Source organism: Pongo pygmaeus, chromosome 4, assembly GCF_028885625.2.
Source record: "Pongo pygmaeus isolate AG05252 chromosome 4, NHGRI_mPonPyg2-v2.0_pri, whole genome shotgun sequence".
In the NCBI taxonomy this organism is placed as follows: Eukaryota; Metazoa; Chordata; class Mammalia; order Primates; family Hominidae; genus Pongo; species Pongo pygmaeus.
In genome coordinates, this window is record NC_072377.2 from 159,029,444 (window position 1) to 159,317,801 (window position 288,358).

The 288,358-nt window shown below is 44.4% G+C and overlaps 2 protein-coding genes and 1 pseudogene across 6 annotated transcripts; 2 read left to right on the plus strand and 1 right to left on the minus strand.

The window, feature by feature from the left end:
- Window positions 1-1,179: 1,179 nt before the first annotated feature.
- Window positions 1,180-235,335, plus strand: GALNT10 (polypeptide N-acetylgalactosaminyltransferase 10). 5 transcript variants are annotated; one of them, XM_054487866.2, is made up of 12 exons: window positions 1,180-1,492; window positions 106,538-106,640; window positions 109,640-109,778; window positions 144,226-144,392; window positions 190,631-190,816; window positions 194,686-194,869; window positions 200,567-200,684; window positions 218,186-218,293; window positions 223,928-224,149; window positions 227,259-227,375; window positions 230,148-230,297; window positions 231,166-235,335. In XM_054487866.2, exons 1-12 carry the CDS (start codon window positions 1,334-1,336, stop codon window positions 231,322-231,324), a joined length of 1,812 nt encoding a protein of 603 aa, XP_054343841.1. In that variant the 5' UTR covers window positions 1,180-1,333; the 3' UTR covers window positions 231,325-235,335. The 5 variants fall into 5 exon arrangements, with proteins under 5 accessions (XP_054343841.1, XP_063521368.1, XP_063521367.1 ...); XM_063665300.1 differs by lacking the exon at window positions 1,180-1,492 and adding an exon at window positions 101,912-101,930; XM_063665298.1 differs by lacking the exon at window positions 227,259-227,375.
- Window positions 152,123-154,259, minus strand: LOC129036559 (heterogeneous nuclear ribonucleoprotein A1-like; annotated as a pseudogene).
- Window positions 235,336-261,010: 25,675 nt separating the features above from the next.
- On the plus strand, window positions 261,011-275,570 carry SAP30L (SAP30 like). Its single transcript, XM_054488931.2, has 4 exons — window positions 261,011-261,266; window positions 265,538-265,660; window positions 267,873-267,971; window positions 270,420-275,570. The coding sequence occupies exons 1-4, from the start codon at window positions 261,066-261,068 to the stop codon at window positions 270,546-270,548; spliced, it is 552 nt and encodes a 183-aa protein (XP_054344906.1). The 5' UTR covers window positions 261,011-261,065; the 3' UTR covers window positions 270,549-275,570.
- The last annotated feature ends 12,788 nt before the right edge of the window (window positions 275,571-288,358 follow it).

Below are 288,358 nucleotides of genomic sequence, written 5' to 3' on the forward strand. Positions count from 1 at the left end.
GGACGAATGTGGGGGTGGCAGAGAGTAAGGCAGCCAAGGGGGTGCTCCGTTCCACCGCATCAGGGAGGAGGCAGCTAAGTGACCAGCGTCGAGCGCCCAGAGGAGGAGCCGCTGGCTGGCATCACCGTCGGAGTCCAGCTCCGCGGCCCTCCGCATCGCCCAGAAGCCCGACTCCTCTGTCAAAGCCCTCGCCACAGTTACAGACACATTGCCTGGTCTAGTGAAATTACGTGTTTCATGTTTCAGCTCCCAGACGTCAGGGCTCAGGTCTGTTTTCATTTCATCCCAGAGCCTGGCACAGTGTTTGGCACATAGTGGCGCTCGCCAACGGTTTGCTGAGAGCTTTCCGGGAAGGGCTCAGTGCGCTTAGGGTCCAAAAGCACGCGTGAGAATGCAGGGCATTCTAACTCCAAGGGGGTTGGACTTGCGTGAGGAAAGGTGCTGCAGAGAGGCTACTGTCACCTACCCGCCGGTTTGCAGGATCTACAGACGGGCGGCGGGCGGGCACAGCTCCCTACAGTTTGCAGAGGGCGTTCACACCTAACGCCAGGGGCCTCCTAGAGGAAGAAAACCAGGGCCCGCCCGCGGAACAGTGAGCGTGCAGCACGGCTGTGGCCCCGTTTCATGGCCGGGAACACCGAGTCGCCGGGGTCAAAGTAGGTCCGCAGGTCCTGGGGGCCGAGCCTAGGTGGGCTGGAAGTGACAGCCCCGAGGGCTGCAGGCTCAGAACGCCGTGCGGGGCCACAGCACTATTTGCATATCCCCAGGCAGGCAGCAAACGTTCGGCTGCAGTCCCGGGCGGAGGTTGCCGGGCGGGGCGGCAGGGTACCTGGGCGCGTGGACATGCACCCCACCCAGCGGTGCCCAGCCCGCACCAGTTAGCGCCCAACTCGCCAACTCCGGGACTTTCGCAAAGCTCCAGAGGGCGGGGGAGCCGCCGAGGAGCGGGACGCACCATCGCGGCTCGAGAGGGGGGAAGCGCTCCGGCCCGGCACCCTGCCGCGCCCGGGAGGGCCGAGACGCTCCGTGAGAGGGCCGAGCCGGCAGCGCAGACACTCGGCGGTCGACGCGGGGGCAGGCGGCGCGGGGCGGGCGGCTCGGCGGGGCCCGGGTGTGGCAGCGGCGGCGACGACCCCCTCGTGGCGGCGGCGTGGTGGCGGCGCCCGGCTCCCCGGCCGGCGAGCGGCGGAAGTGCCGCGGAGTTGGAGCGGGGCCGGCGCCGCGGCCGCTTCTGCTGGTTGAGCTGCTGCCGCCGCCGGGCGGACGGGCGGACGCGCGGAGCTGGGGGCGGCGCGGCGGGGCCGGCGGGGCGCGGCGGGGCTGACCGGCCCCGATGAGGCGGAAGGAGAAGCGGCTCCTGCAGGCGGTGGCGCTGGTGCTGGCGGCCCTGGTCCTCCTGCCCAACGTGGGGCTTTGGGCGCTGTACCGCGAGCGGCAGCCCGACGGCACCCCTGGGGGATCGGGGGCGGCGGTGGCGCCGGCGGCGGGACAGGTGAGTCCCCCAGTTGCTACAGGCCGGGAACACCCTCTTCCCGGATTCACTTTTAGCCTGTGGTTCCTTCCTCCACCTTCTGCTGTCTGCCTCCTCAGAGTCAGCTCCGAGACTCTTCAGCTCTTCCCATTTTCCGGATGAGAAAATTAAGTCCTGTCGGGACTTGTCCAGGGTCCCACGCCAGTCAGAGACTGAGTCCGAACTACAACTCAGGACGCTATTTCTCACCACGTGTTAACACCTTCCTTTCTGTCCCCGTCTGGTATTCCTTGACGTCTTCCAGCGGATCTCTTTTGAAGGATCCTATCTGCATCCCTGTATCCCAGGATGACTCCTGCCTTGTGCCAATAGGAATGAAGATTCTGGTTCTTCTATTTGGTGTCCAGGTCCTCTCTGCTCCCCTCCTCCCACCCCTCCCACAACCCCTACCTGCTGATGCCAGCGTTGTTTGCTCAGGTCAGCCCTTTTCCTGATTTCCCATCTGCCCAACGAGACACCCGGGCCTTCCTCCTCTCCCCATTTATTCAACACCCCCCCCCCAACTCTAGCCTTTCCCTTTCTCAGATCCTGTGGATTCCTTGCAGAATGTAAAGATCATGCTCCCCTTAAAGCTTCAAGCCCCTGGGGGTGGAGAAGGGGGTAAGCTCCTGGTCCTTGAGGGACCTGCTGCCTTTGACCTTATGGGAGTCCAGAGGTGGGGCTCTGGTGGGGGGACCCCCAAAATGTCCCAGAGGCTATTGGTGCCCAGTGTCCTGAGGATGGAACACCAGAAGCCTTCCCTATCTCTTCTGAACTTGTCTAGTCTGGTTAGTTGTAGTGTTTATTGCAGCCAAAACTGAGATCGGAATGGTTTCTGCCTCCCTTGAACTTACCCATGTATGTTTGTGTGTATGTGTGCGTGCACGTATTTAGACTAGCAGCTCCCTGATAGCAGAAGCTCTGTCACATCACTCCCACCCTCCCAGGAGGTGCTAGTGAGTGTATTGCTTAGACTGTTTCATATAGTGGAACATTTCAGGCTTTCTTACGGGATTTCTCTGGTCCCATGAGAAGCGGATAATTTGTGTATCAGGGTCAGACTTGACTGATTGTTGGCTGGCCTCGACGAAAGAGGCTGGCTTTTCTGAGATTGATGGTTTTCCTTATTCTTCCCAGTATCAGGCTGCTGTCTAGGCAGTCTGGCGTCTGGAGCACAGAGGGCTCTTTGCTACAGAGCTGACCAATTTGAGCTCCGCCTGTCACTCTGTTAATTGCTGCAAAGCATCCCAGAGGGTCTCATTGATCTTTCTGGTAGAGCTTACTGCTTAGAAACTAAGGTTTCCATCTCTTTCCTAAACCCCTGGTTCAAACCCTGACAGCTAGCTTAGACCTCTCTCCCTGAAATTCTGTATCTGTATGGATTTTCCTTACATGAAATCTCTTTCCTCTGTTCCTATTCAGTACCAGCATCAGAGTCAGGAGTTCCAGGGTTCTGACCTCAGCTCTACCACTAACTTACTGTGTGTGTCCTTGATCACCTTTCATCTCCTTCTCTGAGCCTTACTTTCTTGATCTGTAAAACATGATTATTGGTCCAGTTCTAACATTCTGTGATACTCTTAATCAATGAGGAATACAACGGTCCCTTCTTTTTTTCTTTCTTGAGTCCAGAGTTCCTTGTAGCATCCCTAGCTGTGGAGGCTTCATACTGGACACAGCCCCAGGTCAAGGGCGAGTGTCCTACCCTAGTGCAAACTCTCCTTTAGAATAGCTGTAGCCCATTCTAAAATAGTGCTTGACGTTCTGCCTCTGCTTGGAGAAAGCCCTTGTATTTCATTTGCTATAGATGCCAAAGACATCCTGATTTTCATTTCTATAGACCCAGATGTGTAGAGAAGGTCAAGGTTAACTGCCAGTTTGGCCTGAGCTTTCAAAGTAAATTACTCACTTGTGCAAGAGGGTATTGATGGAGTAAGGCAGCCTTTTGGGCCGGGAGAGAGGGGAACAACAGCTGGGTGCTGCTCAGATCCCCTAACTGAAATGGATAGACAGGCTCATCTGGGAAGATCTAGTTTTTGTTCATTTCTTTTCCTCTGGAATAGAATGAAGAGGAGGAGGAAGAAGTGGTGAAGGGGGCTTGGGGGGTTGGGGGGCATACCAACTGATTATTTGCTTTAAAGAAAATCTCTTTGCTTCCTGGGAGCAGCAGAATGGAGCTGTTTCCCCAATGATAAGCTCTTCTAGGTGCTACAGGATTCAGCATTCATCTGCTGCCTTTCAAGAACGCCCTGCCAAATTTCCACACAGCCCCTTTTTGTTTCACTCCCCCACAGATGCAGAGCACTGGGCTTGGCCCCCAGTCCCTTGTTTGAATGTCAGCTGGCCTTGAGGAAAGAGGCTGACTTCTCGGAGTGATGGTGTTCCATCCCTCATCCCAGTGTACTGGAACATACACGTAACATGCCAGGCTGCTGTCTGGGAAATCTGGCATCTTGAGCATACAGAGCTTTTTCGACAGGGCTGACCAGTTCTGAGCTCAGCCTGTCATTGTTGTAATTGTTGAGAATCATCTTTGAGCATCTCGTTGATCCTTCTGGTAGAAATAACTGCAGAGGCTCTGGAGGGAAGTCTGACAGGACTTTATCCAAATGAAAAATGTGTTCCATATGGGTTTGAAAGAAGATTCTTTGAGAGTAACATATCCACTACTTGAGTAGTCCTCTAACTCCTTGATTTCTCCACTGGATTAAAGAATGGAGTTTCAAATTAAGAGTGTTTATCATCTGCTAGAATGAAAGTCTACATAACTGTCATGCCAGCTCATCCTGGGTGTACCTCTGGAGCTGGGTGGGATAGCTGATTTATAAAGGACACATAATGCTTCTAGGATTTCAGCAGTCATCTGGTCAGACAGTTGGCTTCTTGGGAAGCTGCAAAACCAAGCAAGAAATGCCAGTCTTGAAGCCATCTTCCTTTTAATTTGTGGGTCCCTCTCATTCCAAGCCCCAATCTGTTTAACATCTTGGTTTAATTCAACAGTCTGTTTCATATTCCGGGTTTGGGACAGGTTATTAAAAGCTCAAGTTAGGAAACTCAGTGCAGTCTCTCCTCATTTCTGAGCCATAATCTCTTGTTGAAAAATGACTTCACTGGATAATAGCATATGTGGAATAGAAATTGGTGGAATAATGGAATACCGGTGACCTTAATTTTCAAGTGTCAGGATTTCTTTCTCATTGTGTTAGAGCTGAACTTTATTCTTAGAACATCCAGAAATCAATATTTTTTTTCTCTTTTTTCAGTCTTCCTGGTGGCAGAAGCCTTGCCCATCAGAAAGTTAAGTATAGAAATGTAGCCTTGGAACGATTTCCTTAATTTTCCACAGAAGGGCTAGTATCCTTTAGCTTGCTAATCACTCCTCTGTCTGCATGCCCAGGTGAAATCTGATGCCACTAGGGAAGAGTTGTTGATTTGCCAGAACAAATCCGGCTCCCTACATTCTTTCTGTCATTCTTGGCTTTCTGTTCTACCAAGGAGTCCAGCTGAGGAAGGCCTGGGAACAGAGACCTGGCTTTTAGACCTTTCTCCTGTCCTAAACTCACTGTGTGTCCTCAGGAAAGAGGTTTAACCTCTCTGGGCCTTGGATTGCTCATCTGCTAAGTGAGGCTTAGATTCAGAAGGGAAAAGGCAAATGCATACTGTAATGATGCTTCCCCTGCCATGGCCAGGACAGACATTGCTAATCAACCTTTTCATTACTAATACCAGACTTGGGCTCAGACTGTTTCTCAGCAGGGCTACTCAAGTAGAGTTAATGACATATGGAAACTCATTAGCAATGTAGGGAATAGATACTGTGTTAGGGCTTTTCCAACTCTTACATCCTGAAGTTCTGTGAGTATGCTTGGAAGCACGTCGAATAGTGATAGTATATTTAAACAGGCTTCTGTATCTAATTTGTAATGAGGCCACAACTTAAGGGTATGTTCATATTTGAATGTCTTTTCTCAGGCTGTAGTCTAAGGATGTTCAGCCTTTGATCTGTTGGTTCCAGTGACACGGTAACAGATAATGGAATCAGGAATGAAAAGCAAAAGCCCATTTAAAAGATAACCATCTAGCTTGCTAATTGTACCTTGTCCACAGTCAGCTCTTACACAGAGATGGCATCAGGATCTCCTCACTGAATCAAAAGCACCTTGAGGCAAACCTAGCAGCTACAAGTAAGCCCCATGGCAGCTAAATGCTCCTGACAGTGTTTGCAGAGGTTTCTGTGTTTTACATATATCTGACCCTCTGCATCCCATATATGTGTCAGAACTGGTAAGGGAAGGCCTTGAATAAGAGTCTTGTTTCTCCAGAGAACCTTTCTCCTCATGCGCAGTGGAGTGGGGAAAGGAGGTAGCGCATATACACCTGAATTCCCGCGGCAAGAAGTGTATCGTGGCCTCCCTGCTGGAAATGTCTTAAGGTAGGAACACATCCTCCTCTAGCACAAAGCACAATATTTGGGACTTGGAAGACAGGATGTGTTTGCTGAATGATTGAAATATATCAGAGCAGGCAGGGGGCTGCAGAAGTCATCTAGTCCAATCTCCTCAATTTGTAGGTATGAAAACTGAGGCCGAGAAAAGGGGAAACAAATTAAACAAGTTCCCATAGGGAAGAACGCAGATCAGAATCTGTTCTCCAAGTTCTTGTTCTATTTCACCATGAGAAATTTTTCCCTCCATATACTAATATTTGATCCTTCTCTACCATTATTTCTTTCAGGAGCCAAGATTATCACCCCAAATTTTGGAGGCCACTGCTTAATGAGATCAATTATCTGCTGGAACCTATCTGGCTATTTTTTTGTAGATCTATTTTTGTACATTTTCTTTCCAACATTTTATAGTGTTTTGTTTTTGTTTTTTTTGAGACGGAGTTTTGCTCTTGTTGCCCAGGCTGGAGTGCAATGGCACTATCTCGGCCCATTGCAACCTCCACCTCCCAGGTTCAAGTGATTCTCCTGCCTCAGCCTCCCTAGTAGCTGGGATTATAGGCATGCGCCACCAAGCCTGGCTAATTTTGTGTTTTTAGTAGAGATGGGGTTTTTCCGTGTGGGTCAGGCTGGTCTCGAACTCCTGACCTCAGGTGATCCGCCCACCTCAGCCTCCCAAAGTGCTGGGATTACAGGTGTGAGCCACCACACCCAGCCTCATTTTATAGTTTTAAAAGCAACTAAAATGGATTAAAATTTAAGGTGGCAAAGGGACACGCGTAGAGAAATTAAAGGCTGGGTAGCACATGGCACCATTACGGCTATCCCTGACAGACAGAGAGAACCTGAGCCTAAGAACCACCTCAGATTCTCTATCAGTTGCAAGTAACAAAACAAATTGAGCCATGTGGGCTGAAATGAGTAAGGGAATATATTGGCTCCTGTGACTGTAGTTGGCTTCAGGTACGGTGTGATCTAGAGGTTTGTGGCATTGTCAGGGCTCAGTCTCCTTTCCTCTGGTTTCTGTTGGTTCTGACTTTCTCTGTGTGTTGACTTTGTTCTATTCTGAGGCTCCATGGCAGCAAAAAATGGTAGTAGCTCCTTCAGACCTCAGATCCACACCTAGATCCTAGAGGAGAGGGTCTGTCTCCTCTGGTAGCTTCTACAAAAGACAGAGAACATCTTTTCTATAAGCTCCAGCAAGATCTTAGGTCTTACCCGTCCACTTTGGATCTAATGTGCTGTCTGAACCATTCGCAGACTTCAGGAGGAGAAGCTGTATTGACTGACTTAACCTGCCCTGGAGCTAGGAGTGGAGTCAGGTTACCCAGATCTAAGAAGGGCAGTTCCCCAGAGAAGACTCTGGGTGCTGCTTTTGGGAAGAGGAGAAAGATATCTAGAGAAGAAGCCCACAAATAACCACTCCAGAGTCCTGCTGACACAGTGTTCCAGGCAGTAATCACTCCTTGGGGATGAGATTTGGTCCTGGAGAGAAAACCCCTTTGCCACGCTGGACCCATTTTTGGGCACTGAACCTGCAGTCTGGAGGTCTGTGTTCTCATTCCAGTGCTGCCACCCCTTAGCCTGAGATGATTAGCTATGTGGACCTCAGTTTGTTGCTGAGGAAGGCTTGGGTGCAAATGTTTGCCAACACACAGTGGAGGGTGGAGATAAAGAGCAGTTGAAAGCTGTCTTTATTGAATCTTACTAGTTCTGCCGCTGCCTTCCTTTCCCCTCACAGACGTCCTGAGAACTGTCTCCCCTGCCCCCATACACACTAAAAGTCAATTCATTGAAAATTTCTCTCAAGCTGAAAAAGAACTTCTGTCTCTGCAGCTTCCACGTTTTTTCTGCCTGGCCCTCTTAGCTGGAGGAGGTGGAGTGTTCATACTTTGGAAGCTAGAGGAAGCTAAACAATTCTGCTTGCTGTGGTGGGTGGGTGTGTATTTATGCGTGTGTAGCTTTCTCTCCATGTGTCTCTCTTCTCTCCCTCTTATCTTTGGATGGTTCCTGTTTGCTGCCCTCTGCTGAGTGTAGATAGGAGAGAAAAGAAAAAAGCAGGCCTATTTTTTTCCTTCCCTGTGGCTTTAAGAGAATGCTGAGCTTCAGATGCTAAATTGTCTTCAGTTTTGTTAGGTGATGAAAGCCACAGCATAAAATGATACTGATCCAAAGAATGATGATGATATGGTTGATAATGAGGTTAATAATGTTAATAGTAGCAACAGCAGTTACCATTTATTTAGCACTTACTCTGCTAGGTCCTTTACCTGCGCATCTGTTAAATATTGTTGTAACCAGGTAGGAAAGAAGGAGGGAACCAAAACTCGAAGAGGGGCAAGTGCTTGCCCAAGGATGCACAGCCTGTAGTGGTGGAGCTGGTATTTGAACTCTGACCTAGTGCTGAGTCCTTAACCACCATACTTCCTCCATATCTGAGCAGGACAAAGGACCTGTCTTCCACCCCTGCCCCTTAAGCCCTTCCCGCAAGCCTGGACATCTGAGCAGGTGAGAGAGACCATTGCCCTAAGACAGCCTCTTCAACAGCTGAAGTGGAGCGCATAAGGTTATGTGGTGGTGATGTGTGCTGGAAGAGAAACCTCTACCTCAGCCTCCTCCTGTCTCTGTTCCTCTTGGTTTGAGGCATGTGGGGCTGCGTATAGTGCTCTAGCTTTGGAGCTACCCCGCCTGAATCAAAACCCGAGGCTTGGGCAAGCTTGACCTGCGTGCCTGGAATTCTTGGTCTGTAAAATGGTAGTAATGTTAACTGTGGCAGAGAGTTCTCTTGAGGGTTCAGTGAGTCACTGTGGGCAAAACCCCAAACACAATGCTTGGTACAGAACAAGTGCTCGGTAAACATGGTGATGCTGCTGCCTTTGTGAAGTGCCTCGCCTGTGGCAGGGACTCAATTCTCTGTGGCTTCACTTTGGTGGAGGTAGGGAGGGCTGCATAACATTGTCATTGTCTAGAAGGTGAGCAATTCGAAGATAAGTGGTTGGCTTAACAGCACAGGGTTCAGAAGAAGTGGAAGAAGCCAGGTGGGTGCAGTCTCTGATTATTGGGGGTGGGAAGGAAATTGTGCCTGCAGAGGCTGCTCTTGGTACCCCTCTCCCTGAAACTTTGGAATGAGAAGCAATTGTTGGGGATGGCTTCTCAACTCCCACCCTGGGACAACCCAGACCCTCTGTATCCTTCTAGATTCAGCTCATAGCCTGCCACCTCCAGGAAGTGTTCTTTGGTTACTCCAGCCCCCAAGGGTCACTCAAGGGTCTTAGCTCCTCTGAGCCTTGATTTTCTCATCTGCCTACTTAGATCAGAGGCCCTTCCAGAAGACTTCTAACATCCTTCTTCCCTGCAGCCTTGCCCCTAGGCCTGACTAACCCCTGCCGGGGCAGCCTGGGTTAGCATTCTTTCCAACCAGGGCCCAGAGACCTGTATATAAATCTGTCATGCAATGCTGTAATTGTTTTTAATCTGACCAGACTGTCTGCTTCCTAAAGGCAGGAACTAACCTCTCTTGGTCACTCTTGTTTGCCTAAAATATTTGCTGAATGGCTGAGAGGGTGAATGAGTAAGTGAATCATATGGTTGGTACTCAGTAACTGCTGGCTGAGTGCTGGAAGCTTAGCCTTAGGAATGGTTCTTCTTGAACTTCAGGGTGCTTCGCAATCCCCAGGGAGCCTGTTAAGGATGGTGACACCAGGATCCATGCCCAAGGAGCATGAAGGGGCTGGTTTGGGCTTGGCCGAGGATCGCATATTTAACAAATCCTACTGAGGGTCCAACAGGGAACTCATCTCCGCCCACCTGACAGGAGACAGACCTCTCTTTCCCCAGGGACCCACTCCATTCTCCCCAGGAGAGCTTCGGAACCAGCCCTTGAACTTCTGTTCCTGGGGAGTGTGTTTATCTGCAGCTTGCCAAGTTGTCAATCAGCACCCACAGGGGAACTCTGTGGTACTTTTAGCAGTGGCACTATATCTGATGCAAGCAGATCAGGCTCTAGTTCAGGACAGGGATGGGAGGTGCACTTTGGAATCCCTCTCCTGTGGGCTGCGAGGATTGGCTGGGGCAGCAGAGCTTTGTTTTCCTTTGATGCCCACAGTCTGCTGCTCTTCCAGGATAGGTGCTCTGCCTTCCTGCCACGGGCAAGGATGAGGTGCCTCTACGTGGGTGTTAGGCTGAACTAGGGGGTCTCTTGGGAAGGGTTAGTATTGTGGAGACCCTGTAAACCTCTCCCTTGTACTGGAGAGAGCAGAGGAGAGAGTGTGGAGTTGGGAACCAATGTGACCTGATTCCCAGGCCCAGCTCTGCCACTTGCCAGCTCTGTGCCTGACCTCTGGGGCTTCTGGCTCCTTGTCCTAAAATGAGCAAAGTCATCACTACTTCCTAGTGTCGTGGTGATGATTAGATGAAATTAAATTAAAGTTGTGAGGACTGAGGTACAGAGAGGTCAGGTAACATATCCAGGGCCATGCAGCTAGGAAGTGATGGAAACAGGATTCCAGCCCAGCTGGGATGCTTCCTTCCGGTATCTGCACCAGCCACTGACTGGATGGTCTTGGGCGAGTCTGTGGGTCTGCCCCTGCTCACAGGTACTTGCGGAGGCCTCAGTGGGAGGTTATCACTGAGAACCCCATGAGCCTGGTTCTTGGATTTGTTGTTGTTGGCTCCAGAAAGCTCTTTTAGCTGAATACCCAGGCAGCCGTGCCAGGGCAGGGATTATAGCAAGTCCCACGTGCCGCCTGGATGCTGCACTCGGGCAGCCTCTCACGAGCCCAGTTCGCCAGGGTTGTGTGTGTGTGTGTTTGTGTGGGTCTCCCTTGTGAATTACAAATGTCAGCCTCCTCTGAGAGGCGGGCTGCTGAGCAGAGGGGCCGACAGGGGCTCCTGGAGGGAAGGGGGTTTCTTCGAGGGAACAGGTTGGAAACATCTGTCAAGGGTGTGTGTGTGAAAATTACGTCCTGCTGCTAAAGCACATTGTATGTTCTCAACTGAAAACTGTTATTTTTTGCATGTTTCCTCCTGAGTATGATCAGAGTCAGCTGCTGAGCGTTAAGATGTGTATGTGTGTGTGTGTGTGCCTATTTGTGAAATAACCAGTTTCTAAATTTGGTACCTAACTTCAGTGAAAAGTTAGTAATTCTGTTCTTGGAGAGCCAGGGTCTGTCATTTGGATTTGTGGTTATTTTATTAATAATAAACCTTAATGGCTGTTTCATTCAGAGAGCTTCTTTTATTAATTTCTTTGATCTTTATGTATTTTTAACCACCTTACCTGTATACTTTAATGGAAGTTGCAAACTGGTGGCCTGTGGGCCAGATGCAGCCCAGAGATATGTTTTGTGTGCCTTGAACAGTGCTGGCCCATAGATAGTTGGGTTTCTTTATTTTTAAATGTTTATATGTTACCAGTACCTAAACATGAGAATATTTCCTATTTTAAAACAATTCTATACTAATTTCTGTTTGTTGTTGTTGTTGTTTTGTTTTGTTTTTTTAAATCAGAAAGTCCAGCTGCTGAGTTCAGGTTCAAGTTTTGTGAGAATTTGCTGGATGTGGGAGCAGCTGTCTCCTCTAGACAGACCCTAGCTCTCCAGTTGGCCACCACCCCTGCTGCACTTAGTGGTCTCAAACCTGGGCACTTCACCCTTTCACACAACTGGCTGGGCTGCAGGAGACATTCGACTTTGGGAGCCCTCCTTTATGATATGCAAATTCTCTTAGCCTTTTCCCAGGTCTGTATCATGGTAAAGGCAGGACGGGGCTTATGGTCCCTATTTCACAGATGCAAAAACTGAGGTTCAAAGAGCATAAGTGACATGACTAGTCACAAAGCCAATAAGTTGACGCTAATCCTTCTGTCTCTAAGACTAATGTACTTTTCAGAGAAAAAAAAATAATTACTTGGAAGTATAAGTATATAAACCTTAGGCTGTGACAGACTCACTTATGTTTATATTTAGATGATTCTCGCTCTATCTCAGCTCAAGAAACCATTTGCCTTGCTTCTGTCTGTTCCTAGGTATCTGAATTTCAGGTCTACCCTGTCTAATAAAGTTTTTTTTTGTTTTGTTTTTGGTTTTTTTTTTTTGGCCATGTCAGGGGCTGCTCTAGATTTGTTAGAAATGATGTAGGTACAGGCCAGGCGTGGTGGCTCACACCTGTAATCCTAGCACTTTGGGAGGCCAACGTGGGCAGATGGCGAGATCAGGAGTTTGAGACCAGCCTGGCCAACATGGTGAAACCCCATCTCTACTAAAAATACAAAAATTAGCCGGGTGTAGTGATGCATTCCTGTAATCCCAGCTCCTCAGCAGGCTGAGGTAGGAGAATTATTTGAAGCTGGGAGGCGGAGGTTGCAGTGAGCTGAGATCGCACCACTGTACTCCAGCCTGGGCGACAGAGCAAGACTCCGTCTCGAGTAAAAAAAAAAAAAGAAATGATGTAGGTACAGAATCCACCTTGTTTTCTTCCTGTGCTTCCTGGCATGTCAGGAAACCTCAGAATGTATCTTCCTATTACTGGGGAAGTGTTAGGATCCATTAAATGAGAGTGAAGACAGCTTTCCCAGCAGAAATGGTACATGCTCCACTCCCTGGTCTGAGGGGACCTCACAGGCACCCAGGAAGTTTCTAGGAAAGAGAGAACCTGGATGAGAACAGCTTAGGTCCCCCCAGAGGCCGCTGAACATAGCCACTCATGTCTCTGAGAGTAGGGTTCATTGCCTGGGCAGGAGTGGGGGCCCCTCTGCCCGCCATTTCAAGAACCTTCCCTTGGAGGCTCCAGGTGGCTCCTGGTATGGCAGTGGGGCATGGAGTGTGGGGCACAGCTCAGTGTGGTGGCCAGGAGTTAGCTTTGTCCTTGAGCACTGGCTCCACAGCAGCAACAACGATGATCATTAGTTTATTGAGCTCTTACTGTGTGCCATGCACTGTGCCCATCTCAGTTCATCAGCACTGTAATTCCAAGGGGTGAGTGCCCTTACTGTTGTCATTTTACAGATGGGAAAACTGAGGCTCAGGAAACTTAAGTCACTTCCCAGACCTGTACAAGAAACAAGTGGTGGGACCCAAACTCAGATTTCTGACTCTCCAACTTGTGCTCTTAGCTACCATCTTTTATTGACTCCTCTGGGCAAGTCTTTTAACGTCTTTTGGCCTCCATTTCCTCACCTGTAAGTGGGAATAATACCTTCTTGGCACAGGAGCAGAGTCACTTTTCCCACCCATAACTCTTCCTGCCACCCCTCCCTCAGGGCGGTTGTCAGACACTGGTGTGGTGTGAGCTGTCTTTCCCGCTAGGGTGGGGCCTCTCTGCTTGTGGGGTTGGGGTCTCCCAGCAGAGTCAGCCTGGGGTGCGCCTCCCTGCTTCTCCCTTTCGCAGCCTGGACCCCCCTCGCCTGCTATTCTGCACTCTCCCCTGGCAGCAAGAGAGGCAGCTGAGGGCTCGCACCATCCAAGCCCTGCCAGGGAACAATGGGGCACGTTAAGAAGGCTGCCAAGTGCCAAGCCAGAGGTATTAAAGGGACATTTGATTAGTTTTAACCCTAATTGTCAGGCTTTTGCTTTCTTTTGTTCTCTGTAGCAGTTAAGGGCGAGGGGAAGCCCTGGTGTGAGTTTCCTCCCTCTGTGACTTGTATGGACTCTCTTTGACTTTGGGTGTATGACTCTTTCCCCTGTCTCCTATTCTCAGGCCTCTCCTCTCTCTGTCTGTGTATGTTTCTCTGTCTCTCCTTCCACCTCCCCCTGCAACCCCCATAGTCTCCATGCTATGTATCTCTCTCTTAGCAAATATGATGAGAAATGACACTAAAGAAGCCATAAGCCTACCAGGGTGGAATCCACAATTTCAAGGAATTGTATCTTTTATCATATCCAGTCTCCCTCAACCTTATCCCTGCCAAATGGTTACCATCTCTGACTTGAACACCCCCAGTGATGGGGAACTCACCTCCTTTAGCTCAGCAGAGTCCTAGGTAGTCTGCCGTGGCTCAGGGGTGACCTAAGAATTTCTTTTTTTTTTTTTGAGATCATTCATCGATAACCTTTATTTCCGTCTTCTCTACCAAATGCATCCTGTGTTGACTGGTTTTTATTTTATTTTATTATTTTTTTTTTTTCCTTTTTTTTTTTTTTTAGCAATCATTAAAAAGTCAGGAAACAACAGGTGCTGGAGAGGATGCGGAGAAATAGGAACACTTTTACACTGTTGGTGGGACTGTAAACTAGTTCAACCATTGTGGAAGTCAGTGTGGCGATTCCTCAGGGATCTAGAACTACAAATACCATTTGACCCAGCCATCCCATTACTGGGTATATACCCAAAGGACTATAAATCATGCTGCTATAAAGACACACGCACACATATGTTTACTGCAGCACTATTCACTATAGCAAAGACTTGGAACCAACCCAAATGTCCAACAATGATAGACTGGATTAAGAAAATGTGGCCCATATACACCATGGAATACTATGCAGCCATAAAAAATGATGAGTTCACGTCCTTTGTGGGGACATGGATGAAATTGGAAATCATCATTCTCAGTAAACTATTGCAAGAACAAAAAACCAAACACTGCATGTTCTCACTCATAGATGGGAATTGAACAATGAGAACACATGGACACAGGAAGGGGAACATCACACTCTGGGGACTGTTCTGGGGTGGGGGGAGGGGGAGGGATAGCATTAGGAGATATACCTAATGCTAAATGACAAGTTAATGGGTGCAGCACACCAGCATGGCACATGTATACGTGTGTAACTAACCTGCACATTGTGCACATGTACCCTAAAACTTAAAGTATAATAATAAGAATTTCTTGAGTACCCTCTACCCATCCCTTCAGGCACCTCTGAAATCTTTTTCTTCCCAGAAAGCCTTCCCTGATCTTTCCAGTTAGAATTAATCTGTCTCTTGGAAGTGCCTACAAAACTTAATTTGTACAACTTTGGTGGCGTGAATGTTATAGTGCCATGTATTGCCATTTCCCTAGGTGGAGGAATGTATTGTTGAAGGAGCTTTCCTAGCAGGACACCCCCTTGGATGAGGCTCCAGCTGGGAAGAAGAGATCCCAGAGCTCTCTCTTGTGAGCCTGGGCTTCCTCCTCTTTCGAAAAGTTCCATTCCCAAACTTGACCACTGTGTTTTATGTGATCTTTTAGTCCAGAGAATATTCTAGGTTTTTACAGGCCATATAGTCTCTGCCACAACTACTCAATCTGTCTTTGTAGCGTGAGGGTGGCCATAGATACTACATAAACCAATGGGAGTGCTGTGTTCCAATAAAGCTTTATTTGCAAAAGCAGTCAGCAAGCTAGATTGCCAGGCCATGGTTTGCTGACCCCTTTCTAGTCTTTTCATGACAAAAGAGCCCTGGGTTTTGAGGCAGGAGCCTGACTCCTGAGGTAGGAGCCACCTTGAGTTGCTTTGTGACCCTAGTTGGGTCCCTGACTCAGCAGTGCCTCCGTCCTCTCCTGTGTAAGCTGTGTTAATTGGGAGGACAAGTTCTAAGGATCCCTCCAGCTTTTGATACTCAGTGAGGCCCTGAATTCTCTGCTGGATCTGACTGCATCTCTGAAACAGATTCCAAATCCACCTATTTTCTTCCCACTTCCCACCAGCCCGTCACATCTCACCTGGATTCCTGCCACAGCCTCCTGGCTCCCCTCCTACCTCCACCCTGAAATCATAGTCCATTCTTTATGCACAGACCAAGTACACATTTGCAAGGGTAAATCAGAAGTTTCTGCCTCTTTCCTAAAACTCTTCAGTGGCTTCCACTGCTGCACTGAAACACGGCACAGACCCCTGTCTTGTCTGGCCCTGCTTACCCTCTGGGCTCACTGTGTCTTCTCCTCTCGTCACAGCACAGCAGCTGCATTAGCCTTCTTACACATCCAGCATAGTCCTTCTTCAGGACCTTTGCATGTGGTCCTGCCTGGAATACTCTTCCCCAAGATTATAGCAGGACTGGTTCCTCCTCATCTTTTAGGTCTTGGCTGCAAAGTCACCTCCTCAGAGAGGGCTTCCATGAACATACCATCTGAAGTACCTCTTTCCTATCCACTCTGCGACTTGATCAACTGTGAAATGTCCACATAGCAACTTAGCACTGTCTGGAGTCACCTTGCTTATTTATTTACTTGTTTATTTCTCTGCTCCAGTAGATACTAAACACCATGAGGGTAGGGACCTTGTGTGTCTTATTTACTGCTGTACCTTATAGTGCTGGCACATGGCAGGTGCTCAAGAATATTTGTTGAATTAATGAATGAATGCATGCATACCTGTGTTCCCAGATACCCTACAGATAGGACTCTGACTGCTCCATGTTTCTTCTCGCCACTCCTCCGTGTTTCATTTGGACACCACTCTGTTCTTGGTGTTGTGGGAAATTGCACACTTTCACCCTAAGGGGCTGTGTTCTCATAGTGGGGGAAGAAACAGACTTCCTTCTCCCCTTTTGAGATCAGAAGGCCTCAAAAGTGTTAGCTCCCTAAGGCAACAGTCAAAGGACACCGTTTCTCTGAGATCTTTTAATCAGAAGCAGCTCCTGTCCTCAGTCCACGTGGCTTCGTTGGTGGTATCTCTGGATGAGGATCCATTTGGTTTTCTCCCTCCAGACAGTCTTTAGAATATGAAGTAAGTAGCTTGTCTGGGATTATATTTTCCCCCTGGTTCTTAGGAGGAAAATATAAGGGTGGACCCCTGCTTACTTCTTTTGTGAGGCGCATCCCTGCAGTCTAGAGGGAGCGTCTTAAGGAAGAGGGCTGCTTGTGCCCCAGGCTTTCCCAAGGACTACAGCTCCCAGTAAGTGGGTAAATGGGCTCGTGGGTTGAATCATGTCTCTCAAAAAGATACGGCAAAGTCCTTACTCGCGGCACCTCAGAATATGACCTAATTTGGAAATAGCTTTGTTGCAAATGTAACCAATCAAGATGATGTCATGCTGGAATAGGGTGGGCCCTTAATCCTCTGTGACTGACTGATATCCTTGTAAGAAGAGGAGAAGAGACGCAGAGACACAGAGAGGGAAGACGGCTGTGAAAAGCTGTACGCAGAGACTGGAGTGATGCTGCCCTAAGCCAGGGTACACCTGGGGCTACCAGAAGCTGGAAGAGGAGGAAGGAAGCATCTCCCCTAGAGGCTTTGGAGATAGCCCTGCCAATACCTTGATTTTGAATTTCAAGCCTCCAGAACTGTGACACAATAAATTTCTGTTGTTCGAAGCCACCCACTTTACGGTACTTTGTTATGGTAGCCCTAGGGAACTAATACATGGACCATTTTCCATTTTTCTCATCAGATTGTGTTGTGTGTGTGTGTATGAGTGTGTCTGTATGTTATATTTGTAGGCAGATAGATAAAACACCTTTGCAAAGGCAGGGATAATTGTCTTAATCTCTTCTAGCTACTTACATTTCTTTTTAATTCATGGAAAAGATCCTCTGTTTCTGTGGAGGATTAGCATATTACACTGCACGTATATATTCTTTAACTAAAGCCACTCTGCTTATTAAGAGATCAACCTCTTAAGAAAAAACCTGAGCCATTAGCCTTGAATCCCAGTGAATAAACACATGGTACATACTGTCTTTCACTTAACTGTATTATCCTTTTGTTCTGAGCTCAACAATTTATTTTTGTTCTGGGTCCCCACTAAATTGATTTGGGGGATTACTATGTGATAGATACAAAAAACAGCCACTGCCTTGAGAGAGCTCCTAGTCTAAAAAGGGACGCAGACAAGTTCACAGGGATGCAGTGCGTCAGGCAGAGCATGACTAGTGTTGCAAGAGGAGATCAGCCAGTGCTGCCGGAAGCCAAGAGGAAGAGAGCAGCACCCTGGTTATGATCAGGAAGGACTTCTGAAAGGTGCTGATTTTTAAGATGGTCCTGAAGAAGGTTAAAACTTTAGCAAAATGTACATGGTAGGATTGGGGTCTCTCAGGTGGCAGGAAGTGGGGAGACTGTTTCAAGAACAGTGAAAGACAGAGTCACTGAAACTTCACGTGTCTGTTAGAGAGTAGCTGGAAAAGTGGGTGAGGGCCAGGTCACAGGGTCCCCGATTGCTAGGCCAGGGAGGCTGGCCTGCAGGAGGCAAGGAAGCCATGGATAGTTTTTGAGCAGAGGATGACTTGATCAGGGCTAGGCCTCAGAAAGGTAACTATGGCAACGCAGGAGCCACAGGAGGCAGGGAGACCAGTTTAGAGGCTATTGGGGTGGAGAGATTCATTCATCCACTGTGCCTCTCTGTGGTCCAGATGCTATGCTAGGTTCTGAGGCCACCAAGATGTGTAACGTGCAGCCTTTGAGCTTAAGGAATCCGTTACCACTGTTGCAAACTGTCTTTGCCAGGCACAGTGTTAAGCACTTTGCATACATTATCATCTTTGATCCTCACAGCAACCCAATAATATACTCACTCTAATTATCCCCATTTTATGGATGAAGGCAGAACCAGCCTGGGGCATGCGCAATATTCCGTCAAAAACTGCTGGATAAATGACATATTGAAGGAAGAAGAACTGCAGACCTAAATGCCAGCTACACAGCAGGCTGAGCCTTCCAGGTCAGGTCCTGTGCCTGGAGTGCCCTGACCCCTCGAGAGCTGTTCTGGGAGCGCCTCTGCTTTATCTGGTTTGGTTGCAGGGAGGTTGCAGGTTCATCAGGGAGATGAAATGTTTCACCCAAGGTCACACAGCTGGTCACTGGTGGGGCTGTGACTGTCCTACAGAGTCCTGGGCCTTAACCACTTCTCTGGGCTCCACACACTGAACAGGTCAAGTCAGAGTACAGTGAGATCTTTCTTGGTAGCTGTAGGTACAGGGTTCTATGTGAGCACATAGGAGAGCCAGTGGATCCGGACAGGCAGGGTGGGTCAGCAGAAAAGGCTCCCTGAAGGAGGGAATCCTGACCTAAGTCTTTTACGGGGAGTGGGCTGGTTTAGCCAGACAGGGAAATGGCTGGGCATGGGGTGGGTAGTGAAGGGATTCCAGGTAGAGGGGATAGCACAGTCAAAAGTCCAGAGTTGGGAAAACAGCATAGGGTGTGCAGGGTCTCCTAAGCTCATTATTCCTGGCCCCAGGAGTGGGACTGGGAGAGGCTAAAACACAGGTAGGGCCAGGTCATGAGCTACACTCCACCCTCCAGTTCCCAGGAGCATGAAGGGTGTTGGGCAGAGAAGTCGGGTGACCAGATTTGCTTTTGTATGGGTCCTGGAGTTCAATAGTTGAAAGAGATCGGGAGGCCATGTTGTCAACCACTGTCAGATGTTTGCAACCAGACCAGACAAGGCAGAGGTGCTCCCAGGACAGTTCTCGAGAGGCTCGAGGGCACTCCAGGCACAGGACCTGACCTGGAAGGCTCAGCCTGCTGTGTAGCTGGCATTTAGGTCTGCAGTTCTTCATTCAATATGTCATTTATCCAGCAGTTTTTGACTGAACACTGCACATGCCCCAGGCTGGTTCTCTGCTAAGCACTTGATATTCTAAGAGGAAAGGACATAGTCTCGGCCCTTGAGGACCAGCTGGCCCATTAGACAGATAATTCCAAGGTAGTGGGATGCATGCCATAGGTGGAGTGAGCACAGGCCTCAGAGCACAGTGAAGGTTTCACGTTAGCCTTCACGCTGGCTTCCCGGCCGCCACCTCTACCTGCCCCTCCCACTCACCTCAGGCTTGTAAAGCCATGGATTTGCCTAGGATTGAATCCCAGCTCTGCCCTTTACTAGCTGTGTGACTTTGAGAAATTTCCTTAATCTTTTATTTTCTCCCTCTCATTTCTTACATTTTAAAATGGGCCTGATAATAGTACCTACTTCATAGGTTATTTATCAGGATTGAAGGAATTCACATACACAAAACACTTGGAATAGTGCCTGGCATTTAAAAAGTGGTACATAGATACCCTTAGGATTACAGGTCTGTAATCTCTTAGCCCAAACCCTGTGTATTAGGCATACTTTAGCATTTAGAATTATTAGTCAAGGTTCAGTCAGGACAGAGAAACCACACAGTGATTTGAACACAGGAAGTTTAATATAAAGAATTATTTACTGTAACAGGAGATTAGAGTAATGAAGAATTGGCTAGTAAGAAGTGAAAAGCACTGTAAAGAATATAGGAGTGGCAGATAGAGGAACAGCTCCCACCCCCAGTGTTGAGATAACAGCACCCAAGGAAGAGGCCCCCGTAGGCTGAGATCCTGACTTTGTTGGAGAGGGCACAGCTATGCTTACTGAGTGGTAGAGAAGTCACTACAGTGCCACCCCAGCAAAGTTCACAGGAAATCTGACTGCTAGGGTGCTGGAGGAAGAAACACATGATGAGGTATCTCATGGAAGACATTGTGCTACAAAACCACCCAAGGGAATGGGTGCTGGGAGAAGCTATTTGTCGCTGGATGCTGGTGGTTGCTGCACACCACAGGAGCTAGGCAATGGAGAAGCTACGCACACTGCAGGAGCTAGACATGGAGAGGCCATGCATGCTGCAGGAGGCTAGTGCCAGAGACGCCACCCATGCTGCCTGCCTACTGAACACACCAGAACCAGGGTGAAAAAAGCCTTTCCTTCTGCAGTGTCTCTCCAGCATCTTCTACTAACCACTGTTAACATCATGTTAGCTGGCAAGGGAAACACGTTTAAGGGCCCAGAACCATTTTTGCATAGCAGGCAGGGAAGGTGGGTTTGGAGCTGAGAGGCAATAAATTAATAACTGACTGTCTCAGTGAGTTTGGGCTGCTGCAACAGAATACTATGGACTGTGTGGCTTAAACAAGAAACATTTATTGCTCACAGTTCTGGAGGCTGGAAATCCAAGATCAGGGTGCCACCATGGTCAGGTTCTTGCTGAGGGCCCTCTTCCTGGTTTATAGACAGCGACTTTCCTGCTGTGTCCTCATGTGGCAGAGAGCAGAAAGAGAGCAAGCACTCATGTCTCTGCTTAAAAGGGCACTAATCCCATTCACGATGGCTCCACCTTCGTGACCTAATTACCTTCCAAAGGCCCCGTCTCGTAATACTATCACCTTGGGGGTTAGGACTTCAACATAGGAATTTTGGGGGCATGCAACAGTCAGTCTCTAACACTGGCAGAAGAGTCTTTCTGATCTAGGAATGTTAGTAAAGTGCATGTATTATTATGTAATAGCTCTAGTGGGGTTTACAGTGCTCCCTATAATCAAACACATTTTTTTTTCTGCAGCAAAAATGTATTCACAGTAAGAGGATAAATCAAGACTATAAATAGCCTCATGTCTATTCAAGTCAGGCTTTGTCACTAAATGAGTTATTTTTTTAAAGTTATTTAAAAAGCCTGTTTGGACTTTGGAATTGAGGCTAAGGGATGGTTGACCTGCATCATTTTCATTTCCTTTCTCCACGCAGCAGTCAGAGTTATCTTTTGGAAATGTAAATTATGCCACTGGGAAAGCCTAAGTGGCTTCCTGTTCCAGGATAAAGACTAAACTCCACCCCTGGCCCCCTACCCACTGTGCCCTCACCCACCTCTGCCCTCCAACCACTCTGACCTCCAACAAGCCATGTGTCCTTCTGCAACAGAGCCTTGGCACATGTCACTCTCACTACATGGAGCACTCTTCCAGTTACCTACCGTGCACACAGGTGCATGCACACACACACACACACATGCACTTGCGTGCACACACACATGCATACATACACACACACACACTCACAGTTTTGCTTGGCTAATCCTGCCTCACCCTTCTAATGGCAGCTCAGGTGTCCCTATTCCAAGAGAACTTTCTGACCCCCTTCTACCCCAACCCTCAGCCCACTCAGGCATTAAAGCATGTGTGTTAGTTTGTGATTATACAGACTTATAATAAGTGTGATTATTTGATTAACATGTCTCTCTATTAAACTGTAAGTGTTATAGGACAGTGGCTGTATCTGTTTTCCCCCCCACTATTTTATTCCCAGTGCTCTACGCAGTGCCTGGCATGTGACATATTTGATGAGTGAAAAAAGGAATAAACCATCTTGGATTAGATCCTGAACCAGAAAAAAATAAATTAGACATAAAGGACATTATTGGAACAACTGGCAAAATTTGAATCTGAACTCTAGATTAGATAATAGTATTGTATCAGTGTGAAGTTTCTTGATTTTGTTGTCTGTATTCTTAGAAAATGCACACTGAAGAATTTAGGAATAAAGGGTTATCATGTCTTCAACTTTCTCACAAATGGCTTAGAAAAACATTGTAGATACAGGTAGATGGGGAAGAGGGAGAGAGAATGATAAAACAGATGTGGAGAATGATAAAAGCCAATGTGGATAAAGGATATACAGGATCCTCTGTACCAGTCTTGCATCTTTCCTATTAGTTTGAAATTATTTTACAATAAAAAGTTTTTAAAAACTCAATGAATAAAAATGAATAAATGAGGAAAGGGATGCCAGGAGGAGGAGGACCCCTCAGGTACAAAGGCAAGATGGCAGGAAAGGGCTTTGTCCCTTTGGGGAACTTGCAGGTGGGCCTTGTAGTTGGAGGGTGGCCCTGGGGCTGGAGAGGGAAGAGCAGGGGATGGAGCTGGAGCCCCCACTATGGCCTCTCTGGAGGGAGTGCAGTATTGAACTGTTCAGTCAGCCTTCATCTACACCTTCCCCTCTCTTTTTGCCTTGGTGATTTTTGAGCAAAAGTCTGATTGCATGAAGCCAGTGTGTCTCAGGTCTTCCATCTGATTTCTCTTTTGTCTTAACAATAGAGAAAATCTCATCCATGTATGCAGGTTACTCCTTCTGCTGTGAAACTGTGACTTTCCTGTTGTCTGCTTGCTGTTAAACTCACCACGCATTTCCCGTTTTGGTTATATAGTGCTGCATAACAAAATGTGGTAGTGTAACACAACAAACATTTGTTATCTTAAAGTTTCTGTGGGTCAGGAATTTGGGCTTAGCTGGGTGGTGGTGGTATAGTGTCTCTCATGAGGTTGCTATCAAGATGTTGGCCAGCCCTGCAGGCATCTGAAGTCTCAACTGGAGCCGGTTAATCTGCTTCCAAGATGGCTCACTCCCTTCGCTGCCGGAAGGAGACCGTAGTTCCTCAACACAAGACCTCTTCATGAGGAAGCTTGAGTGTTCTTGAAGCATGGCAGCTCACTTTCCCCAGAGCACACCATCCAAGAGACGGGGAGAGAGCAAGCAGGAAGCCACAGTCCTTCTAGGACCTAGTCTCCAAAGTTATATATCATCATGGACATTTTATCCTATTAGAAGTGAGTCATGAAGTTCAGCCTATGTGCAAAAAAAGAATTCAACTCCACTTCTTGGAGGGAGGAATGTGGAAGAAGTTGTGGACACTTTAAATCACCATAGTTCCTGAAAGCCTTTTGCTTCTGGAGGGCCAGTGTCTGCCCTCCAGAAGTTTACATCATCTGTTTAGGGAAGTAAGACATGCTCTGAAATTGCTCATAAAAACCAAGATGTCCCATGAGAGGTGGCTTGACAGGGTTCTGAGGAAGCAGAAATCAGAATAGATGGTAGCAAAGGAGAGCTCTTGGAAGGAACTGACACTGCCTTCATGGATGAGCAGCTTTCTCCTTGGTTCTTAACCCTGATTATTAATGTTGTCATACAATGGTAATGAATAATAATGATAGCATTTGAACATTTCTACCATGACAGGCATTACGCCAGGCAGGACTGCCTTGTAGCACATCTATGTGTATAAATAACATCCTTGGAATTGTGCAGTGGGACCATACTGATGCTAAATATTAATACTTCACTTATGTTACTTCATTTAATGCTTTGAACTACCTTGTGGAGTTGCTGTCATCCCCATTTCACGTTTTCATCTGATTTCTCTGTTTGTCTTAACAACAGAGATTAATTCACAGATTACAAACATAAGGCTTAGAAAAAATTAAGTAACTTAAGCACGATGGCACAGCTTGTAAGTGGCGGAGTGGTTAAGATCACAGGCTCCAGGCCGGGCATGGTGGCTCACGCCTGTAATCCCAGCACTTTGGGAGGCCGAGGTGGGCGGCTCAGAAGGTCAGGAGATTGAGACCATCCTGGCTAACAGGGTGAAACCCCGTCTCTGCTAAAAATACAAAAAATTGGCTGGGTGTGGTGGCGGGCACCTGTAGTCCCAGCTACTCGGGAGGCTAAGGCAGGAGAATGGCGTGAACCCAGGAGGCGGAGCTTGCAGTGAGCAGAGATCACGCCACTGCTCTCCAGCCTGGGCGACAGAGTGAGACTGCATCAGAAAAAAAAAAAAAAAAAAGATCACAGGCTCCAGAGTCAGACCTGTGGGTTTAAATTTCAACGCTTCTGCTTTACAGCTTTGAGCAGGTGACTTTAACCTCTCTGTGCCTCAGTTTCCTAATCTGTAATATGCATATAAAACTATTTAATGTTCTCAGCACAGTGCCTGGCATGTCATGAGCATTAGGTGCTATTGCTATTATTATCAGCTCACAGTCAAACACAGCTATGCTGTCCTTGAGTTCTTTGCATTGGTTTGTTATAAAGAGTCAAGATGAGAGAAGTAAGTGGTAACTACAGCTACCACTCTTCATTTGTAGGGATTAAGAATTTGAAAGGAAAAACAACCTCTCCAGGCTGAACATTCCCACAGGTCTTAAATGACAGATTCTGGCCATTCCCAGTTTCTCTCTGTTTTATGTCCATGACGATATCAATGCTTTGAGGGATGCCTGGCCATTCCCCTCTCCATATAGGCACACATAGTGGCTAAGCTGGGTTTCAGGAAGCTGAACTTAAGTTGACATCTTTCTTTGGAAGCGCTTTCCCTCTTGAGGGGCAAGGGACACTGGCTTGAATATAAATCAGGATATCACAGGATATCAGTCAGTCAGGATACAAGTCTATGCCGTGGGGTTATTTTTTTTTCCTTACTGTGTGGCCCAGGCTGAAGTGCAGTGATCATAGCTCACTGCACCCTCAAACTCTTGGGCTCAAGTGATCTTCCTGCTTCAACATCCCCAGCTGCTGGAACTATAGGCAGGTGCTACCATGCTAGCTAGTTTTTGTACTTTTGGTAGCGACAGGGGATCTTGCTATGTTGCCCAGGCTGGTCTCAAGACTCCTGGCCTCAAGTGATCCTCCTGTCCTGGCCTCCCAAAGTGTTAGGATTGCAGGCACGAACCATGTGCACAGCCTGTATTGTGTATGCTAGAGCCAATTACTAAATCTTTCTCGGCCCCAAGGGTCTCTTTTGCAAAAAGGACATAGCAACTTCTCCCCTCCAGAGCTCTCCATCAGAAAGAGGATTGAGGGGGTATATTAGAAAAACTGTTCAACTCTAGTGCAAGGTTTCAGGACTCTTCGTTTCCTTCCAGTTATTTGGGAAATGTGGCTTCTTCAAGCAATTGGAATACTGAAAGCCTTTTTGATGGGAATCACTCCTCCCTAACCACTTCCACCCACACCTTCTTTGCTAAAACATTTTTGAGAAAAATCGGTTTTGATCTGAATACTGAGGACCAAAACAACCTCCAAAAATCAAGCACAAAAAAAATCAGCCTCCAAAATAAAAAACCAGGTGATTCTCCTACTGAAAATTCAAACCTGATAACCAACCAGAGGGACTTATCTTTTAGAATTAATCTTTTTTACATCTTTAATGAATTGGCATTTGTCTGCTGTGCCGGTTCATTGTGGAATTCAGCCTCATGTTTCATTGTGATCTCAGAAGCAGTGAGCACTCATCACCGGTGGGAATGATAGAGCCTATTTTGGAAATAGGAGAAAAAAAACCCAAACCTCCTCCCTTTCATTTCCTCACTTTAGACTAAAATGCTTCCTTTTTTAAACTTAAAAAAGGGACTAATTTTTTTCTTTTCAAAATTGGTTCAGATATGCATGAACTATTTTTTTTTTAAATTATTGCACAACTCAGTATATTCATTACACACCGAGGTTATGAGTAAGTCTTCCCTGAATCATCTTGTGGTACAAAGTGACGGGAAGGGATTCAGTCAGCTACCTGTACAGGAGGCTCATTCTGTTTCTCTCCTCCATTTTCTCATTATGAAACTGTACTTTTCAGTAGACAAAAAGGGGAGAAGATAAGGGAAGAGGAGGAGGAAAAATGTCAGAGGGAAACCTAGAGCTGTCAGCAATTACTGCTTTCCAGCTGCCTAACCTCAGAGCAATTACTTAAACTCAGAGCCCCTGCCCCACTTCTGAAATGGGGATAAGAACAGTAATGGCTATGTTGCAGGGCTGTGGCAATGATTACCTGAGAAAATACCCATGGGAAACATGCTTTGTAAATTCCATTATACTATTGTTGGTACTGAGATATGATTGCATATATGTATAACTTGTGTGATTTTTAAAAATTAGTTTTAAAAGGGTTGCCTTTATTTTTAGAAACAGTTTGAGTTGGAAGGGAACCTTAGGAATCATTCAGTACGACGTGTCATCCTGGAGAGAAGTCCTCTCTACAGTTGCCTTCAAAGGTGTTATCTAGGCCAGGCGCAGTGGCTCACACCTGTAATCCCAGCACTTTGGGAGGCTGAGGCGGGCGGATCACGAAGTCAGGAGATCGAGACCATCCTAGCTAACACGGTGAAACCCCGTCTCTACTAAAAAATACAAAAAATTAGCCGGGCGTGGTGGTGGGCACCTGTAGTCCCAGTACTCGGGAGGCTGAGGCAGGAGAATGGCATGAACCCGGGAGATGGAGCTTGCAGCGAGCCAAGATCGTGCCACTGCACTCTCCAGCCTGGGTGACAGAGCAAGACTCCGTCTCAAAAAACAAAAAACAAAACAAAAAAAAGAAGGTGTTATCTAGGTATTGGCTTGAATAGCTCCAGGGATGTGGAGGTCACCACCTCTGTCTTTTCTTCTTTTTCCTAATTATCCCAGCCTTTTAGTTCTTCTAGACCTAAGATATAACTGATTTTCCTTCTCCCAAAGATAGACAGCAAAAGAATACTGTCATGGTTAAAAATGAATAAACGTGCCACGGCATGCATTGTGAAGATCTGCCATCTGTATGCATCACTGCTGCAGGTATGTTAGCCAGTCTCCAAAGTGTTTGAATTACTTGTTCAAGGGGATCTGGTGTTCTCTGTAGCAGAAGCTACTGAGTTATTAGGGGTAAGGCTTCAGCCCTGGGGCAGAAGGAGGACTTGTCAGGGCCCTCTTAGCTCTGAGCATCTGTATACCTTTCTGTTTTTTAGCTGGTGGTTTATCTAGTTTTAGGTGTATAAAGATTTATCTGAAAAGGTAGAGTTTGTGGCAGTAATTGTTACCTTCCCTTCTTCCCTCCTCTCTTTCCCCTCTGAAGTGGAGGGGAAACCTGTTTGTTTCATGCCAGCTTCTGCCACTGATGTTTTCACTGCTTTCTGTTCAAGACGTCATGGTGAGGGAGGAGGCAGAGACCAGGGTCAGGAGGATCTTGGAGATCATCCCAGCCAGCACTTTTCAAACTGTCTCTGGAAGTTCACATGGATGCTTCAGTGTTTACATTGTTTCAAATTGTTAGTTCTTTTTAAAGTTGTAATAATAAGAATATTATTTTTTAAAAATACTGCTATGTGTTATATACTGCATTTTTACATGTTGAAGGTCACCACCTTTTTCTTTTAACATCTGTTTAATTGAAGATAATCCTGAGATTATAGGGCAGGCTGTGTTTTTTAAAAAAATGTATCTACTTATTCATCAAATGCATCAACTCTCCATTAAATTAAAAAGATTTTTTTTAGCACTGGGCAACTAAAACCAAACAGAAAACTGTACTTTGAGGCAGATGTAAGCTGCAAGCTGTTGTCTCCAACTCCTGAGTTCAAATTATTTGTGTTCATCAGAACAACCTCATTGTCCTCATTGGTTAACTTTACAGTAAATAAATGTTATTAATTTGAAAATTAGAAATTTGTAATCATAAAATGCACCTCCAAGTCTTACCAATTGAAAGACTTCACTCACTGAAAACCTACCAGCTTCTCAGAGAACATGAAACTGGCATTCCTCAGTTGTTTGGGAATTCCTTCTAGTCCATCATTGTTTATTTATTAAATTGTATTCCAGGTGGACTATATAACAAGATCGTATTTGCACAAGAAGGCCTACTTACTGGCAACAACCTTTATATTGTCATGTTCACATCTCAGCAATTGCTTTTTACTTGTGAGTAGACCCTGGCAGATTTTTCTCTTGTAGATTGTATCAACTTATGAAAAAAAAATCTCCTCTCCTATCCTCCAGTGTGAGAAATGCTTCCCTCTGCCCAACCCCAGGAAGTACTGCTTTAATTATAAGACTGTTGTTACCTTTTACCTCCTGTTCAATTGTTTCCTATGTGCTTAGAGATTTGTTGAGCAATTTGCCCATAAAAATCACTCCAGCAGCTATCGAAAGCCTCGGATGATAAATTAGATCATCCCTCAACCTCTGAGGTCAGGCAGCCCCCACTTCCTTCCCCTTCCTTTCACTAGATCTCTTTTCCACCCTCTCCGTCTGTCTGGGTAGACCTCTCTGACACTACTCCCACCCTTCCGAATTTTTGTGCACTACAGTGGCTTCCGCCTAAAGCCTTGTTCGCCCTCTGAGAGATGCCCATGGAGCTCCAGGATCTGTGTGTTCCATGACCCCTGGCAGATCACGCTCCTCTTGTGGAAAATGGGAATTTTACATCTCCCTTCCTGCCTTACAGGGTTTGTTGTGACGGGCAAGGGAGACAGTGAGAGGGTGGTTGGGGGCACTTGAGTGGTGTGGAAATTGGAGGTTCTGCTGCCTCTTCTCTGTGGGGCTGTTATCTGAGCTCTTTCACTCTTCAGTACCGCGTCCCTGTCTTGTCTCAAGAAAGCAGGTAGTGGAAGAGATGGAGAGAGTTCCAGCCTGCCTCCCAAATGAATTAAAATCAATGGAAGTTCCCACATGCACAGAGCCAGATGAATCCCTCTTCCCCTCCACACTCCTGTCACCAAAACAAGTGTGGTGAGGGGCCCCTGCCCTCTCAAGCAGGGCAGCGCAGGCCCTGCAGTCAGGAAGGCCTGGGTTGAATCTTGGTTCTGTCATTTGTAACAGCCATGTGGACCTTAAGGATGATGCCTAGACTTATGCTAAAGATTAATTGGGAGACTGTATGGAGAGGGCTTGTGCCTTGCACATTGTAAGAGCTCAAAAATAGCTATTAATTTTTTGGTGTTTGGAGAGACTGTTGTACTTTCTATAAATAAATTGTACAGTTTAACTCCCTGATTGGACCTGGATAAAAATGTTGGGGTAGAGATAGAAGAAAGGGAATCATTCCATGTGGTTTCTTCCTTCTATTTCTCCTGCCAGCTTGCTTCCCCACCCCAGCCTGGGCACTCCTGTTTGACTGAGACCAGGATTATTCCCGCCTCCCAAGAGCAGAGAGGGCTCAGATGCACGGCCTCTGCCTTGGTGGGGTGGGCATTTTCAGGCGGGGATGACATTTTCTAACAAGCCTGGGGCACCTCCTCCCTCCCCACCTCATGGGTCCCTCTCTCATTTTAAAAGCCCTCCCAGGACTTCAAGATGAAACACTTCCACACTGGGCAGAGATTCTCATTGAATTCTCCAGTTCTCTGTCTCCAGTGCTGAGGAGAGACATTTTAAATAATTATAGCCCCATAGGCTCGGGGATCAATAGCAATAAAGAGCCTGGAATGAATTCCAGCCTCTGTGCTGTTTCCAGCTCTCCCTGTGACCTTGTACCAGTCGCTCAAGCCCTCTGGGCCTGGTTTCCTCTTCTCTAGAATGGGAATATTTATTTCACAGGCATGAGAATCTTCAAAAAGGTATGGCAATCAAAGTGTTGTAAAATGCAGAGTGCTAACCACAAGTAAGTTACTATTAAGGTGGTATTTATATTCCCAAAGGGTAAGCATGAGAGGTGTTTCTCTTCTGAGCCATTTCTAGAACCTTCTTGGTTTTTGTTAATATGTTAAAACCACCTGGCGGCTTCCATTTTCCTTTCTGAGTCTGAGAAGCAAGCAGCCCAGACAGAATTGGGGGGAGAGGGTGTAGATGGGAAGAAGTTCCTGTTCTGTAAGCCCCAAGTTTCTCCAGCAAGGAAAAGGTAATCATACTTGTGGGACCTGGGATAAGAAGACAGAGGCTTGGCTTTCCCCTAGAGTCAGGGCTGTTCGCCACACCGGCCACCTCTAGTGCTGAGTCTTTGTTTATTGAAGCCTCTTCTTCTGTTTTCCTGTGTCCTTTTCCCTGCAGTGTATTCTGCATACAGCAACCAGAGTGAGCTTTCCAAAACATGTCCTAACCCTGCCCAGAGCCCTTCCCCGGCTCCCCTAGACTTTACGATAAAATCCAGGTTCTTGCTGTGGCTGCTCAGGCCCTGCTGCTCCGGCCTCTGACTGTATCTGTAGCCGTAGTCCCCTGCTCTCCCTCCTGCTCGCCTTTGGCTCCCAGTGTAGCTCATCTACTCCCAGACATGTGCTCTACCTGGTCCCCAGGCCTTAATGTGCTACCAGTCTGGGCCTCCCTGGCCAGGTCCTCCACATGCTTCAGGTGTCTACTGAGACATCATCTCCCCCAGCAAGCCTTCCCTGACCACCCTGCCCTCCTCAGCCTGAGTGGGTTCCTGTGGTGTCCTGTGCTTATGGATGTCTTGGTCCTAACCATATCCCAGGACAGTCATCCCTGTCCTTGGCGGCCTCCCCTCCCCTACCCTACAGATGCATGAGCTCCTTTCAGGCTGTGCGTGTGTGACCAGTTTACTGTTCTATCCTCCAGCACCTAGCACACCTCCTTACACACAATGCTTGCCAAATAATGGATGGAAGAATGGACATGGGCTGTTACCACCACATTGAAAAACCTGCATATACTAGAATCACCTGGACACTCGCCGAGCCAACAGCTTCCTGGTCCCACCTCAGCCCTCCAGATTCAGCATTTCTATGGGTGGACTGGGGAATCTGCATGTTTAACAAGCGCACACCCAGGTGATTATAATACAAATTTGAGAAGCTGTCAGTGATCTGGACCAAGCCCAACGTTTTACAAAACAGATAACTGATCCAGAGACAGTAACTGACTTCTGTAAGATCTCAAACGCTCTCTCTCGCACTCTCTCTCTCTCACACACACACACACAGAGAGAGAGATTTCATTTATGAGATGACATGAACACCCAATGCTTTTCCCACTCCCACAAAGTAGACCTTCAAGAAAACCATGGTAGGCATAGGAGAGAGAATTTTTGTCTTTGTTTTAACCTTTGTCCTAAACAGAGCTGATCTGGCGAATCTTCACATATTGTTTATTTCCTTTCCATAAGAAGTACTTAGCCTCCAAGTATGGGCTACTTATTTTTTAACAATTACTTTCACTCCAAGACGTACATAATTTTTTAAACATGGGAATCCCTGATGTTTCATTTTTGTTTCGGAAATGATTTTTAGAGAAGATGAATTATCCTGTCTGATGCCGTGAGATCTATTTTTATCATTTGGGATGTTGAGACTAAAACTGACAACATATGTAGTATTGCTTATAGTACTCAGTGACACTGCCTCCCTTTGAAGCCCACCAGAGAGCCACCATGCAGGAACATGAGTTACTAATTAATGCAACCTGCTCACTGGGACAAAATGGGAAGGAAGAACCCACATTTGACACAGATAAAGTGGAGCATGTTCAAAGCGCCGGTACACCAAGACATCAGGAAATTATGTCTCAAGGGAAGGGCTGAAGAAACTGCACATTTAGGTTTCCATGGAGGAAACTCAGTGGCTGTAAATGCCAGAAGTGCTGAAATAGGGGTGGGTAGGCTTGCAAGGAAAGTAGATCTGGACCTGAGGGTGGAAGTTACCAGGACAGACCTTCCACTGGAATATGTGAAAGAACTTCCTAGCAAATGGAATCCTGCAAATAAGCATCCTTAAAAGGGAGTTCCCACAGCAAGGGAAATGTTCAAAGCTGGAGCCGTCTGATGGGGCTGTCACAGAATGTCCTGGGTGAGGAGCGGTCTGGGCTAAAAGAAGTCCAGGTACCTTTCTGACGGACTCTGGGGCGAACACAAATGGCCACAGGACCAAGCCAGTGACCTGAATGAGTCAGTCATTACTCAGCTCCAGCCAATTGCTTGGGAATGTGGGTCCAGCAAGGCCAGATCCTTCTTCTGATTTTTCAAGAAAAGACAGACTTGTGGATTTTTAAAAATATGGACTGCCCTGAGTTTTAAATATCATGCAGGCCAAATAAAGCCATCTGTGCCTGCAGGGTCTTGATTGTGACCTGCCAGTTTGACCCCTCTGTTCCAGGATTCTCAGGGTTATGTGCACTTTTGTCCTTCACAAGTAAGATAAATGAAATAGGTAGGGATTTTCCTCCTATTCAACAGATGGGCAAGTCAGGACACCGGGAGGTTAAGGGACTTCTAGATAGACCCACTCTTATAATATAAGGTAATGTTATAACAGACAAGGGCTAGAATCAGGGTATGTAGGGTGAATAGGTAGTTATGTCCCTCGGCTGCTCCACTGACATTTCATTTTTTAGCTCTTCTCTTAAAATAACATTTGCTGAAGGGAGCACTGGGAAGGCCCCGTACTTCCTTTAGGACTGGAGCAGGGAATTCTGCCTCCCAGGGGCTCTGGGGTGAAGGGTATCCTCCCTGCACCGCTCCGGGGGTTAGGGTGCCCCTGAGTTGTGCCTTACTCAGTCTGCACATCCTGCACAGAGCTCCTGCCTGGAGCCATTCTAAAACTCAGCAGCTCCTATTCCCGAAGGATCTGTGTCTTTAGGCCTCCAGCCATGCCTGAAATGTCACCATTATAAGCCTGCTTTTGGTGAAGGCTTCACAGGCACCCAGGAATCACTTTCACAGTGAACACAGGAAAAGAAAAAAAACCACAGGAATGCAACCTGACATCTGTCTCAGGCTCTAAGTATTGGACTGCCAGGATTTGGGTACTGAAGAAATTAGTTTTGCCACGAAGGCAACCTCAAAAAGCCAGTCATCTCCAAGCCACATTTACAGCACTCCGCAGTGCGACTTGAGGCCTGTCTGCCTAGCTTCCTGCTTCTTGGCCTTCCTGCCACTCTTTATGCTGACACCGTGCTTACAGTAGCAGCTTTCAGACCAACTTGAGGCCTTGCTTACTTTGCCAGTGGACTGCCTGCTTGTTTTTTAAAGGATTTTTTTTTTTAAGTATTGGTACTTTTTTTTTCCATGAAGCTTAGTTGAAGTATATTTGAATTACAATAAACTGCACATTTTAAAAGTGTGCAACTTGATCAATTTTAACATATATATAAACCTGTGAAGCCATCATCACGGTCAAAAGAATGAACCTTTCTATCACCTCCAAAAGCTTCTTTGTGCCCCTTTGTTACCCATTCCTCTCTGTGTCCCCTAATAACCACCTGCCTGCTTTTTGTCTTTCTGGATGAGTTTACATTTTCTAGAAATTTGTATTGAAGGAATAATATAGTATGTGTTCCTTTTTGCCTGGTTTTTTTTTTACTCAGCATGATGATTTTTGACATTCATCCGTGTTCTTGTGTGTATCAACAGTGCATTCTTTATTGCTGAGTAGTAGACCATTACATGGATAGACTAATTCATTTATTCATTTACCTATTGATGGACATTTGGATTGTTTCTAGCTTTGGGTTATTACAAATAAAGCTATTACGAACATTTGTGTACAAGTCTTTGTGTATATATATGTTTTTGTTTTTCTTGGGTAAATACTTAGGAATGGAATGGCTGGATTGTATGGTATATATATATCTTTCTCAGAAACTGCCAAATTGTTTTCCAAAGTGGCTGTATCATGTTGCATTCCTACCATTAGTGTATAAGAGTTCTGGCTGCTCCGCATCCTCACCAACACTTAGAATGGTCAGTCTTTAATTTTAGCCATTCTGGTAGATGTGAAGAAGTGACATCTTAATGTCTCACATGAAATTTACATGCTGCCATGAAGAGCATCTCTTCATGTGTTTATTGGCCATTTTATGTCTTTTGTGAAGTATCTGTTAAAATCTTTTGCCGTTTTTTAATTGGGTTGTCTTGTTGAGTTTTAAGAATGTTTTATGTATTCTGCCTATAAGTCTTTTGTCTGATATATGTTTTGTGAATATATTCTCCCAACCTGTGGCTTGCCTTTTTGTTTTCCTAATAAGGTATCCGTATCATCTGTCAAAATCTAGAGCATATGGGGTTTCCAGGGACAAGTAAGACATTGAAATTTAACAAATGTAGTAAACCTTAAGAATCGCGTGGTACCTGAATGTGGTACCAACATGAATATTTATCATATTAACTCTGAATTTGGATATTATTTTGCATAATTTGAGAAAAACACTGTCTAGGGCACCGTACTAGGTGCTAGAAGAGATGGAAGGAAAGGTACAGACATAATCAGACATGGACATTGTTCTCAGGATGCCCACATCTGTGGAGGGAGAGGCGTAAGGCATGCATTGTAATACTAATCATTGTTGCATGCATGATCTGCTTTATTGGCTTGATAATCCTCGGAACAACCCTCTGAGGTAGACTGTCCTCATTTGGCAGATGTGGAAACTGAGGCTTAGAGAAGTTAAGTCACTTCCCCAGTTCGTATAGCTAGGACATGGGGGACCTGGATTCAATCCCAATACTGTCTGACTTTGAAGGCCACATTCTTAATCTTTGGGCTAAATTGCCTCCCTAGTATAAGGTAGACTGTATTAAGGAACTATAAGCAAGTTATAAACAGAGCATTGTAGAGCAAGAAGTGAACATTTATTTTTGGTTCTGTATCAGAAAGCACCATGAAGGAGTTAGCCTTTGAGCTAGGCCTTGAAGGATGTACATAACCTCAGCAACAAAGATGACAGAAAGGGAGTAACAATTGGAGGGAGCAGGCCAGGTGCAGTGGCTCACACCTGTAATCCCAGCACTGTGGGAGGCCGAGGCAGGTGGATCACCTGAGGTCAGGAGTTTGAGACCAGCCTAGCCAACATGGTGAAACCTCATCTCTACTAAAAGTACACAGATTAACTGGGCGTGGTGGTGCAGGCCTGTCATCCCAGCTACTCAGGAGGCTGAGGCAGGAGGATCACGAGAGCCTAGCAGGTGGAGGTTGCAGTGAGCTGAGATCGCGTCACTGCGCTCCAGCCTGGGTGACAGAGCAAGACCCTGTCTCAAAAAAAAAAAAAAAAAACTAAACAACTAAACAACAACAACAGAACAATTGGAGGGAGCAGCATAAGCAAGGATGCAGAGGTGGGAATGGTTCTGGGATCTGTTGACGAAAGCCTCATTTTCCTTAAGGGGAACAGAGAGAAAAGGGGATTAAAATCTATTCTCAAGAGTCCTTGAAATTTGGGCTCAGAAGTTTGAATTTGATTCCAGAGGCAATAGTGATCCACTGAAGCATTTGAGCAGCAGGGAGGGGAAGTATTATAAAAGGTTGTGTGTCCCAGAAGGACAAGGAAGTAGAGGAGGTACAGAGAACAGTCGGGGATCTTGTGGTCCCTACTATAAGTGCTGGGGCCCCCAACTAGGTCATTAGCCACAGAAATGGACAAGAAAGGATAAATACATAATCCAAAAGTAGTAGCCACCTTCCCCATTCATCATTTTTATTCTATCAATTCTTCTATAATCTGGGACTAATTTGACCCAGTCTCTTGCTTCCTCCTTCTTCCTCGTCCATCTGTATTTTGCATACTTCATTGCTCCCAAATGTAACAAGGGAGAAGAGAGAAACTCAATTTGTCCAGCTTGTAATTTGTTGGCTAATTCTGATAAATGAGGTGGTTCCTGGAAAAGGCAGAAACTTTTGGCTAAAATGAAGTTTTATACTATTTGTACATTTATTTATTCATTCATTAAGCTAACCAGATTCATTCATTTACCATTCATTCATCCAAACATTTATTCATTCTGTAAACAGTCATTTGATATTTATGGAGTATCTGTTAATATGTGCCAGACATTGTGGTAGATACTGAAGATACAGTGGACAACAGAACACAGTCTCTGTCTACAAGAAGCTCACTTCTTTTTTTTTGAGACGGAGTCTCACTCTGTCTCCCAGTTTGGAGTGCAATGGCACGATCTCGGCTCACTGCAACCTCCACCTCCCGGGTTCAAGCGATTCTCCTGCCTCAGCCTCCTGGGTAGCTAGGACTACAGGTGTGCACCACCATGCCTGGCTAATTTTTTGTATTTTTAGTAGAGACGGGGTTTCACCATTTTGGCTAGGCTGGTCTTGAACTCCTGATCTCAAGCAATCCACCTGCCTCAGCCTCCCAAAGTGCTGGGATTACAGGCGTGAGCCACCACACCTGGCCTTTTTGGTTTTTTTGTTTGTTTTGTTTTGTTTTTGAGACAGAGTCTCGCTCTGTCACCCAGGCTGGAATATACTGGTGCAATCTCGGCTCACTGCAAGCTCCGCCTCCTGGGTTCATGCCATTCTCCTGCCTCAGCCTCCCAAGTAGCTGGGACTACAGGCGCCCACCACCAAGCCCAGCTAATTTTTTGTATTTTTAGTAGAGATGGGGTTTCACCCTGTTAGCCAAGATGGTCTCGATCTCCTGACCTCGTGATCCACCCACCTCGGCCTCCCAAAGTGCTGGGATTACAGGCGTGAGCCACTGCACCTGGCTTTTTTTTTTTTTTTTTTTTTTTTTTTTTTTTTTTAAGGCAGGGTCTCACTCTGTCGCCCAGGCTGGAGTGCAGTGGAATGATCATGGCTTACTGCAGTCTCAACCTCCTGGGTTCAAGTAGTCCTCCCAACTCAGCCTCCTGAGAAGCTGGGACTACAGGCATGTGCCACCACACTTGGTTAATTTTTTTTTTTTTAAATTTTTGTCTTTTGTTGAGATGAGGTCTCACTATGTTGCCCAGGCTGGTCTTGAATTCCTGAGCTCAAGCAGTCCTCCCACCTTGGCTTCCCAAAGTGTTAGGATTACAGGTGTGAGCCACCATGCCCAGCCAAAGTTCACATTTTAATGGAGGATTCGTTCTGCCATCTTCTTTTGGTTTTTCTTTTTGTCTCACCTTTTTATATTCCTTTTCCTCTCCTTTCTTTCCTTTGGATTTTTTTCTCATTTTACTTTTTCCCTCTCTTCTGCTAAGAGAGTTTCATATTGTTTCTCCACTTTGAATAGTTAACCAAGAAATTTAACATGCAGTTGTTCTCACTTATAGGTGGGAATTGAACAATGAGAACACTTGGACACAGGAAGGGGAACATCACACACCGGGGCCTGTTGTGGGGTGGGGGAAGTGGGGAGGGATAGCATTAGGAGATATACCTAATGTTAAATGACGAGTTAATGGGTGCAGCACACCAACATGGCACATGTATATGTATGTAACAAACCTGCACGTTGTGCACGTGTACCCTAAAACTTAAAGTATAATAAAAAAAAATTTAACATGCATTCCTGAATCTAAAATTAATTAATTTTTTATAGCCAATACAGGGAACTTAGCATATCAGCTTTGATCACCATACTTTGACCTATATATGCTACGGTTTTCATGTATTTTAATTATATTTTTTAATTTCCTAAGACTATAGTATTACTGTTTTCTACAGACCTTCCAAGGGGAATCACATTCCTTCCACCTGAAGCTTATTCTTTTAAATTTCCTTCAGCAAGGGGCTCTTGATAGCAAACTCTACATGTTTGCTTGGGAATATCTTTATTTCCCTCCTGTTCTTGCTGGGTATACGATTCTAGTTGAGAGTGTTTACTCTCAGTACATTCAATATATTATTCTACTGCATTCTGGTTTCCATTATAGCTGCTGAGAAGTCAGGAGTCATCTAATGATTATTGCTTTAAATGACATCTGTCTTTTATCCAGCTACTTTTAAGATGTTATCTCTGTTTTTAGTGTTCTGTACTTTCACTATAATGTAGATTTTTAAAAATAGCTTTACTGCCATATAAATGACATAAATTAAACTGCGCGTTTAAAGTGTTCAATTTTGAAAGTTTTGACATATCTATACACCCATGAAAACATCACCACCTCAAGAAAATGACTATATCCATCATCCCCTAGAATTTCCTCGTGTCCCTTTGCATTTGTAACCTCTCCCTCCTGTCCTTCCTGCACCTCCTGTAATCCCGGGAAACCACTGCCCTCTATCACTATAGATTAGTTTGTATTTTCTAGAGTTTTATACAAATGGAATCATACAGTATGTACTCTTTAAAAAAAAAAAGCTTCCTTTTTTCAGTGACCATGATTATTTTGAGATTCATTCATGTAGCATGTATCAATAGTTTGTTCCCTTTTTATTGGGAAATAATATTCCTTTGTGTAGTTATACCACAGTTTACTTTTCCATTTACCTGTTAATGGACATGTGGGTTGTTTCTAGTTTTGTGTTATTAGAAAGTTACTGTAAAATTCATGTACAAGTCTTTCTGTGGCCATATGCTTTTATTTCTCTTGGGTAAATACCTAGGAGTAGAATGGCTGGATTATGTGTATATTTAACTGTGGTGGCACCATTTTACATTCCCAGCAGCAGTATATGAGAATTTCAGTTTCCCCACATCTTCACCAACACTTAGTATGATCAGTCTTTTAAATTTTAGCCTTTCTGTATGTGATGATATCTCAATGTGGTTTTAATTTGTATTTCTCTAATGAACAATGATATTGAGTATCTTTTTGCATGCTTATTTCCCTCTGTACATCTTTTTTTTGTTATGTGTCTGTTAATACCTTTTGCCCATTTAAAAAATTTGGTTGTTGGTTTCTTATTACTGAATTTTGAGAGTCCTTTATATTCTATATACAAGTATTTTATCAGAGATATGTTTTTGCAGTATTTTTTCCCAGCCTCTGGCTTGTCTTTTATTCTTTTAATAGTGTCTTTTGAAGAGCAGAAGTTGTAACTTTTGATGCAGTTTGATTGATCAATTTGTTCTTTTATGTATTATGCTTTTGGTGTTGTATCTAAGACGTCTTTGCCTAACCGTATGTCCCAAGGTTTTTTTTTTTCCCTTATGTTTTCTCCTAGATGTTTTATGATTTTAGAATTTACATTTAGATTTGTGATCCATTTTGAGTTAATTTTTGTATGTGGTTGATATAGTTTGGATATCTGTCTCCACTGAAATCTCATGTTGAACTGTAATGCCCAGTGCTGGAGGTGGGGCTTGGTGGGAGGTGTTTGGATCATGGAGGTGGATCCCTCATGGCTTGGTGCTGTCTTCATGATAGTGAGTTCTTGCAAGATCTGGTTGTTTAAAACTGTGTAGCACCTCCCCTCCCAGCCATTTTCTCTCGCTCCTACATTCTCCATGTGATGTGCCTGCTCCTACTTCACCTTCCACCATGATTGTAAGCTTCCTGAGGCCTCCCTAGAACCCAAACAGATGCTGGCACCATGCTTCCTGTAAAGCCTTCAGAACCGTGAGCCAATTAAACCTCTTTTTATAAATTACCCAGTCTCAGGTATTTCTTTATAGCAATGCAAGAATGGCCTACCACAGTGGTATAGAGTATGGATCAAAGTTCTTGTTTTTCTACCGATATTCAGTTGTTCTGGTATCATTGGTTGAGTAGACTATCATTTCTCCAGTAATTACTTTTGCATCTTTGTCAAAAATTAGTTGCCCATATATGCATATGTATATGAACTCATATTTCTTGGAAACTTTTCTCTGGGGATCCTTCGAGAGCTAGGTAAAGGCGGGCTCCTCCAGTAAAGATTGGCATTTTCTTCTGCCATGTGCCTAATAAAATCACTTTACATTAAATTTTCAGCTTGAAGTTTGTCAGATCTCCCAGGTACTCTGATTATGGACCAAAAACCTGTACGAGAGCCGACATAGTAACAAATTCTCAAGAGAGATTCCTTCCCATCCCATTTACTCTTTGCCAGAATTGGGGGGTTTATTTCTCACTCATACTAAGGATGTCGGGAGTCCCAATTGTATGTGGGTGGTGGTATAGAGTGAACTGCCAAACTCCCACCTTGCATGGACTCTGGGCTTTGTTCTCTGTGTCCTGTGTTCTAAGAGGATGTGCAAATCCACATTCAAGTTAACCTGGTTTAGTAAACGCCCTCAAAATGAAAGCCAGTTTCAGTTCTCTACTTAACTCTGGGTTCTTATTTTCATGTGGTTTTTGGTTTCTGATTATTTCTTACTTTCTTGCAAGTTTGTCCATGCATTTTAAAAATGTGATTTTGCTTTTGCTTTTAATTCTGCCGTTTTCATTGTTTTCACCTAGTGGGTTGGCCAGAGTATTCTACCATACTGCTGGAAATGGAGGTTGGGTCTTGGTCTTTTTATATTGTTAGGAATTGTTTCTTCTCTGGTAACGTGGGATTGATTGCATTTTTGTTAGTTTTTGTTTCCATTTCTTTTGGTAAACACTAGAGAACAAGAGGAGGAAGGTACTTACTTTTCCTATTTGGTCGTTTGTACACTGTGGTATTATCACCACCTAATGAACTCCTGGGCTTTATATCTTTCCCTCTTACTAAATCATCTGTGCCAAATGAGTTGAAGTTTTATTTTAGTGTGATTAAAATTCCTGCACTACACCACATCTAGAGTTAATTTCTTATCTACTTGCATAGTATGCTCTACCTCTCTTTTAGATTATTTAGTATAATTAAAACAATATGATTATTTGTATGACTATTGATTTTAATCTTCCCTACAAAGATTGTAAGTTCCTGCCAGATGTGGTGACTCATGCCTGTAATCCCAGCACTTTGGGAGGCTGAGGCAGGTGGATCATGAGGTCAGGAGATCGAGACCATCCTGGCTAACATGGTGAAACCCCGTCTCTACTAAAAATACAAAAAAAAAAAAAAAATTAGCCGCGCATGGTGGCGGGCGCCTGTAGTCCCAGCTACTTGGGAGGCTGAGGCAGGAGAGTGGCGTGAACCCGGGAGGCACACCTTGCGGTGAGCCGAGAATGCACCACTATACTCCAGCCTGGGCGACAGAGTGAGACTCCATCTCAAAAAAAAAAAAAAAAAAAAAAAAGAATCTAAGTTCCATGCAATCACGGACCAGGACAGTCTTACTCCTTCCATAGTATCCCTACTTTCTGGCACTGTCCCTGGCATATAAAGAGCATTTGATTAAAAAAAGTGAATGAATGAATGAATGACAGGGTTTGTCAGGATACATTGAGGAAGCAGACATCTGTGATAACTTTGTTTGGTCCAACAGCCATCTGTGGAGCCCCTACTCTGTGTCAGTCTCCATGCTGGGCACCTTTGGAAAATGCAGAGATGAGTAAAACGCAAGTCTCACTCAAGGAATCCTCAGTCCGGTGGAAAAAAGGCAGTGTTCTCATTATTGGAATTTCCATATTCAAATAATAAATTTTTTGTCTTGTGAATAGACTTGTGTTGAGGTAGAAACTCACTTATTGATCAGCTATTCAGGTTTTAAATACTATAATCTTGTGTACACAAAGCTTTATGTCCCTGAAACAGTCTCAGGTAGGTACCTCATGTGATGCTCAAACTCCTATCTCAAACCTCTCTTCAGTCCAGTTGACTATCAAGTGCCTCTCTATGCCCAGAAGTGTATCAAGTCATTTGGGGAATACTAAGTTTAAAATAAAACCTAAGTTCCTGTCCCCAAGGGGTTTACTAGTTAGGGAGTGTGGAGATTGTGGACAGCAACCACTGGGCCTGCCTGTAGAAGCCCTAAGTGGACACAAGTAGAAAATTCCTGGGCCCTGCAGCACAGGGCACAGATAAGGGAACACTGCCCCTTGGTCTGCAGCAAGACTTTCAAGGCCCCAAATCTGCACCATAGGCTCCTGTGTCTGGCTTATGAGTAGCAGCTTTATGGTCTTAGAAGTTGTTTTCTAGGTGTGATGGGACTAGAGAGTTAACAGGTAACAAGCCCACAGTTCTGCGCTTCTAAGACTTGTGAGCCTCTCTTGCATAGGACCACCTACATCCCTGGGCTCAAGATATGCCTCTGAGAAGACACAAGTCAGATAGGAGCTGTATGTGCCCACAGCATCCTTTCCTCCTGTGCACTTCCTCTGCACCACTTACTAGCAGCTTCTGGAGTAAACCAAAGATCAGTGACCCTGAACCTAATCCAGGTCACAAATCTTATTCTTTCTGGAATCCAGGCCAGTCCTGGGGTCTGACCTAGACCAGGAAGAGCAGATGTACCATTTGGTAAATAAAAGAAAGTCAAGCTTATTTGACATTTTTTGTGCATGTGACTTCACAGAGATGGCAAGGCATACACCAGACAAGGTGGGTCCCTGCAGCTTCTGAGGACGCCGCGAACCAGCTTTGTGAATGTTGGCTGCCTGGCCTTCCTAGGCCTCCTTGTCCTTATATATAGATGAGAGAAATAGGCTGGAGCTGTGATTCTGTTCCTGTGGTCCACAGACCTGTTCCTGTGGCTAAAATTTTTACCAGTCCAAGGGAAAATGAGGAGAGAATGGTGAGTTTTTCAGAAAGCTATGTGTTACTGATCCTGAGTGGACATCTTTCCAAGTTGGTATAATGCATCCTCTTATTTTATAAAATGGTAGTAATAGCAGACGGTAGGTTGTTTGCCTTCTTGGTTGGTTTGAATGTATATACTGCACAGAACACAAAACTGGTAACATCGTCTCTTCCCAACACCGCTTTTTTGGGAAAATCTTTTCAAGCCCATTGAATTCAGAAGTCAGAAATGCCAGGTTAGATGACTTCGAAATTGGACAGCCTCAAGTTTTCCTGATGTATGGATTAGGAGAGGGTGGGAGACACTTTTCTGTTCTTATTAGCTGTGAAGTTGGGTTTTGGTTTATTTTTCATTTTATTTTTTACCATGCTCAAACCCCTGTCTCAGCCCTCTTTTTAGTCCAGTTAACTATCAAGTGCCTCTCTATGCCCAGGGGTATATCAAGTCATTTGGGGAATACTACGTTTGAATTAGAGTGAACCCCAGTCTCCTGTGGGGGTAATGAGGCCATTGTGGGACAACATCTTGGTCTCTTATCTCAAGGCCATACATGTTTGTAGGTCATGAGTTTGACATGAGCTTTATTGCTGGCACATCTCTACCTCTATGTGCCTTTGTAGCTCTCTGGGATACAGAAAAGTCCTTTGGTACTTGTGTACTTGTCTTTGTTGGTAATCCAGAAACCCAGGATTTTGGGCCCATCAGCTTTTCTGCACAGGATCCTGCATACAGTCCAGTTGTGGATTAGCCTCAACCCAAAGAGCCTGTTAAGTCACATGTCCTCACTGTATATCAGCTCAAAGAAATGCTGCAGGCATGGATGGCCCTCTGCCCTCCAGCAAACTACTAAACAGTGACCTATGAGAACCTTTAAGGCAGTGGGAATAAACTAAAGGAAAGATATTGTAAGCAGATTTTTATAGAGAGTGAGTTAGAAAGCCACCCCGCAGGCCCACCTCTATCTCTTAGTGCTGTGTGGCTCCAGGCAAGCCACTTAACCTCTCTAGGTCTTTTCTTTTATTTTCATCCTTAATAAAAACAGAATGCTGTTATCTGTCCTTTTAGTTGCTTATTGTAAGGTTAATTGGCTATTATATGTGCTTTGGTTATTATGAATAAGATACTGTGAGCTTGATAATGGTCAAATGCAAATAGGATTCATTTACTTATTCAATACATTTGTGGCTAATGCCTGCTATGTGCCAGGCATCTTTCTGTGTAGTGGTGAGAAAACCAGATATAGCCTTCAGGAAGCTTACATTCCAGTGGGGGGGGGGGTGGGGAACAGACAATAAACAAGCAAACAAATAAACAAGACAGTGATAATAGGTGCTATGAAGGAAACAAATAGGCTGGCATGAGTCAGGGGAGGAGGTTAGAAAAGGTTTCTCTTAAGATATGAGGGTCAGGTTGTGATCCAAAGCCAGGAAGAAGCCTGGAGAAGAATGTCCAGCCAGCAGGCTCAGCACTTACAGGGGTCATGAGGCTGCAAAGGGCTGTCCTGCTTGAAGACTAGAAACAGTACAGTGTGGCAGGAGCATCGTGACAAATAACAGACATGTGGTCAATTTCAAAAAGTATTGAGTAGCTACAACTTGTTTTCATGCATTTCTTCCTATTTTTCAAGCTTGTTTGTCTTTGGGAACAAAATTAATATATAGATATGTTCTGGATATTTAAATCATTCTTTAAAATATCTTAGAATATAGAAGGGAGAATTACTCTAGAGTAGTTAACAGAGTATATATGGCCTGTAGAGTCAGTTAGCCCCAGGTTCACATCAGCTATGCCACTTACAAGGTCGCTGATCTTGGACAAGTTATTCAGCCTTTCTGGGCCTCAGTTTCCTTATCTGTAAAATGGGGATAATAATCGCTGAACTCCATTCTTCAGAAGATTGTTATAAAAAGTTTTTTAACAAAATGATAAATATGAAAATGGTTGGGATGCTTAAAGGACATTGTTAATGGGAAAGAGAATGCCTTGACTCCAGGTTGGTTCTTTGCATCCTGGGCCTGCTTGGCTGTTGGTAATTGGGTACTCTCAGATAAGATTTTCTGTAGCAGGGTTGAATCAATGTTAACTTGCAGGTGGGAAGCCTGTTCTAGGGCTTGTCCTTTGAGTGCAGCAGAAATGGTATTACAAGGAAATAAATGAATAATAAATGAAGGGCTCCAAAGTCAGGCTGTTCCTGCAAGATTTCTGTGTGTGGGAAACTCAGCAAAAAGAAAATGGTCTCATTGTGCTGTCTCTGCAAAGAGAAGTGGGCTTCTGCAGGCAGCACTGTGTTATGAACAAAGGCTCTGGCCTCTGAAAAGAGACCAAGGTGAGGCACCAAGGGGTGGAGGCCTTGTTCTGGGGTGCCCAACAGGTTAGTGGTGGCACTGGGATGAGATTCTTCAGAACACCCCCCACCAGCCCCCCGCCGTGGTCTCTGTACCCCAGCCCTCTGCTCTTGGCATTCTGAAACAGTTATTCCACAGCACATGGTTGTCGAGTGGCTGCCATGTTTGTGATACTGTGCTAGGCCCTGGGGATTCGGGGTAGACAGGGCTGCCTTCCTAGCACCTACAGTCTTGCTGGGAGACTGTAATGGCAGGAAGGTGACAGAAGTGCTTTTGGTGGGCAGGTAGAGGATGTCGTGGGTTAGAATTGCTGTGGCTAGCTTCTTGGACGTTTACTTTTCTCCTTATTATCTGACCAGATGTCCTGAGCTGTGGTGGTGGCCAGTGTCAGATTCACCATGAAGCTTCAGAGTCCCTTCCTTCCAAGGCTCTGAGAGGGGCCCTAGCAATGTGTTCCGTGGTCATCAGTTCTCTTAACATTTGCAAAAGAGCATTTAACTATGATCAGTTACAACCACCGTCTCTCTTCTCTCTAACTTCCCCTCCTCTCTGGTGGTGGAGTGGTCACAGGCATTTTTAAGATTCTGTGGTGGGAAAGTTGAGTTGGGATACATCTAACGGCACTTATAAAATGCATTATGTGCATGCTTTAATTTCATATTCTTCTTAAAGAGCCTCTCCTCATCCCCACCTGCCAAAGCATCAGTGTCAGATCCCACAAAACCAGACCTGCCCATGGTGGTGGCTTTGATTTTTCCTACCCAGGGTCTTAGTGGCAGGCAGCGGTGACAGAAACCAGCAACTTTGCTCCAGGTGAAGAACAGGCTCACAGGCTACAAGAGCTGTCTGCAGACACCAAAAGGGCTGGCATGGAGACTACTAAGCATATTTATCTATTCCTGGTGCATAAATTGGGTACAAAATTGATAGCATTTCCTCTGTGCCAGGCACTGTTTTAAGCACATCATTACATAGTAACTCTAATCCTCAGAAACAAGTTTACAAAATAGATATGATTACCTTCATTTAACACATGAAGGAAGTAAGGTACCATGAGGTCAAGTAACTTGATAGTGGGATTCAAACCCATTGAGTCTGGCATCAGGATCAGGTCATGTGGGCATGTGACCAGTGCATATGCACGGGGCCCTGCACTGAGAGAGGCCCTGCATATATGGGATTGGTCCTGATCAGGGCCTGTGCTTCTTATCTCTCACTACATTATTCTGACCGTAGGCAGAATATGGCACAAGCTGTCCCAATAAGTAGTGAGTTCCCCAGCCTGGGAGATGTTCAAGATGAGTCTGGACAACACTTGAGCAGGAATACTTTAGAGGAGGCCTAAGTGCCAGATAGGAGGAGGTTGGACTAGACAACCTTTAGCATCTGAGATCTGCTGAGCCTTGAGAGTCTAGGATTCTGGGACTTTCCCTTCCACAACTTTACTGAAAGTCAGAAAACAGAGGAAACAGGGTCTGAGGGAAAAAGTCTAGTACATAGAATTTAGTGAGGAAATGGGACCGTTCCCAAAGGAAAGAAATCCGTGGAAGGACAAGGAACCTGGAGACATTTCCCTAGACTTCTGGCAATGGCACTGGGCTGCGGTCCCTTCGAAGCCCAGCACCATTGCCACAAAAACCTGCTTCTCTCTGCTTTATCACCAGAAATGCCCCTGACTAGCTACAGATAAATAAAATGAGCATTCAGTTGGGGGGCCTTCTTGGTCTCAGTGAGCCTGTAGGTTCTACCAATGGGGCACCAGCCATAGCAGCAGCTGGTTGATTACAGCAGCACAGATGCGGTTCATTCTGAGACCTTGAGTTCTCCTATCCTCTGAGGCTGCAGTCTTCGCAGAGACTTTCCTTACCACCTGGAGAGATGAACAGAGACTTGTAGCTTCAGTACTAGGAAAGGGCCTTAGGGGTTGATTCAGTTTGAGAACAGGAGTTCTCAAAACTGTTCTCTGGAACCCATGTGTGTGTATGTGTGCTTGAGGGTTTTGGGGGACCAACAATTGAGGACATGAGAAACCTATGACCTTCTTCTAGACATTCTGTCATGGCTATATCAGTAACTCTTAATGTTGTGACCCTGAGCCAGTTATTTAATCACTTCGATCCTCAATTTCTACCTCTGCAAAGGAGGCATAAGAGGATTAATGTTAGTACTCAACTTGAAAAATTTTTGTCTAGCTATTCCCATTAATAACACAAGTTGGATAGTTCTTTGGGGTTTTCAAAGAGCTGTTCACATATGTAATCTCACTGGTTGTCTTAATGGCAAGAAGTCATATTGCCCTCATTTTACTGATAAAGGAACTGAGGCTAAAGACTTAGGAGGAAGCAAAGCCAGACCTAGAAGTCCATAATTTTAGAATAGGATCCTTTGTATTTTCTAAAAATTTGCCCTTTTGTTCATTGTGCCAAGTTCCCACAATTTGACATTTACATAGTTCCCAGACCACTCTTGTGCACAATGATGTTTTGCTTCGGTCTGGGGAGCACTTGATGTGCCCCATCTTAGGTCTGCTTGGACTGGGAGGGAAACTAGCAGAGGGAGTCAAAACCTGAGCTCTAAAGTTAGATCCCTTGTGTTCACAGTTCCAATCTGTCACTCCCCAGCTGTGTCACCAGGACAAATGGCTTAACCTCCTGGAACCTGAATTTTCTCATGTGCAAAATAAGGACAACCGTGGTACCTACCAGATGGAACTATTGCAGGAATTCCGTGACATAATCCATGTAAAATGCCCAGCTCAGTGCCTGACCCTATGCATCTTAGCCGTCATTGTTACTGTTAATGTAACTATTAGCACATTCACACTAAATGTATCCATCTTTAAATGAGCTACTTTCCATATTTTGGTCATTGCACATTAAACACATTTTTAATAAGTTTGTTTTAGGCTTAAATTGTAGGCTCCTTTGGTCTTCTTTTTAGCATCTGTTAGAAGTATTTTTAAAAGCCCTGCCTGAATTCATGGGGAGCCCCTGTAAACCCACTTGAAAGCAGATTTCATCACTAAAAACCCACAAAACACCTCAGTGTGAGTGGAGGAATCAGGATGTAATTTATGGCGTCCACTTCTTGATGCCATATGGCATTTTGCAAACTGCCATTGCCATTAGCTGTCACTTTTGAGTATTTATGATCTTGTGGTTGGAGCACTTTGATTCTTATAACAGAAACAGGGTCACATTTAGAAAATGTACCCTACGCCGAGCTGGAAAATGAGATCCCCCAGGGTGGTTGATGGATGGGGCCGCACAGGGGAAGTGTGGCCTGCCAGCCAGGCTGCGCTGTGCCCTTTCCACATACCCCAGTTGGAAGCTATCTTTGTCTCAGGACTTAGCCTGCTAGGCCTCGGCTTTCTACTTGGCAATGTCTAGGGGTCTGGGGCAAAAAGACGTGTACCTAAATACCAAAACCGTTTTCCATATGGATGCCCTTCACAGCCGTGAGATTGGCAAAGATAGAGCTAGGATTTGGCAGGAATTCCTCCATGGTCCTAAACTGGTTCTTTGTGTCCCAGGTAGCAGAGAGTTTGGGATCTTGCAAGTGAGGAAGCATGAGTTAAGTGTGGCACCAATATACTGAACTGGCAACACGCAGGGCATTGTCGCCCCCTTTGGGCCTCAATTTTTTCTCGCTAAATGGGAGGATTTGGTTTTGGTGAGCTCTGAGGACCATTCTTTCAGCCCCACTGAATCTCTTGATTTCAGAGGTGCTTGACTGTGAAATTATTTGGGATTTTTGGTCAAAAGAAGTTGAGGGTTTTGAGAAGAGAGAAGAAATTGCATTTAAGTTGCGGTTTTTTTAAAAAAAAAAATCCAGGCTATTCATTGTGTGTGAAAAAGAATACCATCTCCACCACTGTAATGTATCCGCACACTTGTGAGAATCTGTCTACCGGAAGAGTCTGAGGTGAGGATGCAAGTCCTGACTCGGCTATCTCTGTGAGACCTTGGACAGATCACAGTTCCCCTTGCTTTGTTTCTCCCATTGGGAAATCCCTGCAGGATACTGCATTACATTAGGTTGCTATGTCTCCTTAAGCTCCTCTTGGCTGGGACAGTTTATCAGACTTCCCCTTGTTTTTGAGGAGCCCTGGCCAGGCATTTTTTTAGAATCTGTTGGAATTTGTCTGATGTTTTTCTGATGCGTAGTTGGGGGTTATGGGTTTGGGGAGCAAGATTACAGAGGTAAAGTGCCATTTTCCTTGCATCACATCAAGGGTACCTACTATTAACATGACTTATCACTGTCGATGTTGACCTCGATCACCTGGTGAAGGTCGCACCTGCTAGATTTCTCCACCGCACCATGACTCATGTTTTCTTCTTTTTCATACTGTACTCTTTGAAGGAAGTCATTATAAGCTGACCTTGGCCTCCTCTTTTGAGAAGGCTTTTGGGGCCATTTGTTTATTTCATTAAACATTATTGGCTGCTGCCTGCATACCCAGCACAGTGTTGGGTTACCAGGGTTGTGGAGATATGTAAGACATGGCCTGTGCCCTTGAGGCATTTAGGGTCTAGAAGGCAACACAGACACATGTAGCAACAGTTACAACAACTCAAGGAAAGTGCGGTGAGAAGTTCCCACAGGCGTGGAAAGGAAGTCGCCTCACACCAGGCTTTTCTGTTTTCTGTTTCCATGCTTTAAGTGAATTTTCTTAATGCCGTCTATTTCTTTCAACCATAAAGTTTTAAATGTTCAAAAAGAAAAAAAAAGCCTAGCTTATTTCCTTTCCATAGTTATCCTGAGACTCCTGGATATTATTTTTTAGGCATTTGCATAGCACTTTCTCTGTTGAAAGCATTTTTTAGTCATTAATTAGTAATCCACATTAATATGCAGATTGAATTAATCTATTTCAGGCAGAAGTTTGTCTTGAGGAAGCAAAATGGCTTAAGTGTTATTTCTCCCCACCTGCATCTTCTCCTTCTCCCCCTGCACTTTACCCTGGTCATTATTAGGATTATTGCTGTGATTATTAAATGCTGATTGAGCACTGGAAGTGTCTGCGGTGCTTCGAAGAACTCCAGGGAAGGCAAGTCCCTGTTCTCTGGACGCAGAGCTGCACAGAGGCTGCCGTGGGGGATTCATTAGCACTGGGAAAGCGAAATTGACCTCATAAATAGTCATCCTCAGGAAACAGTTTCAGCTCTCCTATTTTTATTTTAGTTGTACTAAGCTGAATTCCTTCTTGGCTGTTATTGTCTAAGGATGTTGGCTTTTACCTTCAGAAAAAAGTATATCCTTCATAATATGACTACCATTTATTGTGCTGTTACTGTGCACCAAGTGTTCGGCAAACTTTGTATTTGATTCACACCAGCCTCATGGGGGAGGTTCTGTTATTTTCCTCCTTGTAGAACTGAGGAAGCCAAGTCTCAGGGAGGGGCAATCTCAGGGCTGGTCAGTGTCAGAGCTGAGCTTTGAATTCTTAACCATATAGCTCCAGAGCCTTCCCTCTTAGTGCTTCTCTTTACCTCACCATTCAGTGTCTTCCCAGGCTCACTGCCCACTTTGTTTCTGTATCTTCACATCTTCCTTCCTCTTCTTGTTGGTCTCTGGGGAATACAAGTCTTTCTGAGATAACTCTGCAGGGTAAGTACTGTCTTTATTTACAGTAGGGCTGGCTCAGGAGTCCTCTGCTGCCACTGAAGGAGGTTCTCTCGCCTCCCTTCTGCCTACCTGTCCTTCTGTGCACAGTTCAGGGACATCACCCTGGGCAGGGCACGTATAAGGCAGGGGTCCCCAACCCCCAGGCCACGGACTGCCTTTCAGGAACTGGCTGGCACAGCAGGAGGTGAGCGGTGGGGTGAGCAAGTGAAGCTGAGCTCCGCCTCCTGTCAGATCAGCTGTGGCATTAGGTTCTCATAGGAGCCAAACCCTATGGTGAACGTGCATGCAAGGGATCCACGTTGTGCACTCTTTCTGAGAATCTAATGATAAATGTAATGCACTCCCCTCACCCCCCGCACCCCTGTCCCCATCCGTGGAAAAATTGTCTTCCACAAAACGAGTCCCTGTGCCAAAAAGGTTGGGGGACTGCTGGTATAAGGTCTCTGCCATTAGTCGAACATCGTTTATTGGCTAGTGCTGGGGTTACAGATGTGAACCGCCCATTCTTGTCCTCAACCAGCTCACAGTCTACTGAGGGAAGAAAACACCTTGAGTTCCAGGTGTCCCATTAATTGGGCACTTCTGTTTCTGGCCTTGTAGTAATAGATATCTGTGTTTTAATAAGCAATTCCCACATGCCAGACCTTCTGCTCATAGATTGATATCCATGACTCTTGTTGATTCCTCACCCCCTCCTTAGTGAGTGAGTGTTTTGTTCTCCCCATGTAACAGGTAAAGAAACTAGAGCTCTTGGAAGACTGAATTGCTTAGGAAGAGACATTTGGGACTTGGCAGAGCTGCTTTTCAAACTCAGATCTGCCTGAATCCAGAAGCTCCCTTTTGAGTTATCTTGATTGCTTCCCTTGTAGGGTTGCCCATGTGTGTATGAGAATGTGTATTCGTGTATACACAGGCTTACACTTACCATACATCAGGCACAGTACTAGGTCATTGCTATCCTTATGGGCCTGCCATCTGGTGGGGTGACAGACAGACACAAAAATAACCCTCAAATTTGATTATAGATACTACTTGACCTTGGGCAAATCTCTTAACTTCTCTCAGCCCTAGTGTCCTCACCTATAAAATGAGGATAATAAAACCTATGTCCCAGGATTATGATAAAGAGTGGAAGAGAGGAAGTACATAAAGCAGTTAGTATATGGTAGACCCAATACACAGTAGCACTGACTGCAAGTGTTAGTGAGGTCATAATCCCAGGTTAGAGTACTCAGTATGGGGTCAGCTTGACACAATTTTGTGGACTTCTCAGTCATTGATCTTAGAGCTACAATGAGTTCTTCAGATACTTAAGGACATGGATCATTTCTGATAGTTTTCTGTGTCCTGGATTAAGAGGGTGAACTTTCCTAGCAGACAAGATGGATGTGTACTCAACACCTAATAAATGCTATTAATTGATTGAAAACAACCATTAAATTTTGTGGCTGGGGAAGTTGGGAAAAATCATGCAAGTGTAGCTGAAAGTATTTTATTTAGGAATCTTGAGTGTTGATAAGAGTCCAGTTGCTTGGATAAGGAAAGAGAAATTCAAGGCCAGGTACACAAAACCAATGAGAAGGTACTATTTCACTGTGGTGTGGAGCAGAGTTAGACCTGGGGTTGAGACCCTCTCAGACATTTCCTGGCTGTGTGACCTGGGCAAAATATAGCAGAGCCTCAAGTGTCCTCATATGTAATTTGAAGGAAAAAATACCTGCCTTGCAAAATTGTGGAGATCAAATAAGGTAATGTTCAGAATGCATTTAGTACAGCTTTCCAGTGAGGAGTAGAGCTTAAATGCTCAGTAAATGGCTGGAGGTGTTGCTTTGAGGGGGCCTCTTGCTGAGATTTGGAGCCCCACAGTGTTCTGCCTGATAGATGGTCTATTTCAGATTCCTGTCATTCTCGCTTTTGACTGAGGTTTTTCTAGAAATGTCCATGGAAAGAATGTGCTATTGCCGGTTAAACGAGGCCTTCTGGAGAGGCCCTACCCAAGCCCATTCCTAAGGAGTATGGGTTTGGTGTTTGGCAGTTCCTTAGAATTCTGGGCCCCAGCTGAGGGGCAGAGCTGTGGGATTAGCCAGTTCAGAGTCACTGAAATGTGGAAAGGGGCAGAGAGGGGTGGGGTATAGGGGACAACAGCAACATAATCTCATTATAGAAGGTTCACGAAATGCAGATAAGCTCAAACAAAAAGAAATTTCCCAGTAATTGTGACCATCCAGAGATAAACATAGTTGCATTGCATATATCTGTTCACATTTTTAGCATGCAATTTATATATTTTTAAGGAGATAATAGAGAGGTTTGTGTTAACAAGGTGTTTTTTTCTTTACATGTATCAAAACATCACATTGTACTCTATAAATACGTATAATTATTGTGTCAACTAAAAATTAAAACCAAGCTTTTTTTCACTTAATATATTGTGAATAGGAATTATTTTATGTTAATAGAGTTGTGCCTCATCATTTAAAAATACCAGATATTATTCCTTTTTGGGAGATGAATTCTAGTTTATTTAACCATTCCTATGTTATTGGGCATTTAGATTATTTCCAGTTTTTCATTATTATACACAACACACGCTGAGCATTCTCTTCAACACATATTGGCTTGTTTGTCCAGTTATTTCCTCAGTAAAAATCCTGAGAATTGGAGTCATCATAAGGCTTTTTGAGTAACATTTTTTTCCCCTTCACCACTACAAGACTTAGAAGTGGCGTTAAGAGAAAGGATGCTGGAGTTTGGGAACATCTTCTTATTCTTCATCACCATCACCACCACTGTAACTCACAATGCCCAGTCCTTCAGAATCACAAAGGATTTTCAGTCCTTGTCTCATGTGACTGGCTCTATGAAGTGGGCAGGGCAAGGTAACTCCATTTTGCAGATTAGAAAATGGAATCTCAGGGAACTTTTAAGGGACTTGCTCGAAGTTGCATAATTAGAAAATAATAATTACCAGAGTCTTGATTCTACTCCACTCAGTCTAATTCGATGAGTCTTTTGATAATAAAGCACTATTTTTTTAGGTTGGTCCAGGGTTCCCTGCAGGACAGCCATCTTGTTTGAGGAGGGTACAGTCTCTGCCCCACTTTGGACCTCCTGAGGCCGCACTTTTCTGGTGGTAGCCCAGAAAGCTGCATTTTAAGGTTTCTAGGGTGACTCATGGTTTGAGAATTGCTGGTCTGAGCCTGGGCCCTTTGCACCACTGGTTGTGTCCCTCGGGCACTTTTCTTCTTCCTGCTTCTCCTGTATTATGCTCTTTGAATACTCTTTGGTGCATCTGCCCAGGCAGCTTTTCCAGGATTAATAATAATTGTGATCCTATGAGGCATAAACCCTTCCTGGAGAGGGTCCCAGTGGCCAGGCAAAAGCTCCTAAATCCCTGCTTCCCTCCTGTCACTCTCTTGAGAGCTCAATGACCGTGGGCACTTGTGGGATTATGCCCAAGCACTCAGAGGCCTCCTCTGTGTGACAGTATTGTCCTGGCTCAGCTTTGCTGACCTTGTCTGCCTAAAGTGTCTGAGGTTATTCTAGCTCCTACCCTCAACCCAGACTCCCAGATATAACCCATGCATTTTAAAAAGTCCTTCCTTTTCATTGGTCTCCTTGGAGCACAATAGCCACCACCTCTTAAAAGTGCTTCAAGCTTGTCTAGTTACTGTTTTCAGCCCTGGTCTCTTACAGCTTTGTTATTTGTTCTATTTTGGCATGTCTTTTGATTCTGCAAAGCTTAAATTACCTTCCTAAGAGTGTAGTAAGTCAGTTCTGTTAAAAGCACAGACCATGAAACACAAGCAGATCTGGGTTCACATGCTAGCTCTGCCACTTACTAGCTGTGTGACCTTGAGCTGGTTACTTCATGTCTCTGTGCCTCCTCTCCCGTCTGCAAAATGAGATAGCATCAGCCCTCACCTTATAAATTTTTTTAGAGATGGGGTCTCAAATTATCTTATCTCAGATAAGATAATGAATGAAGGTGATTAGCAGGGTGCCTGGTACACTGTTACTGTCGTTGATGGTATCACTGTATCCTCCCTTGGGAACAGGGACTACTCTTTTGCTTTCTACTCCCACTCACTTCTGAGCATTTGCAGTTCCCATAACAGACAGAAGAGAGATGCAGTATTTGTTGAACAAATTATTTGACTCTTCCTGTTTCCATCTAAGTACTATTTAACATAGGACTGCTTGCCAGGTGTACCTGGGTATACTTTCCCACATAAGCAACTTTCCCTTTTGGGGAGAATTTAACCAAAAGTGCCAATATTACATAGTGGTTAATAATGCATGGTCCAGAATTAGACTACCTGGATTTGACTCCTGTTCTGCCATTTGATAGCTGTGTGACCTTGAGCAAATTATTTAACCACTCTGTGTCTCAGTTTTCTCATCTGTAAAAGAGAAGCAATAATAGTTCTTTCTCATGTGGTCATCATGAGGATTAAAGTAGTTAATACAATTAATTCCTTAAATAGGGTCTGTCACAGAGTAAACCCCTGATGAAAGTTGTTATTATTATGTTCTTTCAAAGATCTTTCAGGGAAGGAGTATTGCTGTCTAAAGGCATTTCAAGAAGTTGGTAGGGGAGCTGGTCTTAAAACTCAGAATTCTTCCTCTAAGCCATTGTTTGACGTATATTATAAATTGGTCCCCATCTCTTCAGCCACCAGTGGCTTAATAAGGATTTAAATTCCTGAGATGTTAGTGCTTTAAAGGGTGCTTAGAGAGCTTCTTGGCCATAGTCCTTGTTTTATAGATGAGGATAAGAGGCCCAGACAGGGAGGAAGCTTGCCCCGGTCACTCAGGGAGTGAGTAGCAGCACCAGGAACCAGAACCAGAGCCCAGGGCTCGGATCATGACAGCAAGCACTTAGTTTTCATTGCCACATTCCGCAACCTGCAGGGGATGAGAAGGCTCATTTTCTCCCTAAACGGGAGTTTTGCCACTGCTGGGAATGGAGTGACCGCCTAGCAAGTGATGGATTACATAGTTAGATAGCAGTCATGTGGCCTGCATTATTCCTTGCATAGCCACAGCCACATTTGTATATAATATTAAGAATTATTTCAGGAGATGGGGTATGGTGTCTCATGCCTGTAATCCCATCACTTTCAGAGGCTTAGGTGGGAGGGTTGCTTGAGGCTAGGTATTTAAGACCAGCCTGGGCAACATAGTGAGATCCTGTCTCTAAAAAAATTTTTTTTAATTAAAAAAAAAAGAATTATTTCAACCTGCTTTGAAAGTGAGATGAGATTCTAACATATGAAAGGCTTTTTTGGGGGAATGCTGGATCAAGTTTGTTCTGTGAGCCCAGAGGGCAAAGCTGGGACTGGTGAGATTGGGGGAGTTCAGTGCTTATCCATGTAATAAGTTAGTTTAGAGTGTTTTCTCTATGCTGGAGGAGTGCCCAGGATGGAGTGATAATCCGGCAGACAGCAAGGGTGGCAGATGTAAAAACACATGAGCCCAGTAAAGTGGAACAGGTGCTGTGAGAGAAGCAAAGGCAGCAGCCAGAGAGGGCAAAAAGCAGGGGCAGCCACTTCAGCCTGGAACCGGGTTTCAAGGAGGTATCACTGCTGGGGTATATCTTCAAAGATGAATGTGTGTTTTCTAGGCAGATGGAGGTTGGGACAATTCCAGCAGAGAGAACACAGCACAGTATGAAAAGTTCACCATTTTTGGTGGTCTCAAAACTCCTTAAGTGTAGAACATGGAGTTGAGGGGGGACCTAGATGTAAGATAGAGATTGGGGGTGCTGATCACCAGGGGCCTGTGGGTTCTTCCCGGGAGCTGGAATTCGACACTGAAGGCCATAGGGTGCCACTGCAGGGATTCTGGAAGCTCATGCAGCAGAATGAGCTGCACAGCTTTGCAATTTAGAAAGCTCACTGGGCTGTCAGCCTGGAAAGCAGGCTGGAAGGGACACTGGAGGCCAGGAGAGCTGTTGAAGACTTGTGTGGTGGTGCAAGGGGTGGAGATGACAACTAGAGCCACCAAGTGGCAGTGAGGATGGGCATGCAAAGACAAGAATGAGAGGACAGAAGAGTCCAAGAGGTGGAGTCGGCACGACTTGGTCACCAGTTGGATACAGGGAGGTGAGGGACAGGTGATGTTGAGGCTAGCAATGACAGCTGTTGTGCATTGAGCACTTAGCTGTGTGCCCTGCATGGTGCTAAGCACCTGACATGGCTGATCTCATTTTATCCTCACCAGTGGGTACTACCCCTGTAAGCTTGCTCTACCCATGTCACAGCTGAGGAGATTGGCTCAGAAAGGTTCAAACTTGTCCTCAGGTCACAGTGAATGAGTCATATAGCTGGGACTCCAAGCTCTGGCTTTTTTTTTTTTAATTATATAATCATCCTTTAATAAATGCTACCTTTTGAACACTTTTATCACTTTGGGATCTTCATATATTAATACATTAATATATGTAAGGCACAATCAGAGGGGAGAATCTAAACATTCAGTCTACCAGGTAATGATGAAAAGAGGATGTGTATGATTTAGTTCATTTGAAATATTATGGACATCAATAAACGATGGAAATGTAAGCATCTGGGATAACAGTGGGCCTGGCCAGGGATGTCTGGTGATATCTTAAGTGCTTTTTTTTTTTAATTCTTTAAGTTTTAGAGTACATGTGCACAACGTGCAGGTTTGTTACATATATATACATGTGCCATGTTGGTGTGCTGCACCCATTAACTCATCATTTAACATTAGGTATATCTCCTAACGCTATCCCTCCCCCCTATCCCCACCCCACAATAGGCCCCAGTGTGTGATGTTCCCCTTCCTGTGTCCATGTGTTCTTATTGTTCAATTCCCACCTATGAGTGAGAACATGCGGTGTTTGGTTTTTTGTCCTTGCGATAGTTTGCGGAGAATGATGGTTTCCAGCTTCATCCGTGTCCCCACAAAGGACATGAACTCATCATTTTTTATAGCTGCATAGTATTCCATGGTGTATATGTGCCACATTTTCTTAATCCGGTCTATCGTCGTTGGACATTTGGGTTGGTTCCAAGTCTTTGCTATTGTGAATAGTGCCGCAATAAACATACATGTGCTTGTGTCTTTATAGCAGCATGATTTATAATCCTTTGGGTATATACCCAGTAATGGGATGGCTGGGTCAAATGGTATTTCTAGTTCTAGATCCCTGAGGAATCCCCACACTGACTTCCACCATGGTTGAACTAATTTACAGTCCCACCAACAGTGTAAAAGTGTTCCTATTTCTCCACATCCTCTCCAGCACCTGTTGTTTCCTGACTTTTTAATGATCGCCATTCTAACTGGTGTGAGATGGTATCGCATTGTGGTTTTGATTTCCATTTCTCTGATGGCCAGTGATGATGAGCATTTTTTCATATGCCTTTTGGCTGTATAAATGTCTTCTTTTCAGAAGTATCTGTTCATATCCTTTGCCCACTTTTTGATGGGGTTGTTTGTTTTTTTCTTGTAAATTTGTCTGAGTTCGTTGTAGATTCTGGATATTAGCCCTTTGTCAGATGAGTAGATTGCAGAAATTTTCTCCCATTCTGTAGGTTGCCTGTTCACTCTGATGGTAGTTTCTTTTGCTATGCAGAAGCTCTTTAGTTTAATTAGATCCCATTTGTCAATTTTGGCATTTGTTGCCATTGCTTTTGGTGTTTTAGACATGAAGTCCTTGCCCATGCCTATGTCCTGAATGGTATTGCCTACATTTTCTTCTAGGGTTTTTATGGTTTTAGGTCTAACATTTAAGTCTTTAATCCATCTTGAATTAATTTTTGTATAAGGTGTAAGGAAGGAATCCAGTTTCAGCTTTCTCCATATGGCTAGCCAGTTTTCCCAGCACCATTTATTAAATAGGGAATCCTTTCCCCATTTCTTGTTTTTGTCAAGTTTGTCAAAGATCAGATGGTTGTAGATATGTGGCATTATTTCTGAGGGCTCTATTCTGTTCCATTGATCTATATCTCTGTTTTGGATTCCTAGGTATTTTATTCTCTTTGAAGCAATTGTGAATGGGAGTTCACTCATGATTTGGCTGGCTGTTTGTCTGTTATTGGTGTATAAGAATGCTCGTGATTTTTGTACATTGATTTTGAATCCTGAGACTTTGCTGAAGTTGCTTATCAGCTTAAGGAGATTTTGGGCTGAGACAATGGGGTTTTCTAGATATACAATCATGTCGTCTGCAAACAGGGACAATTTGACTTCTTCTTCTCCTAATTGAATACCCTTTATTTCTTTCTCCTGCCTGATTGCCCTGGCCAGAATTTCCAACACTATGTTGAAATAGGAGTGGTGAGAGAGGGCATCCCTGTCTTGTGTCAGTTTTCAAAGGGAATGCTTCCAGTTTTTGCCCATTCAGTATGGTATTGGCTGTGGGTTTGTCATAAATAGCTGTTATTATTTTGAGATACGTCCCATCGATACCTAATTTATTGAAAGTTTTTAGCATAAAGGGCTGTTGAATTTTGTCAAAGGCTTTTCTGCATCTTTTGAGATAATCATGTGGTTTTTGTCATTGGTTCTGCTTATATGCTGGATTACATTTATTGATTTGCGTATGATGAAGCCCACTTGATCATGGTGGATAAGCTTTTTGATGTGCTGCTGGATTCAGTTTGCCAGTATTTTATTGAGGATTTTTTCGTTGATGTTCATCAGGGATACTGGTCTAAAATTCTCTTTTTTTTGTTGTGTCTCTGCCAGGCTTTGGTATCAGGATGATGCTGGCCTCATAAAATGAGTTAGGGAGGATTCCCTCTTTTTCTATTGATTGGAATAGTTTCAGAAGGAATGGTACCAGCTCCTCCTTGTACCTCTGGTAGAATTCGGCTGTGAATCCATCTGGTCCTGGACTTTTTTTGATTGGTAAGCTATTAATTATTGCCTCAATTTCAGAGCCTGTATTGGTCTATTCAGAGATTCAACTTCTTCCTGGTTTAGTCTTGGGAGAGTGTATGTGTCGAGGAATTTATCCATTTCTTCCAGATTTTCTAGTTTATTTGCATAGAGGTGTTTATAGTATTCTCTGATGGTAGTTTGTATTTCTGTGGGATCGGTGGTGATATCCCCTTTATCATTTTTTATTGTGTCTATTTGATTCTTCTCTCTTCTTTATTAGTCTTGCTAGCGGTCTATCAATTTTGTTGATCTTTTCAGAAAACCAGCTCCTGGATTCATTAACTGCTGCTCCTCATCATTCCTTGGGTTTCTGGCTTAGGCCGAAATGAGGGAATGAGGGCACTTTTCTTTCATGCTGGTCATATAGAGGAGTCAGAGCGGGAGAGGTTGACCCAGTCTTATAGTCCCATATGCGGAATGGCAGTATTTTAGGCTCCAGGCTCCAGATAAGTTGCTGGAATGTATATGGAGATACTAGAAATGGCTAAGAATGGTTTTGAAAGAGCTCTCAGTAGCTTTGCAGCTTTGCTTTCCTTTTCTGGTGCAATGAGAAAGATTGGGAGTCAAATCCAGCTTCTAGTTTAGTCCCTGTGTTACCAGCTATCTGATCCTAGGTAAGTCACTTTAAGTTCCTGGGCTTGCCCCTTTTCCTTTCACATAATGAGGTTCGTGGTCTAGTCTTGACGTGCAGTTGTTCAAACACAGATTTCTGGCCCCCATGCCCAAAGTTGTGATTCAGTAGGCCTGGTGTGGAGCCTGAGAATATGCATTTCTAATAAGTTTCTAGGAGATGCTAATGCTGCAGGACTGGGGACCACACTGTCCTAGGTGCTCTTTCTGTTCCTTTTGAGCAAGTGAGCTCCATTCCAGTGGGCAGAGACAAAGCAGGCAAATGCACACACCAATATTAATACCAGAGGGCATTCAGTCCAAGGCAGGTAGCATAAATCAAGCAAAAGGGGTGGCACTTTGATATGACAAAGGTAGAATTCATCCTGCCCTTCCATTCTCTTCTACTCTTTTTTAATCCTACGCCGACCACCAGTAAGCCCAAGGCCAACCCCCCCCCCTCCCCCGCCAATAACTTGTTTCCCTTTGTGGGTTTCAGGATAGATGGGTCCATGGAGGAGTCCTACATACCAACTGTTGTCAGGGCCAAGACACCTGCCCCAAACAGTTGATGGATTGAAGATACCCAAGACAGGCACAAACTCCCCAGGTCACAGGAGTCTACCAGCTTGAGAGACAAAACTTCTACTAAAGTAGCCTACAGGGCTGCCCATTACCCTAGGCAGCAGAAGCCTATGGTCTGAGTATTGCCTTTGGGTGAGGAGAAGAAAAGCTTCTCTCTCTTGCTACCCCACAGATCACCCATGTTGGCCTCCTTGGCCTTCAGGGGCATATAAGGGAATTTTTTTTCTTGACCGCACTCTAGGCATGAGCAGCATCAGGCCTCCCTGTGACCCTGTGCCAGAAATCTGATGAAGAAATTCCAGGGAGACAAATGGAGATTACATGGAAATCAATCACGCACAGCTGGTGTTTTCTGCAGGCAACTGTTCAATTTTATTTCCTTTTCATTTTTCTCCCCGTTCCCGGGTATCAACTCCTTTAAGAGCTTGACACCAGCTAGACTTGTGCGATTAAGTGGTAAACTTAAACTGGCTGCTGCAGCTGCGTGTGTGTTTCTGTGGAACTGGGAGATTGTTCAGGGCAACTGATAAGTCAGTCCTTTGGACCACTGATGGCATGGGAACTATTTAAAGGCATTTTGGTCTTTATTTCTTGGAGTCTTACTTCCAAGTGTCTAGGTGGGCTTTTAAATTATTTTTCCATAAAGCCCATGCATCATTTTGGCTGCTTCAGCTGCAAGTGATGGAAGACCCAGCTCATTTAAATGATATGGAGATTCATTATTTCATTTATCAAGAACCCTGGCACAAGGGTGACTATGGGGTTAATTCATTCAGTGGCTCAGCAGCATAATCTGAAATTCATATTCCTGCCACCTCTCTGTACTTAAATGTACATGTACAGCATGTACTCCCCAGGTTAAAGTTTCTCATCGTCCCAAGATGGCTGCTGCAGTTCCATACATCACACATAGACACAGAAACCTCCAGGATGGATCACTGGACAAAATCAGAGTTCTGTTAGGAAGGAGGAGGGGGTTAGAGTGAGAAATAACCACCAGAGTCACTCAATCTATGTGTCAATCCTTGTTGAGAAACATTTACCCATTCTCTGCTGCTTAAAATATTACAAACATCTTGTCCTGACATAATTTGACTTCCACAGTATGCCCTGACTTCTTAGTTTTTATTTTCTCCCGTATCCTCTGCATATAGCCATTGCACAGCCAAACAGGAATATCTGCTATTGCCAGAATTTGCCACACGTCTGATTTCTACATTCTTGCCTTGCTCAGGCTGTGCCCTGTATCTGGAATATACTCTGTTCATGATCCAGGTCAACAAAAACATGTCCAGGGACCGGAATAAAAACAGAGACTTTCTATTCTCCCTCTTGTCCCTATATTTTTTAGACAATCTTTTTATTGCAAAATAAAATACAAGATACAGAAAGCTAAACAAAACTGAACGTAATGAATTATTATAAGGTGAACCCCTTTGGAGCCACTACCGGCTAAGAAGTGGAACATTGCCATTCCCTCCAGAAACCCCTTCTTGTGCCCCATCTGATCACAGCCCCCTCTTTCCCCTTAATAGTAACCTTACTTTTATACCAGTCACTTCTTTTCATTTTAAAAATGGATTTATCACCCAAATGTGTACCCATATTAGTTTAGCCTTATCCATTTTTAAGTGTGATGTTTTTGAAGTCTCAATCTACAGGTTTCCCCTTCATTTTTTCTTTTCCTTGCAATTTATCTGTTGAACAACACAGACCTGTCAAGTTTTCCGCAGTCTGGATTTTGCTGATTTTACTCTCGTGGTTCAAGTTAACATATTCCTCAGTTTTCTTTACTTTTTGCAAATTGGCAGCTGGATCCAGAGACTTGGTCAGACTGGCATTGACCCCTCTGGCAAGAATTAGGGGATGCCATGTACCAGGAGGCACATTACATCTTCTGTTATTCTATCATTTCTTTTTCATTTATTCAGTGGGAATCTCTTCAAATTGGACCCTGAGTCCTTGTGACATGACCTCAGTAGTCTTTGATGACTGCCTTGCTCTCTGCTACATTAAGATATTCCAGATCCAACTGGCACATTCCCTACATCAGACCTGGAATTCATCATTTCTTTAAGAAACTGCTTGGTTTCTTTTAGAAGGAAATGGTATTTTAAGACCACAAACTGGGCATTAGGGATGCTCTTTGCTACTGGGCTTGTTTCTTGCCTTGAGATTGGACAGGGGGAGGAGATTATAAATATGTTTATAGTTGTATTTTATTTACATTTAAAGAGAAAATACCCTATGAGTTCATAAATATATATTTAAATTAAAGACTGTAGAATTTTTTCTCTATTGTATCTCTGTAGCTCCTTTCTTTACAGCAAGAGCCCTGGTTTTCAAGGATACAGGAGATAGTAGAATTAGATTCTTGTCTTACCCATGTTATACACACAACAGTATCAGAATAGCAATACTAATGCTACCACTGATATGATTATGGAAAATACTAAACAGTATTTTTTGCATATGCTCTCCCACTTCCGCCATTGTTTCTATAGTTGTCCTGTATCTATGTTATACCACTGTCTCCGTCTTAACTTCCACTTAGTTCTACAGGTGAGTATATAGGTGAGTATATAGTTAATACTCACCATCAGTCTGTATGTTGATGTTTCTCCAATCAGTTTGCTTGCCTGAAGCTCTACCTCTAGTAGATTCCTTACGTGGGAACAATATCTTCTGAGTACTTAGATGTTGATAACAGTTTTGCCCTTTATGCTTGAAAGTCGGTTTTGCTGGATATAAAATTTGTTGTTCACTTTTTCTTTCCTCGCGTATCTTGTTATTCTAGTTTCTTCTGGCATTAAGATGTTTACTACCATTGCAATGTCTGGTGATAATTTATTTTTTTTTTTTTCCTTTATAAGTCCCTTGCTCTTTTTTTCTAGATATCTAAAAGGATGCTCCCTCCTTTTCTCCTTCATTCCTTCCTTCCTCTTTTTCAGTAAATTAATGCCTTAGTGTTGGTTGTCCTGGGCTGACATTCTTAGTTATGTCCTGGGCTCTTTCAGTTTGTGCTTTCAAATCTTCTTTTCCCTTAAATTTCAGGAAATTTTTATTGAATTTTAGTTTTTCATATTTTTTCCTTATTACCTTGTTTTGATTTTCTTATTCAGGGACCCATCTTATCTGTATGTTAGATCTTCATTACCTGTCTTTGGTATTTCTCTGTAGTCACTTTCTCTTGAGTCTTTACCTCTTTTTTTCCCCGTTTCATCTTGATTTAAAATTTGTATCTGCTTTCACTTATTTGGGGCATTAACTGTTTTTTGTTTGTTTGTTTGGTTGGTTTTTTAGTGTTTTTTTTTTTTTTTTTAGTTTAGTCTTCATTTGTGAAATGGTTTTTTTTCTTTTATTTCTAGTTCTTTGCTGAATTTGTTGCCTCATTTCTGAGTCTAATTTTAACTTACGTTGTATATCTTAGAGCATTTTCTTAATGTCTTTTAACTAATTTTGAAAACATAGGTTGCAGTTTGATCTGTTTTGTGACCATGTCTTTCAGTCATGCTTTCATTGTCTATAGAAAGTCCTTTGCAGGGACATGGATGAAGCTGGAAATCATCATTCTCAGCAAACTATCGCAAGGACAAAAAACCAAACACCGCATGTTCTCACTCATAGGTGGGAATTGAACAATGAGAACACTTGGACACAGGAAGGGGAACATCACACACTGGGGACTGTTGTGGGGTGGGGGGAGGGGGGAGGGATAGCTTTAGGAGATATACCTAATGTAAATGACGAGTTAATGGGTGCAGCACACCAACATGGCACATGTATGCATATGTAACAAACCTGCACATTGTGCACATGTACCCTAAAACTTAAAGTATAATAATAATAATAAAAAGAAAATATTCTGCTTTGTATTCTTTTTAAAAATAACAATTTAGTATGAGATTTGACATCAGTACTTTTAAGTTATCCATTTTTTGGTGAAATTAGTTGTCTTGAACTTTCAGAAGAAGGTGGGATTCAGGAAAGCTTTTCTAACTCTAACTTCATAAAGCCTCCTCTTTTTTTTTTTTTTTTTTTGGTGTGTTGTTAAAAAGTATGGTGGCTTGCTTTCTTAGATTTCCTGGCTCTGTTTCTCTCTCCTACTTTTATCTGAAATTCCTCTTTCCTTTGTCTCCATTGTTCCTGTCCTGCTCAGTTTGGACTTCCCTTTTTGCAGATCTACCTCAGTGCAGGTCTTGATCCGCCCTAGAAGATCAGCTTTAAGAGTTCACAGGAGTGAGGTGGCCCCGTCCCCTTCAGACCTGCACACTGTGGACCTTCTACACTCACCCATTACTGCATTGGGCAGAAATCCTCCCAGTTTTGACTGCAGTTCTTACCTTAGCCCATGGTGCTCTCCTAGAGAATGTTGGCTGTTTTTTTGTTATGCTCTCAGGACCAGCAGCTACTGTTCCCATTGCTTCCTATTTCCTCCCACATAGGTGCTGGTAACATGCAAGCCTCATAGTTAGTAGTGGTTTGCTCTCACCCACTTGTATAGAGTTCATAGGGATGCCTTGTTAGCAAATTTGGTTGTATATGTTGTTTTGTGGATTTTTCTATGTTTGCTTTGTGTGTGTTTCTGTGGGGATTCAGAGATACTGAAGAACTTTGTTGCTTCTATGGCCGTCTTATTCTTCATCCCTTTGATTCTTCCAATGCCTCTTACATATATAGTAGATGCTCATAAATATTGAGATCACACTGAAGAATCATTCCTATTGGCAGAGAAATGTTTACTAGGAGATGTTTTGTTTTTTGCAGCCCTTTTGGTCCCAGAATTCCCATAAAGGTGTTGCTTTTCTTTCTTTTTTTTTTTTTTTTTTCTGTCTTCAGGTAACTTTTATTAGTAATGAATTCCTGAAAGAGGGATAACATCAAATCAGGAATTTTTTACTGGCATCAATACCTCTTTGAAAAAAGTCTGTAGCCCCAGGAAGGCAAGCATACTTTTATGCCAAGTGGTAATTCTGATCAATTGATAATGACTTTCTGAAGCATTATATTAAGAAGATGTCTAAGGCCACATTACAGCTTGCTGGGTATGTAAATTAGCATACTTTTGGCTGCAAGTAACAGAAAACTCTATTCAAAATGACCAAAACAATAAGAGCATTGAATATATTAAGACAACAAGAAGTTCAGGGGCAGGCAATTTAGCAGCTCAATAATGTCATCAGGGACCTGGTTCTTTCCATCTTTCTTTGATATCATCCTCTGCATGTCTGCTTTTTTCCTTCAGAGATGTAAGATTCCTGTAGGAGCTCCTCCCAGAAGCAGAGAAGAGCATTGTTGTTGTTGTTTTTAGAGACAAGTTCTCACTATGTTGCCCAGGTTGGTCAACTCCTGGGCTCAAGCAATCTTCCTACCTCAGACTCCCAAAGTGCTGGGATACAGGCATGAGTCACCATGCCCAGCCCCTTTATTACCTTCTAATCAGTGAGAAAATCCTTTCCCTAACTCCTGTCTCTAACCCCGAACAGACTCCCTCAATTGGCCGTATCCTTGAACTAATCTCTAATAATTAGGAAAATGGGACCACCAGGATTGGTACAGACTCATCAAGATATATCCCTCAATTATGTGAGGGAAATCTGTTACCTATGTGAAAATCAGGGCCCTACTGGCATGGCAAAAGGAGGAAATGGCTCTTGGATAAACAATTGCAGTGCCGGGTATAATGAGAAGGAGTGTCGTGATTGATTAACTACATCTGCCGCAAGCATAGGGCAGAGATGTGTTATCATGAGGTCATGTATTGGTTGCACCTGATAGGACCTTTTATAGGTTAAAAAAATGTTTTCACAGACATTATCTCTACTGTTGGTCAACACTCCTTGACCTAAGCAGCTCAACGGTTGTACTCCTTATTTTATAGTAGGGTCACTGAGACCCAGAGGGGCATATTGATTTGTACAAGGTCACAGAGCAAGAAAATGACAAAGCAGGGTTTCCTCCCTCCAGGTCTAGTATACCTTCCACTTTCCCACACTTTCCCACCCTGGTGGCTGGCTGGAAACCAAGTTTTTCTCTCAAGGAGTAGGCAAAGGGCACTAAAATGGGAGCTGGGAGGTTACTAAGGGTAGGCCTTGTCAGTATCACAAAACCTAACCTTACCCTGCAGGAAGCCTCCGTCCCCTCCCCTCCCCTCCCCTCTCCTCCTCTCCCCTGCCTTCCCTTCTTCCTCTCTCTCTTCTTCTAAATAACAGTTTTATTGAGATATGATTCACATTTCAGTGTTTTTTAAGTATATCATAGACTTGTGCATCCATTACCAGTGAAGTATAACTCTCTTAAGTAACCATATAACTGCCTGTAGAGTGGGGAGGTTGACAGAGGAGAAGTCTGGTTATGGCTCCCTGAGCTCCCAGATCTTCCTTCTCAAGGTAGACAAAAACAGATCCTTACAGGGCTTTGGGTATGCCACTTGAATGAGTGACACCTGCCTATTTAAGAGACTGGAAGGCGGATGAGTTGGAGAACATGCCCACCATCCCCAGGGTCATCCCTGCCAACTTAGCTCCTGCCAACTGCTGTCATGCAGGAATACAGGGCTTGGCTTGCTAGGGCTTCTGGTTTTTTGAGAGAAGCTGGACATTTGGATTTTTTAAGAGAACTTTCTGGATTTTTAAACAGAGGCTGTTTTTTTTTTTTTAAATGTTGTGTGTGGTCCCTTATAGATGGATGACCTTAGACCTGCAGTTTAGACTTTTTTTCATTATTTGATTTCTCTCATTCAGTTTCATCTATTTTCATTCATTTCACTCATTCATTTATTATTTCATATCACTAGGGAGTGGGATTTTCTAGGTGTGTTACAGGAGCCAGCTTTTAAAAACCTAATACTGGATAATTCCCCTGAAGATCCATAAGATGAATACAATTGTGTTCTTCAATATTAGGAGTAGGCAATTCTATAAAAGAGAGCAGGCTTGTGATGAAGACATAGTCAAATGTTTGGTTCACATATTCTTCAAACACTGTCACAGTGTTTGGGTGAGATGGTTTGATTTTCCCCTTTGTTCCAGAGTCAATGGCCGATGTTTTTGATGTTAGTTCTTCTATACAGGCTTCAACAGATGTCTTCCCAAATTCAGATGCTCTCCCAACGGTGCATGCACACCCCATCTCCTCCCATCTTATCATGTACCCCAGCAAAGAAAAGATTGCTGGGCAGTCTTTGATTGGGCAGTGCTTAGCTGTTTCATCCATTAACTCTTTGGTTTTCATACCAACTCTGTGAAGTTATCACCTTTATTTTCAAGGTGTAGAAACAGGCTCGGCCAGGCATTACAGGTGGCTCATTCCTGTAATCCCAGCATTTTAGGAGGCCAAGGTGGGAGGATCGCTTGAAGCCAGGAGTTTGAGACCAGTTGGGGCACCATAGCAAGACCCCATCTCCAAAAAAATAAAAAATAAATGAAAATAAACTGAGACTCAGGTTAAGCAATTGCCCAAAGCTACTTATCTAGCCAATTGCAAAGTCCAACTGAGACTCAGGTTTAGCAGTTGCCCAAAGCTACTTATCTAGCCAGTTGCAGAGTCCATTTTGAAATTGGTTTGCTGACATTGAAACCAGTGTGCCTTTTACTCCTTTATACCTTCATGTCTTTGTGACTATACTTTCACCTGACCAAAGCTGCCTCACCCTGGATCTTAAAGTTGAGTTTTAGACATTAGAAAAACCCACTTCATCTCTGCCTTCCTGTGTTTTCTATTTTTAAATGGCATTTGTCTTAGGACTCTTTCAATTGCAAGTGACAGAAACTTGTCTCAAAGTGGCCTAAGTGGAAAAGGGAATTTATTGGCTTCTGTAACTGAAAAGATGGCAGGTGCCTGTAATCCCAGCTACTGGGGAGGCTGAGGCAGGAGAATCAATTGCTTGAACCAAGGAGTCGGAGGTTGCAGTGAGCCGAGATCACGCCACTGCACTCCAGCTTGGCAACAAGAGTGAGACTCCGTTTTAAAAAAAAAGAGAAAAGGAACGGGAAAGCTTTATTTTCCCATGCATGACTAATAGATGTACAATATAGATTTCCTAGGGTCTTAACATAGCTTCCTGGTAAAGCAATGTTTCATTTATCTGACATCATTAGGGAGTGAGGTTTTTCTGGATGAGTAGATTTTGCAGATATGTTTGTGCTATTAAGATTTAAATCTGTTTTTAAAAATCTTTCTTGAAACACTTCTTTGCACTACCAGAATACGCTCTTACAATACATAAATTAACATTTTCTGAGCCTTTTTGCATCATGCTTCTAGAAGTTAAGGTATATGTCAGCAGGTGCGAAAATCTACAGAATAAATACGGCATTTCTTTTCAAGAGAAGAAGGAAGAAAGGAGTTAGGAAGGACTGTAATTTTTATATAAAAATAAACATGAGTATGTTATGAAATAGAGTGCAAAATTCTTAGGGATTTTTGAGATGAAGCCTGAATTGATTCAGGCTACTATCAATATGCCACCTTTCCCTCCTCTCCCATACCTTTCTCTATATCCATGAGCCTTTAAAGGAAAGTAGACCCAGAATATACTGAGAGCCTGTGTCTCCAAACTACAGTGCTTTTTTTCTTATTCTCTGTCTATTGTCTTGAGCAGTTCTCCATCACTGCCTATTCCTTACATTATGCTAGGGAATAATTGGGCATTGCCAGGGAAACCAGATAATCAAACTTTTTTAAATGAATAACATTAAAATCCACACACATGTACCTAAATCAGTAGACTTGGCAAGACAAGAGTTCTGTCCTTTTTCTATAAAATAAGTTTAAGGCTGTGTGACTTTTCTAGTGAGGACTCACACTGGGAGGAGATTGGTGAAGTCTTTGGGATTCTGATCACACATAAATGGAGTATCCACTGGCCTGGTCACTGATTCTAGCCTGTGACCCTTGTCACTTACACGGATGTGGGCTTTCTATGCTTCTTGACACTAGTGCAGAATGGTCAGCCTGTTCATCACTGTAAATGATTCTTATTGCCTGTTCTTTGGACTTTTCCTCCAGGCAGGTGCAGGGTATTATGGCCTGGCTATTCATGACTATTTGAAACTCATGGCTTTGATCATGAGGTTGAATTGCTTTTGGTCCCCACTGAGGCCTGCCTCTGCCATATTTAAAGGCCAATCCAAACAAAAGTCCAATTGTGTTTCTCATGAATGGTGATTAAAGTTTTTTTAGTTGCAGAAACCTTTTAAAAAAAACTCTTATTTTGAAATAATTTTAGATTTACAAAAAAAGTTGCAAAAATAATTCTTTGTACCCTTTACCCAGCTTCCCCTAATGTTAACATCCTACGTAAGCATAGTTTAATTATCTAGACTATGAAATTATTGAAACAATTTTATTAACTTATATACCGATTTTATTTGAATATCAGCAGTTTTTCCCATTGATGCCTTTTTTTTTCTTTTTCTTAAAACACATTCAACCCATTACATTTAGTTGTGGGATCTCTTTAGTTTCCTTCAACCTATGACATCTCCTCAGTCTTTTGTTTTTCGTGACCTTGGCACTTCTGAAAACAGTAGCCAATTATTTTGCAGAATATCCCCCAATTTGGCTTTGTCTGATGTTCTCTCATGATTAATTTGACACATTTAGGCAAGAATAACACAGAAGTGAGATGTTTACCTTCTCCGTGCATCATATCAGGGCATAGTCCTGACATCTTATTATGGGTGATATAACTTTGATCACTTAGTTAAGGTGATGTCTGCCAGCGTAAATTTACCATTTTCCTCTTTGCAATTAATAGGTATCTTTTTGGGAGGTGCTTTGAGATTATATGAAAATCCAGTTGCAGGAACTATTTCTTCAAAGGATATTTTATGTGAAAGTGTAGCAAAGAAAATAGGTAGAAGTGAGTTATGTTGATTGAAATGGACATGAGACAGGGCAGCAGCCCAGCAGCCTCTCCCACCTCCTCCCCTAAAACAATCACTGAGTCACTTCTGTTGAGTCCCTAAGTCTCTGTGGAATGCTGGTTGAAAATCATGGCTCAGGTGTTGATTTTGGCTTTTGGTTGTTATGATTCTTACATATGTTATAAGCCCCTGCACTCAAAATGTTCTACAAAATGGTTTTCTTCCAAATTGAAATTAGCAAAGTTAGTTCTAACCAACAACATGAAGTATAACTGATACCAATCAGCAAACATGCATTTAGCACCTTTTGTATACCAGTCACTGTGCTAAATCTAGGGAATATAAAATTCATAAAACACAATCTCTGCCCAGCAATCCTACATCTTTTCTTTCAGAACAGTGAAGACTTTATAATCTAGACCCAAGGAAGAAATATGAAGGGAGAAAACAAACAAACAAACAAATTGGCTTTTGGGAGGGAAATACAATTGTGGACGTTTTGTTTGTTTTTTGATTGTGTGCAGGGGTCACTTTGGCCTAAATGGCTGTCATGTCATGGTCAAAGCACTATTTCTCCTCTGAGAAGCATATATTCTTTAGCAGAAAATAAAAGAGAGAGACAGTTCTAACCACCTCCCCCAACCCTCCCAAAAAGACCCACCCTTTGGTGCCTTTGATTCTCTTTCCCACATTTGAAAGGATCCAAATCCTTGTCCTTCATGGATGAGGTGTTTTAGCTGTCCATAATTACATTATTATTCCAGACACTGTCGGAATGCTTCTTGCTGAGGAGGGAGGATTAGGCCAAGAAGGCTGGAGCAAGCGTGCAGCCAGTCATCTGCCCCGTGCCTGGCAGAGGAGATTATGCCTCTGGAACTGAGGTTTCTGGCTGAGCCTTTGTTACTTAATTAGTCTCCTGTCTCTTTTCCCTTTATGACAGTGGCAGAATCCAGGATGCACCCCTTTTTAAATGAATGCAAATGCTTCTAATGAAGTTTTATAATCGTTCATTTTAAACAAATCAGAAAATTGTCAAAACCACTCTAGTCGCAGGGAATTCAGAGATAGGAAATAACTTTTAAAAGCATATGTTTCTCAAGGGAGTAAAGTAGCAAATACCATCCCTTTAAATTCTGTTTAACATGAAGCCTTTATTGACTGCTCATGATGGCTCTGCACAATTTAATGCTCTTTTAAGTGAATATTGTTTAGCTTCTTCACGTGAGTCAATGCGGCCTCATGGATCTGTACATTTAGATGCTGATCACAACCAGAAGTCCATGTATAAAATGGTTACAATTTAATTAACTGGTAATAGATCTAATGCAATGTCAGGTTAAAGGGAAATGTATAAGTACTGCTTTATGAACCAGCCTCAGCAGAAAGTGTAGACACTGGCCATTCTGTCTCCACTTGCTTGGGATGAGTTACGGGATAGCCCTATTAACTGCAAAGGAGTGTGAGATTGGGCTGGGGCCGGGGTGGGGACACCCATTGTCAAACAGCTGTGTCCAGCCAATCAACTTTGAAGAGTCTGACTTCACAGGTCAATAAAGATTTCTGACACTGTTAATTTCATTTTAGGAGACACCATTGAAATTCATCAATCATGCCTTGTCTTTGCTTTTGATGGAGAAAGGAAGAGAGAAAGTTTTGATGGCTCATAAGTAGGTTTAAGCTAAAATTAAAAAAAAACAGCATTAGTTCAACCTATTCACCTTACAGGTAGAGAAACAGAGCTCCAGAGCAGGGAGGGACCCAGGCTGTCCACACTTTCCAGTGACACCACATTCTACTGGTGAGGTCAAAGACTTCGGGGGTATTACTCAAACCCTAAGATCCCTTAAGTCTTATCTGGGCTTGTTGCTTTAGGAGGTGAGCCCCTTGGACACTAAAGTGCATTCATTCCAAAGTTCTGTGTTTAGCACCAAACAAGGGAAAATGTGTTCCATTGCTCTTCTTCCACCAGCTAAGCAGGCCCTAGGTGAGAGTTTTATTCCTACTACCAGAGGTGTATATCTCCTGCTGCCTTGGTAGAATGGAAGGAAGAAACCAGAGGTCTCATACCTTCTGTGAATGACACCTGAGGCAAATCCCTAGCCAAGGTTAGGGCCCCACACATGGACTCCCTGTAGTTCCCTTAGGAAAGTGGTGCTTACCTGTTATTGTTACTCATTGTCTTCCCTGCCCAGTTGAAAGCTCACAGCAAAAATGCAAAATCCGTACCTATTTAGCTTGTGATTGTGCCATCAGGGTCTAGCATAGCACCTGGCACTTGGTGGATGCTTTATGATTATTGCCCCAGAATGAATGAATTAACCTCAGATCTATGAACCTTCCTCTGCAAAATGGGAATGACAACACCTATCTGCCCTATTTGGGGACGAAGGAGATAGCATATATGGAACAGTCGTGAGATACTCCATAAAAGTGAAGAGGCAGTTCATGTGGGTTACTGGTAGTATTACACTGTAGGCTTTAGCTGTATTGCATTTAGCTCTTCCTAAATTTTCCTTTGACAAGGAATACATTTGAGTTATTTTCAGTAACATTAACTGACAGTATCCTGCCTAGAATGGGAGACCCCTAACATTTAAAGAAATCTCATGTGCATTCCTTTTCCCCACATTATAGATTAGGGAGGGGCCCAGACAGGTTGATTTACCTGCCTGGCATCATGTAGGGAATTTGGCTAAGCCAGAGCTAGGTGACAGGACCCCTCCTTCTGTCCCTCTCAGCTCAGTGCTTCAAATCTTCATTTCTGTTGGAGAAGCTGTAGAGTATTTAATTAGCTACAGTCTGAAATGTGATATATGTCAGTGCTCATTACTGCAGTGGGGCTGGTAGGTATTATTCTCCAGTGCTACACCCCATTGTAGTTCAGTGACCCCAATTAACTCCAGCACTCAGGACAGCCCAGCCAGGCAGGCATCAACAAGGGCCACTTGAGGCAGGTGCTCAGATTCCCTAGAGTCCATCAGACACGCTCTTCTCCACCTCAGTCTGACCTGCTGTCCTTCCCCTGAGCCTCCCTGTTGATGCTGAACAGAAGCCTTAAGAGGCTGAGAAGCATTTACCAGGTAAGAGCCACTAGATCATTGTGCTCAGCACTAAGCTGGGCTCCATTTTATCTCCCTGGAGCCTGCACCCTCAAGACCCTCAAGTTGTCAGTGCAGTGGGCAAGAGAAGGGTGCTTTAGGATCCTATCAGAATCAGGAATAAATCCTTCCTCTCAACTAGACCCCATTTTTATTCTTTTAATGTTAACATCAGGAAAGGCAAAAGAAGACTGATGAATTGGTCCAGATTAAAGAAAATGAAAGAGACATGGTAACTAGATATAATGCAGAATCCCTGATTGGATCTTGGTTTGAGGAAAAAATAGCTATAAAAGCAATTTGGAGACAGACAGTAACAAGTGTTGGCAAGGACGTGGAGAAATTGGAACCCTCAGACATTGCTGGTGGTTCTATAAGTCATGTAGCCACTTTGGAAAACAGTCTGGCAATTCCTTAAAAGGTTAAACATGCAGTGACCATATGACCCAGCAATCCCACTCCTAGGTACATACCCAAGAGAAATGGAAAGAGATGGCCACAGAAAAACTTGTACATGAGTGTTTATAGCAGCATTATTTATAGTAGACAAAAGGTGGGAACAACTGAAATGTCTACTTATGAGTGGATTTATAAAATATGTGTATATATACGTACTGTGGAATATTATTCAGCTGTAAAAAGGAATGAAGTACTGATACACACTACAACATGGATGAACCTTGAAAACATTATACTAAGTGAAAGAAGCCAGACACAAAGGCCACATATTGCATGATTCCATTTATATGGAATATCCAGAATAGGCATACCCCTGGAGACGGAAAGTAGATTTATGGTTTCTAAGGGCTCAGGGGAGGGAGAAGGGGAGTGACTGATTGTCTTAGTCTATTCAGGCTGCTATATCAAAAGACCACAAACTGGATAGCTTATAAACAACAGAAATTTATTTCTCACGTTCCTAGAAGCTGGGAAGTCCAGGAGCAAGGCAGTGGCAGATTCAGTGTCAGATGAGGGCCTGCTTTCTAGTTTGTAGATGGCGCCTTCTTATTTGTGCCCTTACGTAGTAGAAAGGATGAGCAATCTCTCTAGGGTCTTATTTCTAAGGGCACTAATCCAAGCCCTCATGACCCAATCACTCCCAAAAGCCCTACCTCCTAATACCATTACCTTTGGATTTGAATTTCAACATATGAATTCCAGAGGGGACACAAACATTCACACCTTAGCACTGATAATGTGTACAGAGTTTCTTTTTAGGATGATGAAAATAATCTGAAATTAGATAGCGTTGATGTTTATACAACTTTATAAGAATACTAAAAAACACTGAATTGTATGCTTTAAAAGGATAAATTTTGTGTTATGTGATTTATATGTCAATTTTAAAAAGGCTGGGTGTGATGGCTCACGCCTGTAATCCCAATACTTTGAGAGGCTAGATCACTTGAGGCCAGGAGCTCGAGACCAGCCTGGCCAATGTGGCAAAGCCCCATCTCTACTAAATATACAAAAATTAGCCAGACGTAGTGGTGCATGCCTGTAATCCCAGCTACTTGGAAGGTGGAGGCATGAGAATCCCTCGAACCTGGGAGGCAGAGGTTGCAGTGAGCTGAGATCATGCCACTGCACTCCAGCCTGGGAGACAGAGCAAGACTCTGTCTCAAAAAAAAAAAAAAAAAAAAGTGATTTAGGAGACAATGGGAAACCTGAATATGGAGTATGTATTAGATAACAATTTATATCAATATGATAATAGAATTGTGGTTATATAGGAGAATGTTCCTTTGCTTGACAGATGCATGCTGAAGTACTCAGTGACCAAGCATTATGATATCTGTAGTTTACTTCCATGTGATTCAGAAAAAAAAATGTATATAATGTATATATAGGCAGACAGCAAATGCAGTAAAATATTAACAATCGGTAAATCTTGATGAGTAAAAAGAGTAAATCTTTTTCCTCTTTAAAACTTTTCTATTGAAATTGTTCAAAATCGTAGGCTGACACAGTATTTTTACAAGACAATGAGGTGGAATTTTTAGAATACCAAGACAGAGATAAGTCAAAGGGCTTTTGGCTGTCCACACTGACCCTTTGGTCTCTGTCCAAGACAAGGATAAATGAACACTTGTTTCCTCTTTTCTTGGATGAAATCAATTCCATTTCTGAGCAGTACAGACCCCCACTTAGCAGTTCTCAGGGAGTGCCTGAAATCTACAGCCCAATACTGTGGGCTTTTCATGCCAGCTGTCAAAAGAGGGGGCTTTCTTATGACTTCCAGTGGGCCAGAAATTATGGCCAATGGGAACACCAGTCAGAGCTCCCTTCCTGACCTCATTTTAGGATCATTCCAGGGGCAGCAGTGAGGCAGACTTTCTTTACCAATCTCTAAGGGAAACACTAAAATAGCCAGTGAGCGTAATTTCTGGAGAGAAAGATTTCTTGATGAGTATTCTAAACCTTACATGTTCTCCCCTTCTTGCAGTATTTATAGTTTGGGAATGGATGTAGGGAGCCTTGTGGTAACATGTCAAGACTTTAGTTCCCTGTTCCCCTTCCCCCAGACAATCAGCAGGGTGTCATGCAGTCTTGAAGGAAAATTTGTGCACATCCCTTCCAGAACAAAGGGTGAAACCCTACTTGAGAACAGTAGACCTGGAAGGGACCTCAGGAAATAAGGGACCTCAGAATGTCTTCAATTTCCTGATGCTGACGAGGCCTTTCACAAGAGAAGCCCACTGATTTCACACCTCATGGCTGCCCAGGAAATACACTCAGGAGCATTTGCAAAAGTCTTTAAACCAACTACTGCTTTTACAGTGTACAGACTGAGTTTTCAATGTGCAGATTTGCTATGAATTTATAGAGTGTTTTGATTCTAAATTCACAATGTGCATCTTTAATGGCTCCAAGTTTGGATAATTTTATGCTGTTTATATCCTAGCAGCAATGGTTTATGCATATTTCCCAAGTTATTACTCTCCTAGGAGAAGAGTGAACAGCCTCCTTTTACAAAAGACAGTCCCATATGTCCTGGTTTAGTGCATCTCTCTTCAAAGATCACTTTGCATTGAGATGTCAGGAAAGCATGACAGCTGGATGAAGCACCTACCCCAGTTTGCAAGCAGGTGGATTTTTGGGTTTCTGGACCCTCTTACCCAGCTCCCAGATGGCCATGCATTTGAAAATCGCCAATTAGGCACTTTGCAGTCGCCTGGAGTTTTTCTATTGAGACATGTTTCAATCTCATTTAAAAAAAAAAAGTTGCCCACCTTCCTCCACTCCCATCAGAAAAGAAATTTATTAACATGCAATGAGAACTTCAAAAAACTCATCCAGTAGCATTCTTTCTGAGAGTCCAGCCTGAGGTGATAATCAGAAATGTGGGATGTATAGAATGCTTATTGAAACTTAAAGAAATTTTTCTATTGTGGCAAAATATATGTAACATGAAAAAAATTTAATAGTAGGAAACTGGAAGCAAGTAAATATCAAGCATTAGGGAATATGATATTCCATGTATTCAAATATAATACATTCTTTGAAAATACTTTCAAAGAACTTTTAATAGCAGGAAATTTCTCTTGACATATGATGAGTGAAGAAAGCAGGCTCCAGACCTCCTATTAGGTCTTTAGATTTCAGATTTCAGGCACATGCATTGAAACAAGATAAATAAAGGAACTACAAAATTCTTAACAGTGATGATTATTGGATGGTAGGATTATGGAGGATTTCTTTAATTAAATTTTTTATTTTGAGTTAATTATGGATTTCACATGAACTTGTAAGAAAAATTACAGGGAGATCCTATGAACGCTTTACCTAGTTTCCTATAGGGGATTTAAATTTTCTCCTTTGTGCTTTTCTCTTTTGCCAACAATCTACAGTCAGGGAAAATAAAATTAAAGACTATCATTAAAAAAAAAAAAACAGCTGCCCAGGTGTGATGACTCAAGTCTTTAATTCCAGCACTTTGGGAGGCTGAGGTGAGAGGATCCCTTGAGACCAGGAGTTCAAGATAAGCCTGGACAAGGTAGCCAGACCCTGTCTCTACAAAAATAAAAAAATATTAATATTAGCAGGGTGTGGTGGTGCCTACCTGTAGTCCTAGCCACCCAAGAGACTGAGGTGGAAGGATTGCCTGAGCCCAGGAGTTAGAAGCTACGGTGAGCTTGATTGTGCCATTGCACTCCATCCAGGGCGACAGAGCAAGACCCTCTAAAACAAACAGAACTTATTCATCCTTCTGGAGAACTTTGCTCCAAATTTTAATTGATCTCTCCTTTTCCTGTGTACCCATAGCTCATTACCTGGGCTTTCGGTCCCCTGTAGATCTTAGCACCTTCTGGTAATATTGGAGTTAATTGGATCCCATGCCTATGTATGGTCTTTCATACGGTGAGTTCATGCTGGATAATCACAACATTCCTTCCAAAAGCATGAAGTTGACCCAAACTATTTAGAGAAGACAGAAAGAGAAACACATTTTTATATTAAAATAAAGTGTAAAACATCCAAATCATGGCGTGGTAAGTACGATTTGCAATATGGGATGAATATTTAAGGTGAAGCAAAGTAGCTGTGGCTACTTGGGGCCAAAAGCCTCCCAGATGCTCCTGCTCTAAGCACATGATGTTTTTGGGGAAAGTGGTAGCGGGTAGAGGGTGGCAGAAAATGTGAGAAGCACTTGTAGGTGACCCAGACATGCCTCTTGAATTGAATTCGGTGATCTGCTTCTTCAGCCGCTTTCTTGTCCCTGCCCAGCAGGATGCCAGGAAACACATAGCCCTGTAGAAAATCACTGGAGAAGAGGATGATTGGAATTCTTAATTTCTTAAAAAACAGTTCAGGTTTTCCCTGTCTGCCCTAGAGCCCATGTCTTGCTGGAAAATATGCTACTTAGAAATTAAGGCCTCTGGGTTCAATTTTTGGCCCCAGTGTTGACCTCTGTGTAAGCCTGGCAGGATGTCTCATTTCTGGGTCACCTTTTCCTTGCCAACATAATGAGATGTGTAGACCAAATCATTGCTAAGAGCCTTCTAAGACACTAGGTTTAGTCAGCCAAAAGCATGTGATTTTCCCAGATTTCCCAAACTCCTTGTACCTAATTGAAAGTACACGATGAACTTGCAAGAACTTAAGCATCCTTAGATGCCAGTCTTCACTTTGGGTATTTTCCTGCCTCCTCAGTGAACCTTGATATTGACACCTCTAGTTTGTCATTAAAAAAAAAAAAAAAGAAGTCTTAAGAAAAAGAAGGTTGTAGAAACTGATTAACAGGATACCCCCTTTTTCCTTTCCCCTAAAGATTATCTTGGGAATGTCAAAAGCAAATTTTATAGGCAGGTTGGTCTTTTACAAGAGATGTGTTTACAAAGCATGAAATTAACATTTTTGCACAGAGCCAAATAATTGCTTATAACATAGTGACTTTAGAAGCAGGTTTGCAGCTTGAGCAGTTATTAGCAAGGTCAGATGGTACATGCAATTAACAGACTCCATCACCAAAGCAAAGTTAGCCAAGCACCTTGTAAGGGAGCAAGTCCCTACCTGTGAGGAGTTCACCCATGATGTCATTTCAAATATTAGGCACAGTACAGTCCATTGACACTGAAGTTCACTGAATACCACAGTGTTAGAGGGTCAACCCACTCATGGAGCTTCAGACTCCTACGAGTCCACCATACAAGGTTACACTCCCTGGGTTGGCTGAAGAGACTCAGCCAAACAGCATCCAAGCAACTTCTTACCAGAGAGGTAGCTGTACTTTCAGGCTCTCACCCAGACTAAATATCACATTAGAGTTAAGGAGCCCCATATGACAACATTCAAGGGGAAGAGACAGTAGAGCAGACAGGTCTGGATAAACAGTGTGCACATTTGAGTAACAATTTAGGATATCCTTAAGTTCATAAAGGTGGCAAAAGAATATTAAATCTCATTCAGAAAAATCTATTCAAAGAAGTGTGTTGGTGTGTAACTTTGGACTTGCATTCTTATTGGTAATGTTAGGTGGTATAACAGATCGACCCTGAATTATCAGTGTTGTAACACCAGAGATTTATTTCTCATTCAATAAAGTTTAAATTATACTCTGGCTTAGGTCTTAAGAGCACCTCATAAGAGAAAAGGAAGCGGAAATGGAATTCTCAAGAAGTTTCCAGGGAACTTATTAACATTAAAATTCACTTTGGAGCCAGGTGCACTGGCTCACGCCCGTAATCCCACCACTTTGGGAGGCCAAGGCAAGAGGATTGCTTGAGGCCAAGAGTTCAAGACCAGCCTGGGCCGCATAGTGAGACCCCCCCATCCCTACTTAAAAAATAGAATTTATTTTGGAAAATATAAAGAATCTGAGATGCCCTCATCTCATTGTGGCTCAAATCCAGGTGTGTGGAAGAGGCAAAAAGCTCTCCCTTCGTCTCTGCTCACCCCTCTGGCATAGTTTGTACTCTAGAACAAAAGGGAAAAATAAATGTTCCTCTACTGCTTGGCTGGGGTCAGGTTTTACAGAGTAAAGAGTTGCAAGCATTAGAGTCAGGCAGACCTGGGTTCAAATCCTAACTTTATCACTTGCTACATCTGTGTGGCGTTGAGCAAGTTACTTAACACTTGTAAAATCCTAGCTACTGTCTGTAGCCTTGGGGATAACTATACCCACCTCATGGGGTTGTTTTGAGGATAAAATGAGCTAGTGCATTGAGAAGGAATTATTCCAGGAACCAGCACATAGTAGACATCCATTCATCCGTTCATTCGTTTATTCAGCTAACATTTACTAAGCACCTATATGTGTCTGGTACAGTGCTATTAGTAAGCCAGGTGTATGATGAGCCAAACAGACACTGCCTGCTCTTCTAGAGCTTATAGTCCAGGCACAGACATGCGTTCATGTAACAATCACTCTAAATAAAAGTCTGCTGACTTAGTGCTCTGAAGGAAAGGACCATACTGTGCTTGCCAGAGGCTTGGACTTAAGAGGTCTGGGAAGACCTTCTTAGAGGAAGTGACATCTGAGCCGAAATGTGAAGTGAATTTGGTGGAGTGGGAACAGAGTATGAAGAGCGTTTGAGGTACAGGAAACAGCATGTGCAAAGGCCCTGCGATAGGAGAAAGTGAGGTGCATTTGAGGAACTTACGGAAGTCACTGGAGTTCTGAGGCCATGGGAGCATGACACAGGATGGGCTGGAGAGGTGGGCAGAGATCAGGCCGACTAGAACCTTCTAAGCCTGGGAAGGAGTTTGGTTTCATCCTAAGAGCAATGGGAAGCCATTGGAGGATTTTAAGCAGGGTCTTAAAAAGTATTTTTATTATATATTTTCTGAGACAGAGTCTTGCTCTGTCGCCAGGCTGGAGTTCAGTGGCACCATCTCAGCTCACTGCAATCTCCACTTCCCGGGTTCAAGTGATTTCCCTGCCTCAGCCTCCTGAGTAGCTGGGACCACAGGCACTTGCCACCACACCCGGCTAATTTTTTGTATTTTAGTAGAGATGGGGTTTCACCATGTTGGCCGTGGTGGTCTCCATCTCCTGACCTCGTGATCCGCCTGCCTCAGCCTCCCAAAGTGCACAGGTGCTGCTAAAAAGTATTAAGCTTAATAAATGCTAGCTATTATTGTTCCTTTCCAAGAATTTTCTACTACATCCCAACATTATTGACTCTTCTATTGGATTTTGTGAAAACATAATTTTTAAAAATACACACAAAAAAATCCTATTGATCTATTTGGTGTTCTGAAAGCAGAATCTATAATATACTAGAACCACTTGGTCTATTATGATGTGCTTCCTCCTTCATGTGGTATCAGAAGGACACTAAAAGCAGCCTGGCTCAATATATCTATAAATGCTGTGTCCTTTGAGCCCTGACATATTTCAGAAATGTGAGACTGTCAGAACCAGAGCCGGGCCCAGCTGGACGTGGCTGGGGCCAGTGGACTTGGCAGGCCTACTGAACTGGGTTGGCTTCCACAACCCAAGCAAGGTTGCCTCCAGGCCTCTAACAGCGAATGGTTGTAGGCTGGTGGGCAGAGAACTGTGTCAGTGGAGGGAGCCTGGCATGGTTGAGGCAGACAGGACATTAGAGAGTCTGGGACATCCTTGGGAAGGGAACTAGGGGCTAGACTGGCAGAGGGTAGGAGGGACTGGGCTCTTGAGTCAGAAGACCAAGGGGAAGCCCACAGTGACACCAAGGTGAGAGGTGGGACCTTGTCTGAAGGAAGAAGGAAAGAGTCTGGGCACTGAAGCTAGGGGAACAAGTCCAGGTAGTCTGACCCAAACAGGGATACTGAGCCCCACAACCTCGGGTCCAGAGGTCTTACTCTTTCTCTATCAAAAGGCAGACTGACCTTCAAAGCCAAGTGGCTTGGCTGAGGTTCCTAATGGGGATGAAGGGGGTCTCAACTTTTAGAACATATTTGACTCATCCATGTGCGACTATACTTGATAAATGCATGTCAGCTATCTGGCCTCAAACTGGAGCTTCTACAAACTTTACTGCCTAACAAAAGCTTACATCTCACATCTTCCAGCCTATACCCACACATCTGTTTCCTGCGGTGTGCCCTGAAGTTGGAACAGTAGAGCAGGCATTCCTCATGCATACTAGATCTAGCTCTATTATGTTACTTAGTTCTATGTAGTCTAATTGTGTGACTGGATACCCAGTTATATAGTTAATCAAAGTTAGCATCGTTCTGCTTAAGAACAAGGGCAGGGCCAGGCTGGAGATGGCACGGACCCACGTGCTTGACAGGCCTTTTACAGAACAATAAGAGGCAAATGGAGTGATTTTTGCATCCCTGGTTGAACATCATGAGACCGCTGGTGTCATGGGTGACCCAGTTCAGAGGACGATGATGAGCACTTCCATGTGCGTGGTCCTTCACGTTACAAAACGCTTTCCTATGCATGTTACCCTTTGATCCTCCAGTCAGCTGGATGGAGTATCCTCCTTCTTCTCCAGATGAAGAGACTGAGGCCTGGTCATTACACACCATGTTCAGGGTCACTTGTGAAATTGGAACTCCTGGCTGGGCACAGTGGCTCATGTCTGTAATCCCAAAACTTTGGGAGGCTGAATGGGCAGATCATCTGAGGTCAGGCATTCAAGACCAGCCTGGCCAACATGGCGAAAACCCATCTCTACTAAAAATATAAAAATTAGCTGGAAGTGGTGGCGCACACCTGTAGTCCCAGCTACTCGGGAGGCTGAGGCAGGAGAATCACTTGAGCCTAGAAAGTAGAGGTTGTAGTGAGCCGAGATCACATCACTGCACTCCAGCCTGGGTGACAGCAAGATTCCATCTCAAAAAAAAAAAAAAAAGGGGACACCAAGTGGCCAGTCTAGATTCATTTGCTTGTGTGGCTCACTGCATGCCTTAAAAAAGGATAAAGTGGGCAAGTAGTATGTCCAAAGAAACAATAGCCTGGACAGATATTTGAGTCCCGTAAATGATGCTGAGGCTGTATGTAGATCCGGTGGTGCTTGGTTTAAGGGTTTAATAATAGAGCCAAAGCCCTGTAATCCCAGCACTTTGGGAGGCTGAGGTGGGCAGATCACCTGAGGTCGGGAGTTCAAGACCAGCCTGACCAATATAATAAAACCCCGTCTCTGCTAAGAATACAAAAATTAGCCAGTGTGGTGGTGGCTGCCTGTAATCCCAGATACTTGGGAGGCTGAGACAGCAGAATCGCTTGAACCCCGGAGGGAGACGTTGCAGTGAGCCGAGATTGCGCCATTGCACTCCAGCCTGGGCAACAAGGATGAAACTCCGTCTCAAAAAATAAATAAATAAAATAAAAATAATAGAGCCAAAGCCTCTTTTAGATGATTTTGCTGCATTCAAGCTTTCTAAGTCCAAGGGGTTGTGTGTGGGTGTGTCTGTCTGTCTATCCTTCTCATTATGTGTTCATTTCTATCTGGTGAGGAAGCGGAAGTCATTATGTCTATAAATCTTGCATCTTTTGAGCCTTGACATATTTTAGACAATGTCCCAGTGGATGCCACATGTCCAGTCATCTGTGACTCCTTCAGGAAACTAAAATGCACACCTAGAGAGGAAAGAGTCGAAAGCCAGAATGCAGGTAGAGTCCACACTGAGGTTCAGGTCATCCAGTAGAGTGTTTCTTAGAAAATAAGCCTTCTGCAGTATGCAGAGGAAAGGCTTTCCTCCCTACCTCCAGCTGCTGCTCTGCCTCCTTCCTGCCTAATTTTTTAAAGCACGCAAAATGAAATGAGGCCCTTCACGTATGAGACAGCTATTTTCTGAGGTCTCATGCCTTCCTTATGAATAGCTCAAATAATACAACTTATAATTATGCTTTGCCTGGCAGCATATTTTTGCCTTCTGAGTGATAGTTGATATTTCCTGGCAAGTAAATACCCTTGGGAATGAGCCTCTTCTGTCCCACCTGGTGCAGGCGGCCCCTCTGTTAGTGTTCCTACCCGCCCTGGCCTCCAGGGCTGCCTCCCTGCAGTTCTTAGGTCATTTCACCAAGAAGCGCTCCCCAACTTCCTCACTTATCCCAGGGGCACAGGAAGGTCTGAGCACCCATCCCGAGGGAGCCATGCCAATCTGATTAATTAAGGTAAATAGGGGAGTGATCGGTAGTGGCTTAAACTCCAGTCAGGTAACCTAGGCAACGGCAGGGAGTCTGTGCCACTGCTGACAAGTAATGTGGGATTAATTTCTTCCCAGATATATGGCCTTCTTTTAGGCTCAGGGTCCTCTTCAAGAGCCTCAAGAAGGAACTAGGCTGTTGGATAACAGGGGGAGGGGAATTGGTAACAGTCAGCCAGGGTTACTTGTGGGTGTTATGTCCCTCCAGGAACACCACGTGGGCAGTGTAGTGGAGTGTAGTGGGCAGACATCAGAGGCCTGGGGGTCAGCGCCACTCACCTGCATCAGGAACTTGAGCAAATCCCTCCTGAACGTTGCGTTAGCCAGCTCCATGTTCCTATCCCAGCTACCACTTCCATGTCAGTTTCCTCATCTGTAAAATAGGAACGATAATAATAGTGCCACCCTCTAGGCTTGTGGTGAAGATAAGGACTTGAAATTGCCTAGCACAGAGCCTGGAACATAGAGAGTCCCAATAAGTGTTAGCATTTCAGGTCTTCTCTATGGGAGAAAGAGGCTCGGAGTGCTCTGTCTTATGTGTACTCTTTTTTTACAGACAGGGTCTCACTCTGTCACCCAGGCTGGAGTGCAGTGGCCGGATCTTAGCTTACTGCAACCTTGAATTGTGTACTCTAGACTACCAGGTAGGAAATGGGCTCAGCCTGGAGGTGGATCTGCAGTTTCTGATGGTTAGGAAAGGGGGCTGCAGATGGGGAATGCCAAGGGCGAGGGGTCAGCTGAGGCCTAGAGGGCAGACAGGAAGATTGAGAATAGGGAGAGAGTGGCCTGAGGGCCGGGAGAGGAGTGGAGAGGTTAACACTGCACTCAGAGAAGAACCTAAGCTGTTGGAGGAGGATCTTCTGAGGACACAGATATAGAGGTGTGGCCCCTTGCAGGAATTTGGTTCAAGCCTGAGTTTCTGTCTAGTGGCCCAGATCACTTGCTGAGCATGCAGTTTTATAGCTGCTGCTCCTGGCTTGAACACTGGCCAGCACTGAGAACCTGATTCTGGTGGTTTCTCCACCATATGAAACAAAGATCATGGAGAAATAAAGTCACATGAAAAAGACATGTAAGCTTCCTGTTCAGGGAGTGAGGCCAGCAGATGCACAATGTATGGTTTCTCAAGCTGCAAGTGGACTGGGGAGAGAGTTCGCAATCTGTGGAAACATTTCAGACTTTTGCAAGTTATAAAAGGAGAGAGGGTTGCCAGGAGCATAATGTCCAGTAAATAGCCCTGAGCCTGGCCAAATAACCTCAGACAAGCCAATCCCTGGAGCTCAGTTTGTTTATTAAAAAATCTGAAGGGGATACACAAGCAGTTGTTAATAGTGGTTATCTCTAGGAGGTGAGAGTAAGGGTTGGAAGTAGGGAGAAATTTTTATTTTTCATTGTACCCTTTTGGCTGCATCTTTCCCCATGTGCCTTTATTACTTTTATAATTGCACATCAAATTATAGGGTTTTTGGCATTTTAAAAATGCCGTGAAGGAGTTGGATTAGATCATTGGTTTTCAAACTTGTTTTTTAAAGCAGTGGAACACTTTTCACATAATCTTATTTGAAAGCCTAATTAATGTATCACAAAGAAGAAATTGGGGCCCCTCTTGCCGGGCTCCCCCTCTTCCTCCCAGTTGCTGCATCTCCAGAGATCCATTGAATGTAGTTTGAAAATAATAGGTTTATATGACTTCTCTGGAGCCTCTTTCACCTCTTCAATTCTATGCTTCCCTTCTATTTAGCAAAGAAAGCTAGGGCATTCTAGCCCTGTAGCCTAAGCTGCTGCTTGTACTGCAGTAGCTGCAGACACACCCTGGCCCTTTGGAGAGTCAACAGTTGGGGAGGATGAGCTGTGTACAGGCTGAATGTCATTCAGACTCTGGAGGACAGGAAACAGGTCAACCTTGAGTTACTTCTGGGTTGAAATGATAGACAATATTAGAAGGTGGATTTTGCAACAATTCCAGGTAAAACTGAACCTGGGGCTTTGATAGGTAGGATGCTAAAGAGACATTGAAATGGTGTAAGGTGATAGAAAACCATTCCCCTTGTAAAAACATGCTTATGAACACAGACCTGCTGCTTACTTATGCTACTATCTTGCCAAGTTACTTAGCTTCTTGGAGTCTGTAAAAAGGGGAACTACTAGTGCCTACTTCCTGGAACTGTTGAAAAGATTAAATGAGACTGTAGGTCTAAGTGCCTGGTATATTGCCTTGCTCATGATAGGAGCTCAATAAATGTGGGTCACCATCATCAGCAGCAAATTCCTGGACAAGTCAGAAAATGGCCTTGCCACCTCTTCCTATGTGTTCTTGGTGAAACCTGTAACCTCTCAGGACCTCATTTTTCCTTATCTGTAAATTACAGGTACTCAGCCAGCTCAGGAATTGCAAATTGGTGGCCTGCTAGATAAAATCTAGCCTGAAAACATGTTTGTTTATCTAATGTAATAAACTAAAAATCAAGAAGTAGCCCTCAGAAATCTGAATTTTCCAGCTTCTCTTCGAAAAATGAACATCTAGTTCCATTGGCCCTCACTTGGCAACAGTTGGCTGGAGCTGGGGTAGCAGCTGCCCCTCACATGGGCATGCATGCACTTGCCTCTCCCCCAGCCATCATATTTCTGCAGTGCCTTACACCTGGCCACTCCCCCTTCACAACATACATAAGCAGCTGGGTTTCCAACGTCTGGATTGGAAGGTTTCAGGAATTCTGTGGCTTTCTCCGGGTTCTGCCACTGGCTCATTCCATGACCCTGAGTGTATTCCTTCACCTCTCTGGACTACCGCATCACCGTCTATAAAACGAATGAGTTGAGCTTCCAGACTCAGCTTTCTTTGGGTCTTCTATTCAGTTCATAAACATTTACTGAGTTGCTCCTATTTCCAGGAATTCTAAAAAGCACGTGGGAGGATACAGAGATGAATAAGAATGGGTCTGGCCCAGAGATGTTTTATAGCAATGCCTCTCAAAATGTAGTCTGCAGACCAGCACCAGTTCACAATGAGATAGATATGGGAATTGAGGATAGTTGTTCAGAAACTTTTGTTGTAGTTTGATATTGCCATGACAGCCAGGTGCATGTTCAGTAGACTCATCTTGTTGAATAGACATAGAGCAGTTCACATGCTGTCAAGCTCGTGTGGTGAATTGCATGTGATGCAAGCTGCACACTTGTTTCAGTTACTATTGGTGCTTAACAAATTGCCCCCAAACTTAGTGGCTTTAAAAGAACAACAGTCATTCATTTGTTCAAATCTACAATTTGAGCAGGACTTTGCAGAACACTTTATCTCTGCTGCACACAGCGCCTGCCAGGTGGGTCAGCAGGGGCCAGAGCATCCACTTCCAAGATGGCTCATTCGCATGACTGGTAAGGTGGTGCTGGCTGTCAGTTCCTTTCCATGTCGACCTCTCCATAGAGAAGCTTCTTCATAGCATGGTGGCTGGGATCCAAGAATGAATGTCCCAAGAGAACAAGGAAAATGTGCCTGGCACTTTTATGATCTAGTCATGTAGAAATCAGAAGTCACGTTGCATCTCTGCTGCCAAACTCCATTGATTGAAGCATTCACAAAGGTTTGCCCAAGTTCAAAGGCACAGGATGGAAATTCCACCTCTCAGTGAGCTTGTGGAAAGGTTCTAGAAGAGCACAAGGGACTGAAGATTTCATTGCAGCTAGCCTTTGAAAATATAATCTGCCATACTATTGAGAAGTATATTATGTTCCTGTTGCTGTGTAACAAGTTGCTACATATTTAGTGGCTTAAAACAATATGAATTTATTAGTTCAGAGTTTTATAGGTCATGAGTCTAACTAAGCTGACTAAACTGGAGTTTCTACTTAGGGTCTGACAAGGCCAAAATCAATGTTTCAGCCAGGCTTGGCTCTTATCTGGAGGCTCTGGAGAAGAGTCCACTTCTAGACTCATTCAGGGTGTTGGCAGAATTCAGTGTTTTGCAGTTCAGGATTGAGGCCCCTGGTTTTTGTGCAGGCCAGGGGTTGCTCTCTGTTCCTAGAGACTACCCATACATGGCCCCCTTGATCTACAAAACGAGCAATGCCATATTTAATTCTTCTCTCTCTTCAAATCACTTTGACTTCCTTCAGTACTGCCAGATGGAGAAAGCTCTCAGCTTTTTGTGTGTGAGTAGGTTAAGTCGACCTGGATAATCTCCGTTTTGCCATATAACTTGATGTAATCACAGGAGTGATATCTCATCATATTCACAGGTTCCATCTCCAATCAAAGGGGAGGGGATTATAGGAGGATGAAGGTCATTGGAAGTCATTCTTAGAATTCTGCCTACCACAGATGGTTTCACTCACAGTGAATTAGAAATTGAAGTGGTTCTTCATTACAGATAGTTTAAAAACACTAGAGTCCAGTAAGAGAGAATAACATGTATATAAATGGCTATAGTTTAAGACTTTAAGTGCTAACTTCCAAAAAGAGAGAGGCAGAGAGAGTGCAGTGAGAGGTCAGTGGAAGGGAGATTATTTTGTAAGTGGAGGGGGGATAGAAGTGGGGCCTCTTGAAGATGTGGTGTTTGAACTGAGCCTTGGAAGATAGGTGTTGTTTGGATCTTAAAAAATGAGGTGGGAGGACAAGATTCAAACAGTTCTATTTCTATTTTGGCACCTTAGCTTGCAAACACAGAACGGAACTGAATCCTCTCTAAGGTCATTTGATTCCTCCTTACCGTAAAAAATGCTGTATAACAAATTACGCCAAAGCTCAGTGACCTCAAACAACAACCATATATTGTTGCTCACAGGACTACACATCAGTCGGGTGGTTTCTCTGGCCTTGGCTGTGCTGACTCATGTATCTCTGGTCAACTGGGGCTGAGCTGGGCAGCTCTGCTAAACTTGGCTGGGGTCTCTCATATCCTTGGGGCTTGGCTCTCTGTCAGCTGTCTAGGATTACCTCAGTTCTTCTCCACACGTCTTATCTTCTGCTTGCCTCTAACATCTTTCTAGCATACTAGGCTGGGTTTGTTCTCATAGAGGAGGAAGAAGGATGAGAAATAAGTACGACAGAGTACAAGTCTCTCGAAGCTTGGACTCAAGCTGGCACACTGTCACTTCTACCTCATTCTTTTGGCCAAGGCAAGTCACAGAGCCAGACCAACTTGAATAGGTGTGGAAAGAGACTCCACTCTTGATGGGAGGAGCTGCACAATCCCTTTGCAAAGGGCCTGGGATGGAGGATTGAGACCACTTTCACAATCTACTATAGTCATCCTGAGAAATCTTCCTAAACTAGAATGAAAGAAATTCAAATGCATTGTTTCTCAAGCTAAGCCAAGGCTTTTGGAGAAATCTACATGTAATAAACCATTTGGAAAATGTACAGTGACCCATAAACCAGAGTTATGAGAAGCCAGGCTTATAAAATAGTCTACAGTCTTCTTTGTGAGTGAAAGACAAAAGAGGAGTATTTCAGGGCAACTTTATTACCTTTATTCATGTGGTGTCATTATCAACACCCAGCCCCAGTGCTCCTCTGCAAAACTGTTCCCGGAACCATTCTTCTGGCTTCTGAGAATTTGTGGTTCTTCTCCCAGGTCCCAGTAGCAGTTTTTGAAATGAAAGGATCTCCAATCTGTCCTGTATCATAGACATGAATCATTGTCTTTTATGATATTCCCTGGAGTACCTAACCTAAGGCCAAAAAATAGTAATTGCACAATAAGCATGTTTTAGGTGAATGGATAGATGGATGAATGGATGAATGAGTGGACAGATGGGTGACAGATGCTTCAGAAATTGACTGAAACCTTCCTTTGGAAAATGTTAACATAAACTTTATTTCCCTCCTTCCAAGTTAGTATGTCAGTTTGAAATCTTGGTGTAGTTGTTTCATGTCTATGAGCTTTTTTAAAACAAAACAAAACTGGATTGCACATTGCCAAGGGGAAGAATCATGTTGTATTCTCCCTCATCAACCCAATCCTTATAAGCATCAAAAAAGTCTGTGAGCTTCCTAGGGTATTAATCATTGTCTAGTGGGTGGGGGTAGATGAGTGGTTGTTGGAGTGGGGGACTTCTAGTCAAATAAACTTGTGAAATGCTGGATTAAACAAAGTTAGACAGCTTTCTTTTCTGTGTGACTTCAAAGAGTCTTTAATATGCTAATATACATTATGAATCACCAGAAGGGCATTAGAATATGTAAGAGTTGAAAACGAGAAGAATTGGCTTTTTTAGAGGGGAGGAGAAGGGAGGTTTTTTTTTTTATTGTGCTAAATGAATATAATAGTTGTCATTTTAACCATTCATAAGTGTACAGTTGTGTGGCATTAAATATGTTCACAATGCTCTGTAACCATTACCACTATCTATACCCAATTTTTTAACGATTCCCAACAATAACTCCCTGTAAACAATAATCCCCGTTCTTATTCCTCTGTAACCTCTATTCTACTTTCTGCCTTTATGAGTTTGCCTATTCTAGGTACTTCATATAAGTGGAATCATACAATGTATGACCTTCTGTGTCAGGCTTGTTTCACTAAGCAAGGTCAAGGTCTATCCATGTTGTAGTAGATATCAAAATTCCATTCTTCTTTATGACTTAATAATATTCCATTTTATATATATGTCACATCTTGTTTCTACCTTCATCTATTAATGGACACTTGAGTTGTTGCTACCTTTTGTCTATTGTGGTAATGTGACTATTATGAATATTGGCCTAGGAATGTCTGTTTGAGTCCCTGCTTTCAGTTCTTTTAGATACATACCTAAAATGGAATTGTTGGATCATATGGTAGTTCTATATTTAACCTTTTGGAAACCACAAAACTTTTTAACAGCAGCTGCACCATTTTGCATTTTTACTAGCAGTACCCAAAGGTTTCCATTTCTCCATCCACATCCTCACTAACACTTGTTGTTTTCCACTTTTTAAATTATAGCTAGCCTAATAGGTGTAAAATGATATTTAATGGTAGTTGTTGTTGTTGTTGTTGTTGTTGTTTTGGGGTTTTTTTTGTGTGAGATGGAGCTTTGCTCTTGTTGCCCAGGCTGGAGTGCAATGGCGCGATCTCGGCTTACTACAACCTCCGCCTCCCAGGTTCAAGTGATTCTCCTGCCTCAGCCTCCTGAGTAGCTGGGATTACAGGCACACACCACCACACCCAGCTAATTTTGTATTTTTAGTAGAGACGGGGTTTCACCATGTTGGCCAGGCTGGTCTCGAACTCCTGACCTCAAGTGATCCACCCACCTCGGCCTCCCAAAGTGCTAGGATTACAGGCATGAGCCACCGTGCCTGGCTTAATGGTAGTTTTGATTTGCCTTTTCCTATAGTGACATTGTGTACTTGGCTCACTGCAGCCTCAAACTCCTAGGCTCAAGCAATCCTCCCATCTCATCCTCCCAAGTAGCTGGGACTATAGGAATGTGCCAGCACACCTGACAGATTTTTTTTTTATTTTGTTTTTGTAGAGATGGGGTCTCACTGTGTTGCCCAGGCTGGTATGAGTTCTTTATGCATTCTGAATATGTCCTTAATCAAATACGTGTTTCATGCAGTACGGAAGTTTCTCAGAAAGCTAAAAATAGAACTGCCATATAATCCAGCAATCCCACTTCTGGGTATATATCCAAAGAAAAGGAAATCAGCCTGTCAAAGAGACATCTGTACTCCCATGTTTATTGCAGCAAGATAAGGAATCCACCTAAGTATCCATCAGCAGATAAATGGATAAAGAAAATGTGGTATATATACAAAATAGAGTATTTTTCAGCCATACATAAAAAAGAATGAAATTATGTTGTTTGCAGCAACATGGATGAAACTGGAGGTAGTTATGTTAAGGGAAATAAACCAGGCACAGAAAGACAAATATCGCATATTCTCACTCATACGTGGGAGCTAAGATAGTTGACCTCATAGAAGTAGAGAGCAGAATAGTGGTTACTAGAGACTGGGAAGGGAAGGGGTAGAGGAGATAGGAAGAGGTTGGTTAATGGATACAAAATTACAGCTTAGATAGGACTAAATTCTAGTGTTCTATAGCACTGTAGGATGACTGTAGTAAACAATAATTTATTGTATTTTTTCAAATAGAAGAGAGGATTTTGAATATTCCTAACACAAAGAAGTGATCAAGGTTTGAGGTGATGGATATGCTAATTACCCTAATTTGATGATTATACATTATATGCAGGTATCAAAATATCATTTTGTACCCTATAAGTATGTACAATTATTATGTGTCCATTAAAAATATTATTTTAAAAGATACATGTTTTGCAAATATATTCTCCCAGTTCATGGCTTGTCCCTTAACCAGCGTTTTCAATTGTGATGAATTCCAACTTATTCATATTTTATTGCAGTTTGTGTGCTCTTTAAGAAACCTTTGCCTAAACCAAAGTCACTAAGATTTTCTCACATACTTTCTTCTACAAATTTTATAGTTTTGGCTCTTACGCTTAGGTCTATGATCTATTTCAAGTTTATATCGTGTAGGGTGTGAGGAAATGTGAGGTGTATTTTTTTGACATATGAATATCTAATTGTTTGGACACTATTTGTTGAAAAGATTATCCTTTACCTATTGAATTTTCTTAGTGCCTTTGTTCAAAAACAACTGAATGCATATAGTTATGAGCTGTCCACTCCATTGATCACATATCTGTCCTTACCTTAGGGCCACTCTCTGTTGGTCACTGTATCCCAGGAGTGCCTTGAAATTAGGACACGTAAGTCCTCCAACTTTTCCCCTCTTTTGAAAAAGAATTATATTGGCTATTTTTCCAGGTCTGTTGAATATCAGTTTCTGTAAAGAGTACCTTGAGTCGATAGATCAATTTTGAGAAGACTCACATTTTAACAATATTGAGGCTTCTGACCAATAAACATGATGTATCTCTCCATTTATTTAGATCTTTGATTTTTCTATCAGTGTTTTGTAGTTTTCAGTGTATAGGTCTTATACATTTTGTTAAATGTATCTCGACTATTTGATATTTTTGACACCATGGAAATCGGTATTTTAACATCAGTTTTCAATGTTTCATTGATAGTATTTAGAAATAAAATTGATTTTTGTATATTGACCTTATATCTTTTGATGTTGCTAAACTCATTAGTTCTACTAACTTTTTTGTAGATTCCTTAGCATTTCTTTTATAGATAATCATGTCATGGGCAGATATTATTTTGATCCCCATTCTACCATCAAATAATGGAGACCTGGAAAGACAAGGGGACCTGCCTAAGGTCCTGCTCTTCATAAATGCACAGCCAGGAATCTGAAGCCTTTGTCTTTTGGGTCCTCCTTCAAGGACCTCTCCACACCCTAAGCTGTTCCTCAGTCTTTCAAGCCTCAAGAGAAGAATCTTACATCAGTTACGATTATATTTGAATGGTTCAAACAAGACAGTGTATTTTTCTGTCACTTCAAAGTCTGGAGGTTTGAAGTCCAGGACTAGTATCATAGTTCTGCCCCCTGAAGTCCTCAAGAACCCGTACTCCCTGCTGATGGCTTCAGCCATCCCTAGGGCATGGAGCTGCACCTCATGGTCCATCATGGTAGCCTTTGCATTCTAGGCAGGAAGATAGAGGAAGGGATAAACAAGAAAGGCAAAAGTGCACATTAGTAGTTTTTTCTGGTAAGTTCCATGAGACTGGCTCTTAACCTGTTTTGTGCTGTAATAACAGATGCCAGAAACTGGATAATTTATAAAGAAAAGAAATGTTTTTGGTCACAGTTCCTGAGGTTGGGAAGTCCGAGATAAAGGGCAGCGTCGGGCGAGGGCTTTCTTGCTGCAACATAAGGTGGTAGAAAACATCACATAGGTGAGAGAGATGGATGGGACCAAATTCATCCTTTATAAGGACGCTGCTCTCACGGTAATTAACTCACTCCCTCCATAACAGCATTAATCCGTTCATCAGGGCAGAGCCCTCATGACCTAATCACGTCTTAAAGGTTCCACCTCCCAATACTGTTGAACTGGGGATTCAGTTTCCAACACACAAACTTTGGGGAACATGCTCAAACCATAGCAGGCTACCATGCAGCTCCTCCACTCGCCTCTCATTGGACAGAACCCAATCAAGCCACATCTAGCTACAAGGATGTCAGGAAAATATCATCTTTATTCTGAGCAATCATATTGCCAGCTAAAATTCTTATTACTGTGGAAGAAAAGGAGAACAGCTCCTAGGGGATATACAGCAATTTCTGCCACAAGCCTTAGGAATCCAGAAAGGAAACCATTTGAAAATTAAAGAAGGAAGAAGGTGGAAGAGTTCAAAGCCTGTTGCATCTTTTTAAAAATTATTTTAGGATCAGGTGAGCCAGCTGTCTTTTGAGTTTTGTAGCCCATTAAGTTGACCTGAAGTCGTTTAGTCATAGGATAAAGTCAATCCTCGGAACCCTTTTATGGTATTAAATCTTTGTGACAATATTAGACATGTCTAATCCGTGAGTGACCTTTCCTTCATCTGGAAAAGATAAAAGATGTCTCCACTCATTCATTCATTATTCATTCATTCAACAGAAATTGATGTCTTCTCATAGAGTTCACAATTTGGGGAGAGATAGACAATAGTCAAATGATCATCCAAATGAATGTGAAGTCACAAAGGAGCAGTGAGGATGCTGTAAGGTCCCATATCAGGGGCAGTGATCTAGCCAGAGGGGTTAGGGAAGTTTGCCTGAGGGTTTAGATGATTCCTGTGGGAGTATCTGCATTCATAGCAGTTTGCTGTGGTCTGGGAAGACTGTCCTTTGTGCTCTCTTGTGGTTGCACCTCACACATCCTGCTTGGGACACCATATATCTAAGAAATCATTATATAAGAACAAGAGAGGCAGGGCATGATGGCTCACACCTATAATCTCAGCACTTTGGGAGTCCCAGGTGGGACGATCACCTAAGGCCAGGAGGTTGAGACCAACCTGGGCAACATAATAAGACCTCGTCTGTTAAAAAAAAAAAAAAAAAAAAAAGCCAGGTGCGGTGGTGCATGTACCTATAGTCTTAGTTTCTTGGGAGGCTGAGGCAGGAGGATTGCTTGAGCCCAGGAGGTCAAGGCTGGATTTGCAGTGAGCTATCATCATGCTATTGCAAGCCAGCCTGGGCAACACAGCAAGATCCTATCTCTTAAAAAAATAAATAAATAAAAACAAGAATACCAGAGTGACAGAGTGAAAGTGAGGTGAGATAGTTAAGGGGCTGGGTGCTGCCCAGGATATTCAGAGCCTTTTGTGGCCTCCACCCTAAGAGAAACAAAGAAGAAGAGTTCAGAGAGTTCTCAGTTTCCAAGATGGGAGATGGAGGAGGCCAATGTCATTGTCCAGGCAGAGACTTTCCTCCTGGGCCAGGAAGGAGTCCAAAGAGGAGGGGACTACCATCAGTCACATTTTGCTTCCCCATGCCCCTACCCCTCTCCCCATCTTGGGGGACCTTTGCAAGCAGTGAGCAGCCAGCCAGCCCAAAGAGCCAAGATTGTAGAAATCAACCAGTGGGTCACTGTCTACCAGGTGTACTTGGAAATTCACTCTTCTAGCTTAAGACAGCTGTAGCAGATGGGTCCTGTCCCCTGACCAACGCCAGCTGATGGGTAAGCGCTGCTTGGAGCACAGTGTTGAGAAAGATTCTCGAAGTCTGGGATCCACAAGGAAGAATGTTACAATAGGTTGGTGATGTCTGCTTTTGCCCTGGTGCAATTGAGAGGAAGGAATGGGACATAAATATAAAAATGCTTTGTAAATTATAAAATACTACCAAATAGCAACTAATAATGGTAGCTAGCATTGCTAGTGCTTCCTAGATACCAAACACTGCTAAGAGCTATACTTGCTGCATCTCATTTAATCCTCATAATAACCTTTATGCTAGGTACTATTAATTTCCCCCATTTTACAGTTGGGGAGCCAAGGCTTGTGAAAATAGCATAACTTGCCCAAGATCACAGAGCTAATAAACAGAAACTGTGGCACAAGCCTAGGTGTTTCTGACGCCAAAGCAAATGGTCTTCTTCACTTTGGTCTGCTGTCTTCAGAATGTAGGGGATTATGATTATAATTATTACTATTATTAGAGCAACTACTTTATTACTGGGTGGCTCAACCCTACTTACCCAGCTAGGAGACTAATAGGATGTGTTTGCAGTCATTTTTTAGTCTCTCTCTGAAAAGTAGGAACTTGCCTTCTGATGAGCTTTCCAGTTCCTTTTTTTCTTTTTACCCATCCACAGCTGCTGTGCAGAGCAATATCGCAGCCCTTGCTCCTGCCCAGCCCGCCAAGCCTCTAAGAAGAGAACTTTCTAGGGGCTTTCCTGTGATTGATCACACATCAGCTAGACTGAGATTTTCAAAACCTCTTGTGAATTGCCCTCTTGGTACAGAAGTATGATTCATCTCAGCACATTTTCCTTATTTGAGAACTATGTTCCTGCAGCCTTTCTAGATACTGAGTTTGGGAAGGAATGGGCAGGTACATGTTGTAGGTGCTATTAGCTGTGATGTTACACTCATGTGGTGGTTGGCAGTTTGCAAAATGCTTTCATATCGATTTTCTCTCCAAGCCTCAGTTTTGTCATCTACAAAGTGGATATAATGACGATAATAATATAGTCAAGTCTAATCTCATGAAAGAGTTAGGCTATAATAAACTCACCACTTAAGGTGAAAATAACACAAAATCAGAATCACCCTTGACAATCGCCCATGGAATATGAAGACACACCACCTCTCAAAAGTCCAGTGTAGGCAGTTTTAACTCCAGCTTGAACACCAGTGATGACTGTTTCTTTGGTTGAAGTAATCACAGTGCCTTCTGAGGTAATGAAAATACTTATCTTCCTAGTGTAGGCTCCCCCAGCACAGAGCACTCACACTTCCAGGGGCCAGAGAGAACTGGGGCCTCCAGGGACACTGTGAGGGCACAGGCAGACTCTACATGAGCACGGGAGGCTCGCCACCACCCCTCTAGGATTTCTTTCTTCTTTCTTGACTATGTGTCACTGAATTCTTGAAGGTGAAATAGACATAAAATCCTATCTCATTAGGTCTGATTTCCTGACTTGCTTTCTATGGACAGTATTGAAACTTAAAAATAACATGTGATGACACCGACACCAGGCTAGGTGAGGGGAGAGCTGGGCTCAGGTCCCAGGTGGGTTTCACCTGCATCTGTGAGACTATGGGTATCCAGATCTTACAGATGAACTTCTCACCTGACTGTCCTAGTTCTCAGGCTATATTTCTTGACTCAAACCCACAGGACTGTAGTAACCCTATTTTTAAAAAAATCTGTGTGTGCCCACCCCGACTTCTGCCTTCACAGCACAAGCTAGCATCATCTCTGCCTGCACCACTGTGATAGCCTCCTTCCCAGCCTCCACCCCTCCTCTTGGCCTCCTAATCCCTTTTCCACTTGGCTACAAGAGAGCTTTCCAAATGCAACCTGATCTTATCACCTCCTTATATAAAACACTTGTATTTCTAAATGCTCCTGGAGGAAAGACAGAATCCTCACCCCTGTTCACCCCTCATTCCTACCAGACTTTCCCTGCTTCTCTGTGCACCACACACACTGCTCTTCCAGGCCCTCCTATGATTCATGTTTGCTCAGCCACAGAGTCTTTGTATGTCTTTACTTTTCCCTCTGTCTGGAATGCTCTGTACTCCTCTTTGTACTGAGTTAACCTCTAATCCAATTTTCTCAAGAAAGCCTTGCAGGCTGGATCAGATCACCCCAGTCTGATCTGAAAGAAAGGGACTCTCTTTGTACCATGTACCCCTCTTTTATGGCCTGCCACTGTAGCTTTTTTAATTTACCTGTAGTTTTGGATGAAAGTCTACATTTCCCCACCACCACACATACTTCTATAAGCTCTATGAGAGTAGGACCCCTGTCCCTCTTCCTCACCAGTATATCCTCAGCAGCTAGCACAAGGCCTGATTTGTGCTTGTGTTCATCATACACTTAAGTTGATGGACAGATGGACAGACAGACAGATGGACAGATGGATTGATAGGTAAGAGACTCAGATGAACATTATCAGATTATTGATCAGAGTCGATTTGGTTTTTTTTTTTTCCCCAGTGATAAAACATTTGGGCACTTATCCTGAAGAAAGTGTTGAAATTGTTCTTTTAGAATGGAAGGGAAAAGCTACTGAAGGTTCTATTTGCCCTTTAGATAACAGACATTCCAAAGTATCTTGGCTTTTTTTTCTCCCTGCTGTTTAAAAAGTCTTTTAATGAGCTTTCATGCCTTACGTAGCAAATGACCTTTTCTAAAGCCACCTACACCAAACAAAGGAATTGGAGGGTTGATAAGGTTCTGCCCTTGGAAACACAGGATCAGCCCTTTGAAACAGTGGCTCCTATCTGTGAGTGACCTGCCCCTCTTAGGGAAGGGCCAGATTTCAGATTTCAGCATCCTGGTGTTGAGACAATGGAGTTACTGGAGTGGGGACAACAGGCACAGCCCCATTGCTGATTGGAACAGCAGGACTTGCCTGACATGGGCCCAGCAGATGTAGTCTCATGGTTGCTGGGTTGTAGTGCCTCCTTCCATTCATAAATAGTGCCATTCAGGTTTGATTGTTTTCTCATACAGCTTGGTCCTGGTTATAGTGAAAGTTAAGTTTTCTCAAGACAGCAGCCTACTGGATAGGTGCTAGGGTTAGGTCAGCCTCACTTAAGTCTGACTGTGGGGTACCAGAATGAATGATCCTCAGCCTATGAAAAGGGGACATTTTCCCTGAATGAAAACAAAATCATCTTTCTCCTTGCATTTCTCATGGGAGGAGGAAGATTCTGAGATTAATTGAAAGTGGATAGGTAGTAACGTATTTTATTCTTGGAGTTCTACTTCAGCCTGTTCCTTGCTCAGAGGCTTACTGTGGCTCCCACCTGCCAAGCAGCTCAAATGTAAGGCCCTCCAATTCTGGCCCAGACTTCCTTCCTGGTCTTATTGCTCATGACTCACTTTTGCATCCTGCTCACTCCAGCCAAATCAGGCTCCTTGCCCTTAAGTAAATATTCCCTTCACTTTCTAACTCCCATTCTTTCCACACACTTTCTCTCTAGCTAGATTCCACCCCCAACCCCCACCCCTCAACGGCTACCAGTTAAAATCCTACCCCTTCTCTCAGGTTCCTGTCAAAGACTCTGCTTCTGTAGGAATTCTTCCCCAATCATCCCAGGTAGAATTTAATTTTTGGCTTTTGTAAATATCTATCGAATTTATCTGTACAGCTTTCAAGGCACTATGTTATAGGCTTGTATGTGTGTATGTGTGTTTTCCTTCCTTATATACTTGTCTCATAGCTGTTTGTGGAGGCCATGGACTACCTTGTTCATCTTTGTCTCTCCCAGAGGTCTTTGGCCATAGTAGGCCCTCAATAAATCATTGTTTGGATGAATGAATTAATAAAAACAATCCAGCTTATGTCCTCAAAACTCATGAAGAAAGTACATTTATCTAATTGTCCAAACTCCCTTGTTTAAACTTTATATGCTTTGAGCTAAATTAAGCCCTACCTGGGCCTCTTTGAAGGTAACCTTGAAGGTAATCTTGAAGAGATTGCTTTGCTGTGTGTGTGTGTGTGTGTGTGTTTGAGTGTGTGTGAGAGAGAGAGAGTGTGTGTGTGTGTACGTGTGTGTGTGTGAGAGAGAGAAGTTTATTAATCTACTTGGTAGATAAACAGATGTTTGAAATTATATAGTTATTTAAACCTCAAAGCAAAATCATTTCATTGCCTTTGTAGGGTTCCTTGAGAGGAAAGTGGAGGGAAGCCATCGTAAAATTTGCAGCAGAGCCTGGTCTCTAACACAGCCTCAGACTGTGGATGAAGCAGATGACCTGCTCAGCTTTCCTTCCAACATTGCTGTTTGAGCGCATACAGCCCTTTCCTTGTTTTGAAGACACTAGCCAGCTCAGCCAGAGATGCTCTTTGCCAAGTCTGCAGTCTTGGGATTAGAGTATGCCCTTTAACAAATCTTCCTTCTTGAGCAGAATGTAGTTGGCTTGCTTCACCACCATTCTTTCCTACCTCCAAAGGCTGCCAGGCCTGCTAAATAGTGATTAAATAAAGATTAAAATTCCATTTGTGTGTGTGTGTGTGTGTGTTTGAACACTAATCGATTCTTTTAGTGGAATGTTAAGTAAAAGCATGCAGATACCAGAAGCAGTTATTTAGAGCAGCACATCAAAATCCATTGCCAATTTATTATTTAATGTGATTTCCACATTGATTCTGCCAGTCTCCTCCACACACTCTCCCTCACTTCTCTTGCCATGTTCCTTCCTAACCCCTTTGCTTCCTGTAGCAGAGGGACATCTGGAAACCAAGAGAAAGCAAAGTAGCAAAAGATGGTTGTTGAAGAAAAATAATCACAGCTTTTGTAGACAAATCTTTGAGCCTACAGAATTAAAGAAACTTAAAATTACCTCTGGATTGAAAAATCCAGACGTGCTCTTTTACATAATATTAAGTGATTGCTATTGCATAAAAATTGCTGTCTTTTGAGAAGCAATGTTCCTGCCTTTTCTGTTGTTAATGGTCTTGTGGCATTTGTTTCTATTGTAGAATGCCACTATTAACTAAGACTTTTTTCTTTCCTTGAAGAACACTGTGTTTCGACGTGGGCATATGACATCCTGTTAATTAGGAAATTCTAAATCCTGTTATCAGCAAGAGCCAGTTGAATTGAATCAGGTATTAGATAGGTTGCCTCTGCAGGACCCACAGTTTTTCTTATTAGTTTCCCATTCGCTCTCCTATTCCTCCAAACATGGTTATCACAAACACTGGAACATACCGTGTTTTCATAAACTTTCCCTAAAAACAATGTATTCATAGTAGCTCACCTTTACTAGGAGAGGACCTAACTTTGTCCCAGACACTGGGACACTTTGTCCCAGATTAGCTCAGTTAATCCTCCCAACAGATACTCTTATTCTGTTAGTTTTCTTTATTTATCAGTCAGGGAAACTGGGGTCCACCTGCCCCGGAAATAAAACCTAGGTTTTCCTAACTCTAGAACCAGAATGTTCCAAGTCATTAAACTAGACTACCCTTCCATTGATGAGCATTCATTCATTCATTCATTCAGCTGGTATTCTTCAAGGGCCTAAGATTAGTCAGATATTGGCCTAGGAAAGTGCAGTGGTGTAATGCCCTTGCCTTCAAGAAGCTTACAGTCTATTCCAGGGAGAGAACTGCGAGCTCTGGTTTGGTCCTTGGGGCTGACAGGCTGTAGGATTTAGGGCGAGTCCATTCTACTCTGTTAGCCTCAGATTTCATATCTGTAAAATGAGGCAGCTAGATTTAGACCAAAGGCCTTCCAACTTTATTGTGAATTAGAATCACATGGAGAATGTGTTTTCTAAAAAAGATATCTTCCTAGGCTCCTATCTGTAGATACTTTTACTTAGTAGGTTCAGAGTGTGAGTCCAGGAATTTGCATCTATAATAAGGGCCCAGGTTCTCCAAGAACCACCTTTTGAAAGAGACTGATCTTTCTGTAAACCTCATTAGGCCTACACAGTATCTGTGCTGTCAAACCTGAATCCCTGGTGCCTGACACACTGCTTTGTACAGAGTAGGTGTCAGTAAACATTTGGTGATAGTTCAGATGATCTGGGGTTTCTTAATCTGCACTGTCTCTAGAAATTCCATGGATTGTCCTCAGAGGTTCCTAAACCACAGAAATTGACCACAATTTCTGTTAAGGTTTTTGGATAGGATTCTTAGGGCCCTTCAGGCTCCATGTACTCTGTAATTTATTTATTTTTTTTTTTTTGAGACGGAGTCTCACTCTGTTGCCCAGGCTGGAGTGCAGTGGCACAATCGCGGCTCACCACAACCTCTGCTTCCCGAGTTCAAGTGATTCTACTGCCTCAGCCTCCCAAGTAGCTGGGATTACAGGTGTGTGCCACGACACTCAGTTAAATTTTTTTTTTTTTTTTTTTTTTTGTATTTTTAGTAGAGACACGGTTTCACCATGTTGGCCAGGCTGGTCTCAAACTGACCTCAAGTGATCCGCCCACCTCAGCCTTCCAAAGTATTGGGATTACAGGCGTGAGCCACCACGCCTGACCAACTCTATAATTTTAAGACTGAAACTAGTTTTCCACCTACTGAAGGCCCAGATCTATAACTGGGATACTTTTTAACCTATACAATAAAATTTGAGTTCTATATCTACATGATTTGGTGAGATGTCAATTTACAGTAGATTCTTAAAATCCTAAAGGAGTCAGCGTCCTCAATCCATGTGTAAATTAGGAGAGTGCTCAGGCTATACTGTTTGTGATTGTCTCAGTTCATCTGAAAGTACCTTTTGGGCAGGTAGTGCTGTCTCCATTTTCCAGGTGGGAAAATTGAGGTACCTGTGACTCCTGTAGCTCATCCAAGATCACACTCAAGGGTTCTTTCCCACTAAAAACTAACCTGGGAGTCAAAGGACATGGTTTTTATCCTCTTGCCTGCTGTGAGGCCTTGGTTGGGTAGCTTGGCTTATTTGGACTTCAGTTCCTTTATCTGTAAGATGGGTGGAGGTGGACTAATTGTCTCTGAGCAGCTACTTAGCTCAGATGGCTGAGGACTCTAGCAGCTGCGTGCTTAGACATGTAGAACTCCCTGTGTCAGCAGGCTCCAAAGTCCTCCTGGTTTAGGGAAGATGTAAGGACCAACGAGACCTAAAACAGCATAGTTCATTTCTGCAGACCCTGGGAGGGAGGGATAGAGGGAGCAGTGTGCATCGTAAGGCAAAGGCAGTGGAGTTAGGTATGAAACTCCTGGGATTTTGGAGCCTTAATTCTCAATGCCATCAGTTCAGCAATCCAGTGTTTCATTTTGAGAACAAGATTCTAGGGGTTTACTTCTGTGAGGTCAAAACAGTGAGATTTATCCCTGTACCCCATTCCCAGTAGCACTGGAAGACTTTCACAAGCTTGTAGAGGAAATAGTACCCTTCATGGAATCTTAGACTCTTGAAGTGCCCTTTAAAGGTTGCCTAACCCTTGCTACTCAAAGTGTCTTTTGTGGCCCAGCAGCATCAGCATCACCTGGGTTCTTGTTAGAAATGCAGAATCTTAGGCCCCACCCCAGACCTACTGTACCAGAATCAGCATTAACAAGATCCCCACATGATTCTCCTGCACATTAAAATTTGAGAAGCACTAGTCCCAACCCTGCACTTGATTCTTCTCCTTCACATCCTGATGAACACTCAATCTTTCTATTCCTGGCCACTTCTAATATCTTCTTCCAGATGGTTTTATTTCATCCTAGCAGCAACCCAACTTTTGGAATTTCTTCTCTGTCTGATGCCCCTCAATCATTCAGTAATGTCTACCATTGGCCCTCAGTGTAGCCTTAGGACTTCATAGAACAAAATAACTTCTCCCATGTCCTCCAGGGCTTCTTATCTCCTAGTCCTCATAGTTTCTAATCTTCCCCAACCAGGATACATTCCTGAATATCCCAGCATGTTTCAAGCTCACCAGGGCCAGGCAGGTAACAAAAATGAGAGATGGGAGGCAGTGAAATGCAATAAGGAATGGTAGGGACTGTGGCAAACTGGGGAGATGTGCCCCATCCACACAGCCCAGCTGATGAGCTGAGGGAAGTCAGCCCAGTACTGGCATGTCTTTTAGGTTTTCAAGAGAAGCCAAAATTCTTGATAAAACAATATGAAATCTCCCCCATTTTCACACTAGAATTAAGAAAACCAAACCAAAACGAAAAGCACCTTGAAAGCCACCAGATTGTTTGCCAGTGACCACATTTGGCCCACAGGCCTCAGGGTTTTGCAGCCTTCTATGATAATTATCTGCTCAACTTGATGTGACCAACACAGATCAGGTAGGATTATTATCAGCTTCATTGTAGACCAGTGGTTCTCAAACCTCAGCGTGTATCAGAATCTCTTCGAGGGCTTGCTAAAACACGGATTGCTGGGCCCCATCCCCAGAGCTTCTGCTTCTAGATGTCTAGGGTAAGACCCTGGGAATTTGCATTTCTGGCAAGTTCCCAGGTGGCGCCCATCCTGTCCCCTTCAGATACAACACTTTGAGCACCATGGCTTTAGTTTCGTGCCTTCCATTAAAGGATCCTCAGTTTGCAGAGCCTGTAGTCCCACCAGTGGGCTGAAGTAATCAACCAAAGTTTCCAATCTGTGGGCAGCAGAAGAGGAAAAAGAGATTGGGAGGGAGGGCTGGAGAAAGGAGAGCTAACTAGCCCCTAACTGATCAACCTCGACATTACAGAAGCAGAATATTACCTTGGGCAGGTTCCTGGCCTACCCCAAGGCTTGGTTTCTCTGTCTGTGATATAGGGAAGTGGTCCTAGCTCAGCTTCCAAATATATTTGTTTGCTTCTGTAGAAAATTTGATATCTATTTATTTTTAGCAGAAGAACTGTCTTCAAATGAAATCCCACATGGAACCCCAGTACATAAAACAGATGTGTTGTTGCTCTGATTGAAGAGTGGGCAGAGCAAGCCCCTACTCTCAGCCTTCCTCTTCCCAAGGCAGTGCCAGGGGCCTCTCCTGTAGAACTGTATCCTGAACTGATTAGATGGTTCCATAAGGACCTTCCAGCTCAGCTTCTGTGATTTCTAAGAATGCTGAGAACTGTTGAAAGCATGCGGCCTTAGTTTTTGTAGTTTTTTTTTCCCCTCTCTAACCAAGACATCTAGCACACCAACTTTCAGAATTATCTTCTTGCAATTCAGAGAGGTCTATAGGAGAGAGAATACAAAGGATTGTTATTATTACTAGAGCTGTTATAAAGATGTTGAGCCATTGTGGAAAACCTGCTAACACAAGGATCAACCAGAGGCTTAATAAACAAGCGCAGGATGATTTTATTTAGGGGGCTTCTTGTTAGCACTAATGTCCAGCACACCACACATCAGGGCCTTTGAAGTTAATTATATCGGAAATAGCACTATTGGATTCTGCCTGCCACAGTGGCAAGAGCAAGTCTGCAAGATTTGTAATGGGCAAGGTGATTCAGAAAGCATTTACATGAACATGGAAGATATGTAAGTAGCTGTGTGGTGCAGCATTACCTGGGGAAGGCTCTGGGCCTGGAGGCCTTTGACTTGACTCTTGGCTTAAGAAAGTATCGGGTTCCTTCTGCTGACCCCAGTCACTGGAATGCAGCCTCCTTTAATTAGGGAAACTGCTTCCTAATGGGTGCATGAGGGTTGGGCTCACCTCCCCAGGTAAATGATAAATGTTGTCAGAGCCCAGCCCCTGGGGGCTGCTCTCTTGGGGCCGCTATATATATATATATATATATATATTTTTTTTTTTTTTTTTTTTTTTTTTTTCTTTCAGCCATTCAATTGCTTGTTCGTACAGTCCATGCCCATTTGCCACATGTTTACTCTCTTTGGGTCTGGGCCCTCAGGACCATACAAATGTCCAAGACCTGCCATCTGCTCTTGCTTGTGGCACTCCTTCTCCTTGGGCCACACACAGCTTGGCCATTCTTTACCCAAACATCACAAGTCAGTGCCAAGGATGTTTGTCTTGCCTGCCTCTCCTGTCGGCCTGTCTGAGGCCCAGCCCAAATGCACTCAGGTCCATGAAACATTCTCCATTTCTCCCCAATGGAACTGAACTCACGTAGTGCATTCTCTGAGCCCCTGCCCTATCCAAGCCACATGCAACTGTTGAGCACTTGAAATGGGTCTGAATCAGGATGAACACAAGTGTAAAATACACACTGGATTTCAAAGGCAATACAAAAAAAAGAATGTAGGTCGGACATGGTGGCTCATGCCTGTAATCCCAGCACTTTGGGAGGCTGAGGTGGGAGGACAGCTTGAGCCCAGGAGTTCAAGACCAACCTGGGTAACACGGGGTGACCCCATCGCTACAAAAAATAATTAGCTGGTATGGTAGCACGTACCTGTAGTCCCAGCTACTCAGGAGGTTGAGGATGGAGAATCGTTTGAGCCCAGGAGTTCGAGGCTGCAGTGAACCATCATGGTGCCACTGTACTCTAGCCTGGCCAACAGAGTGAGACCTTGTCTCCCACCCCCCACCCCCCCCAAAAAGAATGTAAAATACCTTAATCAGTGTATTACATTGATGGCATGTTGAAGTGGTAATATTTTAGGTACAGTACATTATTAAAACAACTTCACCTACTTTTTTAAATATGGATACTAGAAAATTTCAGGTTACATATGTGGCTCATGTTATATTTCTGTTGGGTAGCACCACACTGCTCACTTTCTCCCTTGGGTGAAAAGAGTGTGTTCATCTTTTTTCTCCACCACCAATTTGTGAGTTCCTGAAAGGTAGGCGCTGCATTCCTGTCATCTTACTGACCTTTGCACACCTAGCTGGCACATGGCAAGGCACCAACAAAGGTATGCTGAGGGAGTGGATAAAGGAACACAGGATGACAGGCATTTGGTCAATACAAAGCTCCCTTAGGCAGTGTAACTCCTGGGCCTGTAACTGAACTTATTTGCCCTTTTCTATTTTTCATAGTTTTTGTCTTTTTTTAAGGGCTCACACAGTCGACAAAAGAAAACATTTATCTTGGGAGATGGGCAGAAGCTGAAGGACTGGCATGACAAGGAGGCCATCTGGAGGGATGCTCAGCGCGTAGGTACGGAGGGCAAGATTGGCCATGGGTGGGCTCTGTGAAGGCCATATGCACATAAGCATATGTGCGTATGTGTGAGTGTGTGTGTGTGTGTTCATGTGTGTGTTTAGCAGGGGTGTCTGGACCTCCTGTTGGCTCCCTCCCTGTCAGCCACCATCCCTTCCCCTGATTCCCAGATGCCCCTCTTCACTGGTTAGCTGACCCCTTTCTCCACTCCCATCACCAGATCTGCTGCCTGCAAGAATTTGCCTGCCGCCTTTATTGGGTGATAGAAAATGTCTCCCTCATAAAGGATATTTTGTATTTTATTTTTGTAGGATAGAAATGTCTCTCCCTTATGAGATTACAACTAAAACAAGGAGCAGTAATAATAAGAGCCAACATTTATTGAACACCTATGGTGAGGAAGATCCATGCTCTGTACTTGGAAATTTCCTCTGTGAAACCTCAGATCAACCTTTATGGCCCGTTTAATAAGAAGGGGCCTGTGGCTCTAAGAGGGGTGGTAATCTGCCCACTGTTGCACAGGAAGAAAGAAATAGGCAAACTTGGAATTTGAACCCAGGTCTGGAGGGAGGGCAGAGTTGATTCCTACCTAACACTGCAGCCATGAGACTGAGTCAACTTAGAGGGCTTCAGCTACAGTTTTCTTTGGCTAATTAGTCTTGGGAGCAGTTCCATTTACACTGGTGAGTTGGGAAGGGTTGGGGTAAGGTGGTACAGAAATTATATGGAGAATCAACTCTAGGGAGCCTGGACTAAAGAGTCAGGAGAGCAGCTCTGATGCCACTTACAGCCATCTAATCAGTAGATAAAGTCCATACTCCCAGAGCCTCAGTTTTTCCATCTGTCCGTGGGACTCATGCTTCCTGCTTTGACAACCTCAGGATGTTATTGTGAGGGTGCCAAATAAAGCAATGAGTATGTAGTAGCTTTGCAATACTAGAAAGCCCTATAGAAATCTAAGGGATTGGTATTAATATTTTATTCATTTTTATCTCCGTTAAAGGCTCCCACCACTATTGATTTTTAAAAATTACGTTATGACAAAACCAGCTTACCACAGGCTCTGAATAGAGCTGGTGCAATAACTTAACTGATGGTAAGAGAAATCTAGAGATGCTGGAAAATGAGAAGGGGGAATGGGTGCTGCTCTTTTTTTTTTTTTTGAGATGGAGTCTCACTCTGTCACCCAAGCTGGAATTCAGTGGTGCAATCTTTGCTTACTGCAACCTCTACCTCCCAGGTTCAAGTGATTCTCCTGCCTCAGCCTCCCAAGTAGCTGGGATTACAGACCTGTGCCACCACGCCAGGCTAATTTTTGTATTTTTAGTAGAGTTGGGGTTTCACTATGTTGGCCAGGCTGGTCTCGAACTCCTGGCCTCAAGTGATCTGCCCACCTCAGGCTTCCAAAGTGCTGGGATTACAGGTGTGAGCCACCATGCCCAGCTGGTGCTGCTTAAATTAAGAAAGAAAACGTTTGGGAAGAGCTGATTTGCCAGACATACCAGAATTATTAACACTGGGCTAACCAGCAAGACAAGAGTAACGAGCAGTGGAGACATTAAGAATAATAATAACCTGCATCTGTCGAATGCTAACTATGTGTCAGGCATCTTGCCTGCATTACCTCCTTAATCATCGCATCATTCACATTGAACCTTCTCATTCTAATTAATACAAAGGGCAAAATCTTCAGACTCGGAAAGGCTGAAGGCATGTCCAAGATGACATAGCTGGGGACGGTAGGGCTGGCCTTGGAACTCCACTCCATCTGGCTGCAGGGCCTGAACTCTGCATTGATCTCCTGTACTGCCCTCCTGAAGCTTCCCTCCCTGAGCAAACACTTCTGGTCTCCTGCTTACTGTGTTTGGGTCCCTCATGTTATCTGTCCTGGGGTCTAATCCATGATGTCTTATGAAGCATTACAAGCTGTAGATGACAGAGTCCTGTTTCTTGTCTGACTGGATTGGAGTAGTCAGAGCCCTTGGGCTCCATGTCTCAGCTTGCACCTTCCTGGAAATCTGACTTTGTCAATGTTTACTTTGCAGAGTAAATAGGTGTTGTTCAGTCCACAAGCTCCAGAAGGCAAGATGATTTTTAACCCGTTGATTTTATTGCCGTTTCTTCAAGATCCTCACCAATGACAGATTCTTAAGCTACTATTGCAGGGGTCGATGTGGACATTCCCACTTACCATATGCACCCTGGGAACCTAGAGAAAAATTTCCTGGAGTATCAGACTCCTTCTCCAGATGGGTTGTGCAGAGAGAGGAAAGCTAGCACTTTAACCCACCCAAATCCATGACTCAAAGCCACACTTTTCAGGCACTCCTGGTTTAGAGTAGGCAGATCTTAATTTGTTTGCTGGCCTAAAAACAAAAATAAAATCAAAGCATCTTTTATCATTTATGGCAATTTTGATTTACTTATAAAGTTTGCCTTACCTACAGTAATCATCTTTCCTCGTGTTTATGAGATGTTTTATAGTTTACAAAAAGCTTTCAAATAGGCAACTCTCATTTGACTCTTCCAAGTGTGCTGTGGGTATCAGAGGAGGAAGCTTTAGCTCTGAGATCTGGTGGGACTTGGCCCAAGGTTGATCAGCTCACAGATGGTGGACCTAGCTGTCCAGTGACTGTTCTGCGAGGACAGGGGTCTTTGGAGCTCCTGATGGAGTAAGGGGAGCATGGGTTTTGGGATCCATACTCCTGATTTGATAACCTTTCTGAGTCTCAGATTATCTTTCTGTGGAATGAGAGGTCTCATGTCCACCCCGCAGAGCTGCTGTGATTACATGAGAACAAGATGTGCAAAGTGTCTGAATAAATGCTTGCTCCCCTCCTACTCTTTGTACTTCCCCCTGCAAAAACTGAGCTATGCTCTACATCCAAATCAAGTTTTATCTTGGAGGTTTAATCATATTTTTCATCCTTTTTCCCCACTCCATATACAGTACCCCATACATCATTAGCAACATCGAATTTGCTCTTTGCTTCTAGGAAATGGAGAACAAGGAAGACCTTACCCCATGACCGATGCTGAGAGAGTGGATCAGGCATACCGAGAAAATGGATTTAACATCTACGTCAGTGATAAAATCTCCTTGAATCGCTCTCTCCCAGATATCCGGCACCCAAAGTGAGTGTAACATCTCAAATTCTGAGATCTAAGGATGTTTCCCCTGGCTCTTGTTGAGAATTAATTAAAGAAGCAGGTACATGGAGCCCTGCTGACAGAGACTCCCTCCTCTTACACAGGCATTTGTGCAAAGGTTCATAGTGTTGAGGGGTAGGGGATGATACTGTCTCTCCAGAAGAGCCAGCCTCCTTCCGCTTTTCAGGAGGTGGAACTATATAGCCTCTGCATTTCCCCTTTTGCTCTGGGCTGAAGGGAAGTTCAGACCCCAGTGTAGACGACAAGTTGTCATGAAGTTTTTAGCTTTCATTCTCTTCACTTTGTGTGTGATGTTTTTATTTGTTTTCAAAAAAATCTTTCTATATATTTGTATCTTTGTTATAAACCATCTCTAATCACATTGAGAGCAGACATATCAGAATGATTATAAAGATGATAAAAATGGCAGCTAACATTCTTTGAACCGGTAGTATGTGCCAAACACTTTATTTGTATCATCTCAGGTTGCTGTGAGGTAGGTCCTGTAATGATGCCAATTTTATAGTGAGAAAACTGGGCCTTAAAGAAGGGTCATAACTCAATTAAGGCCATAAGGTGATTAACAGGATAAGCCAGGCCTTAGACTCCAGTTCAATCAAAAACTATACTCTGGACCTTAAGCTATCCTGCCTCCCTGTACATTTTCAATAAGGGTCATTGTGGTGATGATAGTGATTTTCTGGTAGAGCTGTTCTTAAACTTGAGGTGCGTTAGAATCACTTGGAGGGTTGTTAGGACACAGGATATTGAGGCCTCAAAGCTGTTGATTCAGTAGGTCTGGATGGGGGCCCAAGAACTTGCATTTCAAACAGGCTCCCTGCGGATGCTGGTGCTGCTTATCTTGGGACCACACTTTGAGAATCACTGCAAGTAGATTTCAGAATTGCTTCCACATGAAGGCAGTGCTGAGCAGCACTGGAACATAAGTTTTGCTCAGGAACTAAGAAAATAGAGCCCAGGAAAAGATAATAAAAGCTAACATTTATTAGTTGCTTACTGTATGCCAGGCATTTTTCTAAGCCAGTGGTTCTCAAAGTGTGGTTCCCAGACCAGCAATATCAGCATCACCTAGGAATTTGGTAGACCTGCAGATTCTTGGACCCCAGCCCAGATTTACCAAATCAAAGCTATGGGGAAGGGTCCAGCTATCAGTGTTTTAACAAGGCCTCCGGGAGATTCTGATGCATGCTTGCATTTGAGAACCACTGTTTCAGGTATTTTAAGTATATTAACTCAGTCAAATCTTCTAAAATCCCTGTGAGGTTATTATAACCATTTCCTAGATGAGGAATTGAGGCACAAAAAGATTAAGTAATTTGCATAGGATGACATAGCTGAAAAGAGATGGAGCCAGAATTTGAACCCAGGGAGTCTGGCTCTAGAATCTGTGGTTTTAATCACTGAACCATAAAAGTCTTTCCACCTATAAGATCTCAATCAGTAGAATGCAGTGCTAAAGACTTTATCTTGGTAGAATGTTTGGCAGCTTACAAAATGCCTTCATCCCCATAACCTCCTTTAGTTCCTGCAACAATACTTTGAGGTTGGCATTACCATGATCATCTCTACTTTGTAGATGTAAAAGAGATGCTGTCACCTAGGATTGGGCCCTTTTCCCAAAGATGCCTTACAGCGAGAGAACAGAGCAGGGGCCTCAGTGTGCTTTCCCACGGGGTTTGCCATTTGTTTCATGGTTTTCACTGTCAAATCCCAGATTTTTTTTTTTTTTTTCGAGACAGGGTCTCGCTCTATCACCCAGGCTGGAGTGCAGTGGCACGATCTCAGCTCACTGCGACCTCTGCCTCCTGAGCTCAAGCAATCCTCCCACCTCAGCCTCCCGTGTAGCTGGGACCACAAGTGTGTGCCACCACTGCTGGCGAATTTTTTGTATTTTTGGTAGAGACGGGATCTCGCTATGTTGCCTAGGCTGGTTTTGAACTCCTGGACTCAAGTGATCTTTCTGCCTCAGCCTCCCAAAGTGTCGGGATTACAGATGTGAGCCACCGTGCCTGGCCAAGCCCTAGATTTTTTCATGTAAGTCTAGACTGTTTGTACTTCAGCTATCACAGATGTTACTGGATTTGGAACTGTAACCTGACTCTGAGGGTCAGAAACTCAGTGTATGTGTTTAGCTCCTTGCAGAGTTCCGAATTCTGCACTAATTTCATCTTTCTGAATCTAGGAAAGAAGTTCACCTGGGGAGTTCATTCATTGTTCTCTCACCGCAGCTGCTGTTCTTGTGGTACTGTGGGTTCTCAACCTTGGCTGCACCTGGATGGTTTTTTAAAATACAAAGGCCAGGACCCCACCCCAGACCACTGAAATCTGAATCTCTGAGGTTGTTACCTGGATCTCAGTATTTTCTAAGATCTCCAAAAGCCATTCTCACATATAATGAGGGTTGACAATCACTGGTGTGCAATGAAGAATATTTCTGCAGTGAGAGAGAGAGACAGGCTGGGTGTGGTCACAGCTTTCTTCCATTCTTTCATCTATTCATGGTAAATATGTAGGTCTTCTATGTGCCAAGCCCTGTGCTTGACACTAGGATCATAAGGATAAATGAATCATTAGCGTTGCCTCAAAGGAGTTCCCACTCTTGTGCAAGGGGTGGGGACGCATGACATGAGCTGAGCATTACACCATAGTTGAGAAGATCAATAATAGGGTTAGGCACAGGGTGCTTTGGGACCACAGAGGATACCCCTGACCCTGTGCCTGCAGTTTGAGAGCTAGGAAGGCCTTCCGAAGGGGTGCTATCTACAGCCTCTGAAAGGAACAACTAGGGCTAGCCAGGGGATGGGGATGAGCAAGAACATTGTGGGTAGAGAGAGTGGCCTGGCCAGAGGCCTCCAGGCTAGACAGCACATGTTCTCTGGCTTAGGACTTAGGAAGTGGAGCCAGGATGAGGAACTAGCCCCTTTGTCTCCCATTGTAGTGCTCTTTCCTGACAGTCCAGAAAAAGAAACCTTTTTCTTCATCGAAGAGTCCTGGGATCCACAGATGTGTCCCTCAGTAGAATTCAGGGGAGTCTGTAAAGTTGGATGAGAAAAACGTTGAACTTTTTTTAAAAATTAACCTTTATCTGAAATTTTGTGTTCCCTTCAGTTGTGAATGTAGGCAACAAAGCCCTGTGATGTCCCCCAAGGAAAGCATTTGCTTTCACATCACTTACAGACCTCTTGAATCCCATGGACACTCATCACTACTTTGAAATGGAGGTAGTTTTTAGAACTACCACTGATCTTTTTTTTCTAAATATTTACTTTTTAATTTTAATTGTTATGGCTATATAATGATTGTATACATTTATGAGATACATGTGATGTTTTGATATGGGCATACAATATGTAATGATCAAGTCAAGGTAATTGGGAAATCCATCACCTCAATAATTTATCATTTCTTTTACCACTAGATCTGGTTGCTTCTCTTTTTTTTTTTTGAGACAGGGTCTTGCTATATTGCCTAGGCTGGTCTCAAACTCCTGGGCTCAAGCAATCCTCTTGCCTCAGCCTCCTGAGGAGCTGAGATTATAGGCAAAACCTCATCATACTTGGCTTTGAGTAAATTTTGATAACTATATTCCAGTCTAATTGGTTTTCTTTAAAATCTGGTACATTTTATGTATTATGAGCGTTGCTCTGAGAAGTGTCCATAGGCTCCCCCAGCCTGGCAGATGGACCTCTGGCATCAATAAGCTGTGGAACTCCTGTTCCAGGTGGGTGGGAGTGGAGCTAAGGAGGCCTCAGGCACCTCTGTCACCAGCCCACCCACCCAGCCAGCCAGCCAGCATCCAAGTTACTAACTGCAAAAGATTTCACTACTGCCAGCGCTCCTGACACCCCCCTTTTTTAGAGTCACCAAGTGTGGAAGCTGACTTTTCAGAAATGAGTTGACAGATGTCTCGAAGAGATTTCCTTTTTTTCCAGAGGGGAATCTTTCCTGCAGCTTGACAGCAGAAATGTGTGAGTAAATTAGAGCAGTTGAGCTGCTCACTCCCTTCAGTTTCTTTTAGCTTAAACAACTTCTCCAGCAGGAGCTGAGGTTTATGTTTGCCTTTTGTTCCTTCAAACTGAATTTTGGCAACAGCATGTCAAGAACAAGATTGAGGGGCTGTTTGTTTGTGCCAGCTGCCTTTGCTTCCACCAGAAGCTGCACTGGGGACTGCGTAGCCAGAGAACGGAAGCGAGGCAGTTTGGCCCAGACTCGCTGGACCTGCAAATGGGAGTCAGCCAGCTGGCTCTGAGTGGGCCTGCCCTCTGCACCTTCTGCCAAGTGAGCGTGAATAGTGGCTGGCTGGTGGGCTGGCCCACTTTCCCTACTCCCTGGGAGCCCTGCTGGGCTGCTTGGCAACTGAACGTGGAGGCCCCTCCAGAGCACAGGGCTGATGGCACAACAGAGACCCAACTGCTAAAGTGCCTGGGATCTGCAGTTTCCTGTGCAAACCCCATGTTAGGTGGTCAGTTTCTCCCATGCAAAGATTATTCATAGTGGCAATGAAAGCAGTCCACAATCCTGACCTGCTTTCTCCATTCCATAGTTTTAGCTTCACAATGAATGAACCTGTGTTGCAATAAAAGGCCCAAGTCTACCAGATCCCTACTTCCATGTTCCTTTTTGCTTTGTCCTTTTTGTTAAATTAACACAGTTAATTTATGACATATACTAAATTTCCTCAAAAGAACTTATAAGCTCATATTACTATAATAGGCCGGTATTAAATTGAGTATATTGTTACATCCCTAACAGGCTACAAAGTGTAATAGAAGCAAGAAGGAAGGGAGTTATCACCTATTACCTTTGACAAACATGTATTAAAAAATGACAACTTGCCAACACAGGAAGTTTAAGTCAACCACATTTATTGTAGTAATAATATAATAGTGCCCCAATTGGAACATACACATAGGTGTAAAATCACATTTGGGCCAAGATGAAGTAAGATAAATTTGCCCTTCTGCCTAAAACAACTCCCCCCCAAAAAAAAAGGCCAGGCAAAATACATGAAACACTGGTTTTTAAGACACTGGACATCAGGCAGTGAAGAACAATAATTTCTAAGAAATGGAAACAAATGAGGTGAGCCCTATAGTTGCCCCAGCTTATTGCCTTAGGAGAATTTCCAGGCCATGGCACAGGGAGGGTGAGCCCAGATTGAGCCCAGAAGACTTCCTGAGTTGAGGAAGTAGAGCTGAGAGTCCAAGGAGATCAAGGAGGCTGGAGTTCAGAGGACACAGTACTGGAGACAGGAGAGCTGTGCAAAGAGAGACCTACAGAGATCTAGAGTCCTCTCAAACACTCAGTGGATTATTGATCAGCACATGCTGTGAGGAAGCTATCTGAGGCTGGGAAAGGAATCACCCTAAAGGGCTATAGGGAACAGTGCGTAGTGCTCACTCAGGGCCAAAAATAGTTCCTCTTCCCACCACCCAGACTGGAAAACCTCCTAATTCATAACTCATGGGGAATCAGGTAGAGTACTTAGAAGAGTTCTGCCTTAGTGGCATCTAATCAGCCCTAGACTAAACAGTGCTCTGGACCAGTCTAAAAAAATCATAAATTATTACCCAAAAGGATCAAACTGTTTCCAAATATATAATGCACCCAGAACAAATCTTGGTAATACTTACATCAATACACAAATATTCAGTACTAAGCAATGTGAAACCCAATCAAAGATTACCAGGCATGCAAAAAAGTAGAGAAACATGACCCACAGTGACAAGTATAATCACTCAATCAAAACCAGCCCGGGGTTGACACAGATATTAGAATTAGCAGAGTTAATTATAACTGTATTTCATATGTTTAAAAAGTTAGGTAGAGATATGGAAGATATAAGAAGATCCAAATCGAAATTCTAGAAATGAAATCAACAATGTCTAAAATGAGAAATACACTTAATGGGATTAATGGCATAGATATTGCTGGAAAAAAAAGGTTAATGAACTTGAAGATGTAGCAAAAGAAACTACTCAAAGTAAAACACAGAAAAAGATTTTAAAAATTGAAAAGAGGTTCAATTACCTGTGGGACAACTTTAAAAAATCTAATATTCATGTAATTAGAGTGTGTGTAAGGAAGTAATGGCTGAAAGTCTTCCAAATTGGATAACAACTGTAATACCACATCCAAGAAACTCAGTAAAACACAAGCTCAAGAAATACAAAGAAAATGACATCACTCCCTCTCCCTCTCCCTCTCCCTCTCCCTCTCCCTCCCCCTCCCCTCCACCTCTCCCCTCCCCCTCCCCTCCACCTCTCCCCTCCCCCTCCCCTCCCCTCCCTCTCCCCCTCCCCCTCCCCTCCCCTCCCCTCCCCCTCCCCCTCCCCCTCCCCTTCCCCCTCCCTCCTTCGGTCTCCCTCTCCCCTCTCCCTCTCCCTCTCCCTCTCCCTCTCCCTCCTTCGGTCTCCCTCTCCTTTTTTCGGTCTCCCTCTGTTGCCGAAGCTGGACTGTACTGCGGTGATCTCGGCTGGCTGCAACCTCCCTGCCTGGGGCTCCTGTGATTCTCCTGCCTCGGCCTGCCCAGTGCCTGGGATTGCAGGCGCGTGCCGCCACGCCTGACTGGTTTTTGTGTTTTTGGTGGAGACGGGGTTTCACCCTGTTGACCGGGCTGGTCTCCAGCTCCTGGCCTCGAGTGATCTGCCCGCCTCGGCCTCCCGAGGTGCTGGGATTGCAGACGGAGTCTCGCTCACTCAGTGCTCAATGTTGCTCAGGCTGGAGTGCAGTGGCGTGATCTCGGCTCGCTACAACCTCCACCTCCCAACCGCCTGCCTTAGCCTCCTAAAGTGCTAAGATTACAGCCTCTGCCCCGCCGCCACCCCATCTAGGAAGTGAGGAGCGTCTCTGCCTGGCCGCCCATCATCTGGGATGTGAGGAGCCCCTCTGCCCGGCCGCCTCGTCTGGGAAGTGAGGAGCGCCTCTGCCCGGCCGCCATCCCACATAGGAAGTGAGGAGCGTCTCTGCCCGGCCGCCCATCGTCTGGGATGTGAGGAGCGCCTCTGCCCGGCCACCCCATCTGGTAAGTGAGGAGCGCCTCTGCCCGGTCGCTCCGTCTGGGAGGTGAGGAGCACCTCTGCCCAGCTGCTACCCCGTCTGGGAAGAAGTGAGGAGCGCCTCTGCCCGGCCGCCCCGTCTGGGAAGTGAGGAGGGCCTCTACCTGGCCGCCCCGTCTGGAAAGTGAGGAGCGCCTGTGCCCGGCCGCCCCGTCTGGGAGACGAGGAGCGCCTCTGCCCGGCCGCCCAACGTCTGGGAAGTGAGGAGCACCTCTGCCTGGCCACCCCGTCTGGGAGGTGAGGAGTGCCTCTGCCCGGCCGCCACCCCGTCTGGGAGGAAGTGAGGAGCACCTCTGCCTGGCCGCCCCGTCTGGGAGATGAGGAGCACCTCTGCCCGGCCGCCCCGTCTGGGAGGTGAGGAGCGCCTCTGCCTGGCCGCCACCCCGTCTGGGAGGAAGTGAGGAGCGCCTCTGCCTGGCCGCCCCATCTGGGAGGTGAGGAGCGCCTCTACCCGGCCGCCCCGTCTGGGAAGTGAGGAGCACCTCTGCCCGGCCGCCCCCTCTGGGAAGTAAGGAGTGCCTCTGCCCGGCCGCCCATCGTCTGGGAGGTGAGGAGCGCCTCTGCCCGGCCACACCTTCTGGGAGGTGAGGAGGACCTCTGCCTGGCCGCCCCGTCTGGGATGTGAGGAGCGCCTCTGCCCGGCCGCCCCGTCTGGGAAGTGAGGAGCGCCTCTGCCCGGCCGCCCCGTCTGGGAAGTGAGGAGCGCCTCTGCCCGGCCGCCCCGTCTGGGAAGTGAGGAGCGCCTCTGCCCGGCCGCCCTGTCTGAGAAGTGAGGAGCGCCTCTGCCTGGCTGCCACCCCGTCTGGGAGGAAGTGAGGAGCGCCTCTGCCTGGCCGCCACCCCATCTGGGAGGAAGGGAGGAGCGCCTCTGCCGGGCCGCCCCGTCTGGGAGGTGAGGAGCATCTCTGCCCGGCCGCCCCGTCTGGGAAGTGAGGAGCGCCTCTGCCCGGCGGCCCTGTCTGGGAAGTGAGGAGCGCCTCTACCTGGCCGCCTATCGTCTGGGATGTGAAGAGCGCCTCTGCCCAGCCGCCGTGTCTAGGAGGTGTACCCAACAGCTCCGAAGAGACAGCGACCATCCGGAGTGGGCCATGAGGACGATGGCGGTTTTGTTGAAAAGAAGCGGGGGAAGTGTGGGAAAAAGAAAGGAGAGATCAGATTGTTGCTGTGTCTGTGTAGAAAGAGGTGGGCATAGGAGACTCCATTTTGTTCTGACTAGGAGAAATTCTTCTGCCTTCGGATGCTGTTGATCTATGGCCTTTCCCCCAGCCCCGTGCTCTCTGAAACATGTGCTGTGTCAACTCAGGGTTAAATGGATTAAGGGCGGTGCAAGATGTGCTTTGTTAAACAGATGCTTGAAGGCAGCATGCTCTTTAAGAGTCATCACCACTCCCTAATCTCAAGTACCCAGGGACACAAACACTGCAGAAGGCCGAAGGGACCTCTGCCTAGGAAAACCAGAGACCTTTGTTCATGTGTTTATCTCCTGACCTTCTCTCCACTATCATCCTGTGACCCTGCCATATCCCCTTCTCCGAGAAACACCCAAGAATGATCAATAAATACTCAATAAAAAAAAAGAAAACTAGTAAAGAGGAAAAGGTCCAATATTTGGAAAAACAGCAGGTTTAGAGGAAGTACATAGAATCTAAGAACAAATGGTGTTTATTTTGTTAGACTCGCATGTAATTATTTTGTACTTCCCTGATTTTGCTTTATCTTTGTTAATGCTATAATTAAAAACACATTTGGGTAAAAAAAAAAAAAAAGTATATAAAACAAAAAAAAAAAAGAAAATGACATCAAGGCATGTTATAATCAAATTACTAAAAACCAGTGATGAAAAAAAAATGTCAAAGCAGCCAGAGAAATAAAGCATGTTATATAGAGAGGAACAATAATAAGAGGAGAATTCTTGTTGTAAACAGTACAAAGAAGAATATGGTGTAGCAACATCTTTAAAGTATGGAAATGTCAGTAAACTATGGTTAGTAAGAAAAAAATAAGGTATGGAAAGAGAAAAACTCTGTCAACTTAGAATTCTGTACCCAGTGAAAATATCTTTTTTTAAAAAAGATACTAGCTACAAATAGAGATCTTTATTTACAAAATATGAAGATCACTAGAAATAATAGCTTTGTGGGTAAATATATGCTATTTGTCTTATTGTTTAAATCTTTTAAAAGATATTTGACTGTGTAACCAAGAATAATAACATTACTGGATTTAAAACATATGTAAAATAAAATGTGTGCCAACATAAAGATTGAAGGGGAGAAATGGTAATCTGGTATCGTAAGGTTCTCATAGTACATATGAAGTATACAATATCATCTGAAGGTAGACTGATGAGTTAAAAACATACTATAAACCCTAAAGCAAGCACTAAAATAACAAAACAGAATTATAGCTAATAAGCCAACAGAGGAGATAAAATGAAATCATAAAAAATAATTCAAAATATGGCAGAAAAAGCAAGGAAGGGAATCAAAATCAGAAAGGAGAAATAGAACTGGGTGCAGTGGCTTGCACCTGTGATCCTAGCTACTCAGCAGGCTGAGGCAGGGAGGGTCGCTTGAGCCTAGGAGTTTAAGATCAACCTGGGCAAGACCCCATTTCTAAAATGAAAAAAAAAATTAGCCAGGCATAGTGGCATATGTTTGTAGTCCCAGCTACTTGGGAGGCTAAGGTGGGAGAATCACTTGAGCCCAGAAGTTTGAGGCTGTAGTAAGCTATGATCGTGCTACTGCACTCCAGCCTTAGTGACAGAGCAAGACCTCATCTGTAAAAAAAAAAAAAAAAAAAAAAAAAAGAAGAAGAAATAGAAAATACCAAAATGATGGACTTTAATCTAACCATATCAATAATCACATTAAATGTAAATGCTCTAATTATTCTGGTTAAAAGGTGGAGATTGTCAGATTGGATAAGAAAACAAGATTCAAATACATGCTGCCTGCAAGAAACACACTTTAAATGTAGAGATACAAATAAGTTAAATGTAAAAGACAGAAAAGATATACCATGCTAACACCAGTCAAAAGAAAGCTGCAGTGGCAATATTAATATCAGTCAAAGTAGATTTCAGAGCAAAGAATATTACCAGGAATAAAGGAAGTTATTTCATAATAAAGAGGTAATTCATAAGGAAGACATAGCAATCCTAAATGTTTATGTACTTAATCAGTGAGCTTCAAAATACATGAAGCAAAAACTGATAGAACTATAAGGAGAGGCCAGGCACAGTGGCTCTCGCCTGTAATCTCAGCATTTTGGGAGGCCAAGGAGGGCAGATCACCTGAGGTCAGGAGTTCCAGACCAGCCTGACCAACATGGTGAAACCCTGTCTCTACTAAAAATACAAAAATTAGCCAGGCATGGTGGCATGTGCCTGTAATCCCAACTACTCAGGAAGCTGAGGCAGGAGAATCACTGGAACCTGGGAGGCAGAAGGCAGAAGCTGCAGTGAGCCGAGATTGCGCCACTGTACTCCAGCCTGGGCGACAGAGCGATACTCCATCTCAAAAAACAACAACAGCAAACTATAAGGAGAAATTTTTAAAAAGCTGCAATTATGAGATTATGAGATTTCAACACCTCTCTCTCAATAATTGGTAATACAGATAGACAGAAAATCAGCAAGGATATAGTAGACTCTCACAGCACTGTCAACCAATATGACCTAATTGACATTTATAGAACACTCCACCAATAAGAGCAGAATACACATTCTTTTCAAGTGGATGAAACATTTACCAAGATTGATTATATTTTGGGCCAGAAAACAAGTCCTCATAAATTTAAAAGGATTCAAGTGATACAAAGTATCACTCTAACCACAATGAAATTAAACTTAGAAATCAATAACAAAATAATCCTTTTAAACTTTCGAAAAGATTAGAAAGTATATTACTTACATATAAATAACAGATGGGTCAAAAAAGAAATCAAAAACAAAATTAGTGTTATTAATTGAATGATAATGAAAACACAATATATCAGAATTTGTGGAATGTCACTAAACCACTACATAAGGGGAAATTTGTAGCATTAATGCCTACGTTAGAAAAAAAGAATGGTCTAAAATTGATGACATCAACTTCCACTTTCAGAAACTAGAAAAAGAAGAGCAAATTAATCACAGTAAACAGAAGAAAGGATGTGAAAAAGATCAAAGCAGAGATCAATGAAACAGAAAATCAAGGAAACCAAAAGCTGGTCAAAAAACAACAACAACAACAACAAAAAAAAACTATAAGGAGAAATTTAAAAAGCCACAATTATGAAATTATGAGACTTCAACACCTCTCTCAATAACTGATAATACAAATAGACAGAAAATCAGCAAGGATATAGTAGACTCTCACAGCACTGTCAACCAATATGACCTAATTGATATTTATAGAACACTCCACCAATAAGAGCAGAATACACATTATTTTCAAGTGGATATGAAACATTTACCGCTTTGAAATGGTCAATTAAATTGATTAATGTCTAACCAGCTAGAAAAAGAGAAAAAGAAGACACAAATCACCAATATCAGGAATGAGAGAGATGACATAACTATAGATTCTATAACTATTAAGAGAATAATAAAGGAATATTCTGAACAACTTTGTGCCTAAACATCTAACAGCTTAGCTGAAATGACAGATTCTTTGAAAGACACAAACTGCCAAAGCTCACTTAAGGAGGAACAATCAACCTGAATAGTCCTACATCTATTAAAGAGATTGACAGTTGTAGTTAAGTACCTTCCCATAAAGAAAACTTTAGGCCTAGATGGGTTCACTGATGAATTCTTTCAACAATTTAAGAAATAATTCTGGCCGGGCATGGTGGCTCACACCTGTAATCCCAGCTTTGTAATCCCACTTTGGGAGGCCACGGCGGGCAGATCACGAGTTCAGGAGATCAAGACCATCCTGGCTAACATGGTGAAACCCCGTCTCTACTAAAAACACAAAAAATTAGCTGGGTATGGTGGCAGGCGCCTGTAGTCCCAGCTACTCGGGAGGCTGAGGCAGGAGAATGGCGTGAACCCAGGAGGCGGAGCTTGCAGTGAGTCGAGATAGCTTCACTGCACTCCAGCCTGGGCGACAGAGCGAGACTCCATCTCAAGAAAAAAAAAAAAAAAGAAAGAAAGCTATACAAATTTTTCCCCAAAATTAAAGAGGATGGGGTACTTTCCAACTCATTGTAAAACCAGCATTATCCTGATACCAAATCAGACAAAGATATTACAAAAAAAGAATATTACAGACCAATATGCCTCATGAATGGGTTGGGCAGGTGGTATCATCATCATTATTCACTTTTCTTCAAGTCGACAACTAGAAGATCAAAGGATAAAGAGGTGTGCCAAAGTCACACAGGTACACCCTGATCAGGGTTGTATGTTTAGTGAAAAATAATAACAATAAAGTATGAAAACAAAAAACCTGTCTACCTAGAATTCTATACCCAGTGAAAATATCTTCCAAAAAAAAAAAAGATACCAGATAGAAATAGAGATCTTTATAAAGATCTCTATTTCTATCTGGTATTTTTTTTTTATTTCTGTCTGGTATCTTTATTCACAAAGAATAAAGATCACTGCAAATATAGTAGCCACGTGGGTAAATATATGGTATTTTTCTTATTGTTTAAATCTTTTAAAAGATAATTGTGGGATAGAGCGCAGTTGGAAAGGGATTTGTTACCATGGTTTGCCAGCCATTGCAGCATTCAAAACACCCTGATAAAATGGTGGGGAATCAGAAGGAGGGAGTGGACTGTGAGGGAATAGCATCCTGGGCCTAGCAGAGCTGGTGGCTGAGGTCCTATTCAGGGACCACCCACTTGCCCCCATAATAATGTGGCCTTGGTGATGCTGAGTTTGGCTTGAGGAATGGAAAACTTGATGTTCATAAATATTTTCATAGCAGAAAGGGAGTCTTCTTGAATGCTGATGTAAGCCTGGGGCAAGAAAGGGCAGGGATGTAACAAGAATTGAGCTTTCCTGCCCCAGGTGGCATCACCAGCTGTGCATCCCTGTTGGAGACCCTGAGAACTAGGAGAAGCTGTTGGCAGAGCTGCTGCCTGTGCTCTCGGGCTCCTGCTTTGCATGCCCACCCAACTGATGTATCCAGAGCTAACTAAATCAGGAACTTCATCTACGGTAACTGTGTGTTTGTTATGGGTGCCTTTCTACCCTTCCACCTCCAGTCTGCAGCTCATCTGAAATGCAGCCAGCCCTTACTCAGGCTTATTATGCTAAAATGATCAAGAGATAGTCCCTGTCTTGAAGAGATTTCAAGTGTATTAGTCACTTAAAACTGTCTCTGAAAGCCATTTATTCATTCAGCAAATATTTATTGAGTGTCTATTTTGTGTGCTTACTGTATGGCCTAGGTCCTAGGGAATCAGCAATGAGCAAATAGTCAAAATCTCCTTCCCTCCTAGAGCTTATGTTCCACTGGGGTTAGGGGTAGGAGAGTCATAATATAAACAAACAAATAAATGGATTTATTTTTTAGATAGCAATAAGTGATGTGGGGAAAAAAGATTAACAGGATAAAGGGTAGAAAAAATAATAAGAATGGGGTAGATTTTATTTCAGGGGTCAGGGAAGTGCTTTCAGATAAGATGGCATATAAACAGAGCTATGAAGTGGTGAGGGGCCTAGCAGGGCAGTTGACTGGGGGAAGAGCTCTGCAGGCGGAGGAAACAGCAAATGCAAAGGCCCTGAGACCACTGTGCCTGGCTTGTGGAGGCCAGTGTGGCTGGAGCCTGATGATGCGAATGATGAGAAGTTAGGCTGGACAGGTGTCTGGGTGGTGGTCAGGGGTTGTGGTGGGGCTGGAGCTTTTCCCAAAATGACTAAGACGGGACGCCACTGGAAGGTTTTGAACAGAGAGTGACATGAACTGATTTTCATGTTAAAAGGATCACTTTGGTTGCTATTTTAAGAATAGACTGTAGGCAGCCAAGGGTGGAAGCAGGGAGACTAGTTAGGAGTACGTTAACAGCAAGGCAGGGGAGCGTGAGAGTGAGTCAGTCCACAGTAGGAGTAGTGGAGTAGCCATGGCTGAATTCTAGACATATTTGGAAAGTGGAGATGGAGGTGCCAGGATTTACTTACAAGAATGTGGATATGAGAATAAGAGAGGAGCCAAGGATAATGCCAAGGTTTTTGGCCAGAGCAGCTGGGGAGATGGAGTTGCCATCTGCAGAAATGGAGATGACTTTGGGAAGAGCAGGTTTTGGGGAAAATCACAATTTTGATTGCAGACAAGTTTGCGACACTGTTTCACATCCAAATGTCAATGTCAAGTAAGCAGTTGAATAAATGATCTCATTTGTGTTGTGAAAAATGGAAATAGTGACAAGATTTTTTTCTGAGTTGCTGTGTTTTTATTGTGGTTTTAATTAACTCACCTTCCTAGAATATCAGGAAATGCCTGAGACATAACAGATAGTAAGCCTAAAAATGACCCAAGACTGGACGTAGTCTGTGGCATGCAGTGTAATGGAGTTTATGGTCAGCGTTCAGGTTATGGCAAGAGCAGTGCCCATAACCTTCCACCCTTTTTGTTGGGAATGAATGACGGGAGTCTGCACCCGCCCCCACCCCATGGTGCAGAGTGGTTTGTCAGACCCTCCACAGAATAGTGACAGGCTTAAAAGACATATTTAGTACTTATTAGCAGTTTTTACCCTTTTTATCATGATTCATGTGGTAGAGCAAGCTCGCCTGACACCTTTATAATGGAGTACTTCAGTATAAGATTAGTGCCCCAGAGATACTCAGGGTTCAAGAGCAATGCAGCCTCCCTGTTTTGGTAGGTTGTTAGCGAGGCTGTTGTGGGAGGGGAGGGCCTGTAGATGGAATGATTTGTAAGCTGGGAAAGGAAAAAATCTAGGTTTTTCTTTTTTTGGACCATCACTGTTTTTTGGGTTTTTTTTTTTTGTTTTTTTTTTTGAGACAGAGTCTCACTCTGTCATCCAGGCTGAAGTGCAGGCGTGATCTCGGCTCACTTCATCCTCCACTTCCTGGGTTCAAGCCATTCTCCTGCCTCAGCCTCCCAAGTAGCTGGGATTACAGGCGCATACCACCACACCTGGCTAATTTTTGTATTTGTAGCAGAGACAGGGTTTCACCATGTTGGCCAGGCTGGTCTGGAACTCCCGACCTCAGGTAATCCGCCCACCTCAGCCTCCCAAAGTGCTGAGATTACAGGCGTGAGCCACCGTGCCGGGCCGCATCACTGGTTTTTTAGGAGACTTAAATCAGCTCTTCTCCTCTGAAATTAAATGACTCCCTTCTGAATAGTGGTGTTTCTTTCAAGATAACAGTTATTGATCCATTGGACCTAATATTGAGATTTAAAGGTGCTCATATACCTTAAAATAAAATGCAGCCAATAACATTTCTCACATTGACTTCTTTTCTCTAATTTTTAAAAGAGTTGAATGAATTCAGCCCTCAAGTTGAAATTTTGAAGATAAATAATCTACCGCAAAAATGGCTGCCTATCAACTAAAAATTATATGGGCATCTACTCCCTACAATTTATGCTAGATAAAAGCCACTTAATCATGTGACTGGATGTGTGGCTTGTTTTCTTTTTATTATTTCTGCAAACAGATGCATTTGCTAAGTCTTCTAGAAATGGATGCTGTGTTCTCCATTAATAACAACATGTACCATTTGTTGAGTGCTCCTGTTTATTTATCGATGTACGGGGCATTGTGCTGAACACATTGCTAGTTGTATCTTACTTGTTCCTATTCTGAATTGTTGTGCGATGATGATTTATTTCTTTTATATTCAACATTGTCTTCTGGTTTACAAACTGTTACAACTATTTTGTGGTTCTAGCCTCTCTGAAATTGTATCAAATGGGGATCATCACTAGCTCCATTTTACAGATGCACAAACTAAACCTCAGAGAACCTCAGCCCTTTGTTCCAGTTCACACTGCTAGTAGAAGGCAAAGAAGGCTCGACCTAGATCCAAGCCTGTGTTTTTTCTATTGCATCATACACAGACTGAGATCTGAGACCTGAGACCTGAAACCCGTGTCTCACAGAGGAGGGAGACTTTTCTTTTTTTTTTTTTTTTTTAAGACAGATTCTCACTCTCTTGCCCAGGCTGGAGTGCAGTGATGCAATCTCAGCTCACCGCAAATTCTGCCATTCAGGGTGAAGCAATTCTCATGCTCAGCCTCTCAAGCAGCTGGGACTACGGGCACACGCCACCACACCAGGCTAATTTTTGTATTTTTAGTAGAGATGGGGTTTCACCATGTTGGCCAGGTTGGTCTCAAACTCCTGGCCTTGAGTTGATCTGCCCACCTTAGCCTCCCAAAGTGCTGAAATTACAGGCATGAGCCACCGTACCCAGTGGAGGGAAACGTTTTTAAATCTGAATCCTCTGTCCATGAAGGTACTTGGACCAGGCCTAGTGAGTGGTATTTGCTATATAAATCCAGCAAACACAACCAGCCGACTCCTCTGCGTGCATCGCATTCACCATGCAGAAGGTAATACGTTCTTGTCCAGGAGCAGATAAATAGCATTCAGCAAAATTGGTTACAGAGATGAGTTTGATTTCTAAGTGGTGTTGGCCTTGAAAGGGTTTAAGCAAAAAGAAAATAATGACTGGAAGATAAGAGTGATTATCAGTTCTCTCCCTTCATTAAGATGGTATCAAGGGCAGTGTGATGATAAGACAAGTAGAACAGCTTAGCTTAGCAGCACTGTTACATAGAAGAGAACATAGTTCTTTCTTGATTGTAAGCCTCCTTCTCCACACCTTTCAGGGGAAGAAATCAATAGTCCCTCTCTCCCCTCTCTATCCCCCCACTTTACGCTCCAATCCTAAGTCTGCCTGGGTAGTGAATTGTAACAGTTTAGTAGCTTTCTATAGTTTTTTCTTTGCTTATACAGTATATGGAGACATGTGAATGGGGCTTAGGGTTTTGTTTTATTTTGTTTTATAAAAATGTGGTTGTACTATTGTGTTTTATTCTACAAGTACTTTTTTCACTTAATATATTGTGGTCACATTTTAAGATATTTCTAATAGCTGTGTAATATTCCATAGGAATATAATTTAGTCAACAGTTCCTCTGTAGACAGACATACAGGTCATTTCCAGGTCCTTGCTTCTGGAAAAAGTGTGGCAAAAAACATCCTGGAACACATATCTTTACATTTTTATTTCTTCTTTTCTCCTCTTTTATGAATCATCAAGAAACTTGATATTAAAGTCCATTTCCTTCTAAGGAATGTTTGCCTGGCAGCTGGCAGCTCACTGGGATGTGAGGTGTGGTCCTTAGGGTTATTTTATGCCTTGCACACCATATTTATTAATTAGAGTTCCTCCTTCCTGCTGTCATCCTTGGTTTAAAGCTTGAGTATGTGGAATATATTGCATGTTACATCTGTAGGAGGGCCAAAAATTTTATCATGTGGGACAGCAGTGTGAATAAACTGTCACTAGATTTTTTTTTAGATGTTATTGTTAGGCTGTGTGCGGTGGCTCATGCCTTTAATCCCAACACTTTGGGAGGCCGAGGCAGGTGGATCACTTGAGGTCAGGAGCTCGAGACCAGCCTGGCCAACATGGTGAAACCACATCTCTACGAAAAATGCAAAAATTAGCCGGGCGTGTTGGTGAGTGCCTCATAGTCCCAGCTACTTAGGAAGCTGAGGCAGGAGAATTGCTTCAACCTGGGAGGCAGAGGTTGCAGTGAGCTGAAATCACATCACTGCACTCCAGCTTGGGTGACAGAGCAAGACTCTTAAAAAAAAAAAAAAAGGTACTGTTTTTATAACCATCTTAAAACTAGATACGACCTAAATAAAACAGTTCCCAAAATGTAAATTCAAAAGGAAGGAAAAGAAAGCACAAACCAAGATCCTTTAAACACTCCTTGTATCTGACATCTCTGGTCCTAGTCAGGGGGTGCACAACTAGTGACGAACTGATACTGCTAAGGTTTATAATTAACAATATGAATAATAAGAATAAACGTCTGTGTGTCTCTTAGCTGTCTGTTGAACAGGGTCTAGCAGGTGGGTTTGGCTGGCTCTCAGCAAAGCCTCCCCTGAATGGCAAAAGGCCTTCATAAAGATGTCAGCCTTGGCACACGTTGTCAAGAAATCTTTTGGGTCCTCTGATTCCAGCCAGACTGTGTTAAAGAGAAAGCTGGTGCCTGTGTCATCCCCAAGAGGAGGGTAGAGAAGGGCTGGAGAGCTGAGCCTGAGCCTTGAGCTGAGGAAAGAGGCTTACAATCAGTATGTGTCAGGAGAAGGCCTAAGTCTGCAGCTCGAGGGAGGATGGGGGAAAGGGAACAGGGACTTTTCACACTCTACCCACTAAGACTTAGTTTCTGCCTCTTATTCTGGTGGAGCTGTCTCTGACTTCCACTTAGTCAGTTTCTTGGTGGCTCCAAGATCATTGGACATAGTCTTTCTGAGAATATTATATTTTAAGGGACTGTCCTTTTTGCAGAATAGAGAGGAGAAAATCCTAGAATTTTGAACTTACACCATTTGCTGGAAAATGACCTATACCGTGGCCTCTGTAAAGTGGAAACTAAATTTACATACCAGATGCTGTACCGGGTGCATTCACATATGGCACCTCTTTTATTCCTTGTGACAGCCTTAATAGGATGTATTTTACCCAAGAGGAAACTAAGTCTCAGGGAGGTTATGACTTTCCCAAGGTGACCTAGCTGCTAAGTGACAGACATGGGATTTGAACCCAGATCTGAGTGTCTCTTCAGCCTATCTGCTTCCCTCACCACACCTGTAGTTGCATCCCAAGGAAGTGCCCTTCCTAGAATTCTTATCCTTGGACCAAGGGCCACTGTTTGAGATGTGGATATGCTCTCTCCCTCTGTGATCCTGGGAAGGTCCCTCCTCATTCTAGGCCTCAGTTTCCTCATCTTTAAACCAAGGAGCACAAATGAGATGAGATACAGGCTTTCAAGACTTAATATTCATTGCTTCTGATTGGCCTTTCAGGTTAAAGCTGCATATGTGGCCTGGGAATGGTAGTTGGCCTTCTGCCTTGGTCCTCAACCCAAAGAGATGCTGGCGTCTGCCTGCCTGCCTCCCCGCCTCCCACAACATACAAACCAGCTCCCAACCAGCTCCATTTTGTTAGGGAAAAATCCAAAATTGTCATCTGCTTGGCAAAGGAGGGTATGTTGGATTTGGTTACCATGAGAAAGTGCTAAAGTGGTACCCATTTCCAGAAGATGATTGTTTATCTAGGAGTCCAAGCACTAAAAGCTTTCAAACAAGAGTCACTTGACAATTTTTAAAATGGTAATTTCCTTAAAACAAAAAACCTGAAATTGCTGAAGAGTAATTTGCCACAATGTGCAGAGCACAGAGATGGTGAAGTGCTGTGAACTACAAGTAATTGCTCTTAATGTCGTGATGGCCCAGTTGGTTCAGTGTTGATAGGGCCTTGCAAATCATGTAGAACAACAACAGTGTGTCCTAGCAGTCTCAGTGTCTATGACCTGGAAGTCCAGGTTTCCGTATTAGTGGTACTTCTGAAGTTTAGAAATCTTAACTCTAAAAGAATGCAATTATTTTCACAATCAAAAATAAAAAAATAAAAATAATTGATTCAGCTGTAGTACAACTTTTGGATGCTTACTCTTGGTTTTTCAATCCAGGGAACAGATTCAGGGATAGGACAGAATTCCTTGGCTTCAAGGTTACCTCAGCTAATGGAGTATCCCATGCAAGGAATCATGGGCAATAGAGGGAAATGGGAATGTTGTCTAAGTGGAATGTGAGAAAAGCCACACAGCCAAGCCCCCCAGGGGAAGGAGTTGGAGCCACGACACAGACAGGCCTCTTAGTGCCTGAAAGGGGAAATTTTTCCAAGGCTGGCCTCCAGGTTCTCTTATGATCTCCTCAGCACCAGGAATTTCTGGATTCCACCATTAAGAGGCCTTAGCTCTCCTCTGTGTAGCTCTGTCTGCTCCCCTCACTAGCTCTGTGACATTCTTTCCATACATCAAGGTTGTGTCCTCAAGAAAGAGAATTTGATTGGTCTGGTGAGCCTCATTTGGGCACAAATTTCTCGCAAGGCCATGGACCCCTGGCAAGTCAATGGATTGGCGGTGCTGAGTCAGAGTTCTGCTTCTGTCCTAAGCAACTGTGGCCAGGTAAGGGGCAGTCATAGAGCCCACCCAGGACTCCTTCTTCAGCCAGGGCTGTGGGCTTGGTCATTTCTGTCAGAAGGGAAGGCATGGGCAAGGTAGGCCCCATGACTGACCTGATCAGCATGTAAGTTCCTTGTTGGACCAAGATGGTACCTGATGACCCTTTTGTTTACAGAGCACCAACATGTTCCTTTCTTATTCACTTCTCAGCTCAAACCTACAAGTCCATTTTATAAAGGAAGAAACTAAGCAGGTGTTTGATAACTTGCCCAAGGCTATATAGCTAATAACCTTTGGTCTTTTTGGCTCCAAGTCCGTACCAAACTACTTCTGAGAAAAGAGAATGAACATTGAACAGACATCATCAAGCATATTTAGGGCAACCACATTTTTATTAGTGGGAGTTTTTAGTTGCTGAAGCTCATTGAATCTTCTTGAAGATCCCATTTCTCTAGGCTGTGTGGTCAGTCCCCCATGGACTTGCCAAGCCAACAGGCACCACTTGGAACATGACGGCAGACACTGGCTCCTTGAAACTGTGTCTGATTTAGATGTGTTATTTACATCCAGGGTCTCCAAAAGATTTTCTCTTTGTGTTGGGACTAAACTGGGACTAAACTGAGGAACATTGAATGGAATCATCAAGCATATTTAGGGCATCCACATTTTTATTAGTGGGAGTTTTTAGTTGCTGAAGTTCATTGAATCTTCTTGAAGATCCCACTTCTCTAGGCTATGTGGTCAGCCCCCCATGGACTTGCCAAGCCAACAGGCACCACTTGGAACATGACAGCAGACACTGGCTCCTTGAAACTGTCTGATTTAGATTTGTTATTTATATCCAGGATCTCCAAAAGATTTTCTCTTTGTGTTGGGACTAAACTGAGGAGCCAGGTCCACCTCCCAGCTGGCCACGTTGTCTGGGATCACCAAGCAGCTCCTCTAAGCCTCACTACCTTACTTGGAAAACAGAAGGGTTGGACGAGTCACCTTCCAACTCCAGTTTAACTCAGCAACTATTCCTGGCCTGCTTGTTGATGGCAAGGCACAGGCCTGGGCATGAGGCTGTGCCACTAATAACACTTCAGTCTGTGCCTTTCTAGGCTGTTTTCATTTTGCTGTCACCTCACAGCCATACACAGGAAGGCAGAAAAAAATTATCATAATTTATTACTGTTTATGTTATTTGCTTGTCCCCCACAACCCTGATTAGACTGTGTATCCCCCGGGACAGGAACGACAGCTTGTTTCCTGCCATTTTAATTCCAGGGCTTAGCATAGTGTCTGTCACATGGTAAGTGCTCGGTATATTACATTTCTTGAATGCATGAATGATGCAAGGCAGTGAGCAAATGAGAATGTTTTGAGTCATGAGCTGGCCAAAGCCTGAGGTACCAAAAGTGGGATTCTTGTCTACTAGAGCGGAACTCTTCAATGAAGCCTTACTGAAGCCCCATGCCCTTCCTGGGATGGCCAGCCCTGATTCTGAGAGAATTGAAATCAGGAGCTGTGAAATCTTTGCTGTGAGTTGTCCTCCACATTTACCCATCTCCAAGAACAGCCAGCTACTTATCCCTCCACATGGCTGTTTTAAATGTACTGTCTCACTTGGTTCTCATGACATTCTCATGGTGTTACCATCCCTATTCCATAGATAAGGAAACCGAGGCTCAGCATGGGATAGGAACTTGCCGGGGTCTCACAGTTGCAAAGGAGCAGAGTCGGGATTTGAACCCAGGTCCAGAGCATTCTTGCTCCCTTAGGCACATACAATATTGGGTTTGTTCAATTGACTTACATTTCAGTTTGATCTGTGGATGGTGTCCCAGGCTAGGGAATTGAATGTTTGTTATAGTTCCCTTTTAAATGATTGGATTGTTCTATTTCAAAGTTAACTCAGAGAGAAGATTTTTGAAATGCTTCTCTTGATTTTGACTTTTGTTTTCTAGTGCTCCAGCATTAAGCCCTGACGGTACATCTTAGTATATTATATATGTCTTTGTGTCCCAAGAGCTCAGAATCCTTTAGCGAATGTTAAATTAGGAGCTGTTTGGTCACAAGCAAGCTGAGTTATCTCGCTTTCCTCCCAATCCCATCATGGCCCTCTGCCCAGGTCACTTTCTCCTGGTCAGTGAACAAGCAAAGTTCTCCTATAGCAGACAGAACCTGCCCACTTCAGATCAGAGGTAAAGTCTGGGCAACAGTTGTGCCTCTTTGCCCTTCAGAAGCCATCGCTGGGTCCAAAACAGTTTCATTTGACTGAATGTACCTGGGGATTATCGAGTTAAATCAGCAAAGATTCTTCTAGTTGCAAGTGACAAAAAACCTAACTCAAACTGACTTAAGAAAAGAAAATGTATTGGTTTATATAACTGAAAAGGCCAGGAATAGACCTTGGCTTCAGCCATAGCTGGATCCAGGTCCCCGACTGATGCCAGTAGGAATCTCTCTCTCCAACTCTTGGCTCTGTTTTCCACTCTGTTAACTTCGTTCTGAGGCAAGGAACAGTCCACATGGTTGCCCCAGGCAGACCAGATATATATCCTCCCATGTTCAATCTCAACAGAAAAGAACTTGCGTCTTTCCCAGTTGTCTCAGCAAAGACTTTCTCTGATTTGCAGGTGCCTGTCCCAGACCTACTTATAACAGGGCTGGAGAGGTGACATGCTATGACTGGCTAAGCCAGGCTTCTTTGCCCACCCTCAAGGCAAGGAAGGAGTCAGCTCCACCCCAGCCCTATACGGGTGAGGTGTAGGAGATTCCCCAAGGAAAATCAGGTTGCTGCTACCAAGAGAAAGAGAAGAAATGCAGACTTGCCCATTCCCTCATTGACATAAAGGGAAACTGAGGTCCAGCTGGGACCTCAGTTGCATGGATTGTTGACTTGGATTGTCGCATGGCAGAGCAAAGGCTAGAAGCCACGATTTCAAACACCTACTTAGTTTCCTCAATATCTGCTTTTTACCTAGTCATTCTTTTTTGCTGATACAATTAATAGGATTGATAAATTATCCCTATAAAATACTAATATATATATAAAAGACAGATGGGTTTAAATCTGGGCTTCATTCCTTGCCAGCTATTTGACCATAGGCAAGTTTCTTCTCTATAGCTTGTTTCTTCCTCTTGGTAGTGAGAATTATATTCCCTATATTGTAAGATTATTTTGACAATTAAATGACTTAATGCATATTAAGTGCCTACAGCACTGTCTGGCATATTGGAAATCCTCAACAGATGTTTTCTATTATTGTCATTGTCACGTTCTGCCTTATTTTTTAACTGCTTATCAGCATTCCATAGTTTGAATTTTTCATCTTTTATTTAATCTTCCCCTATTGGTGGACACTCACTGTTTCTGCTCTTTTCACTATTTCAATGTGTGTCAGTCAACATCCCCAATTGTGTCTCTTTGTCCCTGTGCTGTACACCTCTCACTAAGCTTTGCACATTCAGGGTTGGAACCTAATCAGACCGTAAACCAAAGGACAGTGAAAGTGCTTTTGCAACAGAGAAGATGTTTCCACCAACTCTCAGTTGCAAAATTCTAAACTCCACAGAAGTCTCTTCTTTCACAGTACCTTTGGGGGTCAGAAGTATTGATTCAAGAGGGCCTCAACATTAAGGTCATGTGCTGGAAGTTTCAGAGTGCCATCGCTTTGACCCTCAGCGGGGCCATCAGTCTGCCCGGTCCTGACCCCAGAGGGACTCTTCCAAGCACCTCAGGAGGCCACGCTGCATGTAGAAGCCCACAAAGACGTGGATGCCATCTGGGGTGAGGGAAACAGAGTGAGGACACAGAAGAGTCCGTGTGCTTTAATGCCATGTTGTAAAAACAAATGCACGTGTGCAGAGGAGAACACAGAGAGGACACATCCCGAATGTTTAGCAGCGGTCAGCCCCACATGTTAGCGGCAAGACAGTATGTTTGCTACTGTCAGTTTTCCTTTGAGCCCTCTGTCTTCCAGACTTTTGTGCTTAGCAATGATCACTTTTGAAATTTTTAAAAATATTATTTTAAATAAATACTACCTGGATTTGAGGCCTGAATCCAACTCATTTACCCCTCTGAACTCCATTTTCCTCATCTGGAAAACGGGGTTAACACTCTGCTTCATCTCCCTCATTTGACTATGGTACAGATTAGAGGAGAGAGAAGGAAAAGTGCTCTCTAAACTGTCAGGCATAAGCCATGAGGCAGCACTGGTTATATTGCCTGGCCCACAGTGGTAGCCATGCCTAGCCTCTTTGCAATGGGAGTAGTGCCCTAGGCCCCTTTTCCTGTGGCTGCTTTCTGAGGACATGTGGACAAAAGGATGCTTCTTGTTTATCATACACAAAAGAACAGGGCACACTCCACCATCCAGTGTTGAAATCCTGAAACACAACATGTAGACAAGTCTTAAGTGGGGCTGCTAACATGGGAGTGTCACTGGTGTGAGTGGCGGCTTTCTATTTTCTTCTGTGTCGTCCCCAGGTCCCTTTTGTCTGCTGTGATCTGCAGCCTAATAAGAGGCGGAGAAAAGGGGCTTTGCTTGGGCTCTCAACTGGAAGGTGGCTTGCGGGCAGGTCTATAGAGCCAGGTACCCTGCTGGATACTGGAGAGATTAATTTGAGCAGGTCACACAATTTTTTATTTAAACAAAGAACCTCTACTAAGCTGGGACCAAACTAATGACTAGTGCTTATGGCAAAAGTCGAATTTAAGTTTTGTGTTTATTTAGGAAATGAATGGATGGATAGAGGAGGGAGAGAAAGAGAGATCAAAAAAAATTTAAAAGACAGGCACACGTTCAGGGCTGTGATCCAAGCTGAGCCTTTTATTTGAGTTCTGAATAATCTTTAATTCCATGATTGAATTAAATTAGAAGTGAATTTAGTCTATTGTGGCTTTGTCTACTTCCCTTAATGCATGGTGGTGTTTGTGTGTCTAACTGCAGGCTGTGGGGCCCGACTCTGGGCCTGGAGTGAGTGAGGGCTTTCTGCTGTGTAATAGCTATATTGTATTTCACCCGTGGACCCCAGGCAATTTATTATAGCTAACACCCCACCCCGCCCCCAACCCTGCTTCAGTCAAGCAAGCCTCCTGTGAAATTGATGTTAAGGCAGGAACTTTTGTAGAAAAGCAGATATCACCAGTCTTTCTTGGCCGCAAAGGATTCAGCCGAGTTAAGGAAAGGGGATTTTTAAGAAGGGGTGCTTTCATTTATTTGTGAAGGCCAACATAATGAAGTTGGAGCAGATTCCCAGAGAATGCTGGATGAAATGATCAAAAGGATTAGAGAGAAGGGGAAAGGGCAGAGAAAGGCTGTGTGGGGACTGGATAAAAAGAGGCCAGCAAGATGGTAAAGCAAGAGAGGATGTGAAGGAAGTCTGGAAGGTCCCAAAGGGAGAGAGGCTGACTTTTGCATCAGAACTGGACTACTGGAATCAGGGGAGTCCTGTTCACACAGCTGGAATGAGCTCTCTGCCAGACGCAATGGTTAAGTCAGGGCAAGGGCATATCTGCCCTCCCACAGTTTCCCTTGGTGCCTCTAGCAGAGGTACAGTTTGAAACTAAGAAGTCTCTGGACTCTGACCTGTTTTTTCCATCAGCATTTCTTTCTAAAAATTATCAGACATACAGAAAAGTTGAAAGAATTATGCAGTGAACACCCATGTTCCCATCATGTCCATAATTAGCATTGGTTTACTTACTTGACCACATCTCTATCTAACCCTCTCTCCACCCCTCAATCCACTATACGTTTTGATGCATTTCCAAGTAAGTTGCAAAGTGACTCCTGCCCATTTTGACAGTTGAACAGTAGATTGCAATGGCATACAAAGAGATTTCGTTGTTACATGCATTGTAACGTGCATTGTGACATGTCACAGGTTTCTCCTCAAAACTTTTTTTTTTTCTCCTTGAAACACGGTCTTGCTCTGTCACCCAGACAGTGCAGTGACACAATCTTGGCTCACTGCAACCTCCTCTGCCTCCCAGGCTCAAATGATCCTCCCACCTCAGCCTCCCAAGTAGCTACAACTACAGGTGCCCACCACTACACCTGGCTAATTGTTTTTTTTGTTAGTTTGTTTTTTTAATTTTTGTAGATGAGGTCTCACTATATTGCTTAGGCTGTCTTGAACTCATGAGCTCAAGTGATCCTCCTGCTTCAGCCTCCCAAAGTGCTGCGATTACAGGTGTGAGCCACTGCACCTGGCCACCCCCAAAACTTGTTACCAGTCTCTGGAGCCCCTTCCCTTGATGCTTTTTACTTCTGGGCTCTCGGATTCCAGCATCTCCAGGGATCTGGGAGCTAACATGAGGCAATGAAACAGCTGAAGCTGCCCTGGTGTGAGGCTGTGGGGAGAGCTGAAGTGTCTGGAGAGCACCTGCCCCCTAGAGAGGGGCACCCACTGTCACCTCCAGCCCATTGCTGTTGCATGAGACTCTGGGGTCAGTGTTGCCCAAGTTTAAGAAAAACCAGAAATTAGGGGTTTTGTGTGGAATCTTCCACTTTTTAAATGTTTGCAAATAATGTTTACACCCTGGGCAAAAGGGTATCAAGGACGACTCCTCGTGTATTTGTTTTCTATATTTGCCATAACAAATTACCATGGATCTGGAAGCTTAAACAACACAACGCATAATGTATTCTTACTATTTTAAACAACATGGAGGTATTCTTACAGTTCTGTAGGTCAGAAATACAACGTGCGTGGGTCTCACCAGGCTAAAATCAAGGTGTCAGTGGCAGGGTTACCTTCCTTTCTGGGAGGCTCTAGGGGAACCTTGCTTGTCTGGGTTGAGGACTGAGGCTCCTGTTCCCTGGCTGTCTATCAGCTGAGGACTGTTCCCAGCTGCTAAGAGCTGCCCACCTTCCTAGGCTCACGACCCCTTTCCTCCATCTTCAGAGCCAGCAACCGTGGGTGGAGTCCCTCTCGTAGCTCAAATCTCTACTTCTTCTGTCTCATCTTTTAATGCAGACAGAAAGGTTCTCTGCTTTTAAAGACCCTTTGTGATTACATTGGGACCACCTAAATAATCCTGGCTCCTCAAACCCATCTCCAGTTCCTTAACCTCAATCACGTCTGCAAGGCCCCCTTTGCTATGTAAGGCACACATGTTCACAGGTTCCGGGGATTAGGGCATGACAGTCCTTGGGGGCTGCTACTCTGCTTACCACACCTGGTTTCTGGCTGAAAACACAGGTGGGCAGTTGTTCTTTCTGAGCCTGCCTGGTCCTCAGGTTCGCTCTTCTGGGCCCTGGGAAAATTCCCTATCCTCCCACAGGAGCTGATGTCCTCAGCCAGAGCTCACCGTGTTGGTACAATTCCTGAGACTCCCCCTCCTGCCTGGACCCTGGCCTCCCTGCAGGCAAGGGCAAGAGCATTCCTGCAAGAGAATCACACTGCCCTACAGCTACAACGCAAGAGACATGGAGACAAAAGAACTTGGGATATGGTATAAAAAGACTGAAGTTGAACTCTGGTATCATTTATTCATTCAGCAAATATTTATTGATCACTGTGTGCCTGATACTGTGCTAGGCTAAGCATAAAAATTTCCCTCATCATGGAGCTTACATTCTAGGGAAGAAGACAGACAAGTAAACACCCAGATAAAATACATAAAGTGCAATGAAGAAAAGCATAGGATGCTAGGAGATTGAATAGGGCTCAGCAAACTTTTTCTGTAACGGGCCAGATAGTAAATGTTACAGGCTTTGAGGGCCACATGGGGTCTCTATTAAGTAGTTTACTTTGATTTGTATGTTATTTTGTTTTGTTAAACCTCTAAAAGTTAGCCTGGCATGGTGGCACCCACCTGTAGTCCCAGCTACTCAGGAGACTGAGGTAGGAGGATCATTTGAATCCAGGAGTTTGAAACTGCAGTGAGCTGTGATTGCACCACCACACTCCAGCCTGGACAACAGAGTAAGACCCCATCTCAAAAAAAAAAGAAATGTAAAAGTCATTTTAGCTTGAGGGTCACACAAAAAGAGGCTGCCGGATTTGACCTTGGGACCATAGTTTTGACTGATCCCTGGGACGGAATATCAGGAGGGACCTACCTACAGCTGGGGAAGCAGGGGCCGGGAAAGACTTCTGTGAGGAGCCAACCTTCAAGCTAGGATATGGAGGTATGAGCAACAGCCAGCCAGGCAGTCAGGTGATGTATGTAGCGGGGGCAGGTATGGACAGGGAGGTCAGGAGAACCCCTGCTCACATTCGAGGAACCAAGAGGAAGCCCCATTTTTTGGTGCTTCTCCACCTCAGCAGGTTCCTTCCCCTCATTGAGCCTCCCTCAGCGTCCCTTCCTCCTCGCAGGCTTGTCTTGAACATTACCTGAGATCCTGTCAGGTACTGAAACCAGGTATGGCAGGCAGAATGCTGCTACCACCCCCTACAATGTTCAGTGCTTCAAGCCCCATTACGGGGGCAGGGCTGTATTACACTGTGGAGTGCCGCAGCACTGGGAATTCCACCTTCTCCTGGCTGCTATCTCTGCCTTGAGCCTCAGCACCTTCTGTGAAATGAGGATGGAAGCCCTGCCTTGCCTGCTCCCTGGGGCTCTGGTGAAAATTTGTATGTGAAAGTGGTCTGTGAATGTCAGCCTCATGGTTGAGAGGGCAGGCTGTGGGGTGAGTACCAGGTCCAGAGCCTACTGTTTTTAGTTGTGTGACTGCATACATTTCTACACCATCTCTGTGCTTCAGGCTCATTGTGTGTAACATGGGGAAGGTAATCATGCCTTCCATGTGGGGTTCTGTCAGTGTTGAGTGATGAGGCAGCGCTCTGTACAGATGCAGTGTCCCCAGCTGCTGGCAGGAGGGGCAGTGGGCATCTCACAGCTGTGCTTCCCACTGGGAATTGCCCTAGACAGCCTTGCTCAAGGTTATTCCCCCTCCCAGTGACTATTGATGCTTGGATATAAAGGCCAGGCCCCTTGTCTCACTCTAGGACCGCTTAGAAAGGCCTTCTCAGCTACAGAGTTCCTGGTAAAATGGGCCAGGGGCTCACATGCAGCCACATGGGGGCAGCCTCTTCCTCACTCCTCTACCTGTCTCACCTCTTTACAGGTGAATCTCCCCAGAGTGCTCCCCAAGAAGCCGTCAAAAAACAATTTTCACCTCAAGATCTGTTCCCAGGGAACCCAATATCTACCAGTTATGGATGTGAATATTTTGGGGTAATGATTCTCAAATTTGAGTGGGCATCAAAGTCATCCAGGGAGCTTGATAAAATAAAAATTGCTGGGCCCCACCCTGAGAGTTTCTGTTTCAAGTGGTCTGGGGTGGCCAGAGAATCCACATTTCTAACAAGAAGCTCTCGGTGATGCTACCACTTTCAGAATCACTGTTTTAGAGCTCAGTAAGTTGCTGCCCTCCTCTTATTCCTCTTCCGACCTAAAGCTAAATCATAAAGTTTATTGAAATCAAATTGATAAACCTTATTTCTGTAAAATGTGGTGGTGTGACCAAATCGACTTGCTTAGAAAGAAAGAATGCAAGGATCAACCATAAAATAAAATGAAGTCCTAGAAGGAGGGAAAAAACAAGATGGAAGATACGGAGATAAAAGCCAGAAATCTTTGGATTACTTGGTTTTTGAATTTGACTTGGGAACCATGTAAATATTTAATATAATTATAAAAACAAGATTAAGTCAAAACTAAATGCAGAAAGCAATCCCTAAAAATAAAGAGCTAAATGAAATAAATGAGCCCAATGTGTGTGAGTTGGTGGCCTAACCATGCAGAGAGGTGTTGTTTCAAGTGGCTTAAAAACATAAAAATTTGACGTAGATTCCTGGTTATATATATGCTAGAGACAAATATCTTAACTTTTCTGTAATCATATTCTTAGCCATAATATTGGTGTTGTTTTCTGAAACTATTATATATTGTAGAAAAAAGCAAATAAGTAGCTATATTAATGTTAAGAATTTATATTTTTAGCAAAAGCGATACAATAAAATCAGACAAAGACATAACAAGACAACTATAGACCAGTGTCCCTTATGAGTATTGATGCAAAAATTCTCAACAAAATACTAGCAAACCAAATTCAGCAATATATAAGAAAGATTATACACTATGACCAAGTAGGATGTTGCAGGAATGCAAGACTGTTTCAATATATGAAAATCAATGTAAATACATCATATTAATAAAATAAAGGACAAAACTTACATGATCATCTCAGTAGATGCAAAAAAAAAAAAAAAAAAAAGGCATTTGACAAAATCCAACACTTCTTTTTCCAGGATTAAAACACTCAGCAAACTAGGAATAGAAGGGAACTTCTCCAAGCTGATAAAGTGCATCTGTGAAAAACCCACACTAACATCTTACTTACTGGTGAGAGACTGAAAGCTTTTCTTCCTAAGATCAGGAACAAGATAAGGATGTCTGCTCTTGCCTTCTGTTTAGCATTGTACTGGAGTTGCTAGCCAAGACAATTAGACAAGAAAAAGAAATAAAAAGTCATCTATATTGGAAAGGAATAAGTAAAATTACCTCTATTTGTAGATGACATTATCTTGTACATAAGAAATTCTAAGGAGTTTATACAAAATTATTAGAACTAATAAATGTGCTCAGCAAGATTGCAGGATACAAAATTCTTATACAAAAATCAATTGTATTTCTACACACTAGCAAAAAAAAAAAAAACTGAAAGTAAAATATACATTTACTAGCCATTTTTCCAGAGAAGATGTACAAATGGCCAATAGGCATATGGAAAGATACTCAACATCATTAGTCATTAAACCATAAGGAGATACCACTTCACACTCACTAGGATGGCTATGATCAAAAAGATGGACAATAGCAAGCATTGGTGAGGATGTGGAGAAATTGGAAATCTCATTTCACATTGCTGGTGGGAATGTGAAATGGTGTTATCACTTTGGAAAACCATTTGACAGATCTTTAAAAAGTTAAAAATGGAGTTACCTTTGACCTAGCAATCCCGCTGCTTGCTGTGTACCCACAGAATTGAAAATATGTCTACATAAAAACTTGCACATGAATGTTCATATTCATGTGTTATTCATAATAGCCAAAAGGGGAAACAGCCCAAATATCCATTAATTGATGAACAGATAAATAAAATGTGGTGAATTCATACAATGGGCTATTATTCAGCTATGAAAAAGAAATGAAGCATTGACGCATGCTACAACATGGATGAGCTTTGAAAACATTACACCAAGTGTGGCCAGACACAAAAAGCCTCAAATATGAATCCATTTATATAAAATGTCCAGGTTAGGAAAATCCATGAACACAGAAAGCAGATTAGGGATTGCTAGCAGCTAGCTGGCAGGAGGGGAAGATGGGGAATGACCGCTAGTACACACAGGGTTTCTTTAGGAGTGATGAAAATGTTGTGGAATTAGACAGTGGTTATAGTTGCACAACTCTGTGAATATATTAAGAACTACCAAATTATAAAAGAGTGACTTTTATGGTATGTGAATTATATCTCAATACAAAGGAGATACAATATAAAATTAGAGTTCAGTAAAACTCAGTAATTCTCTATGTTAAATATAAAATTTCTGCTTAAACTCATAATGTATTGTTTAAAATATATTCGTACCAGCCTGGGCAACTTGGTGAAACCTTGTCTCTACAAAAAAATTCAAAAATTAGCCAGGCACAGGGTGGAGTGTGCCTGTAGTCCCAGCTACTTGGGAGGCTGAGGTGGGATGGCATGAGCCTGGGAGGTGGAGGTTGCATTGAGCCAAGATTGTGTCACTGCACTCCAGCCTGGGTGACAGATTGAGACCCTGTCTCAAAAAAATAAATAAAAAATAAAATATATTTGTAGTTCTGACTACTGGAAAAGCATAGAAACTATAACCAACCTAGTAGTAAGGAACACCCTTAGTGCTCATATTGCAGCATCCGAATGGTGATATTGATGATATTAAGATTAAAAGTTCCTTGGCAGAATGGCTGATTCCAGATTAGGGCAGGAAATGTGTGAGTTAAGCCTGGGGAATCTTTTCATATCTTTTGTCATAAAACAAAGAAGCTATCAGTACTCTGATCATGTCCAAAGGACTCAGGAGCCAACCTGAGAAGACTCCTTTTGGCTTAAGATGGGTTTTGGCTTAAGATGGGTTTATTTGGGAACCAGTAAGAATAATAACTGCATTGGATTGAAACACATTAATTATGTTTACATTTGTGAGTTAACATAATTGACCATCTTTGGAGGATGCTGGAGAACCAGCTCATTCTAAAGACTTGTGAAGAATCAAGAACTTACCCTGCCTTTCCTATACTTTGGGGTGAACGAATAGTTGATGTGGTAAAGTTTTCTCTATAGAAGAATTTCAGCTGGTAAATGAAGATGGAGTAATAGAATTAGAATGTAATCATTTTTCAAATTCCTGATGAAATGAAATATTTAGGCATCGATTATCACAAAAGGAAAGACAACTGGACACAATGTGTCTCCTAAGGGATCCCTGTACCACCACCTTTGAAGAGGCTGTCAGAATAGCTTATTGAATTAGGTCAAGCTTATAGATCTAACTACCAGTTTACAAGAACTAAAGGGGGACAGACAGAGGAACAGTTTAAAGGATACCACAGAGATGCAAGCAGCAAAATGCAGACCGTGGGGACTCCTATAGGATAAATGGCCCAGTTTCTTCAACAAACAAATCGAAGGGGGGAAAAAAAAAGGAGGGCATAAGTTTATGTATAAAAGAGACTTAGGAGACCCATGAGCTGTATGCAGTACGTGGACCTTGTTTTGATTCTGTTTTAAACAAACCAACTATAGAAAGACATAATATCAGGGAAATTTGCACACCAACTAGATATTTGATGATATTAAGGAATAATGTTAATTCTTCTGGGTGTTATAATGGTATGAAAGACACACAAGGGGTAGGGCCTTCCACCCCTGAGCTTACCGTGGGGCTGGTGAAGACTAGAGCCCAGGGAGAGAGAGAGGAGGGGCTGAGCCATTGAAGCCCAGTTTATTCTTCCAAACTCATGGATAAATCATTTCTCCTCCATTGGAGAGGAATGTGTAATATGAAGAAACAAACTCACTGTTTTTTCCTCTCTATTCACACATGCAACACAGAATACTTCTGTGACCAAATATGTGGGGCAGGGAGGGGGGCTCCCCCACAAGCAGTTCTCCAACACCAGCCTGGTGTCCTGTGATTCAATTCAATTCTGATACTACCTACCTAGAGTTAGAGTCAGATCCCACAGGTAAAGGGCTTGGTCCCACAAGATTATCCCTCACCCCCAATCTTCAGATGCCATTTGCAAATCCAGACCTTGGGTAATTCTGACCAGCCAGCTGTAAATTGGTGGTTCCCCTCCTTAGATTTGATTATCTGCCAGAGTGTCTCACAGAACTCAGGGGAACACATTTACCAGTTTATTATGAAGGATATTAGAAAGGATGCAAATGAACAGCCAGATGAAGAGCTGCATAGGGCAGGGTCTGTGGGAAGGACCTCCTACATTCTTGTGGAGGCCTCATCACAGGGCATGATCAATTATCATCACGATCTCCAGCTCCTGTCCCCTTCCTGGAGGATGGTAGGGTGGGGCTGAAAGTTCCAAGCTTCTAATTATGGCATGTTCTTTCTGGTGACCACCCCGCCTCCTGGAGCCCACCAAGAGTCACCTCATTAGAACAAAAGATGCCTCTGTCACCCAGAAAACACCAAGAGATTTAGGAGCTCTGCATCAGGAACTGGGGTCAAAGATGAAATATTAGAACATAAGATTTTCCTAGCACCCCTTTTGCTTAGGAAATGACAAGTTTTAGAAGCTCTGTGCCAGGAACCAGGGACAAAGACCAAAGTCTATAGTTCTTATTATAAATCACAATATCACAGCTGGACAGAGAGGCCAGAGTGTTACTGAAGGGCTGTCCTCCACATGAAATCACAACTATTCAAAGTCAGGGAGGTCTTTTATACATATCCCCGTGTGCTGTATATGCAGAGATTGGAGGTAGGACTTTGGGATGTCATGTGGAAGTTCCTATGTGACCAGGGTCTCCCTGGATTTCGCTTATTCCCTAAAGACTGGAGAGGAAGTGGGATTTGCAGTTAGCCAAATCCTATGCCTGAGTTCTCTTGGCAGGAGGAGAGCTGACCCTGTCCTCTGCCTCCCCTTGTGTTTCCCTCTAGCTGCAACAGCAAGCGCTACCTGGAGACACTTCCCAACACAAGTATCATCATCCCCTTCCACAACGAGGGCTGGTCCTCCCTCCTCCGCACCGTCCACAGTGTGCTGAACCGCTCGCCCCCAGAGCTGGTCGCCGAGATTGTGCTGGTCGACGACTTCAGTGATCGAGGTAGGATCTGTCCCACCCAGCCTCCCACCCCCTGTGCTTCATCTGGCGACTCACCAAAGGGATGGCAGGTTTTCCCTTCTTTAGCAGTGTCAACATATAGGCCATCATTGGCTAAATGCCTGGACCTTGCACTGTGCACACATTTTCTCATTTAATCCTCACAACTCATGAAGTGGCTGCCATTTTTATCCCCTGCATATCTGTTTAGAAATGTATTAACTGCAAAAAAAAAAAAAAAAAAAAAAAACAGAAAACTTGATAAATAATAGCTCAAACAAGTGTAAGGATTCATTCACTTATCTGTCTCTATCTATTTATTAAATATTGCATAACAAGAGATCCAGGACTGGTACAACTGGCTGCTCAGTGCTGTCATCCAAGAACCAGGCTGTTTCTTTGTTTCTGCTTCCTCGTCCTCATAGTCACAAAATGGTACCTCTGGCAAGTCTGCCTTTCAGGCAGGAAAAAGGGTGGAGAGCAAAGGGCACAAAGCCTTCATCTGTCAAGGTTTTGCCTTCTAATTCAGGAAAGTATCCTGTAGACTCTCAGCCAGATCTCTGACATCTGGGCACCCCTATCTGCAAGGAAGGCAGGGAATGCGAGTGTTTTGGTTTGTGGCCTCTTTGGCGAGTTAGGAAAGGGAGAAGTGGATTGGAGATGTCAAGCAAGCCCAGCTGGGATTGCAGTGTCCGGCACACCATTTTACAGATGAGAAAACTGAGACCCAGAGAAGTTAAGTGACTTACCCTTGGTCACACAGCTCTCAGATAGTCATGTGGTGACTGAACCATATCTGGCCCCAAGCATGTGATCTTAGCTACATCCAGAGCCTCTTAGCTGTGAGTCTTACCCTGTGGAATAACTCTCAGTCTTAGGTTTAAGAGACACAGAGATGGGGCCAAAAGTGAAATCCAAGAAGAAATTGCCCTTCAGCCAGTGGCCTCAAGCTTATTCTTTGCATCAAAGCTTTCACCAATTGCAGCAAAATTAAGAGAAGCCCTTTCCTCTGCTCACCTTCTTGCAGAGGCACTAATAAGCAGTGAAGAGAGGGAGTATGCGTGCACTCCAGAATAATTGCAGCTGACAGTTTCAGGAGTGGCTCACCTGCCCATCGCCCCGTTTTAATACCGCACTCTTAATCACATGCGTTTAGTACAGAGGCCTCAGAGAGACAGAGAGAGAGAGAGTGTGTGTGTGTGTGTTTGTGTGTGTGTAGACATTTAACTCAGTTGTTACCCGGTCTATAAAGTCTTCCCTAACTCTTGACATACACTCATTCTCATGCTACCCTTTACATTTCCTTCCTTTCCCTTACCACTTGTCACAGGTGGAATTAAAATACATATTTGTGTGAACATTGGTGTGTTGTGTGCCTCCCCTACTAGACTGTCTATTCTGATTGCAGGGACTACCACATTGGTCCTATTCACCACTGATCCCAGCTCCTTAGGTATACAGTAGGTGCTTACTACATGTTTGATGAACCAGAGCCTGGTTCTCCAGTTTTCTTAGTACTTCCACCCTGGAAGTACTAACAGTAAGCCTCGAGCACACTATATGAGATTTATCTGTGTCCACAAAGCGAGGCCTATGAGCCTGCTGGTGGTGGGGGTGTGCCTTCCTCATCCCATAGTCCTGCTGTTTGGCAGAGAGCCTGGCAATATCTGTATCTTTGATCCTGGCCCTGCCACGTACTGTCTCTGTGACCTTGACCCAGTCACTTCCCCTTTCTGAGCTTTAGTTCCCTCATCTATAAAATGGGATCACAATAGTACCTACGACCTCTTAGGTGGCTATGACTGTCAAATTAGTTAACAGATGTCTATCAAGTGCTTAGGACAGTACCTGGCACAGAGTGAACATTAAAGATAGACATCTGAGCTTGGTATCATTTCTGTTATGGACATTCCTTATGGCTGGTGTGCAGGAAGGCGAGTCAGGGATGAGTATACAGAGGTGCATGCACAGGACGGATGTGTGGGTGCAGGTACATCTTTCCTTTCTGTAGGGAAGAAGATTTTTGCAAACTGTAAAACACTGAGCAAACAGTCTCTGGTCTCAACCTCTGCCTAAAATATCTCCCTGTCCCTTCACCCCTCTCTTTATAATAGCAGCCCCCATTTTGGGGAGAAGCTCAATATGCCAGGCCCATATATTCTCTCATTTATTCTTGACAGCAGCCTCTGAGGGAAGCCTTGGGGTCCCTCCTTTCAGATGAGGTGCCCAAGCTAAGTAATTCGCCCAGAATCACAGGCCATGGAGCAGCCCCCCTAAGTCTGTGGACTCAGCACCCAGACCCTGGCTCCACTTCTGCCTCTTGCTCCCTGTCTTCTGCTTTCCCTTTCCCAGTCTCCTCTCCCAACCTCATCCTTCTCCCAGCATGGGCTGCCACCCACAGGCCAAGGACAGGCCAAGGGCTCACAGCTGGGCAGCAGAAAGGGAAAAAAATGAGCGAACTGCTCAAGTGATTGATTTTCTGCAGCATAAACAGCCTCCACCACCTGGGGACAAACACCTGAGCCTTCCCTCAGGTACGGGCTGCCTGCTCTAAGCAGGCTCCTTGTTGTACTCCTTCTCAGGGCCACAGCAGCGGCAGTGAGGGCTGCGCTCACTTTCTCACACTCCCCAAAGACCCAGCCACAGCAGGGCTCTCTGTCCTGGAGCACAGCACACACCATGCTCTGTCCTGCCTCGGGATCCTGTGCCCTTCCTCTGCCTGAACGCCCTCTTCCCAGCTCTTCCAACGGCTGGCTCGCCTCATCCCATCGTCATTTAGGCTGCACCACTACCATTATTCACCATGCTGCATGCGCGGTTACATGGCTGTTTGTTGAGCTGTTTATTCATTGTCAGTCTTCCCCCACTAGACCACTTGTGGTCTAGAAGGAGGTGATTAGTAAATGTTTGTGAATGAGTGAATAGATGCATGAGGAGGGAGGGAGGAAATGTATGGCAGCTACCCATGCATACAGAAAACCATCACCAGCAGCAGGGCCATCTTCATCCAGCAAGACAGATGTGGCTGTGGAAGACACTGCAGTTCCCGCAGTGACTGGTGCTGGCCCACATCTGTGTTTTCAGGCTCGGGTCCCTGTAACCTGTTTTTCTGAAGCATCAGCTGCCCTGGGGTTGGGCTTGCAGCACTCAGCAGGATCCCCCTCTGGGTATCACAGGGCATCCGTCTTTCAGACATGGAATAAACCAGACCTGAGCCAGAGTCAAAACAAGCATCTCTCCTTGTTCAGTTAGAAAAGAATTTCAAGATCATTTAGGCCAGTGACTTTGTGCCTGCTCCTCAGAGCAGCAGAGGCCCCAGAGAAGTCTCAGGAAACGCTGTGAGAAGTATGGAGAACCTCACAGGCACACGTGGGGTTCAGGTGCCTCTCCTGGTGTGGTCTGTATTTACTTTCTGAAAAAGTGTTCACTAGGGGGAGTTACACTGCTAAAAAAAGTATATGAAAACCACTGTGTAACTCAACCTGCTCATTTTACAGATGGGAAGCCCGAGGCCTGGAGCAGTAGGCAGACTTAACCAGGAGCACACAGCCAGCTGGTTGCAAGAGAGGGACAAGACCCCATATCTGGGCCACAGTGCAGCCTTGTCCCCACTTGCCTTGGGTGGTTAAGTGACACATCTGCAGAAACGCGTTATTCCTTTCTATTTCCAAGGGCCCTTCTTAATAAATTACTTTCCCATTGTATTACAGTGCGAACTTTTTGCCGAAAAGAATTCATTATCAAACATGATTAGTCCTGACCTATAATGGTTTGTACCTCTAAATATCCCAATTTCCTCAGTGTTGTACCCAGTGGTAAAGATAACAGAATAACCCCCTCCCCCACCAATAAAGTATAACAGTCTTGACAAAGAAAAGGTACACTTCATAAGAAGATCATTCTCTAAGTGCATCTGTTTCTCCAGAGAGCAAAAATATTAATTCAATGTGGTGCCATACCCAATCCTAAAAAGATAAAGAAAAATAATACTGTCCCATTTCACAGATGAGAATGAAAACCGAGGCCCCCTGATCACTGCCCTTTTTTCTCAACCAATTAGGCACCCAGCCCAGAGGAGGACTTCCACCTCACACCCCTCAGACTTGCACCTCGGCTGTCATGTTTTGCAGCCTGCATTTTTCAGAAAAGCAATCATTATTCTTGTTTCAAGAAGAAATTCTCAAGGCAGCTTTGGAAGAAAACTTACTCAGCAGTGATTGTTTTAAAAATGAGATTTGGGAGAAACAATTTCAGAATTATGGAGAGGCCTGTCTAAAGTACGGCAAATATGGACCATCTTACAAGACAGATTTCTCTGGGCTACATTAGCAGAGGCTGTTCTCAGAGCTGAAATTCATAGATGCTAACTATAAGCTAGATTGGCACTGCCTAGCAGAAGGCATTTTCCTCTGAAATGAATCTCCTCCAGGATCCTCAGGGCAACTAATTGTGATTCAGCTAAGGGTCGAGACCTCAGGTAGGAGACAAAATTGGAGCAAATGAATTCTTGAAATAAGATCCAGAGCTTTGTGCGGGCAGCATCAGGGACTGGAGTGGAAGCAGAAGCTGACACCGGAATAATCCTGGCCCTGCTTACAAATAGAACACTGCACTTTGCCAGGGGTCTCCAAAAGCTCTTCAAATGCATGAGCTTTGCTCAAGGATTAGGAGAACATTGAGGTGTTTTTGCACATGTGGAAGGGAAAGATGGGGGTATAGGCTGGCAGACCTGTCCCCGGGTTGCACTGCCTGGGTGGCATGTTTTTATGAGGAAAAACAAGAGAGGTCTTGTTCATTTGTTTGTTTTTATTCCTTTTCTCCTTAGCCTCTCCACTTTCAAACAGTGTTGTTTTTCCAGAAAAATTAGTTATGTGGTAATGGAAAGAATTACTGTATTTGGATTAACTAGAGGCTGCCTGGAATGATGAGGTACAAAAGTGACAGGCTATGGTATGATCTCATTGACAGCATTTTCTCCAGCTCAACTCCCTTTCTACAAACAAACAAACATAGGGAATGGTTCCCAGCAGAAGTTCTTAGCAGGTGTTTGCAGAGCTGTTGAAAAGTTGTTGGCAGTGATTGGTGCTGGAAGGAGTATAGACAATGCTGGGCCCGTTAGTTCACATGGTAGTGAGCTCACCTCACCCATGAGGCCAGGGTCAGTAGTCCTCTTCCCATAATGGGCTTATTAACTCTGACCTGCACTCTCACACCATGCCAGTCATGGGAACACATCACGGAAATCCATTTTGCCCCATCCCTCTTTGCATTTCAACACATCACTCTTGACACTGCCTGATAAGCATCTATTCCCCATTTCTTGTCTTCTCTCCAGCAGCCTTAGTTTGCTTCTGACACCACCACAACTTGTTAGCATGGCCATTTCCCACTTACAGTTTATTGCTTGGGTTCTTTCACCTTTTTGAGTTTTTTTGCTGCTTATTTTGTTTTTCTCTACATCTGTTCTGATTTATCAAAGTAATTCATATTCATGTATTCAGCAGTATTCATGACATGACTCTGTGCCACATGCTGTACTTTGTGCTATGATATAAGAGGAATCAAATAGGCTTCCCTCGACGGCTCCAGTAGGCCTAGAGGAGGTAAGGGGCAGTTGTAAGACCGTGAGACCATGAAATACGTGCTGCCTGGTGAAGGTCCAGGCAATGTAGAGTACAGAGAACAGCAGGGCAGACTTTCTGAGAAAATTCCAGCGAAATTTAATCCAAAGGGTTGTAGATATTACTCCTTGGGGTTAGGGAAGGGAAGAATGTTCCAGGCAGAAAGAGCAGGACAAGCACAGGCTGGGAGTCGAGGAGAAAATGTGGGAAATGCAGAAAGAGCCGTCCATAACCTTATCACCTGGAGGCAATTAGTATTAATATTTAGGCTTTTCGCCCCAGTGTTTTTTCTTTTAATAGACCTTATTTTTTAGAACAGTTTAGGTTCACAGCAAAACTAAGTAAAAAGTAGGTACGTCCATGGCCATACTACCCTGAACATACCCAATCTCATCTGAAAGTACAGAGAGTTCCCCACTGTCAAAATCCCATACCATAGTGGTACATTTGTTACAATCCCTGAACCCACATCAATACATCATTTTCTCTTAAAATCCATAGTTTATATTAGGGTTCACTCTGGTGTTGTACATTCTATGGACTTGGACAAGTGTACAATGACATATATCTATCATTATAGCATCATACAGAGTAGTTTCACTGCCCTAAAAATCCTCTGTGCTCCACCTGTTCATCCCTCCCTTTCCCTAAACCCTGGCAACCACCAATCATTTTACTGTCACTGTAGTTTTACTTTTTCCAGAATGTCATGTAGTTGGAATCATACAGTATATAAAACCTTTTCAGACTGGCTTCTTTCACTCACAGATATGCACTTAAGGTTCCTCCATGTCTTTTTATGGCTTGATAGCTCATTTCTTTTTAGTGCTGAATAACGTTCCATTGCTGGATATACCACAGTTTGTTTATCCATTCACTTACTGAAGGACATCTTGGCTGCTTCCGAGTTTTGGCAAATATTAGTAAAACTACTATGAACATTTGTGTACAGGATTTTGTGTGGACATAAATTTTCAGCTCACTTAGGTAAATGCCAAGGAGTGTGATTGCTGGATCATTTGATAAGAGTATATATAGTTTTATAAGAAACTGCCAAATTGTCTTCCAAAGTGGCTGCACCATTTTGCATTTCCACCTGCAATGAATGAGAGTTCCTGCTGTTCCACCTCCTCGCTAGCATTTGATATTGTCAGTGTTTTGGATTTTGCCAATAGCTGCTTACTGGTCTCTCACTTTTATTTTCACTTGAATTTTCTAATGACATATGATATGGAGCATCTTTTTGTATGCCTATCTGCCATTTGTAAATTTTCTTTTTGTTCTCAGTGTTTTATCATTTCTGTTTTCTTTTTCATACCCTCCCAATTCCCCTCCAGTCCCACCCCACTGAGGAAATTAATGTTCGCAGTCTGTTATGTATCATCCCAGACCATTCTTTATAATCATACTAACATATAGCAACATGTAATAAAAAGAACTCATGTTTATTGAGCTTCTACTGTGTGCTAAGTGCATTCACTCATTTATTATCACAGCACTATGGTAGGTTCTGTCATGCCCAGTGTGAAAACCATACTGGCCTCAATGATATCAGACCTCTTTTTTCTACTTATAAATTTAATATTTTTGTCCCTATTTTACAGATGATAAAACTGGGATGCAAGTAAGTTGCTGATGTGTACTTAGCTCAAAGAGGCAGAGCTTTGATTTAAAACCATACATTCTGATTCCAGAACCTTTACTCCTAAGCCTTACATGCTTTTTCCCCCTTTTATTGGGATCATACTGTAGACATTACTTTGCAACTATTTTTTTAAAAGACACATTTATTCAGCGTCATGATCAGACTATTACATTTAGCAATCAACAGCATGGGTGCAAAAAAAAATCGACATTAAAACCCTTTGTTCGAGTGCTTTACACTTTCCACAGAACAGGGACTAAAATAACCTGTTATACAGTTAATCACAAATACAGTCCTTGAGTTTTTTGCCCATACACATGAGTATTTGTCTAAAACATGTCTTCTTTGTAGCAGCTAGGCTCTGCCACCATTGTGCTTGGCTGAGTTCACAAATCTGATATAACCTGTAGCTTCCCCGTCACTTCTCTGGCTATCCTCTCCTGCTAAGCTTTGTTTTCTTGCAGTAATTAAAATCTGCCACTGCCATGGCTACCGCTGGTACTGGAACTGCCATAGGCACTTTGGTTTCATGGTTTGGCAAAGTATTGGCCTCCACCACCATAGGGGCCAAAGCTTCTGCCTCTAAAGTTGCCTCCCTTCATGGGTCCAAAATTTGAAGACTGATGGTTGTAATTGCCAAAATCATTGTAGCTTCCGTCACCTCCAGAATTGCTTCCATCATTACCAAATCCATTATAGCCATCCCCACCACCCCACCACCACCATGTCCACCACCACCACGGCTGCCACCAAAGCCACCACAACCACTGAAGTTTCGTCCATGACCAAAGTTGTCATTCCCCCTAAAACCACCTCCACAACCACCACCAAAGTTTCCAGAGCCACTTCAACCTCTTTGACTGGATGAAACACTACCCATCTCTTGCTTTGACAGGGCTTTCCTAACTTTACATTTGTGGCCATTCACAGGATGGTATTTCTGAATGACAGTCTTTTCCACAGAGTCATGGTCGTCAAAGGTTACAAAGGCAAAGCCCCTTTTCTTGCCACTGCCTTGATCAGTCATGATTTCAATCACTTCATTTTTCCATACTGTTCAAAATAATCTCTTAGGTGATGTTCTTCAGCATCTTCTTTAATGCCACCAGGAAATATCTTTTTCACAGTTGAGTGGGCACCTGGTCTTTGAGAATATCCTCTTGAGACAGCTCTCTTTGGTTCCACAACTCTTCCATCCACCTTGTGTGGCCTTGCATTCATGGCTGCATCCACCTTTTTCACGGTGGCATAGGTGGCAAACCCACAGCCCCTGGAGTGCTTGGTGCTTGGATCTCTCCTTACCACACAATCTCTGAGCATTCCCCATTGCTCAAAATGCTCAAAAATTTGAGACTGAGATTTGAGACCTCAGGCTCTCATCAGTTGTTTCAAAACTCAACCCTCCATTGAAAAGCATCCTCAGCTGCTTGGGCTCTTTAGCAGACTCTGACTTAGACATGATGGCAGTGGGAGGAGACTTTAATGGTGCTTCCTCAGTGGTGCCCAGGGGCAGAAAGCTACAACTTTTTTTTTTTTCTGTTAATGTATCACAGCCATCCTTCAGGTCAGTAGTAGAAACAGAGCAAACCCATTTGTCTTTTAATAGCTAGATAATATTCTGTAGTGGGAATCTACATTTAGCCCCTTTTTATGGGCACTTTGTGGAGTGAACATTCAATCATATACAACTTTGCATCCTGGTTTCTTTCACTTAACTTTTTACAGTCCCTTCCCCTTGTCATTGTGAAATGACTACCCATCTCTTCTACTTTGAGACAATGGTGACATAGAGACAGGAGTCAAGCAAGACCGGAATATCAGCTGTATTGTTGCAGAGGCTGATCCAGAGAACACAATATGAATCTCTTTGTACCCCTTTTCTTCTGAACTGACTGACCCAGCGACAGGCTTAGCAGGTGTGGAACCATGGCCTTGCTGGCAGGGCAGCATCGGCCAATAAGCATGGCACAAGGAGGACAGATAAAGCCAACCGTGCAGGCACAGTGACTGTTTTTACTTCAGCCTGTCCGGCCTCACCTCCACAACCTCACTTAGAGGTGAAATAGTTTCCCGCTATGAAAGTACAAGGGCAGGGGAAGTGACTTCTATTCCAGATGATGAAGCTGAGGCTTAGAGAGATGGTTGGGAGGTGGCCTCAGCTGCTTACCTGCCCTCATAATCATCTCCTCCTCGTTGGGAATTGCATTGACAGAAGAGATTGATCGTCCTGACAACGGGCTCAGTAATCTTAAGAATCCCACATCTCAAGTATCAGTCTCCAGGGTGCCTTACCACTAAGGAAATCTACAGGCTTTCTCGATTCTCTTCTCCTTTCACATCTTTGACATCCTAAATGCTTCTCCCTCAGACTCCAAAGGAGAGAACAGCTAAGAAGATTAAAACTGTTACAGAATATCAATTAGTTTATAATGAGGGAAATCTATAAACCTTTTGGTGGATATCTGGTAGAAACACAGGATGCAAGAGTCAATATATCTATGGGATATTTTGTGCATCTTTAAAAAAAAAAAAAACCCAGGATTTTGTGAATCAAGTACTGTATAAATGATTTACTGGGAGAGCAAAAAAAAAAAAAAAAATCAAATAAATCACTCAGATTACATCTGAAGAATCAAAAGCTCCAATGTTTGGGAAAGAGTTGTTTCTGTAGTGGAAAATAGCTGCATTATATTTTCAGAAAGGTGACGCTTCTATTGACATGGGTGAACCTTCTACATTTTAAAAACTTGGTGCAGTGAGAGTGTGGTAAATCAGGGATATTCTCCTGATTTTCTTATGAGGATTAAAGTCTAACCTTTTCCACCATTTTAGTGTTTCCTTAAAAACATAGTGTGGGGGAGTAAAAGCCAATGGAACACAAGATTGGGGAACCTTGGATAATGTCCCCAGGGAGAGGGCAGAGGAACTGCCCCCTTCTGTCATAGTCTTCCTTCGGAAAGCTCCTGGCCCTTCCTGCCAGCTGAGGCCGGATGTAAATTCTTATCTACTCAGGGTTTGAAGAGAGATGAGATTTGAGGCTGAAATAAAAGTATTAGGTTGGTGCAAAAGGAATTGCAGTATTTGCCATTACCTTTCATAGGAAAAGCCACAGTTACTTTTGCACCAACCTAACAGCAGGTTCCTTAATAACTAACCTGGTCTAGTGCACACCAGCCAAGTCCTATTCCCATCATTCACATTCTCAAGCTCAGTAAGTGGGGAGCTGAAAGTGCTCATTTGCCTGCATCACAGAGGGAAAAAAAGCAGTCATAGCAATAATAATAATGCGACACAGCACCTATATAGCACTTTCTATGTGCCAGGCACTGTTGTAAGTGACTTAAATACATTATATTTCACTTTATAGGAAGCCTCTTTATAGACAACATTTGCCTAAAGGAAAAATTCACATTTAGTAGAGCATTCAAACCAAAATCCAAGAGATTCCCCTTCTCTGTGTGCCCCGCCTGCTAAATAAAACAAAAACTTTTAAATGGTGATATGAAATGGCTCCAGCATGACCTTTGATACATGTAGGTATGTTCTTCTGTTTTCATTTGTTATAAATTCTCTAAATAATGTTGGTTCTAGCAGGCAAATGAAGCACGTTGGCCAAAAAGTAGGCATTAGTTCTAACCTACTGCCTGACCCAACCCACGGGCAGCCTCAAAGTAAACCCATTGCAAACAGAGATACTTCAGGGATTTTTCCCAATTTCGTTAAAGAACTTCCAGTCCCTGAAGCTTTCAAGCACATCTTTATCAGGCAACCACAACTCCAGAGTCAATTATGTTTTGATTTGAATCTGGAGGCACCTTTAGAGCTGTTTACATCAGAGGCTTAAAATGCTACCAATTTTCATAGCCAAAAATAGGCAACAGTTGACAGCTCTAAAGATCAAGAAGGCCAAATATACACATTTATATATCATTTATTTATTTCAAATTTTTTTAAAAAGAAAATTCCACCACCGTACATTAATATAGTGTTCGTGGGTATTGAAAGTTTAATTTCTTTTTTCCCTATTTTTCTCTTGTTTTACTGTCTCGAATACCGAAATCTCATGAAAATTGAATTTTTACATCATTATAGAGAACAAAGAAATAGACGCGTGTTAAGGGCAAAGTAACATCCCTTCCTCTCGTGTGATTTAGTGACGTTAGTTCCTGTAAAGTATTCACAGATGCAGGCTGCCTTTTCCAACCTTTGGGGATCCTCATGTTCACTCAGTTCCTTCACCTAAAAGACAAAAATGCTCATTCCTCCTAGTATAATAATAAAATTATTTTATTTGCTTACTTTATAAATGCAGACCTCTTCAGAGATGCCCACCTTATTTATAAGCAACCAGGAATCTCAAAATAACCAATAACTTCCTGTCATCTCCTATTTGTCCTCCACTCCTGGGTTTGTTAGTGAATGAGATTTATTGGGCATTGTTAATAATCTGCAGTGAAGGTGAAAGCAGGTGCAATTATAAGGCTATGCTTTCTGTCCAGTCTTCTCAGAAATTGTCTTTTTTTTCCTATATGCTGTCAGAACATATGGTTTAGAATATTCTAAATAATAACCTCACTCCAGTCTCTGTTAATAGAAAACTCAAACTAACAATTACCTTCCCAGAGCCTCCACACCAGCTAGCAGATTTGTCTTAACCAGGCAAGAGGAAAGACTAGCCCTGACCCTTCACAGCACTCACGTTCTATTGCCATACAACAGAACTTGAACTCATGAAGGAATGAAAATGACCTGTAAGTAGACCTTCTTCCTGAGCAAAGTGATGCCGAATATTCTTTGTAGTAGACACAAACCCCTGTGTTCTTTCCCCCTGTAGGCTGCAGGGGGATGGAGAACGTAGTCAGGATGCCAGCTGGGTCCTAAGTCCAGATGTGCCTCAGACCAGTCACACCCCCTCCTTTCCCCATCCCATGAGCCAGTACATTCTCTTCTTATGTAAACTAGTTGGAGTTGATCTTCTGTCATGACTAACCCCAAAGCCATAAGTACTGTCTTCCCTTTTGCGGGTTGGGTGAGGACTGAGTAAGGTACTGCACCGTGACAGGGCTGGGCACATGGTCGTCATTCCTTCAGTGGTTGTTGTTAATGATGCTGTTGTTATGGTGATGCTTGTTATTATTACTGTTACCTGAAATGCTGCGCTACCCTGTCTACCTCAAAGTCTCATTATGGGAATGAGATGAAATTAAAAATGCGAGATTAATGAGCTAAACAATGCAATGAGGACGTACAAGAGGGTGCTGATTTTCACAGAAGGAGAGAACCCTGAGGAGAACTTTCTAGTCTGGTGGCTGAGAAAAATGTGACCTTCAAAGCAGACATTCCAAACCTGGAGTGTGCCCCTGCAGTCTCCAGGTCATCTAGGTTCAAGCAATGGCTCTTAACTCTTATCCTTATCAGCATCGACTGAAGAGCTTGTTAAATGCAGGTTACCAGGGCCCACCCATAGAGATTCTGATTCAGTGGTTCTAGGGTGGGCCTCAGGAATCTACATTCTTAACAGACATCTCAGATTATTTTGATAGAGTTGAAAAGATCCTCGGACTTTTGGAAAACACAGCATTCCAGGCATGGCAGGTCACTAAGTGTGCTTTGTGATAGATTTGGATAGTGATGTCTTTGATTGTATACCCTGGGTCAGCAAAAACGCATAGCCCTTCTAGGAGGAGATAAGTTAAGATGCCTACAGCCTTGGCCAGACCCCCGTTTTCCAGGATGCCTTGTCCTAAATAATTGCCTTGCTATAACAGGCCTGTGTGGATTTATGGTCCCACATTTAATTTCAGCCGATATTCATTAATCCTGATGATCCACTTAAATTATTAAACAGTCATATATTCCAATTTTGAGGGCACTAATTATATCCTTGAGAGGCTGTTATTATCTGGATGATCAGATACACTCAGCCAACACTAGACTGTTTTCTCCTCACTCATCAGAATTTTATACTTTTTCAGGATTTTTTCAGTTGCCATGTGTGTTTTATGTGACAAGATCTCAGAGCTGAGGAGTTATGAAATATGAGAGCAGAGGTTCTCAAATTTTGGTGTGCATAAGAATCACCTGGGAAGAATGTTTAACATGCAGATTCCCCGGGCCCTGTGAGTGTCCAGGTCCTCAGTCTCGGTGGAGTCCAGGAATCTGTGTTGTAACCAGCTTTCTGAGGATTGTGATGCAGCCAGTTCTGGGACACTGAGCTGAGAAACTCTGCCTTCAGATGTTACTGCTGGTAGAAGCTCTCAAGAGATATTTGATGAGAACAAATACTGAGTGATGAGAACAGTCCCCTCATTTTTCAGTAGGGAAACTGACACCCAGAGAGGGGAAACTCTCCTTCAAAGCCCCACGGCAGAGACACAGCTGACATCTCTGGCCCTTTGTAAGGATCAAATAAGATAATAGATGGGAAAGCACTTTGGAAAGTATTCAGCACTCTATAAATACAAGGAGGCACTATTATTTTCAAGTTGGGCCGGCCTTGTGACAGAAATTGCTTAGTACTTTCTCTCTAAATTACCATAATCACCTGTTCAAGGCCTCAACCAAGCCCATAACTCTAAATTCACTAGGCATGGAATAAATTCCTCCTGAAATGTCCAATAAAAAAATATTTCATGGAATAATGTGCTTGAGGCCCTACCTGGTCCTCAGTCAGAAATTTCCTTTTTCTGTTGCCTCGTCCCATCAATTCTGGGGGTAGATCATATCTCTGCCAACCTCAGGGTACTTGGTTAAAAAGCCCTACTTTCCAGCATGTGGCCTTTCTTGGGACATATAAAACTCACCCATGAACATTTTTGCCCTCAAAATGCCTTCTCCATATGAGCCTACTTCTAACATCTTTGTGGCTTTGGACATAGGAAAGCTGATATCAGGGCACCCCAGGTCTTAGTTCCTTTAGTTCAGAATACTCACTGGCTTGGGTTTGCTGCAGGTGTCCTTTGGGGCCAGGTCGCTGATCCTGATGGCTACCTCTGTGCTCCTTTGTGTGTTTGTCCTGCTGTGTCATGATTAACTGGATAGCTAATTCATATTCATATTAAATTAGAATCACACTCCTTGAAGGGTTCTTCAATGGGATCTGCATCTATACTGATCTTCCCATGACTCCCTCCAGGTTTTTGAAGACCTTGTTTGTATCCCAGTCCATAAGTCCCTTCCACTACAAAATACATTTCTTTCTTTTTTTTTTTTTTTTTTTTTTTTTGATACAGAGTCCCACTCTGTCACCCAGGCTGGAGTGCAGTGGCATAATCTCGGCTCCCTGCAGCCTCTGCCTACTGGGTTCAAGTGATTCTCCTGCCTCAGCCTCCTGAGTAGCTGGGATTACAGGCATGCATCATCATGCCCAGCTAATTTTTGTGTTTTTAGTAGAGACGGGGTTTCACCATGTTGGCCAGGATGGTCTCGATCTCCTGACCTTGTGATCCATCCACCTTGGCCTCCCAAAGTGCTAGGATTACAGGAGTGAGCCACTGCGCCCGGCCAATACATTTCTAAAAAAGGTGGTGGTAGACTGAGTTCAAGAACAGATATTCCACTTCTATTCACATTTCAACCTTTATTTTTAAATATTTCTTCTACACTCCTATGGATCCTATCTCTTGGCGAGCCCTCCACATGCAAAACCTCAAGTTCAGGTATTTGCAAGTTACCCACACACAAAGTCTATTTTTAAATCTAGAAGAAATCAAGGCTTTCCACTGATGTTAGAAAGCCAAGTGTTCCCAGGCAGCATGACTTCAGAGTTCAGGGAATTTCTGCACTGTTTTCAGGAATCTTCACCCAACCTGTACATTTTAGAGATGAGAATATACATTTAGGGACTTCCTAAAGTCATACGGCTGGGTAATGACAAGTCCTGCTCCACCTTCAGGGAGCACCTGTTGCTGGCCAGGCATAGCCCTGACAAGCTGCCAGGCCCCTCCAAAAATCAGGCCTACAGGCATAGCCCCCAAGTCCAGACTGTCCCCAGCGGGCATGCTGCAGCGGCACAACTACCCACGTGCTCAGAAGGCAAATCTGCCAGCAGCAGGTATGGAGACTCTAGTTGGGTCCTTTTTTGTTTCTTTGCTGACTTAATATAATGAGCCAAAGATGCATCAAAACTCATCCTCCCCCCCACCCCCACATATGATTGAGGGATAATTGACAAGTAAAAATTGTGTATATTTAAGGTGTACAATGTGATGATCTGATATATGTATACATTGTGAAGTCATTACCACAATCAAGCTAATTAATGTGTTCATCACCTCCCATAGCTACCTTTTTTGTGGTGAGAATATTTAAGATCTATTCTTTTAGCAAACTTCAAGTACGTAATACAGTATTATTAACTATATTCACCATGCTGCACATTAGGTCTCCAGAACTTACTCATCTTTGAACTGAAAGTTTGTACCCTTTGACCCACATCTCCCTATTTCCCCCACCCGGAGCCCCTGGAAATCACCATTTTGCTCTGTTACTATGAGTTCAACTTAAAAGATTCCTCATATGAGTGAGATCATGCAGTATTTATCTTTCTGTGTCTGGCCTATTTCACTTAGCATAATGTCCTCCAAGTTCATCCAGGTTGTTAGAAGCGTCAAATTTCCTCCTTTTTTTATTTTTTATTTATTTATTATTATTATTTTTTAGACAGAGTTTCACTCTGTTGCCCAGGCTGAAGTGCAGTGCCCCAGTCATGGCTCACTGCAGCCTTGACTTCTCTAGGCTCCAGCAATCCTCCCACCTCAGCCTCCTGAGTAGCTGGGACTACAGGCCTGCACCACTACACCCGGCAAATTTTTTTTTTTTTTTTTTTTTTTTTTTGTATTTTTTGTAGAGCCAGAGTTTCACCATGTTGCCCAGGCTGGTCTTGAACTCCGGGGCTCAAGCAATCCACCCACCTCAGCCACCCAAAGTGCCTTGGACTACAGTTGTACACCACCACACTCGCCTTTTTTTTTTTTTTTTTTTTGTATTTTTTGTAGAGCCAGGGTTTCACCATGTTGCCTAGGCTGGGCTTGAACTCCTGGGCTCAAGTGATCCACCCACCTCAGCCACCCAAAGTGCCTGGGATTACAGGCATGAGCCACCATGCCTGGCTATTTCCTTCTTTTTTAAGGCTGAATAATATTCGTGTGTGCGTGTGTGTGTGTGTGTGTGTGTGTGTTTGATAGATACACACATACCACATTTTCTTTATTCATCTGTTGATGGACACTTAGGTTGTTTCCATATCTTGGCTATTGGGAATAGTGCTGCAATGAACATGGCAGTACAGATATCTTTTAAGGACAGTGATTTTATTCTCTTTGGATATATATCCAGAAATGAGATTGCCGGATCATATGGTAGTTCTGTTTTTAATGTTTTGAGGAACCTCCATACTGTTTTCCATAATGGCTGTATGGAAAATATGAGCCAAAGCTCATTCTCGAATAACATTTCTTGACTAGTGCATTCAAGTATCTGCCCTGTCTTAACATTTTAGCTAATTGCTAACACAGCACATGCAGTACATACTTTCAGCAGGACTGAACATTTTTAGTCATCTAACAAAGGCATTTCGTCTCATGACAAGTTTTTTGGACATACCTCAATGTGCTGTGTCTATAGCTAACTTAATTACAGGAGCCGCCTTGGCAGTACCAGCAACAAAATGTTATGACCAGCAACTCTCCTATAGGTAGTACTGCTTTTATAACAGTGTAAATCACAGTTGTGCCAATTTTTATTTTTTTTTTTTTGAAAAAAGAAGCTAAATGGAAGATTTAAACCTTAAGTTGTTTGGGCTTTGAATCCTTGTGTTCTTCGAACACAAGCTTTAGTCAGACAGCAGACTTTGAGCTAGTACTTAACCTCTCTGTGCCTGATTGAGTAAAACTGGGCTACTTTCTCAGAGTTTAATAGATTAATTGAGATATTGGGTGTAGAGAGCTTAGAACAGTGCCTGGCTCAGAGCATCTATCAACCTTGATACCATAACATTCCTTGCTAGGAAATTCTGTGTTTATTCATCCCTTCTTTTTCTTTCATCCTCCTTTCTATTTCCACACTGAAGATCCCAAACTTAAACCATCATTAATAATAATATATGAGAACAGTAATAAATGTCACCATTTATTAACACTTAATGTGTGCCAAGATCTGTTCATTTATGATCTCACTGAGTCCTGTGAGGTTGGCATTGTTGTCTGGCATTGTCTGATATACAACAGTGCCAACCTCACAGGACTCAGTGAGGTGAAACTGAGGATTAGGAAGGTGTAAACTGGACAAGCGCATGGCAGAGTCAGAATCCAAACTCAAATTTATTTGGATCAAGAGTGATACACTATTATGCATTACTTCCTGTTACCTCCTATATGATGATAGGAATAACTTATAAGGATTTTTTTTTTTTTTTTTTTTAGACAGGATCTTGCTCTGTCATTCAGGTTGAAGTGCAATGATGCAACCATAGGCCACTGCAGCCTCTAACTCCTGGGCTCAAGCAGTCATCCCACCTCACCTCCCAAGTAACTGGGACTATAAGCATGCACCACCACACCCAGCTAATTTTTAATTTTTAGTAGAGACAAGGTCTCACTGTGTTGCCCAGGCTGGTCTCAAATTCCTGAGCCCAGGTGATCCTCCCGCCTCTGCCTCCCAAGGTGCTGGGATTACAGGCGTGAGCCACCACACCCAGTCTACTTCTAAGGATTTAATGCCTTATGTTTTCTTCATTTATTTCTCATAGAACCATTCACTCTTAGCACTTCGACTTTGAAAATCAGGGACCAGGTTGAGCCAGATAAAATATTCACCTATAAGGAGAAGGAATGAAAAACCAGACATTTTTCTACTTGGCTATCAATCCCCAAGTTTGATTTGCTGAGAATTTTTTCCCCTCTAAAATAGAATCTGATTTTCTTTCCCTTCAACCTTCATGCCACTGGAAAATTTTAAATTATTCAAGATATTGAAGGTTTATTATCTGCTGGAAGGCTGTAATGTAATTGCAAGGTATCATTTAAAGAGCTGTCTGTCTGTGTGAACCACCTTGTTCTGAATACCTGTTCCTGCATAGAGCCAGAAGATGTATATTTATTTATCAGTGGTGGTTCATAGCTGCCTTAGATCAATCATGTTATTCTTCCTCCACGGCTCAAGCCCCAAAATAAATGGCTTGTGATGTACAGAGCGTTGAAATCATTTGTATATCTTCATCGTTTGTTTCTCTTCTGTCATTTGCATTTTGTTGGACAGCCATATGTTTGGGGGATTTCATTTTTATTGCAGCCTTTGGTCACATTGTCCATTTGTAATACCATCTTAGATATTAATTACCCCAATTAGAGAATGCCCTTTCAAATATTATATCACCTCCAAGTTGCGCTATTCATACCATAAAGCTATAAATGCCAACTATTGTTTTATTCTTCCTTTTTGACACCTGCTTCTCTACGGAGAGGTATTCTTTCCCAGAGTTTGTCATCAGTGATAAGAGAAAATACCTTTGTGTAGAGGGGTAGGGAATTATTATTTTTCCTCCATAAATACCTCATCAATTCAGTGGCATTGTGGAGTAGAATATCCATTAGTGACTTTTCTAGGTGTTGGTATGAGAACAAGTAGACAAGCTTTGGTTCCAGCCCTACCAGTAAATAAATAGCTTTGTAATCTTGAGCAAATTACATCACTTCTTTGTGCTTCAGTGTCTGCATCTACAAAGTATGGATGACTTCCAAGATCTTGTCAAGCTTTAAATCCTAGAACCCTAGGATGACTTTCTTCACTTCTTCCCTAGAGTTTAAGAGTTATAAATTGATAACTTTTCAATGTCTTAATATCAGTTATATCTTTTTCTAAATCTTCTCTCTTACTGCATAACTCTTAGATGATGTTTACATCTTGTCACCTCCAGTGTGTCTGTCCCTAGGAGGCTTGTACCCTTTCTAATTTGCCATTTCAATTCAGCTTTGGAATAAGAAACCCAGTTATTAGTTTTTCAAGTATTATCTAAAGTACGGGTTAAATAGATCCTAAGGGGGTGGCTCAAGGCTCTTACTTGAGATTAGACTTTATGAGCCATGTTTAAGTGGCCACAGAGACAGCGAACCCTTTATTTATATTATTTTAAATAAAAATAATCAGGAAAGGCTTCCTAGATAGATGTCATTGCCTGGTAAAGGAGGTTCCTTGGGCTAAGGGAACAGCATAAGCAAAAGCACCGAGGCAGGATGGTCTCTCAGCAGTCCTGAGCAGTGATTGTCAGGAGGCTGTACCTCCTGAGTTACTGTACCTCTGTCCTCCCTGCTGAGCCTGGAGATCATTTCCTGATCCCCAAGGAGACACATAATCTGACAAAGGATTCCAGGTAGAAAGAGTAGTCTAGGAGTTGTAATTTAAATTCGGAAATATCAGCATTTCCAGACATTTAAAAAATTTCTCGTGGTGTGTGCCTGTAGTCCTAGCTACTGCGGAGGCTGAGGTGGGAGAATAGCTTGAGCCCAGGAGTTTGGGGCTTTAGTGCACTATGCTGATTGGTTATCTGCACTAAGTTTGGCATCAATAAGGTGACCTCCTAGGAGCAAGGGACCACCAAGTTGCCTAAAGAGGAGGGAACCAGCCTGGTTGGAAACAAAGCATGTCAAAACTCCTGTGCTGATCAGTAGTGGGATTGTGCTTATGAATAGCCACTGCACTGCAGCCTAGGCAACATAGCAAGACCCCATCTCTGAAAAAAAAAAAAATTTTTTTTTAGCTTTCAGTATGTTAGTGTTTATGAGTCAGTGGGAACAGACTATTTGAAATTAGAGCTGAGACCAGTAATGCAGGATGTCTGGTCACCGTGGTTATCAGTTATAGAAGAACCATAAGCCCTGGTCCCTTCTGAATTCCAGGAGCTGTGTTGTCTGTTACAGTAGCCACTAGCCACACGTGGCTATTCACATTTAAATTAAAATTCAATAAAATTAAAACTTCAGTTCCTCAGTCACACAAGCCACATTTCACAGGCTCAGTAGCCGTATGTAACTGAGACAGCATAGATACAGATCATCACAGAAAATTCTGTCGGACAGCCCTACTCTAGAGAGACAAGTGTGGAACACATGACACAGCCATTAACATTTAGTCCCTGGCTGGTCTGCCTATGCAATAGCCATTTTTTTGTTTCTTCTCTAATAAACTTGCTTTCCTTTAAAAAAAAAAAAAAATGTAGTCCCCATAGAACTGGAGACACTGAGAATGGGGTAGTGGCCAGTGGTTGTTCTATAATGTCAGGACTTGCTCTGTTCTTCAGCATGGCTGGGGCATGGTGCAGGATCCTGGGTCCGCAGTCCACAGCTCAAACGTCCATTGCAACCAGTGCAGGAAAATAAACTCACTCCTACTCTGCTAGTGGAAGTACAAATTGACAGGCCAAATTGGCAGTTTGTATCAAAATACCTTAAATATGAGCATATCCTTTGATCTAGCAATTCCATCTCTAGAGATTTTTCTAAGGAGACAATCGAAGATAGACATATATGCAGGGTTATTCACCGTAATGTTGTTTATCATTACAAAAACCAATGGAAATAGCTAGTAGTATGCTGGTAAAAGTTAACAACAAGCTGGAGTGAAGGGGAGGAGCCCTGGTTTGTTGCATTTGCTGATTTCTGTGGCGTAAAAACTCCCACCTTGGCTGATTTCAAGCTACCAACGGAACAGAGCTGGGAAGAGATGTTCACCGTTGCTTCTTGTGAGCCTGTGCAAGCTCGCTCCCGCACACCGCTAGCAAATAGCCTAAGTGTCTGAAAAAAGGAGACCGAGTAAGTAAATCGTGGTAGAAAATTCCATGAAGCCATTAAAAATATGCTCTAAGCCAGTGGTTCTCAAACTTGAGGGTACACCAGAATCACCAGGAGGGCTCATTAAAACCTAGTTTGCTGGGTCCCCCCACTTGGAGTTTCTGATTCAGCAGGTCAAGTCTGGCTGAGAACTTGCATTTCTAACAAGTTCCCAGGAAATGCTGTGAGAACTACTGTTGTAGAAGAAACTTTGATGACATGATAATTACCAAAAATATCCCATTTTGTGAGTATGTATGTATGTATGTATGAAAATGATAGCTACACTGATTGTATAATGTGACAAGTGCTGTGCCAAGCAATTGATGTTCATTACCTTGTTTATTCCTCACTACTATGAAGAAAGTAATGTTATTGTTATCCCCATTTTGCATACAAAGAAACTGAGATTTAGAGAAGTGAGGAATCTTCTCCCACACATCTAGTGGGAGGTGAGACAGGATTTGAACTTGGCAGCTGACCTGAGGGCCTGCCCTCAAACCACTCTAGTGTGCAGCCTTGTGTCCACTCATCTGGAGCTCACCTGGGGCTCACCTAAGGCCATGCCTCACTGAAACACAACAAAATACCCATGGTTATTTCTAGGTAATAGAATCACAGAAGATTTCTGTGTTTTACTGCTTGCTTTTATGTGTTTTCCAAATTTTCTACAATGCAATATTTTTATAATCAGAAAAAATATCCAACATAGTAAACATGATAAATTGGAAAGGCCATTGTGACTTTGGTTCACTGTGCACACACCTTGTTCCTGGCTCCTTTGATCTGAGTGGCTTCCACTCCTCTGTAACCCACAGTCCAGCTTGACTTTGCTCAGCCACTAGCATCCATTCACCACTTTAGACTTTACGAAGTTTTTACTTTGGCTACCTTGCCTGATCCCCACAGCAATCCTATGGGTTAGGCCATCTGATTGCTTCCACTTTATAAATGAGGCAACTGAGACTTTAATAAAGGAAAATGACTTGCCTGAGGTTATACACCTAAGTAGAGTTATTTCCCTTCAGTTATGACTCATTTATTTTCTGGTTCCTGCTCCTAGTTCACAGTGTAATTCAATGGCTACCATTTATTGAACACTTACTTTGTGCCAGGTATTTTACTTACTGCATTTTAACTTTGCAACAACCCCAACAGGAAGACATTATCATCACCTTTTCACAGGTGAAAATGAGAGTCAGAAAGGCTGTGTGCCGTGCACAGGGACGCAAAGCCAGTTGATGATTCCAAAGCCCATTGATTCACTTAGGGAATATTTATGAAATACCCACTCTGTATCTGTTTACCAGATACTGAGTTTCTAGCATTGGCCATTTCTGGCCTGACTCTGCACCCAGCACCCTGACGTGGGCCTCAGGGACTGTTCCCAGGCAGGGCTCACAAGGGAAGGCTCGCTCAGCCACCCCCGGCTCCAACCACTCTTCCACACCCCAAACTCAACACAGTCCACTGGCAGGAATAACTGAGTGCTGACAGCCCCTCCACAAGTGGACATAAAGTTCACCTGTTTAATTTGGGTTTCCACCTGAGGATCCTGACCCTAGATAAAGTGCTTACTATGTCCCAGGCGTAGTTCTGAGTGAGTTACCCTCACATCTCAATAATTCTTCACAACAGCCTTGTAAGGGAGGTATAATATTATCCCCATTTTGCCCATGAAAACCCTGCAGCTGGGAGAGGTTAAGTAATTGGCCCAAGATCACACAGCTAGTAAACGGAAGCTGGGAGCTTCCCTGGGCTGGGTGGGCCCCAGGTCCCTACCACTGCTTTCTACCATCTTGCCCCCAGAGGTCTTGCCTGTCATTCAGGAAGAGAGGAATTGGCCTTGGACCTGTGCCTGTCCTGTGCCATTTTTGAAAATTTTGTCAGCTGCATGTCTATTCATGCAGAGGCCCATTTAGTAGTGTGTAATGCTACAGAGCCTTTTAAATTGTGTTAATTGAGCAAAGCCTTTTGGTTTAAGAAACCTTGACCACCCAGCGGTCTTGCATCGGGACATGGCTATGGCAGGGAAGAAATTTTCACAGGGCACCCAAGTCAGGTGGACAAAGATGCAAACTTTGTACATAGAATGCAATTTCCTTCTGTCTCAAGCTCTGTGTCATCCGAAGGTGAACTTGGATCCAGGAATCCTCGCCAGCTCTGGCCTCCTCCCCCCTCCTGTCTGATAACTGTCCACTCCCCAAGTCCAGGAGAGTTTGCAGTCCAGGGCACTGATGAGGCCTCGGAGGGCTGGTTACTTACTCAGCAGATGTTCCTCCACACGAATTGCTGTGTCAGGACCTTGGTTTTTGCTGAAAACTTTTGTTTGTTTTGTTTTCTGATGTTGATTATGGCTTTCATCTCTGAGGGCAGTGGAGTTCAAGGTGAATTCTGTTTTTGTTTTGGGTTGTGGTGGAGCTAGTGAAGCAGCAATTATGAGCGAAAACAGATTGCAATGACACCACCACCCCCAAAACGACCTTCGAAATATCATTCTACCGTACTCAATTTAATCATTACCAACCCCTGGCTAAGGTTCTCACAGGGGAAACACTTTCCACGCCACCCAGAGGAGTGGAGCAAAGCTGCAAAAAGGGCTTTTGTCCTCAGCACCCCACCTTCCAAGGGGAGCACAGCTCCTTGGAGTCACTGTGGACAGTGGGAAGGAATAAGCAACATCCCTCAGGCGCATTGGGTGGAAAGGAGGGCTAGATCACTGAGCTGGGCTGTCTGTGTCTTTCTCCGCCGAGCTCTTGCCACAAACCGGGCCTTGGGCTAGACTTTAGGGATACCCTGATGAACAAGAAGACATGGGCCCTGCCCTGAGGGCCTGTGATTCTATAGCAAAATGAAGTCTACACTGTGAGAGAATAGGCAACAGGCAGTGGAAGTTCAGAGAAGAGTGATTCATTCCCTCTCACTTTTCCTCCTGGCAAATCCTGTTCGTCCTTCTGGACCAAACTCAAGAGTCCCCTCCTCTGTGATGCCTTCCCCATCTCTTGTCCTCAGACAGGGAGCAGCCTTACCTCCCTCTTCCCCCTCCCTGACTCCCAGCTCTCATGTGGCACCTGCCCTTGTACTTCCATGCTGACCCTCCCATAGACCATGTCTTAGTTACTTCTGTGTCCCAGTACTCGCCACAATGCCAGATGCATAGCGCCATCACTAAGTGTTGAATTAATGAACAGGTACGAGAGTGCCTTTGAGTACTTGAATCGCAACCCACCAGCACTCTGTATTCTAACCTACCATTCCCTAGCATTGTGAGATACTATGGGCTGGGATGTGCTATAAGGGTGTCACAAGTAATTTTGTGACCATTCCAAAAGCATCAATGTTTGTGAATGACTTATCTTACAAATTAGATCAAATGTATGGTTATTCTTTATCATACTTAAGCCTGTGTCCTCTAGAAAACAGAGACTAAGGCAGGATTAAGTCACTAACGGTTTATTTGGGGAAGGGGAGTGTGAGCCTGAGACAACGACAGTGAGGATAAAAGGGAAAGTGATTCAGGAAAACTCGAGGGGTGATGACTGCAGCTTTCTCTTCACAGTAGTGCCAACACCCAGCAGGTGTGCTCTTGCAGCATGGGGGCACTGCTTCAGTAGCTCACCAGGGGGAACAGCATCTCGGAGGAGTCCGTAGACAGAGAAGAGGAAGATTTTTTACCTGATTGTCTCTCATCTCCTGCTTCCCATTGGTCATAGTCTGAACTGACTTCCCAGTTGTGTCATCCAGTTCTGTGGTGGCTACTCAGAAAGCCACATCCCATGCCCCAGTGTAGTGTGTGATGTTTCATCTGAGTCTCCCTGTGACCTGGTTCAGGTGAGATGCTGGGGCATTCAGGTGGGGGGGTATCGTTGGGGAGAGGAGACAATTAAGGACATTGCAGAAGGCACACATCTTTGTGTCTAGTACATCTTTATATCATGACACTCACACATCTGCTGTACCCTGTGCTTTACTGGGTGAGAGAAAAAGAGATGCCATTATAGCTCTTAGAGCCCCAGGCATGGAAACTGTACGTGACCCTGGGTATATCCGTGTGATCCTGTCACTTCGTGAACATCATCAGTCATATGTGTTTTCATCTCAGCTCCAAGTCCATCTGATAAATTGGATATTGCTTTTGCTTATCTAATTCTCATTGCCCCAGCCAGACTGCCAAGTCGTTGTGGTACTGTTTGTGCATTGTGCTGAATTATGACACCCACATGATAGATGTAGAATGCTCCTTTGAAATGTATCACACACATGCTGTCTGTCTTGCACGCTGTAGAGCTGGGGTGGGACAGATGAGGGGTGGATGCTGCTGCAGGACAGGGCTCAGTATCTGCCCTCCCAAGGTCAGGCCTGACATTGCTAGGAGACGGAGGCATGGGGCCCCACCTTCCTGTCCAACCTCCCTTCCTGCTCCTCCCCCATCACCCTCTCTTATCATCACACATGCTTTCATGACCCAATGCATATCTGTTTATCTGCCTCCTGACAGTCCCACTAATCCTAGAGGCCCAGGGCAATCAGGCCCTCTGCCTTCTGAGAAGGCTTCTCTGATACTCTGGCCCAGCCCTCTCTTCCCTGGAGGTCCTGGAGCTTGAATGGTTGGCCTCTCGTTATTTGCTCCCCCTCCCATTCCGGGCCTGGCCCTGCCTCTCCAGCTCAGGAGGGAGCCAAGGAAGGGCCAGGGCCAGGTCCAGCAGGAGTAGGCATGCCTTAGAGCTCATTGGTGATGTCAGCACTTGCCAAAAAATGACATGTTTGAGGCAGCAGCTGCCATTGCATGTCAAAGAAATAAGTGATTTTTTTGGTATCTTATTTATGGAGAATCTCTGACACCAGTATTACTTCTCTCCCCATTAGTAAATTTTTTTGCTCCCATTTTGCAGATGAGATATCTGACATGCTGGGGCTAAATGAGAAAACACATCAGCCTGCCTCCAGGCACCATCCATCATTTGCACTCTCACTACATCCAGTGAACACATTTTAGAGATGAGGACATTGACGCTTAGGAAGGATACATGAGTAGCCTAAGGTCACATGGCAAGTTTGAAGCAAGGCTTACCCTGCCTAGAAGCTAGGTCTGCACCAAGGCACCTACCTTCCACCCTGTACCTCCCAGCCCCTCCCTCTTCCAGGTCATAGACCGAGTACCTGGCGGCCACTGTCAGACATTTGGGTCCGTGATGGAGAGAGCCTTCATTTCCTGAAAGCCTCTGTTTCGGTATTTATAATGGGAATGAATTCTCACATTGAATTCATTTCATCTTCAGTGGAATCAGAAAGGTGTCTCCAGCTAAAAAGATTATGTCTGCAATTACAGATCTGCCGACTGCATCAACTCCCTCTCCCTTTGTGTGCTAGAGACCCTTCAGCATACACAGCTCTGGGATGATGCCAGGATTCCATTTGGAGACTTCTGCACCCGTTGCTTTTGTGTCTTCCCATCTGCATGTGAGAGGAAATACATTGGGAACTCTTAAAAGTTGATGCTTATTTTGGGGAAAGCAAGGAGACAGTGAAGCAGGGTACTGTGAGGGCTGGGGGCTGGGTATGAGAAAGGCTCTGGGAGAGGGATCTGAGGTGTGGTAGGGCTGGGGGAGGGAGCCCCAGGTCTCAGGCCTGTCTGCCACAAACTTGCTGGTGGCCCAGGAAGCCCTGCCCTCTCTGATTCATAATTTTGCCATCTGTGATATGAAGAGAATGGCCTACATTTGTGCTTTTCAAGCTTTTTTCCTTTTTTCAATAGTAAAAACATTTTTCAAAATAAATCTTACCCAAGAGCCTCATGTAGAAAAAATTGTAAAGGATGCCTACTCCCCCTGAAGGTGGGAGAAGAAAGACCCTGGGAGAACCTGGGCTGCACTCCAGGGCTCCAGGGTGTACAGGGTGCAAACCAGTGACCTCTGCAGTTTCTAAGGTCCCTCATTAGGGAGGAAGGGCCAGCAGGGCTGGGCCCAGATAAAGAGGGCTACAGAGGCCAAACCAACAAGGACCTTGGGTTTTGAGGGACCCGTTATCATGCCTTAGACCAGTGCTTCTCAAATGAGGGTTCACTGCACCCAAGAGGTAGACAGGAATTTTACCTGTCTTTTTATTTTGATTTTTAGTGTCTTAAAAGATTCTTTTACCAACTATGATACTCCTCTTTGTAGTGAAAATTCACAATTAAAAGACAGAAACTTTGGTTTCTTTGATTAGTATTTCTTAGATACATTCCCGGGTATATTTATAGAAGAGGTCACAAATATTTTTTTTTCTTTTAAAGGGGACTGTTTATTACTTACATTTGGGAAACATTGGCTCAGCCCATCCCAGAAAAACTGCCAAGTGAGCCAATTTTGGTAGTAAGGAGGGTTTGGTGTAAGGGAGCTGCCGGAAAACAACAGCCTGCAAAGATGATTGCAAGGCAGGGGTTAAGTGCAGGAAAGCCAAGGCTACAGATGGGGATGTATATCTGGGCCCATTCCTATGAAATATGGAAACCAAGCAACACGTCTCTAACTATAGGTATGTATGTGGATTTGTAATGCTTGGAAGTATATACATATCAAAATGTTAATAGTGGTCTGGGTGGCAGAATTACAGGTGGTTTTTATTGTCTTCTTTTTCCCAATCCATTAAATGCCTTTGGTCTTAGAGAACTCCATTTGGTGAATTACTCCTCCTTTGCTCTAGGTCATAAACTTATGGCTTTGAAGAGTTTATGTTCCTTTCAAGATGCTGGAAACAGCCCCATCAACCTCCTTATTTGGCCTTCAAAATAATTTTTCAAAATCTGATTGAATTGCCCATATGAGAACTCCCATAAAAATCTGCTTCTCCAGTTCTCCTGATATCATCTCTGAGACCTCATTCCCACGAGGCCACAGGTGGGTTTGCAGGCTTTCCTATGGCCCATTTCCCACGTATCCCTTAGCTGTCTGGTCCTGGGAGTGTGTGAGCCCCTCTTCTGCTCTCAGGATTCCCAGCCCTCCAACCTGGGGGCCCCTTAAGCATCCCACAGGGGCCGCTCCCTATGTGAGCTGAGGTGGACATTCGACTTACCCAAGGTTCAGCATGCTCCAAAATTTCTTCATGGGAAGGGTTTAGGGATGACAATTGGGTGGAAGAGAGGGCTTTGCAGAGTACTTTACATAAAATGAATAGGGAAAGAAAACCCCAGAATGGTCAGGCAGAACCTCCTCTGACTACATCCTCATTAATTACTGAATATTACACAAAAAACATCAGTGAGGTATTGGTACCTCTACCCGGCAGTTCACATTTCTGAAAAGGCCAAGTGGAAAACATTCTTTACCATTTTTCTCTCTAAATAAAGCCCATGGAACACTGGGAGGGAATTGTGCATAGCACAATTGGAGGCCTTGTCTGACCTTGATAAGGGGTAGGAATAGGATTTGAAATGTTCTGCATGGGGGCACGTGTCTGTAGTAAATGCAAATTGGGAAAGGAGGGTCTCCTTGGGGGCTCCAAGTCTGATGCCATTTCTCCTGGCTTAGGGTAACAACAACAATAGTAATAACAATCGCCACCAACAAGTATAAATGTTGGTCTGTCTCAGTCACTGGGCCCGCTGAGCATTCTGATATCACCTTATCCTAACACCCAGTGAAAAATGCTTCTATTATTATTCCCACTTTGCAGATAAGGAAACTGAAGCTTAGAGAAATTTAAGTAACTTGGCAGAGCTTGCTGATCTGTTGGAAAAGTAGACATTCCACTTAAGTCTGGCTGCTCTTAGAGCCTCTCTCCCACACATAGAGCCTCTCTCCCACACCCTGTGCTACCTCCCACTCCTCCTGTGTGCCCTCTTCCACTTTCACCACTGCCAGTAATGACGGTGCTCCCACTCTCTGCATCTTTAAGCCCCCTTCAATACAAACATCTTGCCTGGCAAGCAGGAGAGGGATTACTGCCCCATTCAACAGACACGATGCCGAGGGCCAAGGCAGGAAAGTGACCTTTGTGGAGTCGCATGGCTAGTCCTCATCCTAACTGCTCAGAGCATTCTCAGGACACTCTCCCCACTGATCGTGGCCAAGGCTTCCCAAACAGTCACGGTCCTTCAGAACTTGTTTTCACAAACCCCTGCCTCATTGAATATGCCTTCGTCAGAGTGTTGTATTATTTTTTCCCCTGTTTTCTGCCTGTGTGTGTATGAGCCTTTGTCACAAGAGCCTTATTAATCATTCGGAGTTGAAGGTTACCAAGAAAAATACGCCAGAGTGTGACAGGCCATTAGTATTTGTGTTGTAAGGAAACCAGTAATCATCTTAATTGGTGCACACTTTGGAGCGGAGTGGGGCTCTCTCCTGAAGGGCTGTCTCCTCCTTCATGTACCATTAACACCATGGTAAACGCACCTTCCTAACCACAGCCATCCGCAGAGGCAGCTTTTTGCTAGAGCCTCATTTTGCCCCTGAAATCTTGGGCTATGTGAGTTAAACAAGCCCTCTCTACTCAGACCAGCTGGGCAGGAGTGTTTGACCCTAGAGAGATTTATGAGGTCGGTGGAGCAGTCCTGCCTCTGGCCCCAGGGAATTCATGCTCAGCCCGATTTTGATGGTGACCAGACGCGCCTCCTAAAACACAAGGTGGCCCTGGAGGCCTGGGGAGGAGAGTGCAGTCTACCTACTTGGCTCCTTCTTCCCGGCCCTGAGTCAGTGACCTTCACCTAAATCCTAAAAGGGCTCTGTTTCTTCCTTTAAAAAAAAAAAGAGAGAGAGAGAAAAGAAAAAAACACTTCCTTTTTAAAAACTTGTAAATCCTGTATCCTTTCCCCATCACCCTACCAGAGATTCTTGGGGGGCCAGGGTATTGGGCTTCCTCTTTGACAAGGGCCATCCTTTTGTGTATCACCCCAAGCCAAGATTTTGACCAGCTTTAAAAGTAGAGCTGGAGGCCTGTCTAGTTTGTGTTACGAAAACAGTAGTTATTTTTCTAAGTATTTTATTATATCAAGTATGCCATTTAAAATACAGCTTCACTTCTCACTCTACCCCATCTTCCCTCCCAAGATTCTTCTCACCATTCTAAATAGGAACTGCTTGGTGGTGGGACTAAATTTGGGAAAGCCACTTCAGAGGGCAATTTGGAAGTATCAAAAAAATTTTAATGTGCATATTCTATAATCCAGGAATCCTACTTCTCAGTGTCTATCCTGTAGAATTCTTCACTATTTACACCATGAGCATACGTAAAGATGCTCACTGCAGCACTGTTTGTAATAGTACCAAGTTAGAAGCAACCTCAGTATTCATCAGTAGGCTAAGGGAAATAAGCAATGCCATATCTCTAATATGGAATATGATGAAGCTATTAAAAACAATGCACTGGGCTGGGTGCGGTGGCTCACACCTGTAATCCCAGCACTTTGGGAGGCTGAGGCAGGCTGATCACTTGAGGTCAGGAGTTCAAGACCAGCCTGGCCAACATGGTGAAACCCCGTCTCTACTAAAAATACAAAAATTAGCCGGGCATGGTGGCACATGCCTGTAATCCCAACTACTTGGGAGGCTGAGGCAGGAGAATCACTTGAATCCGGGAGGCGGAGGTTGCAGTGAGCCAAGATTGCGCCACTGCATTCCAGCCTGGGTGACAAGAGCAAAACTCCATCTGAAAAAAAAAAAAAAAAAAAAAAAACGCACTGGATCCACATGACATAAGCAGAGCTCTAAGATGTATTATAAAGTGAAAAAAAAAAAGTGAGTTGCACAACCACTTATATAATACAGCACAGAATACAACCAATACCGTATCTTTTCAGTGTCAAGTATATGTGTGTAAACGTATAGAAAAAGACACAGAAGGATATACTCTAAAGTCCCAACAGTGGTTACCTATGAGACAGGGGAGCCAAACCAGACTAAAGATCGTGGTCGAAAGAAACTTCACCCTCTCTTGTATTTATAATGTTTTATTTCCTTTCACAAGGAGAATATGTTTATGTATTTCTCATTTAATTAAAAAACAATACTATCTTGGAGAAAAGAAAGTGGTTGATCCAATAATTTATTTCCCAAAAGGTTTTAGAGATTTAACATCTTCCCCTCCCAGCTGGAGATTTGTGTCTTAATCCTTTATAGGCTAAATTTTTGTTTCTCAGCAAAGCCTGTATTTGATACTCATGCATACTTAAGAAATGCACCCTTTCAATTGAAAGGAATTACAAATTGTTTATTAAAAAGATTTATCATTAGAGAGAATATATGGGACTTTAATTCCCTGTGTACTCAGATGTTTTAAAACTCTGTATCTTTGCATGGGTTGTTTTTTCCTGTCTAGAATGTCCACCCTGGTGAGTTTCACTGAAACTCTGCTCAGGAGACCTCCACTGCCCTTGGTCCCCCTCTCCAAAGTTAATCCTTTCCTAGAGAGCTGCTGCTGATCTTTGCATGTGCTTCCACTATTAAAGGAAAGCACAGTAGTTAGGAGCACAGGCTCTGGAGTCAACCCGACCTGGATTCAGTCCCTGCTCTGCCATTTACCAGCAATGATAAGATCCTCCAACTCTCCAAACCTCGATTTTCTCATTTCTAAAATGGGGATCACAGTCCCACCTTGTAAAATCATCAAGGGCATTAAGGGAGATAATACATGGAAGATGCTTAGCACATGCCTGGTACAGAGTACACTCTTATTACGTGTCGGCTGTTCATGTTCTCATTGCAGAAATGTCTTCCTGGGACCCGAGCTTTGTTACTTGGTTTCTGATCGGCTCATATCATCCCTGAAAAATACTGGAGGCTCAGTTAAATGTTATTTTGTACTGAACTGTGCAATGAGGAATAAGGAAGGATGACCTTTTGGTCCATGAGGATTTTCTGCTAAAGGAAAGTGAAAGCCTCAACAGACCATAAGGTATTAAAAGAGGCCATCTAGACAATGGGTTAATTGGTGGTGTTTAATTTATGTTTACATATCTGATTTTCAACAATTTCTAACATAAGCACATATTAATATGACTTGTATAATTTCTTAATGCCCTCCAGAGGAGGGCAGTGGTGACCCACAAGAATCGGGTAACCAGTGGTGGAAGGTCAGGCGCTGTGACAGACTCAAATGGAATAGGTACTGAGGAGCCATGTGGCATTGCTGGCAAGACTCACATCACACCACCTGGCTTCTGGGTGATGTGGGTCATCTATGGCTCCACCCAGACAGCCATGTGGGTCCCTGAATGGGAACAAGATGCCTCTCCAGGGCTGAGAGTCTTTTGCCACAGCATGTCCAGGCCAGTGCTCCTTGTTTGCTTTTGAGCTTATGATACCCCAAATATAAGAAGCTCCTTCTGTTCAAACTGGGCACCCCAGCAGGAGGTGAAAAGTGTCCCCCTCATTCCAACAATGGACATTGGGATGTGTGCATGTGTTTGTTCATGTTTGTGTTTGAGCCTGTGCTGACAAATCGAATACCTGGGCATCGAGCAGCTCATACATAACCAGAGGACGGAACTGTCTTTCTGCCCATCACTGGTCTGGGTTCAGAATGCATAGACCTCCCAGCCCACGTTGCCTCACTACACCACATTGTGGAGTTCTCTCAGAGGCAGCATTCAGTGTGCTTTCAGGCCTTTGACAAATTAAACATTCAAAAGTAAAAATTGCTCACTGCTAGGGTAGGGGGAAAATTACAGGGTTAGATAAAATAGGCTAGAGCTTATGAAAAGAAAACCACAGTCTCTATACGCTAATTACTAACGCATCTCAGAAGGAGCTCAGAAGGAGCTCAGAGGTTAAAGGACTAAGTCCTTAGCTGGATTTTCACCATTCTTAGAACCAATTGCAGAGAGGCATAGCATCTTGGAACTGTGAAATGACACAATTCCAATGCTGGAGGGGGGTCTTCAAGCCTACACAGTTCAACTATTTCTCCAATATTTGAGTCTTTTTTATGGTTTGCATAGTAAGTTTCACCTCTGATTGAATTTTTCCGGTGATGGGCAATTCACTGTCTTATGAGCTATCCCATTCTTTTGTGAGACAGCTCTTCTTATCAGAAGGCTTTTTCCTTACATGGAGCTGAACTCTAGCTCTCTGCAAAGCATATCTTCTGGTTCTATTCTTGTCTTCTGGAGGCAGAGACCATGGTGTCAGGGCAAGGGCATAAGCTGTTGAATCACAGAGCCCAGTGTTCTAACCTACCAGTTGTCCACTTGGGCAGAAGAACTCTCTCCCAACCTCAGTCTTTGTATCAGTCAAAGTGGGCCTACCTCCCTGGCTTCAGTTAAGTTGAAGATAAAGTGAGATAGTGAAAAAAAAAAGGACATGCTAGATCTACATGTACTGATATAGAAAGATGATTTTGGCATATTGTCAACTGGACAAAACAGGTTTCAGAAGAAATAAGCATAAAAAGATTGGGAAATTGGGTGAGAAATAGAGCAAACTTAAGAGTGGCCATCTCTGGTGGGTGTGACTAGCACAGCTTGTCACTCAGATGTTACATTCTGCCATGATGGTTAAAATATTTTTTTCAAAAATATATCATATTTAGAATCACAAAAAAATAGTCAAGACTTTCTATTTTAGAAAGAAAAAAATGAAATATCCAGAATATTTTATGTCCAAAAATGGAGACCACCTGTATCAATTGTGGTGTGTCTTTCCCTACAGGATGTCTGAATCTTCAAGGCATATCCTGAAAGGATTTTGTGCCAGCATTTATCTGAAAAAAAAAAAAAAGGCTCCAAACATTTAACAACAATGACAAAATCAATGACTGCTTTAGGTCCTGCCCAGTCTGCCTCAGGGCCTTTGCATTTGCTGCATGTGTGATATTAACAGGGTGGGCACACCTGAAACACAACTTTCCACAAACACACTTGCATGTGATGGGCAGAGATGTTGTTAAGTGGGGAGAGAGGTTTGAGTGGGAACTCATGAGTGGTCATTTTATTGATAAATATCCTGCCCAGATGATAGCATTTGCTTCCTGACGCTGCCTCATATGTTTGGAGACTCACAAGTGTACCTGAGTGACAGGGCCTCCCAAACATGCCTTATATCTTCCCCTGGGTGACATGTTGAGTCTTTGGAAGCACATTGGGTATATGGATTTTATAAAATAAAAGTAGCAAATGACAAGCAAAATATGTTAAGTTATGATCAAACATCTGTGTGCCCCTACAGTATGCCAGGTGCTGTGAGGAAAATCAATCATTCTGAGTCCTGCCCTCAAGAAGCTTGTGCCAAGCAGATAGACACAAGTCCCAAATCAGAACCTGCAGATGATGCTTCAGGAGCACTTTGCGCTGAGCCTGGGGGGAAGAATAGAATAGGATTCCTTGAGACAGAGAAGCAGAGAAGGATGCTCTGAGCTGACAGATTTGCAAGAGTAAAAGAGTGAAAGCAAAGAAATTAGTCGAGCAGTGTCTGCAGAGAATGCACCAGGGGAAGGGCTGAGATGAGAGATGGTTCTGGAAAGGTTTGTTCTGGCCATCCTGAGAAGCCTGAACTGTCACCATATGACATCAGTAGACCTGTGCTATAGCACCGGTAGTGCGAATGAGATGAGAGGTGAGGGATTAGATGCCAGAAGACCTGTGCACATCAGATTAGTCTCTGGTGTGGACATTTCTGTAAGTGGCAGAAGATCCCAATGCAGAAGCAGAGGGAAGAGGCCCTGAATGGGAGGTTTCAAAATATTTGGTGTTGGATTGGGTTGGGGTGTTTTGCATGGGGAGGGGGCGGTGGTGGTTGAAGGAGGTGGTAAGGAAAGTTCCGACATATGTTCAGCTTTCTCTTCCTGTGCACTGAGCAGGAAAATTTCCCCCAGGAGAACACTTTTGCCCTTTAACAAATATGAAACTGACAGGCCAACACTGTTGCTGAAGCGGAAGGATTTTTTTTTTCCTTTTTAATAACACCTTAAACGATAGTCATGGAAGCCGGAATCCTAAATGAAACACATGTTGCTCTCCGACACCTGACAACCTGACGTAATTTAAGAGCAGCTACCAGAAGCCCACAACTGGAATTGCCCATGAATCTGCTCTCCTGGATGGGCTCCAACTGGGTGAAAAAGTGAAGTGGGCTGAGTCCAAAGGGCCTGGTCTTCGCTTCTCATTTGTAGCTGATTGGTGGGGAGTCACTTTCAGAAAACAGAGGAGGCTGTAATTAACTTGATAGGGGTGGTTTCTGGAGTGTTTTTATTCATCGTCTGATTATTAAACAGATTTATGGCCCCGCCCACTGCTGAAAAGGGACCAAGGCATTTAGTTGAAATTAAAAGTGCAGACAGGGCTGCCTGTTTAGATAATAGCATCTCTTTTTTAATAGATTACTCATCTTCTGCAAAATAGGAGAGAGGAGTTAATTTGTGTGATGAAGTGCTTTCTATTTCTGGGAGCTGGCTGGTGGATGTGACTGCTTGAAGAAGGAGAATAATTCATTCTTAAAATCACCAAAGGCATGTTCAGGCCAAATACCTGTACCCGAGGAGTAGGTTAATTTGTAGCATGATACCTAAGAACAGGGGGTCCTGTGGTTTCAAAGCAAATGTTTGAGGAAGGTGTACAATCTTTCTTTAGGTTGCAAGTCATTCCAGCCACTCATTTTCAGAAAAAGGCCAGAGAAATAAACTTAACATGTTAATCTAAGCCATCAGTCCAGGAGGCCTCGATTGTTAAGGGATGGTGAAAAGAGACTGACTTAGACTTGAATTCCAGAGAAGCCAACATGAGCTGTTTGATCTTGGGCAGTAATCTAGAGTCCCCTGAAAGAACCCACGTGCACCAAACCATCATCAAGGAAGACTTTAAACTTAACTGAGCACTTGGTGGAAGAGGCAGAGAAGGGGTTTTACATCACACACTCTATAGCAGCCCACTCGCAATCTCTCTAGACATTCCTGCTCTCCAAAGTCCCCTAGGCCACACCGCTGGGAACTGTCTGCCCTCTCACCCTTCCTTCCACACCACACTCAGCCTTATTGGTTCCTCTCTCCTTGTTTCTAAATTTTCCCCCCAGAAATTTATTTTGTTAATGGAACATGCCCATTAGCATTCCACCCAAACTCCTCTTCACTTGTTGTCAGCTACCACCCAAAACCACTTAGAGGCAATACACTATTCTTTCCAAGCTGAACTCTAGTGAAAGGAATTGTCTCCATCTCTTTGCTGTCTCCTCCCAGGCTTGCCACTGCACTGACTTGTCCAGGAAGGCATGTATATCAACAGCAGATAGTACTCGTTTTGGTTGAAACTCCACCAGCAGTTGTTTGCTGTTTTAGACAATCATGTCATCAACAGCAGTGCTGCTTAGGGCACTTGAGTTGCCAGCCCTGTCTGTTAGGTAAAATAATATGCAGTCCAATATATGGCACTTACAAGTATGAGCATTTGGCTTCTTCTCTGTCTTCTTGTAGTCGGCCTAAGCATTTATGTTGAAACACATATTATTTTATTATTTCTCCTTTACATCACAATTGGAACATTATTAGAATTTTTGGAAATGGGTGTTAGGCAGGTTATACTACATATTAATTTTATTTTAAGGTATTAAAGGGTGCCATATAAAACAGCTGTTTCATAAAGGGGCATTGACTTGGAGAGGGTTGAAAAGCCCTGAATTTTCCTTTAAGCTGGAGCTACAAGGTAAAAATAAAAATTTTAAAAAAGAAAAGAAAACCCCTGAATTAGAGGGTGAGTGAGTCAGCCGATGTTGGAGCTATGTTGGTCTTTGACTAAGGGGGTTAGGTCCAGTTCCCTCAGATCTGCTGTGTCCTTGATGTTGTCCAGCTGCTGAGACAATAGGCCCATAGATACCAAAAGCTCCAATACACACCTTTTCCTGGCAACTCTTATGGTGGTAGGAAAGACAACTAAAAAAGGCCCTCTGGAGTCTTTGGGAGAAGGAAATTGGCTATTTGGGAATACCTCTTCCTCTACCTATTGGTACTTCAGAGATCTCAAGTCAACAGAAAATGATTCTGGTAATGATCTATTGAGGTAAGCAATGCAATGATAGTCCTGTGTATAAAACCCTGGGCACATTGTTGTCCATTCTCAGAAGGCTAATAACAATAGCAATAGTAACCATGGTATGTCATGCAGAGTACTAGCCTTGGGTCAGGGGCCGTGGCAGAGGACCACCTGTCTCAGGATCAAGTGGGCCACCTTTTAACATTATAGGTTCCAGGCTGTGCCCTAGGCCAGGGTTTTTCAGATGGTAGGAGTAGACCCATTGGTAGGTCATAAAATCAGTTTACAGGGTCATCATGTCCAGGATTTTAACAAAAATAGAATACAAGAGGATAGAATAGAAAAAAATAAATGTATCCCAGTGAATCATACCTTGTATTTCAGTTATATGTGTGTGTATACTTTTGTATATGTTTGTTTCAGGTCATGATGTAAAATATATTTCTTTCTATGAGTCACAGTCAAAGGTTTGAAAGCCACTGTTCCCAGACATACAGAATCAGAATCTGTGAGACTACCTCAGCATCTGTGTTGAAACCAGTTTCCCTGGGGGTTCTTGGGGCTGAGGTTCGAGAACCTTTGCCGTGAGCCCTATTGGGAGATGTGTTCATTTGTCAGACTTTTTCTCACTTGAAGGTGAGAGGACGGAAACAGAGCAGCCAGGCTAGGTGGGGACCAGTGTGAATCTGAGGGCTGTGCTCAGAGGCAGGAGGAGGGATGGGGGGGGCACCCAAGCCAGCACCCACCCACTCACAGGTTTGCTGGGGTAAGGGGCAGAATAGTCTTGGATTCCTTAAAGAACTTCAGTTTTGGCCGGGCGCAGTGGCTCACACCTGTAATCCCAGCACTTTGGGAGGCCGAGGCGGGCGGATCATGAAGTCAGGAGATCAAGACCATCCTGGCTAACATGTTGAAACCTCATCTCTACTAAAAATACAAAAACAAAATTAGCCGGGCGTGGTGGCGGGCGCCTGTAGTCCCAGCTACTCAGGAGGCTGAGGCAGGAGAATGGCATGAACCCAGGAGGTGGAGGTTGCAGTGAGCCGAGATCGCGGCACTGCACTCCAGCCTGGGCAACAGAGAGAGACTCAGTCTCAAAAAAAAAAAAAAAAAGAACTTCATTTTTCCATTATTCTAGCAGTAAACATGGGATTCTGGTTTTGATCATTTAGAGTTCCTAATATGATCAAGATGGCCTAGGCTGATTTTTCTAAACTCACCTTCAGCATTATGTCACCCCAGTGATCCGATCCTCAAACCTTTAGCATGCCTAAGAATCACAGGGAGGGCTTGTTAAAATCCGGCTCAGTGGGCCCCACCCATCTGCTTCAGTAGGTTTAAGGTGAGGCCTAAGAATGGACATTTCTACTAAATTCTCAAATAATGCTGATGCATCTGGTCTGGAATCACACTTTGAAAACCACTGTGTGAGATCACCAGAAAGGAATGTACCCAGCATAGATCCTGGCACAGCAGGAGCTCAGTAAATGCTTTCTTGATTAAACTGGACTGAATTCTCTCCTCAGCAGAGATGCTCTCGCTGAGGTTCAGTCGGCTCTCTGCTTTCAATGGTGCAAGAAATGGCTGGTTGATATTGAATTGTATGCTTTAAATGGGTGAATTGCATAATATGTGAATTATATCTCAGTAAAACTGTTATCAAAAAGAAGAGGAGGAGGAAAGGAAGGGAAAAAAAAGAAATGGCCGGCTTTCCAAGCTGCTCATCAAAAGTGTCCATTATGCCTGAAATTGTCTTATGAGCGGACTCATGTCAAAGGAAAACAAAGGTCCTCTAGCTGAACTCTGAGCTTCCTTTCAGCTCTGCCACTCTCTAAAATTCTTTCTGGGGCTCTGAGCCGGAAAAAGTATGTCTTTCCTGAAGGGCTGATCTGTTTCCCTTTTCCAAACAGTAAATGATGCTTAAATGCCTGTGCATTTCACCTGCCAAAACCCATCCTGATATAAACATAGCTTTCCTTCTCAACCTGTCTTTTTAATTTCCTGCTGTTTATATTTACCTGTCTATAAGTTTTTCAAGCAAGGGAAAGCCTTAGACGTCATAAAGGACTAGAGTTGGAAACTGGTATTTGCCAGGCAAAATAGAGAGACTGAGGGCATTGAGAGGTGGTGTAGTTGCATGGTTAATAATAACAGCTTTGGAATCAGAAATACCTGCTATGATTCCTGGCTGTCACCTACCAGCTGTCTGAAAACAGATTCACACAGAACTTCTCTGAGACTCAGTTTCTCTTTGTCTAAGAAAGTTGTCACAAGAGAGTGGTCACTAAGAGAGGTGTCACAAGAATGAAATGAGGCCAGGTACGGTGGCTCATGCCTGTAATCCCAGCACTTTGGGAGGCCGAGGTGGGTGGATCACTTGAGATCAGAAGTTCGAGACCAGCCTGGCCAACATGGCAAAACCCCATCTCTACAAAAAATACAAAAATTAGCCAGGCATGGTGGTGCAGGTCTGTAATCCCAGCTACTCAGGAGGCTGAGGCAGGAGACTCACTTGAACCCAGGAAGTGGAGGCTGCAGTGAGCTGAGATGGCACCACTGCAGTGAGCTGAGACGGCACCACTGCACTCCAGCCTGGGTGACAAAGCGAGACCTCGTCTCAAAAACAAACAAAAAAACCCCAAAAAGAATGAAATGAAGCAGTGTGTATGATAGACAGCAACAGGGCCTAGGCACATGGTAAGCACCTGACAAATCATGACGATGATAAAGGTGAGGGCCCACCTCATCTTAACATTTCCTTTCATTGGAAACACCGGAGTATCAAAACAGGATAAAAGATGATGCTGTTTACTAACGTGTACCCTCCTCTCTCTCCAAGTGGATTGCCAGTACCTTGTGATACACCAAGATTTACAAGTAAATAAGTCTATCCCAGGAAACAGATGAACTATGGTGCTTTAAGAGCAGAAGCCAAGCAGAGTCAAGACTTGACAAGACCCGGGACACCTACAGGTCCCAGAGCCAGTCCAAGCCTCTGCGTGGTTGGCAGCACCCCAGCGGCCAGAGAACCAACTCTGGTGATGCTGCTGACTCATCTGGTTTGTGGCCCCCTCCCTGCTTCCCTTCTGCTGCTCCTCCTCTTCTTCCCTCTTGGGCCACTCCGTGGGGTGCTCTCCCAGATGCTCTGCGTCTGGGAAATCAGATGAAAATCAGATGAGATGAAGGTTCACAGACGCCTCTGGCTTGGGTGCTAGGCACGAGAGACACCCTGGTGAGAGGAGCATTCACAGAACTTGCCCTCATAAGCTTAGGGTTGAGTGAAAGAGACAGTGAGGAATTCCATAAATATGCAGGGTAATCTGAGCTGAGTGCCTTGAAGGATGAGTTCCAGGCCTTTGCAAGGGGCTGATGTAGGAACCTACTGTGGTTTGGGTACATCAAGAAAGGCTTTGTAAGGAGTTGAATTTGCACTGGGATCTGAAGGATGAGCAGGAGTTAACTGGGAGGAATTGTATGGAGGCCTTGGGATGTCAACCAATCCAGGCAGAAGGACCAGCATGGACAGAGACCCTGAGGCTGAAGGAGACATCCTGGGGCCTTTGAACACCAGAAATAAGATAGTAAGGGAGGGAGCATCGTTGAGGGAGGGGGCAAGACGAGGCTGAAGAGGGAACAGAGACTGACTGTGTACGCCTTGACATATGACCCTTCTTCCAAGAGCCAGGGGAAGCCATTGAAGCGTTTAAATTTAAGCAGGAGAATGGAAGAGTGACAAGATGCAACATACTGCTCCTTTTAAAGACTGCTCAAACTGCTACAAACAGACTAGACTACAGAGGGGCGAGCCCTAGCCAGTGCAGTAGGCCATGGAGTGCAGCGCTCCAGACCAGGCTCAGCAGAGGCCGCCAGCATGCTGTATTCCTGCCATGTCACTGTCACAGTGCCGGTGTGTGAGAATCTTACTGCTCCTATCTTAGTTTCCTAGGGCTGCTGTAACAGAGAACCAAAAACTGGATGGCTTAAAACAGAAGTTCATTCTCTCACAGTTCTGGAGCCTCCAAGTCCAAAATCAGTGTCATGCTGTCTCTGAAGTCCTCGGGAGGATTCCATGCCTGTTCTTAGCTTCTAGTATTGCTGGCAAGCCTTGGCATTCCTTGGCTCATAGACTTACGACTCCAGTCTCTGCCTCCATCGTCACACAGTATCCTCTCTGTGTCTGGGTCCAGATTTCTCTCTTCTTAAAAATATACCAGCCATTGGATGAGTGCCCACCCTAATCCAGTATGACCTCGTCTTAACATAACTACATCTGCAAAGACCCTGTTTCCAAATAAAGCCGCATTCACAACCACCAGGGGTTAGGACTTCAATATGTCTTTTTGGGGGACATGATTCAAGCCACAACAACTCCTCCTTGTGCCACAGTCCACCCGGTAGAACCATCATCGGAGTCCTAAGAACCCTTCAGACCAGACAGGAGGGAGAGGCTCCACTTTAAGACAGGAATCAAGAGAGCCAGAGGCCCCAGACACACCACAGTGTGTGTGTGTTTGTGTGTGTGTGTGCGCACACTTGGAGCAGCATGTAGAGAGAGGACTGTGGGAAGCGTGGGCCCTGAGTTCTGGCCTCACTCAGACCTCACCAGCTGAGAGAGTTGGGGCAAGGCTTTCCCTTCCCTAGGTCTCAGTTTTCTCTCCAGTAGTATCAGAAGTGATATTACCTGCCTGCCCTATTCTCCTCACATCAGCTCCGAGGAGTCCCGTGGGATAAGCAAGTATTTCCTGAGAAGTTACTGCCTGCCCAACACTGAGATAACTTATTGGGAGTGTTCTTGGCAGAGGAGCAAGAGTTATACAAGTTGAAGTTGTTACATCCTTCTCCGTTAATCCCCTGGGCTCTTCTCCTCTTACAACTTGGTGGTTACAAGTGCAGACTCCATTCGCTTCCAAATCATCCTGTGGGCAGGGACAGAGATGAAACAAGAGACATAAAGCTAAAGGATGGGTCTATGGAAGATTCATCATTCTATTCTACTTTTTAAATATATGTTTGCAGTGATTCTTAATGTTTAAAGTTTAACAAAGAAAACTACAGACTCTGGAGCCAGATTGCCTGGGTTTTAATCTGATACCTGCCACTTACTGTGTGGAGCTTGGAAAAGTTACTTAACCTCTCTGCGCCCTCAGTTTCCTCATCAGCAAAATGAGGGTCCTAATTAGTGACTAGCTTCATAGAGGTTTTGTGAATATTAAAGGATTAAACAGGTGTAAAGCTTCTGGGGCTGTGGTTTGAGTGAGTACTAAAAAACGTGTTAGCCATTGTTTGGAGAAAGTGGGCACCAAAGAACTACATGTTACTGTGCTGAAGTTATCACTGTGAGCTTCATGGAATCACGCATTCAGCTTTGGAGACCTTTTAAGTCATGCCTGCTACTTGGAATCTGAGTTTGGGTTTTCTGAAGCAGATCCTGGGACAATGCAAATAGTTTATTTGGGAGGAGATGCCAGGAAATATCAGCAAGAAAGTAGGTAAGTGAGAACAGAAAGAGGGGCCACCAGGAAAAGTGCCTGTGACAGGCAGCACTGCGAGACAGGCAGCACTGTGGGTGGCTATGCATGGTCCACTGAGAATTCTGGGAGCCAGCATGGAGGATGTGCTCAGTGTCATCCCACCTGAGGGGTGAGGGAGCTCAGGGGGTCATTGGCCGAGGTCCGACACATGGACCTCAGCAGCCCCTGGGGCAGAATGGCAGATGCTGGCAGGTTGCAGGCAGGCAGGCATAAGACCAAATGCTGAGAGGGGGTATGGGTGGGGCACCAGATGCATGTGCCACAGAATCCATCTGTCAGCTCTGATAAGTGCTCATCTAACACCTGAGTAATGCCTTACAATGATGGGCGCTCCCACCTTCAGAATCAGCCTTAGTGTCTATTGGATGGCTCTGAGTCATTATTAAATTAGGGGTAATAAGGACAAAAACAGTTCTGTGCTGTTTACAATCAGGGCAGTTCCTAGAATAGGGATGATGAGTATGTGGCATTAGGGATGCTGTGTCAGATGCTGAGGCATCTCTTTTTTTTTCTCAGTCCTGACACTTTCATACTGAGCCAGGATACAGCCTCAGAATCTTTCTTAACAGAGCTTTAGGTGTCCCTTCCAAACCCATCAGTGTAGGCACTTTGGTGAAGGCAGGTTGTCAGCCTTGCCTTAGGGCTTATGAAACTGGGGTAAATCTGAGGCTGGAAAAAGCTCTGAGCTAGGTTAAAATCGTGCTGTGTCAAGGACCCACTGTTTGATTCTAGGTACATCTAACTTCTCTGGCTCTCCCCGCTCTTCTCTGGGTAGAATGAAGGGACTAACTAAAGCGAGGCAGACACGAGGTTTGGTGCAGTAGGAAGAGCCTGCTCTTTTACAATCAAGCAGGGTGAATCTTAGACCTTGGCATCATCATTTATAAACTATGTTCCTTGAACAGCTCATATCATCCACTCTGAGCCTCGGTATCTCCTTCTATAGTACCCAGTTCGTGGTGGTGGTGTGGGTATCAGAGATAATGTAGATGAAATAGGGAGCTTTGCATGCGAGCAGGGGCGCTGTAATTGTTCCCTTTAATTGTCATCATAATCATCATCATCTTCATTTAAAGTCCCTCCCAGCTCTAAAACTCTATGCCTTTATGAAATGTCCTCATCTAGGAAGATGATGTGGTAAAATAGGGCAACAGCCCTGATTTTGTGTAAATGCACTGTCTAATAAGGACAGGAGGAGCATAATTGCCCCTAAATAATTGCTCTGACTTTACCACAAGCTGTCAGAAGGCCTTAATTGGTCACTCTGTAATGACTGTGGCCATCTGCGTTCGGGGTGATTTAGCGATGAGGCTCTGCCCAAGCAGGGGCCTCAATGATTAGAGCTGGCCAGGGTGATATTTCTCCCTCTGATGGGAGTAGTGGTGTGTGGTACAGGAGATTATCTCATTCTCATTGTAATGACCTGTCAGTTGAACCCAGCCAAGAAGAAGCGGTGGTCACAGACAATGACTATGGATTTTTTTCTTTTTTCGAACATAGTGTTCCTGCCCAAACAGCAGCATATTTGGAGTGTGATCATGCCTCTTGCTTTCTTGTCTTGTTGCCCAAGAAAGTCTCTTTTGGAAAGATTTAGTCCCTCAATTGATTTCTGCTTTCTACAGAGTCACTGTTCCAAAGAGAAGTGGGAAAGGGCGAGGGAAGCCATATTAATCTTTGTGCACAAGCAAGAAGAGACCTGGAGCATTTTTTAGCCTTCTAGCCTCTGGTTGTATGTATGTAGATCATCTTTTCTCTGTATTCTAATTTCTTCTGCCTACAAGATGCCAGACAACGTAACACGAAACACACTTCATCTCAATGAAGTTCCTGGTGACAAAAATCAAAGTGATTGAAGCAGTGTTTCCCTAAGTGTATCAGCACAAAAGTCATTTTTTTCACTCATTCATTCCTCATTCATTGAGACAGGTTCTTACTCTGTCATCCAGGCTGGAGTGTAGTGGCTCGATCATGGCTCACTGCAGGCTCAATATCCCCGGTTCAAGCGATCCCCCCACCTCAGCCTCCTGAAGTGCTGGGATTATAGGCACAGTGCCTGGCCCAAAAGTGAGTTTAAGTCACACCTAAAATGATTACAGGTGGTTCAGAGACTTTGCATTAAAAGTAACACTGGATAATGTGGAGGGAAAGCCTTCTCTTTTCAATTCTCTTTCATTCTGATCACCTCAAATGAGGAGCCTTGGTTGGTTTTCCATAGCTCCCTCCTTGACGAACAGAGGGCAGACTTTAAGCTCATAGTTGTGGAGAGGCAGGAGTATCTGGTAAGAATCTAAAATCTTACAACAAATTCTTATTTGTTGGAGATTTTTAATTATTAGCTCTTTATTAGAAATGATACCAATTTTTCATCTATGCTGTTTAAAGTTTCCTTTTAAAATAAATTTAATAAAAAGTTTAATTTGTAAATTTAGTTGATTTTTAAAACAACTAAGTAAATTGTAGTAAAGTAGATGAATGTGGCAAAAATCTAGATGGTAGTATATGATTGTCAGAGACTGGGGAAACACAGCTAGAAGAAGGAAACCATCATGTTTCCACAGCAAACCCAGGAATTTACTGGCTGTATGTCTAATCCTTATGCCTTTTCTTTTTCTTACCAGTTACGCTGGCTGGGAATTCTAGTACAATATTGAATAGATGTTGTGAAAGCATACAGCTTTTCTCCTGATCAGAGGAGGAAAGCATTCCACATTTCATCATTAAATATGATGTATGCTGTAGGTTTCTTTTGCAGCTGTCCTAGAGTCTTCGTAAAGGAACCCAAGCCTGATTAAAATCAAGAGACACCAACGTTGAGGCTGAGGCTTTTAGGAGAAAGAGACTGTCTTTGATATTTATTCAAAACAATTTATCCAGAGTTGGGGCAGAAATCCAACCCACATTAGGATAAGCAAGGAGAGGAATTTGCTGTCTTGTGTAATAAGAGCATCTAGGAGTCTGTCTGCTTCAGACATATGGGTCTAGGGAACTGAAATGTCATCAGGACAATGTCTCTCTCTCTCTCCATGTCTTGACTCCTATTTTTACAGGTTGGCTTCAGTCTCAGCATGTTCGCCTACCACCTCTCATCACTTCATTTCACCAAAGATGTCACCAGTGGCTCCAAACTTAGGGCCAACCAACTAGCAAAAGGAAAGGGCCTCATTTTTCAATAATCCTGCAGAATATTCTCAGGACCCATTATTTGAACCAAATAAGGTCACATGACCATCCTTGAAACAATCACTGTGGCCAAGGGAATGGAATGCCCTGACTGGTCAGGCCTATACCACATGTTGGACCCAGGGAATGGGGTCAGCCCCACCAAAGTCTGATGGACTGAGAACGGAAGGGGCAGTGTCCCAAAGAAAAAGAAAAATATTGTTACCAGAAGATGAGGGAATGGTTCCCAGTCAGGCATAAACCACAAATGTTCACATCCTTGGACAGAAGATCTCTCTGTATTCCAGGTCGTGGCACCATCACTGGACCTCTTTAAGCCTTAATTTCTCCATCTGTAGTACACAGGTGATGAGAGCCCTGCCCTTCTTCTCCCTGTCTGAAAGGTCTAGTGAGGCAGTGTACAGGAAAGCTGTGTCTAGACTGTGAAGTACAGTTCACATGTAAGGGAGGAGTCATAAGGATGACTACTAAGCAACTGTTCTCAACCTTCTGTTCTCTTCTGTCTCATAGAGCACCTGAAGAAGCCTCTTGAAGACTACATGGCCCTTTTCCCCAGTGTGAGGATTCTTCGAACCAAGAAACGGGAAGGGCTGATAAGGACCCGAATGCTGGGGGCCTCAGTGGCAACTGGGGATGTCATCACGTTCTTGGATTCACACTGTGAAGCCAATGTCAACTGGCTTCCCCCCTTGCTCGGTAAGGGAGCCCCTCCCACTTGGAAGGAGGCAAACTGCAATGAGCCAGTGCCAGTGGCCCCCTCCTGCTGCAGGGAGCCATCCATAAGCCTTCCCTTGCCTGTTCAAGATGCCCCCAGCACAATGCCAGGTGCCATGAGAGATTCAGAAGTTCAGGAGTGCTCAAAATTAAAATCCAGCCAGTCCTGTCCCTTCATTTCACAGAGAAGTTAAGACTCAGAGAGGGGAAGTGACTTACCCAAAGTCACACAGCACATTAGCGTCTAGTGACATGACTGCTTTCCTCAGATTACTTCATTTTATTGCAAAGCAAGCCCATGCTGTTTGCTGTTAATAGCCAAACTGTGGGGGACGTCATCATGTCAGCTTGGAAGAGTTACCATAGACTGTGCTGCCACTGTGAGCCAGGCAGTTATAAGCATTATCTAATTCTCACAAAATCATGCAGGTCAAAAGTATACCCCTTATGTAGTAAAAGAAACTAAGATTCTGAGATACTGAAGACTCACTTGTCCCCTTGGGCCATAAGTGTCAAAGTCACCATCTGTCAGGCTCCAAAGTCTATTCTCCTTCGCAGTTCTACATTGCCTCCCTGTATTTACTTCCTCTTAGACAAGAGTTCCTGGCAGATATCAGAGAAGGGCTGTAGAGAGGGCAGCATAATCCAGTAGCCCTCCACCACAGCCTACAGAGAGAAGGGAGATGGGAAGACTGGAGGCTGGGTGAAACATGCCTGAATCAGGCCTGAATCTTGAGGAGTTCAGTTTTGATGAGAGCAATGTGCTGGTGCTGACAGGCAGACATGGAAGAGGAACTGTCCCGTTGAGTCTGGGAGTCATAGGGAGCAAAGAGGACGGAAGTTTAGGGCAAACTTGAGCGTGCATCAGAATCACCTGAAAGACTGTGAAAACACAGATGCCCCTATCCACAATTTCTGATCCAGGAGGCCCCGGGTGGAGCCTCACAAGTTGCATGTCTACCCAGCTCCCAGTGATGCCAGTGCTGCTGGTCCAGGGACCACACTTTGAGAAGCACTGGTTAGGGAATGCCACCATTGCGGGGAGAGGACAGAAAGCAGAACCCACACAAACACACAGAAAGATAATCCCACAAATCTGTAACACAGATCAGCAAGAAACTTTCTTATTAGATTCTGTGCTTCTGACCCCAAGGGTCTAGGATCTCACTGGGCTGGAGAAAGGATATAACCCAGAATTTCTGGTAAACTGTTTATTTAATTAAACCAAGAGATATTCTGCATTTGCCTCTCATTAGTGAAAGAAAAAGAAAATAGAAAAAAGCCTCACCATAAATTGCCTAATTTATAGTCCTGAAGGAACAACCCATTTGTAGGGTCATTCCATGACTCATAAAGAGAATGAAGTGGTGGGGCTCGAAGCTGAGCTTGTAGTCTAAATAGCCCTTAACTCTGTTTCTATGGAAATATATGAGGGCAGTTTTCATAATCTGCAGACATACATGGAAGAAACATCCCCTTGTTGGTTTTTTTTGTTGTTGTTTTGTTTTTTGCTTCTTCCGATAGAAATGTGAACCAGTGATGTAGATTTAAAAGTCTGTCCCTGCTAATATCAGCAGCTGACAGGGTGCATCATGGCTTTTGTCTGTGAAACCATTAACACCTCCATGCATAGCTCACTCTGCCTCCTTTGGAGAACACACATTTCTGAGCCTGAGAAGGATTCATCCTCCCTATGGAAAGCCACTGTTGATCATCATTTCCTTTATCATCATCATCATCATCATCATCATCTTCATTATCACGGCTCTCATAACCCCTTCGCTTTCTCAGCCACATTAACATTTGAATTTGACTGTTTCCTGGTAAGGCAGGCAGACCAGGCATCATTATCCACTTTTTGCAAACGAGAAAACTGAGAGGCACAGAGTGAGGGAGATGCTCAGCCTTCCACTCCTGCTTCTGAGCTGCCCTCAGTAATCCTGGTCACAGAGAGTGTCGCTGAGTGCTGACTACGTGCCAGAGGCTGCACTGAGTGCTGTGGCTCCATCATCCCGCTCGGACCTCACAGAGGCCCCTTGCTGACAAAGGCTCCTCCCCTTTGTCAGCAAGGAAACAGAGGCTCAGAGACATCAGACAGTCTTATCGAAGGTTATACTGCTAAGGGTGAGAAAACCAGGATTCGAACCTGGGCATTCTGTCCCCAGGTGGGCATAGTCCCTTAGAACACTGCCTTCTGAAGCTACCTTGACCTCATGCCTCCCACAATCAGCCAGCAGCCAGCAGGGCACTGTGTCCTCAGCCCCAGCCCTCCTTGGACATGAAGTCAGCTGAACGGCCATGAACAATTAGATGGGAGGCCCTACTCTAGATCTTTCTCTGGAGGAGATTCTTAAGCTTCATTAAGAATCCCCAGGGAATCTGTCCACAAGGCAAATCCAAGTCAACCTCCAGAGATTCTGATTCAATGGGCCTGGGTCAGGGGCGGGCACGTGAGTCTTTTAAACACACCCCCAGGTGCATCTGGCACTGATGGCCCCTGATCCACATGTGGGAGTACACTGCCAAAAACAGTATTTCTCAAACTCTTTAAACCATGTGCCCCAGTAAGAACTACCTTGGGCATCTCAATCCAGTACACAGATGTACACACTCATGCAGTATGACTGAAACATGTTCCTGAAAGAGTATCACCTGTCACAGTATCCCTTATCACCTGAAATGCAGCCTGATATTTAGTATTGTTTTTTGGTTCATTACAAATGCACATACAATCAATTTCATGACCCCACCTATGGATCGTACCTTGCAGTTTAGGAAAAAGCAAAAATGCTGTTTTCTGTCCTGGAAGAAAAATGTGCTATCACTTGATGAAGGAAGCTTGGGCCCCAGGCAGCTGCTGGCTGCCCTGGCCCTACCAGGTTCCCATTTCCGAGCCTCGAATTTGACTTCTGGCCCAAAGCAGCCAGGCATTGAGCATAGCCCACTTGTCCCCCACAGCAGATTGTCTGACCCAGTAGCTCACTGTTACCCCCCAGCTGTGGTCAGGGCTTCTTGGCACAAAGAAGAAGGGCAGAGCAAACCAAAGCTGGAATTATGTTGGTAGGTTGGACAGACTCGATTTTCTAGAATCAGCTTCTCCCAGGCCTAAAAGGGACCATAAAGCCATCTAGGTCAAGACCCCCATTTGCTTTTGGAATCACCCAGCCTATGGCATCCCTGCAGGGTGATGGTCTACCAGGCTCTGCTTACATACCTCCAGTCTTGAGGAACTCAAACTTCCTGGGGCAGTTCATTCCCCCATCTGTAGTTCTGATGATTGAAAGAGTTGAGCTGAACTCTTGCAAGGAGGGCCATTTGCTCACTGATTACAGCCTAGGGTGCCAGTGAGCTGTTAGGGGCACATAGTCTGCTATGAAGGAAAGTGCTGGGGTGCCTACTGCTTTAGGCCGTAAATCAAGCTCAGGACTTGGAATGAGGAGCCTTGCAGGACTAGAGTAGGGGCCTTCCCAGAAGGAAATCAATCTTTTTCCATAGTGGTACTGATCATTATGCTAATAATAAGGCACATATGCTAAGCATTTTCAAACATACTGTGTTCAGTCCTCATAACCTGTGAGGCAGAGCCTCTTCTTAACCCATTGCATAGAGGAGAACACTGGGGTTTGGAGATATTATTTGTGCACTGCCTCAGGGCCCCATGGAGAGTAAAAGGACTGAGATGAGAGCCCCGGTTCCTCTTGCTTAAAGCTTGCACTCTCCCTTCTCCTCCATGGATTGTCAAACTGAGGGTTCAGAGATGTTAAAAATACAAGTAAGCTGCAGAACAGGATGGTGCACTTAGCTGCTCCCCCATCCTGCTTCATCTGATAGGCATCTCTTGGCTTCTTCAGACCGCATTGCTCGGAACCGCAAGACCATTGTGTGCCCGATGATTGATGTTATTGACCATGACGACTTTCGGTATGAGACACAGGCAGGGGATGCCATGCGGGGAGCCTTTGACTGGGAGATGTACTACAAGCGGATCCCGATCCCTCCAGAACTGCAGAAAGCTGACCCCAGCGACCCATTTGAGTAAGTATGAAAAACCCTGGCTGGTCCCAGTGGCTACCCAATGACCACTCCCAACATGCACACAACTCAGGATCACCATCTCCCTTAAAAGCCCAATGCAGAGGGTCCAGCTTCCCAGCCCCACTTAATACCAAATGTCAGATATCCCCAGCCAGAAGCACCATCCCTCCCAGCTTGTAACAACAACCTCAGCTCATGGCCCACCAGGCTGGTCTCCACCTTGCCCACTTCTGCACAGTTTGCCAGGATTGTCAGCAGGGGTGAGTGGGTCTCTCATGCTCTCTTCCTCAAGCCTGGCATGCAGTTATAACCATCATCGTCACCAAGTGCCCGGCCCAGTACTAAGCACATTACCCTCTGATCCAATTTAACCCCCTACAACTATATATGGTAAAAATTATTATCCATGTTTTCCAAATGGGGACACCAATGCTCCAAGAGGCTAAGTAATTTGCCCAGGTTACTAGGTACAAATGCAGGTCTGTCTGTCTGCCTCTGGAGCAATTTTCCCATCATACTGCTATACCCACTTGGAAGTGTTAGGAAAATAACAGTTTGTCCCACAGCAGAAGTTTGCAGGCTAGGGGAGGGTGATGGGCTGGACTCATAGCATCCTAGAATGTGAAGGCTGGAAGGAACCTACCAGTGAAGAACTCAGCCCCTTGCAGATGAGGAACTAAGGCTCCAGAAGGAGGAGCTCTGTGAGTGGCTAAGACAGAAATAGAGCCCAGCCCCTCTCTGGTGCTCCAAGCTCTGGAAAGGGCTTCTCCCCAACAGTAGGCTCACTGTCCCTGCAGCTGTCCTGTGAGCTGTTCCAGTTCTCTGTGACACGTGTGGAAAAGATCTCTGGATACAAAGCCGAAGCCCAAGCTCTCCTGCTGTATTAGTTTCCTATGGCTGCTGTGATAAATTACTATAAACTTAGAAGGTTAAAACAACACAAATTTATGCTTAAAACTCTGGAGGTCAGAAGCCTGAAATGAGTCTTAATGGGCTAAAATCATAGTGTCGGCAGGGCTGCATTCCCTCTGGATGCTTTGGGAAGAATCCATTTCCCTACCTTTCCTGGCTTCTAGAGGATGCTTACATTCCTTGGCTCATGGCCCCTGCCTCCAACTTTAAAGCCAGAAGGATAGAATCTTCAGATCTGTGTTTCCTTCTCCCTGCTTTCCTTCATACCTCTGCTTCCTTCATCATGTCTCCTTCTGACTCTGACTTTCCTGCCTCCTTCTTTCACTTATAAGCCCTGTGATTACATTAATGATATGTGATTCCATCAGGCTCGCCAAGATAACCTCCCCACCTCAACATCCTTAGCCTTAATCACATCTGCGAAGTCTCTTTTGCCACATAAGGTAACATATTCACAGGTTCCGGAGATTCAGACCCTGCCATAATTGGGGAGTCGTACCTCTCACCACAGTTTGGCCCCCAGTGAACCACATTTCTCTGTGACTTACTCTCCCCACCTGAGAAGCAGGACTGTTGGAAGCTCAGCCATCTTCATGGGCATGGTGCATACCCAGGGCTCCTGAGAGGAACCCCTAACACTATGGGCCCTAGGGCAGTCTCAGAGGTAGGAAGAACTGGGTTCTTTGAGGAAATGAAAGGTGGCCGGGACAATGGACCAGCCTGAGCCAAGAGTGGAGAACAAAAATGGATTCCATGTCTCCAGCAGCAGGTCAAACATTTGTGGTCTTCTCTTGACCTCCTTTGTCTTAAACTCAGTTGATCACTACTATTAGATCCCCTTCCTGGTCCAAAGATATGATTTAGCCACGATCACATTATGCCGTCTGCCCCACCTTCCGTATACCTCAGAATCAATCCTCAGTTGACCTAAATCCTTGTAGAATAATACCAGCACCAGGAATAACTAACATTTGGCCTGTGTTGGCAAAGCAATTTCTACTGACATTATTGTGCATGATCCTCATAATAATGTAGGATCCTCAGGTCTAGGTAGAATTACCCTCATTTGACTGATGGAGGCCTTGAGGTTCAGAGAGGAAACAAGACTTGTCCGAGTTGACATGACTGCAGAAGCTGAGGTTAGAATAGGCTGCTCCAGAAAATGGAATTTTTAGGGTAACCAAGGGGGTAATTAGAACCTCCTTTATTGTTTGAACCTTTGCAATGAGCAGACTCATTGAAAGGTACTTAAGGACAGGTCTTGGCCCATCGTTATCCTCGTTGCACAGTAAGGAAAGGCTAAGACCAGGTCATACAGCTGGCTAGTAGCAAAGGCCCAGCTAGTGTCTTCTGAGGCTTCAGTCTCCGCATCTGGATATTGAAGTGGTTGGCCTCACCAGAGAGCACTGGCTCTTGACCCTAGCCACACACTGATGTCACCTGGGGAGCTTGTAAAAACACTCAGGCTTCCGTCAAGAGCAGTTATACTGAAGTCTGGGGGTGGGATGCAGGTATCATCATTTTTTAAAGCTCGCAGGTGATGCTGATGTGTGGCCATGGTTGGCAGTCACTGGAGTAGATGCTTTCTGAAGGGCCCTCCATCCTCTCCCATGATTCCTTCCAGAAGTCTCTCTTCTGCTTTTTACTTGGACAGAACCCTAGGAAGTGGCCACTAGAGAAATCCTGGTCATTTTCTGCACAGCTTCCCACCTTCCCACTTGATGGTAGAGTGCCCAGCAAGTGGGCAATCTACAGGCACAGCATGGTGCAAGGATGTTTAAAAGACATGGTTTCAATGGCAGACCCCACTTTCAATAATAGCTTATCCACTCACTATGAGCAGATTATTTAGCATTTCTGATTTTCAAATATCTCCATCTGTAAAGGAGACTAATATTAGAGCTTTGTGAGAGCTGGAGATGGTGTCAGTAAAGTGAGTAGCACACACTGGACACTCAGAATTGTTGCTAGTATTGCCAAATACAGCAGAAACCAGAACAGGCTGGGCAGAGAGGCCTCTCTCTGGAGGCAAAGCCTTGAGCATCCCAAATGCCTTACAGCTGATATCCTGCCTATTCCATGCAGCCCCTTGGCCCCAGCCCCTGCTTTGACCCAGGCTGATTTTCATGTGCAAAGCCTTGAGTTCAGTCTCCCATGAAGCACCAAGTCAGAAACACTGTCAGCCTTTCCAAGCGTAGATTTGTGGCTCCAGCCAAAAAAAACCAGGACCCCCAAATCTCCAGAAGACAAAGGGGAGCCAATACTAATAACACCTTATTTTCTTATAGTACTGGGTACTTTTAGAAATATTCTAGCTGTATTAATCCATTCTCACACTGCTATAAAGAACTGCCTGAGACTGAGTAATTTATAAAGAAAAGAAGTTCAACTGACTCACAGTTTCACATGGCTGGGGAGGCCTAAAGAAACTTACAGTCATGGCAGAGGGGGAAGCAAACATATCCTTCTTCACAAAGTGGCAGGAGAGAGAAGTGCTGAGCAAAGAGGAAAAAGCCCCTTATAAAACCATCAGATCTTATGAGAACTCACTCACTATCATGAGAACAGCAGCATGGGGGTAACTGCCCCCATGATTCCATTACCTCCCACCAGGTCTCTCCCATGACACCTGGGGATTATGGTAACTACAATTCAAGATAAGATTTGGGTGGGGACGCAGCCAACCATATCACTAGCAATGTGGGATAGGAAGTATAGCTATCACTCCATTGTTTAGATGGGGAATAGGGCTCAAAGAGGTTAAATCAGCACTGTCCAATATAATACAAGCTGCATATGTGATATTATTTTCTAAGATAAAGAGAAAGGTAAAATTCGTCTTAATAATATATCTTATTTAAACCAGTATATCTCAAATATTGTCATTTTAACATGTAACCAACACTTTAAAATTATTAATGAGTTCTTTCATACTCTTTTCATCCTAAGTCTTGGAAATCTGGTGTGTATCTCACACTCACAGCACATGTCAGTTCACACCAGTCACATTTTAAGTGCGGAGTCATCACCTGTGGCCAGTGGCTTCCTTCCTGGGCAGCACAGGGTTAATGGTTAAACGCTGCATCTCAGGTCACACAGCAGGATAAGGAAAGCAGAAATGAGAGTGAGGGTTCCGAATTTCTCACGCCCTGTTCTTCGCACGCATCACCTGCTTCTCGAGTGTTCCTGCCTGTCTGGAGGCAGTATATTGTGGTGGCGAGGGGTGTGAACTGTGGCTTAGATTAGAGATTCACATCCCAGCAGCGCTGCTTTGTAGCCATGGGGCCTTGAGCAAGTTCCCTGTCTGCACTCCAGTTGTACATGTGTAAAATGGTGATGGTAATGAGGCCTGCCACATGAGGTCGAGGTGAAGAGTAAATTCATTTTATTAATAAATTAATTCGATACAGCACCCGGCATATTCAAGCCCTCAGTAAATATTCAGGGGCTCCCCTTTTAAAGGAGTCCTGCCTGTGCTGTAAAGGCTCATCTGCTACTGGAAGGAGGAGCTGCTTGGACAGCTTGTGGGTTGACTAAGGGCTTATTCGATCAGCCCACTTCCCATGAGCTTGCACTTCCAGGGACCAGGAGGGGGAATGGAGGTTGCTGCTGGAATGTTTGGATTTGAGGGTTTGGAGTTTTCCAGTGGAGCCAGACAAGGATGCAGCCACTCTGATAGCTTTTCACACAGCAAACACTGGTTAGCCCCTACCAGGTGCCAGTCTTGTGCGAGATACCCTGGGGACGCTGACAGTCAGCAGCATGACGTTTCCTCACTTAGCACGGTGCCAGGCGGACTTCCTGTTCCCGTGGGTACTGCATGATTTGTCGTCTCTGTATCCTTGCTGACGTTTTATCCTCCCCTCAGTGCCTTTCCCTCTCCCAAATTTCCTCTTGTCCAAACCCACTTAAATGCCACCTCCCCTGAGCCTCATTCCTTGACCCTTGCCCCAGCCATCCTCCTTACCCCAAAAGCTGGAAACAGACACACTCCTTTCAGATTCCTGTAATGCTCTGTCTCTACCTCCCGGAGTCCCTTATGCACCCTCTGTCTTGAGGGGGCTGCCCCACTACACCGACATCCCCTGAAGGACTCTGATTGACCTCGAGATTCTTCCAGCACCTCCCTCACAACTGGCACGGCATGAACAAACTCATTAGAGAATGAATGAATGGATTAATCTTATCTCCCAGTTTAACTGAAAAGACAGAGACGGTGGCTTATTCTGTAAACACCACAGCAGAACAAACGTCCATGCCGGGCCTTCTGAGTAATAATTGTCAAAGGATCATGTTCAAAAACAGAGTCCTAGGCTGCCTCCCGCGAGGATTGTTTCAGCAGGTCTGAGATGGGGCCCAGCAAGCTGTATATTTTTTCACCTCTCTAAGAGATTCTACAACATAGACAGGCTTGGAGAGACCCAACTTGGACCATTTAACTAGTGGTACATATTTATGTACATGTACTAACATGTACATATTTATGATGCAGCTACAGGGCCCATGGGGACAAAGTATTGTGATTTCATTTCACAAGTACTCTTAGGTGTTAATTGTGTAAAGGAACTTCGGGTCCCATTTGGTTAAAATGTAGCTCTTATGAAAGGAAGTTGTAGGCAAGAAAGGGGGATGCCTGGAAGGGCCTTGGATTCCCTGGAAGACACTTGGACTCTGTTCAGGGAGCAGCATGGAACACCGTCACTGGGGGAATGGCATTATCGGGCCGCATGAGAGCACGTGGCCAGGACATCTGCCCCTTCACGCCATGTTCTTCTTCTCTGACAGGTCTCCCGTGATGGCCGGTGGACTGTTCGCCGTGGATCGGAAGTGGTTCTGGGAGCTGGGCGGGTATGACCCAGGCTTGGAGATCTGGGGAGGGGAGCAGTATGAAATCTCCTTCAAGGTGAGCCAACCCTCCGGACACCCCCTTCTCGGCACAGCCTCCTGAGTGCCTGTCCCAGTAGGTGTCTCAGCTTCTGCCTGAGCTTGGAAAGACTGGAGGCCTCAGGGTTCTGTAGCCCTTCTGCCCATCAGGTGAAGAAGACAGGGGCTCATGGGCCACTCTTTGTTGTGGGGGAGGGAGGTGTGGGAGGACAGGGGAGTACCCTCCAGCTGCCAAAGGCTGGTCCTCACCATAGCTCTGACTGGCATTTGCCTTGTGTCTTCTTAAGATGTTGGAATAAGGTCTTGCTTCTACTCAAGATGGCGGGTCTGAGATTGAGATGTCCAGCAAATAAGCAGTGGGCCAGAGAAGCTAGGAAGGCCAAACAGGATACGTAGGCCTAGAGGAGTGCTCTCGGTCACCCCAAGTTTTCCCTTTTGTACCTGTTGCTCTAGGAGTTTGACAAAGACCAGTGAGCATAAGCTCCAGTTGTAAAGTTACAAAGGCCTGGATTCAGATCCCAGCTCCATCATCAGGAGCTATCTGACTTTGGGCAAGTTAGATCACCCCCCTGAGCGTTCTTTCCTCATCTGAAATAAGGGAATCATAATACTACCTAGCTTACAGAGCTATCATGAAGATTAAATGAGATCATGTCTAGAAAGTGCTTAGCATACAACCTGGGAACATGACCAGCAATTAATAATTGGTAGAAATTGTTAAAGTTTCGGTGAGTAAATATTTACTGTAACCTACTTGACCAGCCTGTGGGCTCTGGAAGCTTTCTGACAGTAATGGTAAAGGAGTTACTAGTTAACTAATAACTAATTAAGCACCCAAACTTCCAAGGCTAATTCTCCACTTTATTTGTGGGAGTCTGTCTTGTTCTCAAGTGAAGGCTTGGACCTTCTGAGGGGAGGGTTAGCTTGTCCCATGCCCTTGTGGCCTGTCAGAGTCAGCTTCTAACAGCTTAGACCCTTGGCTAAGGCATATCCCCAGCCCACGAGGGACAGATAGCACCATTACTGATCTGACCCCTGTGAATACACAACTCTGATGCCCCCTCAGTCGGGCCTCAACTTTCAATGCAAAGGACCATTGTCAGGCACAGTGAATTAAGGCTTTGGTATTGGCGCCAGAGTGCCAAGATCAGATCCTAGCTCTGCCATGTCCTGCCAGCTGTGTGATCTTGGGCAAGGAATCCTCACCTCACTGAGCCTTGGTTTCTATTTCCGTAAAGTGGGTTTAATGAAACCTTAATCCTCACAGAGTTGTTGAGAGGATTGAGACCATGCTTATTAGGTGCTTCTTAATAAATTATCCTACAGATTATTATTGAACATTAATATTATTATCTGCAACAGTGGTTGAGTAGTTCAGAACTGGAGAACATAAATTCTTAATTAGCCAAAAAAAAAAACAAACCTGCAATTCTATTGATGTTATTTAGGTTTGAAAAGCAGTTTATATCTTTTTTTTTTTTTTTTTTGAGACGGAGTTTCACTCTGCTGCCCAGGCTGGAGTGCAGTAGTGCGATCTTCGGTCACTGCAGCCTCACCTCCTGGGTTCAAGTGATTCTCCTGCCTCAGCCTCCTGAGTAGCTGGGACTACAGGCGCCCGCCACCATGCCCAGCTAATGTTTTGTATTTTTAATAGAGATGGGGTTTCGCCATGTTGACCAGGCTGGTCTTGACCCCCTGACCTCAGGTGATCCACCCACCTCAGCCTTTCAAAGTGCTGGGATTACAGGTGTGAGCCACTGTGCCTGGCCAGTTTATATCTATTTTAACCACCAGAGTTCTGAAGTTGTCTCCCATAAGAAGACCAGCCCCCTAAATTAAATTAATATTCACATAAGGGTAATATTCAAAATATGTAACAACTGTGATGACACAAGCACATCCAGTCAGAACAGATACCAGCTATAAACAATGGTGCATCCACTCCAGCATGTAACAAGTGAATTTCAGTCCTGATCATAGCTAACAGGACAGTGTTCCAAGCCCTTCACACATGCTGACTTGTTTAAACCTCACAACCACCTTAGGAGAGTTGTGTCATTATTATACCCATTTCACCAGGAAGGCAAGCAAAGCTCAGACCAAGGCCTCTCATAGCCGGAAGAAGCAGAACTGGGGCCCGAACGCAGGTCTGCTTGACTCCAGAGCCCATGCTCTGACCTGCCATTTTTGTTGTTGTTTAAATCATACCCAGACTGTTCTGAAAACCTGCCATGTTTTATGGACCTCTGCCTCACCCTTTCTGGGATTTGTTTGTTTGTTTGTTTTGCCTCTTCTGGGATTATTCCTAATTTACTTGGATATTCTGCAATTTCTTAGTTAATGGAATTAATAACAATCTAAGTCGGAAGTGGCAAATAGGGCCAGGAATGGTGGCCGAGGTGGGAGGATCTCTTGAGCCTAGGAGTTTGAGACCAGCCTGGACAACACAACACGACCCCATCTCATTAAAAAAAAAAAAAGAAGAAGGAAAGAGAGAGAAAGAGAGAGAGAAGGAGAGGGGAGGGAGAGAGGGAGGGGGAAAGGGAGAGAGAGAGACAGAGAGAGAGACACAGCAAATAGCTTTCTACTCCCTGCCAGGCCAACTCTGATCCATTGGTAGGGGCTGCCCCAGGTGGGTGTTGATATGCATGCTGAGGCTGCTTCCAAGCTTATCAGCAAAGAGTAGTCAGTGGGGGAGGGATCTTTTTGTGTTTCACTCACTGCCATATCCCATGTACCTAAAGCCTGGCCCAACACAGAAAAGGCACTATGAGACCAATTTTTACGAGTCATAATTGTTATTATTGTATTAAATCTTTTCTAAAATTATATTTATATAAATATCTTATAAAGATTCTAAAAATATGTAAAATGTATAAAAGTCTAGTAGTTCTGATATAACACTGTCAGCCGTAATTCTGGTTATCATTTTAAAATACTACATATAATAAAATACTACATATAATAAAATAAAACTAAATTCAAGACCAGCCTGGCCAACATCGTGAAACCCCATCTTTACTAAAAATACAAAAATTAGCCAGGCGTGGTGGTACATGCCTGTAATTCCAGCTACTCGGGAGGTGGAGACAGGAGAATTGCTTGAAGCTGGGAGGCAGAGGTTGCAGTGAGCCGAGATCGTGCCACTGCACTCTAACCTGGGTGACAAAGCGAGACTCCATGTCAAAAAAAAAAAAAAAAAATCAAAAACCTTTATCAAATTTTAACTGGGATTATTCTATTTTTGTCACTTATTTAGAATTATTATTCTAAATTCTTCTCTAAAGTCATTTACAATAAATTCTAGTCCAACATTGCTTTTCATAAAAAAGACTACAATAAATATAAGTATAAAAAATAGTACAATTAAAAGTATACAAATATATATTCCAATTTTATTAAATATCATATTTTTTCCAATCTACAACAGACTTTATTACTATGAAGTCTGTATTACTGTATAGAATCTATAATATCCTCATAATAATCCTATTAAAATATTGTATTAAATACAAAAAAAGACACCATCAAAAACCCTCTGCATCATACTAATGAGAACTAAATTCAATCCAAAACATATTTTCCAAGAAAAGGCTAAAAAACACACTAGGTCTGATACAAATACAACTAAAAATTACCAACCTTCCTAAACAAGAGCCCTTCTAACTACAGATGACAATCAACATTAGTCTTATCAACACAACCAAACAATTAATTTATGACCAAAAACTTTGTGAGACAAAGTGGCAAATGTAAGAGGCAATGTTTGCCCATTTCCCTTTGCTGGGAGAATTTCACAAAGCCCCTGACTCCGGGACACTGTGCAGCTCTCTGGAAAAATGTTTTAAAGGCAAAACAGGATAGAACGCATGGCCCCCCATGTCTCTCGCCTGAGTCACTACATTCCATCAAAGATAAATGACCCTAGTCCTCGCCTTTCTCTACTCATAAAATAACGTCTGACAAGATTAGTGACTATGCTTCTGTAATCTATAACCAGATGTACTCTAACACCCAAACCTTGATAAAATTTTACACATACTAAATCTTCACCACCTATGTATAAACTAAAATACTACATTGGAGTAGTCTGAGAGAACCTTTCTGAAAGCCTCCTCCCAGGCTACAGGCCTTCGTCTATAATCCTCAATAAGACTTCTAAGTAAAACTAACTTTAATTCTTTAAAAGCTTCATTTTTTTCTTTAGTTGACAGCAGTTAACAAATATTGGCTGAATACTCCAAGTAAGTGTGTCCCTGGCCAGTATCAGCCTCCAAGCTCCTAACTGGCTCCTTGCTCTAGAAGACCCCCTTCAGAAACCCCCTCCATGGAGAACAGTGAATGGAGAAAGATTTGCACAAAGGAATTTCTAAACCAGCCCAAAATGATTTCATTCTGTGTGTTACAAAGATCCATCTACTGATGCTCATCAGGCAATTATGGCAGAACAAATGGCATTTTTCTCCACAGTTATTTACAATAGACTTGGTAATGAAGCCATATTGGAAGTCTCTCATCCGGGAGGGGGAAGGAGGCTGGCTTACATTTCCATTTGATCCAATTATGTCCGTCACTCTCCAGAGGAAATGAGACAGTGTAATGAGGAGGCTCCTGAGGTCCGGAAGGGAGACTTTTCTCCCTGGGCTTTCTCTCTCCTGGCTTGGAAAAGGAGAGTTCCTGGAGCCAGCAACAGCCCATCTGCCAGTGCACTGTCTCCCAGGACCCTGTGGAAAGGCTGCCTGCAGGGTTGAGGGGAACAGGTGAGCCCATTCATCCCTGGCGGCGCCCTGCTGGAATGCAGGTGTTCTCTTTCAGCCAGAGACGGCATTTACGAAGGACAGAATTCCCTCTGATTCATCTCTGCTAAGATCCCTTTTCTTGGTGACAGAAGCCTAGTCTGAAAGGCCTGCACGTATTTTCAGAAATTAAGATCAATCAACATGTACATTCAGGGCTGAGGGCTGATTCCAGACCGGACTGTCTATCCTGATGAGAAAACCCCCAAAAAGTGTTCCAACAGCTCCGAAATTTCTAGAAAAGTCATTGACTTTCCCTTTCCCTCCCTCCTTCTCTGTCTGTCTCTCTCAGCAGAGCAAAGTTCTCACGTGGAAGTCAGAATCTTCCCAGTTCTAGTGGTTGGACAAGTCTTTAACTCCGTAGCCTAGCCTCCAGCTAGGTTCATGAGCTGGCCCTGCTGCTCTCTCTTTCCCCCTTTTCCTCTTATCCCATTGCATTAGTCTGGATTCTTGCTTACAGATAACCAAAACCCTAGTCAATCTGATTTAAGCAACAACCAGAATTGATAGGCTCACAAGACTGAAATTCCAGGGTAGACCCTAAGGCCGGGCTGGATGCAGGGACTCAGTCATCTCACTCGGGCTAGGTCTCTCTCAATGCCTAGGCCCTATTTCATCTGAGTTGGCTTCCCTCTCAGGTGGGCTTTTTCTTATGGAGATCCTCAGCAGCCCATGGAAAGAGAGTCTGTTTTTCCCATCATCTTGTACAAGTCCCCAGGTTGAGTCTCATTGGCCTGCTGGCCCCATGCCCATCCCTGAACAATACTGCAATTGGTCACCTGCAGTCACATGCCCATCCTGGAGCCAGGAAGGTGGGGATGGGCTAGTTACCCAAAGGAAAGTCCAGGTGCTGTGCCCAGAAGGGACAATGGATGTGGGGCAGAGCAAACCATAGATGTCTACCTTACCCAGCCAGACAAGACTGCATGTAAGACCCAGCCTTATGGGCCAGCCCCTCTCTGCAGGCCCACACTGTCCACTCCTGAAATGCCATTCCTTAGTCTGGCCAACCCTCACTCCTCCTTCCAATCTTAGCTTATATAGATGGCTCCCCATGCTGCCTGGGAACCACCCCACATTGCACTCCCATCTCTGCATGCTCCCTGGAGGCAGGGAGGAGATTTTTTCCACCTCTATATCCCCAGTCTCTGGCCCACATCAGTGTTTTCAGTAACTGTTAGTGTGTTAGTGGCATCACTTCCAACTGATATACCTCCTTAGTACTACCCTTCCCAGACTTAGGAGGCCATCTTTGGACAATGGTGTATGGTGGGAAAGTGCTCAGCAAGGAGGCTCTCCTTCCATCCTAGGACCCTGGGCCAGTTGTTTGACCTCCAGTCCTCACATCCCAGACTGTGCTGATACGGTTTTCCTTCCTACCCTACAAGATAGGATCAAACGAGATGCTGTGTGGAAAGCCCTCTGACATACACAGATATGACGGGTTGTTTGGATTAGGGGTGGAGGCAGCAGGATGAGCAGAAAGGAAACTGCACATTGTCCCCAGGAGGCCACGGTTAGGATATCTCCAACTATGAGATACAGGAGAGAGAAAGTATCCAACCAGGACAATGTGACCAAACTAAAGTGAGAAAAATGTAGGCTTTGGGGCAATGTAAGTGGGTATATCTTTTGTGAAGAGCAATTTGGCAAAATCCATTACATTTCAGAGCAAGCACATTCTTTGACCTGAAATTCCATGCCCAGGAGTTTATAAAAGAGAGACAGTGAAGAGCAAAAATTTATTTGCTGAAGTGTCACTTACCATAGCAGAAAATTGAAAATGACCCAAATACACGTCCTTTGGGGATAAATAAGTTAGAGCATATCTAAATGAGAAAATATTACATAAAATAAATTGGAGGTCTCCACAAAAAAAAAAAAAAAAAAAAATTTCAGACAGGATCTCACACTGTTGCCCAGGCTGGAGGGCAGTAATGTGATCAGAGCTCACTGCAGCCTCAACACCCCAGGGTTCAAGCAGTCGTCCCACTTCAGCCTCCCAAATAGCTGGGACTACAGGTCTACACCACCACTCCCAGCTAATTTTTTAATATTTTGTAATGATGGGGTCTCCATATGTTGCCCAGGCTGGTCTCGAACTCCTGGCCTCAAGCAGTCTTCCTGCCTCGGGCTCCCAAAATGCTGGCATTACAGGTAGGAGCCACTGCATCCAGCCCATCTCACTTCTGGAAATGACTCACAGTGCCATGAAGCCTTCATTCCTAGTGGCCTTTGGGGGTGGGAGGGCTTCAAAGTATAGCCGTCTCTTTCTACCTAATGTGTGTCTGTAACATTGAACGTGTTCATCATAAGTACGTATTACTTCTGTAACCAGGAAAAGTTATAAGAAGAAGGGGCCAGGCGCAGTGGCTCATGCCTGTAATTCTCACACTTTGGGAGGTCGAGGCGGGAGTATTGCTTGAGCCCAAAAGTTCAAGACCAGCTTTGGGCAATACAGTGAGACCTCATCTCTAAAAAAAAAAAATTATTTTAATTAGCTGGGCGTGGTGGCGTGCTGCGTGCCTGTAGTCCCAGCTACTTGGAAGGCTACAGTAGGAGGATTCCTTTAGCCTGGGAGGTCAAGGCTGCAATAAGCCATGTTCATGACACTGCACTCCAGCCTGGGTGATAGAGTGAGAACTTGTCTCAAAGGAAAGAAAAAAAAAAAGAAGAAAATGTTGGGTTCTCAGCACTTCCAGCCCACCCCCATCCATATACATTCCAGCACATTGTTTGTGCCATTTGCAAGCTCTGAGATGAGATTCTGCACAAGTCAGCAGTGCAGAAACTCCCAGGGAAGGCCTGAGGCCGCCAAGAGCAACTCTGCAGGTTCTGCTCCAAGAGGCAGAGGTGGGCCCCACCGTCCTTGGCAAAATGGAGACGGGTCCGAGGGTTCCATGAGGCAGGCTTGCAGGAGCAAGGGAGTGATAGAAAGCCATGTGAGGGGACGAGAGGGAGGACACCTTCCCCTGCAGAGTCAGGAAGGTCTTTGACCTTGTTCTGAGAGGAAAACCCATTCTCTGGGTAGAGGAATGAAGACTCAGAGGAGACTGGGGTTCGCTTTGTGTGATACTGATATGGTTACTGAAAGGCTAGCCCAGTCCCAGGCTACGTGAACAGACTTTAAAAAAAAAAAAAAAAAAAAAAAAAAACTCTGATTTTTTTTTCCCATAAAACTCAGTGTTATCAAGAAGACTAAGTGAAACAGGATGTGTGAAAAGAAGGCAGGACACACCCAGAAGCTGAGCAAGGGTGATATTGCAACCTGGCCCGGAGCGGTTAGGTGACTGGGCAGGGTCCCTCCGCCGGAAGGTGGCAGTACCAAGGCTAAATCTCAGATGCCCTGGCTCCAAGCCCAGTGCTCATCTCATTCCGCCTGGTGGTAGGAGTAGAGAAAAGGTGTATCCAGTCTAAAGAGAGGCCCGCGTTCCAGGAAGGGCCCAGAGGTCAGGACCAGCCCTGAGAGGGGTTAAGTTGCCACACAGGAGGGAGAAATGATTGCCAAAGGCCAGCCCAAGCACCAGAAGGAGATCCAGGGCCACCGTCAGGCAACTATATGGCAATGCATTTCCCCATCCTTTTCCCTGCCCCTACCAGCACCCTCTGCCTCGGACAGCTGCAGCATGGCTGCCAGGAACCTGGTCCTCATTTCTTCCCTTCCCTGTGTTATCCAAGGATGATGGAAATATGCTCTGATACATGCAGCATTTTCATCCTGGGGCCACATATGCTCAGCCTTTGCAAGAGCCGTATGCTAGAAACAGGGAAGGCATTCTGCTCGTGACTCTTGGCAAGTCATTTGAAATTCCATGACTTGCCAAGAGTCATGTCCCTGCCTGTGGAGCCTGCTTCTCCCACCACTCCTCCAAGGAGACGACTCAAAGGCCCGAAGGTCGCCTGTGTGTATGTTACTCCCTAACCAGCACACACCTACCTCATGGTGCCTTGGCTCTTTCATCCCTAAAAGTGGTAATAAAATAACTTCTTCAAAAGTTTGTTGTAAGAACTAAATGGGATATGTATATTTGGCCTAGAGCTAACCGAAGAGGAGGTACTCAATAAGTGGCAGCTGTTCTGATCATAACCCTCAGGTAAGGAGGCAGAACACCACAGTATTACACAGATGGGCTTCAGCATCAAACTGCCTGGGTTCTAGTGCAAATTCAATGAGCTAGCTGCTGTGTGACTTTGGGAAAGTGACTTAACCTCTCCTCTTTATATTATTTAGGGGATAGAATAATCTTTACTTCATAGTGCAGTTGTGAGCATGATATGAGCCAAAATATATTAAAAGCTTAGCTTAGTGCCTGGAACATAATAAATGTTCACTAAATGATAGCTGTTAATGTCAGCGTGGTTGTGGTTATTGTGACTGGGCTGTGGTTGCAGGAAGACAAGAGTGGAAAGAGGCTGGCAAGACAGGTCAAAAGGCCTTGGCTCTAGGCCCTGTTCTGGAACAAACTCTCTGTGAGACCTTGGACTCATCTGCCCTTTTTCCTGAACTTTTATTTCCGCACCTATAGAGGAGCACCAATAATCCCAAATTCACAGGGCTGTTAGGAAATATAGTGTGAACTGGCAGGCACAGTCACCTGAGACGCTGTCACCATTCCAGTATGCGGTAGCTCTCAAGGTGTGACCCCTGGACGAGCAGCATTAGCATCACCAGGGAACTTATTAGAAATGCAAATTATCAGGCTCCACCCCGGGCTGCTGAGTCAGAGGCTGCCGTGGAGCCCAGCCAGCTGTGTTTTAACATGCCCTGCAGGTGCTTCCGATGAGGCTCAAGGTTGAAAATTGCAGCTGTAATGAATAAGTGGGAGGTTGTGCAGAGAGGATGCTCAGGTGTGGGTGTGGAAGGACAGAGTAAATGGGCAGGTTGGTTGGCAGGTTGGCCAACAAGTTCCAATACCTTCACCCGGCTTTCAAGGCTCTATGTCTTTGGTCCACCCTTGGCAGTTCGTTTCTGTTCCATTTTTTCCAGCATGGTTTTTAGAACAAACCTGACCAATGACCAGATCATGTATGAATGAATGAATGAATAAATGAATTAGATAATTAATGTTTGTTTGGGGTTTCAACAGTCACAGAAAGAAAAATTCACAAGCCCCCGGGGCAGAAAAGTGAATGCATTGCGGCCAGTTGTCAGCAGCATCCACATAGGGAGTCCAGCGGGTATGGAGAGGGTAGGAGGTGATATATGGGAGCAGGTGGCAGAGTGCCTGATTGCAAGCCAAGGGTGACCCGTTTGTTCTGCAGACAGTACAAGTGCTGTTAGGGATCTTTGAGGAAGACCATGATAGGGTGGGTCCAGACCTTAGGAAAGCACAGTCTCTGTGGAACTCTCAGATCTGCCTAGTTCTGACCCAACCCCAGGTTCCATTTTGGGTTCTGCTATTTATGCACTGGGGAAAGTGTTAAGTAAACCTTGGTTTCCTCATGTGTAAAGGGTGTGATCGTGCCTCCCTCGCTGGGTTGCTGTGAGATTGCTGTATTTCCAAATCTGAGTCAAAACCTAATGTAAAGTAACCATCTCCCCCTTGTTGGGGAAGTAACTAACTATAAACACTTAAGGATATTGTTGAAACAGTCATATGTTTAATTTATTAATGTAGATGCACATATGCTTAAAACTGTATCATATAAAAATACTAGGCCAGGTGCAGTGGCTCACACCTGTAATTCCAGCATTTGGGGAGGCCAAGGAGGGTGGATCACTGGAGGTAAGGGGTTTGAGACCAGCCTGGCCAACATGGGGAAAACCTGTCTCTACTAAAAATACAAAAATCAGCTGGGCATGATGGTGGGCACCTGTAATCCCAGCTACTCGGGAGGCTGAGGCAGGAGAATCACTTGAACCTGGGAGCTGGAGGGTGCAGTGAACCAAGATTGTGCCATTGTACTCCATCCTGGGTAACAGAGCAAGACTCCGTCTCAAAAAAAAATACAGCTTAAATTTAGAAGTAAATTTAAAACTAAAGTTGTTCTTTTCTACTGTTTTTTTGTTTTTTGTTTTTTGTTTTTTTTACCAACTGCATCCAGTAAACATCCAAAACCAGCATGACTGAGGTTGTCCTTTCATGGTGGTGATACTTCTTGAAACAGTATCTTGTTGAAAACAAACTAATACATTCAAAATAATATGAGTTTTTTTCAGCGGGGAATTGTGTAGCATTCATGCAACACCCTCCACCAGTAGCGATGGGCCACGTGCCCACAGGACACCATATGGATAGCTCACGGTGTCCTCTGAGCTTCTACATTACCTCATTTTAGCCTCACCGCAACCCTAAGGAGGTAGGCACAGTAATTTTTCCCATTTTGCAGAGGAGGAAACTGAGGCTTTCAGACTTATAAAACTTGCTTAACAGCCTGGGTGGGACCTCAGTTCTAATTCCAGAACCAAGCTCCTAACTGCTACCCTATGTGCCTCCTAAGCACACAGTGAATGCTGAATGATTGGTGGCAATTATTAGTATAGTCTTTCCCCCAAGTGCAACTGATTACGGTTTGAACTTCATAGAGGTCCTCAGCTGAGATGCCAACAGCAAAAGCCGTGGCCAGCTGCCAGTCTTTTCCTTATCTCTGGGCAGGTCAGGTGCCGTGCCATTCCTGGCTAGCTTCCAGGCAACTATTTCCTCCACAGAGAGAAGATCTGCCCCAGCCCCTGCCCTCTCGGGTTCCCCTCCATGGACGAGCCCTTCCACTGCGCTCTCTTTCTGGGTCCCATTGTGTTTTCCCAATGCACATCACCACTCATTTCTTTCCCCCTCAGTTTAGGAGATAAGAGTGGGTAATTGTCTTTTATAGACACTGTAATGAAGCCTGTCATCACACAAAAGAAGTTTGCTAATAAAATAAATCAAAGCAGCAATGAAAATGAATGGGGAACAGGCTTTCACAATTAGATTTGTACTTGTCTAGAGGCATGGTGCTTATATGAGAAGACTGCCACAGGGGCAGTGAAAGGGGCCTGGAAACAAGCTGGCAGGATATGTTTGGGAACTCCTGTACTGGGAACTCCTGTGGTAGAGCAGCAAGGGACCCAGAGCAGACAGCTGCATCCCCCTACAGGGGTGGGAGTTGAAGGGACAGGGCAGGGAGAAAGCTGACAGCAACACAAGGAGAGGAACTGCAAAATGTCATCTTGGTGGCCTGTATTTGTCTGCATCTCGAACAAGATGGGTTCCTGGTCAAAGATGATCCAGCTGCTGCCATCCCTGGAGCTCCCCTTCTCTTTGCCCCCAGCTGGACTCTGTTCCTGCCTGTTGGGTGAGAGGACAGTGCTCCTGGGTGGCCAGGCCCCAAATGGTATACAGTGACCTTGTGCCACCCCACCTGCCCCATCAGAGTATGTCTGGGCTGGGGGTGGAGATAGCAGGAAGTAGTGGGGGACGAAGGACCTTTTAGGAGCCAGGTGGAACAACAGCCCTTCTAGAGCCCCTGAACTAAGCAAGACATGAAGCCCAATCCCCACGACCGCATGGAGCAGTTCCAACTGAAGAGAGCACTTTTGCACAGAATCTGGGTTGCAGATATCCCCATTCCTGGCCCCCATTCCACAAATGAAAGAATATGGTAGCGAGATTCATAATAATATCATTCTCTTGGTCACTTGCAGGTTTTGCCACCAAGGTAGTTTAAGAAAAAATACTTCCTCTCTTTGCACTTCAGTCTCTCTATTTGGGAAATCAGGCCATAGGGTGAAAAAACTTGATGTTGTTGGGCAGAGGGCAGGCACTCTGTAATTTCAGGGTGGCGGTGTTTCTTGTCCTTCTGCAAGTAGAAATGACTAACATTCATCCAGTTCTCTAAGACCCAGGCACCAAGCTAAGAGCTTTTCACACGCTGTCTTGTGCCATCTCAATAGCCATCATCATCCCCACATCACAGATGAGGAGAGGGAGGCTCCCAGGTTCAACGACCTGCAGGAGGTCACATAGCGGGCATTGGTGGTATGAGGATTGGTATGAGGGGAGTCAGGCTGCAGTGTCTGCAGTGTCTGTCTGGGTCTTGGATGGTCACTATCTCTGCTGTGAAGAAAGGGAGGAGCCTAAAGATACAAAGGACAAGTGACCTGGGCACAAGAGGGAGGTGAGCAAGCCAGGAGCATGACGGTGATGCTCTCTCTGGCCTCCTACATCTGTTCCACTTCACCCCAGACAAACCCAGCCAGGATCCAGCCCAAAAGAGATGACAATGGTGCCTTCTGCCCGAGAAACAAGGAAACCTCAGGCTCCCTGCTCATGACTTATATTGTTGCTAGGATTACTGGAAACAAAAAAGACAGTTCATCCCTGGAGCCAGTGACTGAAGAATGGATGACAAAATGAGGTCATCTTTCTCTCTAGTCAAGTCCCTATGCTCAAGACTTTGAATCAGTCTTGATTCACCTCCTCCTTCATGACCGAGTGCCTCTTATGGGCAGAGCACTGTGCTAGGCACTAGGGGTCCAATGGCAAATACAACAGATGAGACCCCTGCCAACACTGCCCCTGAATCTGGCAGGGCACAGAGGGGTTGGTAAGGACTCTTATGTTAAAAGTGACAGAAAGGCTGGGTCAGTGGCTCATGCCTGTAATCCTAGCACTTTGGGAGGTCGAGGTGGGGGGATTGCTTGAACCCAGGAGTTGAAGACCAGTGTGGGCAACACAGGGAGACCCCCATGTCTACAAAAAAAAAAAAAAAAAGCCAGGTATGGTGGCACACACCTGTGGTCCCAGCTACTTGGGAGGCTGAGGCAGGAGGGTCACTTAAGCCCATGAGGTCAAGGCTTCAGTAAGCAGTGATTGTGATACTGTTCTCTAGCCTGTGTGACAGAGGGAGACCCTGTCTCGAAAATAAATAAATATAAAAGTGACAAAATCATCTTAAACTAGCCGTAGCCAAGAAAAGCCATGGCGGGGGCGGGGGTGAGGGGCTGTCTTCAACAGGCCTGCTTCCAGGTGCTCAAACAGGTGTCTCTTTCCCTCTCTTGGGACTGCCCTGCTCGGTGCTTGCTGCATTCATGGACAGGCCCTCCCTTACTGTGTGGTGCAGAGGTGATCACTGGCAGCTGCAGTGTGTTGTCTACTTTGCTCTTCCCCCCAGAGAAAGTGTGTGGCCATCACATCAAGCACCAGCATGCGTGGCGACCATTAAACATACCCCATTACCCTGCCCTACACCAGCTCCAGAGCCCAGGAGGTTGGGTGCTCTGGCTGGCCATCCTGGATCACAGGCCCCAGGTGGAGCAGTTGGAAGGACAGTCCCCAGTAGGGAGAAGGTGCACTGGACAGGCAAAAACAACAGATGCCCATTGCAGGGAGATTAGACCAGGGACATAATCCTGTGAATAATTAATATTGCACTTCTGGTAAAAGGCAATGAAGCAAGATGCTGTGTGTAGGTATAAAAGGATGAGAAGCCCCTGAGGAGGTGGCTCTTAAGGGGACCTGAAGGATGAGTAAGAGGTAGCCAGGCAGAGGGAGGAGTCTGTGAGGGGAGTCAATGGGTGTGGTGAGCAAGAAGTCAGTGGGATGAGGTTAGGGTGGAGGGCTGCACGGGGCTCTTGGTCAGGCCAGAGGACATTCTGAAGTGATGGGCGTGGCCCTCACTGGGATGCTCCCAAAGGACCCAGGAGTGAAGCAGCTTCATCTGAACAGATGTCTGTCTTCCTGAGGGTAGTTCACATTCTGAGTCGGCCACCAGGCCATCCTGTGCTGGGCAGGGAAGCCATGGAGTAAACCCACTGACCAAACCCTCCAGACATCCCAGGAATCTGAGGGCATCCTGGATGCCTCAAGCCTCCCAACATACCAGGGTCACCCTGGTCCCTCAGGAACCTTCAGGCTGATGGCCAGCATGATTGGGGCCAAAGAAACCAGAGGTCACAGCAAAGAGAAGGATTTGGAAATGTATTATCCACCTGCATAAAGTTAGGTGCCTCTGCCAAGCAGAGCTGGACACACAGCCTCATTAGCTAATGTGAGTTTAATATGAAGACAAGGAAGCTGGATGCCGACCTGGTCAACTGCCCGGGAGACGTTCAGAAATAGAGCAGGGTAAGGTGTCCCATCTGCTCAGGGCCACTGCACCACCTGAAAGGCAGAGGGCAGGCCAGCGGCGACCTGGGCAATACCCGCCAGGCAAAAGCATCACTTCCACATCAATCACTTTGTATAAAGGAAGAGTTATTGTTATGGGATGCTGGCGCCTGATCAATATCTCCTGCTTTGAAAATAAACTTCTTGGCTTGGCCTTGACATTAATCTACCATCAGGAGCCCATTATCTCAAGACCAATGTTCTGTTCTATTGACTGGCTGGATTTTTTCTTTCTCCCCCAAGATCAGAAAATAATTGCATTTCTCCAGGCAGCACTTCCACTAATTGCAGCCCTGTGCACATCCCCTCTCGGGAGGGCCAGAGTACATCAGGGCTGGAGATGGAGATAGCAGGAAGTAGTGGGGAACAAAGGACCTTTTAGGAGCCAGGTGGAAGAGCAAGCCCTTCTAGAGCCCCCGAATTAATCAAGATGTGAAGCCCAATCCCCACGACCTCATCAAGCAGTTCCAACTGAACAGAGCACTTTTGCACAGAATCTGGTTTGCAGATATCCCCATTCCTGCCCCCCATTCCACAAATGAGAGAATATGGTAGCGGATTCATAATAATGTCCTGAATCCAGTGTGTCCCCCCATCGCCTCAGCGCCCCTCACCCAGGGTCAGGACGGCCTCGTATCAGGATGACTGCAAGAGCCTCCCGGGCCTACTCTTCCCCAGGCCTGCCCCTTCAGGCTGTTCTCCACCCCACAGGCAGAGTCATCTTTGTAAGATGTAAGTGGATTGTGTGTCTCCCTCACTGAAGACCTTCTGTGAAGACTCCTTGTTCTGCCCCGTGAGGCCCCTGTGGGAGCCCTGCCCGCCTCTCTGGCCTCCCCTCCCATCCCTCTTCCCCTTTCTCCCTCTGCTCCTGTCCTGGCTTTCTTTTTGATTATGCCAAGCTTGGCCCTGCCCTGGTGCCTTTGCACTTGCTCTTCTCCCACCTGTTCCCTTGCCTTTACTTTCACCTTCTCGGTTCCACCTCAAACATCCCCTCCGAAGTGAGGCTTTCCCTGACTGGGGAGGATAAAGTAGCATCTCTCACATCCCAAACACCCCCACAATGAATCTATGCAATGGCCCTGCTCTGCCATCGCCACCTGAAACCATCTCCCATGTTAGTTACCTATGCCAGGAAAAATTACCCCCAGAATCCATCTTAACACAATACACAGTTATGATGATAGCGCTTCCCTAGGCCAGGGATTTGGGAGTGGCTTGGTTTGATAGCTCCACCTTGGGTCTCGCATAGGGGAATAGTCAGGCCATGAGCCAGGGCCGCAGTCATCTGCAGGCTTGACTGACCACCACCTCTGCTTCTCGGTGGCTCAGTGACCTGGCTGGCAAATTAGTGCTGTGGGCAGGAGGCCTCAGCTCTCACCTCATGGACCTCTCCATAGCATGGCTCGGGTGTCCTCAAACATGGCAGCTGGCTCTTCCAAAGCCAGTGGTCCCACAGAGAAAGGTGGAAGCCACGGCATCTTTATGACCGTCATTTCTGCAGTATCCTGTGGGTTACACAGGTCAGTCCTCATGTGACTCACTGGGAGGCATCTACACAGGGGCACAAATACGAGGAGGCAGGGATTGCGAGACCACTTTGGAGGCTGGGTCCTCGGCTGACTGATTCACTGCTGTGTCCTGAGTATGCACCAGATCTTGTGCTAAACCCTTTTACACGCAGTATCTCATCTTCCAGTCCTGCCTCCTCTATTTCTTTACAGGAAACTGAGTCTCAGAGAAGTTAAGTACCTTGATCAAAGTCATAAAGTGGGTAAGTGGCTGAGCCAGGATTCAAACCCAGGCCTCCCAAGGAGGGTCTGTGTAGGCTGGGCCCCTCAGTGGGTATGAGTCAGTATTGGCTGTACATGTTCACATTCCCAAGTTGCTGTCAGACCAGTGGGCAAACTCAGGAGCTCTCTGTGATGTCAAATACTCCTCCCTGGGAGAGGGACGCAAAGAGAACCATCAGATCCCACACTGCGGCAAGACCCAGCTGCACAGCCTAGCAAGCCAGACTCAGAGAAGGCAGGGCAGGGAGGCTGACAGAACTGCTCAGGGAGACCCAGCGAGAGGCTCATAGATCAGGAGGAAAATAAATATGTGACAGTAAAGCTACGGAACCTGTGTGCCACCTTGACTACTTATACTGTGGCTGATGTCACTTTGTGATCATGGTCTTTCCCACTGATCCCCCGATGCCACCCTAGCATTCTCAACACAGCACTCCATAGTGGATTAGAGCTCAGACTCTGAAGTCAGCTAAAACAGGGTTTAAATTTTGGCTCCACCACTTACTCTGTGAACTTAGTCACATTTCTTAGCTTCTCTGAGCCTCCATTTCAGCATCTGTAAAATGTTACTACCTACTTTATAGGTTTTCTGATGAGGCTTAAGTGTGGTTGTGTGTGTGACCATCTTAGCATAGTGTGTAGCAGTGGTAAGCACTCAGTGCTGTCAGCTGTTTTTACTGCTGTTATTATATTACTGTGTTTTCCCATGTCATTAGGTCTGTGATCCAGGCTTCAGCAGACAATCCAGGCTGATGCTTTTGCTGAGTGCACTAAGGGATGCTGGCCTGGCGGGATGGTGAACTGGAAGCAGAAATGTCATCATCTCTCTTCCTTCTTGCCATGCAGGTGTGGATGTGTGGGGGCCGCATGGAGGACATCCCCTGCTCCAGGGTGGGCCATATCTACAGGAAGTATGTGCCCTACAAGGTCCCGGCCGGAGTCAGCCTGGCCCGGGTAAGGTGGTGGCTTTCCTTGGGGGGGAGAAGGGGTTGGCCTAGGACCATCAGCTGCACTGAGGCACCCTGGGGCCCTAGACTGTGTTATGTGGTATCTGGGTTTGAGGATGTGCCTCCCATTCTCCAGGTGAAATCTGATTTAAAAGAACTCCCTTAAATCCCTACTTAACCATTCATTGCTATGTGACCTGGGGAGGGTTGCTTAACTCCTCTGAACCTGTGTTTCCTCCTTTGTTTAAAGAGAGCTAATTCTTTCCAACTCCCAGAATTGCCAGGAGAATTAAAGAGGGATACTGTTTCCCAAAGTGTGACAGAGGAGATGATCCTAGGCAGCAAACACAGGAACGTTTTCTTGTTCATGTGTTTAAGTTAATGTGGATTCTAAATTAATGTGTATTCGTGTAGCTAACCTGTAATTTCACAGATATTATTACTTAGCATACAGCTAAAGTAGGTGCAAAGTTAGACCAGAGGTGATGTAAAGAAACATGTTAGATAAATATTAATACAGGCGGTATGGTATGGTGTGTTTGGGAAAGCTTGTGTACTAAGTTGCTGGAGGGGAAGTGGGCTTCATAAATGTCAGTGTCCTTCTCTTCTCCTCACCCCCTGTCTACTCTTACTGCCAAAACCTCTGCATGTCAAACTGTTTCACTGCCTTAAAATGGTTTGTATCAATCATTGCTTCAATTAAATTGGCCACTGGCTGCAAATGGAAATCTGTTAGCCAGAGTTTGTTTTTGTTTTTGATATTAAATGTATTGGGAAAAAAATAAATAAATCCAGGTGACCACAAAAGAAAAATGAAGAGGAGGGAGGGTCCCCAGAGGATAGAAAGAGCCTTGCGGGGAAGCTGGAAGGGACCCTCGCACAGCTTTCCCTCCGCGGAGCCTGTTGAGTCCCGCCCCGGCCAGGAGACCCCGATGCTGGCCGGGTTGGCATTAGACCGCACTGCCTCCTGTCCAGGGTGCTGCCTCCTCCTCCACTTGACAACCTTGACGTGTAGAATTGCAGCCCCCGGCTCCTAGAAGAGCGTTGTCCTGTGACTTACAAGGAAAGCCGAGAGGCTCAAAGAGGCCGCGCGTCTACCCGAGCGCCATCAGTGGGTGAGAGCTGAGCTCCGGGAAGTGTCAGGGGCCGCGTGGAGGGAAAGGAGAGCCGGCAGTGCCCTCCAGCGGTAGCAGAGCCTAACGACGCCCTCACCAGCCATCCGCGCTGCCCACAGCCCCATCCGACACGGGCCGCGAGTGGGTTCTAGGTTCAGCCCCTTGAAGCAGGAATCGCGTTCTTCTGAAAGGCCATTTGGCGATCCCTGAGGAGGGTGCCAGGCGGGAAAAGCGCACGCTCTCTCGGTACGCCCAAGACTGCGACTCTTCTGGCTACAAGGGACCACCGGGACACCCCAACTCCAGACCAGGAGCAACCCTAAAGCATTCTTTTCCTCTGCAGAGCTGTTATTGATAAGGCTCACCTAAAAATAAAAATAGCCGGGCGCAGTGGTGTGTGCCTGTAGTCCCAGCTACTCAGGAAGCTGAGGTGGGAAGATCACTTGGGCCAGGGAGGTCGAGGCTGCAGTGAGCTGTGTGTGCCACTGCACTCCAGCCTGGGTGACAAAGCGAGACCATGTCTCAAAGAAAGTTTGTTGTTGTTGTTGTTGTTTTTAAAAAAAAGGCCCACCTGATAAAGAGACATTACCGCCTCCTGCTTGTTATAGAACCATTATTATAGATTAATTCAGTGGATAAGAGCTAACTGTAGTAACGCTTATAAAAATTCCCTTGGAGCCAGGCATGCAAAGCATTTTACTTATCTCACTTAATTCTCACTTGTTTTTAACCCCATTTTAGGGATGGGGAACATGAAACATGTGATGTTGGCGATGGAAACGTTAAGTAACTAGAGCCAGAATTCAAACCCGTGTAGGTCTGACAGGTACCTGGCACATAGCAATTGTTCCTTAAACAGTGACTGCTATTATTAGTGTTAGCATCAATATTAACAATAAAGACTGGAACGTGTATTTAAAAGTCTTATCTAAATTCTGTGTTTAGGCATTTTAACGTATTTCTCTTTTAGCAATCTGTACTGAAGCAGCGTCCTGTGTTTGGCTTTAAGCCACTTAACAATCTGAGTGGTGCCTCATGGCTTCTTCCCCAGGGACTCTGTGATCCATCAGGTCTGATTATGTGTAGGTTTGCAGAACCACAGAGATGCCTGAATCAGGTGCGGCCTTTTATTATGGTGACTAACAACCCTTAATTACTTGCAGACCACATTTAAAATATTTGTTCAGTGGGCCGGGCGTGGTGGCTCACGCCTGTAATCCCAGCAGTTTGGGAGGCCAAGGCGGGCAGATCACCTGAGGTCAGGAGTTCAAGACCAGCCTGGTCAACAAGGCAAAACCCCATCTCTACTAAAAATACAAAAATTAGCCAGGCGTGGTGGTGTGTGCCTGTAATCCCAGCTACTAAGGAGGCTGAGGCAGGAGAATCGCTTGAACCTGGGAGGCAGAAGTTGCAGTGAGCCGAGACTGTGCCACTGTACTCCAGCCTGAGCGACAGAGCAAGACTCCATCTTGGGGGGAAGAAAAAGTGTTCAATGTTTTAACAACCACATCCTAAGCCTTCTAGAGCATTGTCCCCTAGATGATCATTTTGATAGATTTGAGAGTTGTCCCAATAGCTCTGAGAGAGCCAGACAGAGAGAGAAACTGAGATTGTACGGACTCCGGAAGGACAAACAGACAGACAGCCTTGAGGTACAAGCAGTTCAGGAAGGATGAGCTGTCCACCAGCTTGCCTGCCTCAGGAACAAGTAGCCAGTCTTACATTGTTTACTAAACTTGCTGAAATCTTTCTTATCTTTGCCTCTGGAAAAAGGATCTTAGGGAAGGCAATAACAGAAACTACTCAAACTTGTTGAAACAAAAATGGAGACTTACTCCAAGGATCCAGGCAAATCTGTGTAATCCAAGCACAAGAAGTACAGTTGGGCCTCAGATGGGACTGGGACTCAGAAGTAGGAAGGTGTTGAGAGTAGAGGTATGAGGAGCCCGAAGCCCACTAAAATCCCAGGGTCCTTTTTATGTCTCTAACAAGGGGAGATGTGAGAGAAATAAGTGTAAAGTCATTTCCTTTGGTGCAAACAGTGAACTGTAACAAAAAAAGTTCAAAATCTGGGAGAAAGAGCTTTTCAAGCTATGTCTGGAGGATACAATTATGCAATAGTAATTAAAATGCTAATTATAATTAGAATTAAAATATGATGTTATTCAATCCTTTAAGAATAACACTGGTAAATTTCACTATCATTCTTTTTTTTTTTAACTTCTGAACTTTCACTTTTATTTATTTTTTTCTTTTTTTTTAATTTTATTATTATTATACTTTAAGTTTTAGGGTACATGTGCACAATGTGCAGGTTAGTTACATACGTATACATGTGCCATGCTGGTGTGCTGCACCCATTAACTCGCCATTTAGCATTAGGTATATCTCCTAATGCTATCCCTCCCCTCTTCCCCCACCCCATAACAGTCCCCAGAGTGTGATGTTCCCCTTCCTATGTCCATGTGTTCTCATTGTTCAATTCCCATCCATGAGAAATTTCACTATCATTCTTAACCAGTCTGGCCATGGTCAGAGTGTCCGGACTTGTTTTCAGTTGGAGTGAAACTACCCTCATTACCTCTGTGACTCGAGCAGGTTAGACAGTGAGCCAAAAGTGCCTGGTGGACATACTGGAAAAAGCAGAGGAAATATTGTGTTTTAGAGTGTTCATGTATACAGTCTCTGTTAGGCCTTCAACTTCCTCTAGCACAGTTTTAAATTAAACACAGCCTTTTCTGTTCAGGGGCCTGGTGAGGATAAACACTGTTCCTGAGCTGTTTTCTAACCCACTGTGGGCTCTTCAGCACTCAGGAAGAACTAGGTAGCAACAAGGAAATTCAGCTGTTTCCTGGTCCCCAACTCAGAGCCAGCAAAATGGGGGAACTGGTGAATTTTGTCTCCAGTGCGGGGGCCTCCCTCATGTTGGTTTCCTTCTCTATTACTCAAGAGTCAGCAACCTGTTTTTGTATGGCCTGTGAGCTAAGAATGGTTTTTACATTTTTAAATCATTAGAGGGAACGGGAATCAAAAGAAGAAGAATATTTTGTGATACATGAAAATCAAATTTCCATATCCACAAGTTTTATTGGAACCCAGCCACACCGTTTATATGGTGTCTATGGCTGCTTTATAGCTACATCAGAGGTGAGACCATATGGTCTGCAAAGCCTAAGTATTTACTATCTGGCACTTTATAGAAGACATTTAAACATTTGGGACCCCTGCCTGACCTGCTACTCCTAGAGCAGTCCTTCACACTGAGGTGCAAATGACTGATAACAGCTTAAAGTGCTAACTCCCCTTTAACCTTTCAGAGGAAATTTTAGATTGCAGTAGGGAAAAACTTACGAAGGAGGTAAAACTGAAGAGTTAAAATTGGGGTGGGGGGACAACAGCCAGGGGTTGAAGAAAGACGTTTTGGAGCAGAGAATTTCCCCTGAACCCTGAAGTTTTGCTCTCAGATATATCACATATCAGAAGTTCTCACTGGGGTGGGGTCTACACTGCAGATGGAATCAAGAATTTTCATCCCATGCATAAGAATTCCCTCTTCCTCTGTCCCCAAGTCTACTCAAAAACACTTTCCTCACCTGCTGCCTCTGCTTGCCAATCATGTGGCTGTCATTTTTTAAAACTGATTATCTTTGTGCTTCATGATGAAAGTAGCAGCAACCTTTGCACCTCAAAGGATTATTAGAAATTCCAGCTGCTGATGGAATTACACCTTTTGGTTTCAAATTATAATTTGCTTTTATCACGTAACTTGGTCAAAACTCTCAGTTGAAAATGACAAAAAGCCAAATCAAATTGGCTTAGTGAAGAAAGAATATACAGGCTCCTGTAACTGGAAAGTCCGAGGTAGCTCTAGCTTCAGACATGGCTGGATTCTGGTGTTAAAAGGCGGAATGCATTCCTGGATCCAGCCCTCCGCTCTGCTTCATTCTGGGTTGATTTCATCCTTGGACAGGCTCTCCTTGTCTCTCCTTGGAGGCCATATGGCCCAGCAGCTCTGGCTGGCATCCTGTCTTACCCAGCAATCCAAGCAGAAACAGAGCGATTCTTCCAATAGTTCCTGCAAAAATCCCAAGGCTGATGCCTGTTGGTTGTGATTGGTGGGGCTTAGGGAATGGGTCTGCTGTTTGACCAGCCGCTGCACCAGGAGCACCTGTATTCACATTAGCCAGGCTGGGTCCATGCCTTTCCTCCTGCCACATGAGCTGACGGGGAGACAGGGTGGCTGCCCAGAGGAAAATCAGTGGGGGCTATCGCTAGAAGAAGATGGGATAGAAGATGGGCAGGCAAAATAACAGCAGCCTATGGGCCAACTATAAGCTGTGAAGCCCTTAAAACGTGCATAATGATAAATAGAAACACAGAAGGCCTAAACTCGCGGTGGGGCTGGGATTTTTGATGCAACATAAAATAAGAAGGGTTGACCTCGACCTGCCAGGACCCTTTTCACCCCACTGCCTGGCTTTGGCTTCTTGGAAAGACTGACCCCTCCACTGCTTCTTGCCCCATAGAACCTTAAGCGGGTGGCCGAAGTGTGGATGGACGAGTATGCAGAGTACATTTACCAGCGCCGGCCTGAATACCGCCACCTCTCCGCTGGGGATGTCGCCGTCCAGAAAAAGCTCCGCACCTCCCTTAACTGCAAGAGTTTCAAGTGGTTTATGACGAAGATAGCCTGGGACCTGCCCAAATTCTACCCACCCGTGGAGCCCCCGGCTGCAGCTTGGGGAGAGGTGAGTCTGGAGGGCAGGGCTGGCTCCATAATTTAAGGGGTGTGCAAAATGCAAATGGAGATCCCATGTTCAAAAGGTAGAAAGTAAGTGCAGGGAGGAAAGGCATGAATATGAAATTGTTTCCTTTCTTTCCTGGTCTCTCTCTAGCCCTGTTATGGTGTATTTTTACTTGCTAGTTAGTGTTCTCAGTGTAGAAAAATTAAAACTTTAAGTTATTAGCATGAATTTTACCTTTCATCTTTATATTATGCAGTGACAATTTAAAATGCAAATTAACAGCATGTAACTCATGTTCAGAATGGGTGAAATGAGATGATCTGTATTGCCCACCTGCTGCATGCATAAGTATTTTTCACCAGAACAGTCTAAACATGGCACACAACAAACTCAGCTTGTTTTTACTTCACTTCTTGATAAAGTGCATATTCTTCCAACACTCTCTACCTTCCATTTACTGATGAGTAAGAAAGGGCTGGAAGGCAAAGGAACTAAGGAGCCAGGCACGGTGGCTCAGGCCTGTAATCCTAGCACTTTGGGAGGCCGAAGCAGGAGGATGACTTGAGCTTAGGAGTTTGAAAACATTTTCCTATGGGAAACATAGGAAGACACTGTCTCTACCAAAAAAAAAAAATTAGCCAAGTGTGATGATACGTGCCTGTAGTTGCAGCAACTTCGGAGGCTGAGGCAGGAGAACTGCTTGAGCCCAGGAGGTCAAGGTTCTAGTGAGCTGTGCTCGTGCCACTGCACTCCAGCTTGGTGACAGAGCAAGACCCTGCCTCAAAAAAGAAAAGGAACTAAGGATTGCCTTATCTTTCCCTTTCCTTCTTAAGTTCTTGGCTAACATGGGGCAGTAACGCAAGTAAGAAAGAACATGACAGAACTTGTTGGTCGTTCCTGCTTCTTAGGATGCTGTTGCCCTTCTTAGCACACCCAGAGCGAGTTCCAGTTTGAAGGGAAAGCAGGGCCTCTGGGACCACCAGTTCCCCCATTTACTCAGTGTCTTTGCACATGCTGCATGCAGACAGGGCAGAGAGGAATAGCATGCTTTCCTGCTCATGCACACGCTCCACTGTTCCATCAGATTTCACTTACAAAACAGTTCAAAGATAAAATTATTCAGAATTTCAAGACAGCGGCAGCAGAACTTTAAATCAAGCCAGGCCCTCCTGAGCATGGGGCCCTGTGAACTGCACATGGTGCGGCCCGTGAGGCCCATGCTGGCCGAGGCAGACCAGTCTTTGTGGGCAGACGAGCATGCCATCATGGGATCCTGGGTCCCCGAGCTGAGAGGACCTACCCATTCATAGATGGATAGGTTGGAGCTTGGAAAAGGGGAGCATAAGAGTTGGGGCTCTTTCAGAAGACCAATTTAAAGTAAAAAAATGGGGGGAATATATTGTGTTTGACTCACATAGGAGCCTGGGGTAGCTATGGCTTAAGACAACCTGGATCCAGGGCCTCAAATGATGTCAGTCTCTTTTTCTCCTGCTGAACTCATGTTCCTTTTGTATTGGCCTCATGCTAAAGGTATCAAAATGGCTTCCAGAAGCTTCAGGCTGACCAACCCCTACTGCTTGGCCAACCCAGCAGAAAGTATATGCCTCTTTCCCAATATACCAGTAAAGGTGCAGGAATCAAGTCTTATTCTTGGATCCTGCACCCATCACTGGGGCCATCAGGGAAGAAGGAAAGCAAGGGTAGGATGGACGCTACGGCTGGCCACAGGGTGCATGGGGAGCAGTAGCCCCATGGAAAGTCGGGGTGGTGTTACCAGAGGAAGGGGAGAGGCATGGTGGGCTGGCAGGAACACCAGGTGTGATTTGCTCAAATTCCCACAGCAGATCACAGAGCCCTTGCCTGGCTCAGCTGCCTGGCTAGCCTACCCCAACATCACCACCAGTTTGCAGGAGCACTGCTGTGTGGACTTCCCTCATGAGACTCTTTGGCTCTTTACCAGTTTGTTGGCTTCCTCGCTTGTGTTAGTTCAAGTCCTCCAAGAAGCAGATGCCACAGTGGGATTAGACACGCAAGAGATTAATGGTTAAAATACTTGAGAGGAAAAATGAAGACACCTGGGGAGACTAGGAGAGCCACGAGACCACAACACTGGTCTTACCTCTGCGAAGGGGTGAGGGAAGGAAGGAGAGCCGGGATAAGAAGAGTCCAAGACTGCAGTAAAGCTGTAAGGAAGCTTTGGCCAGGTTGATGAAGAGTCCCCAAGCCAAATCACCAGCCAGAGGAGTTCAACATCTTGCAAGAGTGGGTCTGCCTCACCCATTGGCTGGGATCCATCCATGGGTGGACACAGTGGTGGATTCAGAATACAGGATCTGGGTGCAATGTGACTCTCTACAACAGGAAATTGGGTGGTGCATTTTCATAGCCACCACAGCCCCCTATCCCTCAGACAAAGTAGGATTGATATCTGTAAGGTCGGAACCATATGATGTGACACTATGCACCTAGCACAACGACCTTCCCACAGTAAGCACCCAATCGGTATTTGTTGGCTAAGCAAGTGAGCAGCCTAGGGCTTCAGACTCCTAGCCCAGTGCTCTTCCCACCACACCCGTCTTCATGGTTGAAGGGGAAGAGGAAACTATTGTTCTTTGGATGTCAGCAGGGGGTGAGGGGGCCTCCTGCCACCTCTTGCCATTCACCTGTCCTAAGGGACAGAGACAGTCCATGACATACAGCAAAGGTTTCATGTCCTTTTCTAGGCGCTTTCAAGGTATGGTCCCTGGACCACCTGCACCTGGGTCACCTGGAATGGGGGTAAAATCTGGTTTCTGGACCTGTCGGTTCAACTTCTCCAGGAGTGGGGCCAGGGAGTCCTTTACCAACTCCTCATCTCCTGTGCCCCACCACCAACCCGGGACTCTGCATACTCTAAACACAGCAGTGCTTTGAGGATTACAATCTGTGGACTGAGTCTTCCTTTATTGAGAGGCTCAAGGTACTTCCGACAGCCCAGGGCAAGCTTTATCAAGACGATTTGAAGCTTAATCCAGCTAATGTATCCCCCTTGGTTTCCCCTTTCACCTGGCAGGGACCCGGTGGGCACCTTAAGGCACCTCAGTGGTCCACTTCTTCCCTCTTTCCCTTTCAGATCCGAAATGTGGGCACAGGGCTGTGCGCAGACACAAAGCACGGGGCCTTGGGCTCCCCGCTAAGGCTAGAGGGCTGCATCCGGGGCCGCGGGGAGGCTGCCTGGAACAACATGCAGGTAAGGGCCGCCCCTCAGGGACTGGCAGCCAGGTTCTCTGAAACATCTGCAGCCTGGGGTGCTGACACAGCCAGCTGGGAGGGAGAGGCATGGGTCAGTGATAAATGACAAGAGTCAGCCCCAGGGATGAGTTTTAAGATCTTCCTGAACACTGTGGAAAGGGGATTCCTTCACATTGCAATAAAATCATCAGTCTGGACCATTTTGGTTACAAGTGATGGACACTCAGCCCAAATGGCCTTCAACAAAAAGTGCGTTATTGTCTCATGTCCCTGAAAAGCCTTGATTATGTTGCTGGATCTCTCGAGAGTGCTTCCCTCTCTGCGGGCCTCATTCTCAACCTGGCTCTTCCTATATAGTAGCAGATGTGGCCATCAGCAGCCCCATGGATAGGAATGCCCCTTCCAAGAGTTCTGGAAAAGCCCTGGGGCTCCCATGAATTGTGTCCCTGAGCTGATTAGGCAGGAGGTGAGGAAGTCCTCATATTGACGAGGACAGAGCCGTCACTTTTGAGAGGTGATGGGTACGTTCATTACCTTGACTCTTGGAGCCTAGGGGCATGGTCAGCCTCACCTGCAGAATGGGTGGGATGCAGAGGGTAAGCCAGCCTGCAGGAAGAGCCACTGCTCAGACAACAGTGGGCTCATGCCTGCAATCCCAACAGTGTGGGAAGCTTAGGGGAGGCTTTCTTGAAGCCAGGTGTTCGAGGTTACAGTGATTGTGCCATGCACTGCAGCCTGCGTAGAGTGACATTGGGTTAAACAATTATTTTTTAGATACAACAACAAAAACACAATCCATAAAAGAAAAAAATGAAAAACCGGACTAATTCAAAATGAATAAAAAGCAAGCTACAGATGGGAAGAAAATGTTTGTAAAGCATATATCTGATAAAGGACTTGTATCTAGAATATATAAATGAAAGGACTTCTATCCTCTCAAACTCTCAAAAGTCAATAATTTTTTTTAATTTTAAAGTGGGCACTTTACAAAAAAAGTGTATGAATGGCAAATAAGCATATTAAAAATGCTGAATTTCATTAGTTAATAGAGAAATAGAAATTGCAATTACAAGGAAATTCCAGCACACACCTATTAAAAAGACTGACCGCACTGAAGATTGGCAAAGATGTGGATGAACTGGACCTGTATGCTGCTGGTGGGGGTGTAAATGGCACAGCCACTTTGGGAAACTGTGGCAGTTTCTTAGAAAGTTGACCACTGAACCAGTCATTCCACTCCTAGGTATTTATCCAAGAGAAAGAAAACATATGTCCATACAAAGACTTGCACACAAATGTTCATAGCAGCTTTATTTGTAATAGCCAAAAACTGGAAACCACCAAGATGTCCCATAACAAGGAACTGGAGTGCAAATTCAGCAATAACAAGCAATGAATTATTGATAAATGCTGTTAGAACAAAGACGATTCTCAACAAAATTATGTTGAATGAAAGAAATGAGACAAAAGAGAATACATACTGTATGATTCCTTTATAGAAAATTCTAGAAATTGCAAACTAATCTCTAGAAACAGAAAGCAGATCAGTGGCTGCCCTAAGGACATGGGGGTTGGTGGGGACAGGAGGAGGAGATTACAGAGGAGCATGAGGACACTTTTGCAGGGTGATGGTATGTTCATTACCTTGATTATGATGATGGTTTCTCGGTGTAAACGTGTGTCAAGATATATCAAATTGTACACTTTAAATGTGTGCAGTTTATTGTATGCCAGTATTATTCAGTAAAGCTACTGAAAAGAAACAAAGGTTATCAACAAATTGGATCGTGACTCAAACAGACTAACTGTGAAAAGAAATTTATAAGAATCCTGAGCGGGCTCGGTGGCTCACGCCTGTAATCCCAGCACTTTGGGAGACTGAGGTTGGTGGATCACCTGAGGTTAGGAATTCAAGACCAGCCTGGCCAACATGGTGAAACCCCTTCTCTACTAAAAATACAAAATTAGCCAGGCGTGGTGGCGCACACCTGTAATCCCAGCTACTTGGGAAGCTGAGGCAGGAGAATTGGTTGAACCCAGGAGGTGGAGGTTGCAGTGAGCCAAGATTGCACCATTGCACTCCAGCATGGACAATAAGAGCGAAGCTCCGTCTCAAAAAACAAACAAAAAAAAAGAATCCCAAGAACACTTGAACTGTGGATATTTGATGACATTTTGGACCTTGTAATAACTACTTTTAGATGTTATAATGGCACTTACTGAAGTGTTTATACCTGACATGATATGATAGCTGAGATTTGCTTCAAAATACTGTGAGGGTAAGGATAGGGGTGGAAGTAGAGCTGCAACAACATTGGCCTTGAGTTGATAACTTATTTTTTTTGAGACAGAGTCTCACTCTGTCCCCCATGCTGGAGGGCAGTGGTGCAGTCTCGGCTCACTGCAACGTCTGCCTCCTGGGCTCAAGTGATTCTCATGCCTCAGCCTCCCGAGTAGGTGGAATTACAGGCGTATGCCACCACACCCAGCTAATTTTTGTATTTTTAGTAGAGACGGGGTTTCACCACGTTAGCCAGCCTGGTCTCAAGCTCCTGGCCTCAAAGTGATCCACCCACCTTGGCATCCCAAACTACTGGGTGAGCCACTGCACCCGGCCAAGTTAGTAAAGCAAGGTGGTTAGAACAGGAGGCATAGTTAATATATTATTTTTTGGACCTCTTGAGTTTAAATTTTTCCATAATTTAAAAAAATGGAGAAAAAAAGAAAGTCCTTGGCTTTGCTGTCCCTATTTATGATGCCCCGTGCACAGGTATTCACCTTCACCTGGAGAGAGGACATCCGGCCTGGAGACCCCCAGCACACCAAGAAGTTCTGCTTTGATGCCATTTCCCACACCAGCCCTGTCACGCTCTACGACTGCCACAGCATGAAGGGCAACCAGCTGTGGAAATACCGCAAAGTAAGACGGCATGCCGGGGGGAGCAGGGCACCTGCTTGATTTTTTTTTAAGGCGATATAGTGCTTCACCCCTTCTTTCATCAGAGCCCATCCACTTATTTATTTGTGCCACACACCTACCATGCCGGATTTTGTAGTCATTCAAGAGTAGTCAGAAATCTAGACTTCACTGTGAAATCCTCAGGTCTTAAATGTTGGCAACTGATTCCATTTAAAAAGAAAAGTGCGGCCGGGCACAGTGGCCCATGCCTGTAATCCCAGCACTTTGGGAGGCCGAGGTGGGTGGATCACCTGAGGTCAGGAGTTCGAGACTAGCCTGGCCAACATGGTGAAACCCCGTCTCTACTAAAAATACAAAAATCAGCCGGGCATGGTGGCTCACGCCCGTACTCCCAGCTACTCGGGAGGCTGAGGCAGGAGAATCACTTGAACCTGAGAGGCAGAGGTTGCAATGAGCCAAGATTGTGCCACTGCACTCCAGCCTGGGTGACAGAGTGAGAACCTGTCTCAAAAAAAAAAAAAAAAAAAAAGATAAAGATAAAAGAAAAGCGCATACACACACACACACACACCCCCCCCCCATAAGGACCAGTGAGGTTTGACAGGACGTGGGCAGTGTCTAGGTCCCAGGCCTGGAAGCAGCATGCATCACTTCTGGCCACATCCCAGCGGGCAGAACCCAGTCCCACGGCAATACCAGCTGCAAGGGAGGCTGGGCAGCATCCGGCTTGTGTGCTCAGGAGGAAAACCAACAGGTGTGTGAACAGCTAGTCAGTCACTTCCTCACTTTCTCATTGCTGGTATTGTTGCTGTGGTTTGACTGGCCACGTCTCCAGTGCTGTCTGGCTTATTACCTCCATGTTTTGTAGGACAAGACCCTGTACCACCCTGTCAGTGGCAGCTGCATGGACTGCAGTGAAAGTGACCATAGGATCTTCATGAACACCTGCAACCCATCCTCTCTCACCCAGCAGTGGCTGTTTGAACACACCAACTCAACAGTCTTGGAAAAATTCAATAGGAACTGAGCCCTCATGTCCCCTTGGCAGGCCCCCCAGGGTCTGGCACTCACTGCAGCCTTCCTCTTTCAAGAGAGGCAGGGCCCTGTGGGCACTAGGTGTAAAAGGTGCTGGCCAAATGGTTCAGGGTGAAGAGGGCTCTTGATTCAGGGGCTAGGGTCTGCCTGGTCCTTGAGCCCCTGAGTTGTGGGGGTAGGGTGAAGAGCATATCCCACAAGAGGCCCCACAGGGAGCAGAGCTTGCTTTAATCCCTGCTGACATCACGGAAAAGTAACAGAGCCTTTTCAACTTTGTCACTATGTCCCCTTGAACATTATGTGGGAGAATACCAAGGTAGCCTAGGCCACCCAAAAGTGAGTCCTGCAAGGTTGCCCAGCCCTCAGATGGCTCTCCTACATGATGGTGCTTTAGAAAGAAAGGTAAAATTTGCCTGTTTGGGGCAGCTTTTAGTATCGATGCCACTCATCTGCAGCAGAAGAGAAAGAAGTCCTCTTGGGGCTTTTTAGTTTCTGCCGTCCTGGGGGGAACATTGCAGTTACTGCCCAGCTTCTGTTCTCTGTCACAACCCCAGGTGATTTGGTCTGGTCAAAGGCCATACTTGGGGCCCTAAGAGTGTTCAGTACTGAATGCTGATCAGCTGCCAGGTGAGGAGTCAGAAGAGGGACCCCCCAGACATTTCTTTGCAGCTATGGACATGCGGAATATCTCCCCCTGCTCTCTGGGTGTTTGAAATGTCAATTTTAGCACTCTCCAGGCACAAGGACAGCCCAGCCACCAGCTTTACAGGGCAGTGTTTCAGATGGCCCTGAGCCCACGGAAAAGGCCAAGTAGACCTCCAAACTAGAAATGCTGGCTGATTTGCCCTGATCCATGCTTCCATTTCCCTGTCTCTCTTCCCCAGGCAATTACTGGCCTCAAAAGAGGAACAGAGGTGCTGCGAGATGCTCACCTCACAGAGTCTGGAGGCCTCCAGGATCAACTGTGGGCAAAGTGCCTGCCTCTGACCTCATCATGGTTCTAGTTCTCATATAGAACTCCAGAATTTTTAAAGAACTCTGTAATTGGATTGCAAACTAGGATGCTACATAGGATTCTGGTATTCTACATCCAATATGGATTTCTAGAATGCTGTGATTAAAGGAGCCAGCCAGGTGTAATACAGTCAAGGCAGCCCCCAGCCTAGAGACAATCTGTGAAATCCAAAGTAGGTGGTGTTGGGGAAGCAGGGGGACATGTGTCCCTCAGCTCAGCAGAGGCTGTGGTACAACATGGTCCTCGGTGAAGACCTGCACCCCTGGAACCTCCCACCATCATCACAACTGTAGTCTCACTTGCAGTGGAGAAAAGAACCCAATGTCCCACAGCCAGATATACACCCAACTCCATGCCAGCCCTTCATGTTGACCTTTTGCTTTGTTAATTACATGTCAGACTCCTAGAGGGCCTCCAGACTAATAGGAAGCATTTCTGTAACCAACCTGCCACCCACTGATTCAGAAGTGGAAATCACATTCCACAATCTATGGCTTCCACCAGCTAGCCCAGGAAATACTTGAAATCAGCATTCCAATTAGTGTTGAGTCTCTTGATTGTGTCATTTACCAATTACATAACTGAGACCTAAGTCTGGGAACAGAGCCATGAATCTGCCTTTGAGATGCTGGCGGATCTCAAGGCCATCAATTATTGGAGGAGGGAGGGACAAACACTCCCAATCATCCACCAGTCAGACTGAATGTGTAGCTGGCGAGGAATTACTTCCACTTCTGGCCCAGCACAAGCCCTGCTTTGGCCACCTATCTGCAAGAGAGGCAGCCCCTGTGCTTGCAACGCTTACATGTTGATCCCAGTGTCCTTTTCCAAATGAGTGCTGTAGCTTTAGAAGTGGCCCTCTATAGAAAGAAGTCAAAAGATGAGGCCCCTTCTAGAATCTACGATAACAAGACTGTTGGCAGTTTGAGGAGTCGAATTGAGATTCATCATCAAAGAGCAATGCAGCATCATTAAAATAAAAACTGTGCCTTTTAAAAAGAAAAATGCAAATATAGAGCAAATCCCTAAACTTGAACCATTTCCTAGTGCCTTGCTAGACAAACATAAAGGGGCAGGGTTGTGGGGAGGGGAACATTTTTGGTGGCGTGTGCAGTTCCTACTGGATGAGTGTGTGTTTCTTAATGTCTCATTTCAAGCAGGAGATGTTGGGCCTGGAGCAAGATCTGAGACTGAGATGTCCCCCAAGGGTGAGAGGCCAGATTTATTCCAGTCAGTGCAAGTCACACTCCAAACTAAAGGCTGGGCAGTGCGTTTAGTCTGTGGCCTAGAAGGCCTCATCAGCCCCCGAGAGGAGGCTTTGCATTACCTCACTGGGACCTGTTTGGGGGCCATCACTGCGGTCCACCCTCTGAACCCCCAGCATGTTTGTCCTGTTTCTCACCATTGGGTTAAGGGGTGCCGAGCACTAGCTAGACTTCCACATAGTCCTGCCCCAAGTGGGCGGCAGTGTTCCTGGCATGACCAGGATTCCTGTGAAAGCAGGAGCAGCAGCAAGCCATCCCGGGCCTGCCTTTCCCATCCTTTGGTTCTCCTTTCCAGTCTGGGTTCACACCCTGAAAAGGGATGGGTGTCTCCTCTGAGCACTCCAACATTTGTCATTGCTGAGCCCACATCAGTAGGTCCTGGGACCTGACAAAGTATGTGGGAGGGGAAGGAAGGACAGAATTTGACTGGCTCCATTTCATGGACCAACTGATCAGTTGCCAGTACTCAGCCACTCATTGTTAATGGCTTCCTTTTTGAAAACCGCCTGTCTCAAGGATTCAGGTTTCTGCTCACATCCCCAGCTGATACTCAATAAAACTCAGCCGGGAGCATATAGAGATGCTGACAGCCAGGTAATGGGTGAGACTGTGGGGTGCCTTTTCCTCTAAAGCCTTTACTCTGAGGATAAGGTCACAAAGTAGGGTGTGACTTCAGAGTATCGTGACCATGTGGCCCACCAGCAGCCTTTCCAAAGGGGAACTCCAGAAACATTTCATAATGCAAACAGCACTGTTGCTTTAAGAACAAGGCCTTTGGAGGTGGCTAAACTTGCAGGCACGTGTGTGAAAAGCCATCCCATCTTCTGCCTCCAGTTGGAGCTTTCAGCTTTTAAAACAGTCAGAAACTATTGATTCTTCCCTTTAGGAAAAAATCGCTCAGGCAGAACGGGGCACATCCACAGGAGGAATCTGACGAGAGGATGTGACATTCAGTCCAGGAGAGAAAGAGCAGTTTCTGTTAAAGATGTAGCAAATGGATTTCCAAAGTCTACATCACATTCACTTTTCAAACGTCCCACCAGTTGAATTTCTTTTTTCCTTAAGAAATAGGTGATGTCTTGGAAAACAGCTCCTTATGTCTCTCTGTGCATCTCCATTTTCCTAGTCTCTGGAGTCTCAAAAAGAGTGGCAAAGCACTTTACAGTAGTAACTGAGGAATCAGATTCTCTGCTTCAGCGATATCTAGTTTGTACAGTTGGGTGATCTTTTATAATTCCTAGGAGGTAATGCATTTTTAATGTTTTCTGAAGCTTTGTAAGTGTGAGAGAGGGACAAGAAGTGCAGTTCTGTTCTGGAATTCCTTATTGCTTTCAACGGACACTCTTTGTGAAAAATCCAAGTAATATTTTAGTTCAAACTTGATCTTGAGCCAAGGCCCACTGCCACCACTGGGATGGGAGTCGGACCTACATACCAAGTGACAAGTTCATCTTAACATCTGCTTCCAGAATGGCTTTGATTCAGCCGTGCCAGGCAACAGAACAGGGTCAGACTCCTGCTCTATTATTGGCTTGAAGACTAGGATCCCAAAGGGGTTGGAGGCAGGGAATATTTGAAAATTCAGACTAGAATTCCAGGCCGAAAGCTCAAGACCACTAGCCTCTCCTCCTGCCTGGAAAAATGAGCCTTTGTGAAAGACTGATTTACCATGTACAATTGTGATTGTGAACGTTGTTGAGTAAACCTCCAGACTTTCTCTAAAGTGGTCTCTGCCTTCTTCCTTCTCATGTGTCATTCTTCTTTCCATCATTCTTCACGTAGACCACCCACTTCGGACTCAGGCACTCTGCTGGGTACTAAAAACTAATTCCCGACAGCCATCATTCTAGAGTGGAAGGCAGACCTAAAACAGCTAAGATGATTTCAGATGCAAATAGGGCTATGAAGGGTATGAAGCAATGATATATTAGAGACTGGGGTGGGGGTCAACCCCCACCCCAGAATGGTGAGAGCTGAAAGACATGAAGGAGGGTGAACCAAGATGATTTCAGGGAACAGAGTTCCAGGCAGAGGGAACAGCTAGTGCAAAGGCCCTGAGGTAAGTAGAAGTTTCTGTGTTGGAGGAGCAGAAGGAGGTGAGCTTGAAGAGTTACATGGGACAGCCCACAAAGGGTCACACCCAGGAGTGGAGGATCTCAGGAGGGCAGTGACAATATGAAATAAGCATAACTTTTTTTTTTTTGGTGGGGTCTCCCTCTGTCACCCAGGCTGGAGTGCAGTGGCACTCATAGTTTACTGCAGCCTTCAACACGTGGGCTCAAGTGATCCTCCCACTTCAGCCTCCCTAGTAGCTGGTACCACAGATACACACCACCATGCCCATCTAATTTTTTTTATTTTTTGTACAGATGGACTCTTGCTATGTTACCCAGATTGTTCTTGAACTCCTGGCCTCAAACAGTCCTCCTGCCTCGGCCTCCCAACGTGCTGAAATTACAGGCATGAGCCACCACACCCAGCTATAACTCATTTCTGATTCTCACCCATCAGGCATGAGTACTTGCTTACCAAAACATTTTGATGCTATCAGGTATTAGATATGGTAGGAAGAGCACTGTCTGGCCCAGCTCTGCAGAAAAACTCAGTGAGATCTTGTACAAATGCTGCTTCCAACTAGGCCTGTTTTCCACAGTAAAATTACAAGTTTTTGGATGATGCTTCCAGCTCCACCTGTGGTCCTATGATTGAGTCTTCGTTGGGAGCTACAGGTGACAATGAACAGAAGCTGGAAGCTGCCCCCTCATGCTGTCACTCAGGGACCACCAGAGGGTGCTATGGACCATGGCTTGACGAAGGCTGACTAACAGAAAGGGGAAATTCTGACCCAAGATGACGTGGTGACTGACAGTCCAACCGGGTTTTCAGTATGCCCATGCTCACGTTATCCTCACACAATAACACCTTACAGCGTTGTAGACATGGGGAGAGATTCTATTTTTAAAGCCTTTTATACCTGTTGTACCCCCCAGACTCTCAGAAGAATTCCATGAAATAGATAAGAGAAAAATATTAGCTATCATTCAGTAAAAATGTGTCAAGTGCCTACTATATACCAGGCACTCTGCTAGAAATTAAAAGATTGTGCAAGGCACTTATAGTCTAGTTAGAAAAATAGACATTAAACAAATGATCATTAAAATAAGTGTATAGTTAGGGACTGTGGTAAGCTCTGCAAAGGAGAAGTACATGTGAGAGTATAAGAACTTCACCTTAGCAAGAAGGTCATGGAGCATGCTGAATCAGCTAAGATATTGTCATTATATAGCCCACTCCTGGAGTAACAGAAGAGAGCTTAATGAAGGAACTATTGCAGAAGTATGGGTGGGATTAAGGAAACAACAAAGAATGGTGAAGCACCTAAGGACTAGCAGAAATGGGAAGCTGTTACTACTCGTAAGCCTGAAAAGGCAAGAAGCAGTGGTGTTACTAGAATGCAGAGAAGCCTGTAGCCAGGAACAGGGGCTTCCCAATGGGATCTGCAGCTGCAGGTAGTAAATTGCAGCTACTGCCAAAACAAGAGGAGATGGGAGGAATACATACCCTGTCCTTCCTCCTTTTCTACCTTCCAGTCATCTGCCACTCACTGCCTCCCATTGGGTAAGCCCAGTAATTCAAATTCACATAAAGAAATAAAAAGCACTGGTCATAATAACTATATAGGTAAATATAGAAGATGGTATAGATAGGGTTTTTTTTTTTTGTAACTCATTTTTTCTCCTAGCTGATTTAAAAGCAAACTGCATAATTAAATAATTATAAATCTATTGATGGGCACACAATGTGCAAGGATGTAATTTATATGTCAATAACTAACAAGAAAGAGGAGGAGGAAAGGGACAGAGCTATATAAGAGCAAAGTTGCCATATACCATAACCTGAATCAGAATTTTTTAAATTAACATGTTAATTTTAACCCCCAGGGCAACAACTAAGAAAATAACTCAAAAATACATAGTTTTTAAAAAGAGAAGGGAATCAAATGGTACACTAGAAAATAACACGAAAGAAAATAGTAATGGAGGAATTGAACAAAAAAGGTATAAGACATAAAAAACAAATAGCAAAATGGCAGAAGTAAGTCCTTCCTTATTGGTAATTACATTAAATGTAAATGGATTCAACTCTCCTTATAAAAAGGCATAGATTGACAGAATGGATTCAAACATGGCCCAACTATAAGCTGTCTACAAGAGACACACTTTAGATATAAAGACACAAATAAATTGAAAATTTAAAAGTAGAAAAAGATATTCCACACAAACAATAACCAACAAAGAGCTGCAGTGGTTATAATGGCAGGCAGAACAGACTTTAAGACAAAAATTTTTGCTAGAGGTAAAGAAGGACATTTTATCATGATAAAGGGTCAAGAAGAAGATAGAAGATATAACAACTAAAAATATATGTGCACCTAATAACAGAGCCCCAAAACACATGAAGCAAAAACTGACAGAATTGAAAGAAGAAATAATTCTTTGACAAGAATAGCTGCAGACTACAGTACCCCACTTTAATAATGAATAGAACAAGTAGACATAAGATCAATAAGGAAATATAAAACTTAAACAGTACTGTAAACCAACTAGAACTAACATCTATAGAACACTCCACCCATCAACAGCAGAATACCATAACAACACAAAAAGGAGGAAAGGAACACAGCAACAACAGAGTTCAAGTGCACATCAAACATTCTCCAGGATAGATTATATGTCAGGTAATAAAACAAGACTCAATAAGTTGTAAAAGACTGAAATAACATAAAATAGGTTCTTCAACTACAACAGAATGTAATTAGAAATCAGAATGGAAAATTTGGGGAAATTCAAAAATATATGGAAATTAAACAAACACTGTTAATGACAAATGGGTCAAAAAAGAATTCCCAGGAAAATTAGAAAATTATTTGAGACAAACGAAAATAAAAACATGACATATCAAAATTTATGGGATGTAGAAAAATCAGTGCTCAGAGGGAAATTTATGGCTATAAATGCCTACACTTAAAAAGAAGAAAAATTTAAGTTAATAATCCAACCTTCCATCTTAAGAAACTAGAAAAAGAAGAGCAAATGAAACCCAAAGCAAACAGAAGGCAATAATAAAGATTAGAGCAGAAATCAATTAAAGAGATTAGACAAATAGAAAAAAAAATCGATGAAACCAAGAGTTGGTTCCTTGGAAAGAAAAGCGTTGTCTACAAAAATGGGCAAACTTTCAGCTAGACTGACCAAGAAAAAATAAGTTGTATTTCTACACACTGACAATAAACAAAAGTTAAATTAAGAAAATCCATTTATGGCTGGGTGTGGTGGCTCATGCCTGTAATCCCAGCACGTTAGGAGGCTAAGGCAGGTAGATCACTTGAGCCCAGTTCAAAACGAGCATGGACAACATCGTGAGACCCTGTCTCTACAAAAAAAAAATTAAAACTTAGCCAGGTATGTTGGTGCACATCTGTAGTCTCAGCTACTAGGGAGGATGAAGTGGGAGGATACCTTGAACCCAGGAGTTTGAGGCTTCAGTGTGTCAAGATCACACCACTGCACTCCAGCCTGGGTGACAAAGTGAGACCCTGTCTCAAAAAAACAAAACAAAACAAAAAGGAAAATTCATTTATAACAGCAATTGGGGAGAATAAAATACTTAGAAATAAATTTAGCCAAATAAGTGCAAGACTGACGACTACAAAACATTGTTGAAGGATATTAAAGAAGACCTAAGAAAGTGACATTCCCTGCTCATGAATCAGAAAACAATATTAAGATCACAGTACTTGCCAAGCTGATCTACAGATTCAATGCAATCTCCATCAAAATTTTCAGTGGTAGCTGGGCGCAGGGGCTCACGCCTGTAATTCCAGCACTTTGGGAGGCCGAGACGGGTGGCTCAACTGAGGTCAGGAGTTCAAGACCAGCCTGGGCAACATGGTGTAACCCCATCTCTACTAAAAATACAAAAATCAGCTGGGCACGGTGGTGCATGCCTGTAATCCCAGCTACTGGGGAGGCTGAGGCAGGAGAATCACTTCAACCCAGGAGGCGGAGGTTGCAGTGAGCTGAGATCATACCACTGCACTCCATCCTGGGAACCAGAACAAAACTCCATCTCAAAAAAAAACAAAAACAAACAAAAAAAAAACACTTCAATGCCTTTTTTGTAGAAATGGACAAGTTGATCCTAGAATTTATATGGAAATGTAAATGATCCAGAATAGTCACAAAAATCTTGAAAAAGAATAACAAAGTTGGAGGACTTACACATTTCAATTCCTAAATTTTCTACAAAGATACAGTAATGCAGACACACATAAGGATAGACATATAGATCAATGGAATAGGACTGAGAGTCCAGAACTCATACATTTATAGTCTATTGCTTTTTGACAACGGTATCAAAACCATTCAATGGAGAGAGAACAGTCTTTTCAAAAAATGGCACTAGGGAAGACCAGGTGCGGTGGCTCACACCTGTAAGTAACCCCAGCACTTTGGGAGGCTGAGGCAGGCAGCTCACCTGAGGTCAGGAGTTCGAGACCAGCCTGGCTAACATGGTGAAACCTCATCTCTACTAAAAATACAAAAATTAGCCAGGCATGGTGGCGGGCACCTGTAGTCCCAGCTACTTGGGATGCTGAGGCAGGAGAATCACTTGGACCTGGGAAGTGGAGGTTGCAGTGAGCCAAGATCATGCCACTGCACTCCAGTCTGGGCAACAGAGTGAGAATCCATCTCAAAAAAAAAAAAAAAAAGTGGCACTAGGACAATTGTATATCCACATACAAAAGAATGGATTTGTACCTTTACCTCACACTACATACAAAAATTACCTTAAAATGGATAAAAGACTTAAATGTAAGAGTGAAAACTAAAAAATTTATAGAATAAAGAATAAATGTTAATATTTGTGACCTTAAATTGGACGATAGTTCCTAAATATATATTAAAAACACAATCAACTAAAGAATAAATAAATTGGACTTCATTGATTTAAAATTAAATTTTAAAATTACTTCTTAAATTTTAAATTAAGTTGGGTTTTTTTGTTTTGCTTTTGAGACAGAGTCTCGCTCTGTCACCCAGGCTGCAGTGCAGTGGCATGATCTCAGCTCACTGCAGCCTCCACCTCCCGGGTTCAAGCAATTCCCCCGCCTCAGCCTCCCGAGTAGCTGGGACTACAGGCGCGCGCCGCGACACCCGGTTAGTTTTTGTGTTTTTAGTAGAGACGGGGTTTCACCATGTTAGCCAGGATGGTCTTTCCCCTGACCTCATGATCCGCCCACCTCAGCCTCCCAAAGTGCTGGGATTACAGGCGTGAGCCACTTCACCTAGCCTTAAAATTAATTAGTAAATTTTAAATTAAGTTTTAAAATCATTAAATTTTAAATTAAGTTTTAAAATCATTAAATTTTAAATTAAGTTTTAAAATCATTAAATTTTAAATTAAGTTTTAAAATCATTAAATTTTAAATTAAGTTTTAAAATCATTAAATTTTAAATTAAGTTTTAAAATCATTAATTTTAAATTAAGTTTTAAAATCATTAAATTTTAAATTAAGTTTTAAAATTATTAAATTTTAAAATTAAATTAAAATCGAATTAAAAACTATTGTGCCTCAATGTACACTATTAAGAAAGTGAAAAGAGGCCAGGTGCGGTGGCTCACATCTATAATCCCAGCACTTTGGGAGTCTGAGGTGGGCAGATCACTTCAAGTCAGGAGTTCAAGAACATCCTGACCAACATGGTGAAACCCCGTCTCTACTGAAAATACAAAAATTAGTCAGGGGTGGTGATGCATGCCTGTAATCCCAGCTACTTGGGAGGCTGAGGCAGGAGAATCACTTGAACCCAAGAGGCGGAGGTTGCAGTGAGCCAAGATCATGCCATCTCACTCCAGCCTGGGTGACAGAGCAAGGCTCTGCCTTGAAAAAAAAGAAAAAAGAAGGAAAAGAAAAGAAATAAAAAGAAAACAGAAAAAAACTCACAGAATGAGAAAATATTTTCAGATTATATTTGACAAGCGTCTGGTATCCAAAATATATAAAGGGATCTCTGGCAATACAACAATCAAAAGATGAATAACCCGTGCAAAGATTTGAACACACATATCTATAGCCAACTGATCTTTGACAAAGTCAACAAAAATATACACTGCAGAACGGACACTCTTTTCAATAAATGGTGCTGAGAAAATTGGATTGCCATATGCGGAAGAATGAAACTGGACCCTTATCTCTCACCATGTAAAAATCAATTCAAAATAGATTAAAAACGTGAATGTAGTACATGAAACTATAAAAATACTAGAAGAAAAACTAGGGGAAACTCTTCTAGACATTGATCTAGGCAAAGAATTCATGACTAAGACCTCAAAAGCACAGGCAACAAAAACAAAAATAGACAAATGGGACTTTTAAAAGTTCTGCATAGCAGGCCGGGCGCGGTGGCTCACACCTGTAATCTCAGCACTTTAGGAGGCCGAGGCGGGTGGATCACGAGGTCAGGAGTTCAAGACCAGCCTGGCCAAGATGGTGAAACCCCATCTCTACTAAAAATACAAAAATTAGGCAGGTGTGGTGACAGGCGCATGTAATCCCAGCTACTCGGGAGGCTGAGGAAGGAGAATCGCTTGAACCGGAGGGGCAGAGGTTGCAGTGAGCCAAAATCGCGTCACTACACTCCAGGCTGGGCAACAGAGCAAGACTCCATCTCAAAAAAAAAAAAAAAAAAAGCTCTGCATAGCAAAAGAGTGAACAGACAACCTGCAGAATGGGAGAAAATATTTGCAAACTATACACCCAACAGGGGACTAATATCCAGAATTTTCAAGGAACTCAAACTACTCAACAGCCAAACAGATAATCTCTTCAAAAAGTGGGCTAAGGATATGAATAGTCATTTTTCAAAAAAAGAAAAGCAAATTGCCAACAAGCATATGAAGAAAGTTCAACATCACCAATCATCACAGAAATGCAAATTAAAACCACAGTGAAATATCATCTTACACCAATCAGAATGGCTGTTATTGAAAAGACAAAAAAATAACAGATGTTGGCTAGGATGTGGAGAAAAGGAAATTCTTATACACTGTTGGTGGGAATGTTAATTAGTATAACCTTTATGGAAAACAGTATCTACCCTGCATGTGTTTGTATATACATATATATACATGTATGTGTGTATACATATGTGTGTGTATATATATACACACACGCATACACTGGTATTCCATTGTGTGTGTATACGTGTATATATATACATGCACACATGCACCCACACACACAATGGAATACTATTCAGCCATAAAAAGGAATGAAATAATGTATTTTGCAACAACATGGATGGAGCTAGAGGCCATTAACTCAAAATAAACGAATCAGACACAGAGAGACAAATGTTGCATGTTCTCACTTATAAGTGGGAGCTAAATAATGTGTACATTATTACACATTAATATGTGTGAAGTAATAGTCAATGAAAACTCAGAAGGTCTCCATTGGGTGGGAGTTGGGAGGGGGTGAAGGATGAGAAATTACCTAATGGGAAAAATGTATATTACTCCAGTGATGGATACACTAAAAGCCCTGACTTTACCACTATGTAATCTATGTTTGTAACAAAATGACACTTGCACTCCATAAATTTAGACAAATAAACTAATTAAAAAAGAAGTGGTGATGGTTGCACAACTTTGTAAATATACTAAAAACCACTGAATTGTACACTTCAAAATGGTGAACTTTATGGTATGTGAATTTTATTTTTGTGGGGGTGGAGACAGAGTCTCGCTCTGTCACCCAGGCTGGAGTGCAGTGACACAATCTTGGCTCACTGCAACCTCCGCCTCCTGGGTTCAAGCAATTCTCGTGCCTCAGCCTCCTGAGTAGCTGGGATTATAGGCATGTGCCACCACACCTGGCTAATTTTTGTATTTTTAGTAGAGACAAGGTTTCACCATTTTGGCCAGACTGGTCTGACCTCAAGTGATCCGCCCAACTCAGCCTCCCAAAGTGCTGGGATTACAGGCGTGAGCCTGGCCTATATCTTTTAATATATATTTTTAAAAGTTTTAGTTCCTTTATTGTCAACACACGAGAATGTTTTATTATATGTCGATATTAAAGCTCTGTCCTATATTTGCATTTTTTAAGTTTATTTGGACAAATTTTATGTGGCCAAATGTATTGATATTTTCTTTTGTAACTTTGTTTTGTTTAAAAAATATTTTTCCACCAATTAATATGATAAACTTTCATCTATATTTACTTCCAAAATGTTTAATCATTTCCTGAAAAAGATTAAACTCTTTTATTAGAAAAAAAAAAAAAAAGAGAGAGAGAAAAAAAGAAACAAAAGGGGGAGAGTATTCCAGGTGCAGGGGCCAACATGTGCAAAGACCCCATGGAGGGAGTATGACAGGCATGAAAGGCAGGCAGCCTGGAGCAGACAGCAGGAAGGAGAGAGGAGAACAGGGAGAGGGCAGGCAAAAGCCAGCACCACAGGCCCTTGTGGGGCACGTTAAGGAGACTCTGATCTTTAAGAGTAATAGAAACCATTAAAGGGTTTAAAACTGGGCACAGTGAGATTATCAGATATGCCCTTGACTGATGTCTGGAGCCAGGAAGTGTTGCACTCCACTGCTTAGCACATAATGGGCACCCAGGGCAAACAGAGTGAGAAACAAGCCAGGGCAAGTGGCCCTCTCAAAGACACTGACCACTTAGGGGCAAGGTCCTTTCCTTGAGCTGCTGGAAGAATTGAGGAGGTATTAGATTTCTCACCCATTTTAGCTCCTTCTCCTTCCAAGCCTGCAAGCGAGAGTGGAATCCAATGTATCTAAGATGCTGAGCTAGACAGAGTGTGAGCTTTGCTGTTGTTGTGGTGGTGGTGGTGGTGGTTGTGGCTGGCGGTGGCACACTTATTGGGAAACAATCAGAGAAGCTGGCAATTTGCTCAAAGTTTTGGGCTCTACTTTTCTCTGTTTGGTTGGAACTGGGGCTTAGGGGATCCTGGAACTTAGTAGAGGCTGAATAAGTACTTGATGAGTGGGCAAATGGATGAGTACTATATTTTCAGATAACGGCAGGCCTTTTTTCCCTCCACTCACAGCCCACAGCCCTTCTGACAGGCCGGGCTCCTGCACTTGATATATGCTATATCCCATTAAGAGAGTTCCTTCCCCTCCCTAGGCTTTGGATTCTCCACATGAGAATAAGGAGAAGGAGGCAAGTTAGATAATGGTCAGCCTGGACTCTTAGAGTTCTATAAATCTTGCATCTTGTATTTTGCAATGACCTGGTTTTGTTAAGAATTTACTTTCCAAGCTCAGCTGTGAGGTAGGGGTGGGACTCCCTCCCAGTTCTGTTATTGGTGTCTCCCAACCCAGGGCTTCTTGGTTTTTGCTGTAAGTGGGTCCAACACTCAACATCCAAGGCTTCCTTGCTGCAGCTGCACACGGCTCTGCCAACCTCTGGCCTCGGGCAGCTGGTTCCACTTTTGTTATCCTCAAAGCCTGGTCTGCCCAGCTTAGGGACACCTGGGGTCCATGGTGGTGCTGCACCTGCACGGCAGCCTGCAGTTCTTCCCTTCGAGTGTGACTTCACTCAGGCCTGGCAGAGTGACAGCCCTGGGTGTGCTCACACTCACACACACCACCACGGGAACAAAAAAAAAAAAAACATGGTGAACCCCCAGAAAGGCAGTTTCTTAGCAACTTTACAGCCTTTGTTCATGAACTCCTTGGAATCCAAGTATCGTCTGATCTCCTGCCAGCTTCCGCCTGGGGGTAACAGGAAGAGGATGGCAGGTCTGCCTTTATGAGAGCCCAGAGCTAAGCCCCCACACCACACCACTGGCCTGTCAGTCAGGCCAGGAAGCAGAGGCCTGAATTCTGGGTTTCTCTGGGATCTGGGAAAAAAATCTCTGCTATGATTTCTTCACAGCTGCAACCACAGAATCCCAGGTCTTGGTCATTTAATCAACAAACACGGATTGAAATAGGTACTGTGGGCTCATGGTGTTTCACATTTTGTACCCACAGTGATTGGTCCCAGCTCTGTCCGAGGCCCTGGAAATACCAGGTGCATAAGGGATGATCTGCAACTTCTACAGCCTAGTGATGAGAACAGATTTCAGTCCCCACACAAATGAAAAGAGAATAACTTGATTACTACTGCCCTACAGGTAACTTTACTCCAGGCCTTTACAATAAACCCAAACTCCCTAGCCTGGCCCAAAAGGCCTGTTGGGACTGACCCCTGCCTACTCCTCCATCACCTCCTGGCAGGGCCCCAGTTCCCCACACAGTCCAAGGCTTTCTCACCTTCGGACCCTGTTCCCTCAGCTTGGAATACTCTTCCCCCTGCTCTGCAGCTTCATCCTTTAAGTTTCAGCTTTACTGTCACCTCCCCCAAGAGGCTTCCTTGACCACCCTATTAAGAATAGACATCCCCCCATCATCATTCTTAATCATTCCAGCACCTCTGTAGCTCCTCGCATGGCACGTATCCTGACTGACAGTCGATTGTCATGGTTCATGGTAGTTATGTTCTGTAAGTCACCATGACCACAGTTAGTGAATACTGAACTATTGTCCCTAGGGGAAGTACAGGGCTACGTTCCTGCAAGCCTCTGATCACAACATCTTAATCAAGTGATCAATACATAATCTTGTTTTATATGCATTTATGTTTAGAGATACCTTAGTTAATATTTATCATTGATTCATTAAATTGAACTCACGGCCAATAGCACTATGACTCATGCCTCAACAAAGGTTCTCCAACACATATATTTTCCCTGTAAGGCACATCACAGTCTTCTTGTGCTCAGGAACACTAGACAGCACTTCAGTCCTATGCTTGGGCACCATGTAAACCAAAATCACCAACAAAAAGCATAAAAATATGAAAAATGTGGCACTCAATAAACCACCAAAGGACACTTGTTTACAGTATGGGAGCTGAAACAAGAAGGCAGATGTCCTCTGGTTCGACCTTAGCTGTGAACGTGTGTGTCTACAGGCTGGTATAACAAAATAACTTAACCTGGTTGACAACAGAAATTTATTTCTCACAGTCCTGGAAGCTTGGAAGCCCAAGATCAAGGTGCCAGCAGAGTCAGTATCTGGTAAGAGCCCACTTCCTGGTTCATAGACTACCATTTTTTCACTATGTCCTCATATGGTGGAAAAGAAGAGGGAGCTCTGCAGTGTCTTTTTATAAGGGCACTAATCCCATTCATTAGGGCTCCATCCTCATGAATTAATTGCTAACCAAAGGCCCTATCTCCTAATTGGGGGTTTGGATGTCAACAAATGAATTCAGGAAGGGACACAAACATTCAGTCTGTGACAGTGCATGTTGGACAACTCGAATTTTCTTCACCACTCTGTGCATATGCACATCCTCAAGTAATCTCAAAAGTGCCATATAGCAGGGTGTGGTGGCTAATGCCTGTAATCCCAGTGTTTTGGGAGGCTGAAGTAGGAGGATCATTTAAGGCCAGGAGTTTAAGACCAGTATTAGCAACATAGCGAGACCCCATCTTTACAAAAAACAAAAAAAAGCCAGATATGGTGGCACATGCCTGTAGTCCTAGCTACTAGGAAGGCTGAGGCGAGAGGATTGCCTGAGCCCAGGAGGTCAAGACTGCAGTGAGCTATGATTGTGCCATTGCACACTAGCCTGGGTGACAGAGTGTCTCAAAAGATACGAAATTTTTTTTTTAAGTGCAATGGTAGCATTGATTTTTTTTTTTTTTTTTTTTTTTTTTTTTTTTTGAGACAGGATCTTGCTCTGTCACCCTGGCTGGAGTGTAGTGGTACGATCTCGGCTCACTGCAGCCTCCACCTCCTGGGTTCAAGTGATTCTCCTGCCTCAGCCTCCCAAGTAGCTGGGATTACAGTTGCCCGCCACCATGCCCAGCTAATTTTTGTACTTTTAGTAGAGACCAGGTTTCACCTGTTGGTCAGGCTGGTCTTGAACTCCTGACTTCAGGTGATCCACCCACCTCGGCCTCCCAAAGTGCTGGGATTACAGGCGTGAGCCACTGCGCCTGGTCATGAGCACTGATTTTTGAGATTACAAATACATCTTAGTGAGTAGGTAAATTGTAAATCTGGAATCTGTGAATGAGTATAATAATGGAATCTATGAATAATGCATAATTATGTTATTCACTCTTATGTTATGTTACTTTTCCACTTGACTTTGGGCAAGCAAGGCTGTGTCTGTATCATCCACCATTTTATCCCCAGCTCTTACCAGAACAGATTTGGACCTCCAAAATTGTTGAGCTGTTGATGAACCAACCAAACTAAAGTTAAACCTTGGAATTACAGTTTTGTGAGATTTATTAATAATCTCATTATTTATCCTACTATTATTTGCATATTTAGTTGTGGTCAAAATAAAACCACTTTCCAGGGCTGACTTTTCCTGCCCAAATTCACAAAAGACTGATCTATAAACCAAAAGTTATTTTTTCATGGGCATTAGAATTTTCCAGTGGCCCAAATAATTATGTGCAGTCTCCTGGTACCAGCTGAATTATTCCCTAGGGGAAGTTTGCTTGATGGTTCAGCATCAAACAAATGGGAAGTGAAGAGGGCTGAGAGATCATTTGCCTTCCCCACGACACAGTAAACACAGTCCTCTGCTTCCATACACAATTTATTTCAGAAAATATTACTAATGTCAAAAGTACAAAAGTCAAACAACAAATTTATGTTGGGAATAAAAAGTGGTACAGCACGTCCAATTACACCTGCATTTTTAGACACAATCGCTGATCATATGTTTGCTGTCTTTCCTAATGTACCTTCAATTTGTTTATTTTCCTTCACAAATCAAAAAACAGCAATAGGCTTAAGAACATCCCATGGAGGCTAAAGATTCATCCCTTTCGATAAGTCTAATGATTTCTATCTTTATATCGAAAGAGTCAATGATACACATACTCCTTTTTAAACTCCTTTTTGTTGAGATATAAATCACATATACTACATAATTCACTCATTGAAAATGTACAATTTCATGTATTTTAGTATATTTACTAAGTTGTGCAACCATCACTACTAATTCCCAAATATCTTTGTCCCCCTAAAAGAAACCCTGTACCCATAACAGTCACTCCCCATCCCAATCCTCCCTACTCTCTTCAGCCTCTGACAACCACTAATCTATTTTCTATAATGTATCTATGGATTTGCCCTTTCTGGACATTTTACATAAATCAAATCATGCATTATGTGGTCTTTTGTAACTGCTTTCATTTAGCATATTTTCAAAGTTCATCTATGTTGCAGCATGTGTCAGTACTTCCTTTGTATCATTAATATTTCATTGTGTGAATATACCACATTTTGTTTATCCTTTCATCAGCTGATGGATATTTGAGCTGTTTCCACCTTTTGGCTATTGTGAATAATGCTGCTGTTAACATTCATGTAAAAGTGTTTGTGAGGATGAATTGTTTCATTTCTCTTGGGCAGATACCTAAGAGTGGAATTGCTGATTAATAAAGTAACTCTATTTTAAAACTTTGAGGAATCGGGCTGGGCGAGGTGGCTCATGCCTGTAATCCCAACACTTTAGGAGGCCGAGGTGGGTGGATCACCTGAGGTCAGGATCAAGATCAGCCTGGCCAACATGGTGAAACCCTGTCTGTACTAAAAATACAAAAATTAGCCGGGCATGATGGCAGGTGCCTGTAATCCCAACTACTTGGGAGGCTGAGGCAGGATAATCACTTGAACCTGGGAGGTGGATGTTGCAGTGAGCTGAGATCATGCCACTGCATTCCAGCCTCGGTGACAAGAGTGAGACTCCGTCTCAAAAAAAAAAATTTTTTTTTGAGGAATTGATACACTGTTTTGCAAAGTGGTTTACCATTTTGCATTCCTACCAGCAATATATGTAGGTTTCAATTTCTCCACATCCTCGTCAACACTTGTTATTGTCTGTCTTATTGGCTACAGCCATCCTAGTAGGTGTGAAGTAATACCTAATTGTAGGTTTGATTTGTATTTCCCTTCTGATATCCCTGGGGATTAGGATGTTGAGCATCTTTGCATGGGCTTACTGGCCATTTGTTTATCTTCTTTGGAGAAATGTCTATTCAAACCCTTAGCCCACTTTTCAATTGGGTTATTTGTCTCTTTATTATTGAGTAATAAGAGTTCTGCATATATTCTGAATACAAGTTCCTTATCATAGCAGTTCCCAACACCCCCACACCGCATTGCCTCCCCACACCCCATGGCCTCCCCACACCCCATGGCCTCCCCACACCGGCATGGAGAGGTACTGGTTAGGAATGAGGCCGTACAGCAGGAGGTGAGCGGCAGGCAAGGGAGCATTAGCACCTGAGCTCTGCCTCCAGTCAAATCTTTGGCAGCATTATATTTTCACAGGAGTGTGAACCCCACTGGGAACTGCACATGGGAGGGATCTAGCTTGGGTGCGAGAATCTAATGCCTGATGATCTGAGATGGAGCAGTTTCATCCTGAAATCATCCCCACTCACCCCCAACTCCCTCCCCACCCCCAACCATGGAAAAATTATCTTCCACAAAACTGGTCCCTGGTACCAAAAAGGTTGTGGACCACTGTCTTATATATGATTTGCAAACATTTTCTCCCATTCAGTGGGTTGTATTTTCACTTACTTGACAGATGCATACTTCTTATCACTACTATTGGTACTTCCATTTCCCACTGACAAAATTTTATAAAATGAGGATAACATGGAATAAAATAATCAAGTACTTTCCCAATCATTGCTGTGCTGATGGATCTGGAGCCTAAACAATTGGCTGATAGGCAGTACCACCCTATCATCTTGCAATGTGATATCTTCTTTAACATGCAGAAATCTGAATCTGGATACAATGGAAGTTCAGGGGTATCACCTTATAACGTATGAAACAATAACTGCCACTTATTAAGCACTTACTATGTGTAAGATATTGTGCTAACTGCTTTAGATCATCATATTTGATCCTCACAATATCCCTATTAGAGAAGTACTGTTATCCCACCTTACAGATGAAGAAAACTGAGGTTCATGGAGTTTAAGTGGTCGGTGGCACTACAGCTAGTAAGTGGTAGGACTGGGATTCAAACCAAGTGTTGCTGAGTCCAGAGCCTTTGCTTCTATCCACAATACCAGTACCTGTCAAGTGCCAGACTGCAGGCCAGCATCGGAGCTGGAGGAAGCTTTCCCAGGTCCTCAGTGGAATGCAAAAAAAAAGGACAATGTTGTGGGGTTTTCATAAGGACAAATTTATTCCATTTAAATGACTGTTATTCTAAGATTCTTCCTTCTTTTTTTTTTTTTTTTTTTTTGCTATTCCATATTTCCTTTTTAAAATAACAGTACTAGGTGGTATTTTTTATCATTATAAAAGAAATATAGGCATGTAGTAAAACGAAAATCCAAATAGGAAAAATGATTATAAAATTAAAATTACTTCTATCTTCTCTCCCTTGAGTCATAGTCCCTATCCTAGGGGCAACCACAGTTACTAGTTTTTTGTGTATCCTTAATGTGCATGCATGTGTGTGTGTGTGTCTGCACAAAATTTTTACAAAATATAAATGGAGTTACACACTACATACTGTTTTGCATCTTACCTTTTTTTCTTAATAAATCTTTTGGTATAGTTGAGTACATTTAAATTATTTTATTTTTAAAATGTTTACTGAGTCCCTACTCTATTAGCCACCAGAATCGGAGAATTTGTGTTCTATGCATTGGAACTACAGGAACAAGATAGATGTGGTTTTTGCCTTCAGGGAGCTTACATTCTAACAGAAGAAACACTTGCAGAACAACAAAACAAACAGAATAATTGCATATTGTGATAAATGCTAATAAGAAAAGACATTGGATAGAGAATAGTGGTGGTCGTGGGGGATCCAACTCCTTTGAATCAGATAAGGTTCTCTGTGGAGGTGACATTTAAGTTGAGATTTGAAGAATGAAGCCAGTAGGAAGGAAACAGCATTCCAGGCCAAGGAAACTGCAAATGCAAGACTTTGAGGTAGGAAAAAGGATGGCTTATTTGAGAAATTTAAGGAAGAATAAGGCAGGCCCAGTGCCGGGGTTTACACCTATAATCCCAGCACTTTGGGAGGGTGAGGTGGGAGAACTGCTTGAGCCCAGGAATTTTTTGAGACCAGCCTAGGCAACACAGGCACACCCCCATCTCTACAAAAAAAATTAAAAATTAGCTGGGCATGGTAGCATGTGCCTGTAGTCCCAGCTACTTGGGAGACTACAGCTACAGGAGGATCACTTGAGCCCAGGAGTTGGAGGCTGCAGTGAGCTATGATCATAGTACTGCACTCCAGCCTGGGTAACAGAGTGAGACCCTGTCTCAAAAAAAAAAAAAAAGAAAAGAAAAAAAAAATGCCAGGCGTGAATCACACTTGTAATCCCAGCACTTTGGGAGGCTGAGGTGGGTGGATCACTTGAGCCCAGGAGTTTAAGACCAGCCTGGGCAACACAGGGAAACCCCTCTCTCCAAAAAATACAAAAAATTAGCCAAGTGTGGTAGCGCATGCCTGTGGTCCCAGCTACTCAAGAGGCTGAGATGGGGGTATCGCTTGAGCCCAGGATGTCAAGGCTGTTGTGAGCTATGATTGCACCACTACAGTCTGGGCTGGGCAACCCTGTCTCATAAAAAAAAGAATAAGAGAGCTCATGCATTGTGGGACAGGGTGAAGAGGTGCAGAGAGCACTGTCAGAATGCACTGGGAAGCTCTGAGGGGCTTTAATGGGGAGGGAGCATGGTCTGGTTTGTGTAGAGCTCACTGGGTAGAGAAGTTTAGGGACCAAGTTGGAGGTTTATGCACTTCAGGCAAAAGATGATGGTGTGATGGTGGCCTGGAATAGACTGTTAGCTGTGGGAAATGAAGTAAAAGAGACAGATTCTAAATGTATCTATTAGAGGTGGAAGAAAATGGCCTCGGCCGGGTGCGGTGGCTCACACCTGTAATCTCAGCACTTTGGGAGGCCGAGGTGGGCAGATCACGAGGTCAGGAGATCGAGACCATCCTGGCCAACATGGTGAAACCCCGTCTCTACTAAAAATACAAACATTAGCTGGGTGTGGTGGCATGCACCTGTGATTCCAGCTACTCGGGAGGCTGAGGCAGGAGACTCGCTTGAACCCGTGAGGCAGAGGTTGCAGTGAGCGTCACTGCACTCCAGCCTGGCAACAAAGCGAGACTCCATCTCAAAAATACAAAAGAAAGAAAGAAAGAAAATGGCCTCAATGATGAATGGCCTCAGGATGTGGTGAGAGGGGATTAAAGGAGGTACAGGTGGCACAGTTTATGGAGTCTGGATTCAGAGTCAGAGAATGTTTCAACTTGAACATCTTGGTCTGTGATGCCTCTGGAGCACCTCAAGCAAGGAGCTGAAGTGTTGCTGTCTGGAGTTCAAAGGAGAGGTCTCAGCTGGAACTATAAAACTGGGAGTTATTGACCTGTGGCTTTAAATATTTGGGGGTAGGTTTGGGTATGGACAGGAATCTTACAGTCACTGACTCAAGTTGTCCATTTAAAAACCTAGCTTTTCTTAGACTTTAAGTTCAATTTACAAATCGTGTTATTCCATTTTAAATCTAGTAATTTCTTGTATAAAGATAAGAACAAAATCTTGTTATTCCATTTTAAATCTAGTAATTTCTTGTATAAAGATAAGAACAATCACTTTCACTTGTTCTTTGATTACTGTTAATTCTTAAGTTTAGTAGATTCAATCCTCCTTAATATTTAATAAGACTTACCGCCTTAATCAAATTTCCTTAGACACTTAAAACTACAATTATCAATTTAATATGCCTGATTTTCTCACTTTAAACGCCCAATAGGGCAGACTTACAAATCTAAAAAGCAAAACCTTTCTAAGCATTTAAGCAACTGTTGTAAATTAATTACCTAAATGTATAAATGTAGCAAATCAGATTCACTTGGCTATTTCAAGAACCTTAAATCCTACACAAAGCAGAACAAGGATCACAGAAGCTTCTGTTCTGTATTCATTTCTTCATTACGGAATATTTATTCCTATTTCCTTTCTGGAGTTACAGATTTACTCCCCCAATAAAGAGACCAGAATTTTTCCCAAATATTGCTAATGGCAACCAATCTATTTCACTTTCAAATCTGTCGTTTTGTGCACAAGTCTTCAGATATTTATTGACGAGAGACATTAGCATATGGTGGTTGTAAGGAAACCTAGTATCAGCTAGGGAAAGGATATGGAGAGAATGCAAGTGTACCCAGCCCTGAAGGCCAATACCTAGACATGGGGTGGAGCATGTGGAGGCTATAGAGGGAACTGCCCTAACTCGGCAAAATAAATTGTGTATAACCCCTTATTGTGTATAACCTCTTAATTTGGGGGGAAGGAGATTTTAAAGATAATCCCAGCAAATGCTGTCACCATATACCTTTTCAATCCTAATAGCCACTAATCACTGTGTGTGCTTGGACTTGTTGCTCAACCTTGCTGAACTCAAATCCCATAGGCTTAAATAAAGGATTGGCTTCCTAAGACCCTTTCTAAGTCTAACAGCCAATGAGTCTAAGTCAGGGATCACTGTAAGGAAAAGAGTAGATATAAGAAAATACATAGTTTGAAAGAAAGTGAGTAGGCTAGACTAGAAGAAGTAATTGCCTCCAATGAAGATTTATTACATACTTTAACCTTTAAAGCAAGGTGTCTTAAACTTTAAGGTGCATTAAGAATCATCCATAGATTAAATTAATGTGTTTTAAAATGTAGATTTCAGAGCGTCATACTCTTTCCACCAAGATTTTATTTAGGAGGTCTGAGATGAGGCCTGAAATTTTTGTAATTTTTTTTACAGTTCCCTATGTGATTGTGATGTAGAGCTAGGTTTGAAACCTGTAAATCTTTCCTTTAAAGACTGGGTGATACTCTGTTGGAGACAGTACCAGTTCTTGCAATGCAAGCTCCAGAGAACATTGTTAAGATTCAGAAACAGCCGGTGCGGTGGCTCACACCTGTAATCCCAGCACTTTGGGAGGCCAAGGCGAGTGGATCACTTAAGGCCAGGAGTTCGAGACCAGTCTGGACAACATGGTGAAACCCGTCTCTACTAAAAATACAAAAATTAGCTGGGCGTGGTGGCGGGTGCCTGTAATCCTAGCTACTCAGGAGGCTGAGGCAGGAGAATCGTTTGAACCTGGGAAGTGGAGGTTGCAGTGAGCCAAGACTGTGCCACCCCATTCCAGCCTTGGCAACAGAGTGAGACTCCGTCTCAAAAAAAAAAAAAATTCAGAAACTTGAGAAATGGCAAAATGCTGAGGCTGCAGTGGTCCCTGGATCAAAAAACTACAGGTCTTTGCAGCCCAGATTAGTCAGTGTTCTCCAGAGAAACAGAACCAAAATTAACCAAGAGACACTCCCAGAATTTAAGAGATGGGGAAATTCTAAAAAGAGGTATAGCAGAGCAGCTGGTTGGGCTCCATATACATTCCACCCATCTCCACGTGTAGCAGAGCCCTCTGTTTTCACCTGAGCATACAGCCACCAGGAATAAGGGCTACATTTTCCAATGTTCCCCTCCCCCGTTAGGTATGGCGAAATTCGGGCCACAGAGGTACAAGTGGGAGGCTCACCTACAACTTCTGGGAACTATCCTTAAAGAGCAAGGGTGAGCCCTTCCTCTGCCTTTCCTCCTTCCTGCTGGCTAGAATGCCTCCGTAGATGGGAGTCCCAGCAGCCACCTTGCTCAGTGATGCGACCTTGGGAATGGAAGCCAAACATGGCAAAGCAACAAAAGAGAAGCCTTGGTCTCTGATGCTGAGGAAAACAATCTGATCACCTCTAGGATTCCTGAAGGTGAGAGAAAAATGTAAGCTTATTTTTGGGTTTTCTGTTACTTGCTAAACTTAATTATGACTAATTAAGCCAATAATAGTATCTAATATTTATTGAGTACCTAATATGTGCAAGGCACTTTTATATCTAATAGTTGGTTTATATCTAATAACTCAGACAGTCTTCACAACAATCCCGAGAGGTTACTATCATCCCCATTTTACAGATGAGGAAACCAATGCAGACTAAGGCCATGTAATTTTCCCAAGGCTCCCAGACTAGTCAGTGGCAGAGACAGGATTCCAGCATAAGCTGACTACATCTAGATTTATACGAACCATTATGCTGTACCGCCTCTTGATTCCAGAGGCCAAGTCATCCATCATCCATCATCCATCTATCCATCCATTCAACAAATATTAATCAAGTGCCTGGGCACTGGAAACTATGATGAGCCATAGAGACAGTTTCCTGTCCTTGCAGAACTTCCAGTCTCAGAACAATGTGAAAGGAAAATAAATCTTGGGACAGCAAAATCACTAAGGCAAAGGGAAGAGTCAAGCTGGAAACTGCATCAGGCAAACCTACCTCTTATTTTATTCCTAAGTTAGATAGCTACAAAGATAAAAAAGCTACAGACTTCCCTCACAATTTGCCCACAAGGAAATTCCTTGTGGGCTTCAAGATCTTTACCCTAAAACAGTTCTGTTGAATTTCACCCTGGCAATGTAAATGGATAGCTTATCTTCATAGGTGTGGGACAAAGGACAGAACTCAAAGTCATCCCTCTGCTCACCTGAGACAAAATGAATATCTGATTGCTTCTTCTGCCCTGTTGTTTATGTAAAAATGCAGATCCACTGAGACAAGGCATAAATGACTATTCCTCTACCACCCACCTCACCCCTTCCCCACATGTAAATTGTATATTCAGTGAAAGGCTGAGCAAAGACTCAAAAGAATGCAACCATTTGTCTCTTATCTATCTATGACCTGGAAGCCCCAGCATCGAGTTGTCCTGCCTTTCCAGATGGAACCAATGTACATCTTATACATATTGACTGATGTCTCATGTCTCACTAAAATGTATAAAAGCAAGCTGTATCCCAACCACCTTGGGCACATGTAGTCAGGACCTCCTGAGGCTGTGTCACCGGCACGTCCTTAGCCTGGGCAATATAAACCTTCTAAATTGAGACCTGTCTCAGATACTTTTGGTTCATGCCAACATATCTATGAGTACCTTACAGAACCCAAGGGCAAGCTCAACTACCAGGCCCTGGGGAACACAGGAGGCAGGACCCACCATTAGTGCCTCTGCTCTAACCACTCCCACCAACCACCTGTCAGTTCCAACCAACAGATTTGCTGGAGAGAAACTGACCAGTACAGTTTGAGCCACAGGCTTAACCCAGCAAGTATCCACTATTAGACAATCAGGGGCCACTCAAGGATTAGAAGCTCAGTCACTGGACACCTAAGTGTCCACCTGTTCCCAAAGAAGGGCAGTCATTGGAAATCACTCCCAGAGCCATATGCCACATTCCTCAAAAAGGGAAAAGAGGAGAGAAAGAGGAGAGGAAAGAGTTTTTGTAGGACTGTGACTGCTTGGCCAAGGTATCCAACTCTGATTCTTTAAGGCGTGTTAGGGGATAACTTCTCAATTGGGGCCTGACTGGATGGAAGGAGTGAAGGTGGGGAGGGCAGGGGCAGAAAAGACAGGAAAGAAAAAAAGAAAGGGTCAGTGAGCCTGGCCCTTAGACCTTGGAAAACTTTGTAGTCTTTGACCACAATTCCATCTCTGGCACTCAGAAAAAATAATAATCCTAAGTAATAAAAAGTTTTATGCTCAAAAATAATTATACAGAACCACACAAAAAAGATATCCAACTTCTGGGGGGGGACAAATGTAACTATGGTAGGAATCATGATAGCTGACATTTATTAACCACTTATGATGTTCTAGGCACTGTGTTAAGAATTTGTCACCACCTATTTCATCAGACTTAAGAAGTGAAATAATTGCTAACATGTTATAACAAGTAATGGGTGGAGTCCAGATCTGAACCCAGTTCTGACAGCAAAGCCAACTGTCTTTAGCACCACAGTGTACTGTACTACAGAAACTGCACTGTACTACATAAAAAATGGCAACTGTGAAAACTACATAGTAATATGGGGAAAGATTATGATAAAGTATTCCTTGAATAAAGACTACAAAATTATACATAAAGAATGGCTGGGAGCGGTGGCTCACGCCTGTAATCCCAGCACTTTGGGAGGCTGAGGCGGGCGGATCACCTGAGACTGGGAGTCCGACACCAGCCAGACCAACATGGAGAAACCCCATCTCTACTGAAAATACAAAATTAGCCGGAAGCAGTGGTGCATGCCTGTAATCCCAGCTACTCGGGAGGCTGAAGCAGGAGAATCGCTTGAATCTGGGAGGCGGAGGTTGTGGTGAGCCGAGATCGCGCCATTGCACTCCAGCCTGGGCAACAAGAGTGAAACTCTGTCTCAAAAAAAAGAAAAAAAAGAACAGTTACAAGCATGAACTCCCCCACCACCACCACACACACACACAGAGGCTGGCTGGGGGTATCAGGCTGGGTGTAATCAGGAAAGAGTAACCCTACAGTAATTTGAACAGGAAAATAATAATATAAACATGTATTAATTATAATAGGGGACTGTAGTCCCCTAAAGTTATAAGGAACTGCCTAGTAAAAAGAAAAAAGAATGCTAAATAATACAAGAATAGCAGATATAAGTAGCCACTACCTCAAGGACTGAGACAGAGCACCTAAGAAAAGGTTCTAGATCCCCTTAGACCAGGGGAAGTTGGTGCAGAAGAAGTTGTGTACCACAATAGCCTAGCATTGAATACAAATGCTGTTTAGAAAAATATGGGAAACGTGGAGGTTTCATCCATACCAACTGACTTTGGAACCAACATCACACAGTGCCTGGTACAGATACCCAAGTGTTTTCTACATATATGTCTGAACACCCCAGATAGGAGATATTCTTTTAGGGCAAGGGTTATGTTTCATCCTCCTCCTATAGCCAACCCTATACTTGGTATAGATAATGAGTTCAGCAACAATTTACTTTTGAACAGAATATATGAACTCTGAGGGAAGACTCCTATTAATCTGTGCCTTTTCTCCATTAATTTTTATTCTATTTTTTCTACTGTAAAAACAAAAATAATGCTTATTAAAGAAAATGCAAAGGTTAAACAAAAGGAGAAAAATATCAGCCATATTCCTGCTACCCAGAAATAATCACTGTTAGTACTTTGGTGTATTTTTTTATACCAATAGTTTTTTTTTTCTTTAAACATAGATGTACAGACATCGTATCCTCCATGCAATTTCATATCCTGAATTTTTTTACTTATCATAAAAAAAGCATTTCTCCAACTCCTCATCAGCTCTTTATTTAAGAATTAATGGTGAATTACTGTCCACAGCAAATGTTTACATTGATGTTGAAACTACCTTAACCACTTCCCTTTTGGAACTCTGAGGTTCTACTTAATTTTTCCTATTATAAATAATTCCATAATGAACATCACTGTACTTCACATTATCTCTGGTAGGCCTATTTCCGACGATGGCTGTCCCACGTGTGAAATTACCAGTTCAGATGCTACAAATGCGTTTATGGCCACTAAGCAAAACTTAAGATCACCAGGCATCTGCTTCTAAACATGGAAACTGGTAGCTTTCCCTTTTACAACAGGACACAAACCCGAAGCTCCTTCTATGCCCTCTAGTACTAACACTTGCTTACCTATCACCTAACACAGCCTCCCCTCTTCCCTGCCCATAAAACGCTGCCCAGCCCTACATAACTACACGACCCTGGGCTGGTCCCATCGCCCTTCGGACCTCATCAGTCCCCATGCTGCCCAGCTGGAGGGTGGCATGACTGAAATGCTGGACCAGAGCATACCCTACGGCCCTTCCTGGAGGGGAGGTGGTGCCCTGGGCGCCGAAACCAAGCGCAGGGTCTTGGCAGGGCGCAGTCGCTTCGCCGGTAGACCCGGGGACTCAAAGCAATAGAACTACAGCTTGGAGCTCCAGGGAGAGCCCAAGACACCGCCGCCCTTCCCCATCTAGATCCCGAGATTGGCCCCTGGCCCCCACTCCCAGCCTTCACTTCATCTCCCCTGAACCCCTTCCTCTTGCCCGCGGCTCACCTACTCCACCCTCCAGACCTCATTCGGACTTCCCATTCTTCCCAGTGGAGGGGTCGCCCAAACCCCTCGTGGTCTCCTTTTCCCCTCTCCTTTTCTTTCCGCGCCGTCCGAGTCAGTCCCACTCTCCACACTCTGGAAGGTATCGGCTACCCCCAAAATTGCGACTACCTTGCAAGATCCCCCCCATCATCTCCTCCGCATGTCTTTCCACGTATCTGTATGGGGTTGTCCCTCTGTCTTTCCCGCCATGACTGGCTTTCCGTCCTATTTCACCCACCCTTCCTCCCACGGATCCGCGAGTCCTCTGGCCCTGGCCCTTTCATTTTATTAGTCCGCCCCTCTCCTGATAGCACCTCTATCCTCTCTAGGTCCCCTCATATGCCGCTCCTCCAAGTCTGTCCCTCAGCGTCCCCGTCCGCGTCTCTACTGTCTGTCCCCGAATGTGTTCCTCTTTTCCTGGAGTCTGGCCCTCGGTCCAGCCAGCCGCCTGCTCACCATCCCTCCCCGGGGCCAGAGAGTCTGCGGCCCGGTTCCCAGTTCTCGCTGGGGTAACTCTTTCCTTTTCCACTTTCTCTACTTTGAACCCATCCCAGCAGAGTCCAGGAAGTAGCCTGGCGCCGGAGACTGGCGGCGGTGACGCCCAATGGGACGCGCCAGCGGCGGCGGCAGCCCCGCCCAGAGAGCAAATGCGACCAATGGTCGCGTGAAGGCGGGACTTCCGCTGTCCCGCGGAGGGCGGGGGGAGCGAACTGTTGTGGTGCGGCGCGTTCGGCGGGCGGCGGCCGGGCGGCCCAGGGGCTGCCGCGGGACTCGGGGCGCAGCCGAGTGGCTGCAGGGGTGGAGTGGGCCGGACGAGCCGCGGGGCCCGGGTGCCGCGGGTTCGAGGCCGGGCCCCGCGCGAGGAGGCCGCGCCACCCCGGGGGAGCTGCCCGGCAGCGAGTTTGCCCCGCAGCCGAAAGAAGGCGGGAGCCGGCGGGGGCCTTCGAAACCCCCTGGCAACCCGGGCCCGGAGTCCTTGGGGAGCGGCTGTTTCCTGGGACGCCCTCCCGGACACCCCCGCTGCAGGGTTACGGTTCTGGGCCCCCGGCAGAAGGCTCCTCCGGGTGACCCCCGGCGGGGCCCTGCGAGCCGCGGGAGCCGACCCCGGGGCCTCGAGCCGGGAGGAAGGGGGTTTCCGGAGGCGGAGGGCCGGGGGCCGAGGGAGCCGGGCCTCTCGGACGTGGGGCAGGGCAGCGCCCGGGCTGGAGACGGACTCTGGGACCCTCGGCTGCGGGGGTCTCAGCGACCTGCCCCGCGGCAAGCGCGGCCGCGGAGTGGCCTACCGGGGACCCTCCCCCAGAGGGACCGGCCCGGGGCGGGGAGATGAACGGCTTCAGTACGGAGGAGGACAGCCGCGAAGGGCCCCCCGCCGCCCCAGCCGCCGCCGCCCCGGGCTACGGCCAGAGCTGCTGCCTCATTGAGGACGGCGAGCGCTGCGTCCGGCCCGCGGGCAACGCCTCCTTCAGCAAGAGGGTCCAGAAGAGCATCTCGCAGAAGAAACTCAAGCTGGACATCGACAAGAGCGTGAGTCCGCCCCCGCTCGCGTCTGGGCCCCGGCGCCTCCAGCTCTCCGTCCGCTGCCCTGGGCTCCAGTCGGGACTCCCCGGGCACTCCCCGCCGTGGGCCTCGCCGCCCCGGCTCTGCAGAACTGAGTTGGACTCGGCATTTCAAAGGCCGCTCCAGCGCTGACATGCTCTGACTGTGATTCTACCCAGATCCGGGAGGATGGGGGCGGGGGCTTCAGGACTCCTGCTGCCTGGGAAGATTGGACAGCAGTTTCCAACTTGTTTTATTGGTTTAGACTTTAGAGCAGGGAGAGGTGGGTTAATTTTGTTGGCCCTTGAAGGAGCAAGAATTGGAGCGGGGGGTGATGAAGATACCCGGCTCTTTTCCAACTTCTCTCTCCTTCTAGGAACCCTGTTATTCCTTCAGACAGAGAAAGGTGGCAGTTACTTCCCTGGCTCCCGCATCCTCGGTATCTGCAGAGTGTCACCGAGCTAGCTGCTTCGCAGGCAGCTGTGGGAATGGGTTCTTCCAGGATGTGGCAGAAATAAGGCCAAGGCCAGGTCTTGGGAAATGGCTCTGGATGTGACTGGAGGGGGAAGAAAAGAAATCAATTTTCTTAGTGGTAGTTTCTTTTGAAATAAGGGGGTGGATATTTAAATTTAAATCGGATTGCCCTGCTCTTTGTGGCTTATTATAGGAAACTTCTCCTGTGTGACTTCACCACTTCTAGTTAACAATTCTGAAGCTGTGCCTATTGTCAACCAATTAAGAACTTTTTAGTTTGACATCTGTTGCTGCAAGCCTTAAGTGATTGCTTCATGATTAGGAATTGGAAATGAGTTAAGGGGATATTTAATATTCAGGTAGACTAGCTAAGAGCTTAGGTGGTTAACATCCATTCTCTTTTAGAATCAGAATTTCTCCACAGTTGGAGGAAATCAGAGACTGCTTGTTAAACTGAAAGGGAGTGCACGTTTCCTCTCTGATTTTAGGGTTGAAACAGGCCCAGAGATAGGAAGTGAGGGTGTCAGATACACACAGCACCTAAGAGGCTGGTTAATTTCTTAAACATATTATCTAATTTACTTCCAAACCCTATACGTAAGTCTTCATTAAGTCTCTAATAAATAAAAAATCTCCCCTGTCCTTTCTTTTTCTTTTCTTTTCTTTTTTTTTGGGGGGGGGACAGAGTCTCACTCTGTCGCCCAGGCTGGAGTGCAGTGGCAAGATCTTAGCTCACGGCAACCTCCGCCTCCCGGGTTGAAGCGATTCTTCTGCCTCAGCCTCCTGAATAGCTGGGATTACAGGCGTTTGCCGCCATGCCTGGCTAATTTTTGTATTTTTAGTGGAGATGGGGTTTCGCCATGTTGGACGGGCTGGTCTTGAACTCCTGACCTCAAATGATCCACCCGCCTAGGCCTCCCAAAGTTCTGGCATTACAGGCGTGAGCCACTGCGCCCAGCCCCCTGTCCTTTCTTCAGACTCTTCCCTCCTACCCCCATTTTTAAGTTAATCATTGTAATACAGTTGCAGCTCTTGCATAGACAGGTGCTATTTTTAAGTGGTTGGGAGAGAGTTAATGGCTTTCTTACTGCAAATCTCTATCAATGAATGCATGAATGGAAATTATCTGAGAACAAACAAGGGGCTAGACACCTAGGTGATCCCTCGTTAGGTCACACGTTGAGATGAAATGCTTATGGCAATGAATTCATCCGCTTAGAAACACTGCCTACCTTCCGTGTAGGTTGTTAGAAGCTGCTTTACTTGAGCAGCTTATAATAATAATTTCCAGTCCTTAAAAGATAGAATCTTCCAGTCCTTTTAGATCACTGGATGCCTTCGCATCTGAATGATTTTGCTGCTGCAACTGGGACTCCTTTTATTTACCCATTGACTCTACTGGAAAACCTGTGTTGAGCTATGCTGATCATTTCACACACACTGTCTAGAAGAAGGGCAGCCTGAGCCTAGCATTAGTGTTCCCAAAAGGTAATACTTCTGAGGGAGTAAGGTTTCCAGGTGGAATCACTCAAAATTTGTTTTAAGGTGGTGTTGTGGAGTCATTATTTCTGAAAGGGATTCTATTTCTTTCTCACAGGCTTGGGCAGGAATTCAATTCCAGGTAACTGCTATGTTACAAGAATTTTTAGCTATTGCAGAAAGTGAAGGAAAAAAAAACAAACTAGAGCCTTTGCTACCACCCTCCTGCCCCAACCCCACTCCCAAAGGCCACTGAGCTCTGAAATTTCTGAAAACAGTATGTACTTGAAAATGGTTAAGGAGAAAATGATTATTTATCGTGTAAGAGAGTCTAGCAGAGAACCTTTTTAAATAACAACACCAAAAATTCAACTCAGGCTGTTTAACTCATTTTATATAAACTTTGGCAGTGTTCTGTGATCTATTAAAATACTAATATACCTCCAGTTGACATATTTCTGCTTTTTTTTTTCTGGAGAAAAGTGGAAGTTGAGAATAGTATAAAGGAAAATGCTGGAGTAGGAAAAGACATGTATTGAGGGTGCAGAAGGCCTGGGTGACCTTGGCCAGGTCATTTCCTCACTCTGGATGGCTTCATTTAACCATCTAGAAAACGGGATTGGGGTCAGTGGGATTGCACTAGTGATTGCTAAGTTCTCTTACAGCTAGGATTCCGTTATTCTATTGTCCTGACCTGAAATCTCCCAGCCAAAGCTTTAGGAAACCACCTATTCTCCCTGTTCTCCTATGCAGTTTGTTACTGTGAACTTGAGGAGCAGTTGATCTGAGTGGACTCGCCAGTCTAGCTAACATGGAGGGCTGGCTTCCTCTCAGGGATGCAGAGTGTGCTTTGTTGTGCTTTCTTCCTGGAGAAAAGCATGTGCAGTAGTATATACATCAGCTGGGTGGGATTCTTTGGGACAGTGGCATATGCTGTGTTTGAAAGTCCTTTGACGAGTTGAATCTGGCAAAGCTATCCCAGTTTGTAACCATGTAAGTGGTGGCTTTCATTAGCCTAAGCCACTTTTAGATATAGGAGACTTCCTATATTGGTACATCAACATTTTTCTAGTACCTCCTGTCTACAAGACACCATCACAGTATAAACTTAAAAGTACTCATGACTCACTAATCCAGCCACATGAAAGTGATCATTCATCTGAATAAATAAATAAACAGTTTTCAGTATTTTCTCCATGAAAAGGTCTGAATTAATTGATGCGATTTCCTGCCAGCTTACTTTTCTCTTTAAGGGTTTAAGGAGTAAATTCAAATTCAGAAGTCTCTGCAGAACATTTGTGCAACAGCTGTTTCAGTATCAACAACCCCAAGTCATTTGCTGGGCATTCAGTTTCTGTAAAGTTTTTCTGTGGTTCCTCCAGCCAGCCATGGAGGATTCTTCATGTCTTAGCTGTTGCTGCCACCTTCACTTACCAGTGTGCCTCCAGCCTGTATTAGAAAATCTGTAGTATCCACCTTCTTGTATGTGGTTCTACCTTGTAAGAACTTCCACATCTTTTTCCACTTTTCTTTATGGATCAGATGTGAGATAATGCAAGAATTATAAATTGACACATAGAAACAAAGTTTTTCAAAGAGTTATTATCCTACAATAGTAGCTATTGTAAGTGTAAAAATAGAGTGTCCCAAATACCATTGCCACAGTCCCTTGTGTCCTGCTTTCCTCCTCCCCAGGACAGTACATTCCAGTCCACTATAAGTTCATGACTCCTACAGGTCTTCTAAAAATGTCACATCACTCCCTGCTTCCTTGAGGGACTCTGTCTTGTCGGAAGGAAAGTCTAAGCTGTTCTCATGCCCACCCCCCTGATGCCTCACTTTTTCATTATGCTCCTACATGGACAGCCATCATCACCCAACTGACACTGTACCCTGGGCCTCCTCACTCACTCTTTCTGTCATCCTCCATTGGAAACTCTAAAATCTTGGCACTCCTACCCATCTGGAATGCTTCCTGTATGCCTAAAGTCCTCCCTTTTAGTCAGGGCCCTTCACCCTGAGCATCTCTGTTGCAGGGATCTCTTCCTTTGCTGAATCTGTACCATTTACTGTCTTCACCATTCACTGGAAGTTTGGTGTATGATACGCCACCAAGTGTGATGTTAGCACTCTCTTTGTGTTCTTCTGCAACTCAGTAGTGAGCTTCTGGGAATGATGGCCTACATCTTGTCTTCCATCTATCTCTCCAATGCCCTGCAATGGAAGGAAGCCGCACAATTTGACAGATACCTATTGCTGTCTCCAAGGAATTGGCCAACTCTGACTTTGATTTTTCTCTCCATCAGGTAAGGCACCTATATATATGTGATTTTCACAAAAATTTCATCCAGAGTGTCCGAAATAAAAGGAAGAGGAAGACAAGTGACGATGGCGGAGATTCTCCCGAGCATGACACTGACATTCCTGAGGTAAATGTCAAAGAAATCAGTTGCGGAAGCTGGAAGAATGGATTCTAATCTGATCCTCACCTCTGGCCTGGTCTGCTTTTTGTGTTAAGAAGTAATTTTAGTCCCTTTGTTTTGCTGTGGATTATTTGAAAAGTGAATTATAGTAATATGGAATCTGAGAGCTAAAAGCTTGGACACCCACTGGTCAGACTGCCCGTCATTTTACAGACAGGCACAGAGAGCCGAGGTCATGTATATAGTTTAGAGGCTCTAGTCTAGGGCCCTTTCCAGTAGACCACGCTGCTTTTCTGCAAGACACCCCTGACGAATGCGTAAACAACCACAGTGTCACTTTTTTTTTTTAAACCTTGTTTATGCCTTTAGAGAGCGTGTCATGGTTTGGGAGAAGTCTCTTCCCCAAAAAATGAAGGTGTAAGTCATCAGTTCATACCAGTTCTGATTTTCTCTCACTGATTTCTTGACACCTAGTCCAGGCTGTTCCCAAGGATCCATTTCAAAGTTGACTAAACCGGACCTGGTTTTCTCAACTCTAGCACTGTTGACATTTGGGGTCAGCTAATTTTTGTTGTGGGGACTGTCCTCTGCATTGTAGGATATTTAACAGCATGCCTCAGCAGCATCCCCTCGTGAGATTCTACCCATCACCACCCTGAGTCAAGACAATCAAAAAGTGTCTCTAGACATTGCCACACCTCCTTTACAAGACAAAATCGTCCTGTGTTGAGAACCACTGCGCTAGACCATGAGACCTAGGCTTCTCAAACTGAAGGCTGCCTTCCCTTCAGGTGCCCGTGTCTATTAAGTGAGGCTTCAGGAAGGAATATTGGATTTTCTTTCTACTAAATTGTTTTCACTCAAGACTCAGCAAGAGAAGAACCGTTTATAGTGTACATTGAATATTTGACACATGAATATTTCATAAGGCAACCGCCTGTTAGCACTCAGAGTGAAAATGACTGTGTAGGAATAGAAAGAGTAGGCGGGCCTTTGTCTGCAGATGTGGAGGAAACTGTTGAAAATCTGGGCCTTTCCCTCTGCCCCTCCCTGTGTCCCCTTTTCCAATGTTGGTTTACAGAATCTTGCTGTTGCCTTTAACATTATTGTTATTTTATAAAGAAATGGACGTATTCGATTTCTAAGTGGTTTTCACCAAAAAAAAAAAAAAAAAAAAAAAAAAAAAGTTTTGAGGAATGTTTTGAAAAATAATGAAGGACTTTGGCCCCTCATATTGATCATTCATTTTGTTTTTAAGTGCTCTCCACCTGCCTGAAGCAAGAACAGCTCTTTTAGAGGCAGGTAAAGGCAGCCCAACTTTCTGGGCCTTGAATTTTTCATGACTGTGGAGCTTTCCTCTCTTCCTTTGTTAGAAACAAAAAGGGGGGGTCCCTTCCCCTCTGTTATCCAGTCATCTGCAAAGACCCCAACCCTAACCTGCTGGTTTGCACATTCACTACAGTAACTTTTGAACTTTCTCTGGTGGGAGGTTAAGGATTCTAATACCAGAAGGCTGGGCCTAGGAAAGAGCTATTTGAGGATAACAGTTCTTCCCACTGCCCTGCTTTGTGCCCCTCTATCCGGTCGCCGCCTCGTTCTGGCCTGTCTTCCTCCAGGATGTCTCTGGTTTTTGCCTTTGCTCTCCATCTTTGGTGTCCCTTGTAGCATCACTGCCCCTCCAAAGCTCAACCTCTTCATCTCGTTCTGATTGTTGCTATAGCATCTCCCTCTGTATCTGCCCATCTGTCTTCCCAACAACCACCACCAGACCCATCCTGCGCCATCACCCTCAACCCTCTGTGATAGCTCCTTCTGTTTTTCTAGATGTGCCACCATCCGTTCTCACCTTTTAAACCCATCACAGTTGCCTGTGACCCCCTTGCCCATCTATGCCTCTTCCAGCTTTCTGTGCTCTGATCTTTTCCCCTATTCCCTACCCTGTTTCTCAGTGCCTTATCAGACCCTGCTCCTCCTTAGCTTAAGCTTTACCTTTTCCACCAGTTTTGTGAGATCAGCCCACCCCAGCCAGAACTGTTTTTCTACTGTTATTTTTGCCCTCCCAGCCAGTTATTAGTCCTCAATGGACCATTTCTAAGACCTCTTTTGAAGCCCTCTCCATCCTCACCCCTAGCTTAGTGTAGTGCTAGGCACATAGCGGGCTCTTGGTGAGTCCTGGTTGGTCAGGTGATGGATAACATTTTTCTCCTCTTCTCCCTAGGTTGATCTGTTCCAGCTGCAAGTGAACACCCTACGACGTTATAAACGACACTACAAGTTGCAGACCAGACCAGGCTTCAATAAGGCCCAGTTAGCGGAAGTAGGTAGACAAAATTGCCCTCTAAAGAGAGCCAGCATTGTGCTGCTTCTGATGGTTACCCTGATTCTCCCTTACCTTGTGTGTCTGCTAATTGTAATTTCCTCCAGAGTTCTGGAAGCAACTCTGTATTCCTCTTTGGCACAATTTAGAACCCCACAGCTTTAGACCTGCAAAGGCCTCAGTTCCAGAAAAGAAACCATGGCACAGAAAGAGGAAAGGATTTGCTTAAAATCATACAGCAAGTTGATAGTATAATTGAGCCTGGGATCTCATGACTCCAGATTCTAAGTCCTGAGTGTTCATTTGTTTGAATCTTTTTTGCAAGATTTCTCTTTTTGTTTTTTTGGAGACAGGGTTTTGCTTTATCACTCAGGCTGGAGTGCAGTGGCTCAGTCTGGGCTCACTGCAGCCCCAACCTCCCAGCTTCAAGTGATCCTTCCCACCTCAGCCTCCAGAGTAGCTAGGACCACAGGTGCACACCCCTATGCACAGCTAATTTTATTTTTGTAGAGACGCGGCCTCACTATGTTGCTCAAGTGATTCTCTTTGGCTCAAGCAATCTTTCCACCTCAGCCTCCCAAAGTGCTGGGATTACAGGCATGAGCCACTGTGCCTGGCTTAGCAAAATGCTTTATAGATATGATCATTTTGTGTGTCAGATTAATCATTTCAAAACCTTCCTGATGTTCTACAGGAGCTGTTTTGTTTTTTTTTTCCTTGATTTCTCCTACTCTGGTGTTGGTAATGACAGTATTTTAATGAATGGCACCCAAGAAAGTTTTCTCCTGCCCTGAGTTACTAACACAGTTTGGATTAGGGGGGAAATGCTCCATTGGCCATTTTTAAAATACATGAACTGCCTGACTTGATAATTCTGTCTTTGTCATTTCTGCAGGTATTTTCTAATCCCTCTTTTCTTTCTTAATCCCTCTTTTCTTAATATATTTTTCTGCCTATTATAGAAAAGTTGGAAAATGGAGAAAAGAAAAATATAATTCTGTCATCCAGAGATAACCACTCTTTATGTCTAGTTCTCTGTCTTTTTTTTATCTGTTTCAGCCACCTTGATCCATTGAGATTTCCTGAAAGGCTTCCAGCCTGTTTCATTTTTGGTTTTTCCTTTAGAGGTTTCTTGCTCGACCGTCACTTTTTCTTAAACAACTTCTTCACCAGTGTCCAGATGACACAGAGGAGGTCAGAAGCCTCTCCTACTTTAAAATAACATCACCCATTTGCCAGTGTTCTCCCTGGTGGAAGGGAAAGAATGAGGTGGGGCAAGAGGAGACCTGCATTCTCATTACTTATGGAATGAAGTATTAGGAGCATTAGTAAATGATGCATTTTCCTTCAAACCTGATGTGTCTTTCAGGAGGCAGTTATGCACTACTTAGAAGAATTTTGGGGTTCAGATACCTCTGTTCAGTTTGTTCAATTGGCTGTTCATTTAACACAATTTTTTTTTTTTTTAAGACAGAGTCTTGCTCTATCTCCCAGGCTGGAGTGCATTGCTATGGTCTCAGCTCACCACAGCCTCCGCCTCCCGGGTTCAAGTGATTGTCCTCCGTGTTTCCCTAGTGGCGGGGATTACAGGTGCCTGCCACCACACCCGGCTAATTTTTGTATTTTTAGTAGAGGCTAAAAATACAAAGGGTTTCACCATCTTGGCCAGGCTGGTCTCGGACTCCTGACTTCAGGTGATCTGCCCGCCTCAGCCTCCCAAAGTGCTGGGATTACAGGTGTGAGTCACCATGCCCAGCCTAACACAATTTTTATTTGTTTTGGAGACAAGGTCTCACTCTGTCTCCTAGGCTAGAGTGCAGTAGTGCAGTCACAGCTCACTGCAGCTTCAGCCTCCTGGGCTCAAGTGATCCTCCCACCTCAGCCTCCTAAGAAGCTGGGACCACAGGTGCATACTACGACACCTGGCTAATTTTTTGGTAGAGATGAAGTCTCCACTGTGTTGCCTAGGCTGGTCTCGAACTCCTGGCCTCAACTAATCCTCCCACCTGAACCTCCCAGAGCATTGGGATTATAGGTGTGAGCCACCATGCCTGCCCCACAATTTTTTAAAGATACATTTCTTCCCACTTTCAAGGCTTGAGAGGTTTGGTAGCAGCTGGCCAACCAGAGCAGTCCCAGTCTCTCCTCCATGAGTATGACTGTGAAATCATGCCATGACAGGTGGTTGGCTGCCACTGAAATAGAACTGCACCTTGGAAGAGTTGTAGGTTAAAAAGCCACTTTTGGATCCTGGAAATTAAACCACCTACATCCCTGGGGAGGAAGGGCAAAGGGCATTCTGAGTTCCGCACACGGCAGGAAGTTCTTCAGCATTTGTCATTCCTGCCACAGCATGCAAACAACTCCATTCCCTTCTTTGTACAATGTAAAATTTGCGGTGTGATTTGTGCATGGTTTAAGGAACTTTGGTATTTTCCCCCCACATAGACTGTGAGTCGACACTTCAGGAACATACCTGTGAATGAAAAAGAGACCCTTGCCTACTTCATCTACATGGTGAAGAGTAACAAGAGTAGACTGGACCAGAAATCGGACGGTGGCAAGCAGCTTGAGTGAGGATGAAGCACATCTTAAAGGAATGAAGTGTAATGCTTGATGCACAGGTGATATCTGCTACATTTAAGCCCATAAAGACTGTTAAATATTATTGTAAATAAAAAAGTTTGAATGATGAATACTGTAAATCTTTTTGGTCAGGAGGATTATATTCTCATCATTCAGCATGTGTATAGAAAGACTTTTAAGATAACTCTGGACTAAAAAAATCAGGATCATTAAAAGAATTAAAAACTATGTATTTCAGCGTTCAACAAAGCATTAAATCAATTCTACTGGAAATGTGGGATAAGAAATATTTTGGTAATCACCTTATCCACCAGGCTGCCATGTGTGAGCTGTAGCTTGGAATAGCAGCAAGGTGCAGTTGACTGTGGAAGTGCATGAGCAGACCCACATCTGGACTTGCATGCTGCCCGCTGGCGACATAGATATCCCACCCGCTTTGTTGCAAGCTTTGTCATTTATCAGCAGATCAGTTTGACACTGGTCCCTGTCACTCACCCTGTGCCTTGTACACAGTAGGCACTCAATCAGTAGATATTGGCTAATTGAGCTGTCACTAATAGTGCCAGCCTTGTAACATCTGCTTCACACCTCTCATTACTGAGACCTCTGCCATTTCTGTTGCTCACCACTTAACTGCTAGAATGTGGAGGAAATCCTGATGCACCAACAAGGAAGTTTCTGATCATATAAGGATTTCAGGACAGTTGCATGTGCAAAACTATTCGTTCAGGTTCCAGAAACACTGATATAGAGACCCTCACAGAAGATATGGTCTCTTATGCACCCCACTATGCTTCACTCTTTGGGGTGCAGTTAGATATTATGACTTCAGCCAAGCTTCTTGGTAACAAATGCATTGACACACTGACGTATTTAGTAGTTTGGGGCAAGCGTTTTTAGAAGTTTTCATCCTAAGTTCACAACCACCATGCAAGCTGCCAGGGGCCATGTGATTCCTGCCCAGAAGTCCAGCTTAGGATTGAAAGTCTGGCTGGCCTTGACTCCCTGGGCTCTGGTCATCAGCAAATCATGAGTTTGGGCAACAAAGGTCAATTCCATCTGATGCTCATTTTTGTGAACAATTTGCCTCCCTCTTAGGGAGAAAGATTGCTAAAATTTTGAAAATTACCTGATTTTTTTGTTGTTCAAAACGTTGAACTCCTCAATCTAATTATATCAGAGCCAAAGTATCCTGTGAAAACAAAGCTTTATATCTAAAAATGTGCTTTTGCAAAATTCTTTAATCTGTGTAATGGAGGGCAGAGGGTATGGGGTAGGAGGGTGGGAGAAAGAGAAGAAAAGGATTTGGATTCTAATTTATGACCATCTTGACATATGGTCAAAGGTGTCATTTTCCTACTCAGTTTCAATTCTGAGTAATTTCTTAAGCCTTAAATAATAAGAACAATGGACAGCCTGGCCTGGCAGAGAGTTTCACAGATGGCTTAATCTGAGCACCATCACAGAGAAGTCAGGACTAAACCCCCTACTGAGCAGGGTGGCGGAGTGTCCAAAGGTCTCAGTTCTGTGGAGCAGAGTACCATGCTTTCTGTGGAATGGCGACAGGGTCACCACGCTTACTAAAATGCAGTATGTTCCATTGCAGCAAAGCTTTCGCCTGTGTTCAAAATGCATGTCTAGCAGATTGCAGCCTTTTAAATTAAATATATATAAATGGTTGTACATAGAATATACTCTGGACTGTGAGGGCATCCTATTTTGGTATGCCTCCTGGCTGTGGATGGCATGTCCAGTGCTCTGTGAGTGTTTTCAGTCATTCACGTTCACTATGTGTTTAGAGATTCTCTCCCTGCTTACAGCTGAAGAATGTTGATACAGGCATCAAGAAGGCTGAGGGGCAGATGGGGCCTGCAGGTTAAGGCATTGTTAACTTGCTCCATGGAAATGTCCATATCTTAATGAGTAAAAAAGTGTATTTTTCTGATATGTAAACCAAAATTGTGGGCGTGTAGGTCACATCACTATTTCTTTAGCAGCAAGTCTGTTTTCCCAGTTGAGAGAGACAATAGCTTCTGCACAAGAATATATGATGGTAGGATCCATCTGTTCAAGTGTGTCTGAAAGAATCTTTATTCCAAAGCGAAACCTGGGGGAACGTTTTACCTTCAGCCAGATGCTGTGTGTGCACTTGGGTCCCTTGTCTTTCCTCTCAGGAGAGGTGCTTGTGGAAAGTGGAGGTTGTGGGCATCTTTTGAACCTTTTCAACCTGACCTTTCAACAGGTCAGGTGAGAGAAAAGACAAAGCTATTTGAACCTATGTTTTTCTTATGTCCAGAAATCTGTTCTTTCATCAAACCACTAAACCACTCGCCTTAGCCTCTTCTGCAGCTTCTGGTGGCTCTATCTGTGGGCAAGGGACTCCTGCCTGTGAGAAGTGGCCAGGCCCTCCAGAGCAACGGGGTCTGGCTTCAGGGAGCAGTGGGGTGTGGGGAAAGCAATGTTCATCTTGGCTGCTCCATTTTTATACCATCCATCAAGGACTCTTGCGCTTCTCTCCACCTGTGACATAGCAGCATTGCCTTCTTTCCTCTTGGTGCTTCTGGGCAAAACTGGAATTTGAAATCCAGAACTGGCGTTGTCTTCTTAAAGAGTATGGTTCCTGCCTCAATTCCAGCCTGGTATGGTTCTTTGATATACCCTGAAGGTTCTCACATGGAAACATCAGTATCCTGCCATTCATGTTGTTTTAAGATGTTTTAAAAACCAGTGGACAAACTTCTTGCTTCAAGGAACAAACTCTTAGGTTGGCAACAGCATATAAAAAAGATCATAGCTGAATCTCATGAAAGATTAAAAACCAAAGGATTCAAGACTGGTGTTGTAAAATGAAGAGGAATTTTACTTACGTGTTACAGCTGCGAAGTTGTTAGATGTTCCTGTCATAGCTAAATAGTCACTGCTAGCCTTTCAGAGAACAGATAGTAACAATTGTTTGCAGCTGCAGTGTTGCATCTAATTTTGGTGTTTTGGCTTTTTATTTTGTGGGAAGTTTTTTGTTAATATCCTGCAGGGCAACTGCCTGGTGGGAGGGAGAGGATGGAAGAAGGAGCTTACTCTGGGGGCCTTTCCTATTGAGGGAGGCTGTTGCCCGGTGTAGATCCCAGAGCAGTTGCTTCGTGGAAGTCATCCAAAGGCGCTCTCAGTCATTACAATGACAGGATCTCAAAGTTGGGAAAGGGCTGTTAAGTCATCCAGTCTAGTCTCCACATAGGTGCTGACATTCTGCCTACAACCATCCGACCAAGGGGTTGAGCAGTCTGGACTTAAACACCTCCGAGGACAGAGAACCCACTACCTCGTGGAGAAGCCTGTTCTTTGTAAACCTCTGGCTTTTCTGTGTTCTCTGTAATTTCCATCTTAGTCTCTGCCCCATGGGGGCTACACAGGACAAGTTATTTTTGGCAAAGCACCTAATTGCTGGCACTGTCCCAAAGCATAGCGTTTGCCTTTTGGAAAGAAACAATGCTAGGACATGGACACTTTGGTATACCGTCCTTACCCGTGAGTATTAGTCCACTCAGTTCCTTGTTGGAGAATGTTGAGAAAACCCTACTGGCTGGCTTGTTCTTGCCAAAGCTTGGGGAGAGGAGAGGGGGATGAGAAGATGTTAGCAGCCTGCTAAACATCAGACAGATGAGGACTCAGTTCTGTGCTTGCCCCACAAAAACGGATGCTCACAACATCAGGAAAATGTTCAGCTGGAAGATTTATAACTTCATTGCTTTGCATGAAGTTTAAAGGTTTCATGGTTGCCCAGGGCTTGTACCTTAGATTCCTGTAAGGACTTCGCACTGTTTTTGCTGAGAAAACAAAGCTTCAGGACTTAAGGTCTCAGCATCAGAGAAGTGCTGTATTTTCAAGGTGGAAAGTCTGTTAAGCTTGCTGTTGTCCAGTCGTCTGTTTTTAGAGATGGGGAAACTAAAACTCAAAAAGATGTGCCTGAGGTCATATGGCATTATCAGAACCAACTTCTGGCCCTCTTGACCTGTCTAGCATTCTTTCTTTCTGACTTATAGGATGACTCTAATTCAGTCTAAATCGGCTGCCCTCAGATTCTTGAGAACTTAAAATTGAGCAGAAATTCCCAAGGCCAACCTGGCTCTCAGGGACCAACCTGCAGAACTCAAGATTGAAATGTTTAGGCCAGTTGAGTTTTGCAAAATGAGTGGTAGGGGAAAACAGATCTAGCCTGTTATTTAAAACCAGGGTTCAAAAGCCCTAGTGGGAGATGTAATATTGTCCTAGCATTTAAATTATCATGAAATGGGCTTGGTCTGTGATCTCTTGGTCAGACATCTGCCTTCCAGGCGATCCTTTGAGGTTGTATAATTCAGCTGGCCCTGGCTCCTGGTCCCTGTTACTGAGCTGGGCAGTTGAACTGAAGGGCAGATGAGCTCAAGATCATGCTTTGGGAAGCATGGTGCTCTAGGGGTGCCTTTTTATTCCTTTCATTGTATTATAGACTGTTTCCAAGTTGATGTTTAGAAATGGTAAAGTGGGTCTGGTGTTTTGAGGTAGAACCCAGCCTAGGGCAAGATACGAACTGTTCTTGAGGTAGAAATGTCTACAGTCAGTTGTTTCATCTAGCTTGCATCTTAAAACACAAACCCCTCAGTTGCTTTCACTTAATGCACACATTTGCCAATGACAGAGGGTTATACAGGATCCCTCTTTTACATTTCTATTGTCTGCTACGCTCATCAGAGTATATTTTGGGGTATGAGGTTTTGGGTTTTTTTTTTCCCATTTTGTAACTGCCTTATTGAAAAGTAAGTGCCCTTTCATTCCAGGCCTCCTCATATTGTAATTGTTTCCTGCCAAATCTGGGGGATCATGTGTATTTTAACTTTGTAATCTATGGCTCTGTACTGTTGAAAGGCTCTCAATTCTATGGGGTCTCCTTAGTATGTATGTGACTTTTCATGTTGCAATATCACACAGATGGGATGGCCCAACTTTTGCTCTTAATAAATAATCTGAATGAGTAAGAGACCCTCTGTCTTCCCTTTGAATTTTTATATAGAATTCAGATGCTTTCACTTCCACATTTGGCCCCTGGCAGTGTATTACAGTGGTTAATGACAGTGGTCTTTCCTCCCAGCTCCAAATACTAGCACCTACATTCCCAGTGCACACTGAGTTTAGATCCCAGAAGGTTAGGCCCAAGTTCCAGTACTGCTATCCCATTCAGTCACCTGGAAAGAGACTGACTGGGTCCGACAGCCTGAGTCTGGAGCTCAACTTCCATGTAGAGTACTGGATGCGCTGGGCAAATAGAGTTCTCTCTCTGGGTCTTCAGTTCTCCATCTAAATAAACTGTATGGAGGATTGATTGCACATTGAAATACCTGCAGAGGGTGAGCTGCAAACTGGAAAAACTCAGATGCCTTCTAAGGGCAGCCACTACTCAGCTCCCCACTACTGTAGTCTTATGGGCACACCAGCCCTGTGTGACCAGGTCTTGCAATTTGACTGGAGAAGCTGGAAATTCAGATCTTCATGTAAACATCCCAATGTTTAAATGTCTCAGAGACATTTTTAACAGCGTGTGACCTGGAGTTTCTTCACCTACAATAGAGTCTTGCTATTTAAAGTTGGTCCATCATCTGGGCACTTGTTGGAAATGCAGAATCTCCCAGCCCCTCCTGCTGGCCGTCTACTGAATCAGAATCTGCATAGTAGCAAATTCCCTAGGGATACTACAGCTTGAGAAGCCAGGGTAATATGACTGCACGTTACTGGTGGAGGTCCCCGAGGCTACCGGATGATGCCTCTTGCCTCTCCTCACAGTGCTAGAGAAGAGAAAGGCAAGCCTCAAGTTCAGATCTCCCACTTCAAACCTGTCTCTAGTGCCACTTTACCACAGGTTTGTCCTTAGCAGAATGAAAAGTGAGAAGTGCAATAAATATTTGTCTTTATCATATTCGTTACATAGAAGTAAGAAATCTTAGCTCTAAAATTTTAAGCCTTACAGAAATTTTAAAAGTGCAGATCCTCCCCTTCCCACATCCTTCTCCTCTCCCATTGCACTCCTCTGTAAGGAGTGTGGAGGGTGGCTTTTCATGAGATATTTGAGAGGACAGGGAGTCCTGGCTCTCACCAAGGAGCTCACAGAATTAGTGATGGATTGTTGCTGAAGGACACCATCATTTACAGGGTCCCTGAGTTGCTTTAGAAAGCAAAGGAAGTTCCAGTTTTCATACCGTGTTTCTTAGCATAAGTAGTTGCTTCCCCTTCCCCTCCTCTGCCATCCTCCCATTCTTTTTGTTGGTTTGTTTGTTTTTTGAGATGGAGTCTCACTTTTTCGCCCAGGCTGGAGTGCAGTGGCACAATCTCGGCTCACTGCAAGCTCCGCCTCCCGGGTTCATGCCATTCTCCTGCCTCAGCCTCCTGAGTAGCTGGGACTACAGGCGCCCGCCACCGCTAATTTTTTGTATTTTTAGTAGAGACGGGGTTTCACTGTGTTAGTCAGGATGGTCTTGATCTCCTGACCTCGTGATCCACCCGCCTTGGCCTCCCAAAGTGCTAGGATTACAGACGTGAGCCACCGCACCCGGCCTCTCCCATTCTTTTATACTGTGTCTAACCATGGGGGCTTGCCTGCTGTCCTCACACACTGAATGGCAAAGGGGTGCTTTGTCCCCACACTTTGAAAACTGGCTGGCCCCCTGCTGCAGTAAACATCCCTTGATGATCCACAGATATCAATGGAAAGGTGGAGATGAACCCACATGTTAATATGCTGTTAGAACAGAAGTTTCACTAGGAACCCGACACCCTTTTATTTTCTTTTCAAAATAGAGCTTTAGGACATCGAATATCAGATCATCTGAGGTCTGGTGTTTTAATCCCAGCACTTTGGGAGGCCGAGGCGGGCAGATCACAAGGTCAAGAGATCGAGACCATCCTGGCCAACGTGGTGAAACCCTGTCTCTACTAAAAATACAAAAATTAGCTGGGCATGGTAGCACGCACCTATATTCCCAGCTACTCAGGAGGCTGGGCAGGAGAATCGCTTGAACCCGGCAGGGATTGCAGTGAACCAAGATCGTGCCACTGCACTCAGCCTGGTGACAGAGCAAGACTCCATCTCAAAAAAAAAAAAAGAAGAAAGTGTGTCACTTGCCACCCCCCACCCCCATCAGAATCCCCTAAGCACTCTGTTGCAATGCCAATTCCTGGGCCCCCCTTCCAGATCCTCAGAATGACAAGCTCAGGGTCTAAGTCCCAGTAATAATGATTTTTTAAATTTCTCCAGGTAAGACTTAAGCTCAATAAAGTTGAGAAGCACCAATCTCGTCCAGAGGTTTCCCAATCCCAGCACAGAGATGAACAGCTTCAGTATCATCTGTTCAAATACTAGTTAAAAGTTCCCCCTGAGCTCTCTTTCATGAGAATTTTCTCAAGTGAAGCCCAGAAAACTATGTTTTTATAAAATCCTCTTGGATGCTGGGCGCGGTGGCTCACGCCTATAATCGCAGCAATTTGGGAGGCCGAGGTGGGTGGATCACTCGAGGTCAGGAGTTCGAGACCAGCCTGGCCAACATGGTGAAACCTTGCCTCTACTATACAAAAACATTTAGCTGGGCATGGTGGCATGTGCCTGTAATCCCAGCTACTAGGGAGGCTGAGACAGGAGAATCGCTTGAACCCAGGAGGCGGAGGTTGCAGTAAGCCAAGATTGCACCACTGCACTCCAGCCTGGGCGACAGAGCAAGACTCTATCTCAAAAAGAAAAAAATATCCTCTCAGAAATTTACTGCACATCCAGGTTTAGGAACCACTGAGTCCAATCTCCTAAGGCCCTGGTCAAGAAACTATTATAACTATGTTATATTCAGCATCAAACAGCTCAGAAGTGGCAGAGTCTGAGCAAACAGAGTGGCTGACACTGTTAAGTCATTCAAATGGATGATCTTCAGTCTGCATAAAACCAGAATGAAAATAACCCACCATTCCAGCCCAAGACCTGACACAGAGGAGGACACTATATTTATTTAGTACTGGGACTGAGTCTTCTGTTTACTCAACAGTTTTTTGCCTACAAAGATCTTCTATATTCAGGAATAATAATAGCTATCAAGTAAAGAGTCCATGCCAGACAATGGCTAATAGTTTTATGTGCATTAATTCATTTAATTTCACTATAATCATACAAAGTGGGAACCATTATTAACTCCAATTTATAGAGGTGTAAATACAGTCTCAGAAAAGCTGAGGAACTCGCCCCAGTAACAATGAGAGCCAAAGAGCTAAAGGTACTCCCAGGATGGATCCCCAAGCCTTGCCTGGCTCTAGGGATACTGCTGTCAACCCCAACGTCCAAGAACTCAGAATGCCAAGCTCTGAAGCGGCGCAGCTACAACAGTTACCCTTGTCCCAATCAACTGGATTTACTAAACTTTAATGAGGGATTTTGAGAAGTCACTAGGACTCTAGTTAAGAAATTTAATAGGGTTTAATGGAGGTTAACAAGGTGCATCCAACCTTCTAGCCAGGTTTTAACTTACCAGAGCTGAACAGAGATTAACAAGCCCAGGAGGTGTAAAGGCACCTGCATGATTTAATGGGGTTAATGAAACTGTCAGAGGTTGGCTGAGAGGGACAGAACTGGAGCATGCTGCTGTTAACAGTCGATCTGGTTGAGGTCAACAGACATTTATTAAACAGCTGAAGCCTGCCCTGTTCTGCCCTGGGCACCACAGGGTAGCAGGTTTAAAAAGGCCACAACTAATATGGCAACTATAGTTAGTCCTGGTTGGTGATTTTGGAGTAAATTTGACTCTCTTCTTTGTGCTTTCTTGGTATCATCTAAACTGGTTATAATGAACACAAATCATTTTCACCGTAACTGTAAAATAGCAAAGCATTTTTAAGTGCCTTCAAAGCACTTACTACCTGCTTGCATAGTTTACATTACATATTCCTGAAACATAGAAAGTAGTAAGAGAAGTAAAAGCAACAACAATAATACAATCTTAAATTTGAGCAGCACTTAAAGTGTTGTACAGCGCTGTCATCCATCACTTCTGTGAGTTTTTGTCACACACTATGAAACAGTGATATACAAAGTCACACTGGTAGTGGAGAAGACAGAGAAAATCTTCATCTTCCGCCTCCCGAATTGGTACAGTTTTTTCTTTGAGCACTTACAATGTGATAGTCCCAATGGTAAGTAAGCACTGTACATGCCTTGACAACCCTATGAGATGAGTATTATTATTATCCCCATTTTATAGATGAAGAACTCGTTTAGAAGGGTGAAATGGCTTGCCCAAGGTCACCAGGAAACGGTGGGGATGAGTCAAACAGGTTCCAGCGTCCACTATGTCATGCTGCCTACTAATTGAGTAAGATAATATTTTGCAAGAGCATTGTTTAGAACAGTGAAGAACTGGAAACAGCCTATATATCAAATACTAGGAGACTGGTTTTGAAAGCATTATACATATGTCATAATTGTAAAATAATGTTTAATGACATAGATATGCATATCAGCTTAGAAATACTGTATATGTAAACATGTATACAGAGTATCTGTATACAACTATATGGAATATGTATCTGTATAGATATATGTTTATATACATAGTATACGTGTATATTTATACACACATATCTGTAACTATGACCATATATAATTTTATTTTTTTTGAGACAGGATCTCACTTTGTCACCAGGTGATTGGAGTACAGTGGTGCGATCTTGGCTCACTGTGGCCTCGACCTCCCAGGCTGAAGTGATCCTCCTGCCTCAGCCCCCCAAGTAGCTGGGACTACAGGCGTGCGCCACCACACCTGGCTGATTTTTTGGTATTTTTTGTAGAGATGGGGTTTTGCCATGTTGTTGCCCAGGCTGGTCTCGAACTCCTGAGCTCAAGCAATCTGCCAGCCTTGTCCTCCCAAAGTGCTGGGATTATAGGCATAAGCTACCATGCCCAGCCCCGCTATGACCATATTTATAGGTAAATCAAAGCATCCACTTGCTAACTCCATGTGTAGCCACACTCTATCTATATGATTCAGAGTAAGGGGAAAATACCAAGGAAAAGGCATTCTGAAAAGTAGGGGAGCTTCCCGGAAGAGGAAGCACTTCTAAGCAGGCCTTTGAAGGAAACAGGTTTGATGAGATGAGAGTGAAGGGAAGTCCAGGCTGACGTGACTGTGAATGAGGAGCAGAAAGCCTCATGCTGGAATGAGGACCTTGAACTTTGGAGTCATCAAACCTGCTATTATTTAAAAAAAAAAAAAAAACCCCATTGATGAAATATGGTCACAAAAGTATTTGAGTATCTGCTGTGGGCCAGGTGCCAAAGGAAATGGACTCTGTCCTCCAGGAGCCAGGAATTTCAGAGGAGCTGAGACTCAGACAGGAGTGGGAAGTAGTCCTTCCACTGCTAAAATCATAGAATCTGTGATGAAAGCTCGGAGCCCTGCGCCAACCCTACTTCTGAGGAAGGAGCAGTGCATAACGGGCACTTGAAGTCTTAGAGAAGCCAATGAGGCTTAGCAAATGTAATAAGCTTAATTAAGCTAAAACAGTTAAAAGAGACTTCCTGAGGGCTCATAGCCACTAGCAAGATTGGCCTTTGTTAAGTGAGCAGTGGGACGGCACCTGTGCCCAACCAGAGCCTCTCTTGCCTAAGTGATGGGGGATGCAGGAGTGGACCAGGCTTCAAGGGGAGCCATCCAGTCAGCTGGGCTGGGACAGGTTCAGCAGAGCTCAGACTCAGCCACGTGCACTAGCAACTGCCAGAAGGTGAAGCTGTGTCTGATGAAACTTACTGAAGCCCAAAGAATGAGGACTGAGGGAATCAATTACTCAGAAGACCGCAGCCTGCCTACTGGGGTTTATCTAAATTAGATGAAGTTGAAATTGGCTGAGTCAATTTAAACAGTTCCAAGGAGGCTCCTTCGTCTTCAGCGAAGGGTGTTCTATCTCTGGTGGCTAATATCGTTTTAAAATGTATGCTATTCGTATTTCTATCAAGGAATATTTCCAAAGCTGGATATGAAAAGATGGTCAGGATGGCCCAGCTGCAGAAATATAGCTATTATTTGTTAAGCACCGACTGGGAAGTAGACACTGTGCTAGGGTCTTTGTATATGGTCCTAATCCTCACACAGACCTGCAAAGAAGCTATTATCATTGCTAGTTTTCAGATGGGAAAACTACGGCTTGGAGAAGTCAGGTGACTCACCCAGGGTCTCACAGTGAACTGGGATTTGAGCCTATGTCAATCTGACTCCCCCGTGCACCACGCAACCTACACCACAGAATGAAGTGGAATATTGACCATGCTGGGAAGATGGAAGGGTGGTAAAAGCTGTTGGAAGAACTCAGGATCCCAGCAACCTGGGTTATTTAGTGCAGGGGGAAACTGCCCTCTGTGTTCCATTAGCCCTGTGTAGTAGTGGCAGAAATATTCTGAGTTACTAAGAGAGGATTGTGTTTATTCAGTGGCTTCTATTCAAAGGAACAGGAAAAAAAAAGTGTGGTGCATTTCAGACTTCACATAGTAAGGAAACACAGATTCCTGTCCCTAAGGCATATTTAGGGAAGAAGGCCTCAGAGATCTTGGGTTACAAAACCCCAGCGTCCCTCAGGAGTTAGGTTCACACCCAGGACTCCTGGTTTTGTGAACTTGCTGAGTCCCTTCTCTACGCCCCTGAATTGCCAGAGGAAGTTAAAGAAAGGGAGTCATGGGGCTCCGGGCTCGCCTTGCACGGAGGAGTCCGGGATCCTGTCTGGTTTCTCTGCACTGAGAGTGCAGAAGAGGGAGTATGGCCACCAGGTGGCGCCCTCCCCTCAATCGGTGGCAGCCTCAGGCCACAGGGGAAGGCTCCGGGAGTATTTTCTGTCCCTCATAGAGATGCTGTATTTTGTGAATACTTCGAGTCACACCGTTATAAAAATCCTAGCGAGTCCATGCAGAAAGGGACTTAGATCTGGTCCCCCTTCCTTGTTTTACAGAGTCCAGCTGGGGCAAGGAAGTACCGAAGGTCACACAGCAAACTGAACCCCCTTGTCTTGGCTTCTGGGGCTAGTGCTTTTCCTGCCACACTAGCTATTCTTGCACTTCTAGCCACACCTCCCACGCCTCACCGTCGGACGGCCTGAGCTCTACCCTCAGCCAAGAGCCTGGTTTCAGGGTGCCCTGAAGGGCCACGCTGTCTTCGCCTTTCCTGCCACACTCTGTCGCTTCCCAAGCAGGCCCAGCAGCTCAACCTCAACCACAACCGCAGCAAGAACAACAGCTCGTGTTTACCACCTGCCTGCTCCAGGCCAGGCTAAGAGCTTCCCAGATCCTCAAAACCCCAGATCCTTCTAGAAGCTACTCTGCCTTCCCTTTTTTTTTTTTTTTTTTTTTGATAATTTTTTTGAGACAGAGTCTTGCTCTGTGGCCCAGGCTGGAGTGCAGTGACGCGATTTCAGCTTACTGCAACCTCCACCTCCTGGGTTCAAGCAATTCTCCTGCCTCAGCCTCTCAAGTAGCTGGGATTACAGGTGCATGCCCCCATGCCCGGCTAATTTTTGTATTTGTTCAGTAGAAATGGAGTTTCCCCATGTTGACCAGGCTGTTCTCCAACTCCTGACCTTGTGATCTGCCTGCCTCGGTCTCCCAAAGTGCTGGGATTACAGGCGTGAGCCACTGCACCTGGCCTCTGCCTTCCCTTTTACAGAAGAGAGCTCTGGGGCTCAGAAAGGTTAAAAAACCTGCCCATTGCCATGCAGCTCATTTCACCAACTCATCTAGTTTTAAGTACAGGCCTGGGGGGCCAGTCTAGACCTCCCTGTTGACCTTGGCCAGGCATCTTGTGCTAATATGTTTTCTGTTTCAAAACACTTTTTTTTTTTTTTTTGCGACAAAGTCTCACTCTGTCACCTAGGCTGGAGTGCAGTGGCGCTATCTCAGCTCACTGCAACCTCCACCTCCCAGGTTCAAGCAATTCTCCTGCCTCAGCCTCCCAAGTAGCTGAGATTACAGACATGTACCAACACGCCCTACTAATTTTTGTATTTTTCACAGAGATGGGGTTTCGCCATGTTGGTCAGGCTTGTCTCAAACTCCTAAACTCAGGTGATCCACCCACCTTGGCTTCCCAAAGTCCTGAGATTACAGGTGTGAGCCACTGCACCCAGCCTTCAAAACACTTTCAAAGACCTTTTCCCACTTCAGCGTGACAGGAGTTCTGTTGCGGGGAGGAAAGATATTGTTAGCCCATCTTAGAGATTAGAAAACTGGGGCACATGGAGATGACTGGGCCAAGGTCACCTGACTCATAGTAGACTTGGAACTGGAACTAGGTGGGATGCTCCAAAAAGCACTCTGCATCTTACTGCCCAGCTATAGTCCCCCTACTGTCTCTGGGAGTCATGGAACTGAGTGGCTGAAAGGGCAGGTTTTCAAGTCAAATGCATCTGGGTCTGCAGCCCGGCCCTGCCACTTAATAGTTATGTGCCTGGACCAGGCACGGTGGCTCTCGCCTGTAATCGCAGCACTTTGGGAGGCTAAGGTGGGAGGATCATTTGAGCTCGAGACCAGCCGGCCGACAAGCTGAAACCCCATCTCTACTAAAAATACAAAAAGTTAGCCAGGTGTAGTGGTCAGCACTTGTAATCCCAGCTACTCGGGAGGCTGAGGCAGGAGTATCACTTGAACCTGGGAGACGGAGGTTGCAGGGAGCCGAGACTGCACCACTGCACTATAGCCTGGGCAAAAAGAGTGAAACCCCAACTAAAAAAAAAAAAAAAGCCCCTGGTTTTGAAGGCTTAGTATAAAAAAAAGAATGTAAAATATCTTACTAATAATTTTTAGATGGATTCATGTTGAAATTCTATTTTGGGTATATTAAGTTAAACAAAATATATTATTAAAAATAATTTCACCTGTTTCTCTTCTCGTTTTTATTGTGGCTACTAGAAAATGTTTAATTACCTATGTGACTCACACTTATAGCTTGCATGATAGTTGTACTGTACAGTGCTGCCTAAAACAGTTTCAGAAATTCGACGCTACAGGCTGCCTACCCACTGTGTTACCTTAATGATGTGGACTATTAGGGCTTTGAAGCAGGAATCTGCTCACTGGGTGTGTGTCCTTGAGAAAGTCACTGAAATCTTCTGCATCTGTTGGAAATATGCCCTGAGTCTCCAAAGCCAGCAAACAAACCAAAAGAAACCCTCAATTCTTCACAAGATGGTTACGGGGATTAAATAAAATAATAAAAATAGCTCTACCATGGGCAACACGCTAAGTGCTTTGCATGCCTTATCTCTTTCCATCCTCACAGACCCAAGGATGTTGGGGCAATGATTGCTCTCATTTTGTAGATAAGAAAGCTGAGGTTGAGAAATGTTCAGTAACTTGTGAAGAAAACTGAGATGGGGAAATGTTCAGTAACTTGTGCAGGGACTCCTGGCCCTTGTATTGTTCTGTTCCCTGCACTAGAAGTAGAATGTATTAAATAAACAAAGGGAAAAGAAGAGCACAACTTCCCTGAGATGCTGGGCAAGTCCCTCTCCTTTGTGAGCCTCAGTTTCTCCTTCTGTAAATGAGGGACATGCTGGATGGTGGGTAAAGACCTTTGAGGTCTCAGTATTATGGGGTGTGTTCACATTTCAGTGAACATAAGACTTTCAGGACTCCTCTAAAGTCCGATGCTTTCCATTGTCCATTTTGTGGGGATAAATGTGCATTTCTATTTGTTTTAATAACATTTGTAGAAGCTTTATATAGTGTCTACGTCTGCTTACATTAGACGCTGTGTATTATAGTTAAGAGTCTTTCACGATTTCCCATATAAACCTAGTTTTTTATGAGTTTGGGAGAGCTCAGCTGTAAAAACTCTCTCAGCTGAAAAAATTTTGTTTCTAACAAATCAGGTTTAAATCAGGAGGCTGGTTTCAGACACTTTAGAACGTGCATATTTTTTCTCTTCAGTCACTCTTCATTTAAAAATGAGACTGGCTGATTTCTTAGTTTCATTTCTTTTGTGAAGATTTAGCAAGACTATAAGGTTAACCACTGGTTGCATAGAGAGAAGGTATCCCGTGCCTTTTCCGTAAGAACCCTGGGTTTGAGGCGTACCTTCTAATCCGGGCTCAGCCTTTGACTGCCTGTGTGACCCTGAACTGGTCACATCAACTCTCTTGGGTTTGCCTTTCCCACATCTGTCCATGGGGAGCATCATTCCTGCCTTGGCTCTCTTCCAGATTATGGGGAGGAAAACGTGCTTATAAAAGTGGAAGTACCTGGGTAAGGTAAATGTGCCAGGCAAACACCAGAGGCTACTGCAAAGAATAACGTGCTGAATTCTTCACCAGGAGAAAGTAGATTCCTGGAATCAGAATGTTACTGACAGGAAAACACCTTGGAGCCTACCCTCTTCCTCATTTTCTAGATGAGATCCACTCAGAGCCCTGACAGGGGAAGAGGGTTCCAGGAGAATGCTGGAATTCGAATCCCAGATCCTTTCACATAACTCCTTCCTTCTTTTTTTCTTTACCTTACTTTGGGGACTAAGGAAGATCAGACTGAGAGAAACTGTATTTGGGCACATACATGTGTATACACACACACACACACACACACACACCCCTGGAGGTGCTCCGAGATGCGGGGGAAACAGGTCTCTGGAGGTAGCCATGTTTGCACTTTGATACAAGTCCTATCTGCCATCCATGTGACCTTGGACAAAATCCTTCACCTCTCTGAGCCTCAGCTCCCTCAATATTGACCTCACGGAACCCTGCGAGGCTTATATGAAATAATGCATGCTAAGAGTTTAACTACTTTTCTTTATAAATGTTAGCTGTTACTATTTCATTCATCAATAGACTTTAAATGTAAGAGAAAAAGACTATTTGCTGTGTATGAGGAATAATTAACTCTTCAAGACAAATATTTTCTGTTGTATGTTAATTGATTGTTATTAGGATCTTTTCATTATATTTATGCCCACAGTGCCTAGCACATGGTGGGCACACAATAAATGTATGTTAAATAAATGGTGTATTGAAAGTATGCTGGCAACAGAAGAAACTAGAAGGAAATTGCAGCTTAATTTTTATTGCAAAAGTAATACTTATTCATTACAAGACATTTAAGAAAAATATGGCTAAGCAAGAGGAAAAGTCAAAATCACCCTTATTCCCACAAGTCAGAGGTAAAGGTGTGAAAGTTTTGATGTATATTCTTCCAATTTTTCTCCATGAATAATATTTACTTATTTTTACATGAAAAGGGTCACAATGGACAGTGTTTGGTGTAATGTGGGAGGAGGTTTTCTCACTTAATATATCGTGAACAATTTCCATGTCAATTCCCACATTTTTTCTAATGGCTGAGTAGTAACCCACTGTACTGATGGCTTTATTGAGCCAGTTCTGTAATTATAGGACATCAGGTTCTTTCCCGTGTTTCACTCTTTAATAGAATAGTCCTATAGTTAACGTTTTGTAACATCAATATTTCCTTGCAGTAAACTCCTGGAATTTACTTTTAAGTGGGTAACCATTCTATTTTTCCCATTTTTTAAAAAAGATGTATTTAATTCAAAAATAATAAATAATGACCCTGTTTCTGCCACAGCTAATTTGAGGTGTCTGACAAACCTCACTGAAACCTGGGCAGAGAAGAAGAAAGTAAACGTCAGGCTCTAAAGATGTTTTCAAAGAAGGGAGGGCTAAGGAGGGGTGGGAGCCTGGAGAGCCAGGGTGGCAGCGAGTAGGGCTGGACCCCTAGTCTGCAGACACTCAGCACAGAATGGTTTGTGAAACCTGGGGCAGCTCCGAGCCATTCTCTGGGCTCGGCTTTTCCAGCTGTGCGGTGGGAGCTGGGGATGTGGCGTGGGCGTGGGAGGCCGCTGGAGTCAGGCGTGGGGAGAGTGGGGGACTGTCCAGTGACCCTCTCAATGGGCGCCGGCTCCGTCTCGGCTCCCGGGTTCAGGGACTGGACGTTTCTGAGACTGAGTTTAGGGCTCCAAGGCTCTCTTCCCAAAGAGGGTTTGGGGCCAGCAGGATTGGGTTTTCTGAAGAGGCCTGGTTATGCCAGACTTGGCTTTGGCGGCCGCTGGTGGGTCCCCCTCAGCACCCCCTCTTCTTTCCCCGGCTATAAGAAAGCTAGACCAGGGTGCGCATTCTTCCCGTGCCTAGGATACTTCACGGTGCTAAAAATAGTCCTGGGAGCTGGAACCTGTGTATAGCCAGAGGTTTGTGTGTGAGCGAAGTTGGAGTCCTGGGTTCGAATCTAGATAAGCTTCCCTCCGTGCTGTGGGGCTTAGATCAGCTCGCTCCCCGAGTCTGTTTCTCCACGCGCGCTGGAATTTCTAAACGGACTCCCAGAAAGAAACGGAAAGAAAGAAGGTAAAGAAAAGAAAAACAAAACAACAAGAAAGAAACTTTGATTTTTCTCTCTGCTCCTCCCCAAGGGCCCTGGGGCCTCGGCAGGGTACTGAGGCCGAGGAAGGGGTGCGTCGGACGGGCTCATTACCGCCAAGTGTTGCCCTAGTTAAATCGCGGGCCTGTTTGATCCGGCGGCGGGTGGCGAGAGGGAAGAAAGAAAAAAGTAGGGGGGCGAGAGTAGAGAGAGAAGCTCGCACCTCCCCCACTGTTTCCTAGCGCCCATAAAACACCTTTTATTAACTCCTTCGCATCCGGAAAGGCCCGCGTGGCCTCTCAGCCCCTGCTACGGTGTTTACAGCCAAGACTAATGGGGTCCCATATTCACCCCGACGCTGGGACAAGGCGCCTGGGGCACGCCTGGTGCCCCGCGAGGC

What these genes read in the sequence shown, in the direction of transcription:
- SAP30L (XM_054488931.2), top strand. Translation starts at nt 261,066, where the DNA reads ATGAACGGCTTCAGTACGGAGGAGGACAGCCGCGAAGGGCCCCCCGCC. An exon ending in AGCTGGACATCGACAAGAGC is followed by an intron (nt 261,267 to 265,537) that starts GTGAGTCCGCCC and finishes TCTCTCCATCAG; the next exon opens with GTAAGGCACCTATATATATG. An exon ending in ATGACACTGACATTCCTGAG is followed by an intron (nt 265,661 to 267,872) that starts GTAAATGTCAAA and finishes TCTTCTCCCTAG; the next exon opens with GTTGATCTGTTCCAGCTGCA.
- GALNT10 (XM_054487866.2), top strand. Translation starts at nt 1,334, where the DNA reads ATGAGGCGGAAGGAGAAGCGGCTCCTGCAGGCGGTGGCGCTGGTGCTG. An exon ending in CTGGCTTCCCCCCTTGCTCG is followed by an intron (nt 190,817 to 194,685) that starts GTAAGGGAGCCC and finishes TGGCTTCTTCAG; the next exon opens with ACCGCATTGCTCGGAACCGC. An exon ending in CTGCCTGGAACAACATGCAG is followed by an intron (nt 227,376 to 230,147) that starts GTAAGGGCCGCC and finishes CCCCGTGCACAG; the next exon opens with GTATTCACCTTCACCTGGAG.